At 39.6% G+C, this 288,358-nt stretch overlaps 1 protein-coding gene and 1 pseudogene across 4 annotated transcripts; both read left to right on the forward strand.

Moving 5' to 3' along the window:
• Positions 1-12,150: 12,150 nt before the first annotated feature.
• Positions 12,151-13,187, forward strand: LOC309855689 (small ribosomal subunit protein uS2 pseudogene; annotated as a pseudogene). Its single transcript has one exon. The product of its transcript is annotated as a small ribosomal subunit protein uS2 pseudogene (transcript).
• A 3,231-nt stretch (positions 13,188-16,418) lies between these two features.
• SHROOM4 (shroom family member 4) lies at positions 16,419-232,065 on the forward strand. 3 transcript variants are annotated; one of them, XM_082717167.1, is made up of 11 exons: positions 16,453-16,936; positions 120,688-120,839; positions 184,888-185,022; positions 188,134-190,609; positions 192,277-192,333; positions 196,165-196,226; positions 215,827-216,621; positions 220,866-221,015; positions 221,885-222,065; positions 226,068-226,337; positions 227,678-232,065. In XM_082717167.1, the coding sequence occupies exons 1-11, from the start codon at positions 16,820-16,822 to the stop codon at positions 227,945-227,947; spliced, it is 4,665 nt and encodes a 1,554-aa protein (XP_082573293.1). In that variant the 5' UTR covers positions 16,453-16,819; the 3' UTR covers positions 227,948-232,065. The 3 variants fall into 3 exon arrangements, with proteins under 3 accessions (XP_082573294.1, XP_082573293.1, XP_082573295.1); XM_082717168.1 differs by lacking the exon at positions 192,277-192,333 and having other exon boundaries at positions 16,419-16,936; XM_082717169.1 differs by lacking the exons at positions 16,453-16,936; positions 120,688-120,839 and adding an exon at positions 179,822-180,225.
• Positions 232,066-288,358: the final 56,293 nt, after the last annotated feature.

Below are 288,358 nucleotides of genomic sequence, written 5' to 3' on the forward strand. Positions count from 1 at the left end.
TCTGAAACTAATATAACATTGTATGTCAACTGAACCTCAATAAAAATAGTACTTACAATAACAAAAAATAAAATAAAATCTCTTTAGGGGTATTCGTGTACATGAAGGTTTCCCAACAGGTTGGCTTTTCAGTTCATTTCAGATCCATTTTTCCATAATGAGATGATAAGTGGCAATATTGCCAGCCTGGTAGGTCCAGTTGGGAAGATAAAATGGAGAGTGGGGAAAAACATCAGCAGTGTTGGGAGACCTGGTACATGGCACATGTAATCAGGACATAGAAGACAGAATCACAGTTTGAGGATGAACTGAAAAGACCATTGGCACCAGAGTTTCCCTTATTCTGTAATTAACCCGGTGGTACCTCCCTCATAAAGTAACTAATTTGTAGTCAGATTAATTAAAATCAAGAAGTAGTACTGGTTACCAGAGGGCAGATCAGTAGGGGGAACAGGTAATATATATAAAGGGGATTAATAGTATCCTTATCATGATGAACTATGAGTAACATAAAGAATTGTTGAATCATTAAAAATAAAAATAAAATAACCTTAAAAATTCAAAACTTTACTTCTCCATTCATTCCTTTGAAAGCTTAATCAAGGTGATAGTAATGTTACTTTATTAATAATTATTTAAGGTCCACTGGAAAACTAGGTAGCTATCCTGAACAACATAGTAAAGTTGTCATATTTAAATAGCTCTTCAGCATTTCATTATATTTTAACTAAATGTTACTCAAAAACATAAAAAGAGTGATGGACTTTTGGAAAGCAATTTGACAGCCTTGATCAAAATATTAAGTGTGTGCATCTGTGACCCAGCATTATATATCTTTATAACTTTATCCTATCTTAAAGTAATACGCATAAAATTATCCTAAAATGTAAGTTTAAAAGTGTTGCAGCATAGTTTGCAGTATAAATAATTGGAAACCTAAATGTCCATCAATATTGGGATAGTTATTAAATTATTGTACAACCAAATAATGGAATACTACATACCTATTAAAAAGTATAAGATAATTAGAGAGGGCACAGATTGCATGGAGCACTGGGTGTGGTGCAAAAACAATGAATACTGTTATGCTTAAAATAAATTTTTTAAAAATATACTTTAAAAAAGTATAAGATAGATCCAAATGTACTGACATGAGAAGATGTCCATGATATATCACAAAATCAAAAAAGCAAATTGTAGAAGAGTATTTATGGACTGTTTCTTTTTTTTTCTCAAGATAGATATCTATATCTCTCTCTCTATATATATATACCTAGATATATATATATATACCTAGATATAGATACATATATATCTATCTATATCGATATAGATGTATATACATCTATATATATATGTATCTATATCTAAGTAGATATATATATATATATATATATATATATGTATTCATAGAAACAGGTCTGGAAGTGATATAGAACAAAAAGTTTTCACATTTACTTTGGGGTGGGGTTGTGTGGGAATATAAAGATTTCTGTACAGTTTATATTTCTTTTACAAGGATTTTCTATTATTCTTTTAAAAACTAAGTATTTCCAAAAAAAAAAGTATTTCCAAAATAGTCAGAAAGAAGAAGAAAGTAATAGAAGAATCTACCTCATAAGGTTGTTTGCAAGGATTAAAGAAAACAATATATTCAAGGTGCTTTGCATAGTTACTGACACATAGTGAGCACTCAAAGGTCTGAGGTGTGATCATTATTATTTCCCAACATGCCATAGTCAATAAAGAGGAGAACTTGGATTTTTAACCCAGGTTTGCTGGCGACAAAACATTCTCTCTTCATTAAGTCAAAGAGCCCACTTAAACTTGTGTATGTTGCTAGCAAACCCTGTTGAGCCACCCAAACTGTTTGCTTATACTCTGATTTCTCCTAGTGAGCCACATACAGTGGCAATGTTGGGATTTAAGACTTATCTCCCAGCCCTTGTGGTACACCAGGAACCACCTGGTGGAACACCACCTTTTCCCCAACAAAAAAGACCACTTCTTCCTTCTCTATATCCATTAAGCTTGGACTAGTGGCTCACTGGAAAATAGTAATTTCACACTAAGGAAGCCAACGTCCTCTTTTCTATGTCCAAATATAATTCTGCCAGGGCTGAGAGAAGCTTCTACTCTGTCCTATTTTCCTTTCTCGAAGTCCAGAAGTTGTATTTAGGCTCAATTTTAAATCCCTAACCTAGAGTCTTACCTCAGGTCAAGCATAATGAGCAAAGCAATATTTAGATGGAGAGAAGATTCTGTTAATACCTAATTATGAACTAACACTTATTAAGCACTTAAAAACGTGCCAGGTACTCTTCTCAACTCTTTACATTTATTTCTACATTCAATCTTCACAATAACCCTCTATGGTAGGTTCTATTCCTATTTGATAGAAGAAGAAACTAGGCACAATGGTTAAATAACTAGCTAAGAGCACTTAACTAGTAAATGCAAGCACTATGATTTTATTTAATTCAGGGCCCTAGAGCCCACATATATGATCACTACACACTACTGACTCTCATTAATGTTAAGGGCTAATTAATAGGGAGAGGCTAATCTTAGCCTCTAACACAGTGCCTTAGAAAAGCATTTATTATATAATTTTGGCAGTGTGAATGAACTGTTCACTATGCCTCTTTACCACAACCCAGTAATAATTGTGCATTTAATCAAATAAATTAGACTTTTGTTATTATTTTGTCTAATTATCAAATTAAACTATTTGCCTAGATTAGTCTTCAGTATAGCTCCATGTAATCTTTTCAAAATGCACAGCAAGGCCATTCATTTATCCTTCATTGATTGAGAATACTTCTAGAAACTAAGCCCCCAGAAATCTTTAGCAATACAGAGATAGACATGAGAACTCATAGGCTAGAGGAAGAGATACATATAAACAAATACAAATGATACTATCTGACCAGAAGCATTGAAAGGGAGAGAAACATGGAAGAACATAAGAGGAAAACTAAGTGTGAACATATAGTGCTTTTGCTGCCCCAAATGTCTTCTTCAGGTAACAGATCTTATCCCACGTAGATGGGTACATCACACATTTTACATATCAACTTGATGCCCAAATACCTGGTAAAACATTATATCTGTGTGTGTCTGTGAAGGTGTCTCTGGGAGAGATTAGCATTTTTATCAATAGACTGAATAAAAAAGATCACCCTCACCAGTGCCTGTGGTTATCAACCAACCTGTTGAGGGTTTGAATAAAACAAAAAGGCATAGGAAGGGCAAATTTGCTTTTGATTTGAGCTGGGATATCACTATTTACTCCTGTCTTTAGACATCAATGCTCCTGGTTCTCAGACCTTCTGGTTTAGACTGAATTATACCACCAGTTTCCTGGTTCTCCAGCTTGCAGGCAGCAGATAGAACATGGGACTTCTCACCTCTCTGTTTCTCTGGGGAACCCTAATACACCTGGATAACTGGAAAATTCTCTTTCTCTGGTCATTGTTACTCATTCAGGAATGGACTTAATTCTCTAGGTTTTGCTGGGACTATTGAGAAAGTGGGTCTGTGTTTCCACTGGAGTTGCTAAGTGGCAAAATGCAAATCTGTAGCTCTTTACGGCTATCTCGGCCACTGTGTAGGGAAAGCCTGCTGGAGAACCAAGTCAACATAAAGAATATCAGAACTAAGAGACAGAAACAGATTGCTGATGACATTATTTGAGCACCTGATCTAGCTATGCCTAAAATTACTGCTGTGTTTTTCAATTAGTATCAGTAACCTTTTTTTGGCTTAAGTTTATTTGTGTTGTATTTCTGTGACCTGAGAGCAAGAGTCCTGATTTGTACAGAGATATATCTAGTTGTGTGTGTGTGTGTGTGTGTGTGTGTGTGTGTGTTGTGTAAGTGAATGTTGGTTAGTTGAGGAAGGCTTCCTCAAGAAGTCAGTCCTCAGCTAAGTCTTAAAGTGTGGGTAGAAGTTGCCTAAAGCAAAGGCAAATATAAGCTAGGTAGAGAGATGGTATGAGTCAAATTATGGAGGAAGTGGGATATACCACAAAATGAGGGTCGTGGAGATAAGGTTTGGTATGACCAGAGGGTAGAGTGAGGAGAAGCAAAGTTGGAGAGCAGGACAGGGGTCAGTTTTGGCACATCTGGAATACTATGTTAAGAAGATGGCAATATATTCCTTTTTTTTTTTTTTTTTGGATTGGGAGGGAGACAAACCATAAGTGACTCTTAATCTTACAAAACAAACTGAGGGTTGCTGGGGGGAGGGGGTTTGGGAGAAGGGGGTGGGATTATGGACATTGGGGAGGGTATGTGCTTTGGTGAGTGCTGTGAAGTGTGTAAACCTGGTGATTCACAGACCTGTACCCCTGGGGATAAAAATATATGTTTATAAAAAATAAAAAATTAATAAAAAAAATTCCTTTTCTATAGTGCAGCCACATTTTTACATTTTTTTCCCTCTTCTTGTTATTAGTTCTTCAGTAACATGTACCAATAAACAGCATCGATGTCAAGCTTTCTGGGCTTGGAATTTGGTCAATCTCAGTGTTCCTTGTGGTTCTGAATTACTCAAGGAGCCTCTTCATGGTGTCCTATTTGCTGGCTGTTCTAGGGAAGGCAATCCTTATCATCCATTCCATGACTGAAAGATATATCCAGGTGCTTTCCAGAGAAGAGGTGAGGTGGGTTGAATGAAATGGGTGGAAGAAATCAAAGATACAAATCTCTAGTTATAAAATAAATAAGTCACAAGGATGTAATGTACAGCATGGTGACTATAGCTGTTAATACTGTATTGAGTATATACTAAGAGTAAAATCCTTAAAGTTCTTATTATAAGAAAAAAAATTCTGTAACTATGTATGGTGGTGGATGGTAACTAGACTTATTGTGGCAATCATTTCTCACTGATATTAAGAGTCTCAATCATTATATTGCACACCTGAAGTGAATACAATGTTACATGTCAGTTATGCCTCAATTTAAAAGGAGAGATATCAAGGGACCAACCAGAAAATTCCTTCTCATAGGACCAAAAATGTCTTTGGTCCTTCAGGCCCACGATCATATGTCAGTGATGACTGAACATCAACTTTGTCCATGCCCCATGCTAAACACTGGGGAGAAAATTGAAGAATCAGACATGGTTTATGCCTTCAAGGAATATCTAGCCCAGGAGAGGAGATAATCATGATCACATATGATCAGGGCCATAATGGTATGATGTAAAGGGGGCTGTGGGAACATCAAGAAATAATAGCTTGGGGTATCAAGGAACATTTCTTCTATAAGTAAAACTTTTGAACTGACTTGAATAAGGAACAGGAATTTGCCAAATGGACAAGGATGAAATGGAGGGTCTTCCAGGTAGGAAGAAAAGTTTATGGAAAAGCATAGAAGTACAAGAGAATAAGTTTCACTTGGAATAACTGTCCACGATTTGTTATCTCTAGAGATGTAAGTGTGTGTTGTGGGGGAGGTTGGGACAGGGTTGGGGTGGCATAGGAGAAGAGAGCCAGCTATGTAGGCCAGAGCCACATAAGGATCTTAGTCAAGGGACTTAGATTTTATTCAGTAAACTATTGACAAAAATTAAATTAGAGGAGTGACATTGAGTTTGGGCTTTAGAAAGAGTGCCCTGGCTGCAAAGTGCTGCAAAGCAGAGAATGAATTGGAGGCATCTGGGCAGAATGGCAGGCAACAGAGAGCGCAGTTACGAAGCTGCTCTAGTGGTCTAGGTGTGGGATGATGGTGGAGTGGCAGTAAACATGGAGAGAGTGGATGGATTAGAGAGCTATTTTAAGACTAGAAATGACAGGTCTTCGTGACTGAGTGGATGTCAGTGATGTGAGAAGAAAGAGGGAGTTAAGTTTGATGCCTAGGTTTCCGGAGTTTAATCTAAACCAGTGAAAGATAAAACACTCTAAGTGCCCTATGCATTAGAACATCAAGTAACTGTCAGGTTACTAATAGTTGTTCCAGAATACTCTTTCTTCAGCAATCTGAGCTTCCGGACCCTCAGAGAAAGGAGCTGAGCATTCCCAAATTTGAACATTGGTTCTTTTGTGTGGCTTTGTTCATGTATCTATATGAGTGGAGGGTTGTGTGTGTACACATCTAGGCACCTGTACACCTACCTGAGACTATCTCCCCCAACAACGTAGCTGTAGAAATGAATCCTTTTCCAAAGCCCATCTGATACTCCTGGACAAAGGTGGTTCTTTCCTCTTTGGGCTAGATCATTTTACATTTAAGCCAAAGCAAGATGGCTTCCTCTTTAGCTAATATTTCATAAATGGGGCTCATTGCCACTTATTCTGAAATAAAAATAAAGTATTAAAGAAAGAAAATAAACATATCTAAATCTGTATTTTCACTGTCTGCTGTGTACTTCTCCAGAGCTTAATCAAAAGTGTAGTGAGACCTGGGGCGCCTGTGTGGCTCAGTGGGTTAAGCCGCTGCCTTCGGCTCAGGTCATGATCTCAGGGTCCTGGGATCGAGTCCCACATCGGGCTCTCTGCTCAGCAGGGGGCCTGCTTCCCTTCCTCTCTCTGTGATCTCTTCCCTTCCTCTCTCCTACTGTGATCTCTCTCTGTCAAATAAATAAATAAAATATTTTTTTAAAAAAGTGTAGTGAGACCTTTGTTTTGCTCAAATGCACACTGAATTGAATATAGTGCCTCCGCCACTATAGGAGAGCAAAATGATGGAAACTTTCTGAAAGCAAAAGGGCTGGCATATGATTTTTTTCCTTCCACAGATGGAGGAGTGAGGTAAGAGCTTAATATGTACCAAAAATATTATTTTATTAAAGACCAAGGAGCAATGTGGCTCACAGAAAATAGCATTCGAGAAGTACAACAGATTGGCTAACTCACAACTCAAAGCAAGGAGTGGCTCCTGTCCAAGTTGGGTCCCAAGAAAGGGCCACATTCAAGCCCACATATTAGGTCTCAGTAGTTCACCTGACTTTCACATTTTTGATATGAAGGAATCAGTCCCTAGCTGAAACCCCTCTAGAGCAATGGCAAACATTCATTACAGCCCAGCTGAACCTGTACCACATGACTGATTTTGCCAATGGCAAATTGAGGTTTTCCAATTAGGCTGACATTAATGTGAACTTAGAACACAAACAAACCAACTTCTGCTCCAACAAATCTTCCCAGAGAGCACCAACCACCACAGATGGCAGCCTGTTTTGCACACACACACACACACACACACACACACACACACACACAGAAGCTGTCCAGATTTGTCAGCTTGAGGATGAAGAGGTTCTACTCTATATTCTCAAACAAAAGACCAAGCCAGGATTCTGAGATTCCATGAGACATCTGATATTTTTTCTTAGTGGATAAAAGCATAGCATGATCCAATTGGGATGCCTTGGATATAAGGAGGAATCTTTATAAAGCTACCCAAGGAGAAACTAAAATCCCATATTTCTTTAGTATCATGTACTTAGAAGGATTTATTTAACTAAAATAGTTTACAGCTATAGCATTTTGTATATGAATGCTATAGTGGCTTTAACACAAAAGAAGCAGGCCTTAGCCATAAAGTCTTTCCCTAGCCCTAGGCAAAATTCTGCAGGAATCAGACTCTTTAGTAAGATAGTCTACTTGAAATCATCCTTTGTTGTACTCCCACAACATACCCTTAGATATATAGCTAAACTGGAGGGAGGAGATTGCTGTTGTTTTCATGTAATCTGTATATGAATAATACCTGAAACGTTAGACTTTGTTTCCCTCTCCACTGATAATTATCATTGCCCCAGATCTCTCCTCTGTGAGAAACATTCAGAAAAGCCAGGGTAATTGTTGTTCAGGGTGGAGAGAAATGGAGGAAGAAAGGGAGAGGAGCCATAGAAATTCAAGAATAGTCTAGCAGATGTAATTGATGAGATGAAAAATGGACAACTCTTGATATTATTTATGACAAAATCTGTTTCATTAAAAAAAATGCTCTGGGTCCCCTTTTGCCTGTGGGTCACCTGGTCCAGGGCCCACCAACATTTGATTTTCCAGGGAAGCATGGATGAATGATTAGTAAAGCAATGAATCTATTTTGTCTTTGGTTTCACCTATAAAATGATGACTTTTATTCTCTTACCTTACTCTTCCCAAAGCGGTGATGAAATAAAGAAGATGACTTGATAAAAACTGATTGAGTACATGTCATGAAACACTAGGTAACAATTACAAAACACAGGTTAGATTTCTCTAATGTGATAATTTGCCTATGACAAATGAGAACTTCCCTAGTCGGTAAATAATCTGTAAACAATCTTGAGCCAGAACAAAAATGGTTTCTTAAATGGCGACTTCTAGTATACATACAGGAAGAGGGAAGTCTGTGGCTCCAGATGAAAGAAAAGGTAAAGAAATGGGATTATAGCAGCCTTTCCAGGTAGAACTTGCTTCAAGGGGAGAAGGGCAACACTCATTGTGATAACTATGGAAAGATGGCCTCAAAGCCAAATTCAAGCAGTGTTCTTCATTCTCTCTCCCTCTCTTTCCTAAAGAAGCTCAGGGCAAACTCCCTTCAGGATCATACAAAGCTTGGGCCTAATATCCACACATACTTCCTTTAAAAATTTTTTTCCCACCTTGTTTTATTTTATTTTATTTTTCTTATTTTAATTCCATTTAGTTAACATACAATGCTATATTCGTTTCAGGTGTACAAGATAGTGCTTCAATACTTCTATACATTATCCAGTGCTCATCATGGCCAGTGCACTCCTTAATGCTCATCACCTATTTTACCCATCCCCCTCACCCACCTCCCCTCTGGTAACCATCTGTTTGTTCTCCAGAGTTAAGAACCTGTTTCTTGGTTTCTCTCTCTCTCTTTTTTCTTTTGTTTATTTTCCCCCCTTAAATTCCACATCTGAGTGAAATCATGTGGTAGTTATCTTTCTCTGACTTATTTCACTTAACATTATACTCTTTAGCTCCATTCATGTTGTTACAAATGGCAAGATTTCATTCTTTTTATGGCTGAGTAATATTCCAGTCCATGTGTGTCTATGTATCACATCTTCTTTATCCATTCATCTATCAGTGGACACCACTAGGGCTGCTTCCGTAAGTTGGCTGTTGTAAATAATGCTGCAATAAACGTGGGAGTGCATATATTTTTTTGAGTTAACCCAGTAGTGGAATTATTGGAACATAAAGTAGTTCTATTTTTAAATTCTTGAGAAAACTCCATACTGTTTTCCACAGTGGCTGCACCAGTTTGCATTCCTACCAACTATGAGGGGAGTTCCTTTTTCTCAACAACCTTGCAAACACTTGTTTCTTGAGTTTTTTATTTTAGCCAATCTGACAAGTGTCAGGTGTTATTTCATTGTGGTTTTAATTTGCATTTCTCTGATGATGAGTGATGTCGAATGACTTTTTATCTGTCTGTGGACCAGCTGGATGTCTTCTTTGGAGACAGATGTGCACACAGAGAGATTCCTATTCAGTCAGTGCTGTGTTAGTAGGTCCATATAGGGGTGCCTGTGTGGCATAGTTGGTTAAGCATCTGATTCCACCCCAGGTCATGATCTTAGGTTCCTGGGATTGAGCCTCATGTCAGCAGGGAACCCCACTCGGTGGGGAGTCCGCTTGTCCCTCTCCGTTTGCCCCTCCCCCTGTTCATGCGCCATCTAAATAAATAAATAAATAAATTCTTCCATGCTATTTGTTATGCTCCACAAATAAGTCAAGCAGAAAGAGTCAATTATCATATGGTTTCACTTATTTGTTGAGCATAACAAATAGCATGGAAGACATGGGGAGTTAGAGAGGAGAAGGGAGTTGGGGTAAATTGGAAGGGGAGGTGAATCATGAGAGACTATGGACTCTGAAAAACAATCTGAAGGGTTTGAAGTGGCAGGGGGGGGTGGGAGGTTGGGGTACCAGGTGGTGGGTATTATAGAGGGCACGGATTGCATGGAGCACTGGGTGTGGTGAAAAAATAATGAATACTGTTATGCTGAAAATAAATAAATTAATATTTAAAATAAATAAATAAATTCTTTAAGAAGACAGAAATAGGCCCATATAGATATTCAAGAGACAGTATGGCATATATAAGTGGACAGAGGACACACAAACTATGTTGAAGTAACACCTATTTCATCTACTCAGAACAAGTTCAGAGCAAACAGAAACACAGGAAACAGAGAGGCACAGATGAAAAATATCTGTTTTTTACTGTTAAAAGCTGGATTAGTGGACAGGGAATATATAGGCAGTAATAATAAACTTCTTCATTCTCTTCTCACTTGGCTAGACAGAATTTCTAACTCCCCCAGGGGTGAAGAAACAGACCAAATGAGTTATTCCAGCCGAAGTACTCCCAAGTAGGAACATGAAGAGGACAGAATGGAAGACTTCAATCACTTGCCTCCCTTGCAAAAGAGGAAAATACAACAGAGACATGATTAATCAACTTATCACAGTATGCTTCTTTGGCCTCCTTGCCTTGTAATCCTGATTTTACCACTTCCTGGCTTAGCTGGAAACTCACTCAACTCTCATTTGGAAAACAGTTAAAAATACCTACTTTGCAGGGTCTTTATAATCATTGCCAATACTGTATGGAAAGTGCCTTGTAGAATGCCTAGCATTTAGCAATTGTTCTCCCAATCTAGGGCAAATTAAACTCACTGACTGAATATTGTTACATTTTCTGTTGAAACATTATTTCAATTATATATGTGAGCTCTTTAAATAAATACATGTGATGTCTATATAACCCAATCTATAGATTCAATACAATCTCTATCAAAATTCCAATGACATTTTTTCACATAAAGAGAAAAAAAAAACCCTAAAATTTGTATGGAACTACAAAAGACCTTGAGTAGCTCACACAATATTAAGAAAGAAGGGCAAAGCTGGAGGCATTACATTTCCTAATTTCAAACTGTATTACAAAGCTATAGTAATCAAAACAGTATAATACTGGCATAAAAATAGACACATAAATCAACAGAATAGAATAGAAACCCCAGAAAATAAATCCAAGCATATGTGGTCAACTAATCTTTAACAAGGGCGCCAAGAATGCACAATGCGGAAAAGATAGTCTCTTTAATAAATGCTGTTGGGAAAATTGGATATCCACATGCAAAAGGATGAAACCTGGACCCCTATCTTATACCACCCACAAAAATCACCTCAAAATAAATGAAAGACTTAAATGTATGACTTGAAACCAAAACATTCCTGGAAGAAAACATGGGGAAAATCTTCATGACATTGGTCTTGGTAATGATTTCTTGGATGTGACACCAAAAACATAGGAAAGGAAAGCAAAAGTAAACACGTGAAGACTACATCAAATAAAAAGCTTCTGCACTGCAAAATAAACAGATAAAAAGAACAAAACGATAAGCATCCTACAGAATGAGAGAAAATATTTGCAATGCATATGTTTTATAAGGGCTTAATATCCCAAATATATAAAGAACTTCTGCAACTCAAGAGAAAACAACAACAAACTTGACTAAAAATGGGCAAAGGATTTGAATAGATGGTTATCCAAAGAACACATACAAATATCTAACAAGTATATGAAAAGAAGTTCAATATCACTAATCATCAGGGAAATGAAATGCATATCACATCACACCTGTTATGACGGACACTATTGAAAAAAAGAAATCTCTATCAATGAATGTTGGTAAAGAAGTGATGAAATTGTAATCTTTGTGTACTGCTGGTGAGAATGTAAAAATGGGTAGCCACTATGGAAAACAGTCTTGAAAAAATTAATAACAGAACTACCAAATGAGCCAGCAATCCCACATGTGGGTATTTATTCAAAAGAATTTAAGAGAGGATGTTGAGAGATTTGCACTATTGTGTTCACTGAATCATTAGTCACAATAGCCAAAAGGTGGAAACAACCTAAATGCCCACTGACTGATAAATGCCTAAAGAAAATGTGGTTTGTACATACAATAGAATATTATTCAACCTTTTAAAGGAAAGGAGATACTGTCATAAGCTACAATATGGAGGAACCTTGAGGACATTAGGCTAAGTGAAATAAGCTAATCACAAAAGGACAAATACTGCAAGATTCCATTTATATGAGGTATCTAAAGTAGTCAAATTCATAGAAGTAGAAAGTAGAATGGGCTTTCCATGCTACCTAGGGAAGGGTCCATACAGCGTTGTTTTGCGTTCCCATCGTAGCTTAACAGGAAACTTTCACAATGTCCGGAGCACTTGATGTCCTGCAAAAGGAGGAGGAGGATGTCCTCAAATTCCTTGCAGCATGAACCCATTTAGGTGGCACCAACCTTGACTTCCAGATGGAAGAGGATATCTACAGAAGGAAAAGTGATGGTATCTACACCATAAATCTGAGGAGAACCTGGGAGAAGCTTCTGCTGGCAGCTCGTGCCATTGTTGCCATTGAAAAACCCAGCTTATGTTAGTGTCATATCGCCCAGGAATACTGGCCGGTGAGCTGTGCTGAAATTTGCTGCTGCTACTGGAGCCGCTCCTATTGCTGGCCGCTTCCCTCCTGGAACATTCACTAACCAGATCCATGCAGCCTTCCAAGAGCCCAGACTTCTGGTGGTTACTGATCCCACGGCTGACCACCAGCCTCTCACAGAGGCGTCTTATGGTAACCTGCCGACCATTGCTCTGTGTAACACAGACTCTCCTCTGCGCTATGTGGACATTGTCATCCCTTGCAACAAGGGAGCTCGCTTTGTGGGTCTGTTGTGGTGGATGCTGGCCAGGGAAGTTCTGCGCCTGTGTGGCATCATTTCCCATGAACACCTGTGGGAGGTCATGCCTGATCTCTACTTCTGCAGAGATCCTGAAGAGACTGAAAAGGAAGAGCAGGCCCATGCTGAAAAGACAGTGACCAAGGAAGAACTCCAGGGTGAATGGATGGCTCCAGCTCCTGAGTTCACGGCTACTCAACCTGCAGTTGCAGACTGGTCTGAAGTGGTGCAGGTGCGCTCTGTGTCTGCTCAGCAGTTCCCTCTGAAGACTGGAGCGCCCAGCCAGCCACTGAAGACTGGTTTGCAGCCCCCACTGCTCGAGCCACTGAATGGGTTGGAACAACCACTGAGTGGTCTTAAGCTGCTCTTCCACAAAGGCAAACAAAATGGAAATAAGGTTGACGGAAAATAAACAGTTTGTAAAAGTAAAAAGAAAAAAAAAAGAAAGAAAAGAAAAAGAAAGAAAGAAAAAGAAAGTGGAATGGTGGTTGCTAGGGGCTTGGGGAGAGGTGGAAATGGGTGTTGCTGATCAGTGGGTATAAAGTTTCAGTCATGCAAGATGAAAATGTTCTAGAGATTCACTGTACAACATTGTGCAGTTTACTTAGCAATACCATACTGAACACTTTACAAATTTGTTAAGAGAAAATAAATAAATAAATAAAATTTATTAAGAGGGTAGTATTCATGTAATGTGTTTTTTTTTTACCACAATAAAAAAATTTATATTTTATTAGAGCAAGGTTTCTGAAGCTATGGTCTATAAGTCTCAGCTCAAACTGAATATAACATTGCATGATGATGTGTAGCTCTCTAAGGGAGGAAATGCATAGATTTCACCAGAAGCTCAAAAGAATCCTTAGTTCAGAAAGGATTTAGAGGCACTTCTTATGAGGGAAATTGTATTCAAATTTGAGTTTACAAAAGATGGAGCTAAGGAAGTTAAAAAAAAAAAAAGTTCAGTGAAGGACTGCTATTTTAGTCTTTTTCCTTCCAAAAAGATAAACTGGTCAATAGATTTCTAATGAAGAAAAGACTTGTGAGGATTTTTTTTAATAAGGAGGAAGTAAACAACTTGTTTTTAATTTCTCTCCCTGTTTCTGCTGATTGGCCTTTTGCCCACCTCTTCTGTCTGCTCCTTTATAGATTCTTTGTGATCCTTCTTGACTTTTAAATATTAGCATAATCCAAGATTCCATCTAAATCCCCCTTTTCTTATCATTGTGCTACCCCTGGGTGAGATTATCCACTCCAAATGGCTTCAGCTATAATCCAAATGTGTATTATCAATCACCACCCTTCTCTTATAATGCAGTTTCCTATTTTTGCCTGCCTACTGGACTTTCCACCTTTTTTTCCACAGGCAATTTAACATACGTTAGAGTGCATTCATTATCTGTTAGTTGGACACACCATGTGCGCACACACACCCACACACAGAAAAACATCTCTGGATTCTTCTCCATCGACTTATTTTCACTTGTTTCATCTCCACCATCAAGTCTTTGTTTGCACATATGCTCTTTTTAACCCTTTGCTGGGACGTAGTCATAGAATTTGCCAACTGTAAAGAAACTTAAGAAATCAAGTAGCTCAATCCCTTCAATTTACAGAGATGGGGTGTGATCCTTTTACTTTCACACAGCAATTTAACAGCAGAACCAGCTTAGAAACTAGGCATCTCAAATTCTACCCAGTACCCTTTCTACCACATAATAATGCTCTCACTAACTGGAAGGAAGAATAAGATCCCTGCTACTAGCAGTGATTTTTATCAGTAAAGAAGCAACATTATCTAGCCATCTGATGTTCAAAATGTCTATTTATGTGCTCTTTGCACCAGGGGCTATGTAATTTATGCAGTAATTAGTAAAAAGGATAAAATGAAGAGTGCAAGAAGACATAGTGTTTTCATATGTATTATTTCATTTTAGCCTTCAACAGACCCGGGAGATGGATAGTTTAGGGTTTACTAGCTGAAGTTTACAAAAGAAGAAAATGAAACTAAAAATAGTTTAGTGATTTGCCCAAGGTCACCCATCTAGTTAGTGACAAGGCCAGGACTCATATATGTGTCTCCTTCTTCCACACTTCTTCCTCTAGTCTAGACACATAATTCTAGTAGACCTTGAGTGATGACTACCTATTCTGTGAACTGAGATTTGCAGATTTCAATATGTTAAGACTGAAACATGCTGAGTTCCACCAAGGAATAATCATGAAGATTAGAGTCTTATCACAAAAAGGAAAAAAAATCAGTTTCAATTCAGTTTCAAGATGGGATCGAGTAAATGAATGTCATAGTTTGACACAAAACTAAGAGTCAAGAAATTGAGATGCCATTTTCTCAAGTTTTCTGCTTTCTAGGAGGGGGAATGCAAAACAGTGACCATGATCGAAATGGTTTTTGTAGGCTAGAAGTCTAAAAGATTGAAGGTGGTTTCCTCTGTGAATCATATCTAAGGACTTTAAAAAGGGAGGCTATAAACACCCAAATTGCAGTTTTATTAAAGAAAAGTCAGGTCAGCATCATATCATGCAGACAGTTTAGAAGGCTGAGAAGGAATGATTGGGGGAGGGAGGGAAGGAGGCCCATGAGAGAAGTTTCATTGGCCTGCCAGGGTACACAGCAGGCAAGGGGAAGAGTCTGACAGGTGAGGGAAGAGTAGTAAAGAGTGGGAACCTTGTCCACAGAAAGCCGACTGTAGAAGGCAGGGAGCCACAGTGTGTCCTTTGGTGATGAGGAACAAGCTCTACAGGAAAAGGGCAAGAGACAGAACAGGCAAGAGGCAGTGGAAGAGCCCCTTGAGTCACAACGGAGTTGTCAAAACTTTCCCTGCTAGAGTGAGGCCCTTTGAAAAACGTACTGCCTGCACGTGGCTCTAGAGACAATACCTCAGGGAGAGTAGGGAACTTGTCTGGGTCAAGACCGAGAAATCAGCATAAGATTTAATAACAGGTTCACTTTTTGAGACTATTACTGTGTGTGTGTGTGTGTGTGTTTGGTCTGTTCTAAATGCCCAGCTCAAAAACTACAGCCTGGAGCATGAACAGATGAGAAGAAATGTCTGGATCCTGTCTAAAAGCTGCACAACACTGTTAATTGGCCATCTTATCAATGGATGCTCTTTCCTATAGGTTTGTTTAGAAGTGGAAACAATACTACTAATCTGCTAGCAGTTTGCTGATTTCTGGCTTGGTCATCTCAGTGGGGCAAGTGCAAGGCCGTGCCAGAAACTCCGGATTGGAACATACACAAGCACAGTGCTACCCACAGACGCCAGCGCTGAGCCAGGGTGTGGCTAAGCCCGGGCAGGGGGCATCCTCAAAGTGTTTATTTAAACTATGCTCCGGGGCAATGTTTCATAATGACCCCACACACCTAGTGCATACACATTGAGCAGCCTACACACACAGCCCCACTGTGTTCGCTGGCCTGCTTACTCCACTTTCCATCCCTCTAGGCAAAGTCCACAAATTAGCAGCCTTATAACCCTCCCAGGACCCGGTTTGGGGACCTTCAGAAGAAAAAGGCAGTCAGAGAAACATGAACGCGCTAATAGGGAAGCCAGCGTTTCAGCCCACTTGGCCACGCGGGCTATCCACACTAACGACTTTCACCTCCCTCCTCCGCTGGCTGGAGGGGCGGAGAACCCAGCCATAAGGAGGAGGACCAAAGTGGGGGGAGCAGCTTGAATGAAACAATGTAACAATTGATGTGAGGCCTTGCCTCGCGCCTGCTCCCCAGCGATCCTATAGGCGAGGTCCCACTGACTGCTCCTCCCCATTGCTCCGTTTTCTTGTCCATTACGCGCTATCCCTCCGCCTCTCCTTCTTTCTTTTCTTTTCTTTTTTTTTTCCTTCTCCTTTCCCTCCTCCCTCTCTCCCCCTTTCTCCAGCTCCGTGTCATTTCCTCCTCGCGCTCGCCCGCTGCCCGAGCGTCTCCAGCCGGCAGAGTAGGCGGAGCAGGGCGGTGCGGGGTGGCGTAGCGCTGGAGGGCGATGGTGGCGGAGCTGCTGGGGGCGGAGGCAACGTAGCCCCCGCGGAAAAGGAGCCCCGCGGCGCCTGAGTCAAGCCGAGGATGGAGAACCGGCCTGGGTCCTTCCAGTACGTCCCTGTGCAGCTGCAAGGGGGGGCGCCCTGGGGCTTCACCCTTAAGGGGGGTCTGGAACACTGCGAACCGCTCACGGTGTCTAAGGTAAGAACTGGCGCCTCTGTTCCAGTGGTGCCCAACTTTGAATGGACTAGCGGGTGCGCAGGCTGCCGCGGGACGCGGCCCTCAAATCAACTTCGAAACTCGGTGGGGCTGGGAGTGAAAGCCCTCCTGTGGAGCATTAGCGGAACAGAGGGGTCTTGCCGCCAGCCCAGGCGCAGACACCCCTGACGGGTGGCGGGAGCACGGGTGGGAGCATTGCTGGCCCGGGGCTAAGAGCCCTGTGCGCACACACTCGGGAGGCTCTGGGGGCAGTTTTTTGCTCCTCCACATCGGGGCGGTTGCTCCCCTCAGTTTGAGCTGGAGGAAGTGGTGGCTGGTGGGGGTTTCTCCTTGGAAGTTCCCGCGCCCCTGGGGGACGGGCAGCGGCACTTGGCAGCTCTCTTAGCAGCGTTGGCGCCTCCGCCAACCAGCGGGTCGTCCCAACCGGGCAGGTTGCAGGGCGAGGGTCTGGTGTGGGAACGGAGATGAGGCACTGGTGGCTTTCGTCAGCCTCACTTCCCACGGCCGGACGCGCGCACATCCATTCAGCAGCCGGACGTTCCTCCTGCCGGTTCGGCTCGGCCTTTCCCTCCCTCCGGAGTCCTGCCTCAGCGCCGGCGAGATTTCCTGCACGTTGAGAAGTGTGGAGGAAACTTTTGCGCCATGGAGCGCAGCTGTGCTGGAGCCGCCGCCGCCGCCGCCGCCGCCAGGGTTTGTTTGTTTTAGGAGGTTGTGATCTGCTGGAAGCCAAGTTGCAGCGGAGGACAGGGGAGAGGAGCTCTCCTGAGTGCTCCAGGAACCCGCCCCCCCGCCTTCACCTCCCTGCGAAGGAGCCATCCCCGGTAGAGGTGTGGGGCTGTGGGGGCCGCGGGGGCTGTTACCGGGAAGAGAGATTTGTAGGGCCATTCACCTTGAGACGCCAGATTGCCAAGGGAAGGAACTCGTCGAACTTCCTCCCGGTTTTTTTGTGTGTGTTTTGTTTTTGTTTCTCTTAAGTGCTCAAATCTGAAAAACTCTTCCCCTTCCAACCCACTCAAATTGCAGTTGAGGTTGTAGACGTGGGTTTGGGCTGGAGATAGAAATGTGTGGCTTCTCAGCAGGGAACAAATGTCACTATTTTGGGGGCTTTGTAAGGGAGGTCACATCTCAGCAGGGGGTGGCCAGTGCCCTACCACATGCCCCAGTAACCTGTGCTGCCATCTCCCCTTGTACTGGACGTACTAGTTAACTTGCAGTGGAGAGGTCCTTCAGGCCTTGGGGCCCACCCTCTTAGGAACCCTGGAGTATTGCCGTGGGGTGTACCAGTCAGCTTGAGCAGTCTCAGGTACCTGAGGGAAAACTTTGAGGAGCTGTCGGGGAAACCTGGAGTCTTTGGCCTCTTGAAACACCAATAACCAACCCCTATCTTCATCCGGCCCTCCCTTCCCCACAGTGGTCATGTATTTGGAAGCACCCTGAGATGCCTTTGTCACTCATTGTCACGTCCCCTCTTAAGGCACTCTCCCTTCAATATTCTCTGGAGGGAGTTAATAAGCTTTTTTTTTTTTTTTCCAAAAAAAAAAAAAAAGGCAAAGAAAACAGCAACACTCTCAAACAACCATTTTGGGGAGGCGAGAATCCTGACCTTCAGGAATTTCTTCTAATCAGTCTCCTCTCTCCCCTCTTTCCACCAAGGTCAGAATGGGCTATGCACTCGTCCATGGTCTGGCAGTTCCTCCCTTTCTTTTTCTCCTTACACCATCCACAGAATTTCCAGTCTGCTTGGACAGCCTATCTTGGAGAGGTCATTTTTCACCTCTCTCTGGGGCTGAGCCATCCTGAGAAGCGCCCCAGAGAGTGCTTACTGCTATGGCCCTGGATTGTTTTGTGAGCCCGTGCTGAGCATAGCAGGGGGTGTTACTAAGTATGGGGCAGCCAGCAATTTGTGGTCTGGCTGGGGGATTATTTGAGGGTAGATGAGGGTTTCCTTGGCCAAGCTGTTGAGGAAGTGACTCGTGTGTTGAGAGGCAGGGTGCCTTTTAATGATTCCCTTTCTGCTGAACATACAGTTGACCCCTATTATATGAAAACTCATTATTACACACATTTAGGTATGCAGGGGGTAAAATCATTTATCCTATTCCTCTCAAACAGCCTGGCACCTTGCAGTAAAAGCCAGTTGTATATAACCTAGTTAGCCCCAACATTGTGTAAAGGGGCCATACTATTTTTTTTAAAGTGCAGTGATTGCCTGTATTTTTTTCTTGCTAAGACACTGTGTGGCATAGTTCATTAGTCCTTTTTTCATTTTTCTGACTTAGTTTTGTTTCCTCTTCCTTCAGAACAATACAGTTTTCTTCTCGAAAATAACATCAGTCTGCACACACATGCAGATGGGATGGAAGGCCGTAGAAAGAGAATTGTAATGGCAGATTGGAACCTTGGGTTCTAGCCCCTGCTCTGCCACTCATTAGCTTTGAGATCCTGAGTGCATCACTTGCCCTCCGTGGGCTTAGTTGTCCTCATGTCTATTACAAGGTTCAAGTGGGTGGTCTTTAAATAAGACTGACAGCCCAGCTGGCAATCTTTGATGCTAGCTCTGGCCCTTTTCTTCTCAGAAGGGTTGTGGAATGAAGATGAAGCTTTGTTCCATTTGCATACAGTGTTACTATTTATATGGTGTTTCCATATCCCTTATTTCATAAGCCTCTTCCAGTCACCCTGGGAGACAGTCAGGGAAGGTTGTGGAGAAATGGATGGAAAAACTGAGGCCATGATGCCCTGAGTGGCTCGTCTAGGTCTGCCATACAGTGAATCAGGGCTAGGGTCCAAGTCCGTCATATTTTCTACCACTTGGAGAGTTTCTTGATTCTTCTGGTAGTACTGCAGTTTGTGAAGGGCCATGGGGCAGTACCATTCATGGGTGTATCTAGTCTTGACAGCTCTCCCAGTGACTCTTTCCACACCAGCCTGTGGTTCCACAGTAGGTGAGGAACTGGATTACAGACACTCCTTGCTGAAGTCAAGGAGGAGGAGAGGACTATTTTAGTGCTTCCAAATCACTGTGAGGATCTCAGGTCAGGCAGAGAAAGAGGTAAGGTGTAAGAATCATGGTGGGAAATGCTGGAGGACCTCCTTTGGTGTCATGGAAAAAAACAGTTGGAGTCTGGTGTGGAATACATGCTTAGAGATAGCTTGCCACTCTCAGGAGTGGATGGATTTGAGAAAGGGTGATTAGTGGGGAAAGATCACAGAGAATGTAAAAGGCTACCTCGTATTTGTCATGGGAGAACCTTTGGACCAGGAAATGATCAGGTTGGGAAATGGTTGATTCCTACTGGCTCCTGTGAGTTCCTCAAATGTAGGAAATTCAGCTGCCCAAGTTTTAGGAGACTGGTGTAGTCTTCTCACAATTTGGTGAGAAAGAAAGAGGAAATTAAAAAAAAAACCCCTGCTATTGATTATCCCAAGTGTTAAGGGATGTCTTATGATTTCCCTGTACATTGTGATGTTTCCAAAGAAACATAACCCACAAGGGACTTGGGCCCATGAACTTGGTGTTATTAATTCCTTAGGTTAGCATCTTATACTACCTCATTGGCCCAGGAATCCTGTTTGGATAAAGTAGAGATTCTCTTCTAATCATATTTATCTGGTTTGTTACCTAGGGGTCCCCCTCTACAGTGTAGACAGTCATCCATGAAGTTGGCTCCCTGTACTGGAAAATATATTCTATGGGGATGGGTGACCTTTCCAAGGTTCTGGCAGCAATGATTCTGCATCAAATAGAGCTTCTCAGAGGACTCAGATATTCAAATTTTAGCCTTCTGTGATGCGTGTGTGTGTGTGTGTGTGTGTGAGAGAGAGAGAGAGAGAGAGCGAAAGGTAGAGAGAAAGAGAGACAGATGGACAGAGACAGAGAGAGTTACTGACCATAGCATGAAGTTTCTATACTCATTGTGAGTCCTTGGAAATGTGTCTGAGGTTGGCTGAGGGTGGGGGGAAATTGGGGGTGGAGATCAGTGGGGATCCAGGAGAAGGAGAAAAATTGGGGAGGAGAAGACAGGCTTATCCTACATATTTGCCTTATTCCTGGCCCATTTTTCAGCGGCATTCTCCCTCAGGCACAATGAAGCAAGTGGGGGCTTTGTTCCGGACTGCTCCAGAACAAAGTAGAGTGGGATGAGAGAGTAGCTTGGAGGAGAAGGAAACTTCACCTCCTCCACTTGCTGTGCATTGCTGTTGCTATGTCATTTTACCCTCTCTAGACCTAAATGCCTATTTGCTAAATGGGTGTGGGCATACCTGTCCCATCTTTATTATTAAAGATGACGTGAGAATGAATTGGGAAAACTCTCATACTGTTTGCCATCTTTAGCCTAGGAAGATGGCAGGACATGCTCTTTACATTGTTTTTAGTTCCCTCCCATCCTCCTCCCCATCCCCACCATGACCTTATTTCTAGAAGAAGCACACAAAGAGGCAGTTGAAATTTCAAGAGGACGTGGGTTAAGTCAGATTGAGGCCATCTTTGGCTGGCAGTAAATTTGTGAGTTAGAGTTCTTGCTGGCTGCAGAGGTAATGGTATATGAGAAGCAGTAGTTCCTATGAAGCCTTCATAGTTGTGTTACAGGCAAGGCCCACCCCAGACCAGAGCTTGACATTCACAAAGGGACCTTCATGGGGTGTGCTTCTTGGGAACTTAGTCCAGCCTAGGTACTTACATTAGTGCCCCCCTCATCTGCCTCTAGAATCAGCAAAGGTATCTAGGGTCTCATTACCTCAACTGTCCCAGAGAGTAGCAGGCATTTGGAGACCTGGAGGAGGAATCCCTCCAGGAAGATACAAAGAAGTTTGGAGGGAGGTAGAGCAAGAAAGACAGGTGGTATATCTGGTAACCCTTGGCTGAGCTTTGGGGGCACACTATTTCGGGGCCTGCTGGCTGTCATAATATACTTGGTACCCTATTGAGATCCAGACATGTGCTCCCTAAAGTGAAAAAGGCCAAGCCTGTTAGAGGATTTTCCCATTCCAAAACCTCAGACAAAGAAAATAATTCAACTCCAGCTGGAAGACATTTGAGCGTTGTCCCTTGAAAAAATTTTTTTAAATGATTTCCCCTTTTGCTCTCCCCAACCCCCTCCCAGGAATTTCTTTTTTAAGAGAAAAAAGAGACTCAGGCTTGAGACTGGAGTTTGTGGAGTGGTTTATCTAGAAGGACCATCACAGTTTTTATAGTTAGGTTTCTTCATAACCACGGTGGAAAAGATGCTAACCCATCTGAGGAAAGTGAATAATTTTCCCACCCCCATCAAGTACCAAAGGACAGCCTTGACTCAGGGCTGCTAATCCAATGCTATTCTTGGAGGAGGTCTAGAATCACAGATTCTCAGAGTCAAGAGGGCCTTTGGGGGGTTTCCAGGACTTAATCTTAACCAGTCCATTAGCCTTCAGTCTAGTAGCTCTGAGTTTGTTGTCTTATGCTCATGTGGGGAGTTCACTCTCTTCTTAGCCAGTTGACTGTAGACAATTTTTCATATGCTGAGTGGCAATCATCATCCCTCTACCTTCTATCCAGGGGGTCCTAGCCCTACCTTCTGGGACCACACAAAACAAGAATGCTTTCTCTTTGTCTCGGGTCCAAAGTCACAAGACTATGTCCGCTTGTCTCACCTTTTTAGGCTGAAGAGCCCTAGCAATTTCAGCTATTCCTTACTGGCATCTGAGATCTAGCCTCCTCTCCCATTTCCTCCTCCCACTCTGGATGCACTCCAGCCTGTCCCTGTTCCTCTTGAGCTATGGAGCCTGCAGCTGAATACAGTAAGTTAGAAGAGTCTGACCAAGGTTGAGTTGGATCCTTAAAAAAACAAACAAACAAACAAACAAACAAAACAAAGAAAAAACAATAAAGCTGAAGATCACTGTGGCTCTTTCTGGTATATCCATGCCATACAAAGACCCTGTGTCAAGCAGAACCTTTTAGTGGGAGTACTTTGTTGCTGCTAAGCCTTACCTGCCAAAGACCTTTACCTAGACATCTGAGACATCCATGTAATAGATTTGGGAGGGACATATTTCATCTCTTATTGTTTCTTTAGAGTTGCCCCAGCCCCATGCCTAGCCCAGGATAGTGTTGAGAGAAGTGTTCTAAGCAAGATGAGAGAAGATACAAGCTCTGACCTCAAGGAACATACATGTTTATATAAAAAGTTACAGAGAAGGAAGTTGTATCATAGAAGAAATAGAGTTTAATGAAGAGTGTCAAAATCAGAACTTTAGAAGATCAGATTTATTTTATTTTTTATCAGCTTTTGGCTTGGAATTTGTAGGAGTAACCTCTCTGCCCTGAATTTTCTCCTTCTGAGAAAAATCGGTGTCTCCAAGATTGAAGATGCTGACTGTGTGACATAGTCTCCAACTTACAGAGCCCTTATGGAGGAATTTAGATACAGCGGTCTATGTCCCAACCCCTTGACAGATATTCATCTCCCTGCACATCACCACTGGCATGGGGTGCAAAACTCCTGCTGTTGCTGCCAGCCCTGGGTTCTGAGATCTTCTGTCTATACCTGGAATACCCATAAGAGTCACTGCTGCTGGAGGCCTTGCACCCCAGCCTTGTCTCTGCAGGCCCCTCACATCTACCAGTTTGACACCTAAGTTGGGCAGATATTTTTTTCTTGCTCCTAAAGCCCTGATCTGGGACTGTATTATCAATATAATTTCATAAGTCATACCCCATGGATTAAACAAGCCTCTCCAGGGGCACCAGGGTGGCTCAGTGGGTTAAGCCTCTGCCTTCAGCTCAGGTCATGATCCCAGGGTCCTGGGATCGAGCCCTGCATTGGGGTCCTGGGATCGAGCCCGGCATTGGGCTCCTTGCTCAGTGGGGAGCCTGCTTTCTCCTCTGCCTGCCATTCCCCTTGCTTCTCCCTTCTTTCTCTCTCTCTCTGTCCTCTGACAAACAAATAAATAAAATCTTTAAATTGGCCTCTCCAGAACTGCTGTGAATTTAGCCACTGTCAAAAACACTGTGTCAGAAAGGCACGTTTCCTAGCCTTCCACTGTCTCTTTTCCAGGCCTCTCATCCTTCCATAATAATGAGGATTAAGCTCTTTTCCAATATTCTGCCTATAGGAAACTATCCAAAGCTCCAAGCTGTTTATTCACAAAAAGGGTTTTCTTGGAGAACAATTTATTCATAAGTTAGGGGCAAGTGCTCCACAATCTCTGTTACACAGACCTGGGTGGGTTGGGGGTTTCTACTCCTATCAGTGTGTTCCTATTCCTGATGCTCAGATGCGGTGTGTGTGCACAGTGTATATATGGTTCAGTTTTTCTCCAAAATTGAGCCCCAGGCTTACCAGTTACCTTTCAAACAGTGATTGCTTATGTTGATACCTAGGTCACTTTCACTCAATTTCCATGCAGCCAGATTTTTGTCTCCTGGTGCTCTCCTGAAAAATTCTCTTCAGACAGACTTCAACTAAGTCACTAATGAATAAGTTGAGATCTTTCCTTTTCCTGGCTAAAGATTGTATTCCAGTGACTGGGATGGGGTAGAGTTTCATCTCCTTACACCCTTTTGCCACATCCAGTGTAAACAGGCAGGCCAAGTGGAAAGATTGTCTTGGGCATTAATTTTGCAAGGGATGATCCGTTCTTCCTCACATCACACTGGCATGTTTACTTGGGCTCATAGCCATACTGGTTGGGCACCAAACTTGCAAAGATCAAGATGACTTGGTTTCTCAAAGTGACTAGCCCCTCCCCTTTGACTTCACCTCCACTCCCTCCTCATTCAGCACAAGTCTGTGACTGTACTGGGTCACAGAATGAGCACTGCATAGTAGCAGCAGACACATTTTATGGGCATCCAGGCTGCCCTTCTTTCCTGTCCAGTCTTTGCTTCCCAGTCCCCGCCCATCAGCACCAGTTGCTTGAGGCCTACATTTTGGACTGGCTCATTCAAGTGCCATTGCTTCTTTGTTCATTCATTGGCTGCTCTGCCCTCTTTCCAAAACCCAACCTTTTTTCTCCTTTGGTCACAGAGGGCCCTTCTAGTCTGCTGCACCAACTTCGTCCCTTTTGGCTCAGCCATGCTTCTGGTGGGGGATGAATGGGGGTAAGAGAAGCTCATAGAGTTAAGGTTGATAAAGTTTGAAGACACTTAGCAAATTGATAGCTGGATCAGAGGGATAGATTCTCACCCTGTGTCTCCTCTCTATCCTGTTGCAGAAGAGGACGGGCCCTTTGCTGCCTTCCTGATACTTTTTCATCCACTTGCAGAGTAATCTTGCTATGCTGTTTCACCTCTCCGTACCCTCCTGTTTCTTCTCAGACTCTCTGTGGGGCAAGCCTCTGCTTTGTTGAAGGGTTGTGAAGGGCTCCAGGATCCTTGCCTGGTCTGGGCTGTGGAAGTGTGCATGGCAACCGACAGCAGGCAATCGTTACAGTGCATGGCATTTCTCCACACTACTACTTCCTATCTTTCCAGAAGTGGCTGTTTCCTGGTATGTTTTTAGGGATGGCATGAGGCATGGTCTGTTAACTTTCACTCAAGTCTTTTAATGTTACATCTGTGAGGAATGTGAGAAGTGGGACTCATTTGACAAGATCAAGGGTTAAGCCCAGTGATGGGCAGACCCTTTGTGGTGTCTTCTGGCCCCCACCCTTGTGCCACTCAGCAGAATCCCAGCTGTATGCTCGGCTCTCTTCCTGAGCCTCTGGCAGGGAACTTTTGAATGGTTCTTCTATACTGCCTTTCACGGTCCATCAGAAATGGATTTTTTTTTTCTTTTGGGGTTGGGGGTTGGGGGTGATACAAGGTAGACCTGGGAGTAAAGCTGGTTCAACTTGTTATTCTGGAAAGGGGTTAGAATCTCATGGCTGCAGCCCCATCTTTGCTTATGAGAAGATGACAAGCTAAAGCTTTGTCTTTGTTGATCTGCCTTGCTGTTTTCCATTTCTTTTTGCTTGTGTTTGATGTTAAGTAAAAGCTCTCATGAAAACTACTGCAGGTAGGCAGCATTTGATGGCATCTTCTCTGACTGAGAGGGTGAGTGATGACATGTTGGAGCCTCAGGGGTGAGTAACAAGGTCTTGATTCTCATGTTCTTTGGAGGGCTTGACAGAGTTTGGAGCTCTGCATGAGTTTCAGTTTGCAGTCAAGGAGTATCAAGACAACAGGCTGCAATGTGGACAAGGCGAGACCCTGGAAACTCCACTGGCATACATGTGCCTCTTAAACTCAAAGGGAAGTCGAGGCCTAGACATGGAGTACTGGGAGAGGTAATAGATGCGCTGTGTCACAAATCCTGCTGCTTCTAGTGTTTTACATGTTTTCCCATTTAATTTCTGCAGTAACTCTTTAGGGTAGATACTGATGTCTTCACTGTGCAGATGAGGGGACTGAGGCTCGGGGAAGTGAAATAATAGAGTCTAAGACATACCAGAAGTAGAAAAGCTGGCATTGAAATTTATATCTGTCTGACTCCAAATCCCAGATTCTTTCCATAATACCGTGTTTACATAGATGAATGAATGAAAGAGAAAGAAAAAAAAAAGAACTGGATAAGAATATGAGGCTGGGGGTTGGGGAAAGAAATGAAATAGAGAAATTAAATAGAAAAGAAAGAGAAAAATGAGTGGGGGTGGAGGAGAGAGGTAGAGAGAAAGAGAGGGAGAAAGAAATGAGAGAAATATAATTTTGTACCAAAACCAACATTACCAGTACATGCCCCTCAGGGATCAGTCTGAAAGGAAGGATTCTGTTTTGTTTTGTTTTAAATCTCAAATCAGGGTAAGGGGTACAGTCTTGTATTCAGAAGCCCTGGAGTTCAGCCTTCGCTTTGTCACTCACTTGTTGTGTTCTTGGGTGAGTCATTTCCCCCTGCGTCTCAATTTCCTCTTTTGCAAAATGAAAATGATAATACACACACTTTTTCTTTCCAAGAGGGAGAGAGATGGATTTTATCCTTTATCTCATATAAACAAACACTAGATGTGTATGTGATTTAAGAAAAAAAAAAGCATTCCACAGGTGTCTCATATTAAACAAAAATTCTCTTAAGAGAATTTTGAACTTAAAAAAAGAATTGTATGCAGCTGTGGAATCTTTGGGACGATGCAAAGTGGCAGGACACCTTTAATGGGATGTCTTCTGCTGCCAGAAGATGGAAGACCAGACCTGATTTCTGGCTAATGTCTAAACAGCCAACAATTTGAAAGTCTATGCTAAACCTTGTTTGGCTCCTGCCTAAGAGCTCTCAGCTAAGCCTCCAATCAATCAATCAATCAATCAGCTAACCAATCAACACATATTTGTTAGTACTTTGTAAAGTGCCTAACTCTAAACTAGAGAATACAAGAGATAGCCACCACAGAAGACCTGTTCCCTAGAAGTGACAGTTTTGTTGAGGAGAACCATTATTGCAAGCTCAGGAAAGAAAAACCTGTAAGTGGTGAATGGGATAGGATCTAAGAACAAGATTTATTTATTGGAAAGAGATTTCACTGGGAACTGATGTGGTCAGGGAGCTTTACGGAAGAAGGAAGAAGAATTGGGGCTAGGCCTTGAGAGATAGGTAGAATTTAGGTAGGTTAGGAAGAAAGAAAGGCATTCATCCAAGTTAGTATGCTAAAGACACTGCTGCATGTCCTAAAGACACAGGAGACTGAGGTCCGTTTTCTCACCCCACGGTGAACTAACAGCGTGAGCTACCCAAGTACGGGGTATGTGTTTGGTCATTTATTTGCCTGTTCATTCATTCATTAAATTTATTGAGTGTTTGTTCTAGGAACTAGACTAGTCTTCCTGCAGCCTGTGAAACCAGCACAGAGCTCCATAAAGGTCATTTTTATTTGTTTTCTAACAAATACTTTCATGGTGCATACCCCAGGCCAGACAGTGGCTTTCCAGTTTAACACTTAGGAACTCTTATCAATACCATTCTAGAGATGAGAAAAATGAGGCATAGACAGGTTAGTTAACTTGCCCAATGTTATACTGTTTGTGTGGTGAGATAAATGAGTCAGTGGGGATCTGCTTGACTGTTGCAGATTGGTGGAATGTAAAGATGAATGGACTTGAGCCAACTCTTCTGAAGAACCCAGAAAACTGGGTTATAGAATAGATTTTTTGTTTTGTTTTTGTTTTTGGAGGATCAGAGTTAATGTCTTAAAGGTAAAGTACCTGGCAGAGGACCAGCCAGCCACCCAAGCACTCACTTGAAGAAATCAAAACTGAACCATATAGAGGGGCATTTCAAGGCCATCATCCGTCTTAGTAATGTGCTGTTGTTATACACTAGCAAGTTGCCAGAGGTCAGTGGTAATACACACCACTTGGATCTGAAGAAATGAAAGAGAGGTGGGGGTCAGAGATGAATCCAGTATAACTAAGCTAAAAGTTTCAAAGTGGTGATGGGGATTAGGAAAGCCAACCAGTTTTCATTCATTTTTGGGTCTTCTGAGACTCAGGCATCTATAGGCCTGGCCAGTTAAGAAGTTCCATGGACTGTTTGGAGGAAAAAAAAAAAAGGATTTGTTTATTTAAGGCCCCTGATCATTTGAAACAGCAAATCATTATTTTAGGAACATGATGGTTAACATAGACAATTTACCAATCTGCTGATTGTTCTGGAAATTAGTTAATTGCCAGACAAGCCCCTGCTCCAACAGACATTGGAACAGGCCTGCATTGTTATTTAATGGGCTTTTCTGGTGGTGGCTTTGTCTTATCTCCTTCAATCTGCCAGGATGCTTGGTCACCTGAGGTGTTACTGGCCGAAGTTCCGTCTAACTTTGGACTTTTCAGGTGATGGGAATGTCCACAAATCAAACAGACAAAAAATAGATGAAACTGTCAAAACGCCAAACTTCAGACATGAAGCTTGAAATGTTAAAAGGTTTGAGGCAGTTAAAAAACATCAGTTGACTTTTGCCAAGATGTTTAAGGATTGTTTTCTCTATATGAAAAACAGAACATGGAGGCAGAGTAAAGCAAACTTCAGACCGTTAGAGTTTCAAGTCTGGATTGCATTTTTGTTGTTAGCAGTTTTATATTCTGCATAGAGTAGTATTATTAACCTATGAATATTATCATTCTTAATATCTCTACAGTGTATTGATCTTTAAATGTGACCTTTGAAAAAGCATTGTTAGGCTTGCAAGTATGATTAGACTGCCTTCAGTGGCATCCTTACCATATTTCATCCTGATTCTTATGTTAAAATAAGGAAGACAGGGATACCTGAGTGGCTCAGTTGGTTAAGGGTCTGCCTTTGGCTCAGGTCATGATCCCAGGGTCCTCAGACTGAGTCCCTCACCAGGATCCCTGCTCTGCAGGGAGTCTGCTTCTCCCTCTGCCTGCCGCTCCCACTGATTATGTGTTTGCTGGCTCTCTCTCTCTGACAAATAAATAAATAAAATTTTTTAAAAAATAAGGAGGAAATGGAGTGTTGCTTCAAAAACTCATTTACTGCAAATCTGGCTAGAAAATGCCACTTTATTATTAAGAGACTTCTGCAAATTTGGAGTGATTATCTGACTCAAACCTTAGCGCTGATGCCATGTTATACTTTAATGAAGTTATCAGGAAACGTTAATTTTGTGTGCAGATGGGCCTACCCATCTGTCTTCTGCCCCCATCTTTCTGAGATGTTCTTTCTAGATCCATTACTTTTGTGTAGTGTTACCTACTTTTCTGCATGGTGAAGAACTAAAAGTCAGAATGTTGTAAAGATGCCTGTGCTGCAGAACCTGGTCTGTTCACTCCCTCCCTCCCTCCTTCCTTGTAGAAGGAACTCACTTCCGGCTAAGGGCCAATGGGCACCTGGGTTCCTTTACCTAACTCTTCTGTCTAGGTGAAATAGCTTATAATTTATATTTGAAGTTGACTTGAGTATCTAGCTGCTGGAGGTATTTTTCTGAAAAAGGCTATCTGAGTGCTCTGGCTTTTACAAGAGCCAGCTTGCTAACTTCTTTCTGTGGCATGAGTCCTAGTAGGAAGATGATACTCTCCCCCTCTGGATGTAAAGGGTTAAATATGTAATTTTTCATATTTTCCTGTGCCTTTGGCTGGAGAAATGTGCAGTGTTCTGAAATCTGCCCAGGCCCTGCACATACTATATCTGCTTAAGGAGGGTTTTTTTGGCTCCTAGCCCTTCTCAGCTGCATTAGGGTTCAGGTTACATCCCTCTCCCCTTCCAGCCACTAATAAAAGCCAAAAGAATTAAGGATCAGGGAGAGTTAATTCCCACTGCTAAGACCCAGGTGGGGCCCTTCCACCTCCCATCCTGGCTTCTAGGCTAGAGTCCTAATTTAGGGCTGAGCTCTAGTCTAAGCCTGTAAGTGACAGTGATCTGGAACAGGCCCCAGAAAAGCACTTGACAATCAGGTTTTGCCCTATGTTGGCAGTTCTTTCCTGCCTTTCTCTCTGTCTCCCTCTCTCTCTCTGCCCCCACTTTGCTGTTGGGATCTTACAAGAGACCAGTGAACCCAGGGGCCAAGCCACCCAATGCTATTACAGGAATGGAAATAATGTATCATAGTCCCTTCCTTCTAAACTGGAAGATCTGGGTGAATGAAGCTTCGACTTTTTACTTCTACTCCAATCCCTGACCCAACTTCAGTACAACATTAGGAATCTCTTTCAGAATAAGAAATGTCATTCATTGGATTATTTGTTCTTTGGGTGTTGAGTATGGGATTGGGAGGGAGACAAACCATAAGTGACTCTTAATCTCACAAAACAAACTGAGGGTTGCTGGGGGGAGGGGGTTTGGGAGAAGGGGGTGGGATTATGGACATTGGGGAGGGTATGTGATTTGGTGAGTGCTGTGAAGTGTGTAAACCTGGTGATTCACAGACCTGTACCCCTGGGGATAAAAATATATGTTTATAAAAAATAAAAAATTATAAAAAAAATAAAAATAAAATGTAGATAAGAGGAAAAAAAAAAAAGAAATGTCATTCATATCTCACCCAGCTTGAAAGAGATGCATAGTAATGAGCTCTGAAACAGTGAACTCAGACAGAGGGCAGCTTTGAAGGAGGATCTTGCAAGAGCTGGGACAGGCAGGAAGAATCCTCCTTCTGGAACAACTATACTACTATAGTGACCTCCCTAGTGGTTTCCCTCCCTTTGATCATTCCCCTCCCCCTCTTAAAGTTATTTAATGGTTCCCTGCTACCTGTAAAATAGAGCCCGAACTGCTTTAGCTTCGTGTATGGACCATTCTCCATCTGGCTTTAGTCTTACTTGTAGCATTCCTTCTAGGACCCAGGTTTTCAGGCAGGATAGTTTCCTCTCTGTCCCCCGACACACTGGGGAAACTCTGGCTTCCAAATTCCCCATCCTGATGTTTCTTGAGTGCCTTGGCTTTTCTGTCCTCATCTCTGCCCCTTCCAGTTGGGCTTAACCTTCAAGCCCTAGCTCTCAACTGCAAGGGCATCATCTCAGTCTGCTCCTGGTGGAAATCATCTCTCCCTCTTTGGAATGCTGGAGTTCTGATTTTCCAGTAGAAATCTATGGGTACTTTGGCTGCCCTGTGTCTGGCTTGCTGGACCAAAATCTTCTAGAGGACAAAGGTTATATCTTCTGTATCTTCATCATCATCCTCAGCACAGAGCACAAAATAGTCTTTCCTTAGTGGTTTCGCTGGAAGAGTCAAACAAGAATTTTGTATTCAATAATTGGTCATTTTCACCTTTCCCCTTCCAATTCCAAATTCAAAAGAGGAGATGACTTTGGTGACACCTACTAAACGGGGTGAGACTTGAATGACACACACACATTGTATGTGAGTTAGGGATAGAAGGAACACACAGAAGGAAGTGGTAGTACAGGTGGGAGTTGAGAGAGATCCGTGATACAGCATTGGATGTGAGGGATGCTGATGACAGTGGGGGTTGGGGGTGGTTACCTGCTGGTCTCTGAGCTGCTTAGAGTTTGGTTTGCAACAGTTGGATTTCTTGCTGCTGCAGGTCTTGAGTGTGAGCTATGTTCCTGAGGCTTGCATGTGAGAGAGGCCTGCTGACTGATGATCACAGCATTCCCCTTGCTGTTGGGAAGTGTTGTTTTGAAACTCTGAGAACAGCAGCCACTTCTCCTGTTGCTATGTGTTTGGGGAAAGCAGAGTGTGAGTCTTCTGTCTCAGATGTTTCACTGCTTCATCCCAAAGGAGGTAGCTTTATGTGAACATACTCTGTGTGTGTGTGTGTGTGTGTCTTTCCACTTTTGCTTAAGCAAGCCCTAACGTGTTCTGTCTGACTGGCCTTGGATGTGAGTCATCGTCTGGTATTTATACCCAGTGCCTTAAGTGTCCTCATTATTTGACCATGACATTCCTTTTCTCACTATTTTATTCAATGCTGAGAATGCTGAAAAGGGCCCAGAAGAACCATCTCTGTTCTCCTTCTTAATGGGGTCTAATCTAATTGGTGGCTGACTGTCTCTGTGGAAGTCAATTAGGTCATGTCAGGGCACTAAAGGGAACAGACTGAAACTCATAGTGGCAATACTGTGACAGTTTAAAATACACACTATGGGGCCTTCTCTTAGTTCGTTCCAGCCCAGACTACTGCTGCAGAGTTTGAATCACTGGAACCAACTCGAGGAACAGTGCTCAAGGGGATCCCAGGAAGTGTTTGTCCTTATCAGAAACGTAGTAAGCCTGAAGGGAATACACACAGTCTGAGAAAGTCTTAGAGGCGATGATACAGCCTTCACAGGCATTGGTGGAAGAAGCAGAGAATGTTAGCTTGCTCCTTATTGCTCTTTCCGTTAAGATCCTTCCAAAGCTGAAAGTTTTGTTTTTGGAAGCATGCTCCTAGAGTGTGGGAATAGTAAACTCCATCAGGGGCACTCTTGTTATCAAGGGGACAGAGCTTCAGAGAGGAAGGACATGACTGCTAGTATGGTCATTTGGAGGCCAGGCAGCCAGTAAATCATTTGAGAATGAATTAAAAGTTCAAAGGGCAGGAGGGAATTCTTTGGGGGACCTCATAGGTACTTGAAAAATCAAAGGGATAACTGAAGTGCTTTTATTTTTTTGAGTGCTGGTTGGAAGGGACAAGGGAATGGAAGTGCAGAGTAGGAAATTGGCATTGCTGTTTTTGTGTGCTTGGGAGACTCAGCTTTGTACTGGGGACCATCAAAGTCACCATAACTAAGTGCCAATTATGTTCTGGGAGTTTTAGATGCATAATCTCTAATCTTTTCATTACTAATGTGATAGTATTCCTATTTTACAGGAGACTAAAAAAAAAAAAAAAAAAAGAGTCTCTGAAGGGCCAAAAGACATTCTCAAAGTAACAGAGCTAGTAAATGGTAGATCTGTGATTTGAAGCCAGTTCTATATGACCCCAGATCCCAAGCTTGTCTCATTATACTTTGGAATTTTATTTCAAAATCCTCTTTTTGTGCCTCATGTTTCTTTCTTTTTTCTTTTAAAAACTTACTTTTTAAAAAAAAATTTTATTTTTTCAGCGTAACAGTATTCATTATTTTTGCACCACACCCAGTGCTCCATGCAATCCGTGCCCTCTCCAATACCCACCACCTGGATCCCCCAACCTCCTACCCCCCCGCCCCTTCAAAACCCTCAGATTGTTTTTCAGAGTCCATAGTCTTATTTACTATTTTTGAGAGAGAGAGAGAGAGAGAGAGAGAGAGCAGAGAGCACACGGAGGGAGGGGCAGAAGGAGAGGGAGAAAGAGAGAATCTCAAGCAGACTCGGTGCTGAGCACAGAGCCCAACACGGGGTTTGATCTCACCACCCTGAGATAATGACTTGAGCTAAAATCAAGAGTCAGATGTTCAACTGACTGAGCCACCCAGGCACCTCTCATGTTCTCTTTTTTATACCAATATTGACTGTTCCTGTGACCATGTTCTTTGTGCCAGAGCGTTAGAGAAAATCCCACTCATTCCCAAGCTTTCCTAGGAAGCTTGTTAATATAGCTGACCCTTGAACAAAATGGGCTTGAACTGTGTGGGACCACTTATACGAGGATTTTTTTCCAATAAATATATATATAGTACTGTAAATGTATTTTTCTCTTACTTATGATTTTCTTAATGACATATTCTTTTCTCTAGCTTACTTTATTGTAAGAATACAATATATAATATACATAATATACAAAATATACGTTCATTTTCTGTTTCTGTTATTGGAAGGCTTCCAGTCAACAGTAGGCTGTTAGTAGTTTTGAGGGTGTCAAAAGTTATACATAGATTTTTGATTGTACAGGGGTTCAGTGCCCTTAACCCTCACATTGGATTAGACTCAGGATTACATAATTTAATGTATGAGCTGTACTTAGTAGTGTCCCTATTCTAAGATGCAGAAATCGAGGCTGAGGGTTCAATAACTTTCTAAAATTCATGGGACCAGTAGGTAGTAGAGCTGGTATTCAAAATTCAGTTAATCCATTTTATTATTTTTTGAAGATTTTATTTATTTGACAGAGAGAGCACAAGCAGGGAGAGGGTGAAGCAGGCTCTCTGCTGAGGAAGGACCCCTGTAGGGCTCAATCCCAGGACTCTGGGATCATGACCTGAGCTGAAGGCAGATGCTAAACCAACTGAGCCACCCAGGCACCCCTGGTTTATCACATTTTAGAGCTCTTGTTCTTCCCAATGTCCCCTGTTGAATCTTAGACTGGAATGGGGGGAAGTGATAAACAAAAAATCCAACTTGATCCTCTTGGCCCCTACAAGAGGGCCCTCATTGTCACTAAATTTTGTGAAGTGAGGAGTGGCGGGCCTTTTGTCTTTCTTTCCTTCCTTCTTCCCTCCCTCCCTTCCCTCCTTCCCTCTCCCTAACACAGTTTATTTGTTTAAATTGTTATTTTGGGGGATAGGTGATAAATGTTCATGGAACAAAATTAAAATTACATAGGTGGGCAAGTGTTTTTTAATCCCAAATTTCTCTCTCCTGGGGGCAACCACCAATACCAACTCCTTGTTTACCCTCCCAAGGTTAGCTCGTGCATTATATATAGAAGTGTGTAGTATATGATTGTATACACGTACACTCGGTGTTTCTGTTTCCTCACGGGCTGTGTATTCCTTGATCCTCTCCAATCTGGCTTCCACTGAGGTCATCGTGAGGGCCACATTTACTGGCCTCTTCATTGTTGTCATCGTCCTTGTCTTCTTTACACAGATGTTCTATATTTCACATTGTATGTTAAATAGATAGCCTAGTCCTATGATTCAAAAGCCAGTTAGTGTGAAAAGGTGGAGAACAGTGTCCTGCTCTTCATTGTCCTTCATAGGCCCAGGATTCACCACCCCCTACTGTGCTTAGATTATTTTTTAAATGCATCTTTACAGAGTATCTCTAATACACACAAATAAATCTGATATGGATTCTTTATCTTGGTTTTGGCACATATTAAAACAATCTTCTGCTCGTCACTTTTTTTTGCTTACATATACTGGAGATCTTTCTTTGTCAGTATGTACAAGGCTGCTTCATTTTTTAACAGTGATATTGTTGATTTATTTAACCAATCTTCAGTATTGCTAGTCATCAGCATTTTTTCCAAGGTACCATTCTGGTGTTCTCCAAGCCCTGTGGCCAGCATGTATTCTGTGGTGCTGAACTCTCTTGTTTCTCTACCCTCTGTCACTGTTTCTCTGTTCTTTGTGACTCAACTGCCTCTCCCATCCCCATCTACTGGGTATCCCTCAAGGCTCAGAGGACAGCCCCCTGTTTGCTCTCTTTGCCTTTCTCCAGTCTCCCTCTCTCTGCCTCTCTCTTCTGTTTCCCTCAAAAAAGAGCACTGATGACATCTCATCACTGCCAAATCTATTGCCTTAACCTTTCCATCAGAACTCTAGGCTCTTCAACCGTCTCATGGACAGTGTCTACTTGAATTATTTTTCCTTACTTTTAAATCTCAAACCCCAATATATCTAAAATGGATCTTATTATCTTCCCTCTGACAAACAGGCTCTGCTCTTAGCCTTCTGCCTCCCACTAAACTAGCATTGAAATCTTGGAGTCACTGCTTATTCATCCCCTATATCCAATCAATTACCACCCCTGTAACGTTTCTTCAGAATAGCTCTCGTGTCCACCCCCTTCCTTTCAATTCCTGCTACTTCCACTGTTCTCAAATCTCATATTACTTTATTTCTGTAATTTTGGATTCCTGGCTAGCTTCCCTGCCTCTGGGCTAACCCTTTTAAAATTTACCCTATAAGTCATTTCCCCACTCTGAGAATTTCAGTTTCCCTGTCTGTACAATGAGGAAGCTGGACCAACTAGTTGATTTCTACAGTCCTTTCCAGCTCTGACATTCTATACCAACAATCTTCCTAAATAGTGTTTTCCCGCCTCCTGCCATTGCCACCTCTGCACTGCCCTCCCTTATTTAAATAGTTGCTATGGCTCCATGCTCCTAGTAGTGCCTTGTACAAGTCTTCCCTAGTTCCTTTCTCCTAAATCAACTTATAGTTGAAAGGAATCTCAGAGGCCATTAAGTTTGGTCAACACGGACCTACTGCCTGACTGCCATTTATGACACCCTTGAATTTGGTTGAACAAGCTGTGCTTGGACCCTTCCATCAATGGTAGTAACTCTCTCACAAGCCAGCCCTTTGCCTTGCCAGGTAGCCAGAGTTGTTATAAATCTCCCAGAAACTAGCACCAATTCATCTGCCTTTGTGACACTCTGTTATTCAAAACTTCCTTCATGTCGATTTAAGTACCAACCCCTCAAGTTCCTAATATGGTTCCTACTTTCTCTTCCAGCCTTAAATCCTGGATATTTTCTTTGCATGTTGTCCAAATAAAAAATGTCTAACATTTATTGAGCACTTAATGGCTGTCAGACACTATTCTAAGGCATTTTATATGGTATTTCCTTATTTTTAAAATTTATTTATTTTTATTAACATATAATGTATTATTTGTTTCAGGGGTACAGGTCTGTGAATCATCAGTCTTACACAATTCACAGCACTCACAATAGCACATACCTTCCCCAACATCCATTACCTAGACTCTCTATCCCTCCCCCCCCCCCACCCAGCAACCCTTAGTTTCTTTCCTGAGATTAAGAGTCTCTTATGGTTTGTTTCCCTCTCTAGTTTAATTTTGTTTCATTTTTTCCCTCCCTTCCACCCATGAACTTCCTCCCTGCCTCTCAAATTCTTCATATCGGAGAGATCATATGATAATTGTGTTTCCCTGATAGACTTGTTTCGCTTAGTATAATACCCTCTAGTTCCATCCATGTTGTTGTTAATAGCACTATTTCATCTTTTTGATGGCTGCATTGTAATCACGTGCGCGCACGCACGCGTGCATGTGTATTACATATTCTTTATCCATTCATCTGTTGATGGACATCTAGGCTCTTTCCATAGTTTGGCTTTTGTGGACATTGGTATTCCCTTATTTAATCCACACAGGAACCATATAAGTTTCTATTGTTCTTCCTCATTTTACAGAGGAAGAAAATGAGGCATATGGAAATCCAAATGATTTACCCAAAGTCTTATAGCTGGTACAGTGTAGTGCTAGGATTTTAATCCAGAAAAGATGTCTCAAGGGCCTATGTCCATGATCCCTGCCATATACTATCAGCCCCAAATGTGACAATTCAGTTTCCTAGCTTTATCATCTTCCCTTAACACCTTGTAGTCCTATCTACCTGACTAAATCCTGCCTATTCATTGAGGCCCATCACAAATTGTACTTCTTTCTGCTTCTACCCTACCCTGTCTTCTGTCCTTCCTTTTCCCCTTATTTTACAGAATCCTGACAGCTTTCTCCACCTCTCCTCTAGAGCTTGTCATGCTCTTTCTAATGACTACTGTGAACTTGTTTTTAGACCTCTTCACAAAGTAGATTTCTTGTCATATTTTGAGTTTGCATGAATCTTTTCTTTCTGAATCTGGCTTCTCTCCTAGGCTCTAAAATTAATATCTACCATTGCCCTGTGGTTTTCCCTTGTGTATCTGGGTACCATCAGTTGACAGGGACAAAAACCAAACAGTTCAACCATTGCTATCCATACAATATAATTTATATATTGTATACATTATATAAGCATTATATACTTATTACTTTTATATTTATGATATATTATAATTATGTATAGTTATATATTTAAGTGTAATTATATCTATAATAATATTTATGCATGTATAAATATATTTTTGAATATACAAATATATGTATATACTTAAATCAGGAGCGAATGAGAAACAACAAAAAAATGAAGGAGATATTTTATTAGAGCCTCTATTCCCAGTCTGACTGCCTTAATATTTATTACTTCTCATTTTCCCTTTCTCTTGCCCTTAGCATGTATTACTATGCTCTCTAAAAACTGGTATAAATTTTGTTTTCTTATATCAATGGATGGATGGATGGATAGATATTTCACCATTTAATTTAAAGATTGTGTGTGTGAGGGTGTGTGTGAGGGTGGGGGAAGTTGGTGGTAGTGGTTGCAGGGGTGATTGGATGTTTGGAGCTAGGTGGTTCTTTGCGAATGGAAAGATTCCTCATCTTCTATGCTAAGAAAAACCTTTTTATGCTTTCCCCCAGCTTTACTGAGATATGATTTGCAAGTAAATTTGTACATATTTACCTTGTACAGTGTGTTGATTTGATATATGTATACTTTTCTGGTGAGAAACCTTAAGATCTACTTGGCAAATTTCAAATGTATAATATAGTATTATTAACTATAGTCACTATGCTGTATATTAGTTCCTCAGAATTTAGTCATTGTGTGACTGAAAAATTTGAACCTTTGACCACCATCTCCCCATTTTCCCTGCTCCATCAATGACCACCATCATTCTATTCTTTGTTTTTATGAATTCAACTTTCTTTCCTTTTTTAATTTTTTTAGATTCCACATATAATTAATACCACACAGTATTTGTCTTTCTGTGTCTGGCTTATTTCATTTAACATAATGTTCTCCAGGGTCATCCATGTTGTCACAGATGGCAAGATTTCCTTCTTTTTATGGCTTAATAATATTCCTGTGTGTGTGTGTGTATAAAATCTGTGTGGTATATATATCACATATTATATCTGTGATAGCTCTCTCTCTCCACATATATATATGTATGATTTCATATATGACCATATATGATCATGTATATATGATCATATATATATATATATATATATATATATATGACCATGTCATCTGCAATAGAGACAATTTTACTTCATTTCCAATTTGGATGCCTTTTATTTCTTTTTCTTGTTCACTAACTCTGGCTAGGAGTTCCAGTGGTATGTTGAATAAAATTCTCAAGAGTAGGCTTCCTCATTATGTTCCTGATCTTACAGGAAAAGCTTTTAGCTTAATGCTTATTACTTCTCATTTTGCCTCACCCTTGCCCTTAATATTTATAGTTTTTATGAATATGAATTTTGCTTACTTACATAGATGGATAAATACCTCACCACTTGACCTAGAGAATGTGAATGTGTGTGTGTGCTTGTGTGTGTTTGTGTGTGTGTGTGAGAGAGAGAGAGAGAAAGACAGGTGGTGGTGGTTGGGGGTGGTTCTTTTGGAGTAGAAGTATTCCTAGTCTTCTGTGCTAAGAAAGACCTTTTAAAATGCTACACCCTACAGAAAATTTCCCCCTTCCTTTCTCTCCTCTATTTCCTCCTTCTTTTGGTAGTGACTGTGGTTTCCCATTTGTATTTTGTAAATGATTTCCATCTGAAGTTTCCAAGCTCTCTGGTTGAGTGAGATATGCTTATCTTAGCATGTTAGACAAGAACATGATTTACTACCCAGACAGACTAATTCAATGGGTAACACATTGTTCTCCAAAGGATCATGATACTGTTGCTAATTCCCTGTGTGTACCAATTTAATTACATTTCAGAAGTCAGAAAAATTTAAGTAGTTCCAGTTGCAGTGTTCCAGTTCACTAAGCATTAACTATAAATCACTAGTGGGTACTTGAAAAAGATCTGTTGATGGATTGGCTGGTATTTTACATGAGTATAAGCCACCTATCTAAGGGTCTCTAAGTTGGTTTTGTGGAGTATTTGCTCTTGATCTCTCTCTGGCCCCATAATACCTTTGTCAACCCCCCCTCCATCCCATACACCTTTCACTGGGCCCCCTTTTTTCTCCCTTAATATATTTCATCAGACTCTAAGGGAATTATAGACTGGTTGTGATTATTACTGAACCATATGGGAACCACACGTCCTATTTTTTTTTCTTCTATGTTCTTGAATAATGGTTATGTCTTCTTAAATGAATTTTTAAAAAACCAAGCCTAGTAAGCTACTTTTTAACTATTGAAAATCTTATTACCAAGTAGCCCTGCCTTAATTTCATCATCTCATAAAGGCAGAGTTAATAGCCCCTCTTTTTTCTTTCAGCTAACACCTGAAATCTGTTCTACAGGAGGGGGATACCAGTTCCTGCAATATACATTAGTGTGCAGCCTTCATGACCCCTTATTGTTTTTACTAACAATCTTTTGGATTAGAAGGGTCTGGGAGTCATTACTTAGTCTCTTTTTCCAGAATGAACTGTGCATATGGTGTAAAGTTTGACTACAAAATAGGAATGCTGATTTTTATTTGCTTGGGAAATCAGTCCCTGTTTAACAGGCATATTCACTATGGTGTTGAGGCAAAGTTGAATTAATTTGATATTTTATAGTTTTACTGAAGTATAATTGATGTATATAATAAATTATACACAAATTATACACATATAGCTGCAAATGCAATTTGATGAGTTTTGATGATGCCTGTGAAACCATCATCACAATAAAGATAATAAATATATCCATCACTCCCAAAAGCTTCTTTGTACCTCTTTATAATTCACCCCTACCATCCCCAGGTAAACCACTGATATATCTGCTTTTCTATTGCTATAGATTAGTTTGCATTTTCTAGAATTTTATAACAACAGAGTAACATGATATTACGTATATAACAATATAGTATCATTATACCTTTCATTCAACATATATATTTTTACATTTGTTCATGCTCTTCATGTACCAACAGTTTGTTCTTTTTTATTGCTGAATGATATTCCATTGCATGGATGTATCAAGTTTGCTTATCTATTCAGTTATTGTTTAACATTTGGATTGTTTCTGGTTATTATGAACAGTCTTGGCTATTATGAATAAAACTGCTATAAACATTCATGTATAAGTCTGTGTGTGAACATATACTTTCGTTTTTCTTGGTTAAATCTACAAGTGAAATGACTGGGTTCTATGGTAGGTATATCTTGATCATTTTTAAAAGCTGCCAAATTATTTTCTGAAGTGGTTGTAAATATCTTACACCAGCAGTTTTACAGATTTCTTTCCTCCTTATCCTAACCAATACTTAGTATGGTCAGTTTTTTAAAAATTTCAGCCATTCTAGTAGGTCTGTATTGGTAATTTTTGTGCTATTTAGTTCATATTTTTCTAATGACTAGTGATGTAGAGTACCTTTTCATGTGCTTATTTGCCATACATATTATCTTCTTTAGTGAAGTGTATACTTAAATATTTTGTCCATTTTTACTTGTTTTTCTCTTTTAATATTGAGGTATAAGAGTTCTTTGTATATTCTAGATATAAGTACCTCGTTGGATATGTGATTTGCAAATATTTTCTCCCAGTCTGGGCTTGTCTTTCCATTTCTAAGCAATCTCTTTTGAAAAGTAAAAGCTTTTAGTTTTTATGAAACCCAATGTAATGATTTCTTTGATTTTATAGTTTCATCTTTTGGGGGCCTTTTAAAGAAATCTTTGCTTATGATTTTTCACCTATTTATTCTTCTGGAAGTTATGTAGTTTTAACCCTTGCATTTGGGTCTAGGATCCATTTTGGGTAAATTTTTGTATGTTGTGTGAGGTAAGGGCCAAGGGTTTTTTTGTTTGTTTGCTTACCTTTATTTTTTTTCTTATCTGTCTGTTTTGCATATGAACATTCAATTGTCCCAGCACTGTTTGTTGAAAAGACTATCCTGTTTTCATTTAATTTTGACACCTTTGTCAAAATTCAATTGACCCTATACACATGGGTCTATTTTTGAACACTCTGTTATGTATCATTGACCTATATGTTGATCTTTATGCCAAAAGCTCATTGTTGTGATTACTGTATCTTTATAATGTCTTGAGATCAAGTAGTGTGAGGCCTCCAACTTTGTTCTTTTTCTAAAACGTTTTGGCTATTCTTAGTTGTCTGAATTTTCATATAAAGTCTAGAATCAACTTGTCAATTTCTATTTAAAAAGCCTGCTGGGATTTTGATTGAGGTTATGCTGTGTCTGTAGATCAATTTGGGGAGCGTTAACACCTTAACAGTACTGACTCTTCTTATCTAGGAAGAAAGTATATATCTCTATTTATTTAGATCTTCTTTAGTTTATCTCAGCCATGTTTTGTACTTTTACTCTACAGCTTCTTAGTCATCTCTGGTCAACTTTATCCCTAAGCATTTCATATTTTTGATGCTTTCATAAGTGGTTTATATTTTAAAATTTCACTTTCTGATTGTTGATCACTAGTATATAAAAATATGATTGATTTATGTCTATTGGTTTTTGGGTCTTGCAACAATACTAATCTCACTTAGTAGTTCTAGTAGCCTCTATGTAGCTTCCTTAGAATTTTTCACCTAGCTGATCATACAGTCTATGAATAAAGATGACTTCACTTCCTTTCCAATTCATATCCAAACCTGGTTTTAACCAGCAGTGTGTAGGTTCTCTCTTAAACCTGCATTTCCTCATCACTAGTAGATTAGAGGATCACAAGAGTACATGCTCATAGGGTTATTGTGAGGACTCAGTAAGGTAATGTAAATGACGTTACTAGTATAGGACTTGATAGTTTATATGGCCCCTAAGTGCTCATCTTTTAGGTCCTCCTCCTATTTCACAAAGTCAACATCCATAGTAAGAGACAGCCTCCAAATATTAATTTCCTTTTTAATATCTGTCATCAATGAATTGATCCAAACCTAAAAAAAAAACACATTTATATTGTCAGCTGTTCTAAATTTTGAGGAGCGATATGTTTTATCGGTATATTAATTGTATGAAGTTTGAATTGTATGATGTATGAATAAGACCTCATTTTATTTGTTGTAAATTTACCATTGTTAAGCATTTTTCTGGACCTACTCTAGCTTGATGCTATTGTCCCTGAGATGTAGTGACCAGACCCGCACACAGTATTCCACGCGAAGGCAAACAAAGAAGAATGAATTGGGGACAGGGTGAGGTGAGGTGAGGGAGTGAGGGAAGGGAGCATCTTCTTTTTTATTCTGCTCCTGACAGACCTACATCAATTATTATTTTCACTAAAACTGCAAACTAAACTGGTGTCTTTAGGAGACAGTCTACAGTGATTTCCAGTTCCCTTTCCTTGTTCAGAGATGATAGCTTGGCATGCACATTCCCGAGGCTGAACCTGATACTAAAGAAAAAAAAAATTATCTTGTCCTTGTTGAGTCTGTATTTGGAGTAGCTGGGAGGTCTCTTGGTCTCCTGGCATGCAAGTATGTGTAGCCAGTGTCAGAAAAAAGCCTTCCTGAGAGTGTCCAAACTCCCCATCCCCCGTTGCACTCCCATCTCTGCTCTTCTAACCAAGAGCACTCACTGGAAATATATGCATATTTATAGAGGTGCCTGCCAGTATTCCCTGCTTACCCCCAACCTGCAGGGGGCTTCAGCTCTATTTACATGGCCAGGGGTGGAGCAAAATAAGGATTTTGGTTTGGAAAAATGAAGATAAGACGCCCATACCAAACTGTCTTTTCAAGTTTGCCTTCTCTTATAATCCTGGTCTGATTTAGAATCTAAAGATGTAAAATGAAGGAAATCTTTGCAGCTTAACTTGGTATAGTTTGATAACTCTTGTGCCAGAGTAGAGAACGTACATAGGTCATTTCAAATTAACTCGATAGTTGGAGGGGGTAGGGTGGGTGTGGAAATGAGGGAAGGAGGAATGTGTCCAGGCATAAGTTTGATTTGATTTGAGAATTTACTGTGCGGAGACAAGGGGAATCCAAGTAGCCTGGCTATTTAAATTGCCCCCAGTGCTTTTCACCTACATGGGTAAGCCCTGTTTGTCTCCTAACTTTCCCCCAAACTACATATGCATTCACTAAACATGGTTTGCCAGCTGTTATGTGTAAGGCTTCCATTTTTGAAATCTAGGTTATTTCCTCCTCGGCCCGTTTGTTTATTTGTTTGGGGGCTGCTTGGTTTGGCAAAGTGACTATTTGAGAGGTTTATTCAATTAATCTCAAGTAGAGAACTGGAAACGGAGAACATGCATGGCCAGGACTTCAGGAAACTTTATCCCGTCCCACCCCACCCTCACCAGATTTTTAGGTCATGTAAAACAAGATTCTCTACAGTGTTCAGTTGAGATTATTCCTTCCAGGCTCTGTTAATTTGGACAATTTGCTATCATTCTCTGGGTCTCATTTCCACTGTCTGTAAAGTGAAGACACTAAGAACATTAAGGACCACTTTCAGTCTTCAAAATTCTGATCCCAACCTTAATTTTTCTTCTGAGAGTACAATAGGGGGCATGACAAAATATTTTTAAGTTGTGATGGTGGTGGTCTCCTTTTAGATTAAAAAGTAATTTTATCATTGTATGTTACAGACTTCTTTTCCCGGGCTGCTTTCAGGATTTTCTCTTTGTCACTGAGACTTGTAAATTTTACTATTAGGTGACGGGGTGTGGGCCTATTCTTATTGATTTTGAGGGGCGTTCTCTGAACCTCCTGAATTTTGATGCTCATTCCCTTTGCCATATTGGGGAAATTCTCCCCAATAATTCTCTCCAGTATACCTTCTGCTCCCCTCTCTCTTTCTTCTTCTTCTGGAATCCCAATTATTCTAATGTTGTTTCGTCTTATGGTGTGTGCTTCGGTGAGTGCTGTGAAGTGTGTAAACCAGGTGATTCACAGACCTGTACCCCTGGGGATAAAAATATATGTTTATAAAAAATAAAAAATTAAAAAAAAAAGAAAGATTTGATGAACATTACATCAACAACTAATGATGTGTATATGTTGGCTAACTGAACATAATAAAAAAATAAAGTATAAAAAGAAAAAAAAATAATTTTAAACTGCCTATATGAATACTAACTGTGTTAGGATTTTTGCTTTTCAGGCAATTAAGTAAAACTCTTATCCAGCTTTATGTTTTTGTTGATTTTTATTTTTCAAAGTTTTTACCTAAATTTCACTTAGTTAACACAGTGTGATATTAATTTCGGGTGCACAATATAGTGATTCAACACCTCCATACACACCCGTGCTCATCAGGACAAGTGCACTCCTAATCCCCATCACCTGTTTTGCCCATTCCTCCCCACCCCCCACTCCACCTCCACCACCTTCCCTCTGGTAACCAGCAATTTGTTCTCTGTGGTTAGGAGTCTGTTTCTTGGTTTTCCTCTCTTTTTTCCGCCCCCTATGCTCATTTGTTGGCTTTATGCTTTTAAAGACATCAGAGAGTTAGAGTGAAATTGCTGGATCTACTTGGAGTTAACATATTAATATGTCTGTATAATCATGATATTTATCAATAAGAAAGCCCCCACGGACACAGACTTCTGAGCTTCCGCTAGCCCAGATGGTGCTTTATGCCATTAACAAAGAGACTCTCCTTTCTTCAGGTGCATCCAGCCCTGCAGAGAGGCACCAGGCTTGGTAAGTAGAGCCCAGGTTCCCATTTCTTCCCTCTTCCCCTCAGAGTGGGGATCTTATGCAGTGCTTAGATGTTATGTGATTTCATTAATAGCTCTTTTCATAATGTCCTTTACAGAGAGAACTCAATTTTGTTTGTTTTTCTGACTCTTCATCTTTGAGTTTTCCAATTGGATCTTACCACTGCCGTCACCGACTCATTTTCAACTGCAGCATTCTTTAAGGTTGCAATTCAATCATTGTTTCTTCTTCCTGTCTTACCATATGATTGATTCTGGGTCTCTGACTACTTTCTGGTTGGCTTTTTAAAATTGTCTTATTCATTTAGATGGCCAAATAGTCTCTCATCTCCATGTACAGAATTCAGTGTCTGTTTTCCTGCCTTTGCTATACATGGGGTTGCCTCAGGACTCTTTTGTATACTTTCTTATCCAAGGGGTTTATTATGTAACAGCCATGCGAAGAGGTCCTCCCCCGTGTGCTGGACACCATACCGGGAGCCCCAAAGCTATGCCTCCAGCTCCAGGGCCTTTTCTCTTCACAGGGTGTTGCTGCTACTGCTTGCTATGAGTTTGGAAGATTCCCAAAGGCCACCATTTACCCCGTCTCCTTTTCAGTCTTCTCAGCAGGGAGGGAACATTATATTCCTTTCCTAGCTCTGCCCCCAATCCCAGACATTATCTCCCTGGGATGTCTCTCTCTTTTTATTTAAAGATTTTATTTATTTATTTGAATAAGAGACAAAAAACAGGAGCTTGTGGGGGGCACAGGAGAGGGAGAAGCAGATTTTCTGCTGAGTGGGGAGCCTAATGATATGGGGCTTGGTCCCAGGACCCTGGGATCCTGATCTGAGCCAAAGGCAGATGTTTAACTGACTAAGTCCCCCAGGCATCCCTCCCTATGACATCTCTTAAGAGCAGTGTGTGGTTTGCTTTAATGGGTGGTGTTGTCAGTGGTAATGATGATGATGACTGGGGGAATCCCTAGAGCAAGAAAGAAGGACCAGGGGTAGGAACGTGCAGGAGAGTAGTGCTGGGAGTATATTGTGGGCCTCTCTTCTTCCTGTGTGTTCCAGACTCCCTGATTCCAGCATAGAAATGTCTGTACCAAATTCCTGTCCAGGGTCGGTCTAGGTAGCTGGGCGTGCAGAGAAGTTGCCATTAAACCATTTCTTGGCCTGGAATACCAAAGGAAACATCCCAGAGGCCCAGATTATTACCTTTGGCTTATCTTCCACAAAACTGTGCTTCATGTTTAGGTCACTGAATGCAATATCTACAACACTAATTGTTTGGATCAGTGAGCTTATGAACTCTTACAAAGCTAGATCCTCCTTTTCCAAAATCAGTGTAACCAAAATAGTCAATCCACCAACTTTAATCTCATTCTGTATTTTTTTTTAAAACCATCAACTGTTTCTTTTCTCTATTGTCTATAAAGCCTCCTGCTTATAAACACTGGATAACATGAGCTGTGAAATCCTTTAGACCTGAGTTCAAGTGTAGCTGCAAGCTTTGCCTTCTCTAAAATAAGACTACTATCAATCTCACTGAAGTCTTGTGAGAAGTTAGTAAGACTATGCCTGTTAAATTCCCAGCACATAGTCCCTCGGAAATAATTCACTAGTCATGATTATTAAAGGCCTAAATTTTGAAATAGTTACCATGATGATCTTCTAAGGAAATATATATATAATACCTAAAATTTATATAGGGGTAACTGTGCCAGATGTTGTTTAAAGCTTCCTATCACGTTGCTCATTTAATTATTGTGAAACCTTTTACTTTATTTAATTTTTCAGAGAGAGGGAGAGAGGTGGGGGAGGCAGAGAAAGAATTTTCATTTTACTAACATATAATGTATTATTTGCTTCAGGGGTACAGGTCTGTGATTCATCAGTCTTACACAATTCACAGCTCTCCTTTTCTTGGGGTTGTGCTACTGTCCAATGAGTCCAGAGAGAGAATCTTAAGTAGGCTCCATGCTCAGCATGGCGCCCAAGGCGGGGCTCGATCTCACAACCCTGAGATCATGACCTGAGCTGAAATCAAGTCAGATGCTCAACCTACTGAGCCACCCAGGTGCCCTGCAAAAAACTTTTAAATATCTATTGGTATCTCCATTTCACAGATGAGGAATTTGAGGCATATAGAGGTTGAGAAAAGTGGCCAAGGTTACTCAGCTGGGAAGTGGCAAATCCTGGTTTGTAATTGCAGGCTGTCCATATTCTTAACCCCTCTGTTACATGAAATAAATTTGATCATGGTGACTTCAAAGTTTGGCTTTTAAAACTATTTTTAGTTGATGAACACTTACTGGGGGACTTCTGGATGGTAGAAGTTGAGGCAAAGGAAGAGAAAAATGTAAGTTACAACTTTTTAATGCTCTTACCATCTGGGGGAGGAGATTAGAAATTAGAGAGGCATAAAAACAGCTTAGAAAAAGTAAATAAATCTGTCAGTTACAGTTGTCAACACTTTGATTTACCTTGATAGATTTAACGCCATCGAGACCAGGGTTTCTTAAACATTACTGTGGATACAAATCACCTGGGAATACTCTTGATATCTTTAATCAATGCAGACTTTAATTAAATAGGTCTGGCTGGAACCAGAGGTTCTGCCTGTCTAACAAAATCCCAGGAAAGGCTAATGATTCTGGTCGAGAGTCCACACTTTGAGTAGAAGGGTATGGCCCTTTGAAGGTCTGCCATGTAATACAGTGCTTGCTAGTTAACCAAAGACATATTGAAGACTTTAAAGCTGACTGACTGTATGGGAACTGGGATAATAGTTGGAGAATGGCCTAGAAGAATTGGTTTAAAGACAACTGTAATAGGTGAAGAGTACTTGGGAATCTCTGTGGGAGCCTGAGGAAAGGATTGATGTGTTCAGAAAGGTGGTTCCTATTGCCTTGTGGAGAGTGGGCAGAGCGGGGCAGAGACTGGAGGAGGTCCAGCTCTGAGACTGGTGTGGAAATTCAGGCAATGAGGTGGTAAATGCCTGGAGTGTGATTATGCCAGTGGAAATGGACAGGAAGGCCTGTCTCTGAAAGAGATTGGTTTCTGCAAATCACCAAAAATTCAACACACTTAGGATCTCTTCAATAATAGCTCAGAAGTTAATAGTACTCTAATGTTTGAAAAAAAGTCACTTCCACATCCATTAGCTCATTTTATCAACACAGCAACTTTGGGAGATTAGCAGTTACTTTCACCCCCACTTTACAAATGAAACTGAGATAATGTGGCAGCAGCTTAAACCATGTCTGAGAAAAGGCAAAGCTAATTGCAAGAGAAAAGGCACTGTGAAAAGGGTTGCAATTATCTTGTTTTTATAAATTGATTTTTTTCTCATTAACAGAGTAATATATTTTGATTATACAAGTAATACATATTTGAAATCCTACTACATGGCCATATTGTCTGTATCCTTCCCTCAGATTCTTTCACTTATTATGTTTCTTTGTCCTTGTCATTAGATATGTTTTGAAAAGTTCATTTTAAATTACCATATAATAATAGCCCCCACATGGATGCATGGCAATTTAATTTACTACTTCCATGTAACTGGCCATTTATGTTTTCAGGTTTTTGCTATTGTAAATAACATTGTAGAAAGCATCTTTGTACATACCTCTTTGTCCAGGCAACTGATAATTTACCTAAAGATGCCCCTTTTCTTTTAGAAATCTGCTTACAAATTTACAACCTGTTGATTGAATGCTTGATAAAAGATTAGGTTGGTCTGGGGTTTGAAGATGTTACACAAGTATCTCTAATTGTCTTAGATTACACAGTGAACTCTTGCTGGGCCACCAGGTTCAGGAAGTCATATTTTGGAAAATTGTGCAGCATTCTGTTATCATCCTTGATCTTGGGTCTCCTCATGCTGGTTCATCAGCAACAGGTACAACTATCCATTGGGCTCTGGATTGAAGTTGGGGTGAGACGGTGGGGAGAACAAAAGAGAAGGCCAACTTCCTGCCTGCAAGGGCCTTATCAGCTCTTTGGGAAGAGAGGCCAGACACACGTGGGATAATTAATGAACAGAGTGAATCAAAACAGCCCCTTATGTAGCTGAAAAGTCTGTAGAGGGGCACCTGGGTGACTCAGTTGGTTAAGCGACTGCCTTCGGCTCAGGTCATGATCCTGGAGTTCAGGGATCGGGTCCCGCATCAGGCTCCCAGCCCCATGGGGAGTCTGCTTCTCCCTCTGACCTCTTCCCCTCTCATGCTCTCTCTCACTCTCTCTCAAATAAATAAATAAAATATTTTTTAAAAAGTCTGTAGAGAAGGAAGATATGTTACTGATTTGTGAGTGATTCCACCCCACTCTTTTTGCCGATCTATATTTTCTGTGGTATCTATGGAGAAGAAGTAGAAAGGCAATGCAGTATAAATGCAGAGGCAGAGATGAACTGAAATTCTGTCCTTCATTTCTTGTGTGACTTCAGGCAAGTTACTGTATCCGAGCCTAATTTTTCACCTGTGAATCAATGACAATATTTATATGTAGATTTTCTGATGCAAAGAAATAATCTAAGCCACTAAGTGCTTAATCCTGTGCCTGGCACACAGTAATGCTTATTACTAGGTAATAAGTATTACCTATTATTATTATTAATATTATTGAACATTATTTAAATAAAGTGTGAAAATAAACACATGTAACTAAGTATGTATGATGTATATATATATATCTTTCTATACCTCTACCCTATTCTGTTTCTAAAGATAACCATATGTTACACACATGGTTACATACACAGACACACATATGTTATTTATAGTTGTGTTTAGAAACAACAGAATAGGTAGGACTTTAAAGAAGCCTAGGTATTCAATTTTTATTGGCCCTACTTCAGAAAAGAAGATTTTCTTTCTGATACTTGGCTTCCAAGGGAAAGTTGCTGCTGCCTCTCTCTCCTCCCATCACTGATATTGCAGGCTTGGTCCTTTAGCTGTATGGGGCTGGCCCTGGTCAGCAGCAGTCTGAGTTGAAAGACTACAAGTTGTGGAGCTGTGGACATCTGGGTTCAAAGACTGGAAGATTTCTCTCCTAGCCAGGTGCCCCCGAGCAATTCCTGTGAAAAAATTCCCTGTATCTCCATTCCCTTCTTTGTTAAATGACCATCATATTTAGGTCTCAGGGCTATTGTAAGAAGCTTTAAATAATAAAGCCAATATGATTGTATTGGGTCCATGGTTAAGTGCAAATTAAGTGCTTTATAGTGCCTTTGTTTTCTGACTGGAATTTCTGCCTGGCCTTTGCAATACCACATCCTCCACTGCCTCTCCTAGCCTGGACTAGGGCACTCTCCTCATTTCTTGCACCTTGAAGAGACTTTGGCTGCTACCAATATATCTCCTTTTACTTCTCCCCAAGTCAGATGTTAGTTTCTTAACATCAGTAAGTAAAAATGTCAGCAGTTCTGTGAGCTTGGAAGCAGCTCCTTCTCCAGTTGAGCGTGAGATGAGACTCCAGCCCTGACTAAAACCTTGATTACAGCCTTGCAAAGATTCCAGCTAAGCCATATCTGGATTCTTGACCCACAGAAACTGGGAGATAATAAATATGTGTTGTGTCCAGCCAAAATTAAAAATAAGAAAGGAATAAATGGAAAGTGTTTTGTTCAGTTGTCTGGATATTCATAGCACTCTAAGACGACCAACAAATTTCTAGTGATGAATAAAAGATCTGTGGAGAATTCTAGAAGCTTTGTTTGTTGGATTCATTCCATTTTGTTTTCATATAAACTTCTGCCTTAATCCAAGTTAATAGAATCATGGCTGTGAAAGTTTGTATTGTAAATAAAGCACTTAGCTCAGTTCCTGCCACTTTCCAGTAGGGACTTAATAAAATGTTAGCTGCTATTTTTCTAGTAGTAATAATAGTACTGCTAATAAGAAATTTGACAACACCTAACACAGGACCTGGTACGTAGTCATTGCTCAATAACACTTGCTGGGTTTGGATAATTGAATCCATATACATACTATTCTTTTAAAGTGTAGTAAAGAAGGATTTGGCCACCTGCTTCCTGTCTTTCCAAGTTTCCTGCTGTGGTCCCTTGGTCACTGGTCGCATTTCAGCCTGGAACTTGTCCTCAAGTAATTCTGAAGGCTGGGAGTCTGCCTTATTCATATTGTACCCCAACAGTTCCTGGAAAATGATAGGTACGCTGTGAAGGAATACATCGATGGAGGCAGCAAGGGTTGCCATCAAACAAGGACTCTTCTCCTTTGTGAAATTTTAGGGACCAGGCTCCAGTTTGGGCTATTGCTGTTTGCCCTGGGCTTTTTGGTATTAGGTTTTGATGGTTCTGCATATCCTTTGAAATTTTGCTCTGAGTTGGAAACGGTTGTACTGTTAATGGGGTCTCTCTGGCATAAGTACTCAGAAGTATAACAGCTGGCTTTGGTACATTGAACACTTCAAGGGAGAATGGCCCTTGAGAAGGAAGGTACTAGGGCAGCAAATAAGAGCATGAGATTTAGTCAAGAGAAGTGTTAGTTCAAACCCTAGTTTTGTCACTCCTAGCTATGTGTCTTTGGGTAGTCCCTTAAACTCTCTGAGCCTCAGTCTCCTCTCATCTATAAGATGGGGGACAATATTGAATACCTCTTGGTGTTGTTATGAGGGCTAAAATATGATAAGTGTGCTTAAAGCCATGGTATATAATAATTGCTCAATAAATGTTAGTTACTGTTGTTGTTATATACCGTATCTTTCCTTTTCAAAATGAACATAGTTTTACTGCTTTTCATGTCCTCAAAACAATACTGTTTGTTGTTTTAATATCAACTTAGACGATACCTAAAAGTTTAGAGAAGGAAATGATAACTTCCTGCATGCCTACTACCTAGAGATAACCAGCATTAATAATTAGATGCATGCATATCTCACACTTTATTTTCCCATGTTTATACCCACATATTAGAAATGAGGTCATATGGGGCGCCTGGGTGGCTCAGTGGGTTAAAGCCTCTGCCTTTGGCTCAGGTCATGATCCCAGGGTCCTGGGATCCAGCCCCACATCGGGCTCTCTGCTCAGTGGGGAGCCTGCTTCCGCCTCTCTCTCTGCCTGCCTCTCTGCCTGCTTGTGATCTCTGTCTGTCAAATAAATAAATAAAATCTTTAAAAAAATGAGGTCATATGAGGCTGCCTGGGTGGCTCAGTTGGTTAAGCATCTGCCTTTGGCTCAAGCCATGAACCCAGTGTCCTGGGTTCGCGTCCTGCATTGGACTCCCAGCTCAGTGGGGATCTGCTGTGCCTTCTGCCCCTCCCCCCATTCATACTCACTCACATTCATAAAAATAAATTTTTAAAAATTAAAAAAAATATGGTCTTATGATATGTATTGTTTCATAGTCCACTTTTTTATACCTAACAATACAAGGTAGAAATCTTTTCAGATCTACATAACCATTTTAATGTCCTCATAGTATCACACTTTATGACTATATGAATACTATAAATATTTTAACTAGTACTGTATTAATTTAATTTGCTTCTAAAGATTTGCTATTATAAACAGTGCTACAGTAGCCATTTATATACATACATCTTCACACACTTGTCTAATTTTATTAAGAGCTATTTATAAAAGAATTACTAGGTCAAAGGGAATTATACTTTATTTTTTAACTTTTTAAAAGATTTGTTTATTAGAGAGCAGGAGGAAGGGGAAGACTGAGAAGGAGAGAGAGTCCCTCTGTGCTAAGCACAGAGTCTGATGTGGGGCTTGATCTCATGACCTTGAGATCAGGACCTGAGCTGAAACCAAGAGTCATTCGTTTCACTGAGCCTCCCAGGCACCTCGAGGGAATACACTTTAAAATCATGCCACTCATTAATTATAGCACACACTGAATTAACCTTTATTGAATGGGAAGAAGCTTTGCCACTGTCAAGTGCTGTGTAAGTATGAGTTATTTCACTGTGGTTGTTAATTGTTAGAGGCATGGCCAACTTAAGGACTAGAAGAAGGGAGAAGGCTTGATTTCTCCTCATGAAATATACCTCTATGAACATGAAATATACCTGTATCAACATGCACCCATAAGTGGGTAGTTGCTGTCTCTTCTAAAGGAGCTATGGCTTCACTCCCTCCCCAAACTGGCAAAATGAAGAAGGGCTCTTGTCATCTTGAAGAGAAACCATTGCTTTTAAATATGGCTGCTTCCAGCCATATATTAAGACCTATTCTTAGCCAGCCTCAAATTCTAGGAAAACACTTGATTAGAGAAGCATAAGTTCTCCGAAGCTGCTTCTGCCCTGAGTTGTTATGCTATGCTCTTGAGAACCAAGCCTGAGGGCCTAGCTACTTCGTGTATATGTGTGGGTGTTGGGGGGGCAGGTGTTGAGGAGAAATACTTTTCTATGGCAAAACTGGTATGTCAGTACTCAGCCTAAGGGTACCTTGGTCACACCTCAACCGTTCAGCGAGCCTGACATTCCACAGAGCTCAGACCAGCCTAGAGAGCCCAACTTACCCACCCACTCCTGTGGCATCCTGTTTTTCTATGCAGCCAGAGTACCTCTTGAGTGTAACTATATTATAAGCATTGTTGAGTAGGGGAAGTGTGTGTTGAGAAGTCTTGAATCTGGATCTCCTCATCCAACAGCCTGAATTCTCTCTGACTTCAAAGGCTAGGCACTTGTCCAGGAATGATGCTTTTGGCCCCTGCTAGAAGGTAGGGCCAGGTGTGGGAATGCACACAGACTGTGGGGGCTGGTACCAGGGTGAAAGGCAGCAGGAGAATATGTGACCATGGAGGGGAGCAGACACCGAGTTGCTTGGCCAGGCTCCATCTTATAAAGGGTGCTCCTCATAGGAATGTTTTCCATGATACCTTTCAAAGAGCTTGGGTTCTTTGTATGTCTAAGTCTGATTTGGGTTGATGTTTGCCATGAGCAGTAATGAGGATGGAAATGATTTATTCTGGGGCCTTGACTATAGTGCTATTAAATCACTGGCATACTGATGGGGCCTATTGATTCTCAAACCGTTTCCTGAGTTCTCTTTGCAAATCCGTGCTCTCCGATCCCAGCTAACCGCTTGTCCCTGCTGGCTCTGTGGATGCTGCTCTTTTGAAAAAGCTGATCCTGTGGGCATTTTGGACTCCATCCTCTTCCTTTCATCCCAGGTCTCCAGCTCACTGAGGTGTGAACTTTCACTACCCCTCCCTAATCTGTTTACTTTCTCTTCAGACTCAGTAAGTGGACCTATGTACAATACCTTTTCATGTGTTCACATGCATTTATGGGTATGCAAGAGAGGTATTGTGCTGGACGGGAGTTACTGGCCTTCTTTAGATGAGCAGACCTTGGTGATCCCTTAACTGAATTGCAGGGCTAGAGAACAGAGAAGCTTATTCCCCATTGTTGGGGAGAAGTTGGAAGATTACACTGATTCTGGAAGAAACTATCTTCTTTTATTTTTCCCCTAGAGTTTATGGAGTGGACCCAAATGACAAGTGGAGGGTCTAGATTCCAAAAACCTCTTCTGTTCAGGAAAATGTGGGATTTGAGATGGGCAGGTAGGCTAAAGACAACGAAGGTTTTGAATGCTTCTGATGTTCCCCATCCTCTCTAGACTCTAAGCTCTTTGAAGGTACATTCTTTCATATTTTTGCATTTCCTCTCGGGATCTCATACAACACAGATGCCTAACAAACAATGAATGGACTATTAAGGCAGAAGGATAGACTACTAGGCTTAGTGAGACTGTCTATTGATGGCCCTACAGAGTCCTACAGAACTCCCTAGGAAGGAAGGCTTAAGCCCGGGAGGTCTTGTTTCCAGAGCTGGCCTTAGACAAGGGTCCCGCCCTCTGCACTCATGAAGTAATTGGCAGAATGGCTAGAACAAGTGAATAATTGTGCCATAATTAGTTTATGATCTGAGGGCATGCCAGTTTGCAGCCCTGCCAGTCTGCTAGCTGCCACCAGCACAGATATGCCTCATAAAAGTGCAAGTGACAAAGCTATGGTGCTATTCCCTGGGCCTGCTTCAGCCTAATGACTCAGGCCTATGAACTGAGAGTAACTGAGCTAGTGTGTTAACATTTCCTGAACACTGACCTTTTATATTTTCATGTTATGCAAAAGTAACCTTTATTTCTTACAATTGTTAATCCTTGTTTTGACTTCATTGTAATGTTCCTTGCTATGCCTCCCTGCTTTCCTCTCTCACTTCTTTCCTTCCTTCCTCTTTGTCTTGGAAGGGGGAGCAGAGTGGGCTTGGGTAAGACAGATCATTTGGCTCATTGTGTGATGATAATTGAAATCATTCCCTTCTGATACACTTAGGAAAAGGCTCAGCCAATATCTCCTGCAGGTCTCACCTTCCTGGCCTACTACCATTATGATTGCTGTCCACATACTCTCTTCCAGTGTCCTAAGAGTTCAAGAAATTGAACTTTCGTAATGAAATCTATCAACCTGCCAACCTAAGTCACCTAAATGTGCATCAGAGTGTTGGTGATAGACATCAATAGATTTGGATTCTGAAAGTGGGCTTTGAGATTGTGGTTCTTTGAGCTCTTCCTTCCTTTCCTGTCCATCAACCTGAATTACAGTTTTTATTTCAGATGCTCAACATATGGCATGTCCACATGTCTACATGTCCACTCTTTGGACACCATTAAAGCTGAATTAAGAGTGTACACAGTATTTGCAGCTGACCAAAGTACTAAGAGGTTCATGTTCTTAGGTAGAGAAAAAGATTTACAGATTCACTAACCCTGTTTTCACAGAAATAAAGCAATCTGCAGAATGACTGAGATCAAAGAATGGCTCATTCAGGGATTCCTCTCAGAACTAATAGGATTACTGTTTCCAACGTTATACAAACAGAATTAACATCTCTAGTCCCACCCAGGGAACAGACCCAAGGTGGGAAATACTTCATTTTTTTAAATCTTCATATCATCACAGCCAGGTTTTCATACCTTGAATTTCTTCTAAGTGTCTTGTTTTATTGGTTATGCTGCTCAAAACAAAGAAGTCATTCTCTTTTAACATTGCCAGCAATCCCTTTTCCCACTCAAAAGTATTCTTATTTCTGTTTATGTAGAATTGCTTTTAATGTGTCTACTGAGTTCTTTGATAAAGCTGGCATCCACATCTTTCACAAAAAGGCTCTAATATGTTCATGTTAGGGTCTGTATTTGGGCCATGCCTTGATTTCAGATTTGAAGGCTAATCATTTATGACTTTAACAAAAACCTTTAACTTACAGAGTAGTGACATTTTAAAAAAAATAAATTTGAGATTGGGTCCTTGATGAGAAATATTTGAGATTAGGTGCTTGAAAAGCACCACTAAGTTTTACATATTTGTGAAATTCATTTCTGTTATTTCAAGGTAGTAGTAAGCTGTAATAAACCAAAGAAGCCTAAGCTTAAATAAATGTATTTTAGTTGATATTGGGCATATGTGCATGACTCTAATGATTGAATTTGCTATTACTAGTCCCCAAGTTTCTCTTTAATCATAGCATGACCATATATATTCTCAAGACTTACTTTTTTATTTTCATTCCAGTATAGTTAACATAGCATTATGTTAGTTTCAGGTGTACAATATAGTGATTCAGCACTTCCATACATCACCCGTTACTCATCATGACAAGTGCACTCCTTAATCCCTATCACCTGTTTGACCCATCTCCCTTGTCCCCTTCCCCTCTGATAACTAGCAGTTTGTTCTATATCATTAAGAGCTGGTTTCTTGGTTTGTCTTTGTCTCTCTGTTTTTCTCCTTTCCTCATTTGTTTTGTTTCTTAAATTCCACATATGAATGAAATCATATGGTATTTTTATTTCTCTAACTTATTTTGCTTAGCATTATACTATCTAGCTCCAACCATATCGATGCAAATGACAACATTTCTTCTTTTTATAGATGAATAATAATCCATTGCACATATATACATGCACAATGGAATACATATATATATAGATATATCTCTTTAGATATATCTATATATATAGATATATCTATCTTTATCCATTCTCTTTATTCTCTTTATCCATTCATCTATCAGTGGACATGGGGATTGCTTTAATACATTGGCTATTGTAAATAATGCTGCAGTAAACACAGGGGTGCATGTATCCCTTTGAATTAATGTTTTTGTATCCTGTGGGTAAATACCCAGTAGTGCAATTACTGGCTCACAGTGTGGTTCTGTTTTTAACCTTTTGAGGAAACTCCATACTGTCTTCCACAGTGGCTGCACCACTTTGCATTCCCATCCACAGTGCATGATGGTTCTTTTTCTGCACATTTTCTCCAATACTTCTTGTTTCTTGTGTTTTTGATCTTAGCCATTCTGACAGGTGAAGACTTTTAATCTACAGAGTTTAAGGTTATCTTTGCAGATGAGAGGTGTTTATATATGAAAATACTTCTAGTTTGAGCTAGTAGAGCTTTGTTCAAAAAAAATGTTCGTGAAATGTAATTTTACTAAGGGCCTATAATTAAGACAAAATCATTTTCAGTAATGCTTCACTTATTCAGAAACTTAGAACACATCCTGGATTCCAGGAATAAGTTTAAAAACTAGGGCTTTAAGATTTTGAAACCGCTGCCACAAAGCCCATGGTATGGAGAAGAGGCCCTCCTTGCTTGACTTTAAGGAGATCCACTGGTTCTTAGTATAATGGGAGCCTGTTGTAAGCATTCCCTCACTTTTCAAAAGCTCACACTATGCCACCATGGTTTTATGAAAGATCTATGTTAATACCCATTTTCACTAGTCAAATCTGAAGAGGATTTTTGCTTTTACAAAAAAGGTGAAAAGTGAAAATAGTGTTCAGTGTTTGTTTTGCAGCAAGTTATTACAGAGGCAGCAACAGTGGCCCAACTCAGCTCCTCTTCCAGGAACTACATACACTCAGCATTTCAGCATCAGCTTCACAGTGTTGAACTGTGTCTCTGAGCATCTGTGCTTTATCTCAACTTGTTTTGTGCATACATTAGCAAAACATGTCCTAAGGTATCAGAAAAGCCTAAAAGAGGTTATGTTTTGGGTCTAAAACAGTTTTCCATATACATCTGCCCCTTGAACAATGTGGGAGTTGGGGCGCCAATCCCCACACAGTTAAAAATATGTGTATAACTTGGACTGCCTGAAAACTTCTTAACAGCCCACTGTTGAGTGGAAGCCTAACTGGTAACATAAATAATCAACACGTATTTTTCATGTTACATATATTCTGTATTGTATTTTTGTAATAAAGTAAACTAGAGGAAAGGAAATGTTAAAATCATAAGGAAGAGAAAGTGTATTTACAGTACTATGCTATATTTACTGAAAAAAATCTGCCTATAATGGGATCCACGCAGTTCAAACCCATGTTGTTGAAGGGTCAACTATAAATTAATAATAAGTGGTTGTTTCCTTTACACCATTTTGGCTTATGGAAGGTTTCAAAGGAATGGTCTACTTTCAGATAACAGGAAACCTGTATTCCTTCAGTTATAGCAGAATACAAGTGGTAAATTAGAATTGGGAGTGGCAAGTTGCATGGGTTTCAAAGAGGTAGTTTACCCTAGAAATAGGCATAGTGACAGTTGTATACTATACACTTGAGATGGAGAGACCATAAAAAGAAAGACCTGGCAGGATGGAATAGGTAGATAGCCTTTCACACAAAAATAAAAGATTGTGGTTTTCTGTAGTATTATTATGCCAGATTTTGCGTAGCCATCCCGTTACTATTGGAGATTTAAGTTATTTAAAAATTTTCACTCTTATAAAAAGTGATGTGGTGAATGGTTTCTGTACAAATTGCCTTTATTCTGTTTATGGTTATTGCTTTCTGGTATTTTACCAAAAGTATGATAACCAGGTCAAAATGTATGAGCTGATTTATAGCTGTTGTTATATGTTGCCAGATTGTACTCCCAGAAGATTAAACTGTGTAAGTATGTCTATTTTCTCACAGACCTGCAGCACTAAATGTTGTCATTTCTAATATTTTGCTAGTTTAATGGGTATGTAAGTATACTAGTCATTTGTTTTAGTTTTTATTTGATGAGGCTTTACATTTCTTGATGTCCTAATTTACTCTCCATTTCCTTCTTCACTTACTTTGAGCACTTATCAAGTAAAATCCATTGAACTTTTATATTTTTATCCATTCCTTATACTTTGGATAGTCCAACTTTGTCCTCTGTATTTGTCACATATTTTTCTAATTTTATTGCTTTCATTTTTATGTGTGCTTTATTACATTTCACTATGCAAAATTGTTCTTTTTCACATTTATGTATTCAGATCCATCTATCCTGTCTGTGATGTTTCTTTTATTTTTCAATATTCAGAAATTTACCACTCCTCCACAGCTGGAACAAATATGTGATTCTGTCCTCTCCACTCCCCCAGGGTGTTTTTTCTTTTTTGTGTTTAATTCTTGGACCCATCTGGAATTTATTGAAGTGTATGGTATGAGGTATGGATCTAAAGTACAGTCTCCACACTGATATCCAAATGTTTTAGCAATTCAATTTGGCAAAATATTTTTTGAACTCCTTTTTGTGCTAAACATTGTGCTAAGTACCACAAGAAAGTTGTTGTTGTTGTTGTTGTTGTTTTAATGAGGCAAAGCCCATGCTCTCCAAGTGTATGATCCTGTGTCTGTTTCTTGCTTTTCCTTTTTCCCTGAGGATAGGAAGGGTGGTAGTGGTAGTAATAAAGAAGATATTTAAATAATTATAACAAAGTACAGGGACGCCTGGGTGGCTCAGTTGGTTAAGCATCTGCCTTCAGCTCAGGTCACAATCCCAGCATCCTGGGATCGAGTCCCACATCAGGCTCCTTGCTCAGTGGGGAGCCTGCTTCTCCATCTGCTTTTGCCTGCCACTCTGTCTGCCTGTGCTTACTCTCTCCGACAAATAAAAAAATAAAATCTTTAAAAAAAAAGTACAAGGAAAACTATGATTGGTATTGTTACAGAGTTTAAAAATAAGAAGGGTGGCTCACTTGATTAAGCACCAGACCCTTGATTTTGGCTCAGATCATGACCTCAGGGTCGTGGGATCAAGTCCTCTATCAGGCTCTGCACTCAACACACAGTCTGCTTAAGATTCTCTTCTTTCTTTCCCGCTGCTTCTCCTCACTGCTTGCACACACACACCTCCTCACTCTCTCTCAAATATATAAATAAATAAAATCTTTTAAAAAAGGGGAAGAAGTGTAAGAATTCAAAAGAGTGAGAGATTCTACCTGAGATACGGAAAGGCCCTCAAGATAGTTAACTTTTAAGAAGGGCTCAGATAGTAGTATTTCATTCATTCAAAAAGAAGAAGTAGAAGAAGAAGAGAGAGAGAGAGAGAGAGAAAGAAAAAGCAACTACTGAGTATCTATTCTGCCTTGCCCTGTGTGCTGGGGATAAAGAGTAACAAGACCTAATCCTGACCTCGGGGAGCTCTCACTAGCACGAGCAGGAAAGAAAAGGAGGGGACAGTTTTGGGTAGATCTTAAATGTCAAGAGGAGGTATTGATTCTTCCTCTGTTTGGTATGGAGAAGGTTTAGGAATATGAGAGTGCCATAATCAGAGTGTTTTTCTAGGTCAGTCCATTTCATCTGGAAGGTTGTTATTTGTTTGCCAGACTATTTTCTGAAATGTGAGTAAGGTCACTGTGTGTACCATTTTTGATATTTGGGTTCCTTGGCAGTATCAAGTCTACTCTTTATAGTGTCTACCAGTGTGTCTGATTCCTCTCTATAATTGACAGGGTTTGTGATATCTTTCATATATTACAGCTAGTTCTTTTTCTGCAGTTTTTCATTCTGTGTCAGGGGTAGTTTCTGGTAGTGTCTGCCTTTTGCCTAAGTTATTTAGGAGACATTTTCATGTGAATACATTACAATGGATAAAATGATTCTAGTTGTTGAAGAATTAAAATCCAGCTATAAAGAAGATTCATTCATGGGAAAATAGCTCATCCCCACCTTCTGGAAAAATGAAGGGCCAGGAGGCATGAGACACAAAATTAATTTGAATGCGGCTTGTTCACATGAACATATACTTAGTGAATTTGTGAAATGTTTTCTTTCTTGTTGTGGGCATGAGGACTACAGTGTAGAAATTAAAACTTTGGTAAGTGGACACACGCCATCTGCAAATTTTAAAATGGATTGTCTCTCAGAGGCCAAGAAAATCTTAATCAGAGGTTTTAAAAAATTAATAGTTTAAGAGCAGGACTTCCAGAGAGGCTGTGTGAGGAGCTTGACAGACCCTCTTCCCAGTGAAATAACTACTTAACTTGTGATAATTACCAAAAATAACCAGTTAAAGCCTCTGGAAATTGACCTGGGGAATTCAGTATATTGTAAAGCACTTACTCAAAGAAATCTACTAAGTCTCAGAAAGAACAATGGGAGTCTGGTTGTCACTTCTGCCTGGCCCCATGCTATGGATGCTTTACTCTGGGCAGGTATAGCTAGGAACATGGAGCTCTCTTTACCTCTAGCTCCCAGTTACAGTGCTGTGGTTTCACCCCACGGGGTGTGGAGAGTGAACAGTCTATCAGCATCTCTTCCCACACTCTTAGTTTCAGGCTGTAGTAACTTTATTTTGGGCTGGGCTGACATGGACAAGAAGACTGTGGTTCCCTTCCAGTTTCCATGTGTTAAGTGAGAGGTTCCACGCCAAAAGAAACAAGTTGGAAGACCAGGCTACCAGCCTCCCCCAGGTCCTGTTTGTAGGGTAGAAGTTACATACCAAGAGAGACCTACCAAGAAGATAGGGACTACCATTCTCACCTTCTAGTTCTTGCTTATAGAGTGAAGGTATCATGCAGGGAAATTCAGGCCACCACCACAACCTCATTCCAGTGAAGTAGTACAGAGGTTCTGCTTAGGAGTTTAGGCAAGATGGGAGGATTGGCAACTCAGCATCTTTGATGAGGGAGCTGACCTTATTTGGAACAGAGCACAGAGGAACTCATTCCTGAAGGCATTGTCAAAAACAGTAGAGATCTTGATGTTGAGCACCTCGTAGAAGGCTAATAGTTCCATGAAACTAGGAGCAACAAATGAAATGGCAGACCAGTCAGAAGCTTAACAAAATCAGAGAGAGAAAGAGAGATAAAAAGAGCCCTGTTAAGATCATACTTATACCTGGAGATCGGGAAGGCTGGGAATGTGTACTACACAGCATTTACTCAAAAGAAAGCAGAGTGGGCATTTCAGAGCTACTAGTCATTGCTTGAACATAGAGCTCACTTCAAAGAATTCCCCAAGCCACACAGAGATTCAGCATCAAGTTTTGAGGCTTTACCAACTGAAGGGGCATAAGCAGAATCTCTGACCAATCACTAGCTGAATATTATTGTTATACTAACCTAGGAGCCACTCTGACATAGTTAACAGAAAAACTGAGTAGTAACACCATAGGTACAAGGCAGAGGAATTGGTCTTCAGAAACTTAATTTAGGCAGGCCACCAGACAACAAGGTCCATGGTGGTAGTGGAACTAATCAGAGTCTAGAGCTGCTACAAAATATTATCTAAGGGGCGCCTGGGTGGCTCAGAGGGTTAAGCCTCTGCCTTCGGCTCAGGTCATGATCTCAGAATCCTGGGATCGAGTCCCACATCGGGCTCTCTGCTCAGCAGGGAGCCTGCTTCCTCCTCTCTCTCTTTCTGCCTGCCTCTCTACCTACTTGTGATCTCTGTCTGTCAAATAAATAAATAAAATCTTTAAAAAATATTATCTAAAATGTCCAGTTTTCAACAAAAAATTACAACAGATGCAAAGAAATAATGTGACCATTGTATAGGAAAAAACAGGCAATACAGACTACTTTTGGTGGGGCACATGATACACTTAGCAGACAAACACTTCAAAATAGCTATTACAAATATTTTTAAAGAACTAAAGGAGCCCATTTTTAAAAATGATGAAAGGAAGACGTTACAGTGAGTCATCAAAGAGAGACTATCCGGGAAAGGATAGAAATTATATTTAAGGAGAAATGAAATGAAAATCCTGGAGTTTAAAAGTATAATAACTTACGAAAAATTCTCTAGAAGGGCTCAGCACCAGAATTAGGCTGGGAAAAGAAAGAGTCAGTGAATTTGATGATAAGTAATTAGAGATTATACACTTTGAAGAACTGAAGAAAAAAATGAAGAAAATGAGCACACCAACATATACATGATGAAAGTACCAGAAGAAGTCAGTGGAGCAGGAAAAAAGATATAATGGGTGAGAACTTCCAAAACATGATGAAAAACATTAATCTATACCTACAAAAACCTTCAAGAACTACATATAGGCATATCAGTTAAAATGTTGAAAGCCAAAGGGAAAATAATAGGAGCAGCAAGAGAAAAAATGACTCACTGGTGAACCCTAATAAGAGCAATAGCTGACTTCTCATCAGAAAAAAAATGGAGACCAGAGGTAGAGGGATGACGTTCAAAATGCTTAAGGGGCAAAAAAATCAAATAAGAATCCTATATCCAACAAAACTTTCTTTAAACAATGAATTTTAGAACACTGAAAAGAAATAAAATAAAATGGAAAAAATGTAGATAAAACTTTATTTGACATTCTCTGATAAACAAAGATGAAGACAATTCATTAATAACAGACTGGCCTTACAAAAAATATTAAAGGACGTTCTTCAGGCAGAAAGGAAATGTCACCACACAGCAATTCAAATTTACATGAAAAAAAACAGTGCTGATAAAGGTAATTATGTAGTAACTATAAAATAATATAATTTCTGGGATGCCTGGGTGATTCAGTCAGTTGAGCATCCAACTCTTGGTTTTGGCTCAGGTCATGATCATAGGGTCCTGAGATGTGAATGAACTAAATCTAATGAAAAGGCAGAATTTCACAGACTGGATTAAAAAAAAAACTTAAATCTAACTGTATGCTGCCCATATTCAAAATCCAAATAGGTTATGAGTAAAATGATGAAAAAATATAAATCATGTAAGCTGCAATCAGATGATAGAAGAAAAAAAAGAAGACAGCAGGAGTTGTTATACTAAATATCAGACAAAATACATATTAAACAAAAAAATGACTACAGATAAAAAGGGATATTTTATAATGATTAAAGGGTCAATTCATCAAGAAGATATAACAACTATAAAAGACAAATGCACTTAATGACAGGGCCCAAAAATACATGAAGCAAAAACAGAATTGAAGACAGAAATAGAAAAATAGCCCCCAGTTAATAATAGTTGGGGACTTCCAAATCTTACTTTCAATAATGCATGAAATACTTAGAAATCAATAAATATAGGACTTGAGTAACTATGCAAACCAACTAGACTTAACAGACATTTTCAGGCCACTCCACACAAGAGCAGAATGTACATTCTTGTCAAGTGCATATGGAACATTTCCAGAAGGTAGATCATATGCTAGGTCATAAAACACTTAAAAGCCTCAAAATAGAAATGGAAGGAAAACTTCCAAACTCATTTTATGAGGCCAGCATCACCTTGATCCCAAAACCAGACAAGGATCCCACCAAAAAAGAGAGCTATAGACCTATATCCTTGATGAACACAGTTGCGAAAATACTCAACAAAATACTAGCCAATAGGATTCAACAGTACATTAAAAAGATTATTCACCACGACCAAGTGGGATTTATTCCAGGGCTGCAAGGTTGGTTCAACATCCGCAAATCAGTCAATGTGATACAACACATCAATAAAAGAAAGAACAAGAACCATATGATACTCTCAATAGATGCTGAAAAAGCATTTGACAAAGTACAGCATCCCTTCCTGATCAAAACTCTTCAAAGTGTAGGGATAGAGGGCACATACCTCAATATCATCAAAGCCATCTATGAAAAACCCACCGCAAATATCATTCTCAATGGAGAAAAACTGAAAGCTTTTCCACTAAGGTCAGGAACACGGCAGGGATGTCCATTATCACCACTGCTATTCAACATAGTACTAGAGGTCCTAGCCTCAGCAATCAGACAACAAAAGGAAATTAAAGGCATCCAAATCGGCAAAGAAGAAGTCAAATTATCACTCTTCGCAGATGATATGATACTATATGTGGAAAACCCAAAAGACTCCACTCCAAAACTGCTAGAACTTATACAGGAATTCAGTAAAGTGTCAGGATATAAAATCAATGCACAGAAATCAGTTGCATTTCTCTACACCAACAGCAAGACAGAAGAAAGAGATATTAAGGAGTCAATCCCATTTACAATTGCATCCAAAACCATAAGATACCTAGGAATAAACCTAACCAAAGAGACACAGAATCTATACTCAGAAAACTATAAAGTACTCATGAAAGAAATTGAGGAAGACACAAAGAAATGGAAAAATGTTCCATGCTCCTGGATTGGAAGAATAAATATTGTGAAAATGTCTATGCTACCTAAAGCAATCTACACATTTAATGCAATTCCTATCAAAGTACCATCCATCTTTTTCAAAGAAATGGAACAAATAATGCTAAAATTTATATGGAACCAGAAAAGACCTCGAATAGCCAAAGGGATATTGAAAAAGAAAGCCAACGTTGGTGGCATCACAATTCCGGACTTCAAGCTCTATTACAAAGCTGTCATCATCAAGACAGCATGGTACTGGCACAAAAACAGACACATAGATCAATGGAACAGAATAGAGAGCCCAGAAATAGACCCTCAAATCTATGGTCAACTCATCTTCGACAAAGCAGGAAAGAATGTCCAATGGAAAAAAGACAGCCTCTTCAATAAATGGTGCTGGGAAAATTGGACAGCCACATGCAGAAAAATGAAATTGGACCATTTCCTTACACCACACACAAAAATAGACTCAAAATGGATGAAGGACCTCAATGTACGAAAGGAATCCATCAAAATCCTTGAGAACACAGGCAGCAACCTCTTCGACCTCTGCCGCAGCAACATCTTCCTAGGAACAACGCAAAAGGCAAGGGAAGCAAGGGCAAAAATGAACTATTGGGATTTCATCAAGATCAAAAGCTTTTGCACAGCAAAGGAAACAGTTAACAAAATCAAAAGACAACTGACAGAATGGGAGAAGATATTTGCAAACGACATATCAGATAAAGGACTAGTGTCCAGAATCTATAAAGAACTTAGCAAACTCAACACCCAAAGAACAAATAATCCAATCAAGAAATGGGCAGAGGACATGAACAGACATTTCTGCAAAGAAGACATCCAGATGGCCAACAGACACATGAAAAAGTGCTCCATATCACTCGGCATCAGGGAAATACAAATCAAAACCACAATGAGATATCACCTCACACCAGTCAGAATGGCTAAAATCAACAAGTCAGGAAATGACAGATGCTGGCGAGGATGCGGAGAAAGGGGAACCCTCCTACACTGTTGGTGGGAATGCAAGCTGGTGCAGCCACTCTGGAAAACAGCATGGAGGTTCCTCAGAATGTTGAAAATAGAACTGCCCTATGACCCAGCAATTGCACTATTGGGTATTTACCCTAAAGATACAAATGTAGTGATCCAAAGGGGCACATGCACCCGAATGTTTATAGCAGCAATGTCCACAATAGCCAAACTATGGAAAGAACCTAGATGTCCATCCACAGATGAATGGATCCAGAAGATGTGGTATATATACACAATGGAATACTATGCAGCCATCAAAAGAAATGAAATCTTGCCATTTGCGACAACATGGATGGAACTAGAGCGTATCATGCTTAGCGAAATAAGTCAAGCAGAGAAAGACAACTATCATATGATCTCCCTGATATGAGGAAGTGGTGATGCAACATGGAGGCTTAAGTGGGTAGGAGAAGAATAAATGAAACAAGATGGGATTGGGAGGGAGACAAACCATAAGTGACTCTTAATCTCACAAAACAAACTGAGGGTTGCTGGGGGGAGGGGGTTTGGGAGAAGGGGGTGGGATTATGGACATTGGGGAGGGTATGTGCTTTGGTGAGTGCTGTGAAGTGTGTAAACCTGGTGATTCACAGACCTGTACCCCTGGGGATAAAAATATATGTTTATAAAAAATAAAAAGTTAAAAAAAATACTTAATAGGAATAATACAAAGTACATTCACAGACCACAATTTAGAAACCAATAACACATGAAATTTGGGAAATTAAAAAATATGTGTAAATTAAACAGCACACTTTTATATAACCAACAGGTCATAGAATAAATCAGAGGAAATTAGATAAGACAATGAAATGAATAAAAATGAAGATAGCATATCAAAACTTATGGGATGTGGCTAAAATCATACTTAGATGGAAATTTAGAGTTATAAATACCTATATTAAAAAGAAGAAAAAGCTAAAAATCAATAACCTAACCTTCCACCTTTAGAAATTAGGAAATTAAGAGCAAAGTAAATGCAAAGAAAGCAGAAGGAAAGAAATAATAAAGATTAGGGTGGAAATAAAGTGAAATAGAAAACAGGAAAATGACATGGAGAATCAACAAGACCAATAGTTGGTTCTTTGAAAATATTTTTTAAAATGGTATTTTAGTTTGCTAGGGTTGTCATAATGAAATACCATACACTAGGTGGCATAAACAACAGAAATTTATTATGTCACAGTTCTGAAGGCTAGAAGTCAAAGATCAAGGTGTTGACAGGTTTGGTTTCCACTGAGACTTCTCTCTTTGGCTTTCAGATGGCCTTCTTACTATGTCCTCACATGGTCTTTCCTTGGTACACATGTATGTATCTAGTGTCTCTTTTTGTGTTCAAATTTCGTACTCTTATAAGGACACCAGTCAGATTGGATTAGCTTGCTCACCAGTTCACTCTAATGGCATTATTTTAACTTAATCACCTCTTTAAAGACCTTTCCTCTAAATTCAGTCATATTGTGAAGTACTGCGAATTAGAGTTCCAATGAATGAATTGTGGGTGGACATAATTCAGCCCAGTAACAATTGACAAAACCTTTACTGATTGAGAAAAAGAAGACCTACATTACTTGTATCAAAACTGTTGAGGGAATATCACTACAGGCAATATCACTATTGAACTTACAGAAAAGAACTGACTAAAACGGACTAAAAAATCAGAAGGGAAAACTATGAACAGCTGTATGCCAACAAATTAGATAACTTAAAAGAAATAGAAAATTTGAAGAGATTCTTAACAAGTAAAGAGATTAGATTAGTATTTAAAAATCTTTTAAAAAAGAAAAGCCTCAATCTAGAGAGCTTCACTGGTGAATTCTACCAGTCAATTTTACCAGCTCTACTTAAAAGAGTACCAATCCTTCATGAACTCTTCTAGAAAATAGAGGAAGGAACAAATTTCAGTATATTCTACAAGTTTTGCATTGATACCAAAGCCAAAGTTACCACAAGAAAATAGAGACCAGTATTCTTTATGAACATAGATGTAAAAATCCAGGACAAGATATTTGCAAACTGAATCTAACTGCATTAAAAGGATTATACATCACGATCAGGTGGGAATCACCCTAGAAATACAAGGCTGAATTAACATAAAAAATCAATGTGAACATTGTGTTAGTAGAATAAAGTACAAAAAGAGCACGATCAACTCAATAGATGCAGGAAAAGCATTTGACAAAATCCAACACCCATTTGTAATTAAAAAAAAAAATCTTAACAAATTTGGAAAAGAAAGGAACTCTTCAAGCTAGTAAAGGGAATCTGTGAACACCTACAGGTATTTAATAGGGAAATACTGATTTTTTTTTAAAGTGGGAACAAGACAAGGATATTTTCTGTCACCAGTTTTTTTTTCAACATTGTACTGGCATAATGGTAAACATATAGATAAATGGAAACCAGCCGAGATGCCAGAATTAAGCCTTTACATTTATGATCAATTGATTTTTAACCAAATTACCAAGAAAGTTCAAAGGGAAAGAAATTGGGTTTAAATAACAGAGGTTAGTCAATAGGATTGACTAAGATTGGTGTTGGGCCAAATAGTGTTTAGTTAATAAGATATCACATGCAAAAATAATAAATTTGGTCCTTGACATACCATACACAAATAATTAATTCAAAATGTATAATAGGCCTAAGTATAAGAGCTTAAACTATAAAACTCTTTGAAGAAAACATAGGAGTAAATTTTCATGATCTTGGGTTACACGAAGGTTTTTACAGATGATACCAAAAGCACAAGTGATAAAGAAATGATAAACTGGATTTAATCAGAATTAAATTTTTTACTTTAAATGATACTACCCTGAAAGTGAAATGTCACCCCAACTCTGGGAGAATATACCTATAAATCATTTATCTTATAAAGTATTTGGATTCAGAATATATAAAGACCTCTCCCAAACAATACTAAAAAGAATTACCCATTAAAAAATAGGATAAGAATTTGAACAAATATTTTTCTGAAGAATATATACAAATAGCTTAATAAGCACATGGATACTCAACATCATTAGTCATTAGGACAATGAAAATCAAAACCACAATGGGATAACATTTTTTCACTCACCAGAATAGCTATATTAATCTTTAAAAAGACAATAACAAGTGTTGGTGAGGATGTGGAGAAATTGGAATACTTTCATATACTGGGGGTACAAATGGTGCAATTTTTGGAAAATAGTTTGGCAGTTCCACAAGATGTTAAATATGGAATTACCATGTAACTTAGCAATTCCACTTCTATGTATCTATCCACCCAAGAGAAATGAAAATATATCCTTGTACATGAATGATCATAATATTATTATTCATACTAGCTCCCAAATGATCATAAACTTGTACACAAATGATCATAACATCTTTACTTGTACACAAATGACCATACATCATTATTCATACTATCCCCCAAACAAATATCCCAAATGTCCATCTGATGATGAATACATATATAAAATGTGGTATATCTACACAATGGAATGTTGTTCAGCAATGGAAAGAAATGAAGCACCATTATATGTTACTATGAGAATAAACATCCAACACATTATGCTGAATGAAAGAAACCAGACAAAAGGCCACATGCTGGATGATTCTGTTTTTATGAAATGTATTTTTTTTTTTAAAGCACGTCTATAGAGACAAAGTGAATGGTGGTTGCCTGGGGCTAGGTATAGGAATGGAGACCGACTGTAAATGCCATAAAGATTTTTTAGGGTGATAGACGTGTTCTAAAATTAGATTGGGGTCGTGCACAACTCTGTAAATATGCTAACATTCATTAAATTGTACATTTTAAATGGATAAATTTGTAATATGTAAATTACATACCAACAAAGCTGTTAAAATGCAGTGGGTAAAGATAATAATTTGGATGGTTTTATAAAGTATAAGATTGGCACGCCTGGGTGGCTCAGTTGTTAAGCATGTGCCTTCGGGTCAGATCATGATCCCAGGATCCTGAGATTGAGTCCCGCATCGGGATCCCTGCTCTGTGGGAAGCCTGCTTCTCCTCTCCCACTACTCCTGCTTGTGGTCCCTCTCTCACTGTGTCTCTCTCTGTCAAATAAATAAATACAATCTTTTTAAAAAAAATTTAAAAAAAAAGAATAAGATCCCCAAAACAAATTAAATTATAATGTCTATTCCCAGATAGAGTATAACTCCCAAATTCCTGTTACCTTTTCAGGATCTTGTTCTATTTGTTAATTTCCCCCATGTATTCTTTCTGTACCCTACCATAGACCTCTTCCTTTGGATTTTGTGCTCCATCTTTTTACTTGTCTTGAACCGATTTACCCTTCAAAAACTTTTTTGTCCCCCAGCATTCTGGTTTGTGCTCTCACTTCTTTCCTAAAACCTTTTTCTCCTGAGATTTATTTCATTTCCAAATCCCGAGTGTTTTTCTCAAACTACTGGTTCTATCTCTTTGGTAAATGTGGCAAATATTTTCTCTTGGGTTTGTGCATTTGAGAGACATTTACTGAGCACCTGCTGTGTACTTGACCCCATAGTGGTACTTGTGGTAGCTTATGTTGCTGATCCTTACACTTGGGGAGCAATAAGAATTTTTACTGTGTCACATAAAATATTCTGTATAGAAGTCAGTACAATAGCTATATATTTCATGGTAATTTTTGCTCAACTAATAGGTGTCTATTTAAAAGTGACAAATGGGGTCCCTGGGTGGCTCAGTCACTTAAGCGTCTGATTCTTGATTTTGGCTCAGGTCATGACCTCAGGGTCTTGGGATCAAGCCCCACGTTGGTCTATGCATTCAGTGGGAATCTGCTTGAGATTCTCTCTCTCTCCCTCTCCCCCATCCCTCCCTGTGTACTCTCTCTCTCTCTCCAATAAATAAGTCTAAAAAAAAAAAAGTAACAAATGCATAATTGCTTTCTCTTTGTCCCTGAGTTGTCTTTGTGTCTTTGGGTTTAAGGCACTGGCATGCAGGCCCCTGCTCTGCATGGAAGATTATATAAATAAAACCTGATTTGTAGTATTTGTGATTTCCATCGTGGCTATACTCCCACCATAGCCAGTTTCAAGTTACTAATGTGATATTTCTGAATGCAGAGTTGGGAAGCTAGCCAGTTTGAACCCTTTACTAAGAGGCAGTTGTTTAGTCCTAATCCCCCTCAGAATAGTTTTCATACTATCCCTGAGATACAACCCACCTTGGTTGGAGGGACTTTAGGAAGAAGAGAACAAATGCTTTTATAGTAACAACTCTGTGCTAGGCACCATGCTCTTTAAATAGTCTTTTTCATAAACCCATGTGGAAGATAACCATTTCCCGGGAGCTAGGATTTGAATCCTGATTGTTGGGATGTCAAATCTGATGCTACTTTCATTGAACCATGATATTTCCTAGGGCAGTGCTCTGGATATTGTTCACCTTCTGAGTATTCGGTATAAGTACATCACTGATAGTGCACTGGGCTTGCTAGAGGATGTTGAGGTAATCTCTCTGTGAGCATCAGGCAAGGAAAGCAGTGAATGCATGATGTTGGGCAGAGAACTTCTAGACTCTTTAATTTATTTGAGTCTAAGGAGGGACTGAATTGAATGGCTAGGAATTCCAGACATTTCTGGGGATGTGGAAGAGCTGCTGAAGCAGCACATTCCTTTTGGGCCTCAAGCAAAACCTAGAACTGTCCATTTGAGAGGTCAGTGCTGTCCTTGGAAGCCTTGTTTCCAAATCAAGTCAAGGGGTGTAAATGATTGAAGCAAGTCTCTGAAGAGAGAGAGGTCTATGCCTATTTTTTACTAGGAATAAAACTCCATAATGGCAGGAATCTTTGTTTTGTTCATTGCTGTATCCCTGTTGTCTAGACTAGTGCTTTGGCACTCAATATGTTGGATGGATGAATAGATGGATGAAGAGGTGATTTGCCTCTAGGCCTGTAGCTCTTTTCCTGACTTGGTTACTGCTTGAAACCAAGTTTTGTCACAGATCCCTAAGAGACCAACACTGAAGCTTCTCACATTTTTTCTAGCTAAGGATCCCATTAGCAATTATGTAAAGACAAATGATGTCATTTGGGTTATGAGATGTGTAGCATTGCTTTGGGAAGCCCTCTTCACTGTCTTTGAGTGGAATAGCTACCAATTATTGAGGGTTACTGTGTGCCAGGTAGAGAAGTGCTTCACATCCATTAACCCAACCTCATAATGACCTTATGAAAGAGACATTGAATTTGGTCCGTTTCACAGATGAGGAAAGTGAGACCTGAAGAGTTAAGTAGGTTGCCCAAGGCTGCACAGCTAGTATTAGAAAGACCCAGTAATCAAGCCCAGTTTTCCCCAACTATTAATCTTGCACTTGTTCCACTATACTGCATTGTTTCCTTTTCTGTGTTACTACTTATTCATTGTTTCAGGGAGCATTTATTAAGTCCCAAGCTCAAGTGTATGCCAGGCACTTAGATCTTCTTAAGGGAAAGGGGAATCTTGCTTTGTTGAAATGCCTTGAAAAATATTTCTATTTTCTAACACCATTTCCCCTCTTCCCCATAACTATGATTGCATGGTGATTTGGAGCTACCAGGGGTCATTAAATAACCATCCTTCTTCTCAAATGCTCCAGCAAGTTCTCTGGGGTGAGAGTGTCTTATTTAGCCCCAGAAGATGAATGGAATCTCAAGCAATGGTTTTATAAACTTTATTATACCCAATTACCAAAGGTTTTTATTTTGCTTTCAGTACTTGAAATGCTACCCCCCCCCCAAAAAAAATGCTTCCCTTCTGTCAGGTGAGTCAAGGCCAAATGAATACAGCCTTTCCTTTCAAGAATGTTCTTTCGGGACGCCCGGGTGGCTCAGTTGGTTGGACGATTGCCTTCGGCTCAGGTCATGATCCCGGAGTCCCGGGATCGAGTCCCGCATCAGGCGCCCAGCTCCATGGGGAGCCTGCTTCTCCCTCTGACTTTCTCCTCACTCATGCTCTTTCTCACTGTCTCTCTCTCAAATAAATAAATTTTAAAAAAAAGATAAAAAAAAAAAGAATGTTCTTTCAAACATGCCAAATATACTTAATGTTAGTAAAAGGGTTTTCAGGTGTCATATAAGGAGTCCAGAAGCACAGATTCTCCATCTTTGACTTGGAGACCCAGAAAGAGGTGGAAAGGGATCAGGTTAAACCCAGGGCTGAAGCAGTCATTCTTGATACCTCCGTTAAGGTTCTTGTCCTTTAATTGTTGTTGTTATTCTTTTGTACCTTCACAAACATTTGTAGAATGTCAACTATGTGGCAGGAAAGGTGCTAGGCTAGTGCTATCCAAAAGAAATATGATGAGAGATATGATGACAATATATGCCATTGTAAATGTTCAAGTAATCATATTAAAAAGGTAAAAATAAACAGGTGAGATAAATTTTAATAATATATTTTATTTAATCCAATATATCAAAAATGTTAACATCTTTTTTCAACATGTAATCATTTAAAAATTACTAATGTGATATTTTACCTCTTTTCATTCATAGTAAGTCTTTGAAATCTGGTATATATACTGAACTTACAAACATATCTCAATTTGAACTAGTAACTTAAGTGCTCAATAGTCACACATGGCTAGTGGGTAGCTACTAGACAGCTCAGTGCTAGGCCTTGCTCTCATGGATACTGAAATGTATTAAGACCTTTCTGTGAAGTGATGAGGAAAGGCACATCAGCTGGAATGTGTTTGGTAATTTATTTTGCAGAAATCTGTTCTTTCAATTATTACCTACATGGGCTGCAAATCAGGAGGTTAAAACACCATGTAACATTAACTATCTTTTAAGTGCCTTCAAAGTCTCTTCCACTGCTTCTGGGAGAGTAATTCTCTTAAATCAGAACATCATTTTGATTCTGCAAACATTTTCCAAGGCAGGGAAGTCACAGACGTCTGCAAGGTGGCCATGAACTGAGAGGCAGGAAGTGATTTAAGGTAGGGACTTCAGGGTCATCAAAGGAAAGGTACCTGTCCCTCAAGTCTTTCGAGTGATCAAGGGAAAAGACCAGCAAAGAACTAACTACTGGCCTGAGAATTCTCTCTTTTTTCTCTCTACCCTTCCATTGTTGACTCTCTTCTCCCAGGACATTCCATCCCCCAGAGGCTCCCTGGCTTTCTTCTATGCTCTGTAGGGGTGTGTAACTGTATGTGTGAGGGTAAGAAGTCACACAGTGACTGTTTGAGGATGTATGACTGTGTGTGGGGCTATGTGTGTGCTATCATGGCTCAAATTTCTAAGTAACGGATAGATGGATGAGTTCACAGCCCCAAAAGTATTATCTAGAAATGAGCGAGGGAAGAAAAATTCTTCCTAGTTTGTGTCCTCTAAGGAGAAAGAAGTTAATGGAGCCTGAATTGGGACCCTGAGCTTACCTGACAATTTCCAGTGACGGACTCTCCCTCTAGTTGCAGGGGCTATCTATCACAGAGGAGGATTCAAAACTGAAATTGGGTTCTTCTTTGAAAGACAGTGTTTTAAATCTATTTTCTCATATAACAGACAGAGTTTTCTTAAGCCTTCCTTAATTAGAGATTTAGAAATGGGTTTTTAAAGAGGCCTCTTAGAGAAAGCAAATTTCTTTTTTTTTTTTTTCCTTTTCTTTTTCCTTTAAGTAAGCTCCATGCCCAGCATGGAGCCCAGCACAAGACTGGAACTCACAACCATGAGATCAAGACCTGATCCAGAATAGAGTCAGATGCTCAGCCCATTGAGGCACCCAGGTGCCCCAGCAGGTTTCTTTTTTTTTAAACCTTTGGTGTAGAAAGTGAAGGAGTGATGGGAAAGCAGTACCTTTTAGGAGGGATTCTTTGCAGCAGCCCTTAAGCTACATTAGGCATTTTCTCAGACTGCTTGTAAAGGCACTCTGGCTAATGGGGTTAATCACCTGAAAAGTAAGACAGGTGGCCATCTTGCTGCCCTAAAACAGACACAATCACAGATTGTTGTCTGCTTTCCCCAGGGAGAAGATGTGGCTCTCAGCCAGCACATCAAAATAGAAGAAAAAAGGCACATTCCTTAGGATTTAGGTGTAAGACTTACCCTGTCTGCTCTATCAGAATAGGAAGTGCTTATAAACCACATTTCCCAGAGGGTTTAGTTTGCTTCTTGAAGAACCATGTGCAGCCAGCAGTAACTAAACCTGGGTTTAAAGCTAGAGGGAGATCAGGACAAGGAATCCTTGTAATATTGGGCACAAAAAGCATGAAATAAAATGTTTATCCTCTGTGTTTAGTCAAGATTTACTGAGCATTCTGTATTATCTTACCAGATGTAGGGATAGTAGAGAGGGAAGAAGAAGGTAACTTTCATTTACAGAGATGTGCCAAGCATTTTACATACTCTTAAGGCCATGTTGTGGGGTAGATGGGATATTTTACACTTTATAGATGAGGGGACTAAGACCCACAGAACATAATATGATTTATAGCTAGTAAGGACAGTACTCAAACCCAAATATGCCTTATTCCAAGGTCCATTCTTCCCACTTCCCTGCACTCCTGTCTTAAATCTTACTGTTTAGCCAGTGAGACATGACTTCTATTTTCAAGAAAAAATCAGAGGGAAGAAGGTACCATGTTAATTATAATTGAACTCCACTAACTGAAGTAGAAACAACATATACTTGACATGATTAGGAACAGTGCTTAGGTCATTCAGGGAAGACTTCATATTTCCCTGATCATGTTGGTTAATATCTTGGGTAGTAGGAAAAGTGGATAGGGATCTATAAACAAGGTAGCCCAGTGTTGCTAAAGAAAATGACTATGGTAACTTGCCCTCAAATTACTGCAGAAACAAACCTGTATGAGAATCTAACAATGAATCCGAACTTTTCTTGATATACAGAGTATGATTAGCTCCTTAGCTGATATTATTTTGCCATAGTGATAGACAACCTTTGGGTAAGACTAGGTCTGATTTCTGCTGGTGGGTGGAGAAATAGTAGTTCTCTGTTGTTCCCTCGGGAGCTATAACTGAAGATTCAATGCCTGATAGTTCTAGAATATAAAAGCTCCATTATTCTTTTGTTCTACTGTCACATCACCCTAGGAGCAACAATTTCACAGCTGATCAGAGTGGTGGAACCACATGGGTCCATATGTATCCTCAACTATGTTTAACCTGGAGTCCTTGATTTCAGATGGAGAGACAGGATTCTACTGTCGCCTCATAAGTCTTATTAAAAACTACCATCTTGTTAGAAATGAATAAAGATATGTTTAATTTTCATGCTTCCAAAAATACATTCTTCTATATGTATGTTTTTATGAAAACTTGGGTGAAGATAGTGAAGGCAGGTCTTAAAATTTCATCCCACTTTTACGGAGCAAGACAGCCACACTTGTGATAAACATAGCACAATATATAGAGTTGTTGAATCACTGTGTCACACACCTGAAACTAATGTAACATTGTATGTCAACTATACTTCCTGAAACTAATGTAACATTGTATGTCAACTATACTTCAGTAAAAAAATTCAATTTTCAATAAAACAGTCTGTTAAATATGGAATATCATATGAAATGATGTTTTAATTGCTTGCCAAGTCCTTTCTTTGTTAACTTATGACCAACTTAGAGTTCTCCAGAAGTTTCTCTGTTGTCCAGTATTAATGCACTGGCTTTGATAACCTTCAAGAGATAGATGATAGAGGTCTGTCTTCTAACAACCAGATTTCTGGTGGGCCAGTCTGGGATCAGGAATGGAAGGCAGGTCATTGTATCAGCAATTAGTAAGCTGGCTGAAAGGCTAATTTTAGAGAGAATCTCCCGGTAGCAAGTATACCGAGAAGTTGATTCACCACATCCTTACATATCCCATAACCTAACCAGTTCATATCTGAAAACCTATCTTCTTCGAATATGCCAAGATCTTTCTCATTTTTTGTCTTTGCATTTGTTGTACCCTTTGTTAGAATGTCCATTCCTCAAGATCCCTTCTTTAACCTTCTTCAAGGTCTTGCTCAAATGATATATCATCTATATATCTTTCCCACATTCCCACCTTTCTGTGGTCCCACAGCCTTTTGTATAGATCTCTATTCTAGCATTGCTCATACAAGGGAGTAAATTACCTATGAGGACACGTTTCTGTTAGGCTGTGACCCTTTCAGAGGTGGAAATTATATCTTATCCCTATTATCTCCATTAGCCAGAACAGAGACTGGCATACAGCAGGCTGAACCAGGTAAATTCTAATTGAGTAATTGAATTATTTATTTAGATTCAGCTGGGGATACATTTTTCTAGATTGCATCATCATTAGGCTTGATTTGGTATCATATCCTTGTATATGTATTTCGGACCTCTTGTTTATTGAAATGATTAACATTTTGACCTTTTTTTTGTTTGTTTCTTTGAGAAAAATACACATTTGTAGGCTAATGTGAATTGGTCCAATGCCCAGATTCCAAGGGAACATCACTGGTTCTCTCTTGTGAGGCAGTCTCAGAATTTCTCCTGTAATTAATTTTTAAGGAGATCCATGGACAAGTTCTCTTAGTAGAGTTCTTCTAAGAGTCTGAATGCTTTGGCTCCTAAGGGTTGTGAACCAACTAGTTCCTTCTGGGGAAATGTTAAGGCCTTGACTTGACAAGGGTCAAAGAGCCATTCTAGGAATCCTGACCAGCTCAAAATCTGAATATCCTAGAGTTGAAAGCGTTCCTGGAGGTTATCTTCATAACCTAATTTCACAAAGACTCATGCCAGCTTTGAGTTGCTGCCTTCTAGAGAACTTTTTCTGTATTTTAGAAGATTATTGCTTTTAAGGAACTAAAATCTGCCTCCAACTGTTCCAAATCCTAGCCTTTGGAGCCATCCATACAAAATAGCCTGTACCTTCTTAATAGCCAACTGCCCTTTGGATTCTTAATGGCATTTTTTATATTCAGGGTAGTTCTTTTGGTTTTTGTTTTTATTTTTGTTTAAATTTATGAGCACCTTCCTAGTGCCAGGCACCTCTAATCTTCTTCAGGTCCCTTAACAGTTTCCCATATGTCAGTTTTCCAGTCCTTTAAACCACTTCTAGATAATTTCTATCTTGTCACTGGCTTCAAAGTTTATAATGTGTTACATGTTATCTTTGTTAAATGCTTCCCATTGTTTCAGCCAGTCCATATATTTAGTATCTTATCATATGTGGGACCTACTATGTCTTGGGTGGACTTGCTCTTTTAGTTAATCAGTATAGGTTCTCAAGTTTTGTGACTCTAGAAAAAATACTTCTCATGAAACAGCATGGTGTGGTTGAATTGGAGGGCACCAGATCTGTGTTCAATTCATATAACCTCTTTGAGACTAAAATAGTGATACATATCCTTTCTTCATAGGATCATTGTCAGGATTCATTAGATACTGTCTATAAGGCATTAAGCCCTGGGCCTGAGCACTTAGTGGGTGTGTAACAGAATTTAATGTCCCTTTCTTCACTTTCTTCCATCCTTGCCTTGCCCACCACTGCCCTCTACTGGAAGAATCAGTAAATGCTTTGAACTCAAATTTCTGGATTTAGCCAAGTAGCTCTGTTCGAATTAATTTCTTCTTAGCCCTTTAGAGAATAGCAATCTTGTGTAAGATATTACACAAACTGGCAGACTGGCTCCAATTTTGTAAAGTAGACCTTGTGAAAATATTGTGGTAAGTATCTTTGCCAATTTCTGACAGCACAGCTGAGTTAGAGTTCATATCCCATGGATAGTTATTGTTAAGAACTTTTTAGTATCATAAGATCTCAGGGTGCTAATCATCGATGCTTGGGATATAATCCAGTATGTGTTGTTCACTGTCATGAAAAACAGTCAAAATCACAGCCTGAATCTGAATTTGTTCACAGGTTTTCTAGATATGATTCCTCTGGTCTGGTCTGGTCGTCTTCTTTTCTTTTTCTGAGGCGGAAAATTTATTTGAATTGATGTTTTTAATCCTCTGAAAGGATGGTGAAGGTTTGTATAAAATCAATAAAAATACAGAGACCAAAATGGATCTCGGTGCCTCACTGATAAAAGGCCATGTTACTGGAATTCTCTTCTATGACAGGATTTTGGGATGTGGCTGGAAGTCCTGAAGCTTGGCAATCAGACATTACAGTAGAATTAACAGAGGGTAATTTTGGTGTTAGATCTAAGTTTGGATGTCATTTCTGCCGTTCCCTAGTTGTATGATCTAAGACAAGTCCCCTGACCTCACATTACCTCAGCTTTCTTTTATGTAAAATGGGAAACAATCATATCAATCTTAGGACTTATTGTTAGTATGAGGTTAACAATCCTGTACAACTTGTTAACAATCCTGTACTACTTAACACAGTGCTTGGCACATGGTAGGCAAGCAGTAAATCATTGCTCTTACAGTCAATTCCAGTTAATAGCAGCCAAGCACTTGGAGCTACAGTATCATTTACTTGTTGGAGAGTGAAAGAAGTAATATCATGTCCATGATTTGCGGATTTAATTCCTGGGTTCATGTAGAAACTGAATCACTATGGGTCCTTAGGATTCTGCTAGAAGTTAATAATCATTTTCCTGAAGGGCAATGAATATACACTAGATTGCTTAATAGCCCTTGGTTGAATATGGACAAAGAGAGTGAGATTAGAACCCTGGGGATTTCAGGTACCTCTTATGCTCTGGCCCACAATTTTTTATGTTCAAAAACTTGGACTTACCAATGCAAACAAGAGTGAAATGATGCTGCCTTTTTAAGATATCTATAAGTATATATTCATCAATCTGGTGAGCTAGTCACCAAGGCTCCCTTTTGAGGAGAAGGAGGTAACTAGAATATTTGTTTCCTGTTGAGGAATCTTGACCTAGAAACAAAAAGAAAATCCCTAAAATATTCTTTTCACAAGAAAAGAGCAATCTGACTGAGATGGTTTCCTTAGTGAAGGATAAACTTTATCACCAACTATCTTTGTAAATTAAAAATAGGCACAAAAGCTAACCTGTAGTGATAGAAAGATGATCAGTGGTTGCCTGAGGAAGTGAGAGAGGGAAAGGTAGGTGGCAGTACAACGGGCAGAAATAAGCTTTGGGGGTTAATGTATATGTACACTATCTTGATTATGGTATTGATTCATACATGTGTCAAAGCTCATCAAATTGTACACTTTAAATATACACAGTTTAATGTATGCCAACAGTACTTTAATAAAGGTATTACTTAAAACAAACCCAGTGAACGTAATACCTGATATCCAGTAGGTGCTTGCTAAATATGTGTTGAATTAAGATAGATAATTGTGACCGATTTCTGGAATGGTTGTGAGAGGAGCTTACCAGACCCTCTCCTCAATTAAATAACCATAAAAAAGTTATCAAAAACCATCATTTAAAATATCTGGAAATTGGTTTAAGAGCATGCAACAAATTGAAACTCACTCATTCAAGAAAATTTATGGAGTCTTGGTAAGAACAATTGGCATCAGTGGCATTTAAGCCATTACTTGCTCCTACTCCTCACCTAGCTTTATACTGCAGATTTATTTCAGGTGGGTGCAATCCCCCATAAAACCCCCCAAACAACAGAGGTTCTCCTTTTTACTAGCTCCAGGTTGTAGGGCTATAGTTACACTTCAAGATGGGAAGACTGCTGGTGACTCTTATTCTACCCTCTAGTTTGTGTTGTAGATTTATTCTGGGTAGGCGTGGCCAAGTAGATTGAAGGCTCCCATCCTTTGTCAAGCTCCTACTTCTAAGATGAAGTCTATATCCTAGAAAGGTGAGTGGTATTTAGAGAAGACTGGGGACTCCCAATTTCTCTCTCCCAGGTCCAGGGCCCAGATGTAATTGTCAGACAAGGATTTCAAGGGTTCAGAGGACAGTGGTGCCACTCCAGAAGAAGCAGGTTGCCATATCACTCTCTCCCCATCTAGCTCCAGGATAGTGGCACAGCCTATAGGGTTTGGTTGTTTTTTTTTTTTTTAATAGAACAGAGTATGAAGGAACTCATACCTAAAGGTGTTGTTGAAAACCATAGAGATCATTATAGTGGAAGTCATAAAAGTAGTTAGATATCAATAGCAGACAGAAAAGAGCAGACCAGCAAGATATTTCTGAGAGAACTAGGGAAAGAAACCATCAAGAGGAGCCCTGCTAAGATCAAATTCATCCCTAGTAGATTGAGGAGGCTATACACATGTATTAAAAATGTTATTTGTGAACTGCTAAAGTCTGTTTAAATGCAGGGTAGAATCAAAAACTCCTTTAACTGTGAAGGCATTCCCCCAAGCCATACTAAAATATACTGGGAAAGGGTAGAAACCTTACTAGACCTAGGAGCTTAAGAAAAACCCCTGTTTAATCCAGGATAAACACTAACTATGCTGAACCAGAGGTGATTCCTAGAAAGCCAAACTTAGAAATAAAACTAGGGGGAAAATGAGCATGATGTCAGACTGCACTGCAGAGAAACTAGACTTCAGAGAGAATTAGTCCAGGAAAGTCCCTAAACAAATGAAGCAAAACAAAGCAGAACAAACAGCAACAGGACCTCCAGGTGGGTAAACAGAATCCAGGGATTCTACAGTATATTTAAAATATCTAGTTTGCAACAATGATGAGCCTTGTCAAACAAACAAACAAACAAACAAACACTTAAAAAGACAAAGAACAGGAAAGTGTGACCATGGAAAAGAAATAAATCAGGCAATAGAAATTATTTTTGAGGGAGCCCAGATGTTGTACTTGTCAGATAAGGATTTATAAGCAGTTATTATAAAGATATTCAAAGAACTAAAGAAAATCATGTTTTATGATTTAAAGAAAAGTATGATGACAATGATAAAGAATATCAAATGAAAAGATAGGACATATTTTAAAAAACACATGGAAATTCTAGATTTGAAAAGTATAATAACCTAAATGAAAAATTAATAAGAGAGGGTCAACAATATACTTGATATGGTAGAAGATAGAATTACTGAACTGGAAGACAAATTGATAGGAAGTATATATTCTAGAAGAGAAAGTAAAAAAAACTGAAGAAAAATAAACAGACACACGTGGAACACAATTAAGGTGACCAACATATGTGTAATGGAAATATCAGAAGAAGAGCAGAGAAAGGGACAGAAATAGTATTCAAAGAAATGATGGCTTAAACGGTCCCAATTATTATAAAATATGTTTATCTAAACATCCAAGAAGTTCAGTGAGCTCCAAGTAGGATAAACTAAACAAATCCACACCTAGAGATATAGTCAAAATGTTGAATGTAAAGCCAAAGAGAAATTCTTGTAAGCAGCAAGAAAAAAATGACCCATCATAAAAAGCAACCCCAGTAAGTTTGAAAATTGTTTATACAATAAATAAGCCTTATCTTTAAAAAAAAGAAAGAAAGAAAAAAGAAAACTGACATGTCATCAGAAACCATGGATGTCCTGAGACTGGGAGATGACATATTCAAATTGATAAAAATTAACCAATAATGCTATCTCTGGAAAAAAAAATAACTTTCAAAAATGTAGGAGAAATAAAGATGTTACTTGTTAACCAAGATAGGGAGAATTTGTATATTGCAGACTTGCTTTATAAGAAAAAGTAGAAGAAATCCTTCAGGCTAAAAGCAACCAACATTGGGCAGTAATTTGAATCCATGCAAAAAAAAAAGTCCTGCTAAAGTAATAATAACTATAAAAGGTAGTATAATTAAATATTCCTTTTCCCTCTTCGCTGATTTTTAAAAACAATAGCATACTAAAACAGTGGTGTACATACCTATCCCCAGAGCTTATGCTATTCTCCAATAAAAGGAACTGGAGAATCCTTGGAGAAATGGCTGATCCTAGAACATGGCAAAAAAATATATAAGATGAACCTGGAAAATCTTGTAGTTCCAAAAAGTAAGGAAGCACTGGCTAAAAAACAAAAACAAAAACCAAACAAATAAAAAACCCCACTCACAATGAAGGAGATATGTCAAAGGGATACTGTAGTCAACTGAAAGAGGTCCTAATGGCCAAAGCTAGAATAACTTAAGCATAAAACAGTAATAATTAAGTAGTAATGAACTGTATCCCTAGGTATAAAATGAATATCCATGAGTTTATACTGGTAGAAATAAATGATTGAGATAAACATAAACAGGGAGAATAGACAATTCTTTCATGCAGAAGAATTCCAAATAATTTATGTTGCTACTCTTCCTTCAGGTACATGGAATATAATCTCCAACTCTTTAAGTAAGATCTGTGCATAGTGGCTTCTTTGAGAAAATACAGTTTGGAAAGGGGAAAAAATAATAATTTGCAGTGAGGAAAGTTGACACACACTACCTTAGCCAGGTGATGAAGGTTAACATCAACAGTGATAAGTCACATTGACAGTATGTCCCCTGATATGATGTGATGAAAGGTAATTTCACTTCTTGATTTTTCTCTCAAAAACCTATAACCCTGGTCTAATCATGAGGAAAACATTAGACAAATACCCACAAAGGGACATTCTACAAAATGACTAAAAAGTACTCCTCAAAACTGTCAAGGTCATCAAAAACAGGGAAAGGATCAAAGGAAAGAAGAGTTTAAAGGTGTGTACCAGTTAAATGTAATGTCATATCCTGAATGGCATCCTCGGACAGAAAAAAGACATTCAGTAAAATCTAGAGAAATCTGAATAGTTATAGACTTTACTTAATAATAATGCATCAGTATTGGTTAATTGTGTCATATTAATGTAATATGTTAATAATAGAAGACATTATGTGGGAGTATATGGGAAATCTCTGTACTCTGTTTTCAATTTGTCTATAAATCTAAAACTATTTCTAAAATAAAAGTTTATTTAAAAAGCAATAGTACTAACAACATATTTAATGGTAGAAACTTTTCCACTGAGATCAGGAACAATGCAAGGATGTTCCCTTTCACCACTTCTTTTCAAAATTTCATTGGAAGTCCTGATGATGCCTTAAAACAATGAAAGTATACATTTTGGGGTGGGAGAAAGAAAAAACATCTTTGTCAGTAAAGGACATGATCTATGTAGAAAATTTGAAAGAATTGACAAAACTATAACTAATAAATGATTATAGCAAAGTTGTGGGATACAATGTGAATATAGAAAAGTCAATTACTTTACTGAATATCAGTAATGAACAAATGGGACTTGAAATTAAAAACACAATACCACTTATGTTAGCACCTCTCAAAATGAAATACTTAGGTATAAATCAAAACAAAATATGTGTAAGAGCCATAGAGGAAAACTGCAAAACCTCTGATGAAAGAAATCAAAGAAGAGTTAAATAAATGGATAGACATTCTGGGTTCATAGAAAAACTCAATATTGTGAAGATGTCAGTTTGTTCCTATCTAATTTATAGATTCAGAGCAATCCTAATCAAAATCCCAGGAAATTATTCTGTGGATATTGACAAACTAATTTAAAAGATTATGTGAAGAGGCCAAAGACCCTGAAATAGCCAATACAATGTTGAGGAAGAACAAAGTTGGGAGGTCTGACACAATCTAACTTTAAGACTTACTATAAAGCTACTAATCAAAACAGCGTGGTAAGGGCACAAGAGTGGACAATTAGATCAATGAAACAGGAATGGAGAGCCTAGAAATAGATTTTTGAAACTGGAGTAAAGACAATAAATGGAAAAAAGATAATCTTTTCAGCAAATGGTGTTGGAACAACTGGACAGCCACATGCAAAATAATAATAATAATAATAATAATAATAATAATAATAATAATAAAATGAATCTAGATCTTAAACAGAATTTAAATTCTGCAAAAATTGACTCAAAATATATCATAAACCTAAATGTAAGATGTAAAGCTATAAAACTTCTGAGAAATAACATAGGAGAAAACCTAGATGACTTTGGGTAAGGCAGTGAGTTTTTAGATATAGCACCAAAGGCATGATTCATGAAAGAAATAGTTGACAAGCTGGACTCCTTTAAAGTTAAAAACTTCTGCTCTGTGAGACATTATCAAGACAATGAGAAGACAAGCCACAGACTAGGAGAAAATACTTGCAAGGGTATATCTGATAAAGGACTGCTATCCAAAATACACAAAGAGTCTTAAAACTCAACAATAAGAAAACAACTCAGCTTAAAAATGGACCAAAGATCTTGACATCTCACCAAAGAAGATATACAGATGACATAGAAACATATGAAAAGATGCTCTACACCATATGTTATCAGAGAAACGCAAAGTAAAACAACAATGAGATACCACAGCACACCTATTAGAATGATCCAAATCCAGAACACTAACAACACCAAATGTTGTCAAGGATGTGGAGCAACAGGAGCTCTTATTTATTGTTTGTGGGAATGCAAAATGGTATAGATATTTTGCAACATAGTTTGGCACTTCCTTATAAAAGTAAATATACTCTTAACCATGTGATCCAGCAGTTGCACTCATTGGTATCTACCCAAAGGTGCTGAAAACTTATGTCCACATAAAAGCATGCATACAGATCTTTATAGTAGCCTTACTCATAATTACCAAAACTTGGAAGCAACCAAGATGTCCTTCAGTAGGTCAATGGGTAAATAAACTGTGGTATATCTAGATAATGGATTATCATTCAGCACTAAAAAGAAAGGAGCTATTCATCCATGAAAAGACATGGAGGAACCTTACATGCATATTAATAAGTGAAAGTAGCCAATCTGAAAAGGCTACATGCTATATGAGGCCAACTATATGAAAGGCAAAACTACGGACACAGTAAAAAGATCTGTGGTTGCCAGGGGCTTGTGGTGAGTGAGGTTGGGATGAATAATCAGAGCATAGAGGATTTGGGGGCAGTGAAAATATTCTTTGTGATATTATAATGATGGATAAATGCCATTATACATTTGTCCAACTCATAGAACTCAACACTAAGATTGAACCCTAATATATACTATGGACTTTGGGTGATTGTGATATTTCAGTGTGGTTTCATCAGTTGTAACAAATGTACCACTCTGGGGGGATGCAAATAATGGGGAGGCTGTGAATGTGCAGGCAAGGAATATATGGGAAGTTATCATTTTCTATCAATTTTGCTGTGATCCTAAAGTTTCTCTAAAAATTAAAATATTTTTAAAAAGCAATAACATAATATATCTATAGTATGACAATAACAGCACAAGGCAGAAAAAGGGAAAGAAGTTAGATTAGAGCAAGGAAATGACACCAGAGAGTAACTTCATGCACAGGAAGAAATGAAAAATAATGGAAATGGTAAATAAGAATGTTAATACAGAAATCATTGCATATATTTTCTCCTTCTTTGTCTTAGATTCTTCAAAAGACAATGGATTACAAAGCAATCATTTTAATACTAAATTCTTGGGTTTGCAACATTAAAAAAATTATGTTTTAATATATAAATATACAGGAATGCAAGGCTGGTTTAGCATTCAAATATCAATGAATGTGGGCACCTGGCTGGCTTGTTCAGTAGAGCATGTGACTCTTGATCTCAAGGTTGTGAGTTCAAGCTCCACACTGGGTATACAACTTCCTTTAAATAGATGATTGATAGATGATAGATGGATAGATAGATATGAAAAAATTCATTTCATTCATTCATATGCCTTTAATGTTAATTCTGAAATCCATACTAAATTACATGTACTTTCTTTAGCCAAAGCAATCTTGAAAAAGAACTAAGTTGGAAGACTCACTCCTCTTAAATTCAAATTTAATACAAAGGCACAATAAACAAGACAATGTAGTATTGGCATAAGGAAAGGCATCTATAGATAAATGCAGTAGAACTGAGAGTCCAGCAATAAACCCTTACATCTATGGTTTATTACCATATGATCCAGCAATTCTCCTGTTAGATATCTACCCAAAAAGAAATGAGAACACTGTCCACACAAAAACTTGTACATGAATGTTCATAGCAGTATTATTCCTAATAGCACAAATGCAGAAATGTCCCAAACATCCATCAGTTAGTGAATGGATAAACACAATATGATATATCCATAAAATGGTGAACTATTTGTCCATAAAGCAAATTTAAGTGCTGATACATGCCTCATTGTGGATAAACCTTGAAAACATTATGCCAAGGGAAAGAAACAAGACATAAAAGACCATATGTTTTATGATTCCATTTATAAGAAAGGCAAATCTATACCAATAGAAAGTGATTAGTGGTTGCCTATGGCTGGGAGTGGGAACACAGATGGTATATGAGCTCAAAGTTTTAGGAGAGTGACAGACATGTTCTAAAATTAGATGTGGTGATGGCTGCACAATTCTATAAATGCACCAAAAACCATGGAATTGCACTTAAAGTTGATGAATTTTATGGTATAATTGTATGGTGTATAAATTATATCTCAATAAAGCTGCTAATTAAAAGATTATAAATGTTTCCCTAAATGCTACACATTGTCACAAGACATATGTGTGTACCTATATGTATATGTACATAGGAAATGATGGAAAGGGAGAAAGATAGGAAATAGACTTGCTCCCCTAGTCTTTTTCTATAATTGGGATTTCAAAACTGAAACTGTGAGTAGGAATCTCCTGTTCTCAGACTGGGATAGACATATACATGACCAGGTTTCTCATTTGGGCTCTATTCCAGAATTGTACAGATATATAATGAGGGAACCCTGGGTGGGGGTGGTTGTAAGACCTTCCTATTCATTGGGAATCTGGGCTTCCCAGGAGTGCATTGTTGGCTGCCTTTACCTGTGAAGTGCTTTTGGTATATTTCAGGCCTTTAATTTCCTCAGTCACTGGGGAGAGCCCATACCTTGGGGTTTTGCTGACACTATGGCCCCTGCTGATGACCAGAGCAAAGTCAATCTGAGTGCTGATTGCAGTAGAGCCAAGGGCTGGAGCTGGCCACGGTGTCAGGGGCCATTTCATTTAAGTAGGCTTTTGCCTGACTTCTATATACATGCGCTAGCTGTAGCCCTGCCTCCACAACAGCCACATTCCCTGGCCTTCCTGGAACACTGCTGTGGGCCCCAACCCTGGATTTCCCTTCCTCCTCTGGCCTATTATAGAAACATCTTTTCTGCATTGCTGTAAACCTTCATTTTCTCTCCCCCTCTGCTATTGCTTAACTCAAGGACAGAGGAAATAGCTGCAGTCCAGAAACACACTTAATAAGGGGGGGAAAAAAAGAAGAGGAAGAAGAAAAAGAGAGAAGAAGCCCCAAACCCATCCCCAATCTTTAAGAAAACAATCCTATAGGATTTGGTTTTGAATTGCCATGCAATGTGGGGAATGTGAAACATGTGCTAATCAGGGTCCTTTCTGCTTGGAGCCTACCTGACTTCTCTTCCCCCTCCCCAGCCAGCTGGGCTAGGCTGGGCCCAGGGGAGCTACAAAGCCGATAGCTTAAAAGATGGAGACAAATGGGAAGACCCCAAAGGACAAGCAAAACTTGTTACTAGCCTTGAGGCCAGTGCAACACAGGCAGTGTTTAAGGGCTATGGGGGTAGATGTGGTGAAGCCTGGATTCTCAGCTTTGAAGTTAAACTGAGGATGACTTGCCATGACTGCTCTGGAGGCAATATTTCCTGGGCTGGGCCTCCATTTGCTTCACCACCCTGACCCTGGCCTCCACTATTGCCATACTTGTCTAACTCGGTCTCCCTGCATCCAGGAGTGCCTTTCCTGAACTGTCTGCCCAGGTGGCTGCCACAGTGCTCTTTCCAAACCAGAGATCTGATCTCTGCTCCCATCTAGTCTCTCATCTTCTTCAGGAGAAAACCCATAATTCTTAATATGATATATGAGACCCCATATAAACTGGCCTCATGTTCCATCACCTGTCTTCATCCTAAAGTAACCTCCCCCAAACTACTTACCATAATCCTGAACTGCTTTTTTCTTGTCTGCCATCAGCGCCTTTGGATCTGCTATTCCTTCAGCCAGTAATGAATAATGTTTCCTCTTTTTCTCCTGTAAGGTATGTCCCATGTATCATTTAAGAGCAAGTACTTCTTTGAAACCTTAGGCTTGCTGGGGAGGGTTTTCGTGACTTAGGCTGCTGACTTCTTATTGCCAGAGCTCTATGAACATACCTCTGAAAGGCTGAGTGGTACAATGGAAAGAGCCCAGATGAGGGAGTCAGCCAGACTATGTGATAACAGGGAAATGACTTAATCTCTCTCTGAGCTTCAGTTTCCTCATCTGTAAATGGGAATATGATTCACAACAGGGCAAAAGAGGTCACGCTGATAAGTGCCAAGCACAGTGCCTGGTACATGTTGCCAAGCACAGTGCCTTAAGTCATGTTGCATGTTGTAAAAGAAATAGAAAAATGATTCCTTTATCCCTAGTTGGGACTCTAAGGAGGTTTTTCTCACCTAGCAATCCAGTGGGTGGTGTTCTCTGGGACATGCTTTATCTATTTGTGTTCTTGGGCTTGCCCTGCCTTTGGCCACACCCATGCCTAAAGGGTCTTCTGCTAGTATACTGCCTTCCTGGGACCAGCTATCAGCTGCCTTCCCATTCATATTCCTTAGAAATCTGTATGGGCTGGTAGGAGGGAGGTGGGATGAAATTTTAGCACCTCTTCTCTTCCTCATGCCCTAGTCTTGCCCCCTGCCTCAGAGAGATTGTCTAGTAAGTCACTCTCAAGTTGGCCTGGATCCTCCTTACAACAGGCTCCCTAGTCTTTTTTTTCCTGCAATTGGGATTTCAGAAATGAAAATATCCATGAGTAGGAATTTACCATTCTCAGATTGAGATGGACATGCACATGAGCTGGTTTCTCATCTGGACTCTATTTCAGAAATGTACACAAGATGTCAAAAATACACTATTTGGAACCAGTGCAGTATTTATTTCTTAAAATTAAGGGAAAAAGTTTCCTTGATTCAGTTCCTACTGGAATGTAAAATAACAATGTGCTGATGCTGCACTTTGACAGCACTGATTTAGTTACCCTTGGGGTCACTGGATGAGTTGTACATGGACACACACACACAAACACACACACGCATTGAGAATGCTTTCTTGTGAGCTGGGAATTTCAGGCATTCTGATGCCAGAGTAAGGCTTTATTGGATCAAGTCGACCATTAACAACACTTTGCTGAGTGTTCCCTTGTGTGCCAAGTGTTGTGCTAGGCAGAAAGAAGAAAAGAAGCCAGGGAAGCAGAAGTCACAGATGGAGTAATCAGAACACAACAGGAGAGAATAAAGAAAGCACTAAGGCAATAATACAGACTAAATATAGGAGAAGTGGTTGAGGTAACTGAACTGGAGTCCCAAGGTAAATTTCCTGAAGGGGATGCTGGGACCAGAGCAAGGCTTTGAAGGATAGGATTGGAGTCATCTGCAGTATTTTCTTAGAAATGTCCATTAGAATGGATTGAATGAGGGGTGCTTGGCTGGTTCAATTGGTGGACATGTAACTCTTGATCTCAGGGTTGTGAGTTCGAGTCCCACATCAGGTGTAGAGATCATTTAAAACTAAAAGCTTCTTTTAAAAGAATGGATTGAATGAGTATTCATGTGCAGGAGGTGGAAATAAGAATGATCTGGAATTATTCTGAAGGAGACCATATGGAAGTCTGAGAGGAACACGAGACTAAGAGGCAGAAAGCATCTTAGTTCTAGTGCTGCCACTGACTAATTGAGAGTGACATTGGGCAAGTCCTTCTCTCTGAACAGCAGTTTCCCTAGCTATACATTGTAACTAAATAATACCAATCTTACCCACCTCCTAGGACCATTGTTAAGAAAACAAATGAGATAATTGTATGACTGCTTGGAAAAGTAGGGAGAACTATCCAGAACGTAGGTTGTTATTCTGAAGGCAGGTGTTTATACTGTAGCCACTCTCGTACAGCTGGAAATAGGATGACTTCAGTATTTGAATGAATTTTTCTTGGCAGGACTCTTGCCTGCCGTAATTATAGCCTGCCAGCCACTAGTTCAGTGTACATACTTAAAAGAGGATCAGTCACAAAAGTACACACACGTGTGTGTGTGTGTGTGTGTGTGTGTGTGTGTGTAAGGTTGCATGGGGCTAGGATAGTGGAACCATGACAGCAAGAAGACTAGAGGAGTATTAAGAACAAAGGTGGTAAGTAGAGATGGGGATTTGTGGAAGCATCTTTGGGCCTCTTATACAAATGACATGCCCTGTTGCTACTGCATTAAGCCCTATTATCTATCTTCCTTGGTGTACTGCAAAGCCTTTCTACTTATCTCCCTGACTTCATGCTGTTCCCATCCAGTCCATCTACCACAGTGCTGCTAACGTGTTCTTTCCAACACACATGGGATTCCTGAGCTCCTGGACGCCAAGGGTAATATTCATGCTCATTCACATGACATTGAAGCAGCCACACATCTTGTTAAAATTGCAGAATACTTTGATACCAGGTGCTCCTCTGAGTCCCTTCAAGACCCCTTCTGCTGCCCTGTTCCCCATTTCTAGACCTTTTTTGATCTCCTCAGGACCCAGAAACTAAAGCAATAGTGCCCAGCACAGCAGGTAACCTGGAGGACACTATTCCATGGGTTGACCTGCATCCATTCTGCTTGGTTAGAATGCTCCTGCTGTTTGGGTTTTGTAGATATTTTGAGGATTGCCTCTGCATTCATTGTTCATCTTATCCCAGCTCACCATTCTGGTCTCATCTTTAACAAGCTCTCCCTATAGATGTCAAGAACACTGAAATTCTCATATTTCATGTCTGAATTTATACACCTGTCTCTCTCACTATACTGGAAACTCCTCGAGGGCAGAGAATGTGGGCTTCCTTCTCATTGTAGTCCCAAAGCCCAGCTCAGGACCCAACATGTAAGTGAACAAAAATCTCAATGTTTGTTTCTTAACACAGAGAATACTAGTAGATGGGACTATTCTGTTTGTAATCTTATAAACTATTCTAGGGTCCAGACCTGAAGTTGGTTCAAGGCACTTTTCTGGTTTTCATACATACCCCATGATTGCCAGTCACATTTCCAGTATCCTTAAAAGAGAAAGAAAGTACTATTTCCATTATATTACTGGGGAGATGGAAATATTTCAAGAGTGTGTCTCAACCACACAGTGAATGCTTAATAGAACTGAGACATAAAGTCATGTCTATGGAACTTTTCCTTACCCACAGTGCTATAAAACCCTTTGGGATTTGGGGTGAAAACTGTTGTCCTAATGTGAGTAATTGTAGACAGCTGCCTTCTGGGGAGATGTTGGCTTAGTGTCTCTCTAAGGGGACATGAGGACTATCTATCTGTTGGAAGTAATGTAAATGTTTTTGCCCCTTCTTCTCCAGCACTGCCAGGAGAGACACTGGCTTGTGGAGCTGGGGTGGGGAATATACATTACATCTCTCTTCATTTGGTTACCAGCTTCTGACACATTAACATGGTTCATAACTGGTGGTCCCTTGAGCAACAAGCTAACTTTTGTTTCAGGAACCTCTCTGACAACATTTCCATCTTTCCTATCCCCATGAGAAGAGTCAACAATAGCCAGCCAGGTTGTGAGTTCTGTCAAGAAGGCCAGACTGGAAGAATGGCTAAGCTCTGGCTTCAAAGAACTCAGTTTTCCTTGGGAAGCAGGCCTCATACATCAGGCATGACTTAGGCTGCAAGTAAATGAAAGTCTGACTCTAAACGGAAATGATCTCCCAGGAAAGGTAGTCCAGGGAGAGGTTGGTAGATTCAGCTGCTCATGACTGTCAGCAGATACCAGGACAAATAGTTACCTTGTTCTCATCTAGCAGGAGGGAGAAGAATCTAATAACTAGTAAGTCCAGGAAACCACACTGGTGTCAAGTATGCCCAGTTCTATCTCTATAGATAATAGAGAAACATGGGCACTGTAGAACAATAGGGTAAATTCATAGTACCCACTGAGTTCTTATTAACAGTGTGGCCTTATACAACTCCGTTAACTGCTTTGAGTCAGTTCTCTCATGTGTCAAATGACAATCGTTATAGTATCTGACTTGCTTCCTAACAGGCTTGCAGAGGGGATCATATGACTCAATGAGAAAGCATTTGATAAGCTATATAAAGTGCCATCTACCTTTGAGACCTTTTAAAATTATTATCATCAGAGAAGATGTACATGGAACACCTACTGTATGCAAGGCACTTAGATTACGAGGTTAAAATCAAACCTAGTTAATGACCTCAAGTTCCTCCTCTTACATATGGGTGGAAATGCAAACTGGGGCAGGCACTCCGGAAAACAGTATGAAGGTTCCTCAAAAAGTTAAAAACAGAACAACCCTATGATCCAGCAATTGTACTATTGATATGTACCCCAAAATACAAAAACACCAATTCAAAGGGATACATACATACCCCTGTGCTTATAGTAGTGTTATTTACAACAGTGAACATATGAAAGCAGCTCAAGTATCCATCGATGGATGAATGGATAAGGAAGATTATAGATATAGATATAGATAATCTAACACATATATATTAGAATATTACTCAGTCATTAAAAAGGATGAAATCTTGCCATTTGGAATGATATGGATGGAGCTGGAGAGTAAAATGCTAAGTGAAATAAGTCAAAGAAATACATATGATTTCACTCATACATAGAATTTAAGAGACAAAACAAATGAACAAAGGGAGGGGGGAAAGAGAGGGACAAACCAAGAAATGGACTCTTAACCATAGAGAACACACTCATGGTTATCAGAGCAGAGGTGGGTGGGGGGATGGGTGAGCTAGGTGATGGGGATTGAGGAAGACACTTGTCGTGATGAGTACTCAGTGATGTGTGGAATTGTTGAATCACTGTCTTGTACACCTAAAACTGATATAACACTGTAAACTAACTGGAATGAAAATTTAAAAATAACCTCAAGTTCCACTAAACAGTTCAACAAACATCTATTATGCACCGATAGGTGCCGGAGATACAGATATGAGAAAAGACCTAGTCTCTGCCCTCAGGGAGCCACCAGGAGAGCAGGAGACAGGGCTGTGAACACACAGTTTCAATACAATGTGGTAAGTGCATGGAACAGTAGAGGTGTGTACAGAGTACTTTGGGAGTACACAGGAGTTACTTACCTATCCAGACTATATTAGGAAGGGACACAGTAGTGTCAGAAACTTATAAAGCAATAAGAAGATAAGAAGTGTACCATATGCCATAGATACATGGATAACAGGACCTCCAAACAACCTTCTCACCTTGTACTTTAGAAAAAAATGATGTAATAGAGTCTGTAAAAAACAATGAGTAAACAATGGAGTGATGAATTCTTTTCTCCTTCCTCTCCATATGTTGTGGTTAACCCACACACACTCCCCAGAGCTTCCAGTCCACATCTACAGTCTGAAATCTGAGCATCTCCATACATAATTGGGTCTTAAATGGTCACTGAACATTGACCCTTGCTAGCAGAACAGTATCTTCTAGGGCCTTCATGATCTTTCTTAGCACATACTCTGGCAACTGCAGAAGATTAAGCTCCTGATAACTGGTTGGGGCATGTTTATCACTTTTGCAGAAAAGATTACTTAGGACCATGGGACACCTGGGTGGCTCAGTGGGTTAAGCCTCTGCCTTCAGCTCAGGTCATGATCTCAGGGTCCTGAGATTGAGCCCTCACGTAGGCTCCTTGCTCAGTGGGGAGCCTGCTTCCCCCTCTCTCTGCCTGCCTCTCTGCCTACTTGTGATCTCTGTCAAATAAATAAATAAAATTTAAAAAAAAAAAGATTACTTAGGACTGTAGAGTTTCACATATCCTACAATTAAAAATTACAGTCCCCCATCATACCCTGCCATCTGAACATACTTTAAAACTATATTTATAAAGGGTTTGTGTGCATTTTTAAAACAACAAAATATACTTCAAATATAAAGCAACCTTGTAGTTTCTTCAAGTGCTGTTTTCATTGACCTCATCAGTTCCCTGAACTGTGTAATCCCTGCTGGTGGTGCTGTGATGATGGGGTACATCAAGTCTATAGGATCTGACCCTTGAACCAAACCTCAGGGTTAGATGTTGAGTCCCAGTGACAGTGCTTTGCCCAAAGTCATACTGCTATTACATGGTGTAACTAGAATTTGAACTAGTGCCTAGCATGTAGTGGAGTCACAGCTCACGTATATTGTTGGTGGAATGAATGAATTAATGAAAGGGCTTTCTGATCACTCCTCTGTGGAGATCGTTGCTGCCCAGAGCTGCCTCTTAAAATGTCTTAATTAGAGTCTGATCGGATTTGACCACTAGAAAGTCTACTGCACCTTTGGTGCATGGTTTCCTGGGCTGTGAAGAGCACTGCTGTTCAGCAGCCTCATAAAGCACCGTCCTGGACAGCTTCTCAGGCCCAGATTTCTGCTCTTTGGCAGACTCTGGGCTTTATTACCTCCAGAGGTACCCAAACACCTGCCTGTTCTCAGGTTGCATCCCTGGGTCCAAAGTTTGAGAGTGTTTTCCTGGGGGACACAGCCATCCTCCCTGTTGCCCCAAACCAGCTAGGGGACTTAAAAAGGCCAGAGGCAACCACTTGCATGGGCCTGGCCTTGAAAAATGGAATGCTTCCCCTCTTGCATACCAATTAATGAATGATGTGATATGCATTAATTGGAAGAGTGCTGAGAGAATCCTCCCAGAAAATAAATGGAAACCAACAAGGGGTGTGCATATTCTCCAAAATGTTAGGGCTCCTTTTCTTTTGGGACTCATCCAGGGACTGCAAAAGAAGCCAGAGCTGTGGGAGATGATGAGCAAGTGAGCTAACCATCAGGCATTTTGACCACGGGTTCAAAGGGGTGTGGCAGAACTACCTTAGACCACTATTCCAACTTCACTATTTTTTTCTTAAATTTTGCTTTATACTCCCTTCAAAGGAAAAAGTTGCTTTCCAGCTTTTTTGTTTATTTGTTTGCAAAAGGGAGTTTACAAACCAAAACATGGTTGAATGTCAGGCAAATCAGTTAAAAACATTTGAGTCCTATACAAACACCATAATCTAAGGTCTTGGCCCAAGCTGCAAACAATTTCCAAGGGAAAAAAGTGCTCAGCAATTAAGTTGAAGTTGCCATGAAAGGATTTCCAAGGGAGTGAGGAATAAGACACACTTCATTGAGAGCTCCCTCCTCAATATAGGTCTCATTAAGAGCTCAGCAATTTAAAGGTAATTCCAACAATTTCACCACTCTGAGGAAGGTGTTATTATTCTCCCCATTTAACAGATAAGGAAGCAAGTTTCAGAGTGGCAGAGTGACATGCCCGAGGTTAATACCACTAAATGGCATAGTCAGGATTTGAACTAGTGCCTAGCACATAAGGGCCTCAGTTCATGTATATTGTGTATGGAATGAATAAATTAGAAAACTTTCAGACAGTTAAATCCAGTAGCATTTTTCTTGCCTGTTTGTGTTTCTGATATTTTGTAACAAAAGCTTTCAAACATACAAGAACATTTAAAGAATTTTACATTAAACACTCATATACCCATCATTTAGACTCTACTATTAACACTTTACTATATTTGCTTTATCACATTATCTATTCCTTTACTGATTCCCTCTCTCTATCCATCAGTCCCTATTGTTTTCTAATATATTTCAAAGCAAACTGACATCAATGCAGGTCCCTATAAATATCCCAGCATGCATACCACTACTGTGTTTTATGATTCTTTTCTTTTGAGGTAAAATGTACATACAACGAATTTTACAGATCTTCAGTGTATTTCTTAGGGTGAATTCTGACACACCCCACACCTGTATATTTGAAGCCGCTATCAATATATAGAACATGACCATCAACCCAGAAATTTCGCTCATGTATTTTGTTCTTTTTTTTTTTTAAAGATTTTATTTATTTACTTGACAAAGATCACAAGTAGGCAGAGAGGCAGAGAGAGAGGGAAGCAGGCTCGCTGCTGAGCAGAGAGCCCGAATGGGGGCTCGATCCGAGAGCCCCGAGATCATGACCTGAGCCGAAGGCAGAGGCTTAACCCACTGAGCCACCCAGGTGCCCCATGTATGTTGTTCTTAAACGCTGTGCCACTTCCTTAATTTAACCAGCAGCTCTTTTGGCAGCTAGATGTCAATGATTCTAACTGGGAAGCTGTGTTGAGATAGCTTTTCCTTCATAGACTGATGCTCTGGGGGCGGGGAGGAGAACCAGGTGGCACTTAACAAGATCTGGTCCTTAGGGCCCTTCACTTTGATCAATTTCACCTGGAAGCATTTCTTCTCCTTTCAAGCAAACATTTGTGAAGGGTTGCTTGTTGATTACAGCAATTAACTATCAGTTTAAACTGAGGTGAAACCATGAATTTGTTTAATTTTATTGTAATTTAATGTCAGTAAATGAATAAATGCTAGCATTAATGGCTGCTTTTTTCAGCAGGTACTCTTTCATCTGTGTTTGCCTAAAAATAAAAATATTGCTTCTAAACACAAAATATTTCCAGCTTGGTCCTCAAAGTGAGCTCCAGTCAGTTCACTGAAACCCAGATTGGGGCTAAGGGCTAAAATATACACAGAACATTTAAAGGAGTGTGTGTGTGCTTGAGTAGGATATGGATAACCCAAAAGGCCTTCGGCCTATTTGAAGAAGGCGTATTGGACCAGATAAGCTATGTTACCTTCTGGAAACCCAGGTTTTGAGTAATTTGTTATGTAATAAGAATTTGGCTATTCCATGATTTGGGTAATGTGAGAGGCATTATAGGTTGAATTGGCAGAGATACTGATGGGCCTACCAAATGCCCAAGACCTTGGTCCTTTTGGTTGATGGTACCGCTGCTGGTTCGCAGTGTGAGCATTGCCACTTGGACTTCTTATCTAGGGAGTTTCACAATTTAAAGTTTATCACGGGGCGCCTGGGTGACTCAGTCGGTTAAATGTCTGTCTTCGGCTCAGGTCATGATCCCAGGGTCCTGAGATGGAGCCCCACATCAGTCTCCCTTCTCAGCATGGAGTCTGCTTCTTCCTCTCCTCCCTGTTTGTTCTTTCTCTTGCTATCTCTGTCTTTCACTCTCTCTCTCTCTCTCTCACACACATAAATAAATAAATAAATATAAAAAAGAAATTTATCACAACCACTCCCAGTGGATTAAAACACAGATTGCTGGGGCGCACCCCCAGAGTTTGTGACTCATTAGACCTAGAGTGGGTCCTGGAAATTTGCATCTCTAACAAGCTCCCTGGAGATGTTGCTGGTTTAGGGACCACACTTTTGAGAACCGCTGCTTGAACAAATGAATGAATGAATAGGATCCCTTGCCCAAGACCACATTGCTTCCCCTCTATAACCCTATGGCATTATTTATAGTTGAGTGAGTGAGAATAGACACCCCTGTGTAACATGTGCCTGCCTGCTGCTAAGTGTTAGAGTTGGGGGATACTAGGGAGGCTAAATACACTACCTTTTTCTCCAGCCTGCACAGCAAGAATTTGTGCTGGGTTTATTATGACCCTGGTTTTCTTATAGTTCTAACTGATCTTGCCACAGACAAGGAAAGAACCCAGGCCCCAAACCACATGACAGTTTTAATTAACTCCCTCCTGTGTCAGGACCCTTAGAAAGAGATAATATGTAGCTATGGAGACCATACGTCCCATATTTCCTGGGACAGCTCTAATTTCACATATTCTGTCCTTTTGTCCCCATAAATAGGATTGTCAGACCATGTTCTGCGTTTGGATTCAGAAAATATTGTTCCCATATGCATGGCCCTAGGGAGCGCAACACAAGTCTTCACTTTCTTTCTTGAGATTGTGGGGACCAGGGCAAAATCTTGGCTCTTGGAGAGGGCTAGAGAGTTGGAGTAAATCTAAACATTTGAGATGAGCAACAAGCTGCCTGTTCCTTTTCTTCTTTTTTTTCTAAAGCCATAGTGATGCCAGCTATAGATCCTTGAACATTACAAATACAAGAGTCTAAGTTCTGGGAAGGACTGAATTGGACCTCTGGCTGCCTTTCTTTCTTCCTCCCCCTCCCTACCCCCACTCTCATGCTCTGGAAGGACCACACAGAAATAGCCCAGACAGAAGAGCCACTCCAAAGAAGGAAATTCCACAACTATTACTGACCAGCCACTCAGTCTAGTATTTACCTACCTTCTCTGGCAGGAAGTTCTTCCTTCTTGCTAACATCAGTCTCTCTCATTGCAATTTCAGTTTCTTTCCCTCTTACTCTGCTTTCAGTTAAAATTAAGAACAGCTGGTCCTTACCCTCTATGTTCTTTATGTGCATAAAAGTCCTATTAAACCATCCTTCCTGGGCCCAGGTTTAACCACCCTGGAGCTCCTTTTTCCTTCCTGCGTGTATCTGACTTGCCAACCATTTAATGATCTTTGCCATAGGGAAGCAACTTAGGCAGTTTGGGCCAACAGTGCAGCAAAGCCTAAAGCTTTATGACTTGTGCTAATGGACGTGCTAGATGTTTAGTAGAGATTATTTTTGAGCACACAATTGTGAACAATTTAAAGTGGACTGTACATGGAACCCATTTCCTCTCCCAGCTCCCCCAACAGGGCCTCCCCTTAGCAGCTGAAATGAGTTAGCGACAATCAGTGCAGAGTAGGAATCCTGTGGTTTCTGCCCTTCCCTCCTGCTGGTTCTATGGCAGCTAGTCTCTTTAAAATGAGCTTTCTCCTTAGTAAGGCTGGTAACTGTGACTTTAGAATCAGCTGGACACGGAGGCGAGGAATCACCTTAGCTGAAAAGCAGGGGGTGCCAGGGCTGAAGCTCCTGGTGAACTTTAGAGGGCGGGGTACAGGGCTGACCAGAGATCCATGAGAGGAACTGGACCCAGAATATTTGCCATCTACAGGATGATTGCACCTTGGAGTTGTACATGCCAGTTTTGCAAGTTTGCAGAGGACTTGTCTGGCTTTTGTTTGTGCACTCGGTCTTTGTCCACTGTACCAACTCTGTGAAAGGGATGCCAGCGATCTGTGGCAGAATCCCAGGCTTGGTGCCATTTGGGTTCCTAAAGAGAGGAGGTCACTTGCCATGTGATGGGATTCTCTTCATCAGGTGGGTTACCTGCCTTTAGTGGGATGTATTCCTGAACCGTTTGCATGGCGTGGGAGAGCTGCTATATTACGTCATGCTGCTGGGTGGGTCTAAGATCCAGTCCAATCAGGGTGAAATAGATCTAGCTAATGGCACTGCAGAGGAAAGGGATAGGGCCAACTCCTATTTGTCTTGTCCTCATCTTCTTACTGTTGGCTCCTCCTTTTTAATCAAACCATAAAAGCTCTTCACAAAGTCTAGCCAGGCAGTTTGTCTCAGCAAAGCTACAGGAGCAGTTAATGTACCCGGCCATAAAGAAGGAAGAGAAAGTGACAGAGAAGAAGAAAAAAAAAGTTGGCATTTGTGTGAGGATGTCATTGAAGGCTTCATCATAAATACACTCAAGACATAGACAGGAACAGAAATTGTCTTGGGGTGGGGGTGGGGAAAGCAGTTTGATTGAAGTATTAGCTGCCTTGGTACTGAGCCAAGGCAAATTGCCAGAGAACCATTAAACTCAGTGTAATTCCATATAATTCACAGCAGCCACACGTAATCTGAATCAAACCTGACAAAACTTCCCTATCACTTATTGTCCATTAGTGCCAAATGCATACTCTATAGTTACTTAAACTTTTTTAGTCATATCATGGTGGCTGTATTTTCCAAGCCCCAAATCTGAAAACGTGCTTTGACAAAGGGTTTTTTCTTTCCTGACTTGTGAATTTGTTTATATGAAAAGCCTTGCGAAGGGATAAACACTAAACTACACTGAACAAATGGCCTTTAAGGAACAATAGACACATGAAGTCGGGTTAGGGCAAACTCTCACTCAGACGTTGTTGAGCGCCCCCCACCCCCTGCCGCCATACACCTTTTTAGGGGTCTGAGGGAATTGGTTAACTAAGCACTAAATCAAATTAGAATCTGGTTAAAACCCATCGTCTGGATTTGCTCTTAAAATTTTCGGGGATGGTGGACTGAAAGGGCCTGTTGTAATGTCTGTACACAGGAAGGTGGAGTAGATGTTACTTTGAATTCCCAGATGCTGGGAGCAGTTAAATCTCCCAGTGTTCATGGTCTGTTTGTGAGGGCTTGTGTGCGTGTTTTAAATTAACGTCCTCGGGCTGAGAATGTTAAAAAGAAGAATCATATATGGATGGATACAATGTATTGTTACCATGCCCTTAAGTTTACTTAAAAGCTTCATTCCTCCCACTGCATTAAGAGTCTAACAATCACCTCTGGGCATTCACCACAAACAGGAGATAGTTAGCACAAAGCATAATTAATTTGGAATATTCTGAGCCAATAATAATAATGCTTTTTAAAAAAGCTTGGAGACTTGGGGTGCCTGAGTGGCTCAGTTGATTAAGTGTCAGACTTTTGATTTCGGCTCAGGTCATGATCTCATGGTCGTGAGATCAAGCCCTGTGTCAGGCTGTGTGCTAGGTGTGGATTTTACTTAAGATTCTCTCTCTCCCTCTCCCTCTGCCTCTCCTCCCACCCAACTCGCTTGTACTCTCATGCTTTCTCTTTCTGTCTTCTCTCTTAAAAAAAAAAAAAGTGCCTCTTTAATCAGAACTCTGCATTGCTACTTAAGGTATGCAGTATACCCATGGAAAACAAAAATGTTTTGTCACATCCACACAGAAGAAAATATCTTAAACCTAATACATTCTTTATCTTGGGCGAGTCACATACCATCCATGAACCAAAGCTGTATGATCGGTGAAGTGAAAATGTTCCTTGTCCTGCATCCAGCAAATGAGTAGGATGATAGCCTAAAAGTCTTTTAATTCTCCTTTTAACAAATATTTCTTGAGCAACTACTATGTGTTCAATACAGACATTTGTTTTCTAAGGTGTCAGCAACAGAGCTATAAAAAGATATGGTGAATGCTGTGAAGTGTATAATCCTGGTGATTCACAGACCTGTACCCCTGGGGCAAATAATACATTATATGTGCATAAAAATAATTTAAAAAGAAGAATATTTTAAAAAGATAGTGTGATTGTCTTTACTACTATAATGTAAGCATCCTGACAGAAAGTAAATATATACAGAAACAAATGTGATAATACAAAATGATAACTTCTATGAAGAAAATAAAATAATGTGGTGGAGAATTATGGGGATCAGGGTTGGGGAAAGAGAGGAGTCTAATCTATCTCAGGGAAAGTGTCTCTGAGGAGGTAGCATTTGAGCTGACACTTGCATGATGAAAGGAGCTCCATAAGGACCTAGACAAAAAAATGTTCTCAGCAGAGAGAACAGCAAGGGCAAACAAAGGTCCTAGATGAGGATGGGTTTGACCTCTCTGAAGAACAGAAAGTTCAGTATTACTGCAGTGTGTAGGAAATGAGGCCAAAAAGGCAGACATGGCCAAATTGTGTAGCGCTTCTAATCTTCTGCTATTTACATTGTAAGAATCATTCCTTGGTCTCCTTGTCTGATTTAATTAGTGAACATAAGTGCCAGATGTTAATGATAGGGGTGTTTGAGGTTTGCCCATAAGAAACCCAGGAAGAGGCACTGATGGGGGGTAGAGGAGAGGCTAAGACAGACAAAACAAGTTCAGATGCCTGGGGGAGAAAGAAGTGTGGATGGAAGAGAGTGTGTACACAGGAGAGGCAGTTAGGGAGAGAGGCAGGAAGTCTGGAGGGAGGAGGGAAGGCACCAGAATGACCTTGGCTATGAGGAAAGTTCTCAGTGCCAAGGTCTGTGGAGTCTGCTGTCAGAAGGTGTCAACCATTACAGGAGAAGGTGCAGGGCTCTATACTTGTCTTTAAGTAAGTGGGAATGAGCAGGGACAGGAGCCAAAGATCTGCCAGAGAGGAGGGGGTGGGGAGTTGGGCAAAATCGATGAAGGGGAATGGGAGGTATAGTCTTCTTGCTATGGAATGAATAAGTGACAGGAATAAAAGGCACAGCACAGGGAACATAGTGCTATTTTAATAGCATTGTTTGGTGACAGATGATAGCTACACTTGTGAGCACAGCACACCATACAGAGTTGTCAAATAGACCATGTTGTACACCCAAAACTATGTAACAGTGGATGTCAGATGTACTCAAATAATAATTTAAAACTTAGGTTCTTTCTTTTCATCCAGCCTCAACCTGAAAAGCAAGCCTGCTCCCAGGAGAAGGGCTTCTATACTGCTCTACCCTTATTGATTTCCCAGATCTTGAACCCAAATGCCCACCATTTCCTGCTTCATTTGCTTCTCCAACTAATCCTGCTGTTGCAAAGGGAAACACACTCTGATGGGCAAGTCTCATCCCAACAGGAGCACACAAACAATTTAATGTATTTTCTCTCCCCCCCCTTTTTTTTCAATGGTCAAAACGTGGTTTTGCTCTGTGTTATTTGACACATCTTGCTGAGCAGGAAAGAGATAGGTATGTGTCACTTCTCAGTCACCATGTGAACAGGACAGTAGCTTGGAACAAAACAGTGTGATGACTTACTTGTTCCCAGATTTGCAGCACTATGTGAAAGCAGCAGCAAGTGTGCCAGTTTAATTTAAAATTGGATCTGTCCTAGGGTCAGTAAAGCATATTATTGTTATTGCCTTTGCAACATACATATATACCTTGGTAGATTCTTTCTGTGGGAATAGGTTGCTTTAATAGCAGTTATGCAGAAGCATGGGAGGAAATTAAATGCCCCTCTTCCCCCTTCTTCATCTAACACTGTTCAGAAGGCTAAGCGAAGACCAAAGATTAAAATCACTGCTGGAGAAAGGAGGCCTGGGCAGAGGCAAACAATGTCTGGGAACAGAATGCAGGGGCAGTGAAAAATAGAAAGCAAGTTCCTTTTCCCTTTGTCCACATCTGGTAGAGGGCACGCGGGTAAGCTGGACAAGGGGTTTCCAGACAGGAGAGCAGGCTGAGTATTTTCCAGAGGCAGCCTTTTGTCCCATTCCTGAAGGGTGTTAGTCCTTTGGTCGTTTTCCAGTCAGAAATGACTAATGTTGGATATGTGCACTCTTTAGAAACTGTCTTTGGCTTTTTGCATAATGGGTTATAAATAAATGGCTTCAGGGAACCAGCAATGAGTTATTGAGTGAACCTGGCTTTGGGACGGTTCAGATTCCAGATAGTTAATCACATCCTCTTGGGCTGAAAGGCTGTATCTAACTTATTCACATTCAGCTGTAAAGTGAAAAAGATGCTTTGGATCAACTTGAATAGTTTTAACATCAACAATGGTTGATGCTGGAGAAATAAAGATGATGTTAATCCAAGTAGAATTATTTCCATCTCTCTCTAGTAATCTGGTGGAGTTTAATGCCCATTTTTCTTTTAATTGGGGCATTTCTTACATGCATTCAAGCACAGTTCATAAATGCCAATAAGTTCATATATCCTATTTCCAGCAGTTTTATATTAGGTGGTATGAAAAAGACTCTTGATCTGTCCAGCCCTGTAAGCTCACACACTAGATTTGCACGCCATGCTGTCTTAATTCTGGGGGCATCCTCTGGGCTTTCTGGTTTGTCTTAGACTGTTTTAACCCTATACAAGGAAGCTTATATCATGGTTGTATACAGTGAATCCCATCATCAAGAAGTCAGGAACAAAATCTTTAATGTACTACCATACCCTTTCCTCTAATTTCTTGCACCCACTTCTCCCTAAACTCTCAACTACATCAGCTTTGCCAGGTTCTTTGCTCACTTATGCCACTGGAATTCATAGTTTAGTAGACAGCCAAGAAGCATAGGCAATCCAGTAGGAGGCAGTGATGATTGATGCCAGAAGAGGAAATACCTGGTGTGGCCGTGGCCTGATCAGAAGTTCTGCTTCTCAGAGTGGGTATTAGGAACTCTGAGGAGCACAAGCAAGAGGCATATCAGGGATACACAGGCAGAGCAGAAGTAGATGGCTCCAAGATTAGATAATATATTGGCTCCTTTTTTATGATATGTCAAGATAGAAATTAGTTGGTGATTAAAAAACAAAACAAAACAAAAACCTCTTCACCTTAACCAGTTGGCAGATAAAAAGAGTGAAATCTTTGTCTTCATTTTCATTTCCTATTGAAATCATTCACTTGATGAACAGTGTCTCAAAGCAGAGAGGAACAATGGGGACATTGATAAATTATAGCCCTATTGTGAAGGATTACCCTTCGAAGTGAAATGCTCTGCCTTGATTAAAGTTATGAGTATGTGAAAACAGTGCCTGGTTGTTTGTCTGTACCTCAGAAATATAATCTGTAATCTAGTGGTCCTTACCTTTGAAAGTCTTAAGTTAAGGACTAACATACACACATGCACACACACACACACACACACATACACACACAGTAAAATGTACGAATCTCAATTAATTTTTAGATACGTGTAGTTTCAGGTAATCAGCACCAAGATCAATATGTAATACATTTCCAGCACTGCTGACAATAACATTTATGTGCCTTCATATTTAGTATACCCACTCCAGAGAGCACCAATATGTTGAGTTTCATCAATATAGATTAGCTTTATCTGTTCTTGACCTACATGTAAATTGGAATCACACAGTATGTATTGGAGTCTGCTCTCTTTCACTCAGCATAATATTTTTGAGATTCATCCAATCTCCTGCATATATGAATACCTTGTTCTTCTTAATTGCTGTGTAGTGTGCCATTCTGTATATGTGTGGTTTTTTTAAAGTTTTTTTTTTTATATAATTTTTTATTTTTTATAAACATATATTTTTATCCCCAGGGGTACAGGTCTGTGAATCACCAGGTTTACACACTTCACAGCACTCACCAAAACACATACCCTCCCCAATGTCCATAATCCCACCCCCTTCTCCCAAACCCCCTCCCCCCAGCAACCCTCAGTTTGTTTTGTGAGATATCACCTCACACCAGTCAGAATGGCTAAAATCAACAAGTCAGGAAATGACAGATGCTGGCGAGGATGCGGAGAAAGGGGAACCCTCCTACACTGTTGGTGGGAATGCAAGCTGGTGCAACCTCTCTGGAAAACAGCATGGAGGTTCCTCAAAATGTTGAAAATTAAAGTTTTTATTTTCATTCCATTTAGTTAACATAGAGTGTAATATTAGTTTCAGGTGTACAATATAGTGATTCAACAGTCCCATACATCACCTTGGGTTCATTAATACAGGTGTGTCCTTAATCCCCACCACCTATTTCACCCATCACCCCACCCTCTTCTCCTCGGGTGACATCAGTTTATTTTCTATAATTAAGAGTCTGTTTCTTTACTTGTCTCTCTATCACTTCTGTTTTTCCCTTTTCTCATTTGTTTTGTTTCTTAAATTCCATGTATGAGTGAAATCACATGGCATTTGTCTTTGACTGATTTACTTCATGTAGCATTATACTCTCTAGCTCCAACCATGTCATTTCAAGTGGCAAGATTTCATTCTTTTTCATGGCTGAGTAATATTCATATTACTATATATTACTATACATATTACTATATATTCATATATATATGTGTGTGTGCATGTGTGTATGCTAGTCCTTAACTTAAGACTTTCAAAGTATACATATATATACACATATATATATGTATGTATGTATCACATCTTCTTTATCCATTCATCCATCTATGGACACAGGAGCTATTTCCATTTCTTGGCTATTATAAATAATATGGCTGTAAATGTAGGGGTGCACATACCCTCTGAATTAGTGTTCTTGTAGTCTTTGGGTAAATGCCCAGTAGTGCAATTGCTGAAGCATAAGGTAGTTCTAATTTTAATGTTTTCAGGAAACTCCACACTGCTTTCCAGAGTGGCTGCACCAGTTTGCACTCCAACCAACAGTGCATGAATATTCTTTTCTTGCCACATCCTTGCCAACACCCGTTGTTTCTTGCATTATTGATTTTAGCTATTATGACAGGTGTAAAGTGATATCTCATTGTAGTTGTGATTTCTATTTCCTTCAATATAAGTGACAAAGAACAACTTTACATGTTTCTGTTAGTCATATGTATGTCTTCTTTGGGAAAATGTCTGTTCATTTCTTCTGCCTATTTTACATTTGGATTATTTGTTTTTTGGGTGTCGGGTTTCATTTAAGTACTTTGTATACTTTGGATACTAACCCTTTATCAGATATGTCATTTGCAAATTTCTGCTCCCATTCTCTAGGTTGTCTTTTAGTTTTTTTGATTGTTTCCTTCACTGTGAAGAAGCTTTTTATATTGATGAGTCACAATAATTTATTATTGCTTTTGTTTGCCTTGCCTCAGGAGACCTATCTAAAAAGAAGTTGCTGGGGCCAATGTGAAAGAAGTTACTGCCTCTGTTCTCTTTTAGGATTTTTATGTTTTCAGGTCTCACATGAAGGTCTTTAATTCATTTTGAATTTATTTTTGTGGATGGTGTAAGAAAGGGTTTCAGTTTTATTCTTTTGCATGTTGCTGTCCAGTTTTCCTAAGACCATTTGTTGAAAAGACTGTTTTTCCCACTGGATATTATTTCCTGCTTTGTTGAAGATTAATTGGCCATGTAGTTGTGGGTTCTTTTCTGGGCTATTTTGTTCCATTGATCTATGTGTCTGTTTTTGTGCCAATACCACACTGTTTTAATTAATACAGCTTTGTAGTATAACTTAGAGTCTGGAATTGTGATGCCTCCAAGTTTGCTTTTCTTTTTCAAGGTTTTTTGACTTTTCAGGTTCTGTGTGGTTTCACACAAATTTTAAGATTGTTTGTTATAGTTCTGTGAAAAATGCTGTTAGTATTTTGATTGGGATTACATTGAATGTGTAGATTGCTTTCAGTAGTATAGACATCTGAACAATATTTGTTCTTCCAATCCGTGAACATGGAATGTCTTTCCATTTCTTTGTGTCTTCTTCAATTTCTTTCATTAGTGTTTTATAGTTTTCAGAGTTTCACTTCTTTGATTAGGTTTATTCCTAGGTGTCTTATTATTTTTGGCACAGTTGTCAATGGGATTGCTTTCTTGTCTATCTACTTATTTACTAGTAGTGTTTAGAAACACAATAGATTTCTATATATTCATTTTATATCCTGTTACTTTACTGAATTGATTTATCAGTTCTAGCAGTTTTTTGGTGGAATCTTTTGGGGTTTCTATAATCTTACCAATTTTTATTCCTTTTATTTCTTTTTGTTGTCTGATTGCTGTGGCTAGGACTTCCAGAACTATGTTGAATAAAAGTAGTTAGAGTGGACATTCTTGCCTTATTCCTGACATTAAGGGAAAAGCTCTCAGTATTTCCCCGTTGAGGATAATTTTAGCTGTGGGGTTTTCGTATATGAACTTCATTATGTTGAGATAAGTTCCCTCTAAATCTACTTCTTTTTGAGGGTTTTTATCATGAATGGATGTTGTACTTTGTCAAATCCTTTTTCTGTGTCTATTGAAATAATCATATGGGGTCTTCATCATTTCTCTTTTTAGTGTGATTTATCATGTTGAGTGATTTGTGAATATTGAACTACACTTGCAACCAAGAAACAAAACCCACTTGATTTTGATGAGTGATTTTTGTAGTATATTGTTTAATTTGGTTTGCTACTATTTTGTTGGGATTTTTTGCATCTGTATTTATCAGGGATATTGGCCTGTAGTTTTCTTTGGTAGTGGTGTCTTTATCTGGTTTTGGTATCAGGGTACTACTTGATCTCATAGAATGAATTTGGAAATTTACCTTTCCTTTTCTATTTTTTTGAATAGTTCAAGAAGAATAGGTATTAAATCTTCTTTAAATGTTTGGTAGAATTTGCCATCTGGTCCAAGATTTCTGTTTTTTGGGAGATTTTTGATTACTGATGCAATTTCTTTGCTGGTTATCAGTCTGTTCAAATTTTCTATTTCTTTCTGATTCATTTTGGTAGTTTATATGTTTCTTGGTATTTATAAATTTTCTCTAGGTTGTCCAATTTGTTGGCATACGTTTTTCATAACATTCTCTTAGGATTAACTATATTTCCGTGGTTTGGGTTGTTATTTCTCCTTTCTCATTTGTGATTTTATCTATTTGAGTCTTTCCATTTATTTCTTGGTAAGTCTGGATAAGGGTTTATCAATTTTATCAATTTTTTTCAAAGAATCAGCCCCTGGTTTCATTGATCTGCTCTATTGAGGTTCTTTTAGATTCTGTACCATTTATTGCTGCTCTAATCTTTGTTATTTCCTACATTCTGCTGGTTATAGGTTTTGTTTGTTGTTTTTCTAGATCCTTTAGGTGTAAGGTTAAGTTGTTGTTTGAGATTTTTCTTGCTTCTTGAGATAAGCCTGTATTGCTATAAACTTCCATTTTAGAACTGCTTTTGCTTTATCCCAGAGGTTTTAGACTGTGCGTTTTCATTTTCATTATTTTCTATGTACTTTTTTATTTTTTCTGATTTCCTGGTTGACCTAGTCCTTGTTTTGTAGCATATTACTTAACCTCCATGTATTTGTGGTATTGCCAGATTTTTTCTTGTGGTTGACTTCTAGTTTTATAGCATTGTGGTCAGAAAAGGTTCAGTCTTCTTGAATTTGTTGAGGCTGGATTATGGGCTAATATATCATCTCTTCTGGAGAGTATTGCATGTACGCTTAAAAAGAATGTGTATTCTGCTGCTTTAGGATGAAATGTTCTGAATATATCTGTTAAGTTCATCTGTTCCCATGTGTTATTCAAAACCTTGTTTCCTTGTTGATCCTCTGCTTAGATGATTTTGAAGGGAGTTTTCTGTGCCTCCTGGGTCTGGATATCTGCTTCCTTCCCCAGATTACAGAAGTTTTCAACTATTATTTATTCAAATAAATTTTCTGCTTCCTTCTCTCTTCTTCCCCTTCTTCTTCTTTCTTCTTTCTTCTACTCCTATAATATGGATGCTATTATGTTTGATGGAGTCATTGAGTTCCCTGAGTCTATTCTTAGTTTGTGTAGTTCTTTTTTTCTCACTTTTGTTCAACTTGATTTCTTTCCCATTACTATATTCTAGGTCACCAATCCCTTCTTCTGGTTCTTTCATCTTGCTATTCATTCTATCAAGCCTATTTCTCATTTTGGTTTTTGAGCCGATTATCTCTGTTATATTATTCCTTATCTCTGTGTTAAGGGGTTCTCTCTCATCTTCCACTCCCTTCTCAAGTGGAGTGAGTATCCTTATGATTGTTGTTTTAAAGTCTCTATCAGGCAGGCATGTTACTTATATTTGTTTTGCGCAGATCTCTGGCTGTTGCCCTTTTCTGTTCTTTTATTTGGGATAAATTTTTCTGTCTTCTCATTTTGTCTGCCTCTCTATGTCTCTTTCTCTGTGTTAAGAACATCAGCCCACTCTCCTGCTTTTGAAAGTGGTGACTTTATGAGGAAGGGTCCTGGAGTGCCATGCATTGCAGTGTCCCTTGTCTACCAGAACTTGGCACTTCAGGAGAATATCTTATGTATGTTGCTTACACCCTGCTCTTGTGTGTGAGTCATTTTTCATTTCAGTGCAATCTGTTGCACTAACTCTGCCTGTTGTGGGCTTTGTTTGCTCTCCTTGGTGTTAGTGGGATCCAGGCAGGCCAGCTCTTGGTGGGGGGAGCATGCGGTCCAGGGAACTAGGGAGTGGGGCAGCCGCCTTAGTAAAATTTATGTTGGTCCTCTAGTCCTATGCCAGATCCCCTGAAGTACTGTTGTGCCTGGGGACTGAAGGAGGGTACAGTGTGTGATAGTGGCTGGGGGCACATGGCTGGGCATGGTGCAAGGGCTTGGCAGGGCATGCAGTGGCCACTGTATACCCAGCAGCTGGATGTGGCTTGTGCACAGCTTTTAAAAAAATTGCCATGAGCCCAGGCTACAAGTATCTGTGCAGCCCTCCCTCCTACATCTGGTTCTGTAGTTAGGCTGGGGAGTGGGGGAAGAAAATCCCACCTGCCAACTTACCCATTTTCAAAGAAGTTCCCAACATGCCCTAAAATCAATAGGAAGAGATCTGTCTCCCATTTGCCCCCAACACTTTTGTAAACTGCTGTTTTTCTGTTGCATTTCCACATAGACTGCTGTGTCTTTAGGTTGGCAACCCAGCTATCATTGGCCCGCCTGGCTAGCCCAGTGCAGAGTCAGTTGACCATTAAAGCTCCAGGCTCCAAGTTCCCCTTGTTTTGCAAACTCACAGAATTCAGCCCCTCTGGTTTTTAAAGCCAATGTTATGGGGATTAGTCTTCCCCATGTGAGCTCCCTGGTGCAGGTGCCCATTTCTCTCCTTCTCCTTTCACACAGCTCCCTCCTTCCTGCAGACAGCCTCCTCTGCCTTTCTGACCTTCCTAATTTTTCAGATGCTGCTGCTTCTCTATATTTCATTTGGGAGTTTGTTCTCCTAGTCTTCAGCTCACTCTCCTGATTATTGACTTGGATGCATATGATATCTTGTTGTAAATGTGAGATGAGATCAGCCTGGGGTCTTCCTACTCCACCGTCTTCCCAAGCTCTTGTAATCTGTGTGTATTGATGGACATTGGGGTTGTTCCTATTTTTTTTCTTTGCCTATAATGAAGAAAGCTAAAAATAAAAAAAATAAGAATATAAATATATAAACAATATAAAAAATAAATCCAAAAAATATCCTATCACATCTTCTTGTGGACAACTACACTTCTTTCTCCTAAATGTGGAATTTCTGGGTTTGACAGAGGCTATGCAAAGTTCTATAGTAGCTGTACAATTTTATACTCCCACCAGCAATGTAGAGTTCAAATGTTATCTGTTCCTGCCAGTAACATGGTATTTTCAGTCTTTTTAGGTGTTCTAGTGGATGTGTACTGATATTTTACTGTGAGTTTAAATTCCATTTTTCTGATGAAAAATGATATTGAGCACCTTTTCATGTGTCTACTGGGCATTTGGCTATCTGTAGTGAAGTGCCTGTTCAAGTCTTCTGTTAATTGTTAATTGGTTGTGTTTTTCTTATTGATTTGTAGTTCTTTTCATATTCTCAATACAAATCCTTTGTCAGATATATGTATAATGAATATTTTTTTCCTAGTCTGTGACTTGCCTTTTCACTTCCAGTGACATTTGATGATATAATAAATTCTTTATTTTGATGAACTCCAATATAGCACTCTTTCTTTTATGGTTATTGTTTTTTTGCATCCTGTCCGAGAAATTTTTGCCCACACAGTGAGATACCACCTCACACTGGTCAGAATGGCTAAAATTAGCAAGTTAGGAAATGACGGAATTTGGCAAGGATACGTAGAAAGGGGACCTCTCTTACACCGTTGGAGGGAATGCAAGCTGATATAGCCACTCTGGAAAACAGCGTGGAGGTTCCTCAAGAAGTTGAAAATAGAGCTACCCTATAACTCAACAATTGCTCTACTAGGTATTTCCCCCAAAGATAAAATGTAGTGATCTGAAGGGGCAACTGCACCCCAGTGTTTATAGAAGCAATGTCCACAATAGCCAAATAGCCAAACTATGGAAAGAGCCCAGATGTCCATTGACAGATGAATGGATAAAGAAGATGTGGTGCATATATATATATATATATATATATTATGCCTGGCTCTATGTGGTAATATAGTGTGTGTGTGTGTGTATAGACACATATATATAAAACATGTGTGTGTCTATACACACACACACACGCATGCACGCACGCACAATGGAATACTACTCAGCCATCAAAAAACTGAAATCTTGCCATTTGCAGCAATGTGGTTGGAACTAGAGGGTATTATGCTATGTGAAATAAGTCAATCACAAAAAGACAATTATCATATGATCTCACTTGTGTGTGGAATTTAAGAAACAAAACAGAGGATCATAGGGGAAGAGAAGAAAAAATAAAACAAGACAAAATCAGAGAGGGAGAAAAACCATAAGATACTCTTAATCATAGGAAACAAACTGGGGGTTGCTGGAGGGGAGGGGGGTCAGAGGATGGGGTAACTGGACATTAAGGAGGGCATATAATGTGATGGGTATTGGTTAACACCAGTTATAAGACTGATGAATCACTGACCTCTACTTCTGAAACTAGTAATACATTATATATTAATTAATTGAATTTAAATAAAAAATTAAAAAATTTTTAAAAAGAAATCTTTGCCCACCTCAAGGTCACAAAGATATTCTCATGTTTTCCTCAAAGGTCTTTTGGTTTTAGCCCTCCCAATTAAGTCTATGATTTGGATAAATGTTTTAGTAAAAATTTACACCAGCAAAAATGTTCTGAGTATGTGTCCCCAGTACACATAATTTTATTTCTGAATGCTATAATTTACTACTACCAATATTAAATATTAATAATGCTCGACTTTTAAATTATTTTAGATAAATGTAAATATAAACAGAAGTTCAAATATCTCCCCTTCCAGTGGATCATCTTGTGCATCGCCTGGGATATATATATATACTTTTCTGGAGACCATTGTTCTAAAACACCAAAAGCTGAAATTTTTTTTTAAACTTTTTTTTTAAAAGATTTTAGTATTATTTATTTATTTGACAGACAGAGATCACAAGTAGGCAGAGAGGCGGGCAGAGAGAGAGAGGAGGAAGCAGGCTCTCTGCTGAGCAGAGAGCCCGATGCGGGACTCGATCCCAGGACCCTGAGATCATGACCTGAGCCGAAGGCAGCGGCTCAACCCACTGAGCCACCCAGGCGCCCCTAAACTTTTTTTTTAAAGACTTTATTTATTCACCTAACAGAGAGAGAAATCACAAGTAGGCAGAGAGGCAGAGAGAGAGAAGGGGGGGAAACAGGCTCCCTGCTGAGCAGAGAGCCCGACATGGGACTTGATCCCAGGACCCTGAGACCATGACCCGAGCCGAAGGCAGAAGCCTAACCCACTGAGCCACCCAGGTGCCCCCAAAAGCTGACATTTTTGATGAACACTGATAATATTAATATCAGCAAAAGACTTCAGTGTAAATAAATGGCTGGAGTTGAGAAAGTGTGAATAAGACCCCAGTAAGCCTGAGCTTACTCTTGCATAGTGATCTTTGTTCCCTGTTACCTGATTTAAGGAGAAAACAGGATGATCTGACTTGGTAGGGGTCACTGATGCTAACTTGCTTTCGATTGCTGAGGTAAGATACAGTGCTTTTGACTCTACTCCTTTACTTGTCACCAAATTCCTAGAACTGAGCTTGACTCTGGACTGAGTTTTTGGCAAAGATGCTTAACATTTGACTTGGGCTAATCCGTAAGGAAATTTAATGATTTGGTGCTTAGAGGACCTTTGTTGTGAAGATTAGTTAATTACATGGTGATTAAGCAGCTGTCTATAGGGATAGGTGATTAAGGAGGAAGGCGCTGCCTGTAGGGATAGGTCATGCTTTGGAGCATAATATAGTTCCACCGGTCCTAGATCAGGGGAAACCATGAGCCTGATCCACAGAACTTGACACTCTGGGGCAGCCCTATGTAGGATCAGGGCATCTGTTTCTTAGCTGGTAGAGGAAAGAGTACCTCTTCCCTTGGTGTCCACCTTCTCAAACTATCTACATACAGGGATTAGCACATAGAACCAGGCCCACTTACATCTTTTTAACTAGCGGCTGTTTTTGGAGTCTTGTTTAAGAGTCAGGTTTTGTTTTCTGATTTGCTTTGGGTAATGTAAGGAAGATAAGGAATAGCAGAGTTTCTTGTTTTTCTAATCTAGATGACTTTGGAAATTTGAGAGGGATTTTGTAGGGAGAGAGTTGCTCAAACAGAGAAGTTAGGGCAGGCAGTGTGTCTGCAGCCTAGCATCAGACTGTTCAGGGCCACCGCGAAGAGACTATAGAAATTTCAAAGCCTCAGTCTTCCCTGTCCAGGGCACTCTGATTAATCTCTTCTAGCATCAGATTCTAAGGCATACCAATATGAGAGAGAGGACAGGTCAGAAACTGACAGTCCCCAACCTGTGGTCTGCTGAAGATTTCAAACTAAGTTTCAGAATAAGCAGAGACATTATCTACTATTTGGTGATCCTCCTTCCTTAGAGTTAGACTTCTTAAATCCAGTTTATCTCCCTCTCTGCATGTTCTCTCAGTTGATTCCCCAGAAAGACCGAATTGCTGAAAAGGTATCTATAATGTTACTAAAAACTTGAAAATCTTTTTTTTTTTAGATTTTATTTATTTTTGACAGAGAGAAAGTGAAAGATCACAAGCAGGCAGGCAGAGAGGGGGGGAAGCAGGCTCCCTGCTGAGCATAGAGCCCGATGCAGGGCTCGATCCCAGGACCCTGAGATCATGATCTAAGCCAAAGGCAAGGCTTAACCCACTGAGCCACCCAGGTGCCCCAAGACTTGAAAATCTTTTAAAGGGTGTTAAGAAGACATTCAGAGTATGTTCTGTTTTCTAAGCAATACAACTACTATTCCAGGTGGGCCTTTTCTATATATTTGCAAAAAAAAAAATCAATTTATACAACGCTGTTGTTTGCCTTCTTAGTCTATATAGACAAGCTGGTCAAGGTAGGTGTTTGGGCTGGTAATTTGGCCAGAGGCTCTTAGAACCGGCCAGGAAAGTTTCAGTCAATACCTGTTTTTCCAATAAATGTCTTGTAGCAAGCTGAGGTATTCACAATCATGCCATTGATTTTTAATGCGGCTCTTACACTACTATAATAAGCTTTCGATACCTGTTGGTTATTGCTGCAGTTGCCGTTTCTCCTGCTGACTACATTATTTTTCAGGCTAAACCTTATTTAACTTTTCTTTCCCTCACTCTCTCATATCTTCCAAGTTTATTCAAAAGCCCCAAGCAAGTATCTGCTAATATTGGACTAAATAAAAGCTACTACTAAAAAGCCAGTAAGTGTTGTTAAGTCCATTTTTCTTTGCCTTTACTCTCAAGGGGCCAGCTTGTCACTTTGTTGACAGCTATCAGAGTACTTCATGCTTCATTGGAGATCCATCAGAAATTTCCAAATTGCTAGCTCATTAGCACAAAATGGGGCTTCAGGAATCTCTTTCTCTCCGTGTCCCAACTGTGCTTTTTTAAGTGTTCCAGGCTTGACAGACCACTCCAAAACAATGGATAAAGGCCACAGGGAAATGAGAGGTGGATGTTAATTAGTCAGTTTTCAAGGAGTGAAAAATGGGTGAAGACAAAGTATAATGTGGCAAAAGCCAGGATTACCTGTGTCAGCAGAAGGATAATGCATGATTTTGTTAACTGTTCACAGGTCACTGAATGTCAGAGCTCCAAGGCCCTCAGAGATCATGTAGTCTGACCCCCTGCCTTTAACCAATAAGGGTAAAAGAAGCCACAAGAGGGGAAAGGGACTTACCCAAGGTCAATCAGCTCTTCCCAATTTTCCAGACACCAGCTGGCTTTTGATTATATGACCTTTCTGCAATCCATTTTCAATTACTTGGGCCACTCACTGCTAAGCTCAGCAATCACTTGGATAAAATAAAATGACACATAAGTTAACCATTGTTTACATTGGGTTTTGGGATGTGTGTTTATACTGACATTCCAGTGTGTCTGGGTACAATTTGAGAATTCACAACACTTGAAATGAAACAAGAAAGCCACCCTAAAAGTCTGATTCAGGAAGAGCTGGGGAGTTGACCAGCCTTTCTGAATGGACAGCATCAAAAGATGATACACAGCCCATCAAGCAGGGCATGTTATTCTCAACAAGTTTGTGGACTGACACCTTTCCTGGGCCTCAGCCAGACTTGTACATGGGGCCGTGGAAAGGGGAAAGAAAACGTTTTGTAAAAGAATACATACATCTTCTTCCCTCCCTCCCTCCCTCTGTCCTTCCTTTCTTCCTTCCTTTCCTTTCCATTCCTTTGCCTGGATAGGATATCTTCTATATAAACAAATGTGTGGTTGAGCCACTGACCTGGAGAACTGGCAATCAGGAAACAAAACAATAAATGAGGACATGCTGGAATCTAGAGGTGGAATGCCAGAAAGACTAGTGAACAGTAATTTTTAAAAACATTAAAAAGTCAGGAGAAGGAATAAGGAATCAGTTGCATAGCTCCGTAAATGCCCTGGGTCTGGGAAAGGACTAGTTTGGAGTATAGTCCAAGGGACCTTCAATCAAATGGAGTTTCATTTCCTGATCTGGACCCATCTGGACTCTGGGACTGTGCCAGGTGCCCATAATTTACTTCTTTGTTGTCTGCAAATTCTGGTACTTGTGCTAAAATGGTATTATTACATTCAACACATCTGTCCTGAGGAGGAGGCTGCTAATGACTGAGAGGGGGCAGGAAACAGAAAAGGGGCATGTGGGGTGCCTGGGTGGCTCAGTCAGTTAAGTGTCTGACTCTTGGTTTTGGCTCAGGTCATGATCTCATGATTGTGGGATGAGACTCCCAGTATCCAGCTCCATTTCGGCCGGGAGTCTGTTGGAGAGTCTCCCTCCACCTCTGCCCTTCCCTGTGCACATGTGCTCTCTCTCTCTCTCAATAAATAAATAAAATCTTAAAAAAAAAAAAAAAAAGGAAGAAAGAAAGAAAAGGGGCATTCATAGTCAGCCTGAGGCTGTAGTCCAGGAAAGAGTCCCTGCAACGACTCCGTGACAGCCCAGATGGCAGTTTGGAATGCAAAATGCGTAAGCTTTTGCCGCAGCAATAATCATTTTTTTTTAAAGGTTCCCCTCTTTCATCTTCTGGCCTAGAATAAACAGAGATCTAGTCGATGTAACAAAGTGCTTAATTAACTTGAGATGGTACTTAATATCAACACATATTCAAGGGGAGACTTGCTATTGGTAACAGTAATATGGATAATTGAGTTGTATGAATAAAAAATGGGTAGAGTGAAATAAGACTAATGTACATCAACAGGAAAAATCTATTAGCATTCATTAGTTGGGCTCCTATTTGTGGCTCTTTGTTAGTCTAAGGAAGCCCTTTTAGATGGCTGATCCCTGTTGAAAGTCCTGCCTGATGCTGAGGGCCCTCTGTGGCTGCCAAAGCAATGAGTCATTCAAATAGAACTTCTGAAATTCAAGCACAGCACTTTGCCTTTTTTTTTTTTTGGCAGCAGGCAGCAGTGACTGTGAAGTAATAATGATAATAACAATGGAAATTAGGATGTGATCTTAATTTATTTGCTGAGAGTTTTTCCCCATTTACTAATATTGGCTTGTCTTATCTTGAGTGGTGGCCCAGGTACTGGAACAAAGGTATATATATTCAATGTCACTTGGCTAACCTATGATCTGTCAGACAAAGGTTAATTTAAAAAAACTGTTGGGTTAGCAGCAATAAATTTAATAATAGTCTGTGATTTAACTTAGAATTTCAATTTATTTGATGGGATTTTTAAAATCCTGAATTAACATTTTTCTCTGCATTCAGGAGGTCTCAACTGCCAAATTGCATATGAACTAGCCAACCTAAAGTTCAGCAATATTCTAACTTTCATGGTGAGGGATAGATTGGAGGGATTCTATGAAAGACTGAGAAAAAAATTAGAAGAAGAGTAGAAATATAAAAACACCCACAGCAAAGACCAGCCTTTGGTTGCATCACTTAGAATCTATCTTTCCCTAAAGATTCTATGGTTTAATCATCCTCACCTTCCTTGCCCCTAGGAGAAAAACAAACATCTCTTCCTGATTCCACCAGTGGGTTGGACCTTTTTTTAAATATAACCATCTCTGTGGACATATGAACTTCAGACAGTAACCTAACCTTGAGGCTGATAGCTGTGCAGGCTTTGTTCATTTCTTTATCTCTACCTTTTAGCATGCTGTCCTGTGCATACTAGAAATTCACTAAAATTTTGAGGAATGATTAATGGAGATGAGATGAGATGAGATGAGATTAATGAGATGACTCCTGCCACCATGGATGGAGTTGATGTCCTATTAGGTAGAACTCACCTTTGTGGTACAATGAATGTTATATATAAAAGTAGGCATAATCAAGGACCCATGAGGGACATTCTGCTTTGCTTTTATTTCTGCCTTTTATTTCTGCTATTATTTCTGCCTTTGCTTCTACGCCCTCCAGCCTGACTACCTTCTTGCCAAGATTGCCCTGGTCAGTGGAAATTCTGTATGCTGTGATGGTACCGTGAACACCTATGTTTCCAAATTTTGGTGAATGCCCTCTGTGTTCCATATCCTAGAAGCACTGTACTAGGCACTGGTTGAAGAGACATAGATATGTGATCAGTTACATTGTTGTACATCCTTTGTATCTTTTGAATTTGCAATTCCACTTACAGAATATTGAGCTGGATGCTCAAGGTCTTCAGAGTCCCCTCCCTTGCTATAATCATCAGAGCTTACATTAATTGAGGACTTAAATGTTCTCAGATATTCCCTATACTGACAACTCTGTGAGGTACGTACTCTTTCCCATCAGGTAACTGAGACACAAAAATGTTAGGTAACTTGCTCAAGGTCACTCAGCTAGGAAGTACTAGAACCAAGGTTCAAACTCAACTTTACCAGGCTTCAAAGGCTGCCCAAAGATGGGAAAGGACTTGCTAAAGGTCATTTTTCTGGAGCCTAGCTCTTCTGGCTCTAATTTGTGTTCACAGTTTGCTACGCCACAGCTGACACTGTCATGTTCCTTCCAAACATCATTCTCATTTAGAAGTTCTTGTCTCCCCAGATGGAAATGGATTTCTCCAGAGCAGAGATTCCATTATTTAGGTATTGTTTCCTTCCTTAAGGTTTTGCCCAAGGTAAATACTAGCCTGTGATCAGCTTCTTAGCTGTTTCCTGGAGCCTCCTGGAACCATCCCCCAGTACTACTTAAGGCTCTGACGTTGGGAGGAACCAGGAAGTAGAATTTTGGGTAAGGAGTCATCTCACCACCTGCTTTTTGTTTTGTTCTCTGCAACACAGATTGAAGATGGGGGCAAGGCAGCCTTGTCCCAGAAGATGAGAACTGGTGATGAGCTGGTGAATATCAATGGCACTCCATTGTATGGCTCCCGCCAGGAGGCCCTCATCCTCATCAAAGGCTCCTTCCGGATCCTCAAGCTGATTGTCAGGAGGTAAGGTACAGGGAGATTTGCTGCTATAAGGAATAGTGGCCACTGAAACTGCTTGGTTGGTACTAAAACCTTAACAGAGGTATGTCTCTATCTAAACATCATCAAAGAAAGAGGTATCTCACATGAACAGAATTTTGCAGACAACTGAAGCAGAATGGCATAAGAGAAAATGTCCTTGGTTCAAATCCTACCACTGCTCCCTAGTACCTCTGCACCCTGGTTAAATTTATTTTATGTCTGCAAGACTCAGTCTCCTTATTTGCTACCGAGAGAAGTAAATGATTCCATATACACCAAGGGCATACTTAGCCTGGTGTTTTTCTGTCTCCTTCATAACAGGCTGCCTCTGTTCCACCACAGATTTATTTTTTTCAAGTTTTTATTTAAATCAACCACAAGATTTAAAGAGATCTTACTACCAGCCATAGTAGGCATTCTGGAAACTGGCAAACTCTAAGATAAAAACCCTACCCTTGAGGAGAATACAGCCAAATGGGGGAGAAAAGACACACGTGTGACAAATTAGCAATACCTTTTTGAAAAAAAAAAAACAAAACAATATAGGGGATTTCACAGGCTGAAGGCTTGTTCAATGTATTGTTCAGACAGAAATTGCTATTAGAATTCAAGAGAAAGAGAGAGTACATCAGAAGAGATTGTTAGGTAAGAGTTCATAGAGGAAGTGGAATTTGAGCTAAAGGGTGGGTAGAATTGGACATCAGGAGGAGAATGGCATTCCAAATAAGTGGAGTGGCCAAAGCAGAAGGAAGGTAAGGACATGTTTGGGCACAGTTGCTCTGCTGCCATTACACATTTGCTTATTGGTGAGCTTTCCTTATGGCTTCTTCCATTTTGCTGCTGTATCTTTGCTCTGTCTTATTGGAGCTCATACTTCTCCCTTCTATTTGTTTCCTTTATCCTATACTTGAACCTGAGCTTCACCATTTTAATTAATTTTTACTAGAAAAAAATATTTTTAAAGCATCTTCCCATAATCCTATTTCCTTCCCCCTCTGGCTACTGCCCCATCTTTCTCCTTTTGTTCATACTCAGTCTCTCAAAAGGAGAGTCTATAATCACTGTCTTCATCCTCAATTTAGCTTTCCACCCACTACAGTCTGAATTTGACCTTCAGAACCCCACTGAAACTATTCTGTCAAAAGCTACTATTACTTCTTAATTGTTGAAGTCAGTGGGTTGTTTTCAGTCTTTATCATGTGTGACTAGTATATGGCATTTACCATTGTTGCTCTGGATTATGTTTTCCTTTGTGAAACTCTCCTTTCTTGCTTCCAAGATACCCCATTTTCTTGTTACTTTCCTACCTCTCTGTTCATTTTTTAAAACCATGTTCCTTTACTACCTGCTCTTTTTCTGATCATCCCTTATGTGTTGGTGTTTTCCCTTGTTCCACTCTTTCTAATTTCATTAATATACCATGGAAAACCTCATTCAGTTCCAGAGTTTCAATTATTTACATGTATCTATGACTATATCTCTTGAGCCCCAGTCTCCTATAGTCAACTTCCCACTGGACATTTATACTTAGATGTCTCAGAACCATTTCAAGCACAATATGCTCAAAACCTAACATGTCAGCTTTTTCTCCCAAGCTCCTCATCTCAGTGCCTGGTACCACCATGCATTTAGTCAACCAAACCAAAAATACAGAAGCCATCTTTAATTCTTCTGCCATTCTCATGCTCTATATCCAAATGATTTATCTTCAGAGCATATATATAAGGGGGAAGGAGTTTTAAGTTAGTAAGGGTGAGGTTACATAGGATCCCATTAATTTATTGGATTACCTGTTGGCACCTAAGATTAAGCCATCCCTGCTCATGAACCTGAATAGGAAGTAACATGTTAAGTAATTCCTTATACAATAGATACATTGCCACTGACTCAATCTTGAATCAGTCATAATTTAGGTTTTAAATAAGGCTTCTTGGAGAGGTAGCTTGGTAGTTTTTGCTTTAGATTCAGATAGACCCATTTATGGCACTGCCTACTTCTATTCCTATATAATGGCATTGTTGGGATGATTAAATGAGGCAATGTATATAAAATGCCTATTACTTATGAGGTCTCAAGGAATTTCATTCCTATTCCTTTACCTGGGGTATAAGAGAAGCACAATTGGAGTAACCAAACATTATTAAATAAGGAGACCATCAGAACTGTAGTGTACTTTCCAGCCTAATCTTCACAGCACTGGATTTGCAGAGAAACCATTAGGGGTGACAAAGCTTTCAACATGAAATAAAGGTCCCTGGGAGTTACCGGTTACACAGAAATAGCAGCACTTGGAGGGAATGTAGACACCATCTCTGGTGGCTTCTGAGCCAGTCATAAGAATGAGTGTCATCAGGCTGTCACCTACTCATCCTCCCTTGGTGAGCACCATGTTCTCTTTGTTCCTGCTGTAGCAACATCTGCCCTTACCAGTCACTTAGGAGTAGCTGTAATTATGGCTTTGGAGATAATAGGGCCCTTTGGTTTTCTTGGTGTGGCAGGTCCTATGGCTCCCTGTCTACTCTTTCAACCTCCCCCCCAGCGCCTATTGGTGGAGACCCTCAATGACATAATTTATTAGGTGATGCTGCCCTCTTGTGGAAAAGTTAACCTTCGTGTATGGATTACCCCAGGAATGGTATTATCAAGCATTTATTGCCTCTTTCTTAGTCCAAATGGTTCCTCAAATTTATGAAGGAGCTCTTAGCACATAAATGAAATGTGATCCCCTGAAGTTTAATAGTGTTTTATACTAAGATAGACTTGGGTTTCAGCACTGAGGTTTAGGTCTGGACTCCAGTCCTTCGGGATGAATATAATGAGAAAGAAGAACTTTAGAAAATGGCCTAGTCTGAAAAGCCATGCCAGCTCTTTCTCCTATATTGCCTTTTAGATCATGGTCAACCAAGTCAGAAATCTAGGTGTTAACTCTCAATTCTTCTCACTTGCCCCAACCCTCTTCAATCTAAGTAATTCTAAGTCTTAGTCATTCTACTTGCTATACACCTCTCTGCAGCCTTTGTCTTCATCCAATTGCTCATGATTTCTTACCTGGACTATTGGAAGTCTTTTCACTGGATTCTCATCTTCTTATCTCACCTCCTTCTGATCAATCTATTCTCTAGATAAGGCATCTGGTCATGTCACTTATCTATTTGGAAACAAAACGAAACAGGAATGATAACCATACAGTCTTGTTGGTCCCACAAGATTTATTTTATATTGTTAGAACATACAAATTATTTTAAGGATATTATATTCATGAAACATTTTTTTACATGCAAATATTTGAAGAAAAGACTGTAATACAAAGAACAACTATAGAAATGTCTATATGGAAGGCTCATACAATTTAAATATGACAGATAAAGTAGAGCAAGAAAATAAGTACTTAGAATATTTAAAAAACACAATTCATCAGATTTAATTAATAACAAAAATTATATTTGATTGACAGTGAATACACCCTCTTTCAAATATTCAGAGAACATTTTTTAAATGATCATATGGTATGCCACAAAGAAAATCTTTGCATACTGTTAGAAGTAGAAATCAGGCTTGCCCTGTTCTCTGATGATAATGTAAAACTTCTACAAATTAGAAACAAATTTGAATAAAAGTCTTCCACTGCTTTAATATTTCAAAACACATTTGTATGCAAGTATTAACCAAAAGAAACACTAGCAGACTAATAAAAAATAACAAAAATGAGATCACAATTTCTCAAAACTTTGAGAACAATATTCAGAAGTAAATTCATAACCTTAAATATTTCATTATTAAAAATGAAGAATGAAATTACATGATTAAGAATCCAATATAATATGAAGCCAAGGGGTATGTTGTTTTTATAGGGAGATAAATTAAGTAGATAAGCCTCTAGCAAATTTAATTAAGAAAACAAAGATAAATTATAAATAAAATTTAAATGATAAATAGAATAGAACAACAAATACAAAGAGAACTTTTTTAAATTATGGGAAACTACTATAATTGTACCTTAATAAATTTGAAAACCTCAACAAATTTGAAATATCTAATAAAATGTTAAACGCCGTGCATTAGTAAGAAGTTTAAAACAAAATGGGCCTGTAACTGTAGAAACATGGAAAACAATTATCAAAGAGAACTTCCAAAAATACTTTAGGGCCAGATGTTTTTTATCAGTGAGTTCCTTCAAATTTTCTAGGAATATCCACATTGTAATAGAATTGAAAATCCTGTAGAATTATTCACATTGATTTTGAAACTAGCATCATTCTGATACCAATATCTGACAGAATTCCTGGAGGCATTATGGATTAATTTTCAGGAATCCGTTGTGAAAGACTAAATTCACCTCTCTTATGGCAACCTCTTCTTTTAACTTTCTCATACTCCATTCTCTTTACAGCTACTGTTTAATATCATCAAGGCCTTAAGTATTTTCTCCTATTCTTTCAGTCTCTTTTAATCACCATGGCCTATGACTCTCCTTACTCTATGTGCTGAATCTGAGCAACTATACTCATTCATAGTTTTAATTACCACATCTGTGCTCCTAACTTTATCTCTAGTTCTAATCTGTCCCCAAAATTCTTATGTACAGTGGCCTGGTAAAAACCTCCACAGGAAAACTCAACAGTAAATGCAAGCAATGTATATAAATCTGAATTCATTATCTAGATTATAAAACTCTATCACTTTCTAGTAGCACTGGGTGGTACTTTCATCCACCTAGCCATTCAAGTGAGAAACCTGAGTCATTTTTTACTTCTTGCTCTCCTTGTTAAGCCATGTTAATTTTACCTTTTAGACACTTTTAGAATTTATCCTCTTCTCTCCATTTCCACTGCTTTTGCCTGGTTCAGGTCCTCATCATCTCACCCCTGGACTATTTCAGTAGCCTTTCAGCTCTCTCAGATCTATCTGCCAAAGTGTTGCCACAGGGATAAATCAAAAATACAGATTCAATTATATCACTCCCCTGCTGAAAACTTGTCAGTGGCCTTCATTGCCCAGAGGTATGGTAAATAAGACATATTATAGCTTCATCCCTACCCTTACCTACAACTTCATCTGGCATTCCTTATATTTTGTGCTAGAATAATATCATTGCCCAAGAATTTCATGCTGTTTATCAATTCTGTGACTGTTCATTCTATGCTTTCTACTTGGAGCATAGTTTCCCCTTTCTTTTCTTAGTCAATGCCTTCATGTTAACATTCTTTAAGACTCTGCTCTGGGATTGATGTTTATAAAGATATTTTCTTTGATGCCTTGGTTTAAGTTAGATGGTCTTCCTCTGGTTCCCACAGAACCACAGAACTCTAGCTTTTATCACACGGTATAGAAATAATTTGTTTCTGTATTTATCTTCTGCATTAGACTAGACAGGGGTTAGAAAACTTTAGCTCATGGGCTAAATCTAGCCAACAACTGGTTTATGAATGGCCTGCAAGCTATGTATGTTTTTTAAAATATATATTTTTAGTGGTTGGGAAGGGAAAAAGCAAAAGAAAAATAGTACTTCATGACATGTGAAAATTATATGCAAGTCAAATTTCAGTGTCCATAAAGTTCTATTGGAAAGAAATTATGCCTATTTATGTACTGTCTATGGCTGCTTTCACACAACAGTACAATAGTTCTGACAGAAACCGTATGACCTGAAAATCCCAAAAGTTATTTTTCTAGCTCTTAGACCAGAAGCATGAGGGAAGGGGCTGCTTTGTGTTCATCATGATATCCATAGCACCTACTAGATGTTTGGCCTATTGGAAAGATTCAGAATTTTTTATTTACACGTCTGATACAGGAAAGTAGAGAATATGAGTAACTGGTCCACTTGGTAGTACATTACTCCAGGTTACCTAGATTGGCAGATGAGATTGCATTTAGTCTTTTATGAGTATGCTCATTTGTGACTCTGTTTTTCAGTAACTGATCAACTCTAAGCACACTGATCAGAAAAAAATTAATTTTTATCCTGCAAACCTGATGTTTGCATCTTAGACCAACATGAATATGAAAAGGAACTACCATATTTTGGCTATCTGCCACCTTCCCTAGTTGACTTCATATTGTTGTTGCCATTATACACATGCCATCTACAATTAAATTGTATTTCAAAAGTGAAGAGACTTTGCATGAGGGTGGACAAAGAAGGGGTTAAAACTGTTAAAACTCAATGAAACTGTAAGTATTATGTCATATATTAATATACCAGGGATAAGCTACACCCACAAAAGCCAGTGGGCATGATCCAGTTCTGTGATTTCCCACTTCCACTAAAGCCAGTGAGCATGGACTGGCCCCGCATTCTTGCTCTGCTTTGCTAAACTGGGGGCACTTGTAGTCCACACAGGAAATACTACTTGACCTCCTGGATCTTATGCAGGAGCCTTGCATCTGTAGGCCCAACAGGACTGAAGTAATCAGAGACATAGTTCTTGGCAGGCTAAACTTGGCAGTACCAGTTTGCTGGTACCCTCCAGAAAGGCACTTACACCTTATTCAGAGCCTTGATTTTTGCATCTTTTACCTAGGGAAGACCTCCACAGTGCTGGCACAGGAGGTCAGCAGGGATTATGACCACAGTCCCACATGACTGTATATATATTTGCATACTTTAAAACCTGCTGCCTTAGGGGCTAGCCTCCAATCAACCCAAAACTGGGTGCTAATTAAGATGACAGGTCTTGCTTCTGTCTTGCTGTTGGTGTAGAGAAATGCAACTGATTTCTGTGCATTGATTTTATATCCTGACACGATACTGAATTCCTGTATAAGTTCTAGCAGTTTTGGAGTGGAGTCTTTTGGGTTTTCCACATATAGTATCATATCATCTGCGAAGAGTGATAATTTGACTTCTTCTTTGCCGATTTGGATGCCTTTAATTTCCTTTTGTTGTCTGATTGCTGAGGCTAGGACCTCTAGTACTATGTTGAATAGCAGTGGTGATAATGGACATCCCTGCCATGTTCCTGACCTTAGCGGAAAAGCTTTCAGTTTTTCTCCATTGAGAATGATATTTGCGGTGGGTTTTTCATAGATGGCTTTGATGATATTGAGGTATGTGCCCTCTATCCCTACACTTTGAAGAGTTTTGATCAGGAAGGGATGCTGTACTTTGTCAAATGCTTTTTCAGCATCTATTGAGAGTATCATATGGTTCTTGTTCTTTCTTTTATTGATGTGTTGTATCACATTGACTGATTTGCGGATGTTGAACCAACCTTGCAGCCCTGGAATAAATCCCACTTGGTCATGGTGAATAATCTTTTTAATGTACTGTTGAATCCTATTGGCTAGAGAAATTAAGGAGTCAATCCCATTTACAATTGCACCCAAAACCATAAGATACCTAGGAATAAACCTAACCAAAGAGACACAGAATCTATACTCAGAAAACTATAAAGTACTCATGAAAGAAATTGAGGAAGACACAAAGAAATGGAAAAATGTTCCATGCTCCTGGATTGGAAGAATAAATATTGTGAAAATGTCTATGCTACCTAAAGCAATCTACACATTTAATGCAATTCCTATCAAAGTACCATCCATCTTTTTCTTTTTTTTTTTTAAAGATTTTATTTATTTATTTGACAGAGAGAAATCACAAGTAGATGGAGAGGCAGGCAGAGAGAGAGAGAGGGAAGCAGGCTCTCTGCTGAGCAGAGAGCCCGATGCGGGACTCAATCCCAGGACTCTGAGATCATGACCTGAGCTGAAGGCAGCGGCTTAACCCACTGAGCCACCCAGGCGCCCCCCCATCCATCTTTTTCAAAGAAATGGAACAAATAATTCTAAAATTTATATGGAACCAGAAAAGACCTCGAATAGCCAAAGGGATATTGAAAAAGAAAGCCAACGTTGGTGGCATCACAATTCCAGACTTCAAGCTCTATTACAAAGCTGTCATCATCAAGACAGCATGGTACTGGCACAAAAACAGACACATAGATCAATGGAACAGAATAGAGAGCCCAGAAATAGACCCTCAACTCTATGGTCAACTAATCTTCGACAAAGCAGGAAAGAATGTCCAATGGAAAAAAGACAGCCTCTTCAATAAATGGTGCTGGGAAAATTGGACAGCCATATGCAGAAAAATGAAATTGGACCATTTCCTTACACCACATACAAAATAGACTCAAAATGGATGAAGGACCTCAGTGTGCAAAAGGAATCCATCAAAATCCTTGAGGAGAACACAGGCAGCAACCTCTTCGACCTCTGCCGCAGCAACATCTTCCTAGGAACAACGCAAAAGGCAAGGGAAGCAAGGGCAAAAATGAACTATTGGGATTTCATCAAGATCAAAAGCTTTTGCACAGCAAAGGAAACAATTAACAAAATCAAAAGACAACTGACAGAATGGGAGAAGATATTTGCAAACGACATATCAGATAAAGGACTAGTGTCCAGAATCTATAAAGAACTTAGCAAACTCAACACCCAAAGAACAAATAATCCAATCAAGAAATGGGCAGAGGACATGAACAGACATTTCTGCAAAGAAGACATCTAGATGGCCAACAGACACATGAAAAAGTGCTCCATATCACTCGGCATCAGGGAAATACAAATCAAAACCACAATGAGATATCACCTCACACCAGTCAGAATGGCTAAAATCAACAAGTCAGGAAATGACAGATGCTGGCGAGGATGCGGAGAAAGGGGAACCCTCCTCCACTGGTGGTGGGAATGCAAGCTGGTGCAGCCACTCTGGAAAACAGCATGGAGGTTCCTCAAAATGTTGAAAGTAGAACTGCCCTATGACCCAGCAATTGCACTACTGGGTATTTACCCTAAAGATACAAACGTAGTGATCCAAAGGGGCACGTGCACCCGAATGTTTATAGCAGCAATGTCCACAATAGCCAAACTATGGAAAGAACCTAGATGTCCATCAAGAGATGAATGGATCAAGAAGATGTGGTATATATACACAATGGAATACTATGCAGCCATCAAAAGAAATGAAATCTTGCCATTTGCGACAACATGGATGGAACTAGAGCATATCATGCTTAGCGAAATAAGTCAAGCAGAGAAAGACAACTATCATATGATCTCCCTGATATGAGGAAGTGGTGATGCAACATGGGGGCTTAAGTGGGTAGGAGAAGAATAAATGAAAGAAGATGGGATTGGGAGGGAGACAAACCATAAGTGACTCTTAATCTCACAAAACAAACTGAGGGTTGCTGGGGGGAGGGGGTTTGGGAGAAGGGGGTGGGATTATGGACATTGGGGAGGGTATGTGCTTTGGTGAGTGCTGTGAAGTGTGTAAACCTGGTGATTCACAGACCTGTACCCCTGGGGATAAAAATATATGTTTATAAAAAATAAAAAAGTAAAAGTAAAAAAAAAAAAAGATGACAGGTCTTGGTATACCCTCAACATCTGGAAACTATAAAAAATAAATCAGGCTACTTAGATAATCACAAATATTCCAGAGACAACCAAAACCAAGGGCAAAGTTAAATGATAAAGTTCATCATCTATACTGGCCACTCTTCTAAGGCTGAGAGATGTAGCTTTCTCACCTAATACATAGAAATAAACAGAGAGTTGAACAAATTAAGAAATAGGAAAATATGTTCCCAATAAAAGAATAAGATAAAAACCTCAAAAAGAAACCTTAATAAAACAGAGATAAAGAATTTACTTGATAAAGAACTTAAAGTAATGGTCATAAAAATGTTCACCAAGCTTGGGAGAAGAATGGATGCATACAGGGAGACCATCAACAAAGAGATAGAAAATATATGAAAAGAGCTGAAGAATACAATAACTGAATTGAAAAGTATGCTAGAGGAGTTAAATGGCAGACTAGATGGAGCAGAAGAAAGTTTCAGTGATCTGGAAAACAGGGCAGTGGAACTCACCCAGACAGAACAGTGAAAAGAAAAAGAATTTTAGAAAGCGAAGACTGTTTAAAAGACTTACAGGGCAACATCAGGCAGAATGACATTTACATTATAGGAGTTCTGGAAGGAGAAGAGAGAGAGAGAAAAGGGCAGAAAACTTATTTGAACAAATGATGACTCAAGACCTCAACTCAGAGAAGGAAGTAAACATCCAGAAACAGAGAGCCCAGAGAGTTTTAAATAAAATGAACTCAAAAATATCTACACTAAGACACATTATAATGAAAATTTCAAGAATTAAAGTGAGAATCTTAAAAGCAGCAAGAAAAAAACAAAACTTTAACACACAATGGAACCCCTATAAGACCATCAACAGATATTTTAGCATAAAATTTGCAGATCAGAAGACAGTGGCATGATATATTCAAAGTGCTGAAAGGAAAAAAAAATAACAAAACTTCCAACCACCAATATTCTATCCAGTAAGTTTATCATAGAGAATTGAAGGAGAGGTAAAGAGTTTTCCAGACAAGTAAAAGCTAAGGAGTTCATCACCACTAAACTGGCCTTATAAGAAAGGTTAAAGGGACTTCTTTAAGCTGAAAAAGAGGGTACTAATAATTATTAACAAGAAAATGTATGCAAGTAAAAATCTCATTGATAAAGATAAATATACTTGCTCGAGATTCTCTCTCTACCTCTCCCCTTCCCACCTCCCCCTTAGCTTGCACATTTGTACTCTCTCTCTCAAAATAAATAACTAAAGTCATTAAACAAGACTAGTCTGGGGTACCTGGGTGTCTCAGTCAGTTAAGTGTCCAATCCTTGATTTTGGTTCAGGTCATGATCTTAGGTTTGTAAGTGTAAAACCCACATCAGGCTCTGGGCTGGATCGGGGGTGCTGCTTGAGATTCTCTCTTTCCCTCTGCCCCTCCTCTATTTGTGTGCTCTCTCTCTAAAATAAATAAATAAACCTTTTTTTAAAAGTCTCAATATGGGGTTATGGACATTGGGGAGGGTATGTGCTTTGGTGAGTGCTGTGAAATGTGTAAACCTGGTGATTCACAGACCTGTACCCCTGGGGATAAAAATATATGTTATTAAAAAATAAAAAAATTTTTTAAAAAGTCTCAATAAATTTAAGATTGAAATCCTATCAAGCATCTCTTCTAATAACAATAGTATGAAACCAGAAATCAATGACAAGAAGAAAACTAGAAAAATCATAAGCATATGTATATTAATATGTTATTGAACAACCAATGGGTCAATGAAAGAATCAAAGGAGAAATTTAAAAAAAAATCTTGAGACAAATGAAATGGAAATGCAACATAGAAAAATATATGGGATGCAACAAAAGCAGTTGTAAGGGAAATTCATAGAGATATAGGCCTACCTCAAGAAACAAGAAAAATCTCAGATAATCTAACATTACACCTAAAGGAACTAGAAAAAAAGAAGAACAAATAAAAGCTAAAGTTAGGAGAAGGAAGGGAATAATAAAGATCAGAGGGGAAATAAAGACTAAAAATACACTAAGGAAGATCAATGAAACAGAGTTCATTCTTTGAAAAGACAAAATTGACAAACCTTTAGCTAGACTAAGAAAAAAAGGAGGATTTACATAAATAAAATCAGAAATAAAAAGGGTTAAGTTATAATTTATACCACAGAAATACAAAGGTTCATAGAAGACTACAATGAACAATTAGACATCAACAAACTGAACAAACTAGAAGAAATGGGTAAGTCCCTAGAAACACAATCTACCAAGATTGAATCATGAAGAAATACAAAATCTGAAGAGACTGGCTAAAGAGATTGAAACAGTTATATAAAAACAAAACAAAACAAAACAAAAAAACCTCCCAACAAACAAACTCCAAGACCAGATGGCTTTGGTGGTGAATTATACCAAACATTTAACGAAGATTTAATACCTATCTTACTCAGACTCTAAAATTTTAAAAGGAGGGAATGCATTCAAACTCATTTTATGAGGTAGCATTACCTTGATACCCAAACCAGACAAGGACAGCACACACACACATAAAGATTACAGGCTAATATTCCTGATAAAGATCAATGCCTCAATTCACAACAAAATATTAGCAAACCAAATTCAACAATACATTAAAACGATCATACACCATGATCAAGTGGGATTTATTCTAGGGATGCAAGGATAGTTCAGCATGAAAATCAATCAATGTAATAAACCACATTAACAAAGTGAAGGGTAAAAATTATATGATCATCTCAATAGATGCAGAAAAGCATTTAATAAGATTTGACATCCATTTATAATAAAAACTCTCAACAAAGTGGGTTTAAAAGGACATACCTCAGCATAATGAAAACTATATACTACAAGCCTACAGCTAACATCATACTTAATGATGAAAAGTATATTCAACATAATACAGGTATCCCTCAGAAATATTGCAGTTTTGAGGACACTGCAACAATGCAAATAAATCAAGTCAAATGAATTTTTTTTTGGTTTTCCAGTGCATATAAAAATTATGTTTATACTACACTGTAGTCTATCTGGGGTATACAACAGCATTATGTCTAAAATGATGTACATACCTTAATTAAAAATACATTATTGCTAAAAATGTTAATTATCACCTGAGCTTTCAATGAGTTGAAATATTTTTGCTGGTAGAGTCTTGCCTCAATGTTGATGCCTGCTGACTGATTAGGGTGGTGGTTGCTGAAGGCTAGGGTGGCTGTGACAGTTTTTTAAAATAAAATAACAGTGAAGTATACCATATCTATTGACTCTTCTTCTCAGGAATGATCTATATGTAGCACGAGATGGGTTTGATAACGTTTTACCCACAAAATTTCTTTCAAAATTGGAACCAATCCTCTCAAACTGCTGCTGCATTATCAATTAGATTTATGTAATATTCTAAACATTTTTTGTCTTTTCAACAATCTTTATAGTATCTTCACCAGGAGTATATTTCATCTCAAGAAACCACTTTATTTGTTCATCCATAAAAAGCAAATCCTTATCCATTCAAGTTTTATCATGAGATCATACCAATTCACTCAACATCTCCAAGCTCCACTTCAAATTCTAACTCTTTTGTTATTTGTACCACATCTGCTGTTACTTCCTCCATGTAAGTCTTGACCCCCTCAAAGTCATCCATGAGGGTTGGAATCAACACTTTCCAAACTCCTGTTCATGTTGACATTCTGACCTCTTCCCATCAATCATGAATGTCCTTAATAATATCTAAAATGGTGAATACTTTCCAGAGAGCTTTCAGTTTATTTGCCCAGATCCATTAGAGGAATCACTATCTATGACAGCTATAGTCTTACAAAATGTATTTCTTAAATAATAAAATTTGAAAGTTGAAATCACTCCTTAATTCATGGGCTATAAAACGGATATTGTGTGAGCAAGCATGAAGATAACAATCTCATTGTGCATGTTTATCAGAGCTCTTCAGTGACCAGGTGCATTGTTAATAAGCAGTAATATTTTTTTTTTAAAGATTTATTTATTTGACAGAGAGAAATCACAAGTAGACAGAGAGGCAGCCAGAGAGAGAGAGAGAGGGAAGCAAGCTCCCTGCCGAGCAGAGAGCTCGATGCGGGACCCGATCCCAGGACCCTGAGATCACGACCTGAGCCGAAGGCAGCGGCTTAATCCACTGAGCCACCCAGGCGCCCCAGCAGTAATATTTTTAAAAGGAATCTTTTCTTCTTTTTTCTCATCTCATCTAAACAGTGGGCTTAAAATATTCATTAAGTCATATTGTAAACAGATGTACTGTCATCCAGGCTTTATTTTTCCATTTATAGATCACAGGCAGCCTAGATATAACATAATTCTTAGGGGCCCTAGGATTTTCAGAAAGGTAAATGAACATTGGCTTTAACATAAAGTCAACAGCAATGCCTAGCAAGAGAGTTAGCCTGTCCTTTGGACCTGTGAAGCCAGACAGTGACATCTATCTAGCTATGAAAGTCCTAGATGTCATCTTTCTTTCTGTTGTTGTTTAAATTCAAGCTAGTTAACATACAGTGAAGTATTGGTTTCAGGAATAAAATTTAGTAGTTTATCACTTACATATAACACCCAGTGTTCATCCCAACAAGTGCCCTCCTTAATGGCCACCACCCATTTAACGTATCCTTCCACCCTTCTCTCCTCCAGCAACCCCTACTTTGTTCTCTATAACTAAGAGTCTCTTACGGTTTGCTTCCCTCTCTGTTTTTATCTTATTTTTCTATTCCTTCACCTATGTTCATCTGTTTTGTTTCTTAAATTCCACATATGAGTGAAATCATATGGTATTTGTCTTTTCCTGACTGACTTACTTCATTTAACCTAATATACTAGATCCATCTACGTCACTGCAAATGGAAAAATTTCATTTTTGATGGCTGAGTAATATTCTCTTTTATATATACACCACACCTTCTTTATCCATTCATCCATTGCTGGACATTTGGTCTCTTTTCATAATTTGGCTATTGTTGTTACTGCTACTATAAACATCGGGGTGCATATGCCCCTCAAATCAGCATTTATGTATACTTTGGGTAAATACTAGTAGTGCAATTGCTGAATCATAGGGTAATTGAATTTTTAACTTTTGGAGGAAACTCCATACTGTTTTCCAGAGTAGCTGCACAAGTTTGCATTCCCACCATCAGTGCAAGAGTTCTCGCCTTTCTATGCATCCTCATCAACATCTGTTGTTTCTGAGTTGTTAATTTTAGTTATTCTGAGCTATGAGGTGGTATCTCATTATGGTTTTAATTGGTATTTCCCTGATGATGAGTGACGTTGAGCATCTTTTCATGTGTCTGTTAGCCATTTGGATGTCTTCTTTGGAAATGTGTCTATCCATGTTTTCTGCTCAATTCTTAACTGGATTATTTATTTTGGGGGGTGTTGATTTTGTTGAGTTCCTTATGGATTCTGGATACTAGCCTTTTATCTGATGTGTCATTTGCAAATATCAGTTGCCTTAGTTTTATTGATTAATCCCTTCACTGTGCAGAACCTTTTATCTTGATGAAGCCCTAATATTTCATTTTTGCTTTTCTTTCCCTTGCCTCCAGAGATGTGTCTAGTAAGAATTTGCTGCAGCCATGGACAAAGAATTTGTTGCCTGTTTTCTCCTCTAGGATTTTGATGGTTTCCTCTCTCACATTTAGTTCTTTCACCCAGTTTAAATTTACTTTTGTTTATGGTATAAGAAAGCAGTCCAGTTTCATTTTTGTGCATGTTACTGTACAGCTTTCCCAACATCATTTGTTGAAAAGACTGTTTTCCATTGGATATTCTTTCCTGTTTTAAGATTAGTTGACCATATAGTTGTAGGTCTATTTCTGGGTTCTCTATTCTGTTCCATTGATCTATGTGTCTATTTTTGTGCCAATACCATACTGTCTTGATTACTACAGCTTTGTTAATAAAGCTTGGAATCTGGAATTGTGATGTCTCCCACTTTGCTTTTCTTTTTCAACATTACTTTGGCTATTTGAAGTCTTTTCTAGTTCCATACAAATTTTAAGATTGTTTTTTCTAGCTCTGTGAAAAATGGTGGTGGTATTTTGATAGATATTGCATTGAATGTGCTTTGGTTAGTATAGACATTTGAACAATGTTTGTTCTTCTAATCTATGAGCATGGAATGTTTTTCCAATTTTTGTGTCTTCTTCTATTTCTTTCATAAGTGTTCTATATTTTTCAGCATATAGATCTTTTACTTCTTTTGTTAGGTTTATTCCTATGTATCTTTTTTGGGAGGGTTCAATTATAAATAGGACTGATATATTGATTTCTCTTTCTGGTGCTTCATTATTAGTGTATGGAAATGCAACAGATTTCTATACATTGATTTTATATCCTGTGACTTTGCTGAATTCATGTATCAGTTCCAGCAACATTTTGGTGGACTTTTCCAGGTTTTCTACATAGAAATGTTTTCTGCAAAGAGTGAAAGTTTGACTTCTTCCTTGCTGATTTGGATACCTTTTATTCCTTTTTGTTGTCTGATTGCTGAGGCTAGGACTTCCAGTACTATGGTGAACAATAGTAGTGAAAGTGGACATCACTGCTGTGTTCCTAACCTTAGGGGAAATGCTCTCAGTTTTCCACATTGAGGATGATATTTGCTATATGTCTTTTATATATGGCCTTTATGATGTTGAGGTGTGTTCCTTCTATCCCTTTGTTCTTGAGGGTTTTTATAAAGCAGGGATGCTGTATTTTGTCATATGCTTTTTCTACAGCCATTCAGAGGATTATATGGTTCTTATCCTTTTTTTATTAATGTGGTGTATCACATTGGTTGATTTGTGGATATTGAACCACACCTGAAGCCCAGGAATAAATCCCACTTGATTATGATGAAAAATCTTTTTAATGTACTATTGGATACAATTAGCTAGTATCTTGTTGAGAATTTTTGCAATCATGTTCTGTTCACACTCTCTATTTCTTACTGTTTCAGTTTTGGTAGTTTACGTGTTTCTAGGAATTTACCAATTTCTTCCAGATTGATGAATTTGTGGGCACAAGATTGCTTGTAATATTCTCTTATAAATGTATTTCCTTGGTATTGGTTGTGATCTCTTCTCTTTCATTCATGATTTATATTTATTTGGGTCTTTTTTCTTTTCTTTTTGATAAGTCTAGCTAGGCATTTATCAATTTTGTTAATTCTTTTGAAGAACGAGCTCCTAATTTCATTGATATGTTCTATTTTTTTAATTCATGTGTCATTTATTTCTGCTCTAATCTTTATTATTTCCCTTCTTTTCTGGCTTTATGCCTTATTTACTGTTCTTTTTCTACTCCTTTAGGTGTATGGTTAGTTTGTATTTTTGAGACTTCTCTTGTTTCTTAAGAAAAGCCTGTATTGCTATATACTTCCCTCTTATAACCACCTTTGCTGCATCCCAAAGGTTTTAGACTGTTGTGCTTTCATTTTGATTTCCTTCCATGTATTTTTTTAATTTCTTCTTTAAGCTCCTGGTTAACCCATTCATTCTTTAGTAGGATGTTCTTTTACCTTCTTCTTTTTTATTTTTTTAAAGATTTTATTTATTTATTTGAGAGAGAGACAGTGAGAGAGAGCATGAGCGAGGAGAAGGTCAGAGGGAGAAGCAGACTCCCCATGGAGCTGAGAGCCCGATGTGGGACTCGATCCCAGGACTCCGGGATCATGACCTGAGCCGAAGGCAGTCGTCCAACCAACTGAGCCACCCAGGCATCCCGTTCTTTTACCTTCTTATATTTGTGGTCTTTCCAAATTTTTCCTTGTGGTTGACTTCAGGTTTCATAGCCTTGTGGTCTGAAAATATGCATGGTATGATCTCAATCTTTTTGTACTTTGAGGGCTGATTTGTGACCCAATATGTGATCTATTCTGGTGAGTTTTCCATATGTACTCAAAAAAATGTGTATTCTCCTGCTTTAGAATAAAATATTCTGAATAGATCTGTTAAGTCTTTCTGGTCCAGTACGTCATTTAAAGCTCTTCTTCATTGTTGATCTTCTGCTTTGATGATCTGTCCATTGCTGTGAGCAGGGTATTAAAGTCCCCTACTATTCTTAGATGAATATCAATGAGCTTCTTTAAGATTGTTATTAATTGGTTTATATATTTGGCTGCTCCCAAGCTGGGAACATAAATATTTATAATCGCTAGATCTTCTTGTTGGATAGACCCCTTTATTATGATATGGTGTCTATCTTCAACTCTTATTACAGTTTTTGGTTTAAAATCAGTTTGCCTGATATAAGTATGGCTACTCCAGCTGTCTTTTGATGTCAATTAATATGTTAGATGGTTCTTCATGCCCTCACTTTTAATCTGGAGGTATGTTTGGGTCTACAATGATTCTCCTGTAAGTAGCATATCAATGGTTCTAGTTTTTGTTTTTTAATTCATTCTGATACCCTATGTATTTTGACTGGAGCATTGAGTCCTTTTACATTCAGAGTAATTATTTGTAGATATGAATTTAGTGCCATCGTATTACCTGTAAAGTTGCTGTTTCTATGGATTGCTTCCGTTCCTTTCTAGTCTGTTGCTTTTTTGGGCTCTTCCTGCTCTATTGTCCTCCTTAATATTTCTTACAGATATGGTTTAGTTTTCACGAGCTCCTTTAGTTTTTGCTTGTTTTGGAAACTTTATCTCCTCTTCTACTCTGAATGACAGAGTAGATGAATAAAGTATTCTTGGATGCATATTTTTCCTGTTCAGCATGTTGAATATATTATGCCACAGCTTTCTGGCCTGATAAGTTTCTGTGGACAGGTCTGCTGCTAACCGTAAGTGTCTACCCTTGTAGGTTAAGGATATTTTGTCTGTAGCTGCTTTCAGAATTCTCTCCTGACTTTGTATTTTGCAAGTTTCACTATGATATGTCTTGGTGTTGACCTGTTTCTGTTGATTTTGAAGGGAGTTCTTTGTGTCTCTTGGACTTGAATGCCTGTTTCCTTCCCCAGATTAGAGAAGTTCTCAGCTATAATTTGTTCAAATAAACCTTCTACCCCTTTTTCCATCTCTTCTTCTGGGACTCCTGTGGTATGGATATTATTGCACTTTGTGAAATTGCGGAGTTCCCTAAGTCTATATTCATGATTCTTTCATGATTCAATCATGATTCATGATTCTTTCATTTCATTTTCTTTCCCTCTTCTTTTCAGCTTCATTATTTTCCATAATTTTATCTTCTGTATCACTTATTTGATCCTCTGCTTCTTCCATCCTCGTTGTGATTACATCCAACAGGTTTTACATCTGAGTTACAACATTTTTTATTTTGGTCTGATTAGTTTTGGGGTCTTTTATCTCTGTAGCCTGGGTTTCTCTGGTGTTCTTTATGGTTCTTTCAAGCCCAGCTTATATTCTTATGAATGTTGTTCTAAACTGTGGTTCAGATATATTGTTTATCTGTTTTGAGCAAATCCCTGGCTGTAATTTCTTCTTGAGCTTTCTTTTGGTGAGAATTCCTCCAGCTTGTCATTATGTCTACGTTTCTGTCTTTTGTGTATTATAAAAGCTTATTATGTTTCCTGCTCCTGAGAGTAGTACTATATTAAGAAAGGGCCATAAACTGTCCGGGGCCTGGCACATCAGGTAGTGTTTCTGGTGTGTGTTGTGTGTACTCTGCTGTTGTGTTCTGGCTGTTTTTTCCCACAGGTCAGTCCTCTGTAGAGTTCTTCCTTGCTTGCAGTGGGGTGCTTGGACCTTTAACTAGATGTGTTTTAATTCATTTTTTAAGATAAAATAGATTGAAAAAATGTCTGATTCAAGAAATAAAAAAAGGAAAAAGATCAAAAAAAGCAAATAAACTGACAAACAAAAATGTAAAAGCCTGATTCCAAAGAAAAAGAAAGAGAAAAGAAGGAAAGAAAGCTAATCCAAAAAATGAGAAGAGGAAACAAATAAACCAACAAACCAACAAAAAACTATATGCCTGATTCAGATACACACACACACACACACACACACACATAAAACAAAAGGGGTGCCTGGATGGTTCAATCAATTAAGCACCTGACTCTTGATTTTGGCTTAGGTTATGATCTCAGGGTTGTGAGAACAAGCTCCATGTCAGGCTCCATGCTGTGTATGGAGCATGCTTGAGATTAATATTATCTTTCTTCCTCTCCCTTCACAACAAAAAAATAAAATAAAATAAAATAAAAAATAATTTTAAAAATATAAAAATAAAAAAAATTAAAAGAGCCTGGTCCTATTTCCACCAGAACTGAAGCTGATGCTTTGGAACACTCAATGATCAATAGATTTAATACATGCAGGGGACCTGTGTTGGTCTTCTGAGGGAGAAGCCCATTGCACTGGCTCAGTCAGTCCTGCCATGGTAAAGATGCCACTGACTGGTGCAGGGGAAGATGGGTTTGGTGAAAGCGACTCCAGCTTCCACTGGAGGTGCTCAGTTTCTCTCTGTTGGTATGTGGATGGGAGTGTGGGGTGGTAGCAGTAGTGTTGGTGTGTGGATGGGAGGGGGTGGTGGTGGTAGTGGTGGTAGGAAATGGCATTACCCCACTTTCTCATCCCCAGCTTGTCTCATTTCTCAAACATAGCTAGATCAACATCAAATCACCTTGAACAACTAGGAAATTGATCTGAGGACTGAGAAAACTATCTGCACAATTAGAGGAAGAGAACATGGCAGATATGAGGTTTGGAAATATGAATTAGTAGAGACAAAAGCCGTGGTGCCACCAAGGGAAGGGAGCCCTTTCCACAGAGTAGTCAGGGAGAGAAAGAGAGAGTGGGAGAGAGAGCAGTGCATATGGTTTTCAGAAGACACTGTGGTGTGGGATCCCCTGGGTCATACTGGGAGAGAATAGTCCCCTTCCTGGGGTACATTTGGAAGAGAGTATTTTGCCTTTCCAAGGACACAAGGCTTGCTGGGCACAATTGAGTGGCCAATCAACAGCAAGAGACAGAGTGCAGATAACCTGGTTGCAGCTTTTTTCTGTGCTTCATCATAGACTCCAGGCACTTACAAAGGCATGCAACTGCTTTTCTGGGACATAATAGTATAGCGAGTAGTGCTGTAAGGCCCTCCTCCAGGAAAGGGGAATGGGTAAAGGCCTTGCTGGGTCCTTTAAAATTTGGAGTTTTGATTCCAAATTACCAGCCAGAGACAAAACACAGGAGAACTGTGGTGCCAGGTGTGCCAACAGCCTGTGCATAGACAGGTTAAGGGCAGTGATGTGATGAAAGCCCAGGACACAGGAAGAGAGAAAGTTCAATTCTCTGTGAGGTCCTCCTGAACAGTGGCAGCCAAGATCACTGATCACAATTACTATAATAAATATAATAATAATGAAAATGTTTGAGATATTGTAGGAATTACCAAATTGTGACCCAGAGACATGAAGTGAGCAAGTGTTATTGGAAAAATGACACCAATAATCCAGCTCAACACAGAGTTACCATAAACCTTCAATTTGTAAAAAACAAAAACAAAAACAATATCCATGAAGCATAATAAAGCAAAGGACGATAAAATGAGACATGCCTGTTTTGGAAGTCTTAACTAGAACAATATGGCAAGAAAAGGAAATAAAAGGCATCTAAATTGGGAAGGAAAAAGTAAAACTGCCACTATTTGTGGAAAACATAAAATAATGTATAGAAAGCCCTAAAGACACACCAAAAAACTGTTGGAACTAAATGAATTCAGCAAAGTTACAGGGTACAAAACCAACATATAAAAAATTGGTTGCAGGGCGCCTGGGTGGCTCAGTGAGTTAAAGCCTCTGCCTTTGGCTCAGGTCATGACCCCAGGGTCCTGGGGTCGAGCCCCACATCGGGCTGTTTGCTCAGCAGGGAGCCTGCTTTCCCCTCTCTGTCTGCCTGCTTCTCTGTCTACTTGTGATCTCTGTCTGTCAAATAAATAAATAAAAATCTTAAAAAAGTGATTGCATTTCTATACACTGACATTGAACGATCAGAAGAAGAAAGAAAACATCTCATTTACAATTGCACCAGAAAGAAAAAAATACCTAGGAATAAAGTTTACCTAGGAGGTGAATAAACTATACACTAAAAATGATAATACATTGATGAAAGAAATCTAAGAAGACCCAAATGAATGGAAAGAAATTCCATGCTTGTAAATTGGAATAATTAACATTGTTAAGATGTCCATTTACCCAAGGAAGTATATAAATGCAGTGTAATCCTATCAAAATTCTAATGATTGTCCCCATGAATAGAAAAAAAAAATCCTAAAAGTCCATGGAAACACAAAAGACCCTGAATAGCCAAAACAATAGTGAGAAACAAGAACATAGCTGAAGGCATCACAGGCCTCAATTTTAAAATATATTACAAAGCTATAGAAATCAGAACAGTATGATCCTACCATAGAAACAGAGACATGGATCAATAGAACAGAACAGAGAGCCCAGAAATAAACCCACATATATATGGCAAATAAACTTTTGACAGAGGAGCCAAGAATATACAATGGGGAAAAGATAGTCTCTTTAATAAATGATGCTGGGAAAATTGGACATCCACACGCAAAAGAATGAAACTAGACTACTATCTTGCACCATATGCAAAAATTAACTCAAAGTGGATTAAAGACTCAAATGTAAACCATAAAAGTCCTAGAAGAAAATATAGGGGGTAATCTCCTTGACATCAGCCTTTGCCTTGATCTTTTAGGTCTAAATCCAAAAGCAAAGGCAACAAAAGCAAATATAAATAAGTGGGATAACATCAAACTAAAAATATTTTGCACAACAGAGGAAACCATCAACAAAATGAAAAGGTAACTTACCGAATGGGAGAAAATATTTGCAAGTTATATATCTGATAAGGGATTTATATATAACATATACAAATAACTCATACAACTAAATAGAAAAATAAGATTCTGATTTTTAAAAAATGGATTGAGGATCTGAGTAGACATTTTTCCAAAGAAGACATACAGATGGCTGACAGGCACATGAAAATTTGCTCAACATCACTAATCATTAGGGAAATACAAATGAAAGCCACAAATAGATATCACCTCACACCTGTTAGAATGACTATTATCAAGAGGCAAGAAATACCAAGTGTTGGTGAGGATGTAGAGAAAAGGAACTCCAGTTCATTTTTAATGAAAATGTAAATTGGTACAGCCACTATGGAAAACAGCATAGAGGTTTCTCAAAAAATTTAAAATATAACTACCGTATGTTTCAGGAACTCCACTTCTGGGTGCTTACCTAAGGAAAACAAAAACACTAATTTGAAAATATACATTCACCCCTTTGCTTATTGCAGCATTATTTATAATAGTCAACATACAGAAACAACTTAAGTGTCCATCAATGAATGAGTGGAAAAGAACATGTATATATAATATAATACTACTCATCCATAAAAAATAATGAAATCTTGCCATCTGCAACAACATGGAGAGACCCTGAGGGTATTTTGCTAAGTTAAATAAGTTAGACAGAGAAAGAAAAATACCATATGATTTTACTTATATTTGGAATCTAAAAAACAAAATAAATGAATAAACAGCAACTCATAGGCACAGAGAACAAAATCGTGGTGCCTGGGGGTTGGGCAAAATAAGTAAAGAGGGTCAAGAGGTACAATATTCTAGTTACAAAATCACTAAGTCATGAGGATATAATGCTTTGCATGGTGACCACAGTCAATAATATTGTGTTGCATATTTGAAAGTTGCTAAGAGAATAAATCTTAAATGTTCTCATCACGAGAAGAAAGAACCTTTGTAAATTTGTATGGCGATAAATGGTAACTAGAGTTATTGTGATGATCACTTCTCAGTGTGTACAAATAAAAATGTGTAATACAAGTGAAATTATTATAAATTTAAAATCATTAAAATACAGAAATAATTTAAAAAATTAAATTAAAAATTTAAAAATATATGTATATTTCAGGGATAGGAGGAGTTTCATAGTTGACACGGTTTTATGTTCTATAAAAAATTAATTTCTGTGTTCATTGTGAGAGAGACATATTCATGTGTGTGTGTGTGTGTGTGTGTGTGTGTGATTTAGTTGCAGTTTTAGAGAAGTCCTGGAAAAGCAAGAGATGGAGGATTCAAAGTAATATTCTAAAGCAAGATCCAGCCTTCTATCTGTTTTTGTAAATAAAGTTTTATTGAAATACAGGCATGCTTATTCTTCTACATGTTGTCTGTTTCTGCTTTTTACCACTATAACAAGATTGAGTTGTTGCAACACAGAAAATATGGCCCTCAAACCTTAAAATATTTACTACCTGGCCCTTTACAGAAAGTTTGCTGGCTCCTGGTATAAACATCCTCCAAAAAGAAGACCTTGAGACTGTATATAAAGGCTAAAAAGACTGAAAGAAAACCATCACAATCTATAAATGAGAAAGAATGAAAAATCACAGAATGTTTAAACCAACAAACACACACGGAAGACTGGTGAATTTTTGAGATTGTAGTATTGTTTTCTTTATTGAAATGTAGTTGACATACAATGGTAGTTTGGAGTGTACAACACAGTGAATTAACACTTACATTATCACGTATAGAATGTGCTTATCATTACAATAAATGTAGTTACCATCTGCCACCATACAATGTTAATACAATATTATTGACTATATTCCCTATGCTGTACTTTTCTTTTGAATTCAGGTGACAGTGTGGTTTGTATAGGCAAAATGAGTGGTAGTTGTGTTCACATCAGTATGTGCTTTCTTGCTTGCTTACTTGCTGCTTCCCATTAAAAGGTATTTGTTGAGTGCTACTGTAAACTATATAACTGAATTAGCTGGCTGCTGGGAATACCGTGGAGAATAAGACTGACCTATTCCTGCCCATATAAAGCTTATAGTGTATTTTATTTAGCCCAGTATTACCCTACTAGCTATGAGACTTTGAGTTTATAGAACCTCTTTTTGACATTTTTTTCCATCTAGGCAGAATTTCCCAACTTTATGATGAGAATACTAATGCCTCTTTTGTAAGTTTGTTGTAAGAATTAAGTAAGATTTTATATATTTTTTCCAAGTCATATAAAGAATATTTGAGTTCCAACTACGTGTTAAGCACTATTCCAGGTATTGGTGATACAGCAGTTAATACAACAGATTTAAAAAAGAAGATCTTGCCCTCATGGAAATTGCTTTTTAGTCCAATATATGAAAGTACCCAAAATAAAAAGTAGGCATTTGGTAACTCTTCTTTTCATTTTCCTGAATAAATACAAGAAAGGTAATACTTACTCTTCAGTACTTAGTTTAGCAGGGAGTACAATACTGGCTAAAACTTAATTACACAAATTTCCTTTTAATGGCTAGTACTTTTGACAACCTAGATTAGATATTATTATCAATCATTTAGCACCTTAATAATTGCAATCAGAATAATTGTTAGGTTGGCTATCTCAAGGTGTGAAAAACAACTAGTTCCAAATTAGTTTACTTCTCATTTCTTAAATGTGCCTCTTTGCCTTTTCTATGTTTTCCTTGGTGTAGAAAGTTTTCCACCACTCTCTGCCAAACCAAAGACTGGCCATACATTGAAGTCAAGTTGCAAAAGAAAATGTAATGTCAGAACTAGAGGGGTCTCTATAGTCGTTGTACTCAGAGACCCCACTTTATAGGTGGAAAAATCTTCAGGGCCAGGACAAAAATGGACTTTTCTAAGCCCACACAGCTTGGAAGAGATAGAGGTAGGACTAAACCAGCAGCTTCTGTTTACCAGTCAAGGATTCTTCTGTTTCTGGGGTATCTCACATTTGCTACCTCCTCTAGGAAGCCTTCCTGCACTGGAGGGAAATTTCTTCTTCTTATACCCCAAAGTACATTCATGATTCTATTCTTTACCTTATCTTTTCCTTCTGCCAACTCTTCCTTTATGAATTGATCCACTTCCAAGGTTTCACCTCTCCTGTATACAAAAGAATGCGAGATCACTCTGTCTAGATTTATTTTCTTCCTAAGCAGCAAACTTTCATTCCAAACTGTGCATTACCCCTCAACCAAACACCCTCCCTGATATCTGTTTCTTCCCATGGTATATTTCCCATCCTTATAAGTCAAGCTCACAAATGTAGAATCCTCTTCAATTCCCTCTTATATCCCAGTCTTCAAAACCATTCTGAGCTCCTTCTGCAGTGTTTCTATTATCCATCTCATCTGGCTCCTTTGCCTTCTTCCCCCTACTGCCAGGGACCCATTACCTCTTGTCTGGATGCCCTCCACTCCATTCTCTGCAATTCTGCCAAATGAATCTCCTTAAAGCACATCTCTGTATTCATTTCAATCAGCAGTAATTGTGCTCTGGGTAAACTTCATGAGTTCTGAGATCTCGATTGTACTTAGCCCGGGTCATATCATTCCCTTTATTAAAAAAAAAAAAAAAAAAAGAAAAGAAAAGAAAAGGCCCCAATTGCCTCTAGAATTAAGTCCAAAAACTTCATTCTAACATTGAAGACTCTGTATAGATGGGTGTAAATGACTTTTTTTTAATCCTTATTTTTCTGAAACCTGAGGTGTTATCTATTAAAAGAGTTTATCTCTTCATTAGATGTACCCAAAGTTCAGCAGAATGTTCTCTACTCTTTTCATACTACACAGTTTGAGTAATTTTACTATCATGATTTTATTTAGCAAGTAAGATTTCCAAATCTCATGTTATCCCACACTATTTTCCCATATATCCCACTTCTGTTTGAACTTCCCCATTTAAATGCCCCTATAGTTATCTCACGATCTCCACACATATATATTAAATTCATTAACCTCTACCTCCAACACCTGATTCTCCTCCTGGGTACATCTGTATAAGTAAATAGTTCACAATGAACTCAGTTTTTTAAACTACTCACTTCTGTTTCTATTGATCAAGTCTTAGCAATTTTTACCTACTGACCATTTCTCAAATTTCTTCTCTCTTTTTTGTTCACTAGAGTAGCCTCCCAACTAGTTTATCTACCTCCAGTCTTGCCACGTTCCCTACTTCTTGAATTTTTTCTCCACTCTTCAAACAGAATCCTTTTTAATTTTTTTTTTATTTGTTTAAAAGATTTTATTTATTTAACAGAGATCACAAGCAGGCAGAGAGGCAGGTAGAGATAGAGGGGGAAGCAGGCTCCCTGCTGAGCAGAGAGCCTGATGCGGGGCTCAATCCTAGGACCCTACGATCATGACCTGAGCCGAAGGCAGAGGCTTTTAAGAACTTTTTTAAAAGATTGGGGCACCTGGGTGGCTCAGTGGGTTAAGCCGCTGCCTTCGGCTCAGGTCATGATCTCGCGTCCCGGGATCCAGCCGGGATCCAGCCGGGATCGAGCCGGGATCGAGTCCCGCATCGGGCTCTCTGCTCGGCAGGGAGCCTGCTTCCTCCTCTCTCTCTGCCTGCCTCTCTGCCTACTTGTGATCTCTCTCTGTCAAATAAATAAATAAAATCTTTAAAAAAAAAAGATTTATTTATTTATTTGACAGACAGAAGTCACAAGTAAATAAAATCTTTAAAAAAAAAAGATTTATTTATTTATTTGACAGACAGAAGTCACAAGTAGGCAGAGAGAGAAAGACGGGAAAGCAGGCTCCCCACTGAGAAGAGAGCCTGATGTGGGGCTCGATCACAGGTCCCTGAGACCAGGGCCTAAGCCGAAGGCAGAGGCTTAACCCACTGAGCCATCCAGGTGACCCCAGAGGCTTTAACCCATTGAGCCACCCAAGCACCCCTGGAGTCCTTTTTTAAAATATAAATCTGGTCATGAAACCCTTACTCACCAAAACCTTCAAGTTTCCTTATTGGGTTCAGGATAAAAATCCAAACTCTTTAATTTGGTTGAACAAAAGGCCCTTTAGAATATAATTCTTATTTATCACCACACAAGCTCCCACTGTACACTACAGCCATATTCAACTCCATGTACTTTCCTAACTATAACGTCATGTTTCTTTTTAAACATTTTTTAAAATTTAAACTCAATTTAGGTAACACACACTGTGTTATCAGGGGTAGAATTTAGTGATTCATCAGTTGCCTCACCCAGTTTCCCCATTCTCCCATCCACCTCCAGCAACCCTCAGTTTCTTCTCTTAACTATAGAGTCTCTTATGGTTTACCACTCTGTTTTTATCTTATTTTATTTTTCCTGCCCTTCCCTTATGTTCATCTATTCGTTTCTTAAATTCCACATATGAGTGAAATCCTATGCTATTTGTCATATAGGACCTTATAAGCTCTGGTAAGAAGTTCAAATTTATTCTAATTGCAGAGGGAAGGTATTCTGCTTAGAATGGTATGATTTGTTTTGGATTTTGAGATGAACATCCTGGCTGCTGTATGGGAAATAGAATATAGGGGGCATACAGAAAAGCAGAGAAATTTGTTAGACGGCTAATTGCAATAATTCAAGCAAGAGGTGGTTATAGGTTAGGTCTTTGGTTTTAGTAGTGGAGGTAGTGAGAAGTACTTGGATATGGGATTTGTTTTGAAGGACTTGTTAATGGATTTGTTGTGAGTTGGGAAGAGTTATGGTATGCTGTGGGTAGGCAAGGAATAAAAAGTTCCTTGGTTTGGGCCTGAATAACTGGATGGGGCCAGTTACAGAGGTGAGAAAGACTGGAGGAGGAATAAGTTTAATGAGTGTTGGGAAGAAGTAAGAAATACATAGCTTGCTTTTATACATGTAAAGTTTGAGACATTCACTGAGCAGGTGCATGCTAATGTTTAGTAAGAAATTACAGCTGAGGGGTGCCTGAGTGGCTCGGTTGGTTAAGCATTTAACTCAATTTTTGACTCTGATCATGATCTCAGATCTCAGGGTTGTGAGATAAAGCCCCATGTCAGACTCTGTGCTCAGCAAGGAGCCTGCTTAAGATTCTCCCTCTCCCTCTGCCCCCCCCCAAGTCTTACAAAAAATAAAAAAAGAAAAAAGAAAAAAAGAAATTATAGCTGAGTCTAAAGTTCAGAAAATAATTTAATATTAAATATATAAATTTTGGAGTTACCCTCTGTGAATTAAAACTTTGAGACTAGATGAAATGTCTAATGAGTTGTATGTAGATGGCTAAGAGGAGAAATTCTTGGACTGAGCTCAGGATTTAGAGAGAGTACAGATAAAGAGCAGCCAGAAAAATAAACTGAGAAGTAACCAGTGTGGCAGGAGGAAAATGAAAAGAGAGTGGTGACCCACAGCCCAAGTTAAGAAACTGATTCAAGTAAAAGGGAGTAGTCAACAGTGTCACATGTTGATAAGACAGTAATTCTGAGAATTGACTATTGATTTTAGCAACATAGAGGTCATTGACAATAAAATGTTGGAGACAAAAAAGGCATTGACAGTAAAATGTTGGAGACAAAAGTCTGAATGGATTGTTTTGTGAAAGAATGGGAAGTGAAGAAGTGAAGATAGTAAGTCTTTTTAGGCATTTAGCTGTGAATGGATAAAGAAAAGTGGAGTATTAGCTGGAAGGTAATTGGGATCAAGAAAGGGATATTTTCTTTTAAATAATGTATATTAATTATCTGACTGCTAATAGGATAACCCATTAGTGAGGGAAAAATTGATGGTTTAGAAAAGAAGGGATAATTTTACCAGCACTTTCCTTGAGGAGGTTAGAGCAAATGTGGGAGATTGAACTTTGATTTTTTTTTAAAAAAGGATATTTTATTTATATATTAAGAAGAGGTAAGACAAAGTATGTTAATGATGTACAATGGAAAGATGAGGGTGTTCTCAGTGCTTATCTTTTTAAATCAAATGTAAGGGAAGCCATCAGCTGAGAGTGAGAGGAGAAAGAGGGTACAAAAGAGGGGGAAAAAGGCAGTAAGAGATGTAGGAGGAGCCATATGAGAGAGTGGTGTCATGAAACCAAATGCAGGGGCAAGATGTCAAGAAGGAGCAGGACATTAATCAATACTGTTAATACTGCATTCAAGATGTATGAATATTGAAAAGAGGCTATTCAGTTTGCTAATTACATTGTTGGTTGATGTTGGCAGAGAGGCTTCATTAAAACAATTTCAGTGAAAGTTAAATGGGAGGTAAGGAACTGCATATGAACACAATAATCTTTAGAAAAGGAGATGGGGTAGAAGTTGAAGAGAAGGATTTATTCATCTCCTTTATTAGACTGCAAATTCCTTGAGAAAGAATATGTCAGATTCACATGGTTTACCTAGCGACTTGTCCAGGGTATGACACTGCTAGTTTTTAATAAAAGTTGGGTATATGAGTAAATAAATGTATTCTGCACTCAGAGTCAACAAGATGTTCTTTTGAGAAATTAGATCTGTTCTATCCTCAAAACATATAGTTGGAGAAAAAAAATAGCTGAAGAGGTTCTTCTGTACCCTAGAGGAATAAAAGAATGGAAATGACAAAGAAGGTAGTTCAAATGTAATCTGTGGTCTCTGGACACTCACACCACTGCCCAGTGCATAGGTAGAAACCTGGAAAATTTGACCCCAGAACTGTAAGAAATTACTGACTTTCCTCAGCTTATGATGGAGCTATGTCTTGATAAACCCATCATAAGTTGAAAATATACTGAGTTGAAAATGCATTTAATAAACCTAACCTACCAAACATCATAGTTTAGCCCAGTCTACCTTAAACATGCTCAAAACACTTGCATTAGCCTACAGGTGGGCAAAATTTTCTAACACAAAGCCCATTTTACAATAAAGTATTGAATAGCTTATAATTTATTGAATTGTGGAAAAAACAAAATAGTTGTATGGGTACAGAATGGTTGTAAGTGTATTGGTTTAATACCATCATAATTTCATGGCTGACTGGGAACTGCTGTTCACTGTCACTGCCCAGCATCATGAAGAGTATCGTACAGTCTATCGCTAACCCAGGAAAAGATGAAAACTCAAAATTCAAAGTATACAGAGTATGTATGGTGTTCACGCCATCATAAATTCAAAAAAATCATAAGTTGAACCATTGTAAGTTGGGAACCATCTGCAGATGGCATTCTCTGCATAGAGAAGGAAATACTGAGGTGGCTTCATGTTGTGGTGGGGTTGCAGAGTTTCCTCTGCCAAATTTATCTTGAGTCACCCAACTGACTCTTAAAGATGGAAGGGAATTGGGTATGATGCCCATGTAGCTATATTTGAAGGGTATAAATACAACAACAAATGAAGATTTCATAGACTGGGAATTAAGGTAGATGAGAACATAATTAGAAGAAATCAAGACAAGGGCTTTTTAGGCTATCAGAGAAACCATCTTGACATTGAAAATTACTGAAGTGTGGGCTAAACTTTGAGAGGAAATAGTGGAAACCCTGACACTGAGTCATTTATAATTATTTACAATTAGGCAGGACAATGTAGTTGAGAAATAATGTCACATTACACAAGGAGCAGTTTTGCTCAGTTCCCAAAGGGTTGGACTGGATATGACCTAATAGCTTTTTCCTACACTAATTTAGTTGATTGTGTCAGAGAGAAGTCTGGTCGAACATTTTGTTTTCCTCCTGTTGGGTGAATCATACTTACATTGACCACAAGGATATAAATTTCAGAATGCCATTGATTAGGCAGATGGCAGAATGTGGACTGGGAATCCAACAGTTTGGAGAAGACTCAAACTAACCTGAAAGTTGAAGGACTGGTCAGAAACAAGTAAAGCTCCCTAAAGATAGGACATTGTGTGGTTCACCACTGATTTCAGGACATGACTCAAGAGCCTGGAATATAGTACTTGATGAACAAACAGCTGATTAATGAATGAATGACACGTTGGGAAGAAAACTTAGAATACCAATATAATCCAAGCAGTGGACTGACAGATTAAACATGTTCCTTAATACCTCTGAGTCAGTTTTCTCACCTTTTCCATAGGTTCTTCTGGGGATGAAATGAGAGAATATAGATAAGATACTTGAAATTTAACATCTTAAGAAGTATTACCTGTCTTTCCCCCTTATTTTTCTAGACTTAATCTCTACAGACAAGTCAGACTTTCTGTTTATGTTTAACAACATTGGGAGAAGAGAAAAATTATACCTTTTCTCTTAAAATAACAATACCTATTAATGTTAAAACAGTTGAGGTTAACAGTAACTAACACCACAGGCCAATTTTAGAGCAATTTTTAAAAAACAACAAACAGCTAAGACGTTACCAGGTATGATACATTTTCACTTGGCTTTTTATCAACTCACCTCAAATCTTAATGCAAACAAAATAAAAAAGCTCTTTGGCAACATGTTCTCATCCTGGGGATTCACTCAGTTTCCAAAACACCCAGTCTGCCTCTCTCAGAGATTAACTGTAATTCACACTATGTTGGCTACAGATAAGCTGTTTCCCCAGCCTCAGTCATTGGAGCTAACCAGTGAGAAACTCCAAATTTACTTTTTCAAACTCCTTGCTTCCAGATTTCCTTCTATCATTTTTTTTGTCCTTCCACACCAGACAGAATTTACAGGGAAAAGATTAGATTCATTAAAGAAATAAAAATCTCTTTTCTCTCTTTCTTTAAGCAGGAGATAGTTTCTATTTTTCTCTTTTCATATTTCTTTCCTTCCTTCCACTTTGCTGCTTTTTAAACTCTAGTTAGGAGACACCAGTTTAATTTGAACACAATAACTGGACTTAATTAATATCCCAAGGTAGTTTACCTCTAGCAACACTGACACTTCTTTTCTCTGAAATGTTTTCCCCAAGGGCTTTTTTTTTCTTTTTGGCAGGCAGAGAGAAAGGGGGAAGCAGGCTCCCTGCCTAGCAGAGATCCCGATGCAGGGCTCGATCCCAGGACCCTGAGATCATGACCTGAGCTGAAGGCAGAGGCTTAACCCACTGGGCCACCCAGGTGCCCCAAGGGCTTTTTGTTTTAACAGTATTTAAACACAGTTTTTGATCAGAGAGTTGAAGTGATCTTATCATAATGGCTAAAGATGGGTACAGAGAGTTTGGTGAGCAATCCAGAAAGTGTTATAAAATGATTAATGGATAGAAAAGTCATCCAAGTGAAGGTTTTGCAAAAGAATCAAGATTATTCAATCAGAGAAGAAAGTTTTCAGCCCCTTAGAAATAGCCACTTGCCCTGGATAGTTTAAAAAATAAAAACAAAAATGCCAACTTAATTTATTTCACAACAAATGTAATGTTCATGGAGGATTTTCGTCTTGCAAAGTAAATAAGCTGTGTGTTGGATTCCTTATATATTTGTTTTATAAGACAGGAAGTAATGACTTAATAACTGCTTTTAAGTACTGAAATAATTTTCTAGAAAAAAAGATTTGCTTTTCTACAGTACCATAATTGAGTCCTATGGTCATCCCTATCCATCCATTTTTCACTGTCAACCCTAAGACTTCCTATCAGCCACTTCATTTTTAATTTTTTTGAAAAATCTACTTTCCTATGTTGTCCATACCTAAAAACACATTCTGTGGTATTAAACACATTCAGGATGTCTGTTGTCCCGCCCTCCCCATTAAGGACAGCGCAAAAAGAAATGGCATCCCTTGTAGCAGGGGGTATTTTAGTGAGGTCTTCTAGATACCTCCAAATCACTTTCTGCAGTCAGTGATAATTTACCTAAGAAAGCTATGGAATTTTCTTTACTGACCTCAGCAGATCCTTACCTCCCCAGAGGTGCCATGCTGAGACTGAAGAGGAGAAGTGAGTTGGCAGTAATCACTGAGAAATGGATGAACTGACAACCTTTTCATCCCTTTATTTTTTTCAAGCCAGAGTTCTCTAAATGTTAATGCATTGAGGGGAATCTAAACTACTTTTGTGAAGGCTGAATGGCAAGCAGTCAAAAAAAAGAACATTAGACTTTGCTCCATCAATTTCTTTTTGTCCCTTACATGTACACACACACCCAGCTTCTCAGTCTGTCCTTTCAATATGCAACATAATTTATTGCCATGGCTTCAACTACCTGAATACCGATGCCTCTCACAATTAATCTCTAGTCCAGAACTGTTTTCTGAATACCAACCTCATATTTCCAGTTGTTCGAAGGATATCTTTGTCTAGAAATACATTTTCTCAACCTCAGCATGTCTTGATATGTCCCCCATTCCAAAAATAAGAATCCCCTTTCTTTCTTGTTCCCAATCTCATTGAGTAGTTCTAGTTCCCTAAAGTAGGACTTAGAGAAGCACCTGATCCTTCCTTTATCTTAGCTACCCATTTCATTTTTATCTAAGCAGTTAGCAAATCCTTTTGAATCTACTTCAATATATGTCTTTTTAGCTTCCTTGAACTTTTAGCCTTCTTGAACATCTTAACCATTTCCTGAACATACAGTATTCTTTTACAATTCTTTGCCTTACACACACCGATCTCTATGCTTGTTCATTTGAATTGTTTCCCTCTCCTCCTTTACCTGGTAAGCCCCTACTCAGCGATAAAGAGTCTTACTATATATTACAAGCAATTCTTCATTCCCTATGACAGCTCATGGGTCTCTCCTCTGTGAACTTACCATATTTCATCATAACTATCAGTTTAGGTATCTTTTTTTTTCCTGCTGAACTTTGAACTTGTTGAAGGCTGGGAGAGCATTGTAATCATCTTAAAAGTTACAGCACCTAGTATGTAATAGTCTGTGGTAACAGTTAATAAAGAATGAATGATACACCCTAAATCCAATTTATCAATCTTTCTTTTAATGGATCATGTTCTGGCAACAAGTTTAAGAGTTATTTGCCTAATCCTAGAATCTAAAGATTTTCTCCTATTTTTTCTCTAAGACATATGTAGTTTTATGTTTACATAGATCTATAATACATTTTGAGTTTTTTTGTGTATGAGACCTTCATTGAGGTTCAATTTTAGGCCAGTAGTTATCCAATTGTTACAGCACCATTTGTTGAGAAGGCTATCTTTCCTCCATAGAATTGGTTTTGCAACTTTATCAGAAGTAAATTGAGCATATCTGTTTGGGTCTATTTATGGACGTTCTATTTTGTTCCTAGTTCCTCCTCCACCTTTCTAGAATAATTGTGTCAATACATGCAAAAAAATCTTGATGAGATTTTAATAGGAATTGCATTAAATCTGAATATGAATTTGGGGAGAATTAACATCTTTATTATGTTGAGTTTTCCAATCCGTGAACACTGTGTGTCTCTCTATTTAGATCTTTGATTTATTTCATCAGTTTTGTAGTTTTCGTCATATACATCCAATACATGTTCTGTAAGATTTACACCTAAGTACTTAATCTACTTTGTAACAATTGTAAATGTTATTTTTTTTTGTAAATGTTATTTTTAAAAATTTGTTTCCATATGTTCATTGTTAGTATATAGAAATGTGATTGCTTTTTGTGTCTTGATCTTGTATGCTTCAAATTTGCTGAATTTATGAGCTCCTGGAGTTTCTTTTGTTTGTTTTTGTTTTTAGATTCCTTGGGATTTTCTACATATGTCATCTGCAAATAGGGACAATTTTATATCTTCCTTTCCAATCTGAATGGTTTTTATTGCTTTTACTTACTTATAATGCTGGCTATAAATTCCAGTGTTGTGTTGAATAAGAGCATGAGAGGAGATACCGTTTACTTGTTTCGGATCTTAGGGGAAAAGCATTCAGTTTTTCATTAAGTATGATGTTAGTAGTAGGATTTTTGTAGATGCTCTTTATCAAGTTGATGGAATTCCCCTTTATTTCATGTATGCTAAGAGTTGTTATCATGACAAATGTTGGATTTTATTAAATTCTTTTTCTGTATCACTGTATGATTGTATGAGCTTTCTTCTTTAGCCTAGTGATATGCTATTACATTGACTAATTTTTGAAGGAACCAGCTTTACATCACAGTAATAAACCTCACTTGGCCACATATAACCCTTTTTATATATTGCCAAATTCTATTTTCTGATATTTTGTTAAGGATTTTTAAATTGAAAGTATCATTTTGCATTAGGTCTGTAGTTTATACTCACTTTGTCTGATTTCTACGTCAAGGTAACACTAGCTTCATAAAATTAATTGAGAAGTGTTCCTTTTTTATTTTCTGGAAGATATTGTGTAGAATGGGTGCTAATTCTTTAAGTACTTGGTATATTTCTCCAGCAAAACCATCTGGCCTTGGGGTTTCTTTTGTGGGGTTTCTTTTCTTTCAGTTTATGAATTAAATTTCCCTAATAATTCCAGGAGCATTCAAATGATCTATTTTTTAAAATTTATTTATTTGACAGACAGAGATTACAAGTAGGCAGAGAGGCAGGCAGAAAGAGGAGGAAGCAGGCTCCCTGCTGAGCAGAGAGCCTGATGTGGGGCTCGATCCCAGGACCCTGGGATCATGACCTGAGCCGAAGGCAGAGGCTTTAACCCACTGAGCCACCCAGGCGCCCCTCAAATGATCTATTTTATATTGAGTAAGCTGTGGTAGTTTGTAGTTTTCAAGGAGTAGGTCCAAATCATCTAAATTGTCAAATTTATGTATATAAAATTATTCATAAGATTCCTTTATTGTCTTTTTGACATCCAAAAATTCTATAGTGATAGCCCCTGTTTCATTCCTGGTATTGGTAATTTAACCTTCTCTCTTTTTTCCTTTGTCCATCTTGCTAGAGGTTTTTAAATTTTATTAGCTTTTTCTAAGAATCAGATTTTTTCCCATTGTTTTTTTCTATTTTTTTTTCAATTTTACGATTTTTGCTTTTATTTTTACCGTATCCTGCCGCCTTCTTGCTTTGGGTTTCTTTCATACTACTTTTTCTTGCTTTTTGCCATAGGAACTTAGATTATTGATTTGAGCCTTTTCTTCTTTTCAAATAGAAGCACTTAGTGCTATAAATTTTCCTCAACACCATTTTAGTTCTGTCTCACAGATTTTGATATATTGTGTTTTCATTTTCAATTAATTAATGTAGTTTGTAATTTTTCTAGAGTGCCTCTTTGATCCATAGATTAATTAGAACTTGTTGTTTAGTTTCCACTCATTTTCTGTTATTCTACTTTGATTTCATTGTGTTCAGAGAATATACTTTGCATGATTTCAGTTCTTTTAAAATCTGTTCAGGTTTTTTTTTTTTTATGGACCAGGATACAGTCTATCGTGGTATATGTTCCATGAGAACTTGAAAATCATATGTATCTTACTGTAGTTGGGGAGGTATTCTGTAATTGTAGATTAGATCTTGTGGTTGATGGTAGTGTTGAATTCTTCTATATCTGTGTTTGTTTTCTGTCTAGTTATTCTTTTAACTGTTAAGAGAGAAGTGCTGTAGTCTCCAAGTATAATTGTGGACTTGTGTATTTCTTCTTCCAGTTCTATCAGATTTTGTTCATGTATTTTGCAATTCTGTTGCTTGATACTTACAAATTTAGGACTGTTATGTCATCTTGGTGGATTGACCCTTTTGTCATTTTTGCAGTGTTGCTCTTTGTCCAGTAGTTTTCCTCATTCTGGAACAAGCATTATCTGCTATTAAATAGCCATTCCTTCCTTGTTTTGATTAGTATTTACATAGTATGTTTTCCCATCCTTTTACTTTCAACTTGCCTTTATTGTTTTATTTGAAGTGAATTTCTTTCCACAATATATAGTTGGGTCATATGTTTTTATGCATTTTGCCAGTCTCTTTCAATTGATGTATCTAGACCATTTATATTTAATGTAATTATAGATATGGTAGGACTTAAATCTAACATTTTATTTTGTTTTCTCTATGTACTTTTTTATGTTTCATTTCTCTGCTTTCTTTTTTGTGTGCCTGTGAGTTAAATATTGATTAGGATTCAATTTTTATTTATCTATAGTTTTTAGGTATATCTCTTCATATTGATTTTTTAGTGGTAACTATAGGTATTTTTATTGTTCTACCTTTAAGTTCACTGATTCTTATGTCCCTTCCATTTTGCTGTTGAGATTATTCATTTAGGTTTTTTATATTGCATTTTTAAGCTCTAAAATTCCATTTTATTCTTCTTTATATCTTCTCTTTCTTTGTCAATGTTTGCTATTTCTTTTCTTAAAATTTGTATTTTTTCATTTGTTTCATATATGTCTGCTGTTGCTCATTGAAATGTTTTCTTATGATGACTCATTTGTCATCTAATTCTAACATTTCTGTCATCTTGATATTGGTCTCCATTGATTATTTTTCTTAGAGTTTGAGATCTTCCTTGTCCTTAATATGTCAAGTCGTTTTCAATTGAAATATAGAAATTTTGAGTATTATGTTATGAAACTTGGAATCATATTTAAAATTTCTATTTTCTACCTTCCTCTAACACCACTCTGGCAGGGGAAAGGGGTTACTGCCTCAGTACTGCCACATGGAGGTAGAAGTCCAGGTTCTTTGTTTGGCATTTATTAATATCTGAGGAGGGAGACTCCTTTGTCCTGTCAATCACCACTGATACTTCCCTTGCTGGGAGAGGTAGGATGCCTCCTTGCTGTATGCCCTGTGCCCCTATTTCTGGGCAGTGATGAAAGTTCTGACTCTCCATAGGCTTCCTCTGACAACACCTCAGTATGGAGAGGGAGTGGTTCTTTGTCACCACGAGGTGGGGGTACTTGATCATGCTCCCCACATGGCCTCTATCAACATTGTTAACAGAGGAGGTCTTGTTACCACCCATCATGGATGAAAGTCTTGTCTCCATATTCAGCCTTTTCTGCCATCATCTTGGCCATCCATGGTGATGTCAGAAAAGACCTCATTGTAGCCTTGCCAGGGTAGAAGTCTAGGCTCTCCCCTCAGCCTTTGTTGACATGAATGGAGATGGGTTCATAGTTCTTCTATGGTGTTTGACTGGAGTGAAGCAGTTATTGCCGAAAATTTTTCTGTCTTTCTAGGCTACCCCTTTCCTGGTTCTTGGGATAGAGAGAGCAAGCTTCCATTGGGACTTGTTTTGTCTGTGTACATTAACATTTCCAGATTGTTGCTTCTCAACTCCAAACCTGTGCTATGTAAGCAACAACAACAACAAAAAAAAAGCATAGTGAGGGGAGGACCTTATCACTGTATCCCTAGCAATTCTACCTTCTTAATGTAATAGAAATCTTTACTACATTAAGACTCTTCTAATTGGATTGTTCATTTTTCACTCTTGAGTTTTAAATCTTCTTTATATTCTAGATATCAGTCCTTTATCATACATGTGTTTTGCAGATATTTTCTCCTAATGAGTGGTATTAAAGGCAACCATATGAGAGTCTTCTTATGCTTGTTTTACAGGTAATATCCAAGGTTTTTAGTTGTACTTAGTGAGAGGAATAAGGAAAAGTTTATCTACTTCATTTCCACAGATGCATAAGTCTCAATTATGTTATAATCCCTCATCTTGAGATTCATAAGCCTTATCTCCTTATATATTTAATAAATTCAAAATTAAATGCTTAACTTAAACAAATATCTTTACTAAAAATCAAATGTCTTGGCAAAAAATGAATCTAGACACAAATCTTACACTTCATAAAAATTAACTCAGAATGGATTGCAGACCTAAATGTAAAATGTGAAACTATATAACTCCTAAAAGATAACATAAGAGTAATCTTAGATGACCTTGGGTATGGTGATAACTTTTGAGATACAAGACTAAAGTCATGATCCACGAAAGAAATTATTGATAAGCTAGACTTAATTTAAATGAAAAAATTCTCCTCTGTAAAAGACATTGCCAGAACAATGAGAAGACAAGACATAGACTAGAAGAAAATATTTCTGAAAGATATGTCTGATAAAGGACTGTGATTCAAAATATACCGGTTGTTATATGTAACCAATAAATCACTGAATTCTGCCCCTGAAACTAATAATACACTATGTGTTAACTAAATTGAATTTAAATAAAGAATTTAAAACTATAAAAAAAGAATTTAAAACTATATATACAAAGAATTCTTAAAGCACAACAATTAAAAAAAAAAAACCTGATTAAAAAATGAGCCAAAGACCTGAACAGACAACTCACCAAAAAAATATACAGATGACAAGTAAGCATATGAAAAGATACTTCAGGGGCACCTGGGTGGCTCAGTGGGTTAAGCCTCTGCCTTTGGCTCAGGTCATAATCTCAGGGTCCTGGGATGGAGCCCCTCATCAGGCTCTCTGCTCAGCAGGGAGCCTGCTTCCTCCTCTCTCTCTGCCTGCCTTTCTGCCTACTTGTGATCTCTGTCAAATAAATAAAATCTTTAATAGAAAAGATCTAGAAATTAAAAATAAAAAAGATACTTCATGTTATATGTCATCAGGGAAATGCAAATTAAAACAACGAGATATAACTACACACTTAGAACAGCCAAAATCTGGACCACTGACAATACCAAATGCTGGCAAAGATGTGGAGTAACAGGAACTCATACATTGCTGGTGGGAATTCAAAATGGTACAGCCATTTTGCAAGATAGTTTGGTAGTTTCTTATAAAACTAAATATACTCTTGCTATGTGATCCAGCAATTGCACTCCTTGGTATTTACCCAAAGGAGGTGAAAACTTGTTTCCATACAAAAACATGCACAGAAATGTTTATAGCAGCTTTATTTGTATTTTCCCAAACCTGGAAGCAACCAAGATGTTCTTCAGTAAGTAAATGAGTAGATAAACCATGGTGCATCCTGATAATAGAATATTATTCTGCATTAAATAGAAATGAGCTATCAAGCCATGAACCATAAACGTGTATTACTAAATGAAAGAAGCTGATCTTAAAAGTCTACATACTCAATGATTTCAACTATATGACTTTCTGGAAAAGGCAAAATTATGGAGATAGTGAAAAGAGCAATGGTTGCCAGGCATTAGGGAGGAAAGAGGGAGGGATGAAAAGGCAGAGCACGGAGGATTTTTAGGGAAGAGAAACTATTCTGTATGATACTCTGATGGTGGATACATGGCATTACACATTTGTCCAAACCCATGGGAAGTACACGACCAAGAGTAAGGTAAATTACTAATTTACTAATGTAAACTGTGGGCTTTGGTTGATTATGATGTATCTATGTAAGTTCATCAGTTGTAAATAATGTACTACTCTGGTGGGGGATGTAGATAATGGGGGGGTTAAGTATGTGTGGGGTCAGGGGATACATGGGAAATCTGTAATTTCCTTCTAGTTTTACTATAAACCTAAAACTGTGCCTTGCCAGAATATTCTTCTTAAAAATCTAATGTCTTTATTAAAAACAGCTAAACTAAGTAAACCTTAAGCACCAAAGGTGTTTCTTTTAGCTGATGAAAGAAACATATGAATCCTAAAGATGGTTGGTATGTTTTACCAGTTCTTATTTCTTAACAGCTTCTTCAAGATCTAGTCTTAAACTTAGGTCCTGATGAATATGCCAAACCTGGATCTTAGTGCAAGTGTCAGGATCCCTTCTGGGGATTTGTCTCTGAACTGCCAGCTTTCTGGACTTGAGGCCAGTTTCTATTTTGAGTGAAACTTCCAATATAGCAAGAGTGCATTGATTGCTTTCCAACTAATCAAAGGGAAAGCATTAGTTGGCCATTCTAGCATCCTTGTTCAGCTAAAAATGATTATGTCTTTGGCTCATGCAAAGATATATTCTTCCTTTTTTTCCTCTGTAATGAGGGTGCAGAATATCCTTCAATTTTGTTAAGTATAAAGTTAATGTATGCCTTTGAATAGTCTTTGAGAAGTTATACAGTGCTGCTTTTCTCCCTAAGGGAAGAGCAGAACATCACCTGTCATTCTCCTTTTCCCAGTCATAAAGTTTGTTTGACTTTAATTTACACACAGTTGAAGTTACTTACCTGAAGTTGTCCCTCTTTGCACTTCAGGAATTGATTTCTTAAAGTAACCATGGCCCTTCCAACAGAAAGGAAAATTTTGAATAAAAATTAAAAACTAGTTTTGGTGCATGAGTTTTATATGAGATTAGGAAACTTTTCTCTTATGGTATCCTTCCTTCTCTCCCTCTCTCTTACTGTGTGTGTGTGAGAGAGAGAGATTCTTTCCTACTCTGTACTTCTTCGGAGAAGCATGGTGTTTAATAAAGGAAAGTTTAAAGATGAGTGGAGAGTATGGCTGATCTCTTATATGTGATTCAGGGTCACTATTATGATGAATACCCCAAAAGAGGAAGAATTGCTAGAAAGTCATTTTCATGACACAGTAAAAAGAATTTCTTCTCCCCTCCCAATTTCTTATCAATGTAATCACTTGCTGTGGCCATTGGTTTGCCACAGCTGGACAGGAAAATTTGCTCTGTGTTGCTTGTGTATTATATCCCAGGATCTGAACAGCTTTCTTGGCCTGAGATCTTGTGTGATCATGAGAATATAATAGTGAAAACACCTTACATTCTCACCACAGTTCTACAAAGTAGATATCATTTGAAGAAACCAAGGCTTAGAATGAACATGCCAGTTGTCTAAAGCCAAATAGCTAATAAACATCAGAGCTGGAACTCAAATCCTGCCTCCATGTGTGACTCCAGAACTCACCTATTATCCCAGTATCAGCATTGCTGAGTTTTGGTGAATTCCACTCACTGGGACTTGCATGGTTCAATAGTTTACTGAGATAGTGCTATATCAGTCTTCTACCCAATAGTTGGTTTGAAAATATTAATACCAGTAAGGAATGAACTGAGTTCTCCTTAGGAATTTGGAGTCAGGTGAAAAGGCTCCACCAAAGTACCTTCGCACCTAAATTTGAAGAGGTTCAGTCAGAACCATGATTCCGTTCAGATGTAATAGACACTCTGTAAATGTCAGTTCTGTCCCTCTATCTCAGCACTTACTATGGGTCAGATGCAGTGCTAGCAGCTCGCAAGTACATCATGTTATCTAATCATGACAGCTCTCTTATAAGGTACTGGCATGAATATATCCCCATATTCCAGATGAAGAGATCGAAGTACAAAGAAATGAGGTAACTGGCACATCTACCATCTTATAACGAGGTCTGTCTGACAGTACATTGTTTGCTCTCTAAAAACTTCAGTTCGTTCCTGCCCACCTACTTTCTTTGCTTCTGTCTCAGTACTATCTTCAGAGGCTTTAAATTTTTTTTTAAGATTTTATTTATTTATTTGTCAGGGATAGAGGGAGAGAGAGCAAGCGAGCACGGGCAGACAGGCAGGCAGAGGCAGAGGCAGAGGGAGAAGCAGGCTCCCTGCCGAGCAAGGAGCCCGATGTGGGACTCGATCCCAGGACACTGGGATCATGACCTGAGCCGAAGGCAGCTGCTTAACCAAATGAGCCACCCAGGCATCCCTCTTCAGAGGCTTTAAATTGAGTATTTCAATTTAGATTGTCAAGAAATCCTTGTATTACTTGAAAAACCTTTAGGCCATGCATGCTTTCTCCCTTTCCTCACCCTGTAGTATCTTCAGTTGTAACCTCACATCCCAACAGAGCCCAGAGCAAAATCAAGTATAAATTGGTCTAAGAGGATAATTGAGTCTTAGTCACCTAGGCTTTAGCTTTGCCTTGACCTGGGACGCTTGCTAGTCTCAATGGAAGAATAAAGTAAGTTAATCAGCTCTTAGATAGGGTGAGAGTTAAGTTTCTAGGTGTGGGTCTGTGCAACTGAACTGATGATTGTTGGCTTCTTACGTTAAGTCATCCAATAGCTATCTGGTGGGTGAAGGCATCTTCTTTTCTGACCTGAAGCTAGGTCAGTCTCAGTCACTGGGAAAATACTGTCATTTGTATTCTGCATTCCTCCTGTTTCTTTGGGATGTGCTATGTTTAATAAAGCATGCATTAGGAGATACTGAGAAAAGAGTTTTTAATCTAGTGTTTTTCTCCCAATAGGTTTAAGTTGCCCCCAAAATGTGTTTGTATGTGTATATGTGTGTTTTAGACTAAATATCACTGAAGAAGTCAACACCTCATTATGTGTAGGTTATTGCATTTGTGGAACAAAATCTCCCTTAAGTGATATAGCTACTGTGTGTCATAAAAAATTAATTCACTTTATGTGTGCATGTTTTCATTTCAGGCATCTTTAATAGGGAAATATATTCTGGTAGATTAGTTTGCAGTGTTTCTAAATAATAAATCATAAATACCAATAAAAGAAAACAACTAAAATGTGCATATTTGTGAGTCAATTATATGTTGATTAACCTTATGTGTTTTTGTCATAATTCTTATGATTGTCATTTTCCCTTGCTGTCAAACAGCAATTCATTTTTGGTACATAAGATGCATAATTATGAATGTTAATACAGCACCCTGCTGCTTCTCATCCCCCCTTTGCATTATGGCACGGATTTACTTTAGAGAAACAATGGTACTTTCTCTTATTATTCATAGTAACTGTAATTAGACACTAAACTTGAGATATAAATATAAGATATAAATATACTTATTATTTACCTATTTTCTTAATTAGAATTTTTCTTACACCAAGATTCTAGAAAAATAATGTTTATAACTCAATTAAGAACCATGGGACCCTGTTTTAAAAATAAAAACAGAAAGAAAGGAATCTGTTATGAAGAAGAGAGCAATGGTATTGGGGGTTTTAAGTGTAAACTCAGTAGTCAGTGGATATCGTGGAAATACTAGGTAAGCCTCTAACCATCTCATAGTCTTATTCTTACGGGTGATTCAGGGCTGTACTTCCCACCTGACAGGGATCTGGTAAAGATTAAATAGGTACCTCATGAGAACATGCCTAGAACAATACGTGATACCAGGTATATCACCAGTGAATGTACAGTTTTTAATATGACATTTGAAAATTTAAAAAGTAATAGGCATTTTCTAAACATTAATTCACCAAATATCTCTAAATAGCAAGTTCCTGTAATACAATGTCATTGATTTAATAAATATTTTTGAGTGTGAGTGCTTAGCATGTACGTAGCAATATGTTAAACATTGTGGTGGCAGTCATAGCAGAAGTATGCTCTAGCTCTGAACTCTAGTGAAGGGAGATGAGACATACATAGGTAAAATGGTTGAGCAAGGAAATACATGATTGTCAAAATGAGTGACACCAGCAGCAAGTGATTATGAAAATTGGAAGAATAACACAAAAAGCTTGCAAAAAAATTTTAAAAAGAAGGGGAGGGTATTCATCCTTTCTGATGGAGGCATAATACTCCATTGTATATATGGACCATATCTTCTTTATCCATTCATCCATTGAAGGGCATCTTGGTTCTTTCCACAGTTTGGCAACTGTGGCCATTGCTGCTATGAACATTGGGGTACAGATGGCCCTTCTTTTGTATCAAAATGGACGGGACTGGAGGAGATTATGCTGAGTGAAATAAGTCAAGCAGAGAGAGTCAATTATCATATGGTCTCACTTACTTGTGAAGCATAAGGAATAACACGGAAGACATTGGGAGATGGAGAGGAAAAGTGAGTAGGGGGAAATCGGAGGGGGAGACAAACCAGGAGTGACTGTGGACTCTGAGAAACAAACTGAGGGTTTGGGAGGGGAGGGGGTTGGGGTTAGGTGAGCCTGGTGGTGGGTGTTAAGGAAGGCGTGTATTGCACAGAGCACTGGGTGTGGTGCATAAACAATGAATTTTGGAACACTGAAAAAAATGATACAAAACTTAATAAAATAAGAAATAAAAAGAGGAGGAGGTTGGCTGAATTCCTGAATGATACGTGGGAAGGCATAAAAAGAGGATGGACCTTGAGAGCTTGTTTGGAGGTTCTAGCAGGGGAGCGCAGCTACTCATATACCCTCTCCTCTATCCGGGAAGGTCGTCCTCTTCCACAGAGCGCACAGCTTCGGGAGAATAAATGAAACAAGATGGGATTGGGAGGGAGACAAACCATAAGTGACTCTTAATCTCACAAAACAAACTGAGGGTTGCTGGGGGGAGGGGGTTTGGGAGAAGGGGGTGGGATTATGGACATTGGGGAGGGTATGTGCTTTGGTGAGTGCTGTGAAGTGTGTAAACCTGGTGATTCACAGACCTGTACCCCTGGGGATAAAAATATATGTTTATAAAAAATAAAAAATTAAAAAAAAAAGAGGATGGAGAGAAACATAGGTTTGGAGACTATTAAGGAAGCCCATCCAACTTAATCAGTAAGAGGAAAATTTGAATAATCTATGGAAAGTCCATAAAAAGCAAACTTTATCCAGTAGGCAGTGGGGAGCTGCTAGAGGATTGTGAGTAGGTGAATAAGAATGAAATTAGTGTTTGTGGGAAATTGGTGTGGGTTGACTGAATGTAAAGTGGCCATGTGGTGTGATTGTTTATGCAGAGTAGACTGGAAGAGTTAATGGGAGAGATATATCAAAGCCAAAAATTTGTGACTGATTCAGTACACAGGCTAAAGAAAAGGAGGAGTAGTAGTTACAAGGTTTGAGCCAGTCAAACTTATATAGATGTAAAGCAAACAAATAAGATTTTTAAAAAACTAAAGTAGGAAGAGTTAGGCTTGATGTTAATGTTTGTTTGGCTTTTCCTTGGTTTTCTCTTCAGTTTGAGTTGACTGATAAGATACGTAGAGATTCAACTGCAGTTGTAGCGCATAGGTAGAACTGGTGTGGTGCTTAGGGGAGAGATCAGTACCAAAGATTGCTCTAGACCCATAGAATGCTATTCCTAATCTAAACTAGTCTCAAGGGATGCCTGGGTGGCTCACTCAGTTAAGTGTCTTGTCTTTGGTTTAGGTCATGACCCTGTGGTCCTGGGATGGAGTCCCACATTGGACTCCTTGCTTAGTGGGGAGTCTGCTTCTCCCTTTGCCTGTTGTTTCCCTCGCTTGTGCTCTCTTTGTCTCTGTGTCAAATAAATAAACAAAATCTTTTTAAAAAGAATAAACTAGTCTCAATTACACATAAGTATCTTTAGGTAGTCATTTTCTCCTAAAAACATCATCTGCCCTTGACCTTCATCCTCCTCTAACAATGATTCTCTTTCCCTTCACAGCTCAGCTCCTTAGGCTTTTGAAAAGTATTCTTATATCCCTTGTCTCCCTTTCTTCCTTCCCATTTCCCCCGTAGTCTGGCTTCTTCCACTGTGACAATACTCTTCTCTGTATAGTTCCAAGGTACATTAGTATCCTCCAGGTTGAAAAAACAGGGAAGGAGCATCTTCCTTCTCCTTTTCCAATGAGCAATTTTAATAGAGTTTTTCAGCAGTAAACTACAGAGGAAGGAAGGTAGCCACTGACATATAATAACACTGGTGTTAAACCATTTACCAACTGGCCAACCTTTAGCAAGTCACTTAATCACAATTTCCTGATATGTACAAATATTTCTATAACCTTATGGAGTCACATGAGTAAGTGAGATGATATGTATAAAGACCTTTAGAAGTAGTTGTTGCTTAATAAACACTAGCCCTGTTGAATACTTCTTTCTGGAAATTTCTTTGATTATTAAACATCTCTTTCTCCTAGTTTTCTTCCTACTGTTTATTTCCAGTTCTTTTTCCGTAATTTGTCTCCTAACTACTGGTATCCCCTAAAACAGTGGTCCTCAAACTTGAGTGTGCACTAGAATTCTCTGGAGGATTTGTTAAGGAACATATTGGCTCCCTCCTCCCCACAGTTTCTGATCTAATCAGGGGCCAAGGAGTTCTCAGATAGTGCTGGTGCTGCTGGTCTAAGTATTGAACTTTGAGAACTACTAATCTAAAGTTTGGTCTCAGACCCTCTTTCTCATTCTATGAACTTTTCTTGAGAGGCTTCAGGTACTGCTGATAACTCCCAGATTCCTGTATCCAGGGAAGACCACACTCCAAGATTCTGGATTCAACTTCATATTACACTAGCATGCCCAAGGTGATTCTAAAGTACATATGGAAATATAAATCTGTAAGATTAGTCAGGAGATGTCTGAAAAAGAAGAGTAATAAGGGAGAAAGGGACCAGTACCTTTCTAACACATTATAAAACTACAATAAATAAAACAGCTTAATTAAAACTGGCACATATTCATGTGTCAGATCAATGGACCATAATTAGGTCTAGAAATTGATCCAAAGACATAGTTTAGTATATGATCTTTAATATATGATTTTTTCATGAAATTAAAGGTCTTTCTAAATAAGACACAAAGGAAGCCATCAAGGAGAAAACTGTTAAGTTCAACTACACCAAAGTTAAAACGTACAGCAGAACTTAAGTGTATAAACAAAATCTAAAGATATAAGCCTGGGAAGGAGATTTTGCATCTTTATATATAAAGAGCTCTTGAGACCGAGAATCACTAAAGAAAATACCAACAAATCATTGTAAAAGAGAAAAAAGGACCTAAAGAGGCAACTGAGAAAAAATAAAGTTGGTCTATAAAAACAAATGAAAAGATGCTCACCAAAACTCATAATTAAAGAAATACAGATTTATTTAAGCAACAACTCATGCCTTAAGATACAACTTATGAATGAACCTATGAGAATGGCAAAAATCAGAGCATTCAGTATTCATTATTTTTTGTCAAGCATGCAGAGAAACACACTCTTACACCTTGCTATATACTTTCTACTCAAAATGTGATACTTGGGCCACCAGTATCTGTATCAACCCAGAGATTGTCAGAAATGCAGTTCCAACCCAGAACTACTAAATCATAACCTGCATTTTAATGAGATCCCCAGGTGATTTGTTTGCACATTAAAGTTTGAAAAGCACTGCTGTAATACATTGTTGGTGGAAGTGCAAATTACCATAACCTCTTTGGATTTCAGGAAACTTTATTACAAACATTTACATATTTTGTGAACCACAATTCCACTTTATCTAATAGATATAATCATCTGTATGTAAAGATTACAGAGATATTCAGTGCAGCATTATTTGTAATAACAAAAAAATAGACACAACCTCAGTATTCATTAACTGGATAATGGTTAAATAAACTGAACAAAATTTCCATGGTGTAATACTATCCAGTTCTTAAAAAGTTGTGAAAAAATACACACAGATATGAAATTATCTGTTTAAGCACAAACATCAGATTTCTGAACAGTATTCTTGTATGCTTTTTTGGTGTTCTATTTTTATATTTCCATTTTACAGATGATGTAAGTGAGGCAAAGATGTTAAATAACTAGCTCAAGGCCATTAGCTAGCAGTGATGAATTCAGATCCAGTCTGGTTCTAGAGCTTATGCTTTTAATACTATACCATACTGCTACTGGGGGATAAATAGGAAAATGTTAACAGTGGTTTCCCTAGTAGTGTGGGGGACTCATGTTTTTGTATTGTTTGTACTCTTTGAATGGTTTGCCTTCTGCAAGTGTTGCTTTAAAAAAAATACTTAAAAATCAACTTGTCCAAAATTGGATTGATTTCCTCCCTATTCTTCTTCTTGTATTGGTGACAGGCTGAATCATCTGCTGAAGTGAGAAATCTGGCAGATATTCTGGACTCCCTCCTCTTCTTTACTCCTCACATCTGTCCAATCAGACACCAAGATTTATTGGTCCTACCTCCCAGACAAGATAATTCTCAAATATACCTCTCCACTCTGTCCCTGAATCAGAGATCGCTTGGACTATAACTTTTATTTCCAAGTGGTCCACCTGCCTCTTTTCTCCCTACCAAATGTCAACTGAAACATCTTCCCAAAATGCAAATCTGGTTTTGCCTCTGTCATACTTAAAATCTTGCACTTACTACCCAGTGCCTGTGGGAACGTCCAAACTCATTAACATGGTGACTTAGTTCGTCCATGTTCTGGCCCAGCCTGCTTCTCTAGCCTTACCTCTCACCACTCCTCTCACATCCTACTCTCAGGATACCATTTTTGACTCCCATTTCCATGATTCTCACATGCTATTCCTGTAGGAGTACATTTCATCTCATTCAATCCCTACCCTTCTGTCAAGGTCAGACCTCAAGCATGACCTCCTTTACGTAGATTTGGTACCTGCAGGTTAGTAGACGTTATGTATTCTGTACTAGGCAGGTCAAGATGCCCTAAAGTTCTGTTGTCTCTCAGTGTTCCACAGGATATATCTCCAGTGTCAAAGCCTTCTTGCCTGAATGCTCTGTGTTCATAATCCTTGTGGACTCCCAACATGGATTCCAACATGTGGACTCCCAACATTTTTCAATGCCTAGGTGGGAAGGGAAATTTTTTTTTGTATTTTCATATTTCCTGTTTACATTGGTACCAGCAACGAATTCATTCATTCATTCATTCATTCATTCACTCATTCAATTATTGAGAGCCAAGTAAGCACTATTCAAGATGCTGGGGACAAAAAACAAAGAACAATACTTTAAAATTTTCCTTCTGTGATTCTTTTAGTGTTAGTATTTTCAAATTAAATCTATATTTATGTATGAGTTTTGTTTCAATTTTACAAACATTACCTTGACAAAATTTAAAATCCAATTTAAGTCAAGTCCAATTTTTTAAAAAATAACTGATTTGTTTATTCTCCATCCCAAGAGGAAGGAATGTGTATGATTGAGTGCAGGAGTGCATGCATGAGAGAGAGAGAGCAAGCAGTTACCTGCAGTGAGGAAATTGGGTAGGGAGTAAGTTGAGAGGCATGAGTAGGGGAATTCATATTCCTCAGAAGGAAAATAATTTTATTTCAATTCTTGCATTTTTTCTAAATTGCTGTTTGGAAAAGCCTCTATTAAAAAAAATGAAAACCAAAGAAATGAAAATCTTGAGCAACTAGAGGTTTATAAATGTAAATACATCAGATCAGGAAATTTCCCAGGGGCTCATGCAGGACATTGTGGAACCATATGAAAGCCTTCACGGAGAGAAATTTCAGAAAGGGAGGTAGATATATAGCAGCGGCTCACCCGCTCATATCTCCTCCAAACAGAGAAGATGTGAGCAGTGAATTGCCCTCTTGGTTCTGAGACCTTCCTCAACATGAAGTAATGTGTTCCCTCCTGCCCCTGGAGCCCAAATTCTATTCAGGCAGCCCCCTCGACTATATACACAGTCACTGACAGTTGAAGAAAGGTTCCCAGGCTGCCTTGGAAGACAAGACCCCACATAAGTCAAAGCACCAGCAGCCAGTATTTTATTTATTTATTTGTTTGTTTGTTTGTTTTTAAAGATTTTATTTACTTATTTGACTGAGAGAAAGAGAGAACACAAGGAGTGGGGAAGGATAGAGGGAGAAGCAGACTCCCTGCTGAGCTGGGAGCCCAATGTGGAACTCAGTCCCCAGACCCTGGAATCATGCATGACCTGAGCTGATGGCAGATGCTTAAATGACTGAGCCACCCAGGTGCCCAGCAGCCAGTATATAAAAGAAGCTGCTTGAAAATCTGTTTTTTTTTTAATTGTGTTATGTTAGCCACCATACAATACATCATTAGTTTTTAATGTAGTGTTCCAAGATTCACTGTTTACGTATAATACCATGCAATACAGGCCCTCCTTAGAAAATCCGTTTTAAAATGCATGGTAGCATTCTTTAGAGTGATGGCTCTCAAATGCACGTGTGCGGTAGAATCACTTGGAGAGGTTGTTAAAATTCAGATTTCTGGGCCCGATTCCTAGAGTTTCTGATCCAGAAGATCTGGAGTCGGACCCCAGAATTTCATTTCTAAACCAGTTCTCAGTGATGCTGATGCTGATCTATAGAAAAACTTCAAGAACCACTGTTTAGGGAAAAAGCAAAGGAATTTGAAAGTGAAGAACTTGGGTTCAGGCCTTGTGTGATTTATTTCGCCTCTGAGCCTGAGTTTCATCTTTCCTGCAGTAGAGTTTATAAGGTGGTTGTAAGGATTAAATGGAGTGGTGTGTATGAAAGTTCCTTGTGAACTATATACAAATATTAGAAATTAGATGTCTTCACTAATGGTACTTGCGGCCACACCCCACACCAGATATTCCTGTGCCTTGTTCCCTCTCCATGAAATTTTGTCCAACCAAGTTCATCAGGCACCTGCGAAGAAACTATAGCCAAGGAGGCCTTGAGTAGGGCTCCTGGGTGGCTCAATCAGTTAAGCATCTGCCTTCAGTTCAGGTCATGATCCCAGGGTCCTCGGATCAAGTCCCACATTGGGCTCCCTGCTTCACAAGGAGCCTGCTTCTCCCTCTGCCTCTGCCTCCTTCTCTCTCTCTCTCTCTCTCTCTCTCTCTCTCCATCTCTCATGAAAAAAATAAATAAAATCTTTTAAAAAAAAGAAGAAGAAGAAGAAGACCTTGAGTAGTAATATTTTTCAACCCACTGGGCACAGCCACGATGCTGACCTTGACTTGACCCCTTTCCTTTGCCTGGTCTCCCTTCAACTTGTTCCTTATTCTTCCAGCCCTGGCCACCTCTCACAGCAAAGAACAGTTTCCAGTGTTAATATTGGCATAAAAAAACTGCCAAATGCTGGGGCTTGGAGATTTTTTTAGTTTGGGGGGGTTTTGATTTTGGGGGAGGGTTGGGTTTTGTTTTTGTTTTTGTTTTAGTAGTAAAATAAACAGAGGAATATACTACCAAGCAGCAAAGCATTTGTTGGGAAAGCATTTTGCTAGTTGGTGGCCTCTAGGCTGATTTGCCTGAGGGTGAAATCTAGATGTTTGAAATAGTTAAGTGAAATGACAAGTATAATTGCAGATTCCTAACTTAAATGTATCAGACAGTTATATCCGACAACTGTCAGGGTAAATGATATCTCCATGTAGAATGGTGTCTTTTTTCTCTGAAAACCTTTTCTCATTCAGCTATAATGCATGTGTAGAGAAAACTTTGCAATTTTGTGAAGGTGTAAGAAATGTTAGAATATCCCTTAATTCCACCACATAGAGATAAATGCCTACTGGGAAGATATTAGTATATTTGTTTTCAGTCTTTTAATATGTGTATGATTGTACATGAATATATAGGTACATGCATATATATTTTTTGAATTGGGCTGGTACTACATACAGGTTTATATACTTTTTCTTTGGCTTACCATTGTATTGTGAGCCTTTTCCAGGATCATTAAGTAGTCTGGAGAAACATGGTTTTTAATGGTAGATTATTTTTCCTTCGTGTAGATGTACAATACTTCACTTAACTCTTCCTAAATGTCAGACACTTAGAATATTCCTGTTTTTAGCATCATAAATATCCCTGCAGTAGATGACACTTCATGTACATAAATCAATGTGTGCATCTCTAATTGCTCTCTTAGGATAGAATCCCAGGAGTGGAAAGACTGGATCAAAGGGTAGGAACATTTTTTAAAACAGATGTAATTCACATACCATAAAATTCATTACTTTCAAATGTGTCATTCAGTGATTGTCAGTATATTCACAAAGTTATGCAACCACAATGTTCTCTAATTCCAGGGGAGAAAAATGGAGTACTTCATAAATTTGCATGTTATCCTTTGCAGGGGCCATGCTAATCTCTATATCATTTCAATTTTAGTGTATGTTGGCTGAAACAAGCACAGTGGGAACATTTTGATGTCTCTTGCTACACTACATTTCCCTCCAGCAAGCGTGTACCCATATCCCTTCCTACCTAGCAATGCGTAAGAATGCCTGTGTCCTGTCACTTGGTGGACACTTAGTTTAAAAATACATATTGCCGATATCTTTGAAAAATGACTTTATTGTTGTGTCTCTTTGATCAGCTTTTCTTCTTCTCCCACCTGAACTCTAGCTGTTCTGTAGAGACCTGTCACCTACCCTCTTTGTACACATTTACCACAGGCAGTTACATCTAATGCAGCAGCATCAGCTGCCTCCTCTCGGGATAATGACTGCATGTCCATAGCCTGCCCTAATCTCTTTCTAGCACTGCAGCCCAGACATTAAGCTTCTTGCTGGGCATGCCTATCTACATAATTTGACAGCCTATGGAACAAACTCTTGTCAAAAATAAAATATTTATCCCAAACCCAGCTCCTGCTCCAATTTCCCTATTTAGATGAGCGATACCACTGCTCTCCCACATCTTTCATGGTCACATTAACCCCGTTCTCTCCTTCATATTTAATTAGTAGTCCAACCCTGTTGATTCTGATTCTCATGTCCTCCCTCTCAGCCTTCCCTTCCGCCGCCCCCCACTCCGCTGCCCTGCTCTAGTTCTACCTTTTACTGTATGTGTGGTGCCAGCCTGCTTCTCTATGCTTTCACTATTTATCCACATAATTTGTCCTACACTTGGCTACCAGAATAATCCTTCGCACACATTGATTTTTACCATGTTGCTGTCCTATCCTGGAGCCTCCAAAGCCTCTCTCTTGCCTCTTGGGTTATATAAAGTAAATGCTTTACCCTAACACTTATGGGCTGCCATGTTCTCACCGTCATTTTAATTTTACTTCCCGTGTGCCTTATAGAAACTGTACGTTCTTCATTCAGCATATTCCTGCTTTCTCCCCTCTTGTTTATGCAAAACTTGGCATGACTTCTCCAGTCTCCTCCAGTTTAAACTGAGTCTTCATTTTGGCATGTGCCATGGTACCCTTCCATGCACCTTAAATGTAGATGGAAACTCCATCAATGTTTGAATAAAAGAATGGTGAGGACTGCCAATTTTTTTTTTTTTAGCACTACTAATGACTTAGTTTCGGGAATGAATTCTGTGCTAAGAAGGTACAGATGCCAGATGACCCAAATGTCATGGCTTCCTTTTCCCTCACTCTCCGCATTCAATCCATCAACAAATCCTGCCAGCTCTACCTCTTTGAGACATCTCTAATCAAGCTTCTTTTCTCTACCCTACTGCTTCCTCCCTAGAAAAAACCACCATGATCTCTTACATATAAGAGCCTTTCTAACTGGTTCCCTGGCTCCTACTCTTGTCTTACCTAAATCCATCAGCCAGGTGAGATCTTTATAAAATTTTGATCATTTGGACATTAGCAATGTCCACTCTCTTTCCACTGCACTGAGATTTAAATGTGTGCTTCTTACCTTGGCCTTTGAAAATGACCTGGCCTTGGCACTTTTGCAACCTCTTCTCCCACTACTGTCCACCTAGCTCACTGTAGTCCAGTTCCACTGCACATTGACCCTTCCTTATTGTCATCTTTGCTCAAAGCAGAGTGAGTGGGTGTTCTTTGTTCTACTGGGGTATTCACTATTGTTGGCTATCGTCCTAAGGCTTCATGGCCTTACTAGTGGGGGTGAATTGAAGAGTGGCCAGAAGTAATTCTGAGGGCTTTGAGGCTTGACTTTGGGGGAAACCTCTGTGGGTTCCATCATCTCCCTGAAAAGGGATCTCTAATACTGAGTTTGAGTGGAAGAAGATATTTGGCTTAAAGGGAGAAGAAAGGAAATTTTGTATTATTCCCATAACCTCCTTCCCACAGGATACTACAAATACTACTAATAGAAACCAGAGCTGAAGGACAAGCATCCTCTACCTTCTTTATCATTGGGGGTGTTGGTTTACACAGCAGAAGCTGACTCAGAAGATGGTGCTCTATGAACCTGTTGTCATTTTCTCTGTGTGCTCTCCAGAAGTCTTTTTCAGGCCTCTGGTGGGGCACTCTTAGCTTTTGTAACAGGAAAGTGAGAAAAGCTTTCTTTCATTATTCAGATTCCTGACTTGCTTCCCTTGCTTTTAGAAGCTGTGTAATATGCACTGTTAACCACCTTGCCTTTAGGATCACTGACAATAAGCAGTCTATGATGGGTATGTCTTATTAGACTATACAGAGAAAAACTAAAATATGTTCTCCAGCCCACTCTGAAAGAGAATTCTAAGTACTATGTTTCTCAAGTACTAAGCATTTTTTAACCACTTAGTATTTGGAAGGCTCTCCTGCATCATTCACAGTTTGCCTCTTTCCAGCCTTTAGAAAAAGAGGTGTCCCCATGTTTTAAAGATTTCAATGTGAAAAATGGATACATGAAGACAAAAGTCAAATCAGATGAAATATCACTGTCTGCATGAAGAGCCAGAAGGCACCCCCTGACACACACCACAGCATTTGAGGGAGTCTCTCCACCTCAGCATCCCCTTTCTTATTCGCTACCCTGGGTTTCCTTTTGCCTATGGATGGACCCCCAGCATGGAGGGTGGAGAGGGTGATCCAGTGGATTTATATGAAAGAACTTGACCTGAATATTCAGAGAAATGAGGGGAAGTTGGAGGAGGTGGGGGAAGGTGGGGAGGCAGAACAATACCAAAGCCCTTCTACATAAAATACCCACATTTCAGGTGATCCAAATTATAACTTCCCCAGACTGACAAGAAAGCCACTGTTGTCAAAGTTGTCATTAAAATTATACACACACACGTATACATGTTTCCTGCTGGTTTGGTCTGTAATAAGAAATGATCTCTGGATCGCCAGGCTGCAAGCCCCCACTCCCGGCCACTAACAGTGGGATGTGAGTGGGCCTTCATAGCTCTGTATCCCTCCATGATGATCAAGCAGCTTTTCCCCTATTTTGTCAGATAAACAAGCTGTGCATTGTTCTGTCCGCCGGTCCGTGTGCAGGCTTCCCTTCCTGCTGAGCTGGCCAGAATGGGTTTGGCCTCCTTCGTGTGGGGCAGGTGGAATGTGATATTCAGGGGGAGGCTGGAAGAACCACAGAAAGTAAACAGAGCTAATCAAGGGCTCTCTTCTGTACTTCTCCTTATCTAAATACTTTCAAAAGAGGAAAGAGCCTACAACAGATTATGGCCCAGACCTTGGATTAACACAATCCCCGGCAACACAGACCATATTTTCCTTCTTGCTCTGGGTTGGGGCAGAGTCATTGTTCTCTTTCTCTATTTGCCTCTACACATTGCTTGGCAGGTCTGCTGGAAGCCAGGCTCCGAGACAGGTAGTGCTGTCAGAAGATACTGGGGTGACAGCCCACTAGGGCACTCATTCCAGAATTCTGCCTCCATCTCCTCATCTCTCAGAAGTTTTTATCAGAGGGCTCTTCTGGGAGCTAGCTTCTGGCTTATCTGCCACTTTCACTGCATGTGCCCATCCTCCTCTTGCAGCTATGCCAAGTTCTTATTTTCTGAGTGCTTGGAAAAGAAGCAGTCATCTTGGGATGCCTCGGTGGCTCAGTTGGTTAAGCATCTGCCTTCAGCTTGGGTCATGATCCCAGGGTCCTGGGATCAAGTCCCACATCAGGTTCCTTGCTCAGCAGGGAGTCTGCCTCTTCCTCTGCCTCTCTTTCTCTCTCTCTTTCTCTCTCTCTCTCTCCCTCTCTCTCTGACACATAAATAAATGAAATCTTAAAAAAAAAAAAAAAAGGAAGCAGTCATTTTTACCTTCCCCCAAACATAGGTTATACTTGGTCATGTAATCTGGAACTCAGCCCTGCTAAGGGAGAGGATCCCCCTTTCACCCCCAACCCCTCCCCCAGCTTCTTTCCCAAATCTCAAATTGGCCAAATGGCTTGTGTTCCTCTTTTATCTTCCTTTGCCTATGGATTTTTCAAGTATAAGCTGTGCCTACCTGCCCATCCTCTCACCTCATCTGGTCACTCCCTAGCTCATTTGCCCTCCCCACCTCCCCTACCTCAGGAAGTCTCACAAACATGATTGCACCTCTCGTTATAATTTCCTCAACCTCACCTGGGTACTGAAAAGGCCAGACTGCCATCAAACTCCTTCTTCTTTATTTTGTTAGGAAGTGAGGATTGGCAGGCCTCATCAGGGAATCACACTGGTTTTTGCTGGGTTGCTGAGTGGAAGGAGGAAGGCACTTGATGACCAGAAGATTGGGGAGGCCTGGCACTGAGGCCTGAGTAGTGACAGAAGAGATTGTTTATCCTGCTGCTTTTTCAGACCAGGGGTTATCCTGTAGTGTACCATTAATGGTACCGTATTGTGCATTGTCAAAGAATGGTGATCACACCACTGGCAGCAGCATTACTGTAGAGCTTGTGAGAAAATCAAATCTGGAGCCTACTCTAGACCTACTGACTCAGAATCTGCATTTTAACAGGATGGCCAGGCTATTAGTATGCCCACTAAAGTTTGAGAAGCTCTGAGTATCCAAGTACAAGGTTTGGCTTTTGAATCTTTTTTTTTTTTTCAAAAATTTTTTATTAAGTTTTGTATTCAATTCCAGTGTAGATACAGTGTTAAATTAGTTGCAGGTGTACTATATAGCTATTCAATGCTATATATATATATATATATATATATATATATATATATATATATAATGCTCATCCCAACAAGTGCACTCCTGAATCCTGATCTCCTATTTCACCCACCTCCCCTCTGGTAACCATTGGTTTTGGACCTTCTTTTTTTTTTAAAGATTTTATTTATTTATTTGACAGAGAGATCACAAGTAGGCAGAGAGGCAGGCAGAGAGAGAGGGGGAAGCAGGCTCCCTGCTGAGCAGAGAGCCCCATGCGGGGCTCGATCCCAGGACCCTGAGATCATGACCTGAGCCGAAGGCAGAGGCTTAACCCACTGAGCCACCCAGGTGCCCCTGGACCTTCTTTTAACTAGTCCTTTCTCTTTCATCTTCATTTGGATTAAAAAAGTTATTTTTCTTGCTATTAACAGTACTTTTGCCCATTATTATTTGGGGTAGAAGATAATATTAACAGCAGGTGCCAATTATTGAATACCAGTGGGTAAGAAAATGGAAGCCCTGTGACATGCCCAAGTCCAAACCAGGAATGAGTAATGAAGCTGAGACTCCAAGCCAGATTGATATGCCCATAAAATCCCCAGCCTTTCCCTATACAGTACTAACTACCAAAGGGAGGCCTATGGGCTTCTTTGGATGGCACCAGCCTTTTGGGGAGTAGACAAAAGTCAACCTAGACTTCCCCAGATGGTACACACGGAGGAGAGGGGAAGAGGCTCCAGGAACAATTTCCCCAGAGAGGAATAGCCTGGGCATGCTTCTTGTCCTGAGGGGACCCATATAAGCCCTCTTAGGCCAGAAACTGCTGGACTTTGGACCAGAGGCCAAGGGAAACTGGAATGGGGATTAGGAATATTACAAAGGGCAACCCCCAACTCTAAATCCCTGAGAGAAATTAAACTCTGATGCCTGACTTGGGGCTTGGGATATAAGAAACTAACGTGTGGCTGCTCTGGTTTCTGGCTATCACACATGTCAGTGAGGACGTCATCTGAAGCCCCAGCCTGGGGCCCAGGACTATTACAGCACAGCATGTTTAGCTGGAAGGGTCATTTGTTTCAATGGAGTCAACATTTTATTTTGCAGAGAGGAAACGGAAGCTCAGAGAGGAGGAGTAAGTTGTCAGAAGTCCGAGCAAATTCACAGCAGAGCCAGAGATGCTGACTCCAAGCACCACTATTCTGGAGTTGGGGTCTCTACTGCAAAATAAGGTTTTCCCTGGATTGGCTCAGGTGCCCATAGGAAGTGCAGACCCTGTAAAATATGACCCAGACTGGTTTATAAGTCTTTCTGCCTCAACAGAACCTTCTCCTTGGAAAATCTCTAGGTCACTTGCTCCCAGCTATGTAAAATAAGCAGTAGTCCTTCCTCCTTGCTCTTCTGGACCTGGAGGCTGCTAACCTTGGCTGATCTGGGCTTCCCTTTTCTGGGGCCCAGCAGACCTACAGAGATGGCTGGGTGGGGTCAGCTTGGTTCAGGAAGCACAGGAATTCTTTTAAGTGTATGTGTCTGGGGTATTTTTCTCTCTCACTTACGTGTATTTTTAAAAATTCTTTTTAGACACTCGCTTTATCTTTCCCAAACATCATTTCCTTGCTCCTTTCCTGAGTTCTAGCAGTGGCTGGGGGCCCAGCTTCCTTATTGGCCCCTGAGCTGTGGAAGGGGGTGGGCCAGGACCCAGAGGAGGCTGGAGTAGGGAACAGGGGGGCTGTTTATGCTGCTGGAACTGCCTTTCATCCTTCCCTTTGCCACCAGGGTTCTGGCTGGTTTCTGGAGCAACGTCTTCACTCCTTCAGTCCTGCTCTCTGGCACTGGCTTTCGGTCCCTACAGTTGTGGCCACATCTAGGTCCAACGGTTGGTGACCATACCTTGCCTTCAGTGCTACTCCTCTCTGTTCTTGGAACTGGGACCTGACTGTGCCTGAGGCCCTTGGATCACACTCAGGAGCTGGGGCTGATGGCCCATGATCTCAGGAGGTCTTAAAAGGAAGGTAGACGGGTCCCAGCTAAGGAAGATCCAGCCTGCAGGAAGGAGCCTTGGGGTCTGGCTGGAGGGGTCCTTGGGCACCTGAGCTGATTGGATACCCAGCTTTCTCCTAATCCATCTCCCCACGAAGGACAAGTTCCATGGTAGGTACTGCGGGTAGTCATGGCTGCTGCCCCTCTACCCACTTCAGCTTTCTTTCTTTAATATACCTTTCTTTGTTTCCTTAGGAAGGAACTTTGGGACAATGAATGGTTGGGTATGTACTAATGACAATGTCTGAGCCAAGCATGGGAGAAAGGACAGGCCACTGGTGTCATTCCTTCCATGCCTAGGCCTGGAGCTGCATGGTTGGTGATTGGCATTTTCTTGCCTCTCTGCTTATTTCTCTTCATCCGTCTTCCCCACTGCCTAAAGGGGGTATGGTTTAAATCTAGGACCACTGGGACTTTCCTTTTCTGACTGCTTCTTGTGGAAAGAGCCAAGAGGAGCCTCAGATATACCAGCTCGTTGAGACAGGACCCTCTTTGGGGAGGAGGGGTCATGCGGTATCCTAGAAAGGACTGGAGGTTCTAAGCCTCATCCTCACGCCAAAGCAATTTCAGTTTTCTGAAGCTGGCAGTGCAGTTCAGCTTTCTGTTACCTGTTCTTTTTCTCTTTTTAAGTTCATGGTATGTCAGGCACTCTTCCAAGTGATTTCACACATGTGATCACATTTAATTCAGGCTACAACTCATGAGTAAAGAATAGTTATCTTCATCATTTTACAGATAAAGAATCTACAGCTCAGGGAAGTGACTTGCCCAAGGTCACACAGCTAGCAGTGGAATGTAAGTATGGACTATCTCCAAGTATAGGGATGTTTAGGAATAATACTAGACCAAGTATCAGACCCTGTAGATAGTTTCCTCTCCTTTCCCAAACTAGCACTAAAAGGCCCCAGCTCTAGCTGTAGTTCCTCTGCTAGGATTTTTCTTCCCCGTGTTTGGGGTTTTGTTCCTATGGTCCCAAAGTCCCTACTGCCTTGCTTCTGTCTCCTTTTGGATTGTTTCCTACTCTTGGAGAAACTCTAGAGAGTAGGGACCTTTGCAAGCTATGTTTCAAAGTGTGGCAAGGGAGTGGTGTAGCAGAACCTTGACATTGGTTAGACAAACCCATTGGGAGTACTCTTGAACCATCGAGAAGAACACATCTGAGTTGATAACCCTTGTTAGAGACTATGTATTATTTGTTGACTGCTTGTTATGCATCAGGCTGTGTCTCAGATGCTTTGAGAATATTATCCTTAATCCTCACAATAACCTAGCCAGGTAAGGACTATTGTTCCCTTTCTCAGATAAGAAAATCAAAGCGCAAATGGCTTAAGTGACTTGTGTAGAATCACACATCCAAAGTTATAGAGTTAGGATATGAACAAAGATCTGTCTACTTGTGTCTGTCTTCTTGCTTACTGACCTAATACAGTTGGTAGGATGAAATGATGATAAGCAATATAAAAGCATCATATTATTATTGGTAAATTGTGAGGACTCAATTACTAAGGACAAGCACCTGGGAGGACACAGTACTTGAGCAGCACCTGGAAGAACAGGTGGGATTCAGATTGACAAAATGAGAGGGGGATCCCAGGAAAAGGAGACAGAATAATATCTACAATTGGTTGAGGACTTACCAGACTGTGTTCTAAGCAACTGACATGCATTGTCTCATTTGTTCTTTACAACTGCACAGATTAGTTATTTTATCTCCCATTTAACTGCAGTAGAAACTAGAGCTCTTGAGAAGTGAAGTCACTATGTAACCAACAGAGCTCCTAAGTGGCGGGGCTGGAATTCAAACCAAGGTGCTCCATCTCCAGAGCCTGTGCTAGATTCTGTTGGGAAACCAACAGCAAAGACACAAAATTGCTTTCAGGCCATGATTGGAGCACATCCATGGGAGAGTGGGCTGGATGGGTAAAGCTATCTTAGAGACGACCTTGAAAGTCAGATCCAGTTTCTATTTGCTGCAGAACAGGGTAAGAAATAGGGATCCAGTAAAGATTCTTGAATAGATGAATGCCACAATTCAATTGGTGTTTGACACAGTGTAATCTTAAAAGCAATGACTGGAGGGGCAACTGGGTGGCTCAGTTGGTTAAGTGTCTGCCTTCACCTCAGGTCATGATCCCAGGATCCTGGGATTGAGATCTACACTGGGTTCCCTGCTCAGCTGGGAGTCTGCCCTTCTTCTCTCTGCACCCCCACTCATGCTTTCTCTCTTTCTCCCTCTCAAATAAATAAATAAAAGCTTTAAAAAGTAAAAGCAATGACTGGAGGTGGAATAAGGGGAGACTGGCTGGCAGACTGACACACTATTATGGATATAAAGTGTTAAGGGCCTGGACTAGACCAGAAGGGGTGGTGGCAGGTTCTGTGGAGAAGTGTGATTATGTGAAATAGTCTCAGTGAAAATGAGAGAGAGAAAGAGAGAGAGAGAGAGAGAGAATCCAGAAAGATATAAAAGAAAACTCAGTAGAACTCAGGGAGGGATTAGATGGTTGGGGAGAAGGTGGTATCAAGGCTAACCACTCAAATGTTAAACCCTGGACTCAGAAAAACTTTAGAAATCCTGGATGTAGAAGAAGGGCCCCAAATAAGAAAGGTACCCTGTTCTCTACTGTATCCTCCCTCGGTGCCTAGAAGCATAGTACATAGTAATCACACACATGGTTCATATTACTTCCATGATCTGCTTTATACACAGTTGTTAATGAGTGACTACCAGGTAATAGTAGCTGGAAAGACTTCTAGTGTCATGGCTTTGTGCATGAGACTCTGGAACAGGCACCCCACCTCCTCCTCTGCCAAGGTCTTCTTGTGCCTCGAACCTCCCTGATGAGTACTCTGAAACCCATAATAGAACACTATAGTTAATAGTGGAGGCCTCATTTGGCTTTCCTGCCCATAAATCGTAGCCAGTGCTGCTGACCTGTGGCTCTGATTCCTGACCTTTGACAAACAGCTTCCCTTGCCCTTCCTCTCACACCTCCTTGTCTGTGTCTGCCCTGTTACCACTCAACCCACGTTTTCCCCAGCAAGGCCATTCTCCTCAGGACTACTTTTTAGGCCTTGGGCCTCTAAAGCCTTGCACTGCTGGGATTTTCTGTGTTTCCACAGCAGGGAGGGGCATTCCCAGCTAGGATGGAATCTAGTTTAAGTCTATCCACTACTGCTCCTGGGAGGTAGAGAGCTGATTTATCTCACTAGATAACAAGATTGTTCAAAACAGGGCCCCTTATCCTAGTCAACTCTGTACCCTCAGTGTCTAGTATGGAGCCACAGTAAATGGCTGCATAAATCAGTAAAAAAGCTGTCCGCTCTCTCTCCCCCTCTCTCATCTCCTTATTTGTCATTCTTTTCTCTTACTCTGTCATTCATCTCTCACCCATTTCCCTTTACTATGTATTTCTCTATAATCTCAGATTTCTCCCTTTCTGTCATTTGTTTGTCTTGGTATCCTCTCTCATTCTTTTTATTTTTTTTTTTAGATTTTTATTTATTTTTTTGAGAGAGAGCACATGCAGTCAGAAGGGCAGACGAAGAAGGAGACACAGACTCACTGCTGAGCAGAGAGCCCGATGTGGCACTCGATCCCAGGACCCTAGAATCATGACCTGAGCCAAAGACAGACTCTTAACCGAGTGAGACACCCAGGCGCCCCAATCCTCTCTCACTCTTATCTCTATCATCCACCTGGTCCTTCTGACATCTGTCTCTTTCTTGCTTGCTTCCTTGCTTTCTGCCCCTTCCTCCTCCACCTCATCCGTCTTCTCCTAATCTTCTGGCACGACCCATGTCCCCCATGTGCTCTGCTCTTCCCCCATGTCATTCTGCCCCCACTTGCAAGGGCGACGTCTCTTCATGGGGAATATACCAGAGGAGAGGAATGGGTCTTGTCTAAGATGGTCAGTGCAAAAGTATGGCAGCAGCCTCCAGCACCAGACAGACCCTGTGATTACATCCCGGGCCTTGGCCTCAAACCTGTTTCCCTTTAGGTACCCTTGCTGGGCTGAGCAGCCAGTCTCCTCTGTCAGCCTCGCCCCGCACCTTCACCACTCTGTGCTATATTCCCTGGCAGGAGCTGGGGTTCCTTGCCAGCCCCCCTTTGCCGACAAATGCAGGCATTTCACCTCTGTCCCCATCTTATCCTTCTCTTTCAAGGCCTTCGTCAGGTTTTATTTGTATTAGCTCTCTCACTCTCACTCATCTGTAAGCTCTCAAGGGCAGAGACCATGTTTCATTCATCTTGGTGTCCCCAGAGCTGTGCACAGTTGGTACATACAACAAATGCTTATCAAATGAACAAGTGAAAATCGGAGGATTTGCAGCCTCTTGTTGACTTGTTTGAACTTCCTAATCACTTGCCTCTTCTTTTCTTAGAGAGAAATGAGAATACTGACCAGACTGATTTTTTTTCCCCAAGAAAACTTGGGGTAGCTCAGTGTTTACTGGGAAGTAATACTCATTTCTTCCACAAATACTTACTGAGCATCTACTGTAGTGTCTAGCACTGTTGTTTGTGCTTGGGATACACCGACAAGCAAAACAGCCCAGGGAAGCCAACATTCTGTATAGCCACACCTCGCCCTGATGATGAAGGGAATTTGAAAGCTGGGAGCTGAGGAGGGCCACTAAGATTCCTATATCAGCTCCTTGCAAGATGTTCTACTTCATTTAAGGGAAAGAGGGGGTGGTGGCGGAAGCTGCATGGGAAGTGATTTCAGCTCTGGTTCCCTAAGCTGACTTCCTGTCCCTTTCTTGCTGTAGGAGAAACGCCCCTGTCAGTAGGCCGCACTCATGGCATGTGGCCAAGCTGCTGGAGGGATGCCCTGAAGCGGCCACCACCATGCATTTCCCTTCTGAAGCCTTCAGCTTGTCCTGGCATTCCGGCTGCAACACGAGGTGAGTCTAGAACCCTCCCCCTCAAGATGGGCTGGAGGGTAGACAACCTGGCCATGCCCCCTTTTCTGCTCTAGTGCCTATTGGATGGCAGAGTCCAGAGTGCTATAATGGAAAATGGAGTGGGATTCTGTAGTCCCCGTGTTCTAGGCCTTGGCTACTTACTGCTGAATCTCTTTGACTTTGGGACAGTCCCTTTCCTTCTAGAAAATATTTCCTTGAAATACTTACTTCATGTGGCTTGCAAAACACCACACTCTCTTGCTTCTCATCCTACTTCAATGGCTGCTCCTTTGATGTATTTTCCCTTGATTCTTCCACATCTCCCCGACCCCCACCTCGGTCTCTAAATGCAGGAGAGAACTGGAGCTCAGTTCTGGTCCTCTTCTCTAGCTACAGTGACTCACTGGTGATCTCATCCAGAGTTCATCAGCTCTGTCACAGAGCCAAAGCCTTCAGACTGGGCACCTCCCTGAATGACAGAGTCTACTTGCCATGAGGATCTCTCAATTTAGTGTCCTGGTATTGCCTGTTGTGAAAACAACAGCCCAGAAGAGACAGAGTACTCTTTCTGCAAAAACTCAGAGTGAACAAAGCTGACCTTTCCCTTCCACAGTAAGATCTTCCCTCTCAGGAGGAATTTCTGATATTGAGGCTCAGAGAAGCCATGCACTGAGTTTCCCCAGTCAGTGACTTTATTTGGCATCAGAAGACAAGGGCTCTGTGCAGAGGTGGAGGCAGCTTTGTTCTGGAAGAATACACTGAAGCATATTCTGAGCTTGACTCTTGTTTGAGTAGGGGTGTGGTTATTTGCAGCAGGAAAGGCGGTAGGGTGGGTGGAAGATTCCCTTGCCAACAAGGAATCGATGGATTCTTAGCCCAGAGGTCAAGTGAACAGAGTGGCTAAGGGGTGAGAAGGGAGCAAGGATTAAGAAAGGCTGATCTGAGGGTCTTGTGGGCCCCTGCCACTGCTCAGTTCTTGCTTTCTGAACTGTGACCTTTCTGAGAACAGTCTGTGACCTCTGGGGTTCTAGTCATAGGGAGTTACTGGCATGACTTGGCTCACTTTGGCTTTGTTTATGGGAAATGGTACTTAAAATTCAAGATTGTCTCTGCTCCCAGTCCCTTCCTAGGTCTCCCTGGTTTGGCTTTGCTGTGGGGATGAGGAAGGGATGGGTAGGTGGCAAATCTCAACACTAGTGGTACAAAGGGCACTGATAACAATAGGAGTTAAAACAAAAAGCAAAAGAACAGCAGCTACCATGTACTGAACCTTTTCTAGGTGCCTGGGCTGTGACAAGAGCTTTACTTGCAAATGGCAGTACAGACAAAAGGTTGATCTCCAGGATCTATAAAGAACTTCTCAAACTCAACACGCACAAAACAGATAATCATATCAAAAAATGGGCAGAAGATATGAACAGACACTTCTCTAATGAAGACATACAAATGGCTATCCGACACATGAAAAAATGTTCATTATCACTAGCCATCAGGGAGATTCAAATTAAAACCACATTGAGATATCACCTTATACCAGTTAGAATGGCCAAAATTAGCAAGACAGGAAACAACATGTGTTGAAGGGGATGTGGAGAAAGGGGAACCCTCTTCCACTGTTGGTGGGAATGCAAGTTGGTGCAGCCTCTTTGGAGAACAGTGTGGAGATTCCTCAAGAAATTAAAAATAGAGCTTCCCTATGACCCTGCCATTGCACTACTGGGTATTTACCCCAAAGATACAGATGTCGTGAAAATAAGGGCCATCTGTACCCCCATGTTTATAGCAGCAATGGCCACGGTCGCCAAACTATGGAAAGAACCAAGATGCCCTTCAACAAACGAATGGATAAGGAAGAGCGTTACATTTATTAACTGATTTCACCCACAAAGCAATCTTCTGATACAGACATTATTATTAGTCCCATTTTTAAAGACTTTATTTATTTGAGAGAGAGAGCGAAAGAGAGAGAATACGAGCAGGGAGAAAGGCAGAGGGAGAAGCAAACTCCCCACTGAGCAGGGAACCCAACACAGGGCTTGATCCGAGGACTCTGTGATCATGACCTGGGCCAAAGACTGATGCTTAAACTGACTGAGCCACCCAGGTGCCCCTTATTTGTCCCATTTAACAAATAGTATAGCAGAAGAGCTAAGACATTGGACTCACAGAGGCTTGGGTTCAAATTCCAGCTCTGCCTCTTTACCACTTTCAGTTTCAGTTTACCTCGCTAAGCTTATTTTCTTGACTGTAAGGTGGGGATAATAATGTCTCCCCTTCATTTTGATATGAGACATTATAAAGTGCCTGGCACAATGTAGGCCCTTGGTAAATGGTCAGACTTATTAGTATCGAGCAGAGAACAGGGGGTTGCCGAAATTCTGGCCTTGTCTGGATCATGAGCCACAACTGGTGATCATGAGAAAAATCACCTCCTTGGAATTACTTCCTTTTGCAAGGGCTTGCTTCACTCCAGCTGTTCTCAGTAGTATGGTCTCTGGACAAGCAAAGAGTACCAGCCTCACCTGGGAACTTGTTAGAAGGACAAATTCTCAGGATGCACCCAGTTGTAGCACTGGCGGGGTGGGGGGGGATGGGGCCTAGGAACCTGTGTTTGGACAAGCCCTCCCTGTACTCCCTGACATGCATCCAAACTCAGCAGCCACTGATTTACAAAATGGGCTGGCTGAAATTGAATCAACCCTTTAGAGCCCACTCTCTGATACTAATATTCTATGATTGTCTGTCCTGGCAGAGAGCCACATGCTGACTCCCTAAGGATAGTGAGAGGCCAAAAGCAATTCTAGACTCACTGGCGGCAGGGAAACGGAACATAAGCCTCAGTGGAGTTCTTACACTTTTAGTCTTCGGGATCTTGTCTTGCCCTCTCTTGCTCCCTTATGCTGTCTTTTCTCCCATTTTTACCACATCTCTGTGGTGCTCCTGTGTTCATATCTTTCCCTGTTTCCCTTCCTTCCTTTCTGGCCTGATTCCCTTCTTATTTGTGGCCTGGTGCCTCTGGGTTGTTCTGCCTTTTCCCCTGGCAGGGCTGGCCAAGGTGGGAAAGGGATCTGGTCATTTGCCTGACTAACTAGTGTGCCCTGTGTCTTGCAGTGACGTGTGTGTGCAGTGGTGCCCCCTCTCCCGCCACTGCAGCACTGAGAAAAGTAGCTCCATCGGCAGCATGGAGAGCCTGGAGCAACCAGGCCAAGTTTCCTACGAGGGCCACCTCTTGCCCATAGATCAGAACATGTACCCCAACCAGCGCGACTCAGCTTATAGCTCCTTCTCGGCCAGCTCGAATGCCTCTGACTGCGCCCTTTCCCTCAGGCCAGAGGAGCCGGGCTCTTCAGATTGCCTCACGCAAGGCTCCGGGCCAACAAAAGCCCCTAATGGCCAGCCCAGTGTGGCCGAGACCTCAGGAGGTAGCCGGCGAACCACCGGGGGCCCCCTGACTCCCAGCTCCCAGCTGTCATCCCGCCTGCAGGAGGCCCACCACTCAGGGCCTGCCAAGGCTGCCAGAGGCCCACCACAGCCTCCAGTGAGGCGAGATAGTCTGCAGGCCTCCAGAGCCCAGCTCCTCAATGGAGAGCAGCGCAGGGCATCTGAGCCTGGGGACTCCTCGCAGCAGAAGGAGAAAGTGAGCTTAGACACCATGCTATCTCCAAGGAACCCTAGCAGGTTCTGCTGCCTCAGTGGGCAAGACCAAGTGGCAAATGAGGGCCAGCAGAACTGTGAGCTCAGCCAAGTTTCTGAATCCAGCCAGCAGGACTCTGAACATCTACTGATGGAGGCCTCAGCCAAAGCTGTCGGATTCCCAAAAGTGTATGATAAAGCTTCCAGCATAGATTCCAGCCAGCTCAACGAAGCTTCAGCAGAGCAAGCTAAGACTTCTTCTTTTGGCAGCCCTCCACACCTCACAGGACTCACCGGGCATCGCCACAGTGCCCCAGAACAGCTGCTGGCATCCCACTTACAGCACGTGCACCTTGATGCCAGGGGCAGCAAGGGCACAGAGCTCCCAGCTGGGCAAGATGGCCATGAGTGGACTCTGTCACCTTTGCATAGCAGCCACACAGGGAAGATAAGTCCATGTCCCCCTCCAGGAGGAGCCCAGGACCAGCCCAGCAAAGAAAGAAAGGCCAGGCAACTGGATGATAGGCCCTTGGGTTCAGGGCATCAGAGCCCAAGCAGTTCACCACACAGAGAGGCTGATGGACACCCTCCAGAGAAAGGTTTCCAGGACCCAAACAGAGCATGCCGAGCAGGCATTGACCTAGCCAGCCAGCAGCCCTCTGCCTCTGGCTCCCTTGTTCAACAAGCCAGGGACTGTTCTTCAACCACTAAAGGAGCTGGCAGCACAGAGGCCACTGAAGAAGGGGAGTGTGGCCGGGTGGGTGGTAGACGGAATGGAGGGCCCCGGGGCCGCTCAATCCAAAACCGGAGGAAGAGTGAGCGTTTTGCTACCAATCTGCGTAATGAAATCCAGAGGAGGAAGGCCCAGCTCCAGAAAAGCAAGAACACCTTGTTACAGTTGTGTGACACTAAGGAGTCTGTAGAGGAGACTGAGGAGCCCCTAGAAAGTACTCCACTTCCTGCCTCTAACTCATCTCTTCTGTCCTCATGTAAAAAACCACCTAGCCCCAGAGATAAGCTCTTCAACAAGAGCATGATCCTCAGGGCTCAGTCTTCAGAGTGCCTCAGCCAAGCCCCAGAGAGCCATGAATCAACAGGCTTGGAGGGACAAATAAGCCCTGCCCAGAGGCCTGGCCAGCCCTCTGTGGGCCTGAACACCTGGTGGAAAGCATCTGAGCCCTCCTTGTCAGACTCTGAGAAAACAAGTGTTCACCGCAGAGTCCGTGGAGGTCACTGGCGGTGGTCTCCAGAGCACAACCTGCAGCCACATGTGGCACTAGCCATGGAAGGCCCTCCTAACCCAGGTGACAGCAAGGAATTGAAGGCTTCTGCTACCCAAGCTGGGGAGGAAGCCATCCTCTTGCCCTTTGCAGACAGAAGAAAGTTCTTTGAAGAGAGCAGCAAATCCTTCTCTGCATCTCATTTGCCAGGTTTAACCACTCACAGCAGTAAGACTTTTGCCCAGAGACCAAAACCTATAGACCAAAACTTCCAGCCAATGAGCTCCAGCTACAGGGAACTGAGGCGCCATCCAATGGACCAGTCCTACCATTCCGCAGACCAGCCATATCGTGCTCCAGAGCAATCATATCATTCCCTGTCACCCCTTCAGTCAGAAACTCCCACCTACTCCGAATGTTTTGCAAGCAAAGGTCTAGAACAATCCATGTGCTGCAAGCCACTGCACTGCAGTGATTTTGAGTACCGCAGGACTTGCTCTTACTCCTGCGGCATCCAGGGAGCCGTAGTCCATGACCCTTGCATTTATTGTCCTGGAGAGCTCTGCCCAGCTCTGCGGAAGAGAAACATGATGCCCAACTGCTACAGCTGTCGATGCCACCACCACCAGTGCATCCGGTGTGCAGCGTGCTATCATAACCCCCAGCACGGTGGCCCTGAGGATAGCAGCCTGGCGCCTGGCACCACCTGGAAACCCAGGAAGCCCACAGTGCAGGTGAGGCCTTGGTTCTTGGATGGGTTTGCTTCCTTACTCTCTTGGTGAGGAGAAAGTGAGGGAGACCTTACACTTACCACCTTACCATCCCTGGAAACCATACAGACCCTGGCTTTGCCAGAGGGTGGCTTCATAACCCTGGGCAAGCCACTCAGCCACCACAACTGCAGTGAACCCATCTTGAGAGTTAGGTGAAAATAAACATTTTTTCTTTACAAAATGGACAGAACCGGGATTTATATCTGGACTGTCAAAATGGGTATCTGAATGACCTTGAGCAAGTTGTGCAACCACCCAAACTTGCAATCGCATGATTTTGAAAGGGCATAAAGGGGAATTTTTGCTTCACAAAATGGCCAATCCTGAGAAAAGCATTATTACCTCTATTATCTCTAAAGAGGGGAGATATAATGACTGCCTCATAGATCAGTTGTAAGGATCAAAACAGGCCCAGTGCCTGACAGAAAGTAGCACTTACTCCCTTCCATTTCCTGCTCACAAACTCCCTGGAGCTGCAAACTTTGCACATGTCCCCCGGGTTCTGCTTTTAGAGATTTGATCACTCTGGTTTCCTAAAGAATAATCTTCTGCCCTTCTCCAGCCTATCTTTGTCAGAGACCCAGGGCTAGACTAGTTGTTGCTATACCCTGGTTACAGCCTACCACCCCAACACAGGCCACCACCATCCCCCAGGATGTTTCTGAGAGGATCCCCTATGTCCTTGCTGACTCCCTACCACATTCCTGCCCTGTGGCTTCCCTGTGTTGAAATGCTATTGCATAGGCAGACACTTATGAATGACTCAGTGTATGAAATTTCTATAGACATGTTCTTTGAAAAAGGGAACCTTAGGGGTGAAAGAAACCTTACCAAAAGAGCATATACTATTCCTTTTATGTAACATTCTAGAACAACTCTTCGGTGGGAAACAGGTTCAAAACAGTGGCTGCCTATGGAAGGTGCCACAGAGACTGAGTTGGAAAAGGCCTGAAGGAACTTTGTCACATGGTGATTACGTTCTGTATTTTGGTAAGCATTTGAGTTACATAGGTGTATGCATTCTTGTGCATTTCACTGGAGGTAAATTTTGCCTAAAAACATTATAAACAAATAGCAAACTTTATTTAATGACACATATGCTGACATTTTTGAGCTAAATTGATGTATACAACTTACAGTGTTCAGCATACAAATGTTGCACGTATTTTGTTATTTATCCTTAGGACTTCATGTTTTTGATGCTATTGTAAATAGTATTGTTTTTTTTTTAATTTATTTATTTGACAGAGAGATCACAAGCAGGCAGAGAGGCAGGCAGAGAGAGAGGAGGAAGCAGGCTCCCTGCTGAGCAGAGAGCCCGATGCGGGGCTCAAACCCAGGACCCTGGGATCATGACCTGAGCCGAAGGCAGAGGCTTTAACCCACTGAGCCACCCAGGCGCCCCTAGTATTGTTTTCTTAATAGCAAGTTCAAATTCACTGTTAATACTATATGGAAATACAATTTAATTCTGTATGTTGGCCTTGTACCCCGCAACCTTGCAAAACTCACTTATTAGTTCTGGTAGCTTTGTGGTAGGTTTTAAAAGATTTTCTACATAGACAATCATGTCATCTGCAAATGAAGCTGGTTTTTACCTTCATTTCCATTGTGTATGCCTTTTCTAGGGGAGGGGGGCCTTACTGCACCATCTAGGACCTCCAATACACTGTTTCGTAGAAGTGGTAAGTGTGGCTAGTGTTGCTTTGTTCCTAATCTTGCTCTATTAAGTTTGATGTGAGCTATACATTTTTCCTAGATGCCCTTTGGCAGGTTGAGGAATTTCCTTTTCATATCTAGTTTTCTGAGAACCTTTATCAGGAGTGGATCCTGCATTTTTTTTTAAACACTTCGTCTAGGGCACCTGGGTGGCTCAGGGGTTTAAAGCCTCTGCCTTCGGCTCAGGTCATGATCCCAGGGTCCTGGGATTGAGACCCACATCGGGCTCTCTGCTCAGCAGGGAGCCTACTTCCCTCTCTCTCTCTCTGCCTGCCTCTCTGCTTACTTGTGATCTCTCTCTCTGTCAAATAAATAAATAAAATCTTTTTAAAAAAAACTTTTTCTATATCTACTGAAATGGTCCTATAGTTTTCTGTTTTACTTAACTGATATGGTGAATGATAATTGATTGATTTTTGAACTAAGAACCAGATAGCATTGCCAGATTAAATCCTACTTGGTCATGACATAGTACCCTTTTTATATGTTACTAGATCTGATTTGCAAATATTTTGTTAAGGATTTTTGTGTTTATGTTAATCAGAGATTTTAGTCTGGAGTTTTCTTATATTGCCCTTGTCTGGTTTTCATGACATGCCAGCCTTACCAAATACATTAGGAGGTGGCCCCTCCTCTTCCATCTTCAAGAAGAGTTTGCGTATAATTGGTATTATTTCTCCCTTAAGCGTTTAATAGAAGGTATCATCAAAGCCATCAGGACCTGGAGTTTTCTTTGTGGAAAGATTTTAAACTACAAATTCCATTTCTTTACTAGATAGAGGTCATTTCGGTCACCTGTTTCTTCTTGAGTGAGCATTGCTAATTTGTCAAGAAATCTTTCTATTTCCTTCATGTTTTCAAATTTTCAGGGATAAAGTTGTCACTTTCTTTAAAATACATCAAGAAGGTAAGATGGATTGGTGGATGCATAGAGGAGTGAATAGGGATGGGATGAGGTAGTTTTAGTGAAGTATTAATTGTTAAATCTAAGTGGTAGGTTTATGGGTAATTGTATAAACTTGTTCAACTTTTTTGTATGCCTGAAAATATTTATAATGAAATGTTGAAGCAAAGAGGAGAGGAAATATAAAATAATTGTTAAAGGGCACTGATGTGGGAATCAGACTGCCTGTGTTCAAATCCCCAGCTTTCCACCTGAAAAAAAAAAAAAAAACCACAGGTAACAATACCTACTTCATAAGTTGGTTATGAGGATTAAATGATGAAATGTATAAAACCCTTAGAACAGTGACTACTGGATAGTAATCATCTTTGAAGTGAGTTATTTTTTCCTAAAATCAAGGGAGATTTTCGCTTAGCTTTAAATGCTTTCTGAAAGAAGGTCCTGCAGGTAGACAGTGGAGAAAGGGGGCTGAAGCTGGGAGAGAGGAGACGATGGCTTGCGGAAGTGGCAGCCCAGAGCTTTCTGAAAGAAGGTCCTGCAGGTAGACAGTGGAGAAAGGAGGCTGAAGCTGGGAGAGAGGAGACGATGGCTTGCGGAAGTGGCAGCCCAGAGCTAGTAACTCCATAAGGGAAGGAGGTGAAAGCTGCAGGTTACAGAGGTTGGCAGCAGCAGGTATGCCCACACCATGCCTCTCATTTTGTACTCTGAAGGAGGGGGGACACGTTGGGCTCCCAGTGCCTGTTAGACCAGCTCAGCAGGTTTGCTTAGACACTAGGCTTTCAGATGCATGGAGCCACTTCCTGCCCATTTCTACCCCTGCCACCTGACCACAAATACATACAAACCCCAGACAGAGGGAAAACTGACAGTATGAGATAGGACACCCCAGTTCAAATGACCAGTTGAAAGAGATAAGCTGTAATGGGATCCCCACTTTATAGCCAGGGAAGCTGAGGCTCAGAGAGGTCACCCATTTAGCAAGTGGCAAAGCCCAAACTTGGATAGCATCATAGTAACTAACATTTGAGTAGCCACAGTGCACCAGGTACTAAGTTAGTCCTTAAAGCAGTCAGGAAATAGGTCCTGTTATTATGATGATCTGTCTGTGAAATAGCTGGGGGAAGTTGGCTAAAGAGCAGCTGGGTACTTGGCATCACCCAGCTAGTGTAGGGCAGGTGTGGGATTTGAATCCATGTCCTCTAGCTTCAGAAACCAAGCTCCTCATTGGGCTATACTGCCTCTCCATAAGCTGAAAGAAAAGGCCCAGGCCTTCTCCAGCATGGCGGGATGCCTTCAGGCCATATGGCTTCCAAAGGGGGCGGCAGGCCATCCCCATCTGCAACAAGCCATTGGGATAACTCCCTTGTTGGTTCAAAGAGGGCAGGCAATTTATAGCAACCTAAGTAGCTCAAGGGAAAAAAAGGAAGGTGATATGCTGAGGAGCTGAGAAGGAGGCTGTCAATTGGGACAGGACTTTGGTTTGGCCACTGCTATTTACTGAGCATTTTCCACAGGGCATGGACAGGAAATCCTGGCTCCCACTGTGACTGAATGAGTAATAGTGTCTTTGGGGGCAGGGACATCTCAGAAGGGCATTGAGGCAGAGCCTGAAGTCTAACAAGTTGTCAGAGCTGCTCTAACATGACAGGTACAGGCAGGGACCACTCTGGTCTTGGGAAAGCTGTAAACCTCATCTTTTCCATGGCTTCTAACATCTACAGCCTCCTACATGCTGAGTGCTGTTAGGCATCCTCTGTGCACATCCCACTTTGTTCTCACTCCTGGGAAGCTGGCAAAGCTTGATAGCACAGTCTTTGCCAGATAGGAAGCTGAGATTCAGAGAGGTGACATAACTTCCCTCATATAACACAGCTAGTAAGTGTCTCGGCCAGTATGACTGACACCAGATATCTTACCCCCAAAATGGAGTAAATTTTCATTTTTGTTATTGTTTTACTAAGGCAAAGATAATACAACTTTGAACAGGACCAGTAATAGCATTGGAAAAAGAGGGAATTTGGAAGATCAGTGAGGTTTAGGAAAAATTGTGCATTCCTGATGAGCTAAGCTCTGAGTTGCTAGATAGAGGGATGCTGAATGCAAAATTGGGGAGAATGTCAGAGGCAAATTTGCATCAGGTTTGGAGCTATAGTAGGAAGGAAAGGACATTTTTTACAAATGGCACCTATAGCTTGGCTACAGGGTAAAGGATTGCTTTGGCAAAGCCCTTAAGGATAGAATGCCCAGGGTAGAGTGTGTACTCCCATAATGTGGAGAATGTGGTACGTGGCAATTATGCTCCCCAGAGATGAACCTGCCTAGGCCCTTCAAGCAGTGCTGGGAGGAGCGGGGGTGGGGGGTGGGAGGAAGGGCCCATGCAATACAGGGGGTACACATGTCCTCTCCATCTGCCTCACCCTGGGAGAAGGTTGCAGCAGGAGCCTTGGGCCTCAAAGCTCCCTCAAGGGCCAGGGCTTCCAAGAAGATGCTTTCTATGTTAGAAGAGGCAAGAGGCGTGAGCAGGTTCACCCGGCAGAACAAACAAAAAGACCTCCTTCATAAGGGCCAGAACAAACAGCAAACATGCTAAACTGGTTTATAAGGTGGTTTGGGAGGGGAGGGGAGAAAGAGAGGGAAACACAGTTTCTAGAGCACACTGTCCAGGTCCCCGAGTGCTCTCTTTAGTCTCTGCATGCCCCCAGCACTTCACCGGGCCTCCTTACAAGAAAGGCAGCCCCCTGTGCATGTTTCTCTAGCCCCTGTGCCAGAGTAGAAGAAACCAGTGGGGGTGGGGAATGGCCAGGGGCGGGCTCCTGCCCTCTTCACATTTTTGAGGCCATCTGGATACCTGTCTGCTCAGAGCTCCCTCACTTACCGGAATTTTGCCTTGCAGGAATTTCCTGGGGACAAATGGAAACCAATAACAGGAAACAGGAAGACCAGCCAGTTAGGGAGGTAAGTGATCACTCAGGGAGTTGGGGCAAGTTGGTGTCTCTGAGGCTTCTATAGAAATTGCTAAGATCCTGTGTTTGCTTAGTTTCCTTTGAGGAACCCGGCCTGGTGTCCATACCAAGAACTTGGTACCATAAATGTAATCTTGCCTGCCCCCCAGGAAGCTGGGCTACAGACCACTAGGACACTTTGGAACATGGAGTAGTCAGGCATTATTGTAGGACATTGGGCCCATCAGCTCAGAGGCCTGCAGCATGCCTGCCCAGGCACATGGATGTGTGGGAGCATATTATGCTGAAATATAGATAAGAAGGCATAAACGATGCCCCACCTTCCCAGCAGCCATTGGGAGAACAGAAAGAAGGTAAGACTGTCCGGCTACCACTGTGCCTTTGCCTCAGTTGGGAGGCACTTGTTTCTTGGGCTCAGCGATCATCTTTTTCTAGTACTCGCTGGGAACTTAATTAAGATTTGCTCCTGAAAGTCCAGGGGCAGGTAGTGCTAATGATAGATTAACATTCCTGGAAGAAGGTAGGGACATTTTTGCAAATGGCACATATGGCTTGTACTAGAAGGAAAAGAGTTTCTTGGGCAAAGCCTTTAAGAGAAAAAAAAATGCCCAGAGTAGAGTCTGCTCCTGTAATGTGGGAAACCTGGCACCTGAAACTCATGTTCCCCAGAGATGAGCCTGCCCGCCATAGGTGGCTATAAGGAGTAGACAGTTACTTTTTCTGGGCTGCTCCCCATCAGCCTGGCAGGACCCTCTTTTTTGTGAAACTCCTTAATATATTCATTTAGCCAGTTCTTCTACAGGCCAAATTATTCAAGACATCCCTAAATAATATTGATTCTTTAAGTGAAACTCTAGAAATGAAGGGGGAATAGGGAAGAAGGCCCTTAGCCGTGCCTATGTGGGGACACTAAGGGAGAGGACTAGAATATGGGTCTCTTGACCCCTGAAGAGCCCAGGGTTCTTTCTGAGGTGGTCTGCATTATCCCCTGTGATTTGGTGGGATATTCAGGAATAATTTGGTCTCTCTGTTGACTCCAAAGACTGAGAAACCTGTCAGTTTTCTGGTTGGCGATAAAAAAAAGGGAAGAACCCAACATTTATGAATAATGTGTCAGTCACTGGGCTGGACCCTTTTTAACTCACAGTCACTGGGCTGGACCCTTTTTAACTCACAGTCTCATTTATTCTCCACAATAGTTCATTTTATTACCTATTTCACAGATGAGGTCCAGAGAGCTTATGTAACTTACCTGAGGTCCCACATCTAGTTAGCAATGGAGCCAGGATTGGGACCCAGGTTTGTCTGGCCTCAAAGTTTATGCTTTTCCCCTTAAAACTACATCAAGTAGGATCCCTAAGGAAACTTTTCAAAGGGATCCCTCAGCATCATGTCTCAGAAGTCTGAGGCCTATGTGGGGGTATTAGGAGACTCTGTGGCTGATCAGATCCCCTGATCTGATCTGACTTGTAACATGTCCTTGGAGAGATCATTTCAGTCTGGTAGGTCTGCTGAGTTTCCCATATTAGACTGAAACCTTCGAGAGAGGAGACCTGGTCTTGGCTGTAGACTTCTCCTCAAACTTCTCCTCTGTGCCTAACATAGTGCCTGACCCAGAGAATTTGGTCAAGAGGTATTTGTCATTGGCTTGCCAACTGAAGAAACAGCCTCCTCCACCATTGAATGGGTGAAATAACACAAAAATAATAATGCTAACTAGCATTTCTTGAGCACAGTGCTGTATTGTAGGCACCATTCAAAACACTTCACAAATATTTACAGTTGACCCTTGAATGACACAGGTTTGAATCGCATGAGGCCATTTATCATGGGGTTTTTTTCAATGAATACAATATGGTACTATGAATATATTTTTGTTATGATTTTCTTAATAACATCTTCTTTTCCCTAGCTTACGTTATCATAAGAATATAGCATATAATACCTAGAGAATACAAAATATGGGCTAATTAACCATGTTATCAGTAAGGCTTCCAGTCCACAGTAAGCTATTAACAGTTAAGTTTTTGCCAAGTCCGAATTTACCCATGGATTTTCAACTGCATGGGAGAGGAGGGGTAGTGTCCCTACCCTGCCCCCCATTGTTCAAAAGTCAACTGTATTTATCATCATAACCCTAAGGGATAGTTATTATTAGACTCTCTGTTTGACGGAGAGAAGAGACTGAAGCATACACAGGTAAATTCATTTGCCTGAAGTTCCACAGGTCTGTTAAGTTGACTAGACCCAGTTAGTCTACTTATAGAGACACTAGACTAACCTACAGTGCCTCTCCAGACTGGTTCTCTTACCAATCAGCCAATGAAGGAAGAGGACTTTATTCAAAATCTAGTGTATGTACTGCCTTTTTCTAGGCAAGCAGGGGGAATGTTAGAGAAAGAGCGTCAGGAAGCAAAATGCCTGTCCACCCACCGCTTGAGCAAAGGAAGACTAACCCACACAAAGTTAAGTAGCAGTAATAATAAATTACCACTTACAAAACGACCTATGTGCTGCCAGCTAAGTTATACATATTATGTTATGTTTTATATGCCCCCCCAACTCTGTCAGGTTGGTATTATTATTCTAACTACAGTGGTTTTCAAAGTTGAATGTGCTTTGGAAACACCTGGAGGGCTTGTTAAAACACAGACAGGTAGATTCCACCCCTACCCTCCCAACCGTTGCCAGTAGGTATGGAGTAAAGCTCAAAATTTGCTTTTTTTTCATTTTTCATTTTCATTTTTAAATTTTACTATGTTATGTTAGTCACCATACAGTACATCATTAGTTTTGGAGGTACTGTTCCATGATTCATTGTTTGCATATAACATCCAGTGCTCCATGCAGTACGTGTCCTCCTTAATACTCACCGCCAGGCTCACTCATCCCCCCAACTCCCTCCCCTCTAAAACCCTCAGTTTGATTCCCAGAGTCCATAGTCTCTCATGGTTCATCTCCCCCTCTGATATCACCCCTTTCATTTTTCGCTTCCGTCTCCTAATGTCCTCCATGCTATTCCTTACGTTCCACATATGAGTGAAACCATATGATAATTGCCTTTCTCTGCTTGACTTATTTCACATATCATAATCCCTCCAGTTCCATTCATGTTGATGTAAATGGTGGGTAGTCATCCTTTCTGATGGCTGAGTAATACTGCTTTGTATATAGGGACCACATCTTTATCCATTCATCTGTTGAAGGGCATCTCAGCTCCCCACCCCAATGATAGAGATGTAGTAAAAAAAAAAAAGGGGGGGGGCACATGCACCCCAGTGTTCATAGCAGCAATGTCCACATGGCCAAACTCTGAAAGGAGCCGACAAAAAATTATATTTCTAACAAGCTCCACCAGGTGATGCTGACGCTGCTGGTCCTGGGGTCAGAACCACTGACTCGGATAAAGGACATGAGGTTCAGAGAAGTTATATTCATTTAGTGAAGGTCTCACAGCTACTAAAGGGACAAACCAGGATTGAAACCCAGCTCTTGCTTAACTCAGATGAGTTGCCATAAGATGAGAAATGTCAAATACATGGTTCAAACAAGAAGCATCCGGCACGTGGTATGGGTCCAATACATGATAAATTGTTCTCTAAATTTTTTGGAGGGTAAGAAAACTGAAGACTGGGACCTACAGGAAGAAAGGCCCAGAGGGGCTAAGCAGGGTATGTTGAAGAAATACACTTAAGAGTTCTTGCCTTGGAATTAGTCTGCCTGGGTTCAAATCCAGATTCTTATTTTCTCTAGCTGTACAAAACTTGGCAAGTGGCTGGTCCTCCTTTCTTCTCCCTGTCTCTCACACATATATGCTCTGTCTCTGCCCCATCAGCTTCCTTATTTTTTTTTAATTTTTATTTATTTATTTGACATAGAGAGATAACAAAAGAGAGCACAGGCAGGGGAATGGCAGGCAGAGGGAGAGGGAAAAGAAGGCTCTCCACCAAGTAAGGGGCCTGATGCCAGGCTCAATCCCAGGACCCCAGGATCATGACCTGAGCTGAAGACAGATGCTTGACTGAGCAACCCAGGCACCCCAGTTTCCTTATTTGTAAAATGGGGTTAGAGTACCTACCTCCTCTGATTGTTGCTAGAATTAAATGACAAATATGCATAAAGCATTTGGAATAAAACCCAGTGCAGCAAAACTTCAGTAAATGGTAGTTGTGACAATATAGATGAAGAAGGGGGAGCAGCAGCAGGAGCAACAGCAGAGAAAAGGAGTGAATAGTGAGGTTTGGACCAGGATAGGTAGGCCTCGAAAACTATATAGTATCACAAATACAGAAGCTATTGAAGGTTATCAATCAGGTAAGTGATATGATAAATGTGGCACTTGAGGCAACTGGGCTGCCTTTGCAGCCTAGATAGGTTGAAGAAGAACAGCTAGGGTCAGTGATCCAGGCATGAATGAGTATGGCTCAGGACTGGGAAGGTGGAGGTGCAACAGGAACAAAGCAGAAGAGCTAGATAAATATGTGTGATATTTTGGGGAGAAAATGTTTATTATGAGAACTATATTACAGGAAATTAAAAACAGAAGAAAAAGTAGCCTTAGTCCTACCACCCTAACACCCTGATTGTTTTCATTTCCCTACCAGCTTTTATCTATAGGTATAGAGACTTTTCCTGTCAGAGTTATAATAACTATGTAGATGTGATTATGTGTCCTGTTTCTTTTTTTTACACCACTAAGCATCACTTGGTAAACAATTTTTCATGTTGATATACAGTCTTGTTAGTTATAAATTTTAATGGCTGCATATTTCACCAGCTTAATGTGCTGTAATTTACTTAATCATTCTCAAATTGTTGGATAATTAGGTTGTTTCCAATTTCTTGCTATTATAAAGTAATGCTGTAGAAAAATTTTGAGTAGTTATAATCTTTTTCTCATTTTGAATTATCTCATTAAAAACAATTATCTAGAGTTGGGATTACTAGTTGAAACAATATGAGCATTCTTTTTGTTCATGATAAATTTCACCAAACTGTTTTCCCAGGAGCCGTTTTACACTGACATTAACAATATATAAGGGTACTAGTTTCCCCAAAATCTTTCCATCTGTGGAAAATATTTCTAATGCAATAGGTATAAATGGCACCTAGGATAATTTTCATTGGCTTCCTTTGATTATTCTAGTTTGAAATGTCTTCATGTGTTTATTTAATATTTGCATTGCTTCTCACGTGAATTGTCTGTTCAAATGATTTGCTTACAAGTAAGTGACACCTTCTGAGGGAAAAGTACAGAGAACTGATGACTAGAATTTGGGACAGAAAGAAAATAATTCAAACATAATTCTGAGCTTCAGATGACCCAAAGGAAGTCATTGACAGAGCTGGGGCAGGTGAGAAAGGGGAGCTAGCTTGGTGCAGATGATAAATTTGAGTTGGGACATGCTGAATTTGAAGTTAGTGAGGAAGACAAGTAGATTCTTTGGAGGAGGTTTGTCGATCAGCCAGTCAGGGGGTAGGATGAGGAAGAAAACCTAGCAAAGGAAAATGAAGGGGCAAGTAGCCAATGTGACCAGTACACCATGACAGAGGATAAGAAGACTGCTATTGGCTTTGAAAATTTAGAATTGCAAGTGACCCTCAGGAAAACAAGTGTAGTAAAGTGGTGGGCCTGGAAAGTAGATAGCATGATGTTCCATAAGGGGGATTCCTAGAAAAAAAATATACAGAGCTTTACATATCATGAATTCACCTGTTTTAAAGTGTGGAATTCAATGAGTTTTGGTAAATTTACAGCACTGTACAAAGCATCACCATAATCCAATTTTAAGAGCTATCCATCTCCCTACAAAGATCCCTTTTGCCCGTTTGCAGTCACTCCCCATTCCCACCCACAACCTCAAGCAGCCCAACCATATTTTGGTTCCTGTGGATTTGCCTATTCGGTACATTTCCTACAAGTGGAATGAGACAATATGAAGGCTTCTGTGTCTAGCCTCTTTCATTTCTCATGCTTTAGTGATCCATTGTGTTATAACATGTATCAGTACTTCATGTCTTTTCTTTGCCAAATAATATTCTACTGTATGGATATATCACTTTCTATTTATCCATCCATCTATTGGCGGACATTTGGGTTGTTTTCACTTTTTAACTATTGTGAATAATGCTGTTTTGATCATTTGTGTACAGTTTCTGTGTGGACATGTTTTCAGTTCTCTCGGGTATATACTTAAGAGGTGGAATTTGGGGGACATATGGAAATTCTCTTAACTTTCTGAGGAACAGCCTGTTTCTCAAAGTGGCTGTACCATTTCACATTTCCACAAGCAACATAGGGAGGTTTCAGTTTCCTTTCATTAGTTTAATTTTATTTTTTAAGATTTGTTTATTTATTTGTGTGTGTGAGAGAGAGAGAGAGTTGGGAGAGGGAGAGAGCACAAGCAGGGGGAGCAAGCTGAGGGAGAGGGAGAAGTGGGCTCCCCACCAAGCGGGGAACCCAATGTGGGGCTTGGATTCAGGATCCCTGGGTCATGACCTGAGCCAAAGGCAGACACTTAACCAACTGAGCCACCCAGGCGTTCCTCCTTTCATTAATTTTAATACAATGATTATGTGCTAGTGTTACTGTGTCATTAGAAAAATATTTTAAAAGAAGAACTTTAAAAACATAATTGAACATTTAAAAATATCTTAAAAGAAGAAATTGGCTGGCAAGAGGGAGAGAAATGGAGTGGTAATTAGAGGGAGCAGTTATGTTTAAGTTGATGGTTCTCCAAATGTAGTCCTAGGACCTGCAACCTCAGTATCACCTCTGAACTTGTTGGGGATGCAAATCCCCAGGCCCCACTCAGACCTACTGAATCAGAAACCCAGGATAGGGCTCACAATCTGTGTTTTTAACAAGCCCTCCAAGTGATTCTGATGCAAGCTAATTTTGAGAACCACGGGTTTAAGTGCAGGTTTGGTCAGGATTCAGGAAACCAGTTTAAATTTAAAAACAGAAAAGAGGGGCGCCTGGGTGGCTCAGTGGGTTAGGCCTCTGCCTTTGGCTCAGGTCATGATCCCAGGGCACTGGGCTCGAGCCCCGCATCATGCTCTCTGCTCAGCAGAGAGCCTGCTTCCTCCTCTCTCTCTGACTGCCTCTCTGCCTACTTGTGATCTCTCTGTCCAATAAATAAATAAAAATCTTAAAAAAAAAAAACGAAACAGAAAAGAGAGGTCAATGGAAAGAAAAAGAGTATTGATGCTTAAGATGGATGACAGTTTTATGACCTCAGGGAAGATGAAAAGGTCAAGGGCAGAGATTACATTTAAGAGGAGAAATCTTTTTTTTCTTTTAAGGTTTTATTTATTTGATGGAGAGAGAGAGAGATCAGAAGTGAACAGAGAGGCAGGCAGGGGTGGGGGGAAGCAGGCCCCCCACTGAGTAGAGCGCCCGATGTGGGGCTCAATCCCAGGACCCTGAGATTGTGACCTGAGCTGAAGGCTGAGACTTAACCCTCTGAGCCACCCAGGTGTCCCTAAGAGGAGAAATCTTGACGAGTTTCTGCTCATCTTCCCCTCCAATCCTCCCCCACACTTTAAACATTTCTTATGTCATTTCTGTCACAGCGGGAATGATGGGTGTAGGTGGGAGAATCAAATGTACATTCTTGAGCCACTCTTTTTGCCTGGAAGCCTGCAATGAATTGTAATTCCAGGTAGTTACACCCTTGGTTGTCTCCTCCACTGTTATTTGGTTTGTGTGCAGAGAATGCAAAATGCATTATAATATTAGCAGGAGGGAAAAAAAGTGGTGAGTAGATCTGCCAGGAGGAAAATCTATATGCATAAGTGATGTATTTAAAAGCCAAAAGAAAGTATTTTCTAGATTATCTCTTTTGGTTTTCTGTACCTGTGATTGCTTCCTGTGATCCTTTCCATTTCTCTACTTGGCACAGAGCTTTAGAATGTGTAGAGCACTTTTATATACATGGCTACAGTTAATTCTCACAACAACCCTATGCAGTTCAGCTTTATTTTTCCCATTTCACTGATAAGGAAGATGAGACTCAGGAGAGGCAGTGCTGTACTATTATTAACAACAACAACAAAAGGTATAATACCTAACATTTATGAAGTGTTTATTATGTGTCAGGCACTGCTATAAGCATTTCAGATAAATTATTTATGACTTATCATGATCCCACAAAACAGTTACCATTTATTGACCCAATTTTACAGATGAGGGAACTTACAGATAGATGAAAGTCATTTGCCCAAGGTCCGAGAGGCACTGGATTCCAGAGCCCTTTGCTTCTGGGATTATAAAGCAAGTATGTGACAAAACTAGACTACTACCCAGGTTTTTTAGTTCTCTGCCTCGGGCTTTCTTGTTTCCTTTTATCAAACCACACCATGAGCAGAGTGTGGAATATCCAGTACACATTTCTTATTTGCTGATTGAGTGAAAGAAAATGGATAATTCAGAATTGAATTTCATTGTATTAGGAAGAGTACACTTTTCAGGAAGGCTTTGCACCCAAGAAGAATGCAGTCTTCTGAGGCATGGAAGGATTTTTCAAAAGTGTGACAAAGTGAATTTAAATACTTAGGTATTAATGTACTCCTGGGCTCACAAAACTTATATAAGGAAAATTATGAAACTGTAATGGGAGAAATAAAGGCCTGAATAAATGCATAGCTCTACTCTGCTTCAATTTGGAGAGACTAAATATAGCAATGATTACAGTACTCCCTAAGTTAATGTATAGACACAATGTACTACTTATTAGAGTCATGGTGGGATGCTTTATAGAACTTGTAAAAATTCTAGTGAAATCTATCTGGAAGAATAAGTGGGTAAGAATACCAAATAATACATTTGTTTAAAAAGACAATGGTGGTAGACTTACCCTATCAGATTGTCATAAGGTGACAATTATCAAAACCGTATGATAGGGGGTTGAAAAAAGGCAAACAGTGAATTTTTTTTAAAAAAAAGAGATTCTAGGAATAGAATTAAGCTATTCTAAGAATATAGAGTACACTGGAAACATCTCTGAACTGGGGAAAGCAATCATTCTTTCTTTAATAAATGTTGGAATCTTAGGTATCAATATAGAGAATAATTAACTTAGATCCATAGCACATTGAATACTCTGTAGTAAATTCCAGAAAGCAGACAGTGGAATAGCAGATTTGTTCCAACTACGAATAGAAGATAAATTTGTGTCTGTTAAATGGAAGATATCATCAGAGACAAGATAGATGGTTTTAAATATATAAAAGTTGGGAGGAAAACCTTTGTACAACAAAATATAATAAAAAGCTAAACAACAGAATGAGGCAAATGTCTGGGGTCAGCATCACTGATAACAGTTGACTGTCCAAAAGATATAAAGAATGGATATAGATATAGAAGGTCAGCTTTCAGATTTGGCTTCAAAAAAGGCAAGGAAACTGAGCAGGCAATTTACAGGTGAGAAACTCAAGGTGGTAAAATCACTGCATGGAAAAGTACAGTCGCACTAGCAATTAAAGAAACGTAAGCAGAAACAACTCCCACGTATCATGACCTGCTTTTTAAACTATCAACAATTAATGGAAATGATCAACAAATTATAAAACCCTATCTTGACAAGGTTGTGAGGAAACCGTTCCTGGGAACAACATAAAATTGGCTCAGTTTTCTTGGAGGACAACCTAGAAATATGTGACAAGAGTTATAAAACTGTTCATACCCTTTGACCCAGAAGACCCTGAAGGAAATAACCTACAAAAGGAAAAAAAACGATTTGTTTAAAGATGTTCTTAGTAGTGCTATTTATGATCATGGAAAAGATTTACCCATCAAATAGATAGATCATCATAATGGAAACAGAATACAGCTATTAACAATGACAGGTATTAAAATATTGGGTCTTGCACAGAAACAAGTATTTGTAATAATATTAACCCCAGAAAGGCTAAATCCTAAATCACATGTTGAATGTTGAATCTGATAGTAGCCATATACAAAGAAAACTCAGAAAGGCAGCTAGTAAGCTGTAAATAGCTGGAGTTGAATACACAAGGTGTTTTGGGGGCACATGTCAAGTTGCTGAAATTGATAATAAAAAAAAAGACAATCTAGGGAAGAGGATTGATTGGTTTGATTTAGGCCCGGGAAGTTAGAGATCAAGGGCTTTGGAAAAATCTACATACTGGTAAGACAGTGTTACTTACCAGGCATGCTAGAACTCTCAATCAACCAGCACATCTATGTATTTAAGTCTGTGAGAATTTTGACATTCCTAGGGGTGTACATCACTAGACCTTTTCAAATTTCCAAATCTTTCGCTACCACTGCAACATAGCACCTCCCCACCCCCACCAATAAACACTGTATTATCTAGCTCAGAATCATCACTTTCTTAAGACAGTTCCATCACTTCAATCACCAACACTAGCTTGTAGATAGTTGGCACTTCGGTGCCATTATTCATAAAGAAGCATATTTTCTCTCTGCCATGGTGACTGTGTACCTTGTCAGCAACTAGAGACCCGCCAAACCATGTTGAGAGATGGCAGGCAGTGCCAAGCATTTGACGAGGATTCCTCCTTTGCTGGGTGCCTTGTCCTATCAACCAGTATTGTGATGCTTTGGAAGTCAAATACATACCCCTTGCAAAAAGACCAGTTACTACACTTCTTGGATCTTTAGGGTTACTCTCAAAGGTTTAAAAGCTTAAATGTTAAATACATTCGGCCAGGAGAACTACTCTACAACGATAATTGAGCAACAAGAATGCCTTTTAAATCATCTGAGACAGAATCATGTTCTTTATAACTTTGGTATTAAGTCTTTCCATTGTATGCTAGGTCTTTGAAAGTCAGTACATTAATATCTGGTATACATAAGGACTCAAATAGACAACACGTCCTCTCTTTCCCTGACCCATCCATTGCTTAACCATGGTGGGGCACCAAATTTCCTTGAATAACATTAGGATTCCCAGAACTTTTTGGAACTCCAGTATTCCCATAATTTTATTTTGTAAATCTTCATCCCAGTTGTCACATGGATGGTATGTATATATTTAATTAAATGAATTTTGTTTTGAGAATTTTTTAATGGCTTTATACCTCTTAAGATACCCCGATGAGTTGGGAACCTGGTAGGTAACAACTGATTAGAGCAGTAGAGCCCAAAGCGTGATCCTGGGCGAGCAGTACCATTATCATCTGGGAAATTGTTAGAAATAAAAATTCTCCACTCTGTTCCAGACCTACTAAATCAGAAATTCTGATGACAGGACTCAGCAACCTGTGCTTTAATAAGCCCTCCATATAGTTCTGATGCATGCCCAGGTTTCATTACCTCTGGATAGCAACAAGTAGAGCCTTAATAACCTTGGCCAGCCCGATCCTCAGCTGAATTATTCTTGTGTCAGACCCTCCAGATCCCCCAACAGTGTATTATTTACTCCTAAAATGTCTTCTATTAAGTCTCTTGAGAAGGGTATTCAAACACTGAAGAGGCAGCATGTTGCATGGGCAAAAGTGTGGGCATTGGAGTCAGATGGAAATTCTGGTCACTATTCCCTTTGTGTTCTCCAGTTGTTTAACCTCCCTGAGCCTCATTTCTAATACAGCTGAGAGAATACCCACTCCAGAACATTCTCTCAAGAGTTAAATCAAAGCCCTGTCAACTGTCCAGCCCTATGCCTGATGGACTCTCAGTAAACATAGCACCGACTGTTACCATCCCTTACTGCCATGTCCATGATACTATGTAAAATCCAGGGGAGTAATGGGAAGAGCTTCTTGGAAATTCCAAGTTGGGGCCATTGGAGAGGGGAAGCAAGGCTTTACCCAGGACAGCCCCAATAAAGCAAGGATTTCTCTGATTTCTTCAAAGGACACTTGGCACCAGCCTGCTGGGGCAAGTCTTGCCACTTGCATTTTTCATTGCCAGACTAATTGTTCCTTACTTGAAGTTCTGTAGACCCAGAGGCAGGGAAGGGTGGCAACAACAATCCTTCTCGGCCCTTGTCCCCTCCCAGTGTAAGCCTCCTTGTGTCTCACTTCCTGGATCTTGCAAATATTTCCTTCAGCAATAACCTGGGAGTGGCTGTTTCTCTTGGAACAGTCTTATCTTTTGGCTGCTGAGAAAAGGGAAAGGGGAGAGGGGCTGGAAATGTGCACCCTTGCTGCTGAGATCCTGGAATACTAAGCTATTGTGGTGAGTTTAAAAGTAAAATTTCCAAAGAAGAAAACTTCAGAAGAGTGGAGGAAGAGGCAGGAGAAGATTTTTTTTCCCATTCTCTGCAAATATTAGTTTTCATTTTCAATCACTATCAGGCCAAAAATATATATATTTTAACAAAAGGGGAAAATCTATTCATCAGAAGAAAATGTAACCTGTGCCAAGAGGAAAAGAGAAGAACAGCCCAGGACTTGGCAGGCAATTCGCTTTTGTTTTTGAGATGTAGTCTTCTTACTGGTGTCAACAAAGCCCTTTCTTACACTTAGCTTTCATGCTTCCATGCAAAGAGCTAATGTTTCCATGGACACCTGGGGACGACTGCAGTGTGAATACCTTTTGCCTCACCCTAGGAGCCCTTGCTCTAGTGAGATTGCCCATTGGGGTCAGATAAGGCAAGTTCCAGCCTACATACAAGGACTTCTTACTAGCTGGGAAAATGATTTACCACCCCCGCCTTTCTAAAAGATGTTATTTATTTATTTGAGAGAGAGAGAGAGTGTGCAAGCGGTGGGGAGGAGCAGAGGGAGAGAGAAGCAGACTTCCCGCTCAGCAGGGAGCCCAAAGACATGGGGCTGGATTCCCAAGACTCCAGAATCATGACCTGAACTGAAGGCAGACACTTTACCGACTGAGCCACCCAGGCGCCCCTGAATTACCCCTTTTAAGTTTTAGGATTCTTACATGTCCACTGGCAATGATGGCACCAACTTTGATGGGTTGATGTGAAGACTAATAGAAATACACACATGAAAGTGCATAAAGCAGTGCCTAATACACACTAGGAAGTAAGAAACCATAGTTCATTTCCCTTAATGAAACTCCTTATCCTTGTCCCAAAGTAGAGTTGTAAATTTCTGTGCATATAGACAGCTTGAACCCTTGGAAAACAGGACTGTTAGGAAGCCAGTAACCTTCATTTGAGCCTGACACACTTCAGTGAAAGCCTTCCATTCCTCAGGTTGCTTCAGCTGTAGTGCCTCAAGGAAGGGACTATGTCAGTTTTGCTCCTCCTTTGATCTGGCCACCTTGCACAGTAGAATATTCAATTGCCGCGTAGAAGGACTTGTACACACACTGACCCAGCTGATCCCATTGAAGGTTCTCCTTTCTCTTTGCGGGATCATGCCCATTCCTTCTCCCCTGATACAAGTGATTCTGCAAGGCTCAGGCTGGCCCTACACAGGCCATGTAAGTGGGGAGGGGCAGTACTTTAAAATAGGGATTGATGGGGGGGGGGGGCTGAGTGGCTCAGTCAGCTAAGCATCTGCCTTAGGCTCAGGTCATGATCCTGGGGTCCTGGGATCGAACCCCACATCAAACTCCTTGCTCAGCAGGGAGCCAGCTCCTTCTCCCTCTGCCTGCCCTTCCCCCTGCTCATGCTCTTTCTCTCTGTCAAATAAATAAAATCTAAAAAATAAGAAGGTTTCTCTAAAAAAATCATAAAAACTAAAATAAAATTAAGAGTGTTGCAGAGAACAGCAATTTCCAGGTTGCCTTGTCAGAGCCCAATGCCCCCAGGTAAGGTTACAGTGCCATGAATTAGGACATCAAATATCTAGAAGGGCATGTTTGTTTCTTCCAACTGATTCTAGAGTTGTCCACCTATAGGTAAATCCTGTAAGGCTGGCATAAGTGGTTAGTACCTGAACAAGACAACTTAGAATATCAAATCCTTTTGATTTTTACACTGCTCTGAAACCTCAACTTGGTTTCTTTTTTTTTTTTTTTTTTTTTTTAATTTTCTGTCCCTTTTAAGGAGATGAGCAGAGTGAGTAAATGATCCCAGTGTTAAAATCCTTGGTTAGCTTGGGCCTCCTAGCTAGATACCCATGTGGCTGAGTTGAGATCTGAGATTTCCCGGTTTCTTGGGTGTTGAGCAGAGCTGAATATTAACTAGGGGACAGTATAGTCCAACTCCTTTGGTAAGAACAAGGAGCAAGGCCGAAGAATACAGCAGTGAAGGTTGTACACTGCACAACTGACACAACCATATGCAGTGGCTCTGAGTAAGGGACTCTGTTCTAACAATAAACATAGTTCTGTCATCTGTCATTATTAATCACCTTTCCATGTACCCAGCATTGCTGCTAGGTCCTTTTTATACAGGTAATCCTCACAACGGTGTTGTAAGATAAATATTTTCCTGAAACTGAGATAAATTAAATGCTGCCTGCAAGGTCATGCAGCTTTTGGGTTATGGAGCCCAATTTTACATTTTTACTCGAATGCAGACCCAAGTCTTTCTGACACTGGGTTCTTTCCACTCTACTCTCTTGCCTTGCCTTTCCTGTGCTCTGGTGAGGGAAGAGGAAAGGGTGGTAAATTTGAGTACTCTTGTCACCACAGTTGCAGGACATCAGCCCAGTGAGGGTCTTTGGAGACCTTGCTGTCACCACCTGCATTTCATAATGCAGCTAGACTGGAGATGAAGGCAGAGAAGGGAGAGAGCCAGGGAAAGAAGGTGGGAAACTGTGTGGTGATGGGTGGAAGACAGGCTGAATAGATGGGAACCAAACCTAACTGGAACAAAGAACTCTGTTCCCCAATCTCCAACCCAAACCATAGCCTTCCCATCATTTTCACCCTGGATGCTTGTTTCCATAGTATGGTCCCAGAACCACTTGTATTAGAATCCCTTGGGGGCAGTGGTTAAAAATTCAAATTCCCAGGCATCACCACAGAGGTACTAAATCCCAATTTCTGGGGGGAGGCTCACCGATTTGCATTTTCAACAACCACTCTGGGTAATTTCACTCAAGAGCCATTTTGATTAGAAACAACTGTCCCAGACCAGTGTTTTCCAACTTTTTTGGATCATGCACCCTCTTCAGAAAGAATTTGGAGCACGCACTTTCAGTATATGTTGGTAGTTTATTAATAAATCCCTTATATGTACTAATTTCCCAATATTTGTATATTTAAATGCAAAAAAATGGTGACATTTTTGCAATAGTGTTCTTAGATGAGACTGGTTTCTCATTTGTCTTTATGTATATTCTAGTTGTTGGGTTTTGGTATTGACATTATGCAGGATTCTTTTCTTTTCCCTCAATAGATTCCAGAGTCTAGGAAGTGTAAATAGCATTGAGGTTGTCTGTTCCTTGAAGGTTGGTAGAATTAACACAAGATCATGTGAGTGTGCTATCTTTATTTTGCCAAATTTATCAACATTATTTCCTATGATAACAGGTGCATTTAAATATTTCCATTCTTCTGCAATTGGTTTTGGTAACTTTTATTTTCCTAGAAAAACATCCTAAGCTTTCTAACTTGTTTTCATAGAGTAGAACAAAGTATTCTCTTACTCTTTTCATTTACTCTGCAACTGTGGTTATTTCTCCATTTCTAATTTTGTGCATTTGGGGTTTTTAATTAGATTAGCAAGTGGTTTGTCTTTTTTATTGTTTTATATTTTCTTTTGAAGTAGTAGCTTTTGGCTTTAATTATTAATTCTATCATTTGTTTTCCAGTGTATTAATTTCTGCCATTAGTTTTCTTTCTGCTTTGCTTACATCTATTTTTGTGGCTCTTTTCTTGACATCTTTTGTTCAGTGCTTAATTCATTGATCTTAATTTGTTCTTATGTATTAATGTAAGCATTGAAGGCTACAGATTTTCTTGTGACCACTGCTTTATTCATTCAAATTTTCTAGCTTCTGATATTTCATTGTTATTTTTTAGGTATTCTTCAATTTCAGATCAGATCCCTTCTTTGACTATATTGGGGGATATTTTCTTCCCTTTTATTTTCTATGTACTAGAAGCTTTTGTCTTTCATTTTTGTTACTAATTTCTTGTGTTGTTATGTTGTTATTAGGTACCATTATTTGTACTTCTTTCATTTTTGGCTTAATATGGAGTCAATTTAAGAACGAACGGTTCAATGGACCCTTGAGAATAGAGAAATTTAAGTGTTCCCATTATCTTAGTTTTGACTGTCATATCTGTCATCAGCTGAAACAGCCTCATAGTCCATTGCTCCCTTTTTCTACCTTTGCATTTCCTATGGCTTTGCTTTATGAATTTTGATGCTATGTTGACACATAAAGATTTAGGGTAGTTAGATCTTAATCATGTGTTCTAACCACTAACTTATAGTGCCCCTCTTTGTCTTATTATTTGATTTTTGCAGGTGTAGGTGGCTCAGTTGGTTAAGTGTTTGCCTTCAGCTCAGGTCATGATCTTGGGGCCCTGGGATCAAATCCCACATCCAGCTTCTTGCTCAGTGGGGATCCTCTCCCTCCACCCTACTTGTGCTCTCTCTCTCTCTCTCTCTCTCTCTCTCTCTGACAAATAAAATCTTTAAAATATAATTCTTCTCTGTTATGATATGAATGTCATGGTTGCTGGGTTTTTTTCATTTTTGGCATGAATCCATTTATTTTATGGAAGTACACTTGATACACAAAGTTACATTAGCTTCAGGTATACAACATAGTGATTTGAGAAGTCTATACATTATGCTGTGCTCACAAGTGTAACTGGAGCCCTGTATCTCCCACTCCCCTTTGCCCATTTCGCCCATCCTCTCTCCCCCAACGTGTACCTGTCTGGCTACCATCAGACTGTTTTCTGCACTTATGGGTCCATACCCGCTTTTTATTTGTTCATTTTGTTTTTTAGATTCCACATATTAGTGAGATTATATGGTATTTATCTTTCTCTATCTGACTTATTTCACTTAGCATTATACCCTCTAGGTCCATCTGTATTGTTGCAAATGGCAAGATCTCACCCTCTTTTATGGATGAGTAATATCCCTGTGTGTGTGTATGTGTGTGTGTGTGTGTGTACCATCTTTTATCCATTCATCTTCTTTATCCATTCATCTGTTGACAACACTTCAGTTGCTTCCATATCTTGGCTATTTTAAATAAAGCTGCAGTAAACATGGAGGTGCAGATATCTTTTCAAATTAGTGTCTTTGTTTTCTTTGGGTAAGTACCCAATGGAATTTATGGATCATATGATGTTTCTATTCATTAATTCATTTATTAAACAAAATTTATTAAATGCCTACTGTGTTGCCAGGCACTAGGTACTAAATAAATGAGACACATAAGATCCTTGCCTTCATGGGGCTTACATTTTAGTTAGAGAGTGGAGCATGAAATAAACAGGTAAAAGTAGGTATGTGATATAATGTTAAGTGGAGATGTGTGTTCTGAGAAAGAACACAAAAGAAAAAGGATAGAAAAAGGATAGAGCACAAAAGAAAGAAGGATAAGCCATCTCTATTGTAGATAAGGATGTCAGGAAAGTCCTCTGCCTGATAGCATTTGTCAACCTTTTACTCTCTACTCATCACCTTGTTTGTTTCCTGCTGGAGAAAATGCCAGGTAGAACACTTTGCACACAAGGAGGAACTTAAACTCTTAAAGAACTATAGGTGAGCAAAGACTCAAATAAGAAGGGATAGTGGATGGACGTGTGAAGGTGAATTTCTGATCCATGTGAGTGACGAGCTAGCCACAATGGGGACTGGAGATGAGTTCACTGAAGGAGATTTGGTTCTTCATTCTCTTTGAGCTTGGCTACCATTATGTGTATGATTATTTTTTAAAGAAATATTCTCAGTCTTCAGTATGACTATTGAATGGGTATTCTGTCTGATGAATTAACTGAACTTCTGGAATTTCCTGTCACTAGGCAGTACTTAGCATGATGCTGATTGCTCACAGGCTACAGCAGGAAACCAGAGCTTCTGTTTTAGAGGCTTAACTCTTTATACTCTGAGACTAAAGAGCTGTCCTTTGACTTTGGTCACTCTTTATTATACAGAAGCTTGACTTTTTATGCATATTTTATACTTATTTAAATCAGCCTGGACTTCTTTCTTTGGATATTTTTTCAGTTGCTTATAAGATGAGAATCTCATTTTGCCTCACAAGTGACAGTCTTTTTAATCTGTTTATACTTTTTTTCTTATAAACATAGAATATATATACATATATACACATATAACACATACATTAAAATACACACACACACACACACACACCCTTAAGTCTTGAATCTGGAATTTATTTTGGTACATAATAGAGGGTGCGTCTCCAAATATTGCTGTTCTGCAGTTATCTCAAAAAAAAAAAAAGATTTTTAAGACAGTATTTCTTTTAAAGATTTTATTTATTTATTTAAGATAGAGCAAGAGTGAGAGAGAGAGAGCACAAGCAGGGGGAACAGCAGGCAGAGGGAGAAGCAGGCTCTCCACTGAGCAGGGAGTTTGATGCAGGGCTCTATCCTCGGACTCTGAGATCATGACCTGACTCGAAGGTAGATCTCAACTGACTGCGCCACACAAGCACCCCTCCAAAAAAATTTTCTTAAAAAATAATCCTTTATCTCCTTCTTATAGAAGGTGAATTAAATATGATGTTTTTATAGATCGATGTGTTTCTGGGATTTTCATTCTGTTCTATTAATCAGTAACACACTGTTTTAACTATAATTGCTTTATAATATGCCTAATCCCTCACCCCCATTTCTTCTGTAGCAAAATACTTTTCAATATTATAACTTACTTTAAGTTTCAAATTAATTAAAAAAGGTTATAGTTAAAAATTCCTGTTGAGAATTCTGACTAGAATTGCATTAGAAGAGCTATTTTAAACCCAAAATTGTAGATATTTGTGAGTTGCCTATTTGATATTTTTTGGTACAAATATAAAAACATGGACAGAGAGCATTTCAAATTCACGGTATAGCGTGCATCTGGAGAAACAGCAGGTGAATAGAAGTGGGGAGTGAAAACAAAGGGTATTATGTATTTGTTTTTTAAAAAACTCATCAAGTATAGATGGCAGAGTATTAAAATGTGCTAATCCTGGGCAGTAGGTGGGAACATGAATATTTATTATAGCAATCTCTGTATGTTTCTAAATATTTAACATTTTTCATGATTAAAACCAAAGCAAACAAAAACAATATAACAGAATAACCAGACTTGTAAGCCCCAGTACACAGCACATTCAATTGGAGTGCTACAGCATGGGGTACTGTGTGTATCCAGTCTTTAGAGCTAGACTGTCCAGTTTCAAATCCTAGCTCTACCACTTACCAGCTGTATGACCCGGAGCAAGTTACTTAACCTGTCCGTGCCTCAGTTTTCCTGGCTATAAAATTGAGATGCTAATAATAGCTAGCTTCTGGGGTCATTTGTGAATATTAACTAGGACACAGAAAGCACTTAAAATAGTGCCTGGCGTTTAGTACATACTTGATTAAGTGTTAGCTATCAATACTGAGTGCTAGTATTACTACTCTTATGATTGCATTTACTATGTATATTTGCATTGTTCTATGGCCATCTTGAAGTTTGCAGAAATGATGTTATCCAAAACATGGGGCCATCTGAATCTTGCTTGTTTTACACACTCTCCATCTTACTGTTTTGCAGGGAAATGGCTCATTCCAAGGCTAGCTTGTCTTGGGCAACACCGTTCCATCCTTGCCTTGAGAACCCAGCACTGGACTTGTCAAGCTACCGAGCGATCTCTTCCCTTGACCTTCTCGGAGACTTCAAGCACTCCTCGAAAGAAACAGAGGAAACTTCCGCTTATGAGGAGGGGAGCTCCATGGCCTCCATGCCCCGCCCGCTGCGGAGTCGTGCCTTCTCAGAGAGTCACATCAGCTTGGAGCCACAGAGCTCTGGGGCCTGGGGGCAGCATAAGAGAGAGCTCTTTACCAAAGTTGATGAGACCCAGCGGGATCCTCTGGGAGCCCGAAAGAAGGCCTTTCCTCCTCCTCGCCCTCCTCCTCCCAACTGGGAGAAGTACAGGCTATTCCGGGCAACCCAGCAGCAGCAGCAACAGAAGCAGCAACAAGAGGAGGAGGAAGAGGAGGAAGAAGAGGGAGAAGAGGAGGAAGAGGAAGAAGGGGGAGAGGAGGAAGGGGAGGAGGAGGAGCTGCCCCCCCAGTATTTCAGTTCAGAAACCACTGGTAGCACTGCCCTCCATCCTGAAGAGGTCCTGGAGCAGCCACAACCCTTGGGCTTTGGCCACTCAGAGGTTTCAAAGCAGAGCTCACAGAACCACCCAACGGAACAAGAGCCCTCTGGTCTCCACCCCAGCGATTTCCTGCCTCCGGTGAGGGGCCACTTGGGATCTCAACCTGAGAAGACTCAGCCCCCTTGCTGTTACAGTACAGGTGGGCTTTGGAGAACATCAGAGAAGGAAATTGCCAACTCCCCCAAGTAAGTGCTTATGAAAGACAGGTCCCCAACATGGCTGCAGAGTGAGTTTGAACTTCACCTCCACCATTTGCCACCTGTGTGACATTGGCTTAACTGAGTAATTAAACTGTTCCCAGCCTCACATTTTTCTCACCAGGTAAACAGGCATGATGATACCCATTCCACATGGTTGTCATTAAGATGAAGACAAGCTCTATAAAGTAGAGAGCCCTGTGTGTAGCTCATAGTAGTTGATTGGTAAATGGTAGTTGTTGAGGTTCTTAAATATCACTGTCCAAATACTATCTTATTTCTCAGTTTGCCTTTAAGATATGCATCAGTGTCAGACCCCTGAGCCAGAACACATTAAAGCCGTTGTTGCCTCCTGGCATTTCCCCCAAAGCCTGGCTCAGGCTCTTTCCTGCCTTTTCTTTTGCTTACTCTCTAGAAGGAGAGGCCTGCTCACAGCCTGACCAGCCTCTGCTCCAGGACCTGTCTGGGCTTTGACACTCCTCCCCCAGTTGTTCCTGGGGCTGGGCGCTTGATGCCCTGCCCATTCCTTACAACAGTTAGGGTCACTCTTAGCTGCCTCTTCCACTTTCTCCAACACCCCCAGCCCTGTTACCCTGCCTCTTTGCATTAGCTTCGGTGGGCCATAGGCAGCAGTTGATGGGGTGGACAGGGAGGCCAAAGCAGGAGGGTAGTCTGGCCACGGGGCTGCTGGTGTCTGTTTGCCTCCCTGTGCCTGTGCTCATCAGCATGGCATCCAGTGCCTGGTGGTTGTCGTCTTAGCTCCAAAGCAGCAGAGCTCTGGCTTCAGCTCTGCCGGACATCCTGCAGAGAGCTCAGCCCACACTCTGCTGGGGGAACGGCTGGGGGGCAAGTGTCTATACTTTAAGTGTTTTCTTTAAATCCCCTTAGAGATGGAACAGGCCTGAGACACTGTTGCTATTAGAAGTACCTTGTTTTCCTGGCTCTTACCCACCCACAGCTCCTTTACCCAGCAATCTGGACCTAGTTGAGTTTTCCAGCACCAGGTCAACAAGCACAGCACAACAGGGCCCAACTAGCTCCTGACACCATGAGAATCTCTCATTTGAGTCCTCATGGCTGCTTCTCGAGCTGTCCATCTAGCTGGAGAGTGTTCTTACTGTGATGAGAACATGCTTTGTGGAAAGTGACCGTGGTTGCTTCCTGTCCCGGCAGGGAGAAGGGAAGGTGACCTAGCAGAGAGTAGGCACTTAACATTTAAGAAGACAGAACAGATAAACAAATAGCTGAACGGGTATTAAGCATTTGCTGTGGGCCACACACAGCTAGTCGTTTTATCCCGCTGATTTCCTTTAACCCCCAATAGCCTTGTGGGCGGTTTGACAGATGATTCCCATTTGACAGATGAAGAAATTACAGCTGAGGAAAATAAGGGACTAACGGACTCTGATCCCAAAGCTAGACCTGCGTGCTCTAAAACCTATGCTTCAATTGCCATCCTAGGCAGCCTCTCTCTGGCTCTCTTGCAACGAGCCAGGCCTTAGGAGGCCTTTGGGTCCCTGTAGGGCAGAGGGTCCCAGCGGTCATAGTTACAGGCCCCAGACTTGCCCCTTTCAGCCTCCTACTCCTTCCTCCTTTTATTTACCTCCATTCACCTTGGTGCCTTGGCCAGAGAGAAGGAAACTGCTATTACTAGAGATCTTGTAATCCGTTCCAGAGATTTATTTTGTTTAATGACTATAGGATGCAAGGGGAAACATCTGTTTGCACACAGCCCTAGCTAGCTGTGGTTGCAGAGAACCAGTTATAGATGCCTCTTTGAATGGTGTGGATTTAAGGAACAGCATTATTCCCAACAAAGCTAATATTTTTTTAAATTTTTTATTTTTTACTTTTCAGTGTACTAGAATTCATTGTTTATGCACCACACCCAGTGATCCATGCAATCCGTGCCCTCCATAATACCCACCACCAGGCTGGCTCAACCTCCCACCCCCTGCCCCTTCAAACCCCTCAGATTGTTTTTCAGAGTCCATAGTCTCTCATGGTTCATCTCCCCCTCCAATTTCCCTCAACTCCCTTCTCCTCTCCATCTCCCCATGTCCTCCGTGTTATTTCTTGTGCTCCATAAATAAGCAAAACCACATGATACTTGACTCTCTCTGCTTGACTTATTTCACTCAGCATAATCTCTTCCAGTCCCGTCCATGTTGATACAAAAGTTGGGTATTCAGCCTTTCTGATGGAGGCATAATACTCCATAGTGTATATGGACCACATCTTCCTTATCCATTCATCCATTGAAGGGCATCTTGGTTCTTTCCACACTTTGGCGACTGTGGCCATTGCTGCTATGAACATTGGGGTACAGATGGCCCTTCTTGTCACTACATCTCTATCTTTGGGGCAAATACCCAGTAGTGCAATGGCAGGGTCATAGGGAAGGTCTATTTTTAATTTTTTAAGGAATCTCCACACTGTTTTCCAAAGTGGCTGCACCAACTTGCATTCCCACCAACAGTGTAAGAGGGTTCCCCTTTCTCCACCTCCTCTCCAACACATGTTGTTTCCTGTCTTGTTATATTTTTTTGCCTACTTCCTATGTGCCAAGCATTGTTCTAAGCACTTTTGTGTGTTGATGGATTTAATCTTCACAACCAGCCTATGAAATAGATACCATTAGTGTCCTACATCTTGTAGGTGAGAAAAGTGTGGCACAGGGGAACTAAAGATCACAGGGTGTCGGAACCCAGGTCATGTGGTTCACTGTGCCCATTACATCCTCCCAGGATCTCTGTACCCCTCCAGATCACATTCCAGACCCTGGGAGAGCATAGGGTTCTAACCGGAAGGAAGTTGCTTTAAGATTTTTTAAGGAATAAGTCTTAGGGATAGGTAAATGTATTGTATTTTGAATCTAAAATGCAAAAAAAAAAAAAGACATGCTAATTTTGGCCAAGTCAAACCAGAGCATCTCCATAACCCACATACTATTCAGTTACAAAATGCTGGGATACATATGAAAGCAGGTTAGTGGAATTTTCAAGTGTTAAGTCTCCTAACTCTGGTTTGAGTACAGGTATAGTTTAGTTTCTGAGCTCTATGCATTTCCTCTCAGTGCTCTGCAGAAGGAATCTGATTTTTGCTTCAGTGTTCCTTATAAAATGCAGATTATGTTTCTTAGATTTCCTGTAACTTCTGCCTTGTCTGTGGAGATTATGAGGACAGAGGCACTAAGACATAATGCCTAATATGATACACTGTGACATTGTATAGGGCTGTGTCTGCTGCGATCTGAGTCTATAATTAGTATATCCCTTAAAAAATATTTCCAGTTTTATTGAAATATAAGTGACATGCAGCCACATCCCTTTTTCCCCCTTAATTCTGTACTTTCTCTCAGCATTTTCTGACTCTGAACTCTCTCACACATGTCCTATATATTTTTTCTTATAGGTAAGAATTCCCTAAGTTCATATATTCATATTCCTTCCAGAATGTTCTCTCTTGTCTGCTAACGAAGATCTAGTCCAGCCAGAAAATTCCTTACATGCAAGGTTTTATATGATGTCAAGTTGTCACTTTGGCAGGATAGCATAGTGACATAGTGGAGTTAGGTTGCCTCGGTCTAAATCTTGGGTCTGTCATTTACTATTTGGTGACCTTGAGGAAGTCACTTTTCCTCTTCCACTTTCTCAATGCCTCATATTCCTTATCTGTAAAATGGTTGTTGTGAGCATTACATTTTTAATCTCTATGTATACACACAGACACACACAAACACCCCTACCCCTCACATACAGAAAAACACATCATAGGACAGCTTCTAAGACATAGTAAGCCACGTCTGAATATTAGCTAGTGTTGTTCGTTTATTAGTGTTATTATCTTAAAAACCCACAGGTAAAATGAATACCTTGGATGAGGAATATTGGCATGCCCAAGTTTCTTTTGCGTGGTGAATTAGGAGGCAGCATAGCATGAATCAGTAAATAGCTATGGAGCCTTTTAACCATTATTTTTGACCTTTATCTAAGAGCTGCAAGTAGCTGCAAAAATGACTAATGAGTTTCTCCTATTTTTCCTTTCAAATAGCTAGAGGTTAGCAAAGGGTCAGTGACACAGACAGGTGGAGGGTTGGGGTGGCTGGTAGGCTCCAAGAATATAGTGGGGGTGGGCCTCCCTGTTGCATAAGCCATGGGTAGAATTATTTGCCCTTCTGTCACTGAAACCTGATATTAAAGCATTTCTCTTTATTTCCTTCCTCACACCAGACCAGAAGCCTCGATGGCAGAAGAGTCCAAACCCAAGCCAGCGTGGAGCCAGAGCTACTTCTTCCCTGAGGAGCAGTTCTCTTTCGTGGGCTGGGGCTCTGAGAAGCAGCACCTCAGCCCCACGGGCTTCAGTGAACCCAAGACAACAGGGTCTGCTGCTACACTTGTCAAGCCCCTGGGGGCCACGGGTTACAATTTCTCCCCATTTCATTCTGCAACCATGGAGGAGGCTGGGGCCTTTGGGGATATGCCTGAAGTGGAGAGATGCTATCCCTTCCCAGGCTGAAGGCCTGCCTCACAGGCAGTCTCAGAAGAGCTCATGAGACATGTGGTAGGCTGTAACCAGTCCCTGGCAGGGGTGCTAACCCCAGCCTCCAGCATGGTGACCACTGCTGAAGTCACAGGTGTCCTCTTTGCTGTGGGTGATCTGCAGCAGAGGGGCCATGTCAATCAGGAGTGGCACCACCGGGAAAGAATAAATTATGAGAGTGTCCAGGAAAGCTGTGGGGTGCCTCTGTAAGCAAGTAGACTAGATAGAGCTGGAGAGAGCAGCAATGCAGGCTGGGCAGGAGGGAAGCCAACAGTCTTGGAGGATGAATAGCTAAGGTCTCAGATATATCCCTGCTACCTCCTCCTTCCCTGAGGGTTTATATGCCAGGGCCATGAACTGAAGGGAATCATGGAAAATCAGAAGCTCAGAACTTTGTAGCCTTCTAGTCTTTCTGGATCTTAGTGGGGTGCTGACCAAACCAAATCCTCCCTAAAGAATTTCCCCACCTGTTGAAGTCAGGGGCATAAAAATAGCCTTCTAAGTTCTCAAAGTTGGCCTTGCCTTGGCTTTTGGGTAATCTTCATGTGGTCAGTTGACATTTCAGCAGTGATTCCTGGTCCATCATTTCCTTATTCCATAGCTCCTTGGTGAAGCAGGGTCCTGTTTTCACAAATGGGGAAATTAAGAAGCAGAAAGTTTAGGAGCCTCTCAACAGAGGTGTTCAAATGGTCATTCTTTGTTTCCACAGACAAGAATTTCAGCACTTCTCACCTCCTCTGGGGGCCCCAGGGATGCCTACCTCTTACTCAGCCTATTACAATATTTCTGTGGCCAAGGCAGAACTGTTGAACAAGTTGAAAGACCAACCCGAAATGGCAGAGATTGGCCTGGAAGAGGAAGAAGTTGACCATGAACTGGCTCAAAAAAAGGTGAAGTTTTCTAATATGTCTTAGGTTTGTAGCATTTAGTTTGTGTGATTGGAGGTTGACCTGCCCTCTACACTCTCCAGAACAACTTGGTACATCCCTGTACCAAGTTGTCCCCGTTCAGTATGGACATCAAATTAGTCTCTTTGGGTTCCTCACAAATGCAACTTCGGTCTCTTTTTGATCCAGCCAATAAGAGTAATGATAGTAATAGAAATCATCATCATCATCATCATCATCATCATCCCTGTGTCTCTCGAATCCCTAAAACAACGAGACAGTGATCCCCTTTTTTCCAGTTAAGAAGATTAGGTTGCCCAGGGTTATAGACCTACTGGTAGATCCAGGACTTGAAGTCAAGACTGTTACACTTTCTACTTGACCACGCAGTCCCTCTGAAATTAGCCAGCCCTGTAAGTAACTTGCTGCCCATGGTACATCAGGTTTTGCCAGCAAGCTCAAACCAATAGCAGGTATTGATTGTATTCTCTGTATCACTTTCTGGGTGAGGGAATAGACTGACTAAGCCAAAAAAAAAAAAAAAAGGAGAAAATGGAGGCTGGTAAACGTTAGTATTTATTTGCAAGAATAATCCATAATCTCTCAAAAATAGTAGAACAAGTGATAGAAATGATGTTTTTGCTGCAAAGCCTCCCTGTTCTTCCTGTAAGCATCACTAGGCTAGTTTTCTAATCAAATTCCTGGAATCACTTTGCCCTCCCTGCACTTACCCATTTTATTTCGTAAGCAAATAAGGTTTCCATGGTAACCCCAAAGGTCTAATTTACCAGTTTGTGAACATCTGAACTCAATATAAATTGCTCCTCTGCCCATGCTTCTCATTCAGGGCATGACCTATAGGAAAGCTCAAGGCCATTTGCAGGAGACCCCCCACCACTTTCAAATCTGAAGCAAAATGTCAGGGAAAGAATTGGAAGCATGGTGGTATCAGAGTTGTATTGATCCAGATGCCTGCCTCCTTGGCTTCTGTGTTCCCTGAGCATGGCAAGGCTGCTTCTGGCTTACTTGGGACCTCTTTATTAGGAGCAAAGCTAATAAGAGTCTGACCAGGAAAAGAGAAAAATTACCAGAAATGGCAAGGCACAGAATAGCAGGTAGTGATTTGAAGTGATTGTGGGGAAGCTAGGACAGCTTTTGTCTGAGGAAGACAGGTGAAGAAGGTCACCAATTTGCAATATCCTAGAAAAGCAACTCCTGCTCTAGCTGGGTCTGTGATGATTCCTCAGCTCTATCCAGTACGCTTTCCCCAGGACTGAAGTTCAGGTTGCAAAAGTAGGTGCCAAGAACAAAGGGCTGTCTTTGTTTGCATCCTTCCAGATCTATGGAACGATGGAACCCAAGAGCTATGGTGGGTAGGTGATTTTCCAAGTTAATTGTTTGGCCCCCAGCCCTCCCTTGTCCCTGGCATTGAGTTTTGTTTGGGAAAGAAAAAGTAAGAGGTATAACTGGGACCCTCTTGGCATCTAATTAATTATGTCATGTCATTTGTAGCATTGATTCCTAATTCCCAGTGGGGTTTTAGAATTTTCCCTACATATAAACCTATGATGCTTCAGTCTTAAGATCATGGTGATCTCCTGACTTCTGACTGGTTCTGAAATAGATACCAGGCCCTGGACCCAGAGAAGACTCTCTTGGGACATTTCCTGGACATTTCTCCTTGGACATTTCTAAATAAACTACTAGAAAGGAACACATGCTAGAAAACAACAAGGCTGTGGTCCCACAGTGCCTGGGTGTGAGTAATAATAAAACAAACCCTGAAGCAGGGTGTGTGGGTGGCTCAGTCAGTCAAGCATTCAGCTGTTGATTTCAGCTCAGGTCATGAGCTCAGAGCCATAATAAGGTAGAGCCCTGTGTTGGGCTACATGCTGGGTGTGAAGTCTGCTTAAGATTCTCTCTCTGCCCCTCCCCACCCACTCGTGTGCACTGTCTCTCCCTCTCTCTACCTAAAAAAAAGAATATATATATATAAAGAAAAAACACTGAAGAATACTTCAATATATATATACAAGATACAAGATATTATTCTAAGTGTGTAACCTGTATTAACTCATTTTATTCTCAGAACAGTACTATGAGGTAAGTGCTATTGTTATCCCATTTTTTAGATGGGGAAATTGAAGCACAGAAAGGTTGAGTGATTTGCTCAAGGCTACACTGGTGCTTTGTGGCAGAACTGGGGTTCAAACCCAAGTAGTTTGGCACTAGCGTCCATGCCCTTAACCATAGTGCGATGCTGAGCAGAAACTGTGAGCAACCTGAGGCAGCTCAGTTCTTGTTAGGACTGTGCACCAGGCAAGCATCTACTAGCTCAGAGTGCGTGATTAATAATAATAATGATAATAATAATAATAACAACAGTAGCAGCAGCAGCAACAGTGGCGGCAGCAATACTAAACAGATATTGAGCACTTAAAGTGCCAGGCAAAATAGGAAGCATTTTACTTCTATGATCTAACTTAACCCTCACAATGGTAGTGGGGAGTGGGAGTAGAGGAGAAGCTTCTCCAGTTTACAGATGAGGAAACAAAGGACTCCATGAGATTGGGTATCTTGCCCAAGGTCACACACTTTGGAGGGGGTGGAATTGGAATCCAGGCATCTCTGACTCCAAATAGCTGCTCTACTACACTACCTTCCTGTGAGTGGAGTTCCAGAACTGGTTACACCCAGAGGCAAGAAAGATCAGAAGACACAGGAGGTGCTTCTCTTAAGAAACTTATCAGGGCGCCTGGGTGGCTCAGTCGGTTTAAGGGTCTGCCTTCGGCTCAGGTCATGATCCCAGAGTCCTGGGATCGAGCCCAGAATCAGGTTCCCTGCTCAGCGGGGAGCCTGCTTCTCTCTCTCCCTCTGCCTCTGCCTTCTGCTACCCGTGCTTGTGCTGTCATGCACGCATGCATGCTCTTCCTCTCTCTCAAATGAATAAATAAAATCTTTTAAAAAAAGAAACTTATCATCAGTAGAAGAGGGATCAGATGCACCCACGTAAAACAGGGAATGAACAACTTCAAATTACACTCTAGTGTTCTATTTCTGAAAGACAGGAGAGTTCAGAAAAAGAGATCATTGAAAGGAAGGGCTATGGAGGCAGAAGCTTCCTGCAGGGAGGGTGGGAGCAAAGCTGGGCTCTCAAGAAAGAAGGAGATTAGTCAAAGTGAAGGAAGAGATGGAGAGCAGGTAGAACTGCATAAAGCAAATCAGGAACGCATGGATGAGTGTTGTAAATGCAGATGGAATGAGGGACAAATCCTGAAAGCTTGAATCTTGAGATTGGAACGGTAGGGTGGGGCCAGGCTGAATGACAGCAATAGCAGCCAGCCTTTATTAAACACTTAGTCCCTGCTAAGCCAGTTGCACATTCAATTAGGTGGGTACTGCAGTTATGCCCATTCTGCCGATCAAGAGTGTAAAAGTCCATGAAGAAATTTGCCCAAGGTCACACAGCCAGGAAGGGGGCAGAACTAGAAGTCAGACCTAGTTATGGGGACTTCAGAACCCACAGTCTTATCCAAAAGGCCTCAAAAGCCAAACAGAGAGGGGGTGAAGAGCCAGCACAGTGCCATGCACAGAAGAGGTACTTGAGTGGATTGAAGGACAATCAATGAAACCAAAGGCAAACACTTGATGACAATGCTTTTCCAACCCATGCTCTCACAAGCATTCCAATTCCTATTTATTAAGTGGTCTCAGTAAGTATTAAGTTACATCTGGCAAATGAGAATTAGCCCATGGGTACCACTTACCTGATGCCAAGAAATTTGGTGGTGGCAGATTCCTACGAGATCTGAAGAAATAGGTGAGATAGAGGACGCCTGTCCAGAAAACTGGAATTTCTCATGACTTGCTCGGGTTTCCTTTGTTTCTGAGGACACGTAGAGTCTACCATCTCTTTCAGGGATCCCAAAACAGAGGTTACAGGCACAGATCAGTTTCTGTGAGTCCCCATCTCATCCTTTGCCTTCTCCTATTGATTTCTCCTAGATACAGCTTATTGAGAGCATCAGTAGAAAACTTTCTGTCCTGCGGGAGGCCCAGCGAGGACTGCTAGAGGACATCAGTGCCAATTCTGCCCTTGGAGAGGAGGTGGAAGCCAACCTAAAAGCGGTCTGTAAATCCAATGAGTTTGAAAAATACCGTTTGTTTATTGGGGACCTGGACAAAGTGGTCAACCTGTTGCTGTCCCTCTCTGGACGACTGGCCCGGGTGGAGAATGCTCTCAACAGCATCGATTCAGAGGCCAACCAGGAGAAGGTAGAGTTGGGGTCTCTGGGGGGTTAGATGGGGGAAATGCTATCTGTTCCTTCTCGGGGCTCCCTTTTTCAAGTTTGGCTTATCTGGGACACAATAAATCATAGTATGGGCACTGGCTTTTAAGTGCCTGGAAATTCTGGCTCTACCAACAATTAACTGTGTGACTGTGGGCAACTTAACTGTATTCTATCTCAGTCTCTTCAAAAACACACTACCTATACCTCATGGGGTTCTAAAAATTAAATTACATAATCCAGAGTATGTGGGCGGCTCAATCATTTAAGCATCTGCCTTTGGCCCAGGTCATGATCCTAGGGTCCTGGGATCGAGTCCTGCATTGGGCTCCCTGATCTGTGGGGAGTCTGCTTTTTCCTCTCACTCTCCCCCAGTGCTCTCCCTCTCTCAAATAAATAAAATCTTAAATAAATATATAACATAATACATATTAATTACTTAAAACAGGGCCTGGAACAGGGTAAAAGCTGAATGAGTGCTACCTGCCAGTGATAGTAGTAGAAGTAGTGGTAGTAGTATTGATAGTGATAGTGGTAGTAATAGTAGTAGTGGTAGTAGTGGTAGTGGTGGTAGTGGTGGTAGTGGTGGTATTATTGGCGTTAGTGGTAATAACAGTAGTAATAGTAGTATTGGTACTGATGGTGGTAGTAAGAGTAGTAGTAGGAATAGTTGTGGCGATATTGGTGGTGCTGCTGGTAATAGTAGTAGTAGCAGCAGCAGCAGCAAGTTCACCTCGTTTTCTCTCTGAGTTAGAGGACAAGGTCTCACCAAGTAGCTGAGATTGGGAGTCTATCAGTTTCACAGGTTGGGCCACTCTGCATATATCCCCAACCCAAAAGTATATTACCTTTCCACACAGAAGTGGTTTGGGATACAAATTGGAATCCACAATAAAAGGCACATATGCACATGCGTACACACACAGATATGTACACTCACACCTATACACCAACACAGAAACACATACCATTTTGAAAGCACCGTCACAGTGATCTTTGTTCTCCGGATGGAAGGGGCATGAGCTGGCTTTGTCAGAGCCTTCCCCCACCCAAACCCTGGTGGTGGTCCATGGATGAAAGACCGTTTAGGGATGGAAAGGGGTGAATGCACATCGCCCCATCCAGAATCACTGTTGTGTTCATCCTCCCTGCTGCTCTAGGAAAGAAGGGCTTTTGCATGAAGGTGGACTTCATGGTAGGAAGTCTAGGGATGGTGAATTAGCGCAGAGTGGGGAGTTGTTGGCAGCCGCGTTCCTGGTGGCGCCATGGGTTAGGCAGCCGACTGGGAACTGGCATGGCTCTTAACTGGTCTATCTGATTCCTCAGTTGGTGCTGATAGAGAAGAAGCAGCAGCTGACAGGGCAGTTGGCAGATGCCAAGGAGCTGAAGGAGCATGTGGACAGCCGGGAGAAGCTGGTGTTTGGCATGGTCTCCCGCTACCTGCCTCAGGACCAGCTCCAAGACTACCAGCACTTTGTGAAGATGAAATCTGCTCTCATCATCGAACAGCGAGAGCTGGAGGAGAAGATCAAGCTTGGGGAAGAGCAGCTCAAATGTCTCAGGGAGAGCCTACTCCTGGGGCCCAGCAATTTCTAATCCACCAGTAGACTGATATGCCATCCCTGCCCAGACACAACGGGAAGTGCTTTCAACCTTTGTTAGCAGTTTGTTAGCAAGTAGATAGCAGTTAGTTAGCAGTTTGTTCCATAGCCTCTACCTTGGACATCTGTCACTGCCCCTCACCTAGCAATGCCCCCACCCAGCTAGGAGTCCCTGAGGAGGCCCCAAACTTCTACCCTAGGGAGAAGCAAGAAGCAGAAGTGCCTGCATCAAGGTGTGATTATACAACCACACTCTCCTTCCCACAGTTTGCATAGGCAAGCACTCACTGCACACAGAACCAAAAAAATGTCTTCATTCTTCTTGGTACCAGGACTCCAAAGACATCATGCACTCACCACCCATCCACACCACAATCAGCCTCTCGAGGCTCAGAGAGAATCTGCCTGTGTAGCTCCATCCTGCCCAAGGTTCATTGCCCAGCCATTTCCCACAGAGATCTGAATGTCTTGAAGGTATCACTCACCAGCAATTTAAGGGCCTCATGTAAGCTTTGCAGTGGGAAGCACAGAAGAAATAACATGAAACAGAATGTAAGCAAAGACTGGGAACCCCTAGGTGCCCCTGCAGAAGCTAGGCTTACACGAATCAGCTCCATTTCCACCTTCCCCAGCAGCTGATTGAGGGGGAAGGAGGCCTACTCTCTGCCCTGGCTAGTGTGGCCTTCCTCCTGTCCTGAGACTTTTGGCCTACCACATTCTGTCCCTTCCTACCTTTCCTTGCTGGGGGTTATAGGTGCCTACCCTAAGGTCTTCACGCTCTGGGCCATTAAGAGCTCCACTAAAGCTGACTTCTGGATACACATTTCATTATTGAGGAAGGGGTTCTTTGTTGTATTTTAAATGACCTTTTGATTTTATTTATTTTTATGTTTTGATTTTTTTTTTTCATTTTTGTTAACTAAGAAGGTGAGAAAAGGGGAATCGGAGAGGGAAAAGTAATCCCAGAAGGAAGGTGTTTTCTGTAGATCAGCCTGAATTTCACTGAGGTTAGATGAGCAAAAGCCAAAGCCTCAAATTCTTCACCCCTGCCAACCCCGGGAGAGCCAAAGTCTTGAATTCTTTCCCTGAAGTTTACAAGGGTCTACGAAAGGAGTTTTCACCTTGAACTCAGCTTACTTTGGCCTGGCCCTATACTTTCCTTGACATCAGGATAACCATAAGCTTAGCATTCCCCAACAGGTTTAAGTTTTAAGGGTTTACCCATTTCTCTACCACCTCCCATCTAAGAAATTGGGTAGCAGAGAGTTCAGGAAATCTTCCATCTCACATTTGCTTTTTCCAGCCTCTGGTCTGACCCAGGGAACTAAAATTCATGGTAGCTAGAAGCTCCAGTCAGGGCCACCCCTTCATCAACCACCCGCCCAACCCACAACCCACCCCGCCACCCCTGCCCAGAGCAACTTAGGACCCAGCCAGGATCTTAGGCACACAAACAATGAACGCTGGTATTGTTGCCAAGGTCCTGTCCTAGAAAATTGGAAAATCCCTCAGGTGGGCGACAGCAGGAAAGGAGCTGTGACCAAACTCTAGGCTATTATCCAGCTCCATTCCCTCTTCCTCGCTCACTGGAGCCCCTGGTTCATGTTGCACAGCCCTGCCCAGTTAAGCCCTGACATCTCTTCTAGTTACTGCTGAGTTTCCCAGGGTCCTTGGAGGTGAACTGTAGCAGCAGGGATGCCTCATTCAGCCAAAGAATTTGCCAAAGAACTTTGCTGCTGCTACAAATACTGCTCTCTAGCTTCCATTTCCTCTTCATTGTATTTGGAAACAATGGAAGAATATTGTCCAGCTGTGTGTCCTGAGGGGGTCCCTTGGTATGCTCTTAAGTGAACTGCTGCTATCAGAACCACTGTTAAAATGTCAACCTGCCATTCTCCCCTCAAGTGGAGGAATCTTTGCTATTCAGGAAGGCTGATGGCTTGTAAAGGGCTAGGCTTACCCAAGCCAAGGTTGAGGAAGGTGGGGGAGTGCTATGAATAGAGGCTGCTGTTGTCATCTTTTTTTTTTTTTTTCTTAAACAGGCTCTAGGATAAATAAGGAGTAAATTGAGATGTCCTGTATGGGGGCGGGGGTGGTTTGAGGCCAACATAATCCATCATTCTAAGATTTGGGGTGGTGCTAAAACAGCTTTTTGGGAACACAGGCACAGGGAAGAGTACCTGGACACAAAGACCACATTCTGGGTTTTCCTAGTCAGCATTAGATTGGTTGTGTATTAAATTTATCACTCTATAAGTACTATTGACTATGTTATTTTTGTCCCTCATCCCACCTGAGATTAGAGTTGGAATCAGAACAAAAGGATGCTCATTTTCACCAGAAGGATGGTTTCTAAAGCACTTAATAAAATAAACCCTATACTGAGCAGTGAAGCTTGGCAGACAAAAGTCTGCTACTAAACAGGAACTAATGCCCCAAGCTACAGATGTGAATGATGGTACTTCAGAGCTGCCAGTATTATTTGAGATGCAGTGCCTCTCCCCTGTTCTCATTTCCTGGGCTCAGCCCTCTGGCAAGGTCTGAGGTGTGTAGCAGTGTGGAAGGTGGGCCAGAGGATTTCCCCAAAGAGAGTTATTGGTCCTGACTTCTATCCTCTCTCTTCAAATACTCACACAGGCCCCAGTGGGTAATAGGTTGATAGAGAGGAATCCGTGCAAGGGTTACTATCGCTTGTCCCTTCTTATTCCCCTACCCCAACCCCAGGCTCTGGGTCGTTAAGTCTCCTTGAGTCCCACCAGCTACAGACTCAGCCAGGGCTTAGTGATAAGTGCTCAAGGGGAACCCAAGAGAGACAGACACACTAAAAACAAGACCCCAGAAAGGAAGAGACAATGCAGAGGAACTAAGAGGATAAAAGATGAAAAAGACTTTTTCAAATCCAGGATCAGGCTCTGTTTTCCATTTAGCCCCCTGTGTCAGAAAGCTTCCCTGGGGGAACCACAACCACAGCCTGAACCCCAGTCTCCCTGAAAGTGCTGCTCTGCCCATAGCAAGTCCCAGATGGAGGAAGCTGAGCACATTTCTGGCTACTTCCTTCTGTTTGGAGCTTGGTGACTCCCATTGTCTTTGGCAAAGGAGTTGTCTATGCCAGTAACAGTTCTGTAACAGTGTATTATAGTCTTTGAAGATTAGTAGATCTTTAGAGGGGGGTGGGGCAGGGGGCAATTTCTATCGATTAAGAACCAGTGTTTGTTGTACAGTTGTTGGGGGTCACCTATGCCATGTAAAGCTATTATTTTTCTGAATCTAATTGTTTCTGTGATTGTGTCCTCCACCACTCCTGTCTTGGCTGACATTGATATGCCTGCCAGATTGTCATCAAGGGTTATGCTTCAATAAAGGGTGCTAAGGACAAAAAAAAATAAGATTATCTCAAGTGTTTTGACTGAGGTGATGGAAATTCTCTAATATTCTACTGAAAAATAATGGAAAGGAATTTGGTTACCTATCTATAATCCTTCATATGTAACCATCTGACCAGAGCCTTACCTACATCTCTACTCTTACCCTGGTCCCTGAGGGATAGCACTGATGATATACTATTCGTTAACCCCAGTAAAATAATTTAGAATTCAGGAAGAGTCAACAATAGGTGTAATCTTAAGGTAGACCTTAGCAGTACAGAGTCCAGTTCTGGAGTCTAGCCTGAACAGAGAGGTGGGGCACTTTCTAGACCACCTACAGCTATGTGTTCTGTTTACTAGCATCATCTTCTACCTTATAGTCCAGTCTCACACTTTGCCTCTCAGCAACCTGAAAAGCACAGTTCTCACTGATCCACTCTCCAAGATAACCTCAAGGTTTAGACCCAAATGCACTTCAGGCAGCACCTCTGACCCTGAACTCTTTCCCTCAGTATATACATCATTTTTATCCCAAGTGATCTCTTCCTATTCCAGATTGCCAGTGTGATAGAATGGGAAGTGTCCAGCTTTGGCATTAACATGAAGAGTTTGCAAGTCCTGGTTTTGCCACTTACTCTGTGAACCTATATTATATGCTCAATTTTAGAGTTTATTTTCTTATGTATAAAATGGGAATAATAATGTATATCTTGCATAGTTGTGGCTTAATAAATGAAAGCTACCAGCTGTCTACTGAGAAGTTGTTAGAAAGGCAGGATCCTGCCTCTACCCCAAATCCACTAACAACAGTCTGCATTTTAACTAGATTTCCAGAAAATTGATATGCATCTTAAAGTTTGAGAAGCATTAACCTATCATAAAAATGCTCAGTACATAGTAACCTATTAGTCTAGTCCTGATTTATCTAATTCTTTATTTTGTAATCCCAAGCATATTACTGATCTTCTCATATTGCTCACAACTACCTGCCCAAATGAGTTCAACAAGACTGCCTGATATAAGGTTGATACATAAAATCATTTGTATCTCTACACACTAATAATCAACTATCTGGAAACAAAATTAAGAAAACAATTCCATTTACAATAGCATCAATAAGAACATAACACTCAGGAATACATTTAACAAAAGAAATATAAGAATTTTATACTGAAACTATAAAACGTTGAAAGAAATTAAATAAAATCTAAAAGATTATTTAGACTAAAATCTAAATCTAGTAGTTAGATGACAGTATTCCCCAAATTGATCTACACATTCAACCCAATCTTTATAAGAATACTGGCTATCTTTTCTGCAGAAATTGAAAAGTTGAACTTAAAATTCATATGAAATTGCAAGGAACACAAAATAGTCATAACAGTCTTTAAAAAGAAAAAAGATGGACAGTTCACACTTCTCAATTTCGAAATTTATTACAAAGCTACAGTAATCAAGACAGTGTGGTACACATACAAAGACAGACATGTAAATAAACAGATTACTATTTAAAGTACAGAAAAAAGACCTCAGAGGCACCTGGGTTGCTCAGGTGTTTAAGCGTCTGTCTTTAGCTTAGGTCGTGATACCAGGGTCCCAGGACTGAGTCCCACATCAGGCTCCTTGCTTGGCAGGGAGCCTGCATCACACTCTACCTGCTGTTCCCCCTGCTTGTGCTCTTTCTCTCACTGTCAAATAAATAAATAAAATATTGGGGGAAAAAAAAGAGGCCCTCATATTTAGGATCTGATAATTTTTGGTAAAGGTGCCAAGACAATAAAAAATAGAGAAAGAATAGTTTTTCAACTAATGATGTGGGGACAAATGGGTATCCACACAGAAAAAAATGAAGTTGGACTCCTTCCCTTCACCACACACAAAAATTAACTAAAAAGGGACTATAAACCTAAATGTAAGAATTACATTTATTAAAAAAAAAAACTTACAAAATGCTTAAAAGAAAGCATAGGAGTAAATCATCTTGAAATTGTGTTAGGCAAGATTACTCAGAACTCCAAAAGCACAAGTGGCTAAAGAAAATATGAATAAATTAGAGCCTATCAAAGTTAAAAACTTCTGTGCTGCAAACAATATCACCAAGAAAGTGAAAAAATAATCTGCATAATCAGAAAACTATTCACATATCACATATTTAATATTAGTCTTTTATCCATAATATATAAAGAACTGATACAACTCAATAATAAAAAGAAGTAAAAAATGGGCAAAGAATCAGAATAGACATTTTTCCAAAGAATATATGCAATGGATAATAAGCACAGGCAAAGATACTCAACATTAAAGAAATATGAAACAACAGTGAGATACCACTTCATACACTATGATGGGTAATGATCAAAAAGATAGTAACAAGAGTTGGTGAGAATACAGAGAAATTGAAATACTCATACATTGCTGGAGAAATGTAAAATAGTGTGGTCACATTGAAAAACAGGCATTCAACACAGGCAGTAACCTCTTTGATACCAGCCATAGCAACTTTTTTTTTTTTTAGATATATCTCCTCAAACAAGGGAAACAAAAGCAAAAATAAACTATTGGGACTACATCAAAATGAAAAACTTCTGCTCAGCAAAGGAAACAATCAAAAAACTAAAAGGCAACCTACAGAATGAGAGAAGATATTTGCACATGACATATCTGATAAAGGGTTAATATCCAAAATTTATAAGGACTTGATAGAATTCAACACCCAAAAAAACAAATAATCCGATTAAAAAATGACATGAATAGACATTTCTCCAAAGAAGACATACAGATGGCCAACAGACACATGAAAAGATGTTCTATGTCATTGATCATCAGGGAAATACAAATCAAATCTACAGTGAGACATCACCTCACCCCTGTCAGAATGGCTAAAATCAACAACAGAAGAAACAACAGATGCTGGCAAGGATGTGGGGAAAGGGGAACCCTCTTGCACTGTTGGTGGGAGGGAAAACTGGTGCAGCCACTGTGGAAAATCATATGGAGGCTCCTCAAAAAGATAAAAATAGAACTACCCTACCATCCGGCAATTGAACTAGTAGGTATTTATCCAAAGAATACAAAAACATTAATTCAAAGGTATACATGCCCCCTGATGTTTATAGCAGCATAATTTATAATAGCCAAGATATGGAAATGTCCCAGGTGTCCCTTGATTGATGAATGGGTAAAGTGGTGCTTACTATATACAATGGAATATTACTCTGCCATAAAAAGAATGAAATTTTGCCATTTGCAATGACATTGCTAGAACCAGAGAGTATAATACTAAGTGAAAAAGTCAGAGAAAGGGGCGCCTGGGTGGCTCAGTGGGTTAAAGCCTCTGCCTTCGGCTCAGGTCATGATCTCAGGGTCCTGGGATCGAGCCCCGCATCAGGCTCTCTGCTCAGCAAAGAGTCTGCTTCCCTCCCTTTCTCTGCCTGTCTCTCTGCCTCCTTGTGATCTCTCTCTGTCAAATAAATAAATAAAATCTTTAAAAAAAAGAAAAGAAAAAAGTCAGAGAAAGACAAATGCCATGTGATTTCACTCATATGTGGAATTTAAGAAACAAAACAAATGAGAAAAGGGTGGGACAAGAGAGAGGGAGGGGAAACCAAAAAACACTCTTAACTATAGAGAACAAACAGATGGTTACCAGAGGGGAAGTGGATGGGGTGTTGGGTAAAATAGGTGATGGGAATTAAAGAATGCACTTGCTGGGATGAGCACTGGGTATTGTACTGAAGTGTTGAATCACTGTATTGCACACCGGAGACTAATATAACACTGTATGTTAACTAACTGGAATTATAATAAAAACTTAAAAAAAGATAAAACATAGCATGAAAAAAAAACACACGTACACAAATGTTCAAAGAGTCATTACTTATAATAACTGAAAAGTGAAAACAACCTAAATGTCCATCAATGAAGAATGGATAAACTTTGGTCTAGCCATACAACAGATTATTATTCAGCCACAAAAAGGGATGAAGTATTGATACATACTGCAACATGGTTGAATCCTGAAAAAATTATGCTGAGTGAAATAAATCACAAAAGACCACATATTGTTGATTCCATTGATAGGTAAAGCCTAGAATAAGCAAATCTATAAAAACAGAAAGCAGATTAATGCTTGCCAAGGGCTTGAGAGCTGGGGAGGATGAGCAGTGGCTGCTAATGGGCATGGGGTTTCTTTTTGGAGTGATAGACATATTCTAAAATTAGATTGTAATCATCATTGCCCAACTCTGTAATTGTACCATAAACCACTGAACTGTATACTTTAAATGGGTGAGCTGTATGATATATGATTTCTCAATAAAGGTGTTAAAAATAACTTTTGCTTATTTTTCAGTCTCATTCTTCTTGACAAAGTCTGAATTGATGGTAAGCATGTAGTTCATACCTGAGCCCAAAGGGTACAATACTCACACCATTTGAATTTGGGAGGGAATTTTTCATCATATTCTTCCCTTTCAGGCCTGGCAGACCAAGCAAGACAAAGAGTAAGAGTAGTCTTAGCTCTGTCTCATGACTTTAGCAAGAATAAGATGGATAGGCCCTATTGGAAAAGAGAAACAATCTTTCTAGGCAGGTAGAGAGGTTTAAAACTTCATCTCTTTAGGCAAATAAAAAGGTTTTAAATACTGATTCCATCAACTTACCATGTCACCTTATAAATTACTTGACCCTCTCAACTTTTGCTGTGAAAGGGGGCTAGTAAAAGTACCATCTAAAGTGTTATTATGAAGATTCAATGAGATAGTCCATGTGAAACACTGAAGATAGTGCCTGCCATACAATAAATATTCAATAAAGGTGAGATGCTAGATTTATTATTTTTACTGAAGTGAGATTAAAGCAAAAACAATACAAGGAAAAGTAAAGTGCCCTCAGGTTTGGAGTCAGACAGCTCTGTTAATATGACCTTGGGAAGTCACTTCATTTATAAAGCTGTAGCTCCTCTGTAATAATAAAGGTAATAATTTTCCTCTAGGGAGGCAGTTTTTTAAAAATGGACACTGGAATCCACACCACTTGGGTTTGAATACTGGCTCCACCACTTACAAATTGTGTGACTAAGCATATATAACTTCTCTGTGCCTGAATGTCCTCTACTGTCAATTGGAGGTGACAAAATACTTACCTCCTTGATCTGGTGTGAGGAATTATTGAGTTAATCCAAGTAAAGTACCTAACACAGAATAAGTACTCAATGAATATTAACTATTATTATAAAGCTAAGATAGGAAACAAATGAGACCCTTAGTAAAGCTGAACGTGTTGTTGGTCCTCAATAAATGGTGATTCCCTTCCTCAGCCATTCTTTCTGTGCCCCAAGTCAAGATTTTTTGGACTTGCAGGGGAAATGTTTCAGATTAGAAGACAGTTTTGGCAATCTCAGCACTACCATCTGATGGGAACAGCATCATCTATTATCTCCTGGCAAGATGACCACCTACATTCCTAAGAAAATACCCCATTCATAAGAGTAGGGAAAGAACAATTTCACCTGTAAAATACTTGGGCTTGAATTTGAGAATGGTTTAAGGAAATCCTCTTCTCAAACCCCTCTTTAGATTTGGGGTCAACTAAAGTATTATTGAGTTGCTTACCTTTCACATATCTTCACTTTTACTCTTTTTGAAGTCTGAATATACAATTTTTTAGCAAAAACTCTCATTTAATTTTTACAATACCTCTGTGGCTTGATGTAGCAACATTTTTGTTTGTCAGCTAAACAAAAGGGATATAAGTGCATAATGCCATCCATTCATTTATTCTACCAGTATTTCAGGTACGGTTTTATGCTCAAAAGATTCAGAAGTAAACAAAATAGGCAAAGTGCCCACCTTTATGGAGTTTCTGTTCTAATAAAAGAGACTTGCACAAATACATAATATTTTATATATAAAAATCTACACACATATATAATCATTGTATACTCTAGTGCATCAAGGCAAAACAGATTTTCCCTTGATTCCACAGCTATTAGCAATAGGGTAACTTTTGGTACCACAATAACTAAAATATTTTTACATTAATTTCCAGCAGACATATTCTTATTTTCTCACTAAATGGAATTTGTAATGGGATTTTTTTAATTAGCCAAAAGACGGCAAAACCCTGTCACTGAAGGAAGTTGGATTTAAAGATAGTTTAAACATAAAGGTTGAATTCCATCTTGATAATGACAACAACTCATATAACATAGAAATATTACCCATTTTGTGCATGGTTCAAACATACCACAGGCTAAAGAGCTCTGGCAAAAGCTTCTAATTGGGCAGTTTATACCGTAACAGATCATGCTCTATTTGTCAACTGTTTAAGTTTCTTAAATATGACCCTTCACCCAGGATTTGCTCACTGTTGTTAACTGAGTAAAACTACATTGTTTTGAATTCCGATTTTATTCCCAGCTACTGATTTTCTATCAAAAAAGAGTAATTAATGGAACTCATTTTCTCAGGTGCTGAATTGGTTGTATTTTGTGCCATTGAAATAATTTGGGAAAAGGCCATGAGTGAAAAATCTTTCCACTTGAAAGTGCATTAGGTTAAATGTGAATAAGTTAAAGTGCTGGAAAAAAATAACAATTTGTATCCTGATTTGTCCACATTTTTGATAAGTGTAAAGCAGGAGAGGAGCAAGATGGCAGAGGAGTGGGAGACCTAAATTTCATCTGGTCCCAGGAATTCAGCTCGATAGTTACCAAACCATTCTGACCACCTACATACTCAACAGGAAACAGAAGAAAAGAATAGCAACAATTCTATGAACAGAAAAGCAACCACTTTCTGGAAGGTAGGATGTGTGAAGAAGTGAATCCAAGGCAATATACAGGAAGAAAGACCGAGAAGGGAGGGAGCCTCCATCAACCATCTATTGGCAAGTGATAGAGCAGCAGAGCACAAAATCAGAACTTTTAGAAGTCTTCTCCATTGAGGGACATCACTCCAGTGGCTAAAATGAAGAATGTAGAATCCTTTCTGGGACAGTGTGATCTCCAGGCCCCAGGGGTGCCTGAGTGTGGCAGAGCTCCCAGGTAGCAGAGCAGGGAAGCCGGCTGCAAAGACGGAGCCAAGGAGTGGACTCTCTGTTCATGATCCCAGGCACAGTCAGGCCACTACTCTTCAAACAGGGTCCCCACAAGTGGCAGACCCAGGGAGACCACCCCTTCCTCCACCAGGAAGAGCAGTACAGGAGCACAGTGCAGGAATCTGCTGGGTTCAGAGACCCTAAGCAGAGCCATGTGCCAGAGATAAAAATGCTCAGTCATAGGCTGGGTGAGCATGGAGTATGGCTGGAGACCAGGGAGACAGGAGTGATTGATTGCTTTTCTCTGAGGGCTGCTTTTCACCGAAGCGGGGGGCCACCAAGCTCTTGGCTCCTCTGGGGCTGGAGATTGGGAGGCTGCCATTTTCATTCTCATCTTCCAAAGATGTATGGAAAGATTTCAGGGAACAAAAGCTAAAAAGAGAAAACCCAAACAGATTACACAGCCTGACCCCTGGCAAGGCAGTGCAATTCCGCCTCAGGCAAAGACATTTGAGAATCACTGCAACAGGCCACTCCCCCAGAAGATCAGCAAGAACAGCCACCCAAGACCAAGTTTACCCATCAGTGAGAACTGCAAAAACTCCAGTGCTAGGGGAATACAGCACATAGACTTCACAGCTTTTTTCCCATGATTCTTTAGTCTTCCAAAGTTTTATTTTTTTAATTTTCTTTACTTTTCTCTTTTTCAATTTTTTGAATTTTTCCTCTTTCCTATTTTAACCAACATCTTATTAATAACCTTTTTAAAAATCTGTTTTAATTTTCATTTTTACAGTCATATTCTATCCTTTCATTGTATTTAACCTTATTTTTTGTATATATGTTTTCTTTCTTTAAAATTTTGGCATATTATTTCTTCTAACAGACCAAAATATACCCTAAATTTAGTGTATGGATTTGTTCTAGTCGCCCACCTGATCACATTCTCTACTCATTTTTGTAATTATTTTTCTTTCTTTTTTCAACCAACATCTCATCAATTTCTTTTTTGAAATATTTTTTTAGTTTTCATCTTTACGGTCATATTTCATCCCATCATATTTACCCTTATTTTTGTGTGTGTGTGTGTGTGTGTGTGTGTGTGTGTGTGTGTGTGTTTTATTTCTTTAAAATTTTGGGAGGCAGTTTCTTTCTTTTTTTTTTTTTTGAAAGATTTTATCTTATTTGACAGAGAGAGATCACAAGTAGGCAGAGAGGAAGGCAGAGGGAGAGAGAGGAGGAAGCAGGCTCCCTGATGAGCAGAGAGCCCGATGCGAGACTTGATCCCAGGACTCTGAGATCATGACCTGAGCCGAAGGCAGTGGCTTAACCCACTGAGCCACCCAGGCGCCCGGAGGCAGTTTCTTTTAACAGACCCAAATACATTCAAAATCTAGTGTGTGGCTCTGTTCTATTCACCAGCCTGCTCATATTTTTTTTCCTTTCTTTTCCCCCTAGTTTCAGTATCTTATGATTTGTTTAGTGTACATTTTTCTAGGGTTATTGTTACCCTTTTAGAATTTTGTTCTCTTATTCATCTATTCTTCTCTAGACAAAATCACAAAGGAGAAAAGCTCACCTCAAAAAAAAAAAAAAAACAGGCACAAGAGGTGGAACTACCTGCTAGGGACCTAATCAATATGGACCTTAGTAAGATGTCAGAACTAGAGTTCAGAATGATGATTATAAAGATACTAGCTGCACTTGAAAAAACCATAGAAGATACTAGAAAATCTAGAGAAGTAAAAGAACTAAAATCTAACCAAGTTGAAATTTTAAAAAGCTATTAGTGAGGTGCAATTAAAAATGGAAGCTTTTACTGTTAGCATAAATGAGGCAGAAGAGAGAATTAGTGATATAGAAGACCAAATGATGGAGAATGAAGAAGCTAAGAAAAAGACAGATAAACAACTACTGGAATATGAGGGGAGAATCTGAGAGATAAATGATACCATAAACTGCAACAATATTAGAATAATTGGGATCCCAAAAGAGGAGAGGGGGATGGAAGGTATATCAGAGCAAATTGCAACAGAAAACTTCCCTACTTTGGGGAATGATACAGGAATCAAAATCCAGGAGGCACAGAGAACCCCTCCCCTCAAAAGCAATAAAAAATAGGTCCACAAACTGTCATCTAATAGTAAAACTTACAGGTCTCAGAGACAAAGAGAAAATCCTGAAAGCAGCTCAGGACAAGAGGTGTGTAACTTACAATGGTACGAGTATTATATTGACAACAGACCTATCAACAGAGATCTGACAGACCAGAAAGGACTGGCATGGTTTAGTCAGAGCACTAAATAAGAAAAATATGCAACCAAGACTACTATATCCAACCAGACTGTCATTGAAAACAGAAGGAGAAATAAAAAGGCACCAGGACAAACAAAAAGTAAAAGAATTTGCGAACACCAAACCAGCCCTACAGGAAATATTGAAAGTGGGTCCCCTAAGCAAAGAGAGAGCCCAAAATTAACATAGACCAGAAATGAATAGAGACAATATACAGTCCCAGTCATCTAACACTGACATTTTTTCACAGAGCTGGACCAAACAATCCTAAAGTTTGTATGGAACCAGAAAAGACCCTGAATTGCCAGAGGAGTGTTGAAAAAGAAAACCAGGGGCTCCTGGGTGACTCAGTGGGTTAACGCCTCTGCCTGCAGCTTCAGGTCATGATCCCAGGGTCCTGGGATTGAGCCCCACATCTGGCTTTCTGCTCAGCAGGGAGCCTGTTTCCCTTACTCTCTCTCTGCCTGCCTTCTTAGCCATACTTGTTATTTCTGTCTGTCAAATAAATAAATAAAATCTTTTTTAAAAAGAAAAAGAAGAAGAAAACCAAAGCTGGGATCATCACAATGCTTTTCAAACTCTATTACAAAGTTGTGATCATCAAGACAGCATTGTACTGGCATAAAAACAGAAACATAGATCAATGGAACAGAATAGAGATTCCAGAAATTGACCCTCAACTCTGTCTATGGTCAACTAATCTTTGATAAAGCATGGAAGAATATCCAAAGGAAAAAAGACAGTATCTTCAACAAACTGCATTGGAAAAATTGGACATCCACAAGTGGAAGAATGAAACTGGACCATTCTCTTACACTATGCACAAAGACAAACTCAAAATGAATGAAAGACATCAATATGAGACAAGAAGCCATCAAAATCCTAGAGAATACAGGCAGCAACTTCTTTCACCTTGGTTGCAACAGCTTCATGTGAGACACATCTCTAAAAGCAAGGGAAATAAAAGGAAAAATGAACTATTGGGACCTCATCAAGACAAGAAGCTTCTGCACAGCAAAGGAAACAGTCAACAAAACTAAAAGGCAACTTACAAGGAACATTAAGTTTTGGAACACTGAAAAAAATTAAATTAAATTAAATTAAATTAAATTAAATTAAATGGTCATCTGGGTGGCTCAGTGGGTTAAAGCCTCTGCCTTCAGCTGAGGTCATGATCCCGGGGTCCTGGGATCAAGCCCCACTTTGAGCTCTCTGCTTGGCAGGGAGCCTGCTTCCCTTCCTCTCTCTCTACCTGCCTCTCTGCCTACTTGTGATCTCTGTCTGTCAAATCAATAAGTAAAATATTTTTTAATAAATTAATTAGTTAAATTTAAAAAATAATTCTTGGTTTTGTTTATCTTTTCTATTGTTTTTCTGTTCTTAATTTCATTCATTTTTGCTCCAGTCTTTGTCATCTCCTTACTTCTGCTAACTTTGGATTTAGTTTGTTTCTGTTTTTCTAGTTCCTTGAGGTTCTTTGAGATCTTTCTTTTTTTTCAATGTAGGCATTTATCACTAAAAACTTTCCTCTTAACACTGCTTTTGCTGCATCCCATAAGTTTTGATATATTATGTTCCTATTGTTAGTCGTTTCAAGATTTTTTAAAATTTACCTCTTCATTTCATCTTTGACCCATTGATTGTTTAGGAATGTGTGTTTTAATTTCCACATATTTGTGAAATTTCCTTTTCTCTTTTTATGGATTTCTATTTTTGTATCATTGTGGTTGGGAAAGATACTTAGTATGATTTCCATCTTTTTAAATTTTCTAAGATTTGTTTTGTTACCTAACATATGATCTATCTTGGAGAATGTTCCATGCATGCTTGGAAAGAACTTATGTTATACTGTTGTTGAAAAGAACAGTTTGTTTGTGTGTCTGTTATTTGGTCTAAAATATAGTTTAAGTCCAATTTTTTTATTGTTTTTCTCTCTGGTTGATCTATTCACAATTGAAATTGGAGTATTAAAGTCCCTACTGTTATTATATTTTTGTTTATTATTCCCTTCAGATCTGCTAGTACTTGCTTAATATAGTTAGGTCTTCCAATATTGGGTGCATATATATTTACCTTAGTTATATACTCTTGATGAATTGACCTCCTTATCCTTATCTATCTTTATTACTATTTAACTATTATGACCTTTTTTTTCTCTTGTTACAATTTTTGACTTAAAATCTGTTTTGTCTAAGTATAGCTATCTCTACTCTCTTTTGGTTTTCATTTGTGTGGAATATCTTTTTCCATCCCTTCACTATGAGTCTACATTTGTTCTTATAGATGAAGTGAGTCTCTTGTAGGCAAATATAGAGTTTGGTCTTGCTTGTTTATTTTTTTATTCATTCAGTAACTCTATGACTTTTGATTGGAAAATTTAATCCATTTATATTAAAGTAATTATTGATAGGTAAGGACTTGCAATTGGCTATATTATTTTATAGTATAGTATTATATAGCATTACTATACTATTGTTTGCTGGCTGTTTTGAACCTCCTTTGTTCTTTTTTTTTAATTTTACTATCCTTCTTTGTGAATTGATGATTTTCCATATTCCTATGCTTTGATTCCTTTCCCTTAATCTTAAAATCAGCTTAAAATCTTATAGAATTTTGTTTTGTCATTACCCTGAGGCTTACTGGAAATATTTTATTGGTCTAATAGTCTATTTAAGCTGATAAAAACCTAACACTGATTGCATATAAAAACTCTACCTTCTTACTACTCTAAATTTTGTGTTTTTAATGTTACAATGAATGGCTTTTAATATTATGTACTGTTAACAAATTATTATAGCTATTTTAGACACTTTTATCCTTTAACATTGATAATAGAGTTAATTGGTCAAGATACCACCATATTACAGTATTAGAGTATTGTAAATCTGACTATATATTTACTGTTTTGAGTGTGTTGTATATTTTCTTATGTTTTCATATTACTAATAAGCATACTTTTATTTCAGCTTGAGCTCCTTTTAGCATTTCCTGTCAGGCATGTCCAGTGGTGATAAACTCCCTCAGCTTTTTTGGGGGGGGGAAACAAAACTTGCCTTCATTTATGAAGGACAACATTGCTGGGTAAAATAATCTTGGTTGACAGTTTTTCTTTCAGCACTTTAAATATATCATCTCACTTTCTCCTGACTTGCAAGGTTTCTGATGAGAAATCTACTGACAATCTTATGGGGGTTCCCTTGTATGAGATTTGTTTCTCTTGCTGCTTTTAAAATCTCTTCAGAATTTAATTTTAGATAATTTTATTAGAATGTGTCTTAAAGAAGATTGTTTTGCATTGAAATTATGGGGTAACCTATTAATTCCATGAACTTGGATTTCCAAGTCTTTCTTCAGTTTTGGGAAACTCTCAGCAATTACTTTTTTAAGTAAAATTTTTTCTTCTCTTCTTCTGGGACTCCGCTGAAGCAAAGATTTTTTCCTTTAATAATTTCCCATAAGTCCTAGAGGTTTCTTTCATTCCTTTTGATCTTTTCTTTTTCTTTTTCCTCCTCTGACTGGATAATTTTAGAGGATCTTGTCTTCAAGCTCATTGATTCTTTCTTCTGATTGCTCCAGTCTGATAATGAAGCTCTCTATTGAATTTTTCAGTGTAGTCATTCTATCCTCAGTTCCAAAATCTCTGTTTGATCTTCCTTATGTTTTCTTTTTGTTGGACTTCACATTTTGTTCTTGTATTTTTTCTGATTTCATTACATTGTTTATCTGTGTTCTCTTGTAGCTTCTTGAGAATCTTTAGAAAAATTATTTTGAATTCTTTGTCAGGCAATTCACATATCTCCATTAAGCTGGGTTTTTTTTTCCCTTTTAGTATGGTTATTCTCAACTGTTTTGTTCTACAGTGTTACTGAAGTTTCTAAAGTGGACTTCTGTGGCCTCTGAGAGCTGTTTTTATTCATGGACTGCTAGGTAATCTGTTGATATTTGTGAGAGGACAGAGGCTGGGGTCTTCTACTTGGTGACATCATTCCTCAGCTTTAGCTTTGATATTTAAAGGCTGAATAACCAAATATCTTCTTCAACTTTGAATTACTTAGCTTTTCTTGCAGTGACAAACAACTATTAAATTGCAGTGGCTTACAACAACAAACAGTTCCTGTTCATCTTACATGAGGGCTAATGGTTACCTGTAACTTTCTTGAATTTGGCTAGGTTCAGGTGGCTTCATGAATCTTTTAATTTAAGGATGCTTGCTAAAGAAACTGCTCCTCTCCTGGGAACACTCTTTTCTTGTTGGAAGTCTAAAGCTCAAAGGATACAGAACCAAAACTTAAAAGGATATTTAAAACTTCTGCTTTGATACTGGGGTATAATATGTCTACTATATTAGTTATGTATTGTTATCTAACAAATTACCAAAAACATAGTTGCTTACAACAACACATATGTATTATCTCATATTTTCTGTGGGTTCTGGACATGGCTTAACTGGGTTCTCTGCTTAATGGTTTCACTGGCCTCTTGCTGGCTGATAGCTGAAGGCTACCCTCAATTCGTATAGGTTTCCCTCAGCTTCTAGGAGCTTCCCATAGTTCTAGATGCCGCTTGTAGTTTCTAGAGGTCTTTCTGCAGTTCAGTGCAATGTAGCTACTTTTTGATTACTTTATGAAGTTAGCATAAACTCTCTAAAGTAAATCTGCTAAGCAAGACTAGAGCTTATATAATGTAATTTAATCACAAACACCTTTGCCATATTCTATCAGTTAGAAGCATGTCACAATTCCCAGCCACATTCAAGGGGAAGGAATTGCACAAGGGTATGAACACCAGCAGATGAGGATTGTCGAGGCCATTCTGGAGACTGTGCATCACATCTCCTTACATTCTGTTGACAGAAGTAAGTCACGTGGCTAGCCAATCCTAAGGACAATGGGGAAGTATACTCTGTCTACAGAATCAGGAAGGAATAATTTTGAACACATAATACAATCTAGCAAAAACTTAAATTCTGCCATTCTTAAGCTTGTGATGATCAATGATCATGTGATCACATTGTCTGCTACCATTAGCATAACAATGACAATAATATGGACAAGGGAAGTCATTTAGACTTACCGTTCTCCTTTTTTAATAAAAGATTTTATTTTTGTTTTCATTTTAGAGAGATAGAGAGAGTGTGTATGCATGAGCAGAGAAAGGGGCAGAGGACCCTGAGATAATTTCCTGAGCTGAAATCAAGAGTCAGATGATTAACTGACCCAAGTCACTCAGGCTCCCCATGTTCTCTTTCTTTTTTTTTTAAGTTTTTATTTAAATTCCAGTTAGTTAACATACAGTGTTATGTTAGTTTCAGGTGTACAATATAGTGATTCATGACTTCCATACAACACCCAGTGCTCATCACAGCAAGGGCACTTCTTAACTGCAATCACCTTTTTTACCCAACCTCGCACCCACTTCCCCTCTGGTAAAAATCTGTTCTCTATAGTTAAGAGTCTGTTTCTTGATTTCCCCTCCCTCTCTCTCTTTTTTCCCCCTTTGCTCCTTTGTTTTGTTTCTTAAATTCCACATATGAGTGAAATCACATGGCATTTGACTGACTTATTTCACTTATCACTATACTCTCTAGCTCCATTCATGTCATTGCAAATGCAAGATTTCATTCTTTTTATGGCATATACATATATATATATGCCATATATATACATACATATATATATATGTATATATATATATATATATATATATATATATATATATATATAATACATTCATCAGTCAATGGACACTTGGGCTATTTCCACAATTTGGTTATTGTAAATTATGCTGTTACAAACATTGGGGGTTATGTATACCTTTGAACTAATTTTTTTGTATTCTGTCAGTAAATACCTAGTAGTGCAATTGCCAGATAGTAGGGTAGTTCTATTTTTAACTTTCTGAGGAAACTCTATATGATTTTCCACAGTGGCTGCACCAGTTTCCCTTCTCACCAACAGTGCAAGAGTGTTCCCCTTTTTCCACATCCTTTACAGCACCTGTTGTTTCTTGCATTGATTTTAGCCATTCTGACAGGGGTGAGGTGATGTCTCATTGTAGCTTTGATTTGTATTTCCCTGATGATCAGTGATGTTGAGCATCTTTTCATGTGTCTGTTGGCCATCTGTATGTCTTCTTTGGAGAAATGTCTATTCATGTCTTCTGCCCAAATTGGATTATTTGTTTTTTGGTTATTGAGCTTAGTAAGTTCTTTACAGATTTTGAATACCAACTTTTTATCAGATATATCATGTACAAATATCTTCTCTCATTCTGTAGGGTGCTTTTCAGTTTTCTTGATTGTTTCCCACGCTGGGCAGAAGCTTTTTATTTTAATATAGTCCCAATATTCTATTTTTGCTCTTGTTTTCCTTGTGTCAGGAGACATATCTAGAAGGAAGTTACTACAACCAGTGTCAAAGAAGTTACTGTCTGTGTTCTCATCTAGGATTTTTATTGTTTCAGGTCTCACATTTAGATATTTAATTCTTTTTGAATTTATTTTTGTGTTTGGTATAAGAAAGTGGTCTGGTTGCATTCTTAGTATAACAATGACAATAACATGAACAAGGAAAGTAATTTGATTTATTGTTACTACCTTAATACTCACTTTAAACATAGATAAGCATTATAGATGTAACATGGAGAAAAATATTGTATGTTCTGTGTGTTTTAATTCTATCAATTGAAGGATAAATGTTTATAAATTATTGCAAAGTCAAAATATAACAAAAAATTATAGAGCTATTAATTTTATCTCCATAAAACTTAAAAGCTTTAAAACAGTTAAATAAGGAATTAGATTGGTAGCTACTATAAATTTTGAGAGAGAACATTCTCTATATAACCTTAGAAAGAATATTATTTCAATTTTGAGCCCACAAGTCTTCAAAATTTTCAAAAAGTATAGATCCAAGTATACTATAATTTCAAACTATAGATTTTGCTTGAGATATTAACACTTATAACAATAAACAAAATAAATGTATATTTAAAATTTAGTTGTTAATTTCATTATTCTTTCAAGAAACAATTCTTAGGGTGCTTGGGTTGCTCAGTTGGTTAAATAACTGCCTTTGGCTCAAGTCATGATCCTGGAGTCCCGGGATCAAGTCCCACGTCAGGCTCCCAGCTCCATCGGAAGTCTACTTTTCCCTCTCACCTTCTCCCCTCTCATGCTCTCTCTCTCTCACTCTCTTTCTCAAATAAATAGAGAAAATCTTTAAAAAAAGAAATAAATCTTATGTGGGAATTTTTCACATCTTATGAAGACAGCTTAAAACCAGTGTCAACCAGTGTCAAAACTCAAATTTTTCAGGGAAGAAAAATATCCAAAATGGAGACTAATAAACAATTTCCAAGGGGAGTAACAATTCAGCTAAGATGCAAAGGAATTAGCTAGGCAGAAGTGGAGTGAAGAAGGTGGGGGAAGATTCCAGGTTGCAGAATGTCATATAAAAGAATGGGAAGGTGGAATACATACCAGAGGGGTTGAAGTGCTACAGGGAAGGTGTATAAGCTTACAATGTTACCACAACTTAATGAATTAAAACAACACTCATATATTATTTCTCAGTTTCTATGTGGCAAGAGTCAAGGCAAAATTTAGCTGAATTCTCTGTAAGACTGCAATTAAGGTAATAATCAGAACTGGACTCTAATATAGAGGCTTAACTAGGGAAGGATCCATTTCTAAGCTCACTCCAGTTGTCAGAGTTCATTTTCTTGTAACTTTAGGAATCATGGCAGTTTGTTTCTTCTGGGCCAGCAATGAAAAGAGAGAAACTAAGCAAGCTGGTTAGCAAGATGGAGTCTCACATAACATAATGTAGTCACAGGTGATATCCCATCACATTTGCCATATTCTATTAGCTAGAAACAAGCCATAGTTCCTATTCACGTTCAAGGGGAGGGGATTACACAGAGGTGTGAATACCAGGGGATGGGGATATAATGGGCCACTTCAAAGTCTGTCCATCACAGAGGGACATGGTGATGCCAGGTAGGTGGTAGAGGTTCACCTAATCCACAGCTTGGCCTAATGCTGCTTGGACAGGTATCAAAATCAATATTCAGCCAAAGCTAAGACCAAATCCAAAAACCCTCGATATAAATTCAAACTCTGATATATAAGAATAAGCAGGAAATTATATCAAAATACTACTCACAATAAAATTATTAAAATGCTAACAGTCATTTTCAAAAGTTTATCATTATAATCTGGGAACAAAATTTCCAAGCACTGTCACACTGTCAACCATACTTTTGACCTCTTCTTTATAGCATTTTTATAGCTGCAACTTTACATGTATCTGTGTGACTAGTTGATTGATGTTTGACTCTTACGCTAGACTGTGATCTCCAGAAGAGCAAGAGACTATGTTCAGTTTTGCTCATAGTAGTACATTTGGTGGAATAGGATTTTTAGTTCCCACATCCTCCTTGCCCCCACCTATCCTCATCCCTCATGAAAAAGGAGACTGTTATCATCATAAAAATGTGTCAAAGTTATTCTATCAGAGGTGATCAGTAAATAGCAAAAGAAGGGTTTATGAACAAAGAAATTCACTGTAAAATTTTTAATAATTGTGAAAATTTGAAATCAACCTAAGTGTCCAACAGTAAGGGAATAGTTCATTATACCATGATAAACCTAATCCACGAAGGAAGAAGATATACTCTTCCTTCCTCTGGTAGGTAGTTACCCTTTCCCAGAGACACAGAATACAAACCAGACTGCTACCCAAGCAGTATTACCTGCATTTCCTAATAATAGTGTAGCAATAAACTAATGTATTTTGGAGTTATCTAGATCTAGGTTCAAACTTTAATTCTACCAGTCTTGGATGGCCAAAATGGAAGTCTGCCTATCCTGAATGAGGTTTGTCAATTGTGGTCCTTGAAGCAACAACAGCAGCATCACCTGGGAACATGTTAGAAATGAAAGTTTTTGCGTCTCAACCTAGACTTACTGAATCAGAATCAATGGGGATGGGATCCGACACTCTGTTCTAACAAGGCCTCACACTCAAGTGTGAGACCCCAAATTCAAGTCACATCTGTTTTGCCCAAGTCCCTTCTTCGTTATTTTGGTTTCCAACCACAAGGTGGCAACCTTTGTCTAAAGTCCTATGAGTTGGTCAATGGTACAATAAGTATATCTGGTCTAGGTACCTAACTGTCCAAAAAGTAGTAGGTGGTAATGCGATATAGGGATGTAAGAGAGAAGTGGGAAATGGGAGAGTAAGAAAAGAGATGGAATGAGAAGCAGGGCTAGAGAGGGCTTTACCACTTAGCTAGGGTGAGGGAGTAGGAATGTTGGTGCTCGAGGTACTGATATCAGGTAGTTTACCACCTAATAATTCAGCTCATTCTGGGTACAAAACAAAGCGCACCAATGTTGGAGAGTTTTGGGGCAACCAATTTCATCTATAATTTTCATTGTTATAATCCCCAGACACCACCCAAAGGCAAAGACCTCCCTGCACCACCACCTGACTTCTTCCTACCCTCCAAATCCAATCATAAACTCCTTAACTAATTCTCTTCCTATTATTGATTTCCTACTTTTAAAACCTTTCCAAAGCTCTCCCTAAAACCCTGTTGCACAGTAAAGCAAGAAATGCAGAAATATTGTCATTACCCCTCTTCATTGATCATTCCTTAACTGAGACCTGATACTCCCCCTGAAGATTCTACTTCTCATACAACCTCTTCTAGTGAAATCTGCTTATTGTTTTAATACTCATAAATTATAGAGATTGGCAAAGAAGGTAGAGGATGGGAAAACCACAAATAGGAGTCTTGAGAGAAGATATAATTTCTCATCTCTGGCAATGGGATCCACACAGACATGTCACCCAACATCTTAGCTTCTCAGTTCTGTTGAATATATCCAATCTATTTCATTTCAGCCACTGTTACCCATAACCACACAGTGGGTGTTTTCAACACCTAGAGGAAATCCACATTGGAAGATATTTTTGACTCATTTTTCTTCTTTCCTGTTTTCTGTAGGATAGATTGAATTTTCTTCTTCTGGGTTAAAAGTTACACATACTATTTTTGTTCTTACTGTGGTTTTCTCTATCAACCATGTTTATTTGACTTTGTCAGTTTATCAAAATTTATCTTTTTCCTTAACAATATAGCTATTTGAAGTGTTCTTATGTCCCTTGGGTCCCATTGCCCCTTCCCCAATAATATTTAAAAATTTAGTTATGGGTTATTCCATAGTAAGCTTTTTCTTTTTTTCTGCCCAGTATTTTTTTAATTTTCCACATCAGCGATAAATTATACCATGATATTTAATCATTTTTACTTGCATATCTCTTGTAGCACCTTTTTTCTCTTCTCACCTCTTCCAAAATTGTCTTTACCAAGGAACTTTGTGGGCAGTAGGTGTGCCAAACTTTCTGAGACAATATATGTCTTAGAATATTTTTATTATTTTATCACATTAAATGAAAAATGGATGAATATAAAATTAAAATTTCAAAGTTCTTTTAAACATTATAGGTCCAATCTTTAAAATATTACTCATTTGTCTTCTTGTATTCAAATTTGCTAACAAGAAATCTTATCAGTTTAATTCTTTCCTTTGTAGAGAATTTTATTTTTCTATTTGGGAGCTTTGAAAAGACTTCCATAGTCTTAAATTTTATTATAATGTGTGTGCATGTGTGTTTGTAGATACATATACATATATAGGTCTTATCTCTCCTAGTCTGTGTCAGCCACAATGTGTTTGAGGAATGGGGAGAAAAAAGCACTAGGTACCCAGAACCTATTGATCATTCTCATTTGCTGCCACTCCATAGACAACTACTATGATCGAGTTTTTATCTTGAAACTCTTTGAAAGAAACAGCACTGTGAGGAGACAATGGCCCAGGTTGTAATCTACCAGCCTTGGAGATCTGAAAGGGATGAAAGTGTGAATATCCAATGAGGTAGTCTCCATCTATTTAAAACAACCTCCCACTCAACCAAGCAGAGTTTTTGCTGCTCTCATATACTTTAATATATCCACAGACACTGATAACTGTGGTTTAGGATGCTTCCACTGATTTCTGTAGTGAATGGGGTTGATAATGTAGGTAGTGTGACAGTTAGAGGAAATACAAGAGCAAACTTCAAAAGCTTTCTTAAATGTATCCTCTCACTGCTGCCTCTAATTACTCCCTATTCCAGGCTGTTTAAAAAAAAAAACAAAAAAAAAAAAACAAAAAAAAAAAAACAAAAACAAACCTGTTGAAGCCACCACAAATGGATAGATTCTTTTCTCACCTGGGCCCTTAGCATTACTCAGTTATCTCTTTACTTGTCAGCTTTTTCTTGTTCAGTACCTATTCAAATCTCCACCATACTCATCAAGCCCCTCCAGACCCTCTTCTTTTTAGCAATGGACTGAGAAATAGCACCCTGCACATCTCCAGAGGTAATTTCTCATATGAGAATGGCTATTCTCATGCAACACATAGAACTGTGTTCTCGTGGAACACAGTGAAAATTATATCTCTAGTTGTGCTAGACTGTAGCCCTGTGAGGACTTTGAGTCCTACTTCAAAGGAAAATGAAGACAATGAAATGACAATAAGGGAAAATCACAGGCCTAGCTTTATATCCAGTGAGCATAGCCTTTAGGAATGAAGCAGAAATCAAGAGATTTTTGGATGAAAGAAAACTAAGAGAATTTTCCACAATTAGACCTATGCTCTGTCTAAAGGAATTCCTTGAAACATAAAATAAATGACAAAAAAGGAAACCTGAAACATCAAGAAGAAAGAACAATGGAAGAATAAGGTGATAGGGAAATGCAATAGCCTTTCCTTTCCTTGAGTTTTCTAAATTGTGTTTTATTAGAATATTTTCTGGTGTGATTCTCAAGGTATATAGAGGAAATATTTGATAAAATTATATTATAAATGGAGAAGGTGTAGGAATTCAAAAGGAAATAGTTTTCTTTTCTTATGTTAGTCACCATATGGTACATCATTGGTTTTTGATGCAGTGTTCCACCATTCATTGTTTGTGTATAACATTCAGTGCGCCATGCAATCCATGCCCTCCTTAATACCCATCACTGGGCTAACACAATCCCCTCCCCCCTCCCCTCTGAAACCCTCAGTTTGTTTTCCATAGTCCATAATCTCTCGTGGCTCATTTTCCCTTCTGATTCTACCCTCCTTCATTTTCCCCTTCCTTCTCCTAATGTCCTCCATGCTATTCCTTATGTTCCACATATAAGTGAAACCATATGATAGTTGTCTTTCTCTGCTTGACTTATTTCACTTAGCATAATCTCCTCCAGTTCCATCTATGTTGATGCAAATGGTGGGTATTCATCCTTTCTGATGGCTGAGTAATACTCCACTGTACATATGGACCATGTCTTCTTTATCCATTTGTCTGTTAAAGGGCATCTCAGCTCTTTCCACAGTTTGGCTATTGTGGACATTGCTGCTGTGAACACTGGAGTACATGCGGCCCTTCTTTTCACTACACTGCATGTTTAGGGTAAATATCCAGTAGTGCAATTACTGGATCATAGGGTAGCTCTATTCTTAACATCTAGAGGAAGCTCCGTTCTGTTTTCCAAAATGGCTGTACCAACTTGCATTCCTACCAACAGTGTAAGATGGTTCCCCTTTCTCCACAGCCTGTCCAACATTTGTTATTTCTTGCCTTGTCAATTTTTGCCATTCTAATGGATGTAAGGTGAATCTCAATGTAGTTTTGATTTGAATTTCCCTCATGGCTAATCATGTTGAATATTTTTTTCATGTGTCTGTTAGCCATTCGTATGTCTTCTTTGGAGAAGTATCTGTTCATGTCTTCTGCCCATTTTTTGACTTATTTGTTTTTTGGGTGTTGAGTTTGAGAGGTTCTTTATAGATCTTGGATACCAGCCCTTTATCTGTAGTGTCATTCAACTAGTAAAATGTCCACACAATATACATACTTTCATAAGTTATGTATGTATAATGTAATATCTATATAAACCACTAAAAATTCTATATAAAGAGATGTACTTAAAAATACTAGATAAATCAAAATGGGACTCTAAAATGTCTTGACATTACCCACAGGAAATCAGGAAAAAGAAAGCAGAAACAAAGAGAAGAGGGAACAAACAGAACATACACACATACATAAAATGAAGGACCTAAGCCTTAATATATAAATAGTTACATTAAATGTAAATATTCTAGTGGCTTTGATCCACAAGATGATGTAGACTCATCTCCCAATAAAGTGCCTCTATAGCTAAAATCATACTTATAAAAGATTGAATACTTTTAAGACCACAAAAAAGACAAGCATCCTTATTTTTACCACTCCTATTTAACATCTTATTGAAAGTCCTAACTAGTGTGATAATGCAAGAAAAAGAAATAAATACTGAATGTAAAGGAAGGAATAAAACTAAATTCCTATGTAATAATTAGAAAAACATCAGACAAATCCCAATTGAGGAACACTCTATAAAATATCTGACTAATACTCCTCAAAATGGGCAAGATCAACAAAAACAAAAATCTAAGAAGCTATCATAACCAGGAAATACGTATAGAGACATGATTACTGAATAAAATGTATCCTAGGTGGTATCCTGGGACCAAAGGAGACATTAGGCAAAAACTAAGGAAATCTAAATAAATAAGGATTTTACTTAATAGTAGTGTGTCACTATTAGGTCATTAATTGTGACAAATGTACTTTATTAATGTAAGATATTAATCATAGAGGAAACTGGGTGTGGGAGATATGAGAACTCCCTGTACTACCTTGGCAACTTTTCTATAAAGGTCCTTGGCAAAGCAAAAAAAAAAATCTCTAATACCAATAGTCTTTAGGGAAATGAAGATAAAAACCACATTAAAATACCACTCTATGCCTATTAGAATGGCTTATTTTAAAAACTCATAATACCAAGTAGTTCAAGGCTGCAGATAAACTGAAACTCTTATACACTCTTTGTGAGAATAGAAAAGTGATAAAGTTATTTTCAAAAATATTTTGGCAATTTCTTTTAAAGTGAAACATTCAGTTACCACCTGACCCAGCAATTCCACTTTTGGATAATTGCCTAAGTGAAACGAAAACTTATGTTTGCATAAAAATCTGTATACAAATATTTATTGCAGCTCTATTTTTAATTGCCAAAAACTGAAAATGACCCAACTATCTCTCAAATGTTTAATGGATACTCAAACAGTGGTACATCCATATAATGGAATATAACTCATAAATTTTAGAAGAAGAAACTATTGATAAATGAAAGGAACCAGATTTAAAAGGTTACATACTACACAATTACATATATAATATTCTGGAGATGTTATGAGTGTAGGAATGGAGAATGGATTACTTAATGACTGAGGTTAAATGTTGGGGAGGAAGGTTTAACTACAAAGAAGAGGCTCAAGGATATTTTGGAGGGTGATGGAATTGTTCTGTATCTTCATTGTGGTGGTGGTTGGACACTATATATTTGTCAAAACTCATAGAAATGTATACCAAAAATAGTAACTTTTACTGTATATACATTAAAAAAGAAAACCCCAAATTCAATTACATTTCTATATTCCATCAACAAAGAGTTAGAAAACAAAATTCTTAGGAGAAACTTTATGACAGCATCAAAAAATACTGAAGACATAATAGCCAACAGAACAAATAATGTGTGATGACACTTCAGGGAAAATTATGAAAATTAATTGGGAGGTATTGTTATGGAACTGAATGTTTCCCCCAAAATTTATATTTTGGAATCTAATCCCTAATGTGATGGAATTAGGAGGTGGGGCCCTTGTGAAATGGTAAACTCATGAGGGTGGAGACTTCATGAATGGGATTAGTATCCTTATAAAAGAAGCCCCAGAGAGCTTTATTGCCCCTTTTGCCATGTGAGAATAGAGAAAGAGGACAGCCACTTATGAACCAGGAAGTGATATCTCATTGGACACTGAATCTGTTAGAGCCTTGATCTTGGTCTTCCTAGACATCAGAACTATAAGAAATAAATTTATGTTGTTTATAAGCCACACAGCCTATGGTATTCTATTATGGCAGCCCCAATAGACCAAGACAGTCATAATGAAAATCTTTATGAAGAGATACACCATATTCATTAACTGCATCACCTGTAATGACGTCATCTATAAATGCACTGAAATCCCAATAAGAATCCCAACAGGATTTTTGGTGGGTGTATTTGAGATAATGACACCCTGATTCTAAAGTATATGTAGAAATGTAAAGGGCCAAAAATAAACAAAGTACTATTAACATAGAAGAATGAAATGGGAAGACTTGCTTAACCGAATACCAAGACTTAGTATAGAGCTATTGTCATTAAGGTAGTGAGGTACCGGCACAAATACAGGCAAGTAAACCATTTAAACCAGCGAGACACACTAGAACACACAAAGCACTCTTAGATATGGGGACACTTGTTTTATGACAAAATGACACTATATAGTGGTGGATGAAGAAAGGTGTGGTTTTTTAAAAATAAATGGTTCTGGAGCAATGAGGTATTCATATGGGACACAAAATCAGATGGAAACCTATTTCACACCAGCACTAAGTTGATTAAAACTGGGGGGAGGGGGTTGGGGAGAAGGGGGTGGGATTATGGGCATTGGGGAGGGTATGTGCTTTGGTGAGTGCTGTGAAGTGTGTAAACCTGGTGATTCACAGACCTGTACCCCTGGGGATAAAAATATATGTTTATAAAAAATAAAAAGTTAAAAATAAATAAATAAATAAATAAAAATAAAAAAAAAATAAAAAAAAATAAAAAAATAAAAGCAGGGCAATGTATAAAAAAAAAAAAAGAAATCCTAAAAGTAAGTGGCAAAACTAGAAAGCTTTTAAAAATTTTACTGGAGAATATTCATATACTTGTAATGGGGAAAAATATTTGTAAAACATATTATCCGTAAAGGATTTGTGTTTAGAAAATAGATGATAGATAGATAGATAGATAGATAGATGATAGATAAAAAGAAATTTCCTACAAATCAATAGAAGACAGCCCAATAGAAAATTGAAAGACTTGAAAAGTCACTTCACAAAGGAAGAAATCCAAAAGATCAATAAGCATAAAAGGATATGCATATATATTAAAATTTAAAAGTATGACAAATGCCAAAAACAGGAAAAAAGGTAGATAAAAATAATTCTCATATACCATTGATGGGAATGTAAACTGGCACAAGCACTTTATAAAACAGTTTGGCATAACTAATTAAAACAGAAGATACACTTACACTATAACCAAAAAGGTTTATCCTGGGTAATAAATGGAACAGAAATGCGTGAAAATACACAAAAATGATATAAAGCTTTACTCACAACAGCCAAAAACTAGATATAATCTAAATTTCTTTCAATGTGGAAGGATAAATTTTTCTGTATTCATATAATAAACTACTCTTTTTTTTTTTAAAGGATTTTATTTATTTATTTGAGAGAGAGGCAGTGAGAGAGAGCATGAGCAAGGAGAAGGTCAGAGGGAGAAGCAGACTTCCCGTGGAGCTGGGAGCCAGATGTGGGACTCAATCCTGGGACTCTAGGATCATGACCTGAGCCAAAAGCTGTCGTCCAACCAACTGAGCCACCCAGGCGTTCCCATAAACTACTCTTTAGCTGAGAAAATAAAAATATTACAGTACACAAAACAACATGGATAGATTTCACATATGTAATCTTATACAAGAGAAGTCAGATACAAAAGAAAATATTGTATACTATTCCAATCATATAAATTTCATAACAAAATTTAACTGTAGTGCTTAGGGAAACACACTTAGGTGCTAAAGGTATAAAGAAGTGCTAGGAAGTGACTACCACAAAAGTCACATCATATTTTTCTTTTAGCAGGGTGGGAGATGTGTAATAAAAAGGGATACATGTAGGAGACCCTTCCTGGGTACTGACTTTGTTTTATTTCTTATTCTGAGTGATGATTACACTGTGTATTCACTTTGTAATCATTCATTGAGCTATATGATTTAGGTGTTCTATACTTACACTTCATTATTTTAAAATTTTGGAAAGAAAAAAGGGAGGCTATCTGATATAAATTCTCAAAGCTTATCACTTCCTTACTGGCAAATGCATCCATATCTACACCCATTCTTGCCTTTTCCCCTCTAGCCTCAAGGATAAGACATCTCTTCTGTATCTTCTGTGTCCTTTCCCCACGAATCACTCCTCTTTCTCCAGCATCTTCAACCACCTTCATTCCACTGCTTCATTCTGTAAATACCCTAAAACAACCTAGTATACTCTACTTCTACCTCTTTTTTCCTTCTTCTTCTTTTTTTTTTTGCCCTTCCACCTCTCTCCTCCTTTCACAAACTTTAAAAGGTTAATTTACACACACACATAAACACATGCACATTTTCATTTCTCACTCAGTTAAAATCTGGTTTTCACACTTCATCTGACTGCCCCAATATAAGTTCAACAATGATCTCCTTCCTAATTGTCAAGTCCAATAGTTAAGTTTCAGGTGTCATATTTTTGGATCTTTTTATTGTATTTGATAAGTTTTCAAGTTTCTTTAAATCTTCTCCTTTGGCTTAGAAAACACACTCTTTCCCTACTTCCTTTTGTTTCTATTATTACTACTACTAAGAAGAAATGTATTTTATAGCTAACAATTATATATACATATATACATATATCTTCTCATATATACTATATATACATATATCATATCTATCTATATATACATAGCTACATATATATGTATACCTCATGTATATCATATATACATAATATACATAAAACTCACTCTTTCTTTTTTCCTTTTGCTTCTATTATTACTACTACTAAGAAGAAATATATTCTATACCTAACAATTATATATATGTGTATGTGTATATATATATAATTGTTATTGTTATATAATATATATATATATATATACACATACACATATATATATACACACTACATCCTAGGTAACATTCTAAGCATTTATGTATATTAAATTGCTTAATCCTCATACAATGTTATACAATAGATACTATTGCCAGCATATTTAGAAATAATGAAAGTGGGGCGCCTGGGTGGCCCAGTGGGTTAGGCCTCTGCCTTCAGCTCAGGTCATGATCTCAGGGACCTGGGATCAAGCCCCGCATCGGGCTCTCTGCTCAGCAGGGAGCCTGCTTCCCTCCCTCTCTGACTGCCTCTCTGCCTACTTGTGGTCTCTCTCTGTCAAATAAGTAAATAAAATCTTAAAAAAAAAAAAAAAGAAATAATGAAAGTACCTGAATCACTAAACTAAGTGGAAGAGGTAGAATTCAAACCTAGGCAGTCTGGACCAAAAATCTGTTCCTTTAATTTCTTTTGCTCTTCCCTATACAGTCACTATCAAGGGTTTTCTTTCTTCTATTTTTTAACTGTTGGCATTCCCTTTGCTCTTTAGATTATCTCATCCACTCTCATTATTTTAAAAGACTATCTATATTCCAATGATTCCCAAATCCATACTTACCACTCTGACTTCTCTGCTAAGTTCAGGACTGGTCTCATGGGCATGAACTCTGCTGGTTCACAGGTACCCATGTTTAGAAAGGGTCCTGTGCTTGATTTAATGTTCCGTTGTCACTGCCTTGACATTTTTTTTAAGATTTATTTATCTATTTGACAGAGAGATAGACAGCAAGAAAAGGAACACAAGTAGGGGAGTTTGAGAGGGAGAAGCAGCCTTCCTGCTGAGCAGGAGGCCCAATGTGGGGCTCCATCCCAGGACCCTGGGATCATGACATGAGCTGAAAGCAGACACTTAATGACTGAGCCACCCAGGCACCCGTGCCTGGAAATTTTTAATAATTTTTGAACAAGTGGCTTCACATTTTATTTTATTTTAAAGATTTATTTATTTGAGACAGAGAGAGAGTGAGAGAGAGAGAGAGAATGGGAAGCAAAGGGAGAGGGAGAGAGAGACTTAAGCAGACTCCATGCTGAGCACATAGCTCAATGCAGGGCTAGCTCTCATGACCCTGAGATGACAACCTGAGTCAAAACCAAGAGTCAGAAGCTTAACCAACTGTGCCACCCAGGTGCCCCAAGTGGCTTCACATTTTAATTCTGCACTAGAACTTACAAATTATGTAGCTAGTCCTGCCTAACATTCTAACATATATCCAACTGCCCACTGGACACCTCCACATCTCTCTGTCCAAATCTGCACTCCTCTTCTTCTATTTCAATCTTCCTAATATTCTATCTGATATTTTATCTTTAGTCAATGGTAACATTTACCACTCAACCCAGAATACTGAGAACCATCCTTCATTTCACTTCCTCTCTACATCCAGTCCTGCCAAGTCCTGCCACCTAAACTTTCTATCTTTTCCTTGAAGTTATTTACTTGAATTATTTTTTTTTATCTCCATTACTGCTATTAGTTCAGATCCTCATTATTTTTTGTTTGTAACATTGCAATAGTTCTCTTTAAAAGTTTGTCCTGCTTCTAGTCTTACCCCTTTCAAACCCATCCTTCATAATGTTGCAAAGAAGGGCTACCATGTTGCATAACTCCAAGTAACATACAGTGTGCAGTGTAGTGGCCATAATAACAAGAATGATTTTTCTTAGATGCAAATATGGTTATGTTAATATCCTACTTAAAACTAAACAATGGCACCCCATCAACTACAGGATAAATTCCAAGCTCTTCACATTTCATTCAAGCACTCCATGAACTAGGCCTTAACAACTCCTTTCCTTCATCTCCTGTTCTATTAAAAAGACCTATGCTTAAAATTCCCTGTTCACATCATGCTTTTTTCACTGCTGCAATGTCCTCTCGTCAGCCTCCTATTCCTTAATCCTTTTCATCTGTGTAATTTCTATTTATGCTTTGGAATTCAGTTTAAGCAATCTGCTTCAGAAACTTACTCTGAACCTTGACCCTCAACCCCAGGCTGGTCTAAGAATCCCTTCCTCTATTATAGCACTTATAATATTCTATGATCATTGTCTATTTATACATCAGTCTCCCCCACTGAGTATAAGCTCCTTAAAGGCAGACATTTAGGGTCTTCAGCACCTAGAAAATTTCCTGTCTGGGCTGAATTGATCCTAGGAAAAGACAAATTCTACCCTAATTTCAGGATAGGAAATGGTTTTTCAGAAATCTTAGATCCCTCATAGTGGCAAACACCGTTTAACAAGTAGCACCAACAGTGAGGAAGAAATGATGAATACATCCAGGACTTATATGAAGCCATCATGCAGTATTTAAGCCATATTGATTGTAAAAATTTTGAAACATTTTCATACCACCCAGTAAATAGCTATTTAATACTCAAGCTCTCCAAATGCTCCCATCACTATCCTAGGCCTCCCCTATGTATCTCCTAGGCTCCACCATGATCCAGTTCAACAGGGGCTTCTAGAACCTTGCTCTAGGACCAATGTCTCCTCTGATTGATTAGTACTCAGGTTAAACCAATTGTTAAATATTTTGACAATTATTTCTGCATTTACTCCTCCCCAAGTGTGTAGAATTTCCTCTAACAACTTATCTTTGTTTCAGGAGACCCAGGTTGTTCAACTTAGAACCTAAGCTGAACAACCAAATATCCACTTGGAAGAGTAAACTACAGTCAAAACAGATATTTAGCATCATCAGAATTTATATTTTTTAAGCTTTATGTGGCATTGGATACCCTCATTTTTGTTTTTATTTTTTATTTGTTTAAGATTTTATTTATTTATTTGACAGAGAGGGAGATCACAAGTAGGCAAAGAGGCAGGCAGAGAGAGGGGGAAGCAGGCTCCCTGCTGAGCAGAGAGCCCGATATGGGTCTTGATCCCAGGACCCTGAGATCATGACCTGAGCCGAAGGCAGAGACTTAACCCACTGAGCCACCCAGGAGCCCCTGAATACCCTCATTTTTAAATGAAACTTTTATGTGCATAGCAGGGCAATACACTACTCAATTAATATCCTAATACTTTGTTCTTTATCTTTGCAGTAACTCTCCTGAACTAAAACCCTAAGCCCTGACAATCAGTAAACTGTTCTAAATTTCTATGATAGTGCCATTTCAAAAAAACTTTAAATAAATGGAATCATACAGTATGTAACTTTTTCAGATTGGCTTTTTCTCATTCAACATAATTACCCAGTGGGCTTTTTTTCTGTTAATATACTTTTAAGTTTGCATTTGGCACTTTTTTATAACTTCTGTTTCTTTGCTGAGATTCTCTATTTTTTCATTTGTTTCTAGCATGTTCATAATTGCTCACTGAAGCATTTTTATAATGGCTTCTTTAAAATCTTTGTCAGATAATCCCAACATGATTCATCTCAGTGTTGGCGTCATTTGATTGTCTTTTTCTCATTTGAGTTATTTTCCTGGTTCTTGGTATGACAGGTGATTTTTTAATGTATCCTGAATATTTTGGCTATTGTGTTAGGAAACTTTATTTCTATATAAATCCTCTATTTTAGCAGGCAGTCTCCTTGTTTAGGTTTAGCACATAGATCCTGTCCTACTTTTGTGTGCTGTGGTTTCAGTAACAGTTTAATTTTCAGAGCCTTTGCTGTGCTTTGATCTGTTTAGGCTATCTGGTGCCTCTGGGGCTCCCACTGGTCTGTGCTGGTGGGCCTGTGCAGGTAGAAGGTGCTTCCTCAACTAGGTTGTGTGGTGCCTCTAGGTGGGGAAAGGGAGTCTCCATGAAGAACACTTTATGCATTTGGCCACTTGTGACAGGATCCCTCCTCCCAGGGCAAACTGGTCCCTCTGTCTGGGGGAAGGAATTCTCAGACCATTGGACATGAAGAAGCTTCCAGAATAGGTCACTTGTTCTGGAAGGCCCCTGCTTTCAGGAGACTCCCTGGCTACCTAGTGCCTCTCAGTGGAGAAGGGAGTCTCAAGGACCACCAGATCAGAGTTTCATTTCCAAGATTTATATTTTTACCTAGAAAGTAGGAGTAGGGAGAATGAGTCTATTCCATCTTATCTGGACCAGAAGAGTTCTGTATTTTCTTTTAAGCTAGTTAGGGTGTCTTTGCATGGAATGAATCTCTTCCCTCTTCTAAACTGTATAGGACATTTTAAAAAATATTGTTCTTGCTTTACGTTTAAGAAACTTAACATCACCTCCCATTTGAAAGCCAGCTGGATTATTTACCAATAAATTAGCCAAGAGACACTTGTTCAATATTATCAATTTAAAAAATTGTTCAATATTATCACTTAAAAAAAGAGAAAAAATTTATTGCCATGTAACACGCAGAAAAGTAAATGAATCTAAGTTTACACACCAGTAAATTATCACAAAATGAACATACTCATATAGTATTTTATTTAATTAAAAAATAACCTGGGGACGCCTGGGTGGCTCAGTTGGTTGGGCCACTGCCTTCGGCTCAGGTTGTGGTCCCGGGGTCCTAGGATCAAGTCCTGCATCGGACTCCTTGCTCAGTGGGGAGCCTGCTTCTCTCTCTAACTCTGCCTGCCACTCTGCCTGCTTGTGCGTGTGCTCTCTCTCTCTCTCTCTCTGGCAAATAAATAAATAAAATCTTTAAAAAATAATAATAATCTGGAGATTTAAAGGAGTGTGAATATACTTGACTACTGAACTATATACTTAAAAATGGTTAAGAAGACAAATTTTATGTTATTTGTTCTTTACCAAATTAAAAAAATATATATGGGGAGAAAAAAAAACAACAGAATTCTTAAGAATACCAATGCCTCCAGACTCACAAGCTAGTAGAGATCATTGGAGCAAATTCTTTTTTTTTTATAAATTAATTTATTTATTTTCAGAAAAACATTATTCATTATTTTTTCACCACACCCAGTGCTCCATGCAATCTGTGCCCTCCATAATACCCACCACCCGGTACCCCAACCTCCCACCCCCCCACCACTTCAAACCCTTCAGATTGTTTTTTGGAGTCCATAGCCTCTCATGCAAATTCTTAACACAGAGACACCAAGCATTTTCCTCCTACATATTTGGGAAAATAGTTCTTCACGGTTTTTAACTATGAAGAAAAAAAAAAAGAAATGTGGGCCCCATTGCACCTTAAGTTTTGTGGAGAAAGCAAAGCATAGCTGCTCTAGTCAGGGTAGCGTAGCAGTCCTGCCCTTTTCCCTTGACTTTTCATCATACAGTCATCCTGTCAACAGGGCTGTTGCACAAATTAAGTGAAATAAAATAGGTCTGCTACATGGCAGATGTTCTTTAATTTGTTGAATATGGAGATGAAGTGAGAGAGTAATACAGACAGGCTCATATTATAAACACATGCTGTTCTCTAAAGAGAAAAACAGGGAGGAACAGTCAGAGTAGGACTTAACTTGTATGCCAAGCATCTTGAAAAGTGATTTATAAATGATATATCATTTAACCCTCTACAATTAATGCTAAGAAAGTAGTACTATTAATTTTCCCACTTGGCAGATGAAAAAACAGAAGCTCAGAAAGATTAGGGTAACTTGTCCACTGACACACAGTTAAAAAAAAAAAAAGTAGCTGAACTAGGATTTGAGTACTTAGCTTCTCTCCCAGGATCAAAGCCAAGTCTGTCCAAATAATAAGACTCAAACCCCTTTTCATGGAGTGCAATAATCAAGTCTCAGCAGATTTTCCCGGTGTTCTCTCTCCACTTCTCCATTTTGTATCTTTTGCTCTAATAACTGAGTATTCCCTCCATCATCCTCCCCCTCTCAGCCAACTATTACACATTTATACCCTGCTGTTTCTCACTTCTGTGTTTTGTTACTACTGTCCTCAGTTTGGCGTCCTCTCCCTCTCTCATTTACATGGCTAAGTCACTTCTTTTTGGAAGTCCCTGTCCATATCTCCATAACCTGCCCACCCTTATAACTCCTACTATGCCTTATGCTTATTTATATTGAATTGCCTATGTATATTTACTTTTATGTGAGACTTTGAAAGCAAGAACCAGTTCTTATTCATCTATATTGCATCTAACATGATTCTTGGCACATACTTGTTATTCAGAAAATGCCCTTTGAATGAATAAATGCTTGAGTGAACAAATGAATGCCCTAAACAAGAAATGACCATTCATCTCTCCCGTTCTGAATTTTGGAGGTCTGTTTTTGTGCTAATCACCTTCATTGATTATTTGCTTAATATTTTACTTTAACTCAAGTAATTTTCAATATTTTAAATTAATTTAGTCTTGTTCTAAATAATATTTGTGAAATTATGGATTGTAGGTATTGGATATAAATAAATATATATTCTTAATGAATATATAAAATATATTCCTGATATATATTAAGATGAATACATAGCTATTGAAATTTTTTAAATGTTCATCTTTTTACTCCCTAAATCATCTTGTGAACCTCAAGTGGTATACACACCATGCTTAAGGGAATAATATTTTAATGATACTGATGCTGTTTCATGATGCCTGGATCAGATGGACAGAAGAAGCAGAGGAAGGTGAATGGGAGCTGGATATCTTTGTGATACTTACCACTAAGATATTTACCAATATATTTACTAAGATATTTAAGATATTGACTGAAGCAGGAAGTCCCCCAAACAGCAGCAGTTGCTCATGGTATTGCTTGATCAGTCTCTGGAATAAGGCATCTCATACTTGACCTCAGGATGAGGTACAAGAGGTTCATCCCAAGCCACACGTGGCCCCATCACAATGCACCAGTTCTGTTAAAATGGAGTTCTTGCCCTAAGTCCTGAGTGCAAGCTTTCTCCTTGTGGCACAGAGTGTGTAGTACTGAATTCAAAGCAGTGTATATCCTAGTGCTGGTTCTTAACTGGGTGACCTGGTGCAAATTTTATGAATTAAATTTTTCTCACCTGTAAAATATTTTATATATATACCCCTCATGCAGTGGTTTTCAACCATGCATATACATTATAATTACCTGGGAAAATTATTTTCAATGCCAGAAATTCTGATTTAATTGGTACAGAGAAGTCTGGGCACAGATCTTGTTTTCAAAGTTCTCCAATGTGTAGCTAGGGTTGAGAATTACTGAGTTCACTGGAGAATTAAATGAAGGCCTGTATAAAGCACCTGGTACACAATAAATACATAAGAAATGTCAGCTATTATTAATATTACCATTATTATTATTGGGCTTATTCATTGGTTACCTTTTCTAGCTTCCATTCTGGTAACCTATCCACAACCTCTTTCTCTGGCAAGCCATGTGCCTCTGGCCCCAAAGACCAGGCTAGCTGTCTGAATCATGTTTGCTGATGATGGCTTTGAACATCACCCTCTGCCCTCTTAGCAGAAACTCTGGAATGAGCCTCTGACAGTGGGACCACACGTATTCCACACAGCCTGACTTGAAACCACTCATGTTCAGGTGTATGGGTGATTGTGAATAGGCCCCCATGCCCTGCTTCTGTCTGTGGAATCTGAGATGCAGCGGGTGGCCATGGCAATCACACGTTGCCTCTCTCCCCCTCCTTCTTATCCAGGGACATCAGGTTACAAGGGAACAAGCTGTTCTTCTGTCTTAGTAATGGGGTGGGGGAAGGGGACTAGACCAGCTGTATGCATATGAATCGCATATGAGCTGCATATGAACCTCAGGTGAGTTTGTTATTATGGAAGTTGTTTTGTTTTTTTATACCATCAGCTACCAAAGCTGGTTTTGAGCCTAAGGAAGGCTGTTAATGTGGCTACTTGCTAATCATCACCCTAAAAGCAATAGTTAATATTTATTTTCTGCCATGTTCTGTGTTAAAGCACTTATATGGATGATCTTATTTAATTTCCAGAGCAACCTTTGGAGACACTGTATATTTTTATCATCTTCATTTTCAGGTAAGAAAATCAAGAGACCCAGAAAGGTGAAGTAACTTGTCACAAAGTAGTAGGTAAAGAATCTTAAGAAATCTGCCTCCAGAGACTGTGCTTTTACCCAGATCTCTAGACTTAGTCACAGAGATGCAAAAGACCTGAGAAACCTCCTATTCCAACTCCCTTATGTTATCAATGGGGGAAACTGAAACCCAGCTTAGGAAAGGAATATTTTTCTGAATGATGGGCATTTTAACTTTTTAAAATTTAAATCCAATTAGTCAATATCTAGTACATCATTAATTTCAGACATAGAGTTCAATAATTCATAGGCTACATATTAACACCCAGTACTCATCAAATCACGTGCCCTCCTTAATGCCCATCACCTAATTACCTGATCCTTCCACCACCCCCAGCAATCCTCAGTCTTTTCCTATAGTAAGAGTCTCTCATGGTTTGCCTCCCTCTCTGATGACTTCGCATTCAGTTTTCCTCCTCTTCCCCTATGATCCTGTATGCTGCCCCTTATATTCCACATATGAGTGAAACCATATAATTATCTTTCTCTGACTGATTTATTTCCCTCCCTCCATTTCCATCTACATAGATGTAAATGGTGAGTATTCATCATTTCTGATGGCTGAGTAATATTCCAATGTGTGTGTGTGTGTGTGTGTGTGTGTACCACATCTTCTTTCATTCATCTGTCAATGGATATCTGGGCTCTTTCCATAGTTTGCCTATTGTAGACATTGGTTATAAACTTTGGAGTGCATGTGCCCCTTTGGATCATTACTTTTGTATCTTTGGGGGTAAATACTTAGTGCAATTGCTAGGTCATAGGGTAGGTCAATTTTTAACTTCTTGAGGAACCTCCATACTGTTTTCCAGAGTCACTGTATCAGCTTACATTTCCACCAACAGTGTAAGAGATGAAACATGGTCATCCTTTAAGAAAATTCACTTAACATATATTTGAGCACCTACTAACAGCAGGCCCTTTGTTAGGTGCTGGAAATATACAGTTAAAAAAATACTTGCCCTGAGACACCTGGGTGGCTCAGTCAGTTAAGCATCTCTCTTCAGTTCAGGTCATGATCCCAGGGTACGGGGATCAAGCCCTGCATTGGGTCCCTTGCTTGGTGGGGATCCTGCTCTCCCTCTGCCTGCCACTCCTCTTGCTAGTGCTCTTTCTCACTCTCCCTCTTTCAGACAAATAAATGAATAAAATCTTAAAAAATTACTTGTTCTAATACAGTTTATATTGTAGAGAAGAGATGGATTATGAACAAATTAAGTAAATGCATTAAAGGCTGCTAAGTACTTAAAAAAACACAGAAGAGGCAAAATGAGTATAGGTATAGCTGCTACTTTAAATAGAGCAATCAGTGAAGATCCCACTGAAAAGGTATTATTTTTATTAATATCTAAAGAAAGTGAAGGGATTAATTATTTAAATATTTGGGGGAAGATTTTTTCCAGGCAGAGAAAACAGCTGGTACAAAGCCTCTGTGGCTGGGGCACATTCAATATGTCCAAGGACCAATAAGAAAGCCAAATATGGCTAGAAGAAAGTGAGCGTGAGGCAATGTAATGGGGCCTGATGTTATAGAGCAAAAGATCATGCAGGGATCTGTATGCCATTGTAAGATCTTTGAGTTTTTACTACGAATGAGATTATAAGTCATTGGAGGATTTGGAGCATAGGAGCAATATGATCTGAATTGAGAAATAAAAGCACTCCTCTGACTTCTATAAGGAAAACATGATAGAAGGGTAATGGTAGAAAGAAGGGGGTGAATACAGAGGCTACAGTGAGTGAATGGTAGCTTAGAACAAAGGGGTAATGGTGAAAAGGATGAAAAGGTGATCAATTTATGGGAAAATTTGAAGGTAAATCCAGTTGTAAGGGAAGAATTGTGAAGTGTGAAAGAAAGAGAGGAGTCAAAAATGTCTGGTTCAGACTCCTCTAGCACAATCTCTTGGGCCCAAGAATTGTTTTGACCAAGCAGTTGCCACTAATTTTCCTATTTCTCCTATCTCAGTTTTAATCCAACTCCATGGATACCCTAGGGAGTCTACCACCTTCCAGGGAATCATGGGAAAGAGCTCAAGTCAGAAGAATCACCGAGCCATTGTAGTGAAGGTGAGGCAACACAGCCTGATGTGCCCTATCTTAACCTGCATTACTTGCCCCAGGACCAGTGCAGGAAAAGACAATATTCTGAAATTGGAGGCTATATATGCTCATTTGCATTCTGGGTGAGGCAGCTATTATGACCTGAGCAGAAAGTAATGTGGCTCCCCTGGCACCTCTTGCAGATGGTCAGCAGGGGCCTACTTGACAGGTTGCAGACAGAATTTCAGTGGGAATAATCCATTTTACTTAAGTTATAAGTTGTCTTTAAGAAGTCCCTCAGATCCCATGACAGACATCTAGAAACTAGAAGAGAGGAACCCCCCCCCCTTTTTTAGATGACAGATGTACATTAAGTTATTTGGAGACATATGAAAAGTAAAAAGTTCTGCTTTTTGTCCCCTCCTTGATTTTTGGTTCTGACTATTAGGATTTACACTTTCAAGATTCTTGAGACTAGCAGCTAAAGAAAATTTTACCATGGTAAAGGACATTAAAAGACAGATGGGGTAGAAACCATCATAGCAAACAAATTAGATTTTAAACCAAAGACTGTAGTAAGGGATGAAGAGGGACATTATATCAAACTTAAAGAGTCTATCCAACCAGAAGGTGTAACAATTATAAACATTTATGTTCCTAACTTGGTAGCAGCCAATTATATAAACCAATTTATAACTAAATTAAAGAAACATGCTGATAATAATAAAATAATAGTAGGGGACTTCAACACCTCACTCACAGCAGTGGAAAGATCATCTAAGCAGAGGATCAACAGGGAAATAAGGGCTTTGAATGACACACTGGACCAGATGGACTTCACAGATATATTCAGAATATTCTATTCTAAGGCAACATAATACACATTTTTTCTCATGCACGTAGAACATTCTCAACAATTGATCACATACTGAGTCACAAATCAGGTCTCAACTGGTACCAAAAGATTGGGATTATTCCCTGTGTATTTTCAGACCACAATGCATTGAAACTTGAACTCAATCACAAGAGGAAATTTGGAAGGAACTCAGATGTTTGGAGGGTAAAGTGCATCCTACTAAAGAATGAATTGGGCCAACCAGGAAATTAATGAAAAATTTAAAAACTCATGGAAGTAACTGGAAATGAAAGCACAACTGTTCAAAACCTTTGGGATACACAAAGGTTGTCCTAGGAGGGAAGTATATAACAATACAAGCCTTTCTCAAAAATTTAGAAAAATCTCAAATACACAAGTTAACCCTACACCTAAAGAGCTAGAGAAAGAACAGAAATTAAGCCTATACTAAGCAGGAGAAGAGAAATAATAATGATTATAGCAGAATTCTATGAAATATAAACTGAAAGAGCAGTAGAACAGATTAATGAAATTAGAAGCTGGTTTTCTGAAAGAATGAATAAAGTAAAAAAAACAAAAAACAAAAAAAAAAACAAAAAAAAACCCTCTCTCCAGACTTATGCAAAAGAAAAGGAAAAGGAACTAAATTAATAAAATTATGAATGAAAGAGGAGAGGTCATGACCAACACCAAGGAAATACAGATAACTTTAAGGACATATTATGAGCAACTATATGCCAAGAAATTAGGCAATCTGGAAGAAATGGATGCCTTCCTGGAAATTTATGAACTACCAAAACTGAAAACCTGAACAGATCCATAATCAGCAAGGAAACTGAAGCAGTAATCAAAAATCTGCCAACAAACAAGAGTCCAGGGCTGGGTGGTTTCCTAGGGGAATTCTACCAAGTATTTAAAGAAGAACTAATACCTATTCTCCTGAAGGTGTTTCAAAAAATAGAAATGGAAGGAAAACTTCCAAACTCATTTTATGAGGCCAGCATGACCTTGATCCCAAAACCAGACAAAGACCCCACCAAAAAGGAGAATTATAGACCATTATCCCTGATGAACATGGAGGCCAAAATTCTCACAAGGTACTACCCAATAGGATCCAACAGTACATTAAAGGGATTATTAACCATGACCAAGTAAGATTTATTCCTAGCTTGCAAGGTTGGTTCAACTTTCACAAATCAATGTGATGCATCACATTAATAAAAGAAAGGACAAGAACCATGTGAATTTCTCAATAGATGCAGAAACAGCATTTGACGAAATACAGAATTATTTCCTGATTCAAACTCCCACAGTGTAGGGATAGAGGGATTATACCTCAATATCATAAAAGCCATCTATGTTTTACTATGTAAAACAGTATGGAGGTTCCTCAAGATGTGAAAAAATAGAGCCACCCTATGACCCAGCAATTGCACTACAAGGTATTTAACACAAAGATACAAATGTAGTGATCTGAAGGGGCACCTGTACCCCCCAGTGTTCATAGCAACAATATCGACAATAGCCAAACTGTGGAAAGAGCCAATATGTCCTTCAACAGATAAATGGATAAAGATGTGGTATACACACATATATGTATAATGAAATATAACTCAGCCATCAGAAAGGATGAGTATTTACCATTTACAGTAATGTAGATGGAACTGGAGGGTATTATGCTGAGCAAAATAAGTCAATCAGAGAAAGACAATTATCATATGGTTTCACTCATATGTGGTATATAAGAAACAGTGCAGAGGATCATAGGAGAATGGAGGGAGAACTAAATGGGAAATCATCAGTGTCATCATGAGAGACTCTTACCTATAGGAAACAAACTGATGGTTGCTGGAGGGAAGGATCATGGAGGGATAGGGTAATTGGGTGATGGGCATTAAGGAGGGCACATGATGGGATGAGCACTGGGTCTTATATGTAACTGATGAATTATTGAACACTATATATAAAACTATATATGTTGGTGAATGGAATCTAAATTAAAAAAAAAAAACTACAGTAAGAAATAACCACACACCTGTCAAAATAGCTAAAATCAACAACACAAGAAACACTAGGTGTTGGTGAGGATGTGGAGAAAAAAGAACTCTTTTGCACTGTTGGTGGGAATGCAAACTGGTGCAGCCACTCTGGAAAACAGTATGGGGTTTCCTCAGAAAGTTAAATATAGAAGTACCCTTCAATCCAGTAATTGTACTATTAGGTATTTACCCAAAGAATACAAAAATACTAACTGAAAAGAATACATGTTCCCTGATGTTTATAGCAGCTTTATTTACAATAGTCTCATTATGGAAATCACCCAAGTGTCCACTGACTGTTGAATGGATGAAGAAGAAGTAATACACACACACACACACACACACACACACACACACACACACAGTGGGATATTACTCAGCCATAAAGAAGAATAAAACCTTGCCACTTGCAATGACATGAATGGAGCTAGAGTGTATTATGCTAAGGGAAATAAGTCGGAGACATGATTTCACTCATCTGTGGAATTTAAGAAACAGTACAAATGAGCAAAGGGGGAAAAAGAAAGAGAGAGAAGCAAACCAAGAAACAGACTCTTTAACTACAGAGAACATACTGATAGTTATCAGAGGGGAGGTGGGTGGGGGGTGGATTAAATAGGTGATGGAGATTAAGGAGTACACTTGTTGTGATGTCTACCAGGTGTTGCATGGAAGTGTTGAATAACTATATTGTACACCTGAAATTGCTATTACAGTGTTAACTATGGAGAATTTAAAGAAAAACTTAAAAAATATTTTGTCATCTCACCCCCTAAAACATCCAAAAAATCTGCACCTAGACTTATCGTATTCAAACTGCAGAAAATCAAAGTCAGAGAAAATTTTGTTGGTATTTTATTCTTCAAATTTTTATGTAAATTCTAGTTAGTTAACATGAAGTGCAATACTGGTTTCGGAATAGAATTCAGTGATTCCTCACTTACACATAATATTCAGTGTTCATCATAACAAGTGTTCTCCTTAATACCCATCACCCATCTAGCCCATTCCCCACCCACCTCCCTCCATCAGCCTCCATTAGTTTGTTCTCTATCTTTAAGAGTCTCTTATGGTTTCTTTCTCTTCCTCCCCTCCCCCCTATGTTCATCTCTTTTGTTCCTTAAATCCCACATATGAGTGAAATCATATGGGATATATCTTTCCCTGACTGACATATTTTGCTTAGCGTAACAGACTCTAGCTCCATTCATGTCATTGCAAATGGCAGGATTTCATTCTTTCTGAGAGCCAAGTAATATTTCTCACCCCCCCCCGTGCGTGTGTGTGTGTGCGTGTGTGTGTGTGTGTGTGTGTGTGTGTGTGTGTGTGTGTGTGTGTGTCTACCACATCTTCTTTATCCATTCATTAGTTGATGGACATTTGGGCCTTCTCCATAGTTTGGCTATTGTTGATAGTGCTGCTATAAGCTGGGGGTGTCTGTACCCTTTCAAGTCTGTATTTTTACATCCTTTGAGTAAATACCTAGTAGTTCAATTGCTGAGTTGTAGGGTACAACTTGACTTTATGAGGAACTTCCATATTGTTTTCCAGAGTGGCTGCACCAGTCTGCATTCCCACCAACAGTGTAAGAGGGTTTCCCTTTCTCCACATCCTTGCCGAAAGCTCTTGCTTCTTGTGTTGTTGATTTTAGCCATTCTGACAGGTGTGAGGTGGTTATCTCATTTTGACTGGATTTGTATTTCCCTGATGATGAGTGATGTTGAGCATCTTTTCATGTATCTGATAGCCAGTTAGATGTCTTCTTTGGAAAGGTGTATATTCATGTGTTCTGCCCCCTTCTTGACTGAATTATTTATTTTGGGGGTGTTGAGTTTGATAAATTATTTCTAGATTTTGGATACTAAGCCTTTATCAGATACGTCATTTGCAAATATCTTCTCACATTCCACAGACTGCCTTTAGTTTTGCTGATTTTTGCCTTTGCTGTGCAGAAGCTTTTGATCTTGATGAAGTCCCAATAATTCATTTTTGCTTTGTTTTCCTTGCCTCTGGTGATGTGTCTAGTAAGGAGCTGCTCCAGCTGAAGTCAAAGAGGTTGCTGCCTATGTTCTCCTCTATGATTTTGATGGTTTCCTGTCTCACATTCAGGAATTTGAGTTAATTTTTGTATATGGTGTAAGAAAGTGATCCAGTTTCATTCTTCTGCATGTGGCTGTCCAATTTTCCCAACACCATTTGTTGAAGAGACTGTGTTTTTTCCATTTGATATTCTTTCCTGCTTTGTTGAAGAGTAGTTGACTTTTTAGCTGTGGGTCTTTTTCTGGTTTTTTATTCTGTTCCATTGATTAACACATCTATTTTTGTGCCAGTACCATACGGTCATGATGGCTACAACTTTGTAATATAGCCCAAAGTCCGGAATTTTCTGATTCCATACACATTTGGGGATTGTTTCTTTTACCTTTGTGAAAAAAAAGAATGCTGGTGGTATTTTGATAGGGATTGCATTGAATGTGTAGATTGTTCTGGGTAGCATACACATTTTGCCTCTTTGATTAGGTTTATTCCTAGGCACCTTATTGTTTTTGGTAGCTGTAAATGGGATTGATTCCTTGATTTCTGTTTCTGATGCTTCACCATTGGTGTGTAGAAAGACAAAATTTCTGTAGACTGATTTTATATCCTGTGACTTTCTTGGGTTCATGTTTTAGTTTTTTAATTTTCTGGTGGACTCTTTCAGGTTTTCTAAAAAGTGAAAGTTTGACTTTCTTGTCGATTTGGATGCCTTTTATTTCTTTTTGTTGTCTGATCGCTAAGGCTGAAACTTCTATTACTATGTAAAATAGTAATGATGTGAGTGGACATCCTGTCTTGTTCCTGACTGTAGAGGTAAAGCTCTCAGGTTTTCCTAATGAGGATGATATTAGGTATGAGTCTGTCATATATGGACTTTATAGTGTTGAGGCATGTTCCATCTATACCTATTTTGTTGAGTTTTTTTTTTTAATCAAGAATGGTTGCTGTATTTTGACAAATGCTTTTTCTGTATCTATTGAGAGGATCATGTCATTCTAATCCTTTCTTTCATTGATGTGGTCTATCATGTTTATTGATTTGCAAATATTGAACCAACTCTACAGTGCAGGAATAAATCCCACTTCATTGTGGTGAATAATTCTATAATGTACTGTTAGATTTTATTTCCTAGCATCTTGTTGAGAATTTTTGCATCCATGTTCATCAGGGATATTGGCCTATAATTCTCCTTTTTAGTGGTGTCTTTCTCTATTTTAGAATCAAGGTAATGTTAGCCTTGTAGAAGGAATTTGAAAGCTTTCCTTCTATTTCTTTTTTTTGCGGGGGAGGGAACAATTTGAGATGGATATGTATTAACTCTTCTTTAAATATCTGGTAGAACTCCCCTGGGAAGCCATCTGGCCCTGGACTTCTGTTTGTTGGGAGATTTGTGGCTACTGATTCGATTTCTTTGCTGGTTATGGGTCTGTTAAATCTTTGATTTCATCCTATTTAAGTTTTAGCAGTTTGTGTGATTGTAAGAATTTGTCCATTTCCTCCAGTTTGCCCAGTTTGTTGTCATATAATTTTTTATCATATTTTATTATGATTATTTGTATTTTTGTGGTGTTGGTTGTGATCTTTCCTTTTTCATTCATGAGTTAAGTTTTGTAGGTCATTTCTCTTTTCTTTTTTTAAAATGTTTTTATTTATTTATTTGACAGAGAGAGAGAGAGAGAGAGAGAGAGAGAGAGAGAGAAAGCACAAATGGGGGAATGGCAGGCAGGGGAGAAGCAGTCTTTTGGATCAGCAAGGAGCCTCATGTGGGGCTCAATCTGAGGACCCTGGGATCATGACCTGAGCCAAAGGTGGTGGCTTAACCAAATGAGCCACCCAGGTGCCCCTTCTCTTTTCTTTTTGATAAGTCTGGCTAGAGGTTGATTGATTTTATTCTTTCAGGGAACTAGCTCTTAGTTTTGTTGATCTGTTCTGGGTTTGTTTGTTTCTATTTCATTTATTTCTGCTCTAGTCTTTATTATTTCCCTTATTCTGCTGGCTTTAGACTTTACTAACTGTTCCTTTTCTAGCTCCTTTAGGTGTAAGGTTAGGTTATGAATTTGAGACTTTTCTTGCTTATTGAGGTAAGCCTGGATTACAATATACTTCCCTCTTAAGACTGCCTTTGCTGCATCCCAAATGTTTTGGACTACTGTGTTTTAATTTTCATTTGCTCTCATTTTTTAAAATTTTATTTCTTCTTTAATTTCCTGGTTAGCCCATTGATTTTTTAGTTGGATGTTCTTTAATCTCCATGTATTTGTGGTATTTCCAATTTTTTTCTTGTGGTTGACTTTAAGTTTCATAACATTGTGGTCAGAAAATATGCATTGCCTATATTCTCCTCTAGGATTCTGATGAATTCCTGTCTCACGTTGAGGTCTTTTATCCATTTTGAGTTTATCTTTGTGTACAGTGTAACATAGGCAGTAATCTCTTTGATAATAGCCACAGCAACTTCTTTCAAGATATGTCTCCAAAGGCAAAGGAAACAAAAGTAAAAATAAACTTTTGGGACTTCATCAAAATCAAAGGCTTCTGAACAGCAAAGGAAACAGTCAAAAAAACAAAGAGGCAACCCACAGAATGGGAGAAGATATTTGCAAATGACAGTACAGACAAAAGGTTGATATCCAGGATCTATAATGAACTCCTCAAACTCAACACACATGAAACAGGCAAACATATCAAAAAATGGGCAGAAGATATGAACAGACCCTTCTCCAATCACGACATACAAATGGCTATCAGACACATGAAAAAATGTTCATCACTAGCCCTCAGGGAGATTCAAATTAAGACCACATTGAGATATCACCTTACACCAGTTAGAATGGCCAAAATTAACAAAACAGGAAACAATATGTGTTGGAGAGGATGTGGAGAAAGGGGAACCCTCTTACACTGTTGGTGGGAATGCAAGTTGGTGCAGCCTCTTTGGAGAACAGTGTGGAGATTTTTCAAGAAATTAAAAATAGAACTTCCCTATGACCCTGCAATTGCACTCCTGGGTATTTACCCCAAAGATACAGATGTCATGAAAAGAAGGGCCATCTGTTCCCCAATGTTTATAGCAGCAATGGCCACGGTCGCCAAACTATGGAAAGAACCAAGATGCCCTTCAACAGACGAATGGATAAGGAAGATGTGGTCCACATACACTATGGAATATTATGCCTCCATCAGAAAGGATGAATACCCAACTTTTGAAGCAAGATGGACGGGACTGGAAGAGATTATGCTGAGTGAAATAAGTCAAGCAGAGACAGTCAATTATCATATGGTTTCACTTTTTTGTGGAGCATAACAAATATGATGGAGCACAAGGGGTGTTAGAGAGGATAAGGGAGTTGGGGTAAATTGGAAGGGGAGGTGAATCATGAGAGACTATGAACTCTGTAAAACAATCTGAGGGGTTTGAAGTGGTAGGAAGGTGGGAGGTTGGGGGAACCAGGTGGTGGGTATTATAGAGGGCACGGATTGCATGGAGCACTGGGTGTGATGAAAAAATAATGAATACAGTTTTTCTGAAAATAAATAAATTTAAAAAAAAGAAAATATGCATTGTAAGATCTCCATTTTTTGTACTTGTTGAGGGCTGATTTGTGACCCAGTAATCTATTGTGGAGAATGTTCCATGTGCACTAAAAAAATGTGTATTCTGCTGCTTTAGGATGAAATGTACCTGTTAAATTCATCTGGTCCAGTGAGTCATTCAAAGCCATTGTTTCCTTATTGATTTTCTGTTTAGATGATCTGTCCATTGCTATGCATGGGGTGTTAAGTGGATAATATTTTATTATTATCCATAAGTTTCTTTATGTTTGTTATCCATTGATTTATGTATTTATGTGCTCCCAAGTTGGAGGCATGTATATTTACAATTGTTAGATCTTCTTGATAGATAGACCTCTTAATTATGACATAATGCTCTTTTTCATGTCTTGATACATTCTTTGGTTTAAAATCATTATACAGGTATGGCTACCCTGGCTTTCTTTTTTTAAAAATTTTTTATTTCTTTTCAGGATAACAGTATTCATTGTTTTTGCACCACACCCAGTGCTCCATGCAATCCGTGCCCTCCCTAATACCCACCACCTGGTTCCCCCAACCTCCCACACCCCGCCCCTTCAAAACCGTCAGATTGTTTTTCAGAGTCATAGTCTCTCATGGTTCACCTCCCCTTCCAATTTCCCTCAGCTCCCTTCTCCTCTCCATCTCCCCTTGTCCTCCCCTGTCTTTCTTTAAATGTCCATTAGCATGATAGTTTTTCTCCATCCAATCACTTTCAATCTGCAGATGTCTTTAGGTCTAAAATGAGTGTCTTGTAGGCAACATTAGATGGCTCTTGTTTTTTTTTAATCTATATTGATAACTTATATCTTTTGATTGGAATGTGTAGTCCATTTACATTGAGAGTGACTCTTGATAAATATGGATTTAGTACCATTGTGTTACCTGTAAAGCTGGTTTTTCTGCTGATGCTTTCTACTTTCTAGTCTTTGTTGCTTTTGGTATTTTTTCCACCATTCAAAGAGTCCCCCTTTACTATTTCTTGCAGGGCTGTCTTAGTCACAAACTCCTTTAGGTTTTGTTTGTCTGGGAAACTCATCATCTCTCTTTCTATTCTGAATGACAGCCTTTTTGGATAAAGTGTTCTTGGCTGCATATTTTTCTCATTCAGCATGTTGACTATATCTGGCCACTGCTTTCTGGCCTACCAAGTTTAAGTGGACATAACTGCTGAGCTTGATTTATCTTCCCTTGAAGGTTAAGGACCTTTTTACTCGATGGTTTCAGGATTCTTTCCTTGTCCGTGGATTTTTTGAATTAACTATGATATGTCTTGGTGATGGCCAGGTTTTGTTAAAGTTAATGGGAAGTCTCTGTGCTTCTTGGGTTTGAATTTCAATGCCTGTGTCCTTTCCCAGATTAGGGAGGTTTTTAGCTATAATTTGCTCCATAAATCTTCTGCCCCTTTTTCTCTCTCTTGATTTTCCTAGCCCCCATTGTTACAAATGTTATTACATTTTAGGAATTCACTGAACTCCCTAATTCAACCTACATCATCCAATACCTTTCTTTTTCTCTTCTTTTCAGCTTCATTATATTCTATAATTTTATCTTCTATATGCCCCATTCATTCCTCTGCTTCTTCCATCTTCATTGTTATGGAATCAATTTTGGTTTGCATATTGGTTAAAGCATTTTTAATTTCAGCCTGATTTGATTTTAGGTCTTTTATCTCTGCATTAAGGGATTCATTGGTGTTTTTATGCTTTTTTCAAACCCAGCTAATATCCTTGTAATTGCTGTCTCAAATTACAGTTCCAAAATCATTTATATCTGTATTGATTAAATCCCTGGCTGTTAGTTCTACTTCCTGTTCTTTCTTTTGGGTTGAATTCCTTTGTCTTGTCATTTTGTCCAGAAAAAAAGAGGTGGATCCTAGGCATGTTTTGGTCTGCTTGTTAAAAGAAGTGAGACTCCCCCCCCCCCCAAAAGGAAGCTAAATTCTATTTCCCTAGAACTGAAGCTCTGTCACACTCTGTGATCCATAGACTTAGTGAGTGCATAGTCACTTATGGGTGGGTAGGAGAAGAATAAATGAAACAAGATGGGATTGGGAGGGAGACAAACCATAAGTGACTCTTAATCTCACAACACAAACTGAGGGTTGCTGGGGGGAGGGGGTTTTGGAGAAGGAGGTGGGATTATGGACATTGGGGAGGGTATGTGCTTTGGTGAGTGCTGTGAAGTGTGTAAACCTGGTGATTCACAGACCGGTACCCCTGGGGATAAAAATGTATGTTTATAAAATATAAAAAATTTTAAAAAAAAGAGTCACTTATGGTTTGTCTCCCTCCCAATTCCATCTTGTTTCATTGATTCTTCTTCTACCCAGTTAAGCCCCCATGTTGCATGACGACTTCTTCATATCAGGGAGATCATATAATAGTTGTCTTTCTCCGCTTGACTTATTTCGCTAAGCATGATACGCTCTAGTTCCATCCACGTCGTCACAAATGGCAAGATTTCATTTCTTTTGATGGCTGCATAGTATTCCATTGTGTATATATACCACATCTTCTTGATCCATTCATCTGTTGATGGACATCTAGGTTCTTTCCATAGTTTGGCTATTGTGGACATTGCTGCTATAAACATTCGGGTGCACGTGCCCCTTTGGATCACTACGTTTGTATCTTTAGGGTAAATACCCAGTAGTGCAATTGCTGGGTCATAGGGCAGTTCTATTTTCAACATTTTGAGGAACCTCCATGCTGTTTTCCAGAGTGGCTGCACCAGCTTGCATTCCCACCAACAGTGGAGGAGGGTTCCCCTTTCTCCGCATCCTCGCCAGCATCTGTCATTTCCTGACTTGTTGATTTTAGCCATTCTGACTGGTGTGAGGTGATATCTCATTGTGGTTTTGATTTGTATTTCCCTGATGCCGAGTGATATGGAGAACTTTTTCATGTGTCTGTTGGCCATCTGGATGTCTTCTTTGCAGAAATGTCTGTTCATGTCCTCTGCCCATTTCTTGATTGGATTATTTGTTCTTTGGGTGTTGAGTTTGCTAAGTTCTTTATAGCTCCTGGACACTAGTCCTTTATCTGATATGTCGTTTGCAAATATCTTCTCCCATTCTGTCAGTTGTCTTTTGATTTTGTTAACTGTTTCCTTTGCTGTGCAAAAGCTTTTGATCTTGATGAAATCCCAATAGTTCATTTTTGCCCTTGCTTCCCTTGCCTTTGGCGTTGTTCCTAGAAAGATGTTGCTGCGGCTGAGGTCGAAGAGGTTGCTGCCTGTGTTCTCCTCAAGGATTTTGATGGATTCCTTTCACACATTGAGGTCCTTCATCCATTTTGAGTCTATTTTTGTATGTGGTGTAAGGAAATGGTCCAATTTCATTTTTCTGCATGTGGCTGTCCAATTTTCCCAGCACCATTTATTGAAGAGGCTGTCTTTTTTCCATTGGACATTCTTTTCTGCTTTGTCAAAGATTAGTTGACTGTAGAGTTGAGGGTCTATTTCTGGGCTCTCTATTCTGTTCCATTGATCTATGTGTCTGTTTTTGTGCCAGTACCATGTTGTCTTGAGGATGACAGCTTTGTAATAGAGCTTGAAGTCCAGAATTCTGATGCCACCAACTTTGGCTTTCATTTTCAATATCCCTTTGGCTATTCGAGGTCTTTTCTGGTTCCATATAAATTTTAGCATTATTTGTTCCATTTCTTTGAAAAAGATGGATGGTACTTTGATAGGAATTGCATTAAATGTGTAGATTGCTTTAGGTAGCATAGACATTTTCACAATATTTATTCTTCCAATCCAGGAGCATGGAACATTTTTCCATTTCTCTGTGTCTTCCTCAATTTCTTTCATGAGTGCTTTATAGTTTTCTGAGTATAGATTCTGTGCCTCTTTGGTTAGGTTTATTCCTAGGTATCTTATGGTTTTGGGTGCAATTGTAAATGGGATTGACTCCTTAATTTCTCTTTCTTCTGTCTTGCTGTTGGTGTAGAGAAATGCAACTGATTTCTGTGCATTATTTTATATCCTGACACTTTACTGAATTCCTGTATAAGTTCTAGCAGTTTTGGAGTGGAGTCTTTTGGTTTTTCCACATATATTATTATATCATCTGCGAAGAGTGATAATTTGACTTCTTCCTTGCCCATTTGGATGCCTTTAATTTCCTTTTGTTGTCTGATGGCTGAGGCTAAGACCTCTAGTACTATGTTGAATAGCAGTGGTGATAATGGACATCCCTGCCGTGTTCCTGACCTTAGCGGAAAAGCTTTCAGTTTTTCTCCATTGAGAATGATATTTGCGGTGGGTTTTTCATAGATGGCTTTGATGATATTGAGGTATGTGCCCTCTATCCCTACACTTTGAAGAGTTTTGATTAGGAAGGGATGCTGTACTTTGTCAAATGCCTTTTCAGCATCTATTGAGAGTATCATATGGTTCTTGTTCTTTCTTTTATTGATGTGTTGTATCACATTGACTGATTTGCAGATGTTGAACCAACCTTGCAGCCCTGGAATAAATCCCACTTGGTCGTGGTGAATAATCCTTTTAATGTACTGTTGAATTCTATTGGCTAGTATTTTGTTGAGTATTTTCGCATCTGTGTTCATCAAGGATACTGGTCTATAGCTCTCTTTTTTGATGGGATCCTTGTCTGGTTTTGGGATCAAGGTGATGCTGGCCTCATAAAATGAGTTTGGAAGTTTTCCTTCCATTTCTATTTTTTGGAACAGTTTGAGGAGAATAGGAATTAGTTCTTCTTTAAATGTTTGGTAGAATTCCCCCGGGAAGCCGTCTGGCCCTGGGCTTTTGTTTGTTTGGAGATTTTTAATGACTGTTTCAATCTCCTTACTGGTTATGGGTCTGTTCAGGCTTTCTATTTCTTCCTGGTTCAGTTGTGGTAGTTTATATGTTTCTAGGAATGCATCCATTTCTTCCAGATTGTCAAATTTACTGGCGTAGAGTTGCTCATAGTATGTTCTTATAATAGTTTGTATTTCTTTGGTGTTAGTTGTGATCTCTCCTCTTTCATTCATGATTTTATTTATTTGGGTCCTTTCTCTTTTCTTTTTGATAAGTTGGGCCAGGGGTTTATCAATTTTATTAATTCTTTCAAAGAACCAGCTCCTAGTTTTGTTGATTTGTTCTATTGTTATTTTGGTTTTTATTTCATTGATTTCTGCTCTGATCTTTAAGATTTCTCTTCTCCTGCTGGGCTTAGGGTTTCTTTCTTGTTCTTTCTCCAGCTCCTTTAGCTGTAGGGTTAGGTTGTGCACCTGAGACCTTTCTTGTTTCTTGAGAAAGGCTTGTACCGCTATATATTTTCCTGTCAGGACTGCCTTTGTTGTGTCCCACAGATTTTGAACCGTTGTATTTTCATTATCATTTGTTTCCATGATTTTTTTCAATTCTTCTTTAATTTCCCGGTTGACCCATTCATTCTTTAGAAGGATGCTGTTTAGTCTCCATGTATTTGGGTTCTTTTCAAACTTCCTTTTGTGGTTGAGTTCTAGCTTTAGAGCATGGTGGTCTGAAAATATGCAGGGAATGATCTCAATCTTTTGATACCAGTTGAGTCCTTATTTAGGACCAAGGATGTGATCTATTCTGGAGAGTGTTCCATGAGCACTAGAGAAGAATGTGTATTCTGGTGCTTTGGGATGAAATGTTCTGAATATATCTGTGATGTCCATCTGGTCCAGTGTGTCGTTTAAGGCCTTTATTTCCTTGCTGATCTTTTGCTTGGATGATCTGTCCATTTCAGTGAGGGTTGTGTTAAAGTCCCCTACTATTATTGTATTATTGTTGATGTGTTTCTTTGATTTTGTTATTTTTGGTTTATATAGTTGGCTGCTCCCACGTTGGGGGCATAGATATTGAAAATTGTTAGATCTTCTTGTTGGGCAGACTTTTTGAGTATGATATAGTGTTCTTCCTCATCTCTTATAATAGTCGTTGGCTTAAAATCTAATTGATCTGATATAGGGATTGCCACACCTGCTTTCTTCTGATGTCCATTAGCATGGTAAATTCTTTTCCACCCCCTCACTTTAAATCTGGAGGTGTCTTCGGGCTAAAATGAGTTTCTTGGAGGCAACATATAGATGGGTTTTGTTTTTTATCCATTCTGATACCCTGTGTATTTTGACATGGTCATTTAGCCCATTAACATTCAGGGTAACTATTGAGAGATATGAATTTAGTGCCATTGTACTGCCTGTAAGGTGACTGTTACTGTATATGGTCTCTGTTCCTTTCTGATCTACCACTTTTAGGCTCTCTCTTTGCTTAGAGGACCCCTTTCAATATTTCCTGGAGAGCTGGTTTGGTGTTTGCAAATTCTTTCAGTTTTTGTTTGTCCTGGAAGCTTTTAATCTCTCCTTCTATTTTCAATGATAGCCTAGCTGGATATAGTATTCTGGGCTGCATGTTTTTCTCGTTTAGTGCTCTGAAAATATGATGCCAGCTCTTTCTGGCCTGCCAGGTCTCTGTGGATAAGTCAGCTGCCAATCTAATATTTTTACCATTGTATGTTACAGACTTTTTTTCCCGGGCTGCTTTCAGGATTTTCTCTTTGTCACTGAGACTTTTAAATTTTACTATTAGGTGATGGGGTGTGGGCCTATTCTTATTGATTTTGAGGGGCGTTCTCTGAACCTCCTGAATTTTGATGCTCGTTCCCTTTGCCATATTGGGGAAATTCTCCCCAATAATTCTCTCCAGTATACCTTCTGCTCCCCTCTCTCTTTCTTCTTCTTCTGGCATCCCAATTATTCTACTGTTGTTTCATCTTATGGTGTCACTTATCTCTCGAATTCTCCCCTCGTGGTCCAGTAGCTGTTTGTCCCTCTTTTGTTCAGCTTCTTTATTCTCTGTCATTTGGTCTTCTATATCTAATTCTTTCTTCTGCCTCACTTATCCTAGCAGTGAGAGCCTCCATTTTTGATTGCACCTCATTAATAGCTTTTTTGATTTCAACTTAGTTAGATTTTAGTTCTTTAATTTCTCCAGAAAGGGCTTTTATATCTCCCGAGAGGGTTTCTCTAATAACTTCTATGCCTTTTTCAAGCCCGGCTAGAACCTTGAGAATTGTCATTCTGAACTCTACACCTGACATATTACCAATGTCTGCATTGATTAGGGCCCTAGCCTTCGGTACTGCCTCTTGTTCTTTTTTTTGTGGTGAATTTTTCCGTCTTGTCATTTTATCCAGATAAGAGTATATGAAGGAGCAAGTAAAATACTAAAAGTGTGGCAACAACCCCAGGAAAATATGCTTTAACCAAATCAGAAGAAATCCCAAATCGTGAGGGGGGAGAAAGGGAATAAAAAGAGGTTCAAAAACGGGGCACCTGGGTGGCTCAGTGGGTTAAGCCGCTGCCTTCGGCTCAGGTCATGATCCCAGCGTCCTGGGATCGAGTCCCGCATCGGGCTCTCTGCTCAGCAGGAAGCCTGCTTCCTCCTCCTCTCTCTCTCTGCCTACTTGTGATCTCTCTCTGTCAAATAAATAAATAAAATCTTTAAAAAAAAAAAGGGGTTCAAAAAGGGAGAAAGAAAAAAAAGAAAAAAAGAAAAGAAAGGAAAAGAATTTTTAAAAAAGGAAACGAATAAAGAAATATATAAAAAAGAAAAAATATATATATTAGAGAAACTAGTTAAAAAAAACGTTAAAAAAGAAAAGGGTAAAAGTTAAAAAAAAAATTTTACCAGAAGGCGAGGAAAAAAAATGAAAAAGAAAAAAATTAAATTAACTGCAAAACTAAAAAAAAAAAAATTACAGGGAGAAAGCCATGAGTTCCGTGCTTTGCTTTCTCCTCCTCTGGAATTCTGCTGCTCTCCTTGGTATTGAAACCGCACTCCTTGGTAGGTGAACTTGGTCTTGGATGGATTTCTTGTTGATCTTCGGGGGGAGGGGCCTGGTGTAGTGATTCTCAAGTGTCTTTGCCCCAGGCGGAATTGCACCGCTTTTACCCGGGGCCGGGGTGAGTAATCCGCTTGGGTTTGCTTTCAGGATCTTTTGTTCCCTGAGCGCTTTCCGTAGAGTTCCGGAGGACGGGGATACAAATGGCGGCCTCCTGGTCTCCGGCCCAGAGGAGTCGAGAGCCCGGGGCCCCACTCCTCAGTGTGCCCTCAGAGAACAGTGCCCAGTAACTCCTGTCTGCCTGACCTCCGGCCGTGCTCCGAGCTCACCGAGCCTGCGACCGGTTCAAGGTAACACCTAGCTGTGAGCTTACTGTCAGCTCTGTCTCTGTAGCCGGCTTTCCTGTTCCAATACCCGCAAGCTCTGCGACACTCATACACCCCCGATCCTTCTGTGACCCTGCGGGACCTGAGGCCATGCTGACCCCCTGTGGGCTTCGCCCCGGTTTAGCCTCTGGAGCGATGTCCCTCAGCGGAACAGACTTTTAAAAGTCCTGATTTTGTGCTCTGTTGCTCCGCCGCTTGCCGGGAGCCGGCCCCTCCCCCCAGGGTCTATCTTCCCGTCGCTTTGGATTCACTTCTCCGCTGGTCCTACCTTTCAGAAAGTGGTTGTTTTTCTGTTTCCAGAATTGCTGTTCTTCTTCTCTTCGATCTGCCGATGGATTTGCAGGTGTTTGCAATTTTTACATAAGCTATCTAGCTGATCTCCTGGTAGCCGAAGTAGTCTCAGCCTGCTACTTCTCCCCCATCTTGATTCCTCCCACTCGAAAATTCCTATTTTTAAATTCATGCTTGTCAAGAATGTTGGATTTTGACAGAAGTTTTTCCATATATATAGAAGGATAGTGTGACATCTTTTTAAATTTAGATTTAATTTTAATTTGTTTTATTAACATATAATGTATTATTTGCTTCAGGGATACAGGTCTGTCAATCATCAGTCTTACACAATTCACAGCACTGACCATAGTACATACACTCCCCAGTGTCCATCACCCAGCCACCTATCCATCCCCCCCACCCCCCAGCAACCCTCAGTTTGTTTTGTGAGATTAAGAGTCTCTTATGGTTTGTCTCCATCCCCAGTCCCATTTTTTTCATTTTATCCCTTCCTACTCCCCACAACACCCCGCCCTACCTTTCAAATTCCTCATATCAGAGAGACCATATGATAATTGTCTTTCTCTGATTGACTTATTTCATTTAGCATAATACCCTCTAGTTCCATCCACACTGTTGCAAATGGCAGGATTTCAGTTTTTTGATTTCTACATAGTATTCCATCATCTATATATACCACTTCTTCTTTATCTATTCATCTGTTGATAGACATATAGATTCTTTCCATAAGTTGGTTATTGTGGACATTGCTGCTATAAATATTCTGGTGCACATGCCCCTTCAGATCACTACATTTTTATCTTTAGGGTTAAATACCCAGTAGTGCAATTGCTGGTCATAGAGTAGCTCTATTTTCAACTTTTTGAGGAACCTCCATGAGTTTTCCAGAGTGGCCGAACCAGCTTGCTTTCCCAACAACAGTGTACGAGAGTTCCCCATTCTCTACATCCTCATCAACAACTGTCATTTCCTGACTTGTTCATTTTAGCCATACTGAGTGCTGTGAGGTGGTATCTCACTGTGGTTTTGATTCGTACTTCCATGATGTTTATTGAGTGACATTGAGCACTTTTTCATGTGTCTGTTGGCCATTTGGATGTCTTCTTTGCAGAAATGTCTGGCCATTTCTTGATTGGATTATTTGTTCTTTGGGTGTTGAGTTTGTTAAGTTCTTTATAGATTTTGGATAATAGCCCTTTATCTGATAAGTTATTTGCAAATATCTTCTCCCATTTTGTCTGTTGTCTTTTGGTTTTGTTGACTGTTTTCTTTGCTGTGCAAAAGCTTTTGATCTTTATGAAGTCCCAATAGTTCATTTTTGCCCTTGCTTCCCTTGCCTTTGGTCCTGTGTCTAGGAAGAAGTGGCTGTGGCTGAGGTCAAAGAGGTTGCTTCCAGTGTTCTCCTCAAAGATTTTGATGGATTCCTGTCTCACATTGCAGTCTTTCATCCATTTTGAGTCTATTTTTGTGTGTGGTGTAAGGTCCAGTTTCATTCTTTTGCATGTCACTCTTTGATTTTCCCAACACCATTTGTTGAAGAGATTGTCTTTTTTCCCCTGGACATTCTTTCCTGCTTTGTCAAAGATTAGTTGACCATAGAGTTGAGGGTCCATTTCTGGGATCTCTATTCTGTTCCATTAATCTATGTGTCTGTTTTCATGCCAGCACCATACTGTCTTGATGATGACTGCTTTTTAATAGAGCTAGAAGTCTGGAATTGTGATGCTGCCAACTTTGGTTTTCTTTTTCAACATTCCTCTGGCTATGCAGCATCTTTTCCAGTTCCATTTAAATTTTAGGTTTATTTGTTCCATTTCTTGGAAAACAATTGATGGTATTTTGATAGGGATTGCACAATATGTATAGATTCCTTTAGGTAGCATAGACATTTTCTCAATATTTGTCCTTCTAATCCATGAGCATGGAACGTTTTTCAATTTCCTTGTGTCTCCTTCAATTTCTGTCATGAGTACTTTATAGTTTGCTGAGTACAGATTCTTTGCCTCTTTGGTTAGGTTTATTTCTAGGTATCTTATGGTTTTGGATGCAGTTGTAAATTGGATTGACTCCTTAATTTCTCTTTCTTCTGTCTTGCTGTTGGTGTATAGAAATGCAACTGATTTCTGCACATTGGTTTTATATACTGACAGTATACTGAATTCCTGTATGAATTCTAGGAGTTTTGAAATAAAGTCTTTTGGGTTTTCCACATAACGTATTGTGTCATCTGTAAAGAATGAGAGCTTGACTTCTTGTTTGCTGATTTGGATGCCTTTTATTTCTTTTTGTTGTCTGATTGTTGAGGCTAGGACTTCTACTTCTATGTTGAATAGCTGTGATGATAGTGGACAGCCCTGCCATGTTCCTGACCTTAGGGGGAAAAGCTCTGTTTTTCCCCATTAAGAATGATATTTGCTGAGGGTTTTTCATAGATGACTTCTAATGTATGGAGGTATGTACCCTCTCTCCCTATACCATGAAGAATTTTAATCAAGAAAGGGAGCTGTACTGTGTCAAATGCTTTTTCAGCCTCTATTGAGAATATCACCTGGTTCATGTTCTTTCCTTTATCAATGTATTGTATCACATTGATTGATTTGTGGATGTTGAACCAACCTTGCAGCCCAGGAATAAATCCCACTTGGTCCTGGTGAATAGTCCTTTTAATGTACTGTGGGGTCCTATTGGCTAGTATTTTGGTGAGAATTGTTGCATCCATGTTCATCAATGATATTGGTCTATAATTCTCCTTTTTGATGGGGTCTTTTTCTTG

Source organism: Mustela nivalis, assembly GCF_964662115.1.
Source record: "Mustela nivalis genome assembly, chromosome: X".
NCBI lineage: Eukaryota > Metazoa > Chordata > Mammalia > Carnivora > Mustelidae > Mustela > Mustela nivalis.

What these genes read in the sequence shown, in the direction of transcription:
- SHROOM4 (XM_082717167.1), top strand. Translation starts at nt 16,820, where the DNA reads ATGGAGAACCGGCCTGGGTCCTTCCAGTACGTCCCTGTGCAGCTGCAA. An exon ending in CCAGGAAGCCCACAGTGCAG is followed by an intron (nt 190,610 to 192,276) that starts GTGAGGCCTTGG and finishes TGCCTTTTCTAG; the next exon opens with GGGAGGGGGGCCTTACTGCA. An exon ending in CAGAGGCCAACCAGGAGAAG is followed by an intron (nt 226,338 to 227,677) that starts GTAGAGTTGGGG and finishes CTGATTCCTCAG; the next exon opens with TTGGTGCTGATAGAGAAGAA.